We start from the raw sequence: 256,096 nt of genomic DNA, 5'->3' as shown, positions 1-256,096 counted from the left end.
TTGACTTAATTCTAGTTAATAATTAAAACATACATAAGTGAAGATAATCTAAGAATATTTAGGAATATCTTCTTGGAAAGTTCCTCCCTTTATTGATATACTTCCAGAATAGGATAGGTCCTCTAACATGAGGAAATATAAATAAATAAAAACAAAATAGTGTGCAAATAAGCAAATTAAAATAAATAGAAGAGGCTAATGAAAAACTGTGGATAAGTGGGGAGACAGAAAATGGAAAGTTAGAGGAACATTGAATTATTCCATTTTATATATATATATATATATATATATATATATATATATATATATATATATATATATATATATATATATATATATATATGTTTTTAGGCCACACCTGGTGATGCTCAAGGATTACTCCTGGCTATGTGCTCAGAAATGGTCCCTGGCTTAGGGGACCATATGGGACACTGGGGGATTGAACCACTGTCCATCCTAAGTAGGTGCACATAAGGCAAATGCCCTACTGCCTGTGCCACCACTCCATTATATTTTTAAATCACAAGGTCTCATGTTCATTGATGGAAAAAAAATCAATCTTTGAGAAGTAAAAAAAATTTAGAATTATCAGTAGTTTCACTATCTTGGAAAAAAAACAAGCCTAGTAAACTCTTCATATGAATGATATGAACTGGCTTAAATTCTGATACTGTAAATCTGCTATAGAAGAAAAATCTATAAATTTAAATGAAAAATACTAGTTAATGGTGGCTCACTCCATTTATCTTCAATTTTAAGTCACAAAGCCCCACTGGCTACATGTGGCATTGTGACATAGAATGAGTTAGTTTTGTATCTTTATTACAAGAGGTAGTTGAATATGGAAGAGGAAAAACATTTTCTAAGGCATTAAGAAAGTACAGATTTTTAAGCATAACCATAAGCACATGTAAGATTCACATTAAAAAGCCTGAGGGAATGTTCCTGCTGATAGTTTTGGTTTCCGTTTCCTTTTTTGTGACTCATCCTGAATATTGGAATTGTTTTATAGTAATTTCACAATTATTTTCTCTGGAGAGATTATAACAAGTTGTACATTAGGAATTTAAGATGTTCTCATATGTATGCAGTTATACAGTAATGTTCATTATAACATTATTTATACAAAATGGAGAGAAATACAACTTTTATATAGTTAAATATATGCAATTAAAAAGAAACATTCATCTGCGCTGATAAAGTTTAAAAACAAAAACAAACAGAAAATGACTGTAATTAAGATAGGGATGAGGAAAATGTACTTTTTAAGAGACTATTGTTTTTTTCTAAATCGTTTTTTATTTTTGGGTTTTGGGTTCCAACTGTGGTGCTCAGGGGACTACAAATAGTTCTTTAAGGGGATGGAAAGGATAGGAAATCATCCTTCATGGCCATGTTCTGGGAATCATGAAGTCTAGAGATTTAACTGGGATTTCTAGAATGCAAAGCATTTTCTTGAGCCCATTAAGGTATTTCTTGGAGCCTGCTAAACTTTTAAAGAACTGTATGTCTGCATCACTTTTCAAACTATAAAAGGTTATTAAGTGATCAATATGGCTGTAGTTCAAATTCAAAAGCAAAGCTCAGAAAATAGCTTTTGAAGGAATGAGAGCTTCACATTTCCTGATTTTGTTTTGGAACTAGTTATGCTGTCTTAGGTAAGACAGGCACATTTTTCTCCCTCCTGCTCTTACCAATCTACAGTTCAATCCTTTCTTTCATCTCACTAATGTCTCATTTTATATCTGTATTTATATATATATGTATGTATGTATACATATGTATATATTGATCACACAGATTAAGTGAACAGAATGTAGATTGTCTCCTAGTTGCAACAATTGTCACCTATATTGTAAGAGTGTTGCTATGAAGCATTTGTAAATGTATATTTATATTTAGGGCTATAATATAAATTTTGTGTTCATGGGAAAAATTAAGGAAACACTGATGAGATAGATTTTTATATTTGTAATTAAAAACATTTTTAAACATGTTTAGTTAATATGAATATTGGCACTCAATGAGGTAGATTCTTGAGTTACAAATTATAATTCTCTAAGTACTTCAGGATCATTCTGTAAAATGATAATGAAATATTATTCACTGAGATAGCAATGGCAAGAACAAGTCCAAACTAATTCTATTAATACATTAAGGGGCAAGAGCTACAGCACAGTGGGTAAGGTCTTGCTTGTCTTGCATGTGCTTAACTCAGGCCCAATCTTCAGGAGTCCCTCAGACTGGAGTCACTTCTATGTACAGAAACAAAAATAGGTCCTGGGGCATAGCCAGTATACTTCCCCCTAAAAGTATGAAGGTTAAATCCAAATGGATGAAAGACCTTGATATCAGACCCGAAACCATAAGATATATAGAACACGTAGGTAAAACACTCCAGGACATTGAGACTAAAGGCATCTTCTAAGAGGAAACTACACTCTCCAAGCAAGTGAAAGCAGAGATTAACAGATGGGAATATATTAAACTGAGAAGCTTCTGCACCTCAAAAGAAATACAGGATACAAGATACAAGATACAGGATACAAGAGCCCCCCACTGAGTGGGAGAAACTATTCACCCAATACCCATCAGATAAGGGGCTAATCTCCAAAATATACAAGGCATTGACAGAAATTTACAAGAAAAAAAACATCTAATCCCATCAAAAAATGGGGAGAAGAAATGGACAGACACTTTGACAAAGAAGAAATACAAATAGCCAAAAGACACATGAAAAAATGCTCCACATCACTAATTATCAGGGAGATGCAAATCAAAACAACTATGAGGTACCACCTCACACCCCAGAGATTGGCACACATCACAAAGAATGAGAAAAAGCAGTGTTGGTGGGGATGTGGAGAGAAAGGAACTCTTATCCACTGCTGGTGGGAATGCCGTCTAGTTCAACCTTTATGGAAAGCGATATGGAGATTCCTCCAAAAACTGGAAATCGAGCTCCCATACGATCCAGCTATACCACTCCTAGGAATATACCCTAGGAACACAAAAATACAATACAAAAATCCCTTCCTTGCACCTATATTCATTGCAGCACTATTTACCATAGCAAGACTCTGGAAACAGCCAAGATGCCCTTCAACAGACGAATGGCTAAAGAAACTGTGGTACATATACACAATGGAATATTATGCAGCTGTCAAGAGAGATGAAGTCATGAAATTTTCCTATACATGGATGTACATGGAATCTATTATGCTGAGTGAAATAAGTCAGAGAGAGAGAAAGATGCAGAATGGTCTCACTCATCTATGGGTTTTAAGAAAAATGAAAGACATTCTTGCAATAATAACTTTCAGACACAAAAGAGAAAAGAGCTGGAAGTTACAGCTCACCTCAGGAAGCTCACCACAAACAGGGATGAGTTTAGTTAGAGAAATAACTACATTTTGAACTGTCCTAATAATGAGAATGTACGAGGGAAATAGAAAGCCTGTCTAGAGCACAGGCAGGGGTTGGGTGGGGAGGAGGGAGATTTGGGACATTGGTGATGGGAATGTTGCACTGGTGATGGGTGGTGTTCTTTACATGACTGAAACCCAAACACAATCATGTATGTAATAAATTTGTTTAAATAAAAAAATTAAAAAATAATCTAGATGTGTTGGGTATTTTTTTTTTTTTTTGGTTTGTTTTTGGGTCAAACCGGCGGCACTCAGGGGATACTCAAGGCTTTGCACTAAGAAATTGCTCCCGGCAGGCTCGGGGACCATATGGGATGCTAGGAATTGAACCATTGTCTGTCCTATGTTTGCTGCGTGCAAGGCAAATGCCTTGCCACTGTGCTATCACTCTGGCCCCATATCTAGATGTTTCTTTAAAAATTTCTTATCTTATTTTTTCTGGGTCACCTAACTGTACTCAGGGCTCATATCTGGCTCTGAACTCAGGGATCATTCTGAGCTAGGGGCACCATGTGGGGTAACAGGGATCAAACCCAGGTCAGCAGAGTCCAAGGTAAGTATCTACCTGCTGTTCTATTGTTCTGGCTCCAAAACAGTTTTAAAAACAGATTACCATTGAGGTATTCGTTCATCAAAATATTTTCAACCTACTTATAATCATTAAGGTAGTCTCAGGACTCTCTCTTACAAACAAAAGGTAACCGGGGGAAAGGAGGTAGAGTATATGATGTCACTGTGCCTCTCAGCTTCATCATGTGTTTAATATTAATAAATAAGCCAAAAATTTCAATTGACAATATGTTCCCTTTGGTAGAAAAAATTAAATACAAAATAATTAGACACGTTTCACCAATCACTGTTCTGTAAAAATGACTGAAGTAAAAAAAAAACTTTTTCTGGTTTTTGGGTCATACCCAGTGGTGTTCAGGGGTTACTCCTGGCTCTGCACTCAGAAATCACTCCTGGCAGGCTCAGGGGACCATATGGGATGCCTGGAATAAGCCCAGGTCTGTCTGGGGTGAGCTGCGTGCAAGGTAAAATGCCTTACTGCTGAACTATGGCTACAGCCCCAGAAGCGAAAATATTTAAAGGTTTTGGAGTAGACATGAAAATTATAAACTAAGACACACGTGAATATAATTTTTAGTCAGTTAAAGGCAAATACTTAACTGAACCCAATTTGAAGATACAATGTAGTTTTATTCACCCTAATATTCATGCCACTTAACATATTAGTTCTTGACTAGGACATCGAATCCTTTATCTTCACATAGATACTTTATATATAACTAACACTTGATTCCACAATCTGTTCTCAAACTTTCTTACTCCTAATTTCTGCAAAAGACCAACTTCTTTGGTTAGGAACCTAAGAGTGATTCTTGAGATTCTTTTCTTTATTTGATTTTCTCATAGCAACTTCTCAGCATGTCCCCTACTTCCAAAGCATATCGTCAGGAGGAATGGGATATAAGTACAACACCTGTCTTATATGTGTGAGACCTTGTGTTGATTTTCCTGGCACCACTGAGGAATGGTTCCCTGAATACAACTGGAATGAACCCTAGTCGGGACCAGACCCTGAGTACCTTCTATGACATATACAGTATAAGCCAAAAACCAAACTCAAAAGACACGTTGTTGGGGGACTGGAGCAATAGCACAGTAGTAGGGCGTTTGCTTTTCATGTGGCTGACCTAGGACGGAGATGAGATCTCGGTGTCCCATATGGTCCCCCAGCCAGGATCGATTTCTGAGAACATAGCCAGGAGTAACCCCTGAATGTCACCGAGAGTGGCCCTAAAAGAAAAACAAAACAAAAAAATACCACTTTCTTTATTTAACCACATGTTGATAAACTATTCATAAAAGCACATTACTATACAATTACCTCAATGGCTTGGAAAGGGAAAAATTAATTGAAAAGCAATTTTATAAAAAATAACTCCTTAACTTTTTAATAGAGCCTATTTCTATCATCTACTATTTTTTTGTTTTGGGGTCACACCCAGCAGCGCTCAGGGGTTACTACTGGCTCTACGCTCAGAAATCGATCCTGGCAGGCTCGTGGGGACTATCTGGGATGTCCTGGGATTTGAATCACTGTCCTTCTGCACACAAGGCAAATGCCCTGCCTCCATGCTATCTCTCTGGCCCCCATCTACTATTTTCTATTTCTTATCATATCCCTTGTATCAGCCTTCCTTAATGTGAAATTAGGAAGCAATAGTAAGATTGCAAGAGCATATAAAATTCCAAGAAAGCATAGGGTGTAATAATTTTCACTATTCAAGTATGACTACAAAGAAAAAACAGATGGTTCTTTCATAAGATCATGATCAAACTGGTGGGGTAAACTGAAAATAGCTCAGCAATAAATACAATGGAAAAAAATCCTTAGACATATCAAGTTCATCTAATTTTGTATTACTTTTTATGTTTTGTTTTAAAATTCTAGAATATTTCTTTTAAATTTCTGGGAGAAAAATTTTCAAAGCCTAGAGAGTCTATAAGCTTTACTACATAAAAGCAAAATCTCTGCATTGCAAAAAAATACTCCAAACAAATAAGAGTTAAATTCTTTAGTGAAGGAAAAATATTAGTCCTATATTGATTATTGTTAAGAGTAGAGTTGGGTACTCTGGGAATTCATTAGATTGCTCCTATTACTCTGAAATATTTTACCATTTTTGTTATTTTATAGAAATCAAAAATAGGGTAAAACCCTGAAATTGTGACAGTATTTACCTTGATGAGTCCTTATTCTGCATGACAGATGTGAATATATATTCAATTTAATGCAATATGACTGCTAATGTATTCATGATTCTTTTTTTTTTGTTTGTTTTGTTTTTGGGCCACACCCGACGGTGCTCAGGGGTTACTCCTGGCTTTCTGCTCAGAAATAGTCCCTGGCAGGCAGGGGGGACCATATGGGACACGGGAATTCAAACCAACCACCTTAGGTCCTGGATGGGCTGCTTGCAAGGCAAACGCTGCTGTGCTATCTCTCCGGGCCCGTATGCATGATTCTTATAATTTGGTGTGATATAAGAATACTTACATGAATAAGCAAAGTCAGAAACATAACATGTAACTTACTAGTAACTTCAATTTAGTTTAGTAAAAGACCACTGGCTTGAAAAAAGAAACTTAAACTGTTGTGGTCCTAGCTGTATGGTTTGTGAAGATCTTAAGGTATCTTAAAGTAGAAAATAGATGGATTACAACAAGGTGCTACTAATAGTCCTTGGATCTCATCATCAATTTTGGTACCTTTGGTATTTGAATTAAAAAGTCCTTCTATAACAAATATTACTGCATGACAAAAATAACATGAATTTTTCGTTTAAAAAAAGGTTTCCGAATCCACCTGGATAAAACAAAAACAAATCCTTTGATGTAACCATATGGTGCTCATAAATCAATTTATGCTCCTAAAACTTCCTTAAAGGCTAATAAGCTTTTATTGGTTAATTATAAAACTGAATGAGGTGAGAAAAACACAGAACCTTGCTAATTCTACTAATGGATCAAATCCAAAGAACATGAAAAGAAGCTGATGGTTCAATTTATGCAAAAGTACACCTTTTATAAAGCCAAGTTTCCATTTTTTCCCCCAGCTTGGAGCAAAATATTAAAGAATTTCCTTAACAATAAAGTGAGAAAAACCTTTAAATTTACTATTTTGATTTAGAACAGACTTTTCACATAAAGATTGGTAAAATCTATAGTTCATTCCAGTATGGAATTGTACAAGATTTAGCACAGTTTTTACTAATTAATGCTGTTTACTACTTCTTCAGCTTTATTTTCATATGAATTTAGTTTTGACTCTGAAGCATAACCCAGACTAAACTTATGTGCCTAAGATGAATTTAGCTTTGACTCTGAAGCTCAATTTACATGACTAATACTTACTGAATGTCCACTATGTACTGGGTATTCTTTTAGATACTGAAGATACAAGATTTGCACTTAAAGACCTTAGAATGATCAGAATAAAGATAAGGGAATCAGCAATGCGACAAGTACAGGTACATCTGAATCAGCAATGCGACAAGTACAGGTATATCATTAAGGCACTGAGCAAGGAGAATTTGGAACAAAAGGGGTGCATGACCTAATCTTGGGCATCACGGTTGATTTAGCAAAGCAAGTGATCTAAGTAAAAACCTCCTAAGGGGGATTCCCATCATTTATTTTGAAAGATCAGGGAGGCCAGATGTTATGTTTGAGTCTATTTCTAGGATGTCATGAAGTCATATGTCTCACTGTGCTGTACCCAAGACCCCAATAAGAAAAACATAAGTGTGGAAATAGAATTAATTAGTTAGAATTTAATTTTTAATTAAAATTTAATTAGAGTTAAACAAAGTTTAAAGTCCATTTTGAACTAAAATTGACTTGGACATAAGGCATATCATTACTGAAAAGCCTGGAGATCTGACATCAATTTGTGAGGGGGTGGGGGTGGCAAGTTGGCAAAGGTGGCAAATGTCATTTTCTCATGTTTGGAATCTAGAAAGTGGGTTCCTTGGCTAGAGAAGCACCATGAGGTGAAGTTGTGCATAGACAGAAGAGGGGGTGACAGTCCAGTCGGGACGCCCCAAGAGAGAGATCCAAATTCAGACAAGAAACAACTGGCTTAATTCCAGTATTATTTGGGGGTGCGGGATACCCAACAAACCTGGTGGTATCAGCATAGGGCTTACTATTGGCTTTCCACCAAGAGAATCACTCACACCAGGCGGGATCTTGGGGTGGGGTGGGTGTCGAACCCGGGTCAATTTTCTGCCAAGTCAGCTGTATTAGTTATTTCTCCAGTTCTGAACAGGTCCAGGATTTTTTTGGAGAAGGGCTGTGTGAGGTAAAAACAAACCAACAAACGAAAAAAAAAAAAATAAAGTCAACCTCAATGCCCTGTAGCTGGTCAGCAGAAGCCTCAGTGAAAGGACATAGCAGGGGCCAATAACTGGACTTACCTCAGTCTGGGCAGGCGCCCCTCAATCAGTCAGTCATTTATTTACCTCAGTGGCCTGTGGTACAATACGATGAGGCATCTCAAATCTGTCGGTTTTCTTTTACTTATTTTTTATTTTTAAATATTAAATTTGAGGCTCCTTTTTCCAAACACCCCAGTGACACTCTCCAAGTCCAAGTAGAAAAGTTCCCGGAAGAAGTTCCAATTTGGCGCCATCGCCTTAGCCCCGCCCCTTCCAGGAAGTGCCCGGCTCCGAGCGAGCGGCGCGCTTTCTCGCGTTCGTCTCGCTCTCCCTTAACCTCGGCATCCACGCATGCGCGAGAATGGCTTTCTCGCTTCGTTCTTTTCCCTCGGCTTTCCAGGGGAGGCAAACCAAACCATCCGGGAACTTTTTTCTTTCCTCGCTCCACCGGCGGGAACCGCTCTCCGAGTTTCCCCTCCCTCGCTTTCCCCGCCCTCCTTAGAGCCTTAGAGTCACTTCCGGCTTTCCCCCCTCGGCGCGCGCAACTCGGGAAAGCGCGGAAAAAAAAAAAAAAAAAAAAAGGCCGGAGCGCGCATGCGCGGGCTCCGTCCCGGTGGGCGGGGCGCAGGCGCGGAGCGGAGGGCGCTGAGGCTAAACGAGGCGAGGCGGGCGGTGGGCGCCAGTGGCGGCGGCGTTCACCTCCTCGTCCTGCTGCTGCGGTCCGCGCGTGGCCCACGAACGGCGGGCCAGTCGGGGCCGAGACGTCCCCCCGACAGCCCCGAGGTGGCCGGAGCGCTGTGCACCACCGGTTCCCCGAGGGGGACTCGGACTAGGGGGAGGTAGGTTTTGGGGGTGCGTGCGTGCGTCTGGTTTCTCGCCTTCGCCGCACCCCGATTCCGCCCCGTCGCCGGCGCTGAAGCCCTCGGAGCTGCGGCTGCCCCGGGGCCACCTGACGGCGAAGCAGCCTCCGCCGCGGGAAAGTCGTCCGTCGCTCGCCGCTGGGCCGGAGGCTCCGTCCCCGTCTTCCCGCCCGCCCGCGGCCGGTCGTGGTTGCCTCTGGCGCCTTGCACATCTGGGGCGCCCCGCCGCCCCGAAGCAAGGGAGCTGGGTGGGTGGCACGACTCTCGGGGGGGGCGAAGGAAGGAGGGACGGAGCAGGTGAGGAGGTCTAGAAGGTTTCCAAGTCTTCCTTTTTTGCAATTGGGGGGCGCCCCTGAAGATGCCACCCCGAGCTTGCAGCCTCCTAGGAGCCTCCTCTTGCAGCCTCCTAGGAGCCACCTCTTGCATCCATGCAGTTGAGATTTTTCAAACCGACAGGCTATTTTTTTTAAAAAAAATTAAGATCTTTATGACTTATTGATTTATTTACTTATTTGGGTTTTTTTGGGTCCCACCCGGCAGCGCTCAGGGATTACTCCTGGCCCCACTCTCAGAAATCGCCCCCCCCCCCCCCGGCTGGCACTGGGGATCAGATGGGTTGCAGGGATTCCAACCACAGTCCTTCTGCATGGAAGGCGAGAGCTTGACCTCCATGCTTTCTTTCCCCGAGGCCCCTAATCTCTTTATTTAAAAACACCTTGATGGCAGATAAGATCTTAGTTGGGTGTAGGTCGTGGAAGGAACACTCTTCACCTGTGCAACATTCCCATCACCAATGTCCTGAATATCTCTCTCTCTCTCTCTCTCTCTCTCTCTCTCTCTCTCTCTCTCTCTCTCTCTCTCTCTCTCTCTCCCTCCCTCTCCCCCCTCCCTCCCTCCCCCCCTCTCCCCCTCTCCCCCTCTTCCCCTCTTCTGCTCTCCCTCTTTCCCCCTCTCCAAATCCAGGCTGGGTTTCTGCTTCCCTCATTCATGCACGTTAGGAGAGTTGTCAATGTTCTTCCTCTACCTTGCACTCATTACTCTTCTGGGCTGAGCTTCATGCAGACAGGCTCAGACTAGAGGATTAATAAATATGAATGCCTGTAGGTAGAATTTGTTGTTGAACCCCCTCCCATCCCCAAGGACGTTGCAAAGTTGGCTCTGGAATATCTTGCAACATTAATTATAGCCTGAGGCGTAATTAACATTAATTCATTAACATTTACCTTAGGTTAGAGGTTTTCTTAGGGTACAACCCTCTTCACTTTTTTTTTGGACGCTCAGGGGTTACTCCTGGCTATGCACTCAGAAATCGCTCCTGGCTTGTGGGGGGACCCTACAGGACTCTGGGGGATGAACCCAGGTTTGTCCTAGGCTAGCTAGCGTCGACAAGGACCACTCCGGTCCGGCCCCATCCAGTTTCTTTTTTTTTTTTTTTTTAACCCGTGGGAAAGAGCTGGAAATGAATTTCTAGTGGAAATTGTAGAGCAATAGGTTCTAGGGTGAAGAAATGGATGCAAGGTTGCTTGGGACTGCAAACATGTTCTGGGGTATCCCTAGGATAGAGGTTCCATGCTTGACCACCCCCCTCCCCAGGCACAAGTGATGCGAGCTCTTATTGCCCTCCTGTACATTTTGTGAGATGAACAGCCCAGTGTTTGTTTCTTTAGAAAAAAAAGTGATTAGGGAAATATGTAATTAAGGAAAAAAATAGCAACTTGGTACAAATTCCCTGATTTTAGTCTTTTTAAGATATGCTGGTGCAGGGCTGGGGCAAATTCCTCAAAAGAATGCTTGTCTGACAGGTGGGCGGTCCTGGGATTGATCCTACTCTGAGAGAGGAAAAAGTGTTTGTGAGCTGGGAAGCATATTAGAAATTGGACTTGGATTACCTTTACTATGCGTGCAACAGACAGTCATTATTCCAATAAGAGTGAACGTGCTGATTACAATTTGCTTCCCCATGCGTGTGGTTGGGAGTACTACAAAGTTTGAAGGTCACACGAATTTTGCTTGAAGCATGTTTTCATGTTAGAAGGCATGTGATCTTGCTCTAGTTCCTGTATTGGTATAGTACCCTTGCACTTTCAGTTCTTGGAGCAGATGATGTAATTCTGCAGTAACTTGTCTGCAAGAACTAAAAGGTCTGGGTCCTTAATACAGTTTGAAGTTGAAAAAAAAAAAATCACAAGCTAGAAAAAAGAAAGTTCTTAGTACCTAAAAGAGGGGAATATGGGGAAGGAGTCATCGGGAATGCTTTTTTTTTTTTTAAACCTTTAGTTTAAATCATTTTGTTCGTCTTACAAAAAAGTAAAATTGGGATATTAAACTTAGAGAGAAAACTGGTTTTCTTGCCAGAGATGTGTTATATTTTAACTGAGTGCCTAGATGATAACAGACTTTTTTTTTTTTTTTTTAAATAAACTCTGTCAAACTCTTGGTTATTCGCTATTCGACCTGCTATGGAAATGAACAGTTCAGGAGTTAATAAATAATTCAAAATTTTGCGGTCATAGTATGCATTCATTCCTTTAGATACGAATGTTAAAGTTTTGTACATACATACAGAAGTTGAGATGAAGCAAGAGACTTAAATACTCCCCTTAACATTTCTAGCTTCATGTTCTAATCTGTCTCTAACTGGAAATAAACACATTGTTTAACCTCCCTTGCTCTGTCTCTCCTGGCATTTAGCATTAAGTGTGAAGATTGTTATTGAACATTTTAGCAGGTTTTAACTTTTACAGTTAAATTTTTTAAAGCAGGTCCAACAATTTTAATTGGCTTGCCTTTTAATCTTAGAGGAGCTCCTCGAAATAGAATCCTTTTGTGTTGTTTTATATATTAATGAAGGATAGACAAGAAGTTGAACAGATACCCGAATAGCTGATTTCATTGCTGTTGTACAGTTAAACTACTAAGTAAACCTAGTTTATGCTTGGAGGAACCTGCAAGTTAAAAGTGATTTGACTTTGGGGATTTTTTTTTTGTACGAGGTTTCAATAAAGGAAATAAATATTTTAAAGTCTACCACAGGGCAAGTATTTAACAAATATTACTTCTACTCACCCATCTGAAGTGAGTTAACTAGTATAACTGTTGACATTTCTTGGTTTCAGCTCATATCTTTATTCCTTTTATTTAGTCTCTCCTCATTCTTTACACTTTTATTTATTTATTTTTTGCCCCTGTGCTTACTCCCTTTCATCTGTTGAGGCCACAAGGATTTCTTTTTTCTTACCCCTCCCCCCAACACAGGGATTTCTTAAAACAAATCATAGTGTTCTAATGTTATTATCTGAAGTGCAGGGCTTTTGCAGGTCCAGACTTGCTTGATATATATTTTTTTGCCACTTGTTAGTATTATGTATTACCTGTTGATAATTATTACCTGGATAGCACAATTTTTCATATACATACATATATATGTGTATATATGTATATATATATATATGTATATATATGAGAGACCAGGAGTGGGGGGGGTGGGTGAGAGGATAGCCCTGAAATAGAAAGCAAAACCTGTACTCCACCTAGGAACCAGCTCTTCCACTCCTGTTATCTCAGTTGTTTTTTTTATTGTTTGTTTGTTTTGTTTTGTTTTGTTTTGGAGGTGTTCAGGGATTACTCCTTGCTCTGCATTCAGAAATCGTGCCTGGTAGGCCTGGGGGACAATATAAGATGCTGAGGACAAACCCGGGTTGATAGAGTGCAAGACAAACATCCTACCTGCTGTGATAAATCATTCTAGTCCCCTGAGATATCTCAGTTCTTATTATTTGTTCTCACTTTTGTTAGGCGTACATTAGTGAGAAGTATGTGTTCTTCCATGCACAGAATAATTTTTAAATTTAGGTATTTTATTATTTTAAAATGGATTTGATTGTGTCTAAAATTTTCTGTGCACTAGAGGGGATAGTTGACTGACTCTCAAGCTCCTCCAGTGGCAGTTTTTGGCCAAAACAGGCGGATTTTTCAGTGCCCAAGATGTGATGCTGTTTGGACCTGTGGTGCTGAAGATAGTTCTGGGACCTTGTGGTGATGGGAATTGAGCTCTTATTTCCTAACTGCTGTATATCTCTTAATTCCTTGACATATATTTTAAATTTGATCATCTATAATCTGCATATTTGTTTGTCTGCTTGCTTAGAGTTTGCTTTTATTTGGAGGCGGTGGTTTACACCAGAGCAGTGCTCAGGGCTTCTTGCTCTGTTGGTCAGGGATTAATAATATTCTGGTGGTACACGTTTATGTGATGCTAGGGATCATCCATATTGTCTCTTCAGCCCTGTTCACTTTGCTTCTCATGAGAGAATAATGATGGGCTTTTTAACTGACTTTTATTTTTTACTTAAATAAAGATGTATACAAAACTCTAAAGAGCTTTAAGCGTATAATGAAGATATCAGAAGAACTATTTTCCTTTTTGTATGTATCCCAGAAGATTTATAAGAATTGAGAAGATTGAGAAATGTAGATTTCTAAGAGCAGTTCTTCTAAACATTTAGATTTTTTGTTTTAGGTTTCTTAACAGCTATTTTTGCTTGTATCTAACTCTTAGGATGGTCATAGGTATTTTAAAATTTATTATCATTATATTGCAAAGTGATTACAACTGTACAAGGTCTACAGACTCCTTCAGCATCTATTAAAGGCAAGTTACCATGGCAACCAAACAGCAAACTGCAAATCCTAGGTCAAGCCCAGCAAATAAAAATGGTCTTTGTCATGTTCTGAAGTACAAAATCTCAATCATTGTAAAAAGCTTATCACATTTACCCTTGTGCATCTTCCAACAATTTACTACCGTCGTTTAATGGTGAAATACATACTAAAATTAGCTGGTGTTTGTGTCTGCTAAGTGCAAAAATCATGTATGGAGTATTAATAAAAGTAGTTCTTATATTCTCAGGGAGTATTTATGTTGGAAACAACAGAAATTCATGCTTTCTCTTTTCCCTGTTATAATAGATACATTTTTGCTCAGTAATTGAGATGGGCAAGAAGAAGGAACTAAGTAGTTGCTGGGGAAATAATGGCTCAGTGATATTCCAAGGAATTTGAGCAGAAAGCTGCAATTAATGCATATTGACCTTGGTATTAAAGCATTTGAGTAATATGTTTAATTTTCAGCTATTGTTTTTCATAATAGTCAGATGATGAGCTTTATTTGTAAAAAATATTGAATGTTACGCAGTTGTAGCTAATGATAATGTTGCCTAAAGCATTTGTCCTAATGCATGTAAGTGTCCTTAGGATAAATGATAGTGTATCTTTTAATTGTATTTGATTTATCTTGATGATTTTTGTTTTGTTTTGGAGTCACACTTGTGCTCAGGGGCAAAACTCCCTGCAGGGTGCTCTGGGTTCATTCCTGACAGTGCTCAGGAAACCAAGAAATACTGTAGATAGAACTTGCCTGCAAAGTCTGTGTTCCAGGCTCAAACTATCTCCCTGGCTGCAGTATGGTAAACACTCAAATATGAGCAACTTTTTCTGAGTAGTATCTTGGCACTTTTGGGGAGGTAGTGGTGGTGCTGTGCTGGTGCTGGGCTTTGTATGCAGTGCAAGGACTTGATTGTTGATCTAAGTTCTAAATCTGCCTTATTGTTTTTTTTTAGAGGAGGATCCCTGTCCCCTTTGATTAGCCTTGTAGAGCTTGATCTTGGACACAGTCTTACCATATCTTGGACTTTTCTGTTTACAATGGCTACAGCTTCAGTTTTCTAACTTTGAGAGTTCTTTTCTTTGCTGTGCTGCTGGATCGGTAATATTTTCAGCTCCCCAACTTGATCTGTAGCAGCACCTCAGTCTGCAGACCAGTCCCCTGTATGACCCCTGTAATGTAAAAAAGAAACCTCATCTGATTGCATCCAGGAGGTGGGAGTAAATAACACCTACCTTATTACCATCTGATAGGGCCTAATGTCGAGCCTCCTTAAGAGATCTCTTGATGCCTGTCTTGGCTTCTTACCTAGCCTACTTGCTCCTCTCTGAGTGTTAATTTGCCTCCTTATATATTCCTACTGGGGTTGAAATCCAGGCTGTGAGAGTAGAGCAAGGTGATATGGTGCCAGAGGTATTTTCAGTGGTGATTGGGCAGAGTAGAATGCTTATTTATTGTCTGAACAATTTTGTATTGTTAGGCTGACCTTTTTTTTGGTACTTTGCCTGGAGATGAGGAGTACCCATGTGGGTTACTCACAGAACTGAGGTTTAAATTTAGGATTTTATACATGCAGGGCTTGGGCTTTATCACTTGAGACACATCCCAGTCCCCACCTCCCCCACGTTTTCTTTTTCTCACACCTGTTGGTGTTTCCCCAGTTGTTGGCCTTTCTATATAATTATGGCAAAGCAAAAATTCTGGGATTTCAGGATTGTGTTTTCTGGATTTTGGAGTCCCTGGCTAGTCTGGTATTTTTTCCCTCTTTCTGTGCTTTATTTATATGTTAGTCTTTCATATGCTTGTCTTATATATAATTTCCCAAGTTTTTAGCTTTATTTAGCAGAGGGAATAGGAAAATCTATTTCTTTCATCTACAAAATAGCATTCTCTATTGTATTTTTAATTTATGCTATGCAAGAAAGAATTGAATACCAAATTCTAGCACCATTATAAATTTTTCATAATTAGTTGTGTTGATATATATAAATAAAAAAGATTCCCCCTTAAAAGAAACTTTATTTGATAAAAAGCAAAGTACTACATTTATGTGAAGGATGTTATGGCTACAGATAGAATTTTACAAAAAGTAATCTTTATAGTGGGTCTTTAGATTTTCAGTTTTTAGGAAAGGAAACGTAAGAGACCGATTCAGGATAGAGTGGATTTATAAAAGCTAGTAAATAGGGGCCAGAGAGATAGCATGGAGGTAGGGCATTTGCCTTGCATGCAGAAGGATGGTGGTTTGAATCCCAGCATCCCATGTGGTCCCCCTGAGCCTGCCAGGAGCAATTTCTGAGCATAGAGCCAGGAGTAATCCCTGAGCGCTACTGGGTGTGACCTCCCCCCCCCAAAAAAAGCTAGTAACATAGAAAAAAATAAGTTATATTAAAACAGTCCCTAAGAATAGAATCATTCTAATAGCATTCGTTTTAGTTCTTTGTCACTTCTACAGAGCATTTATATATTCTGCTGGGAAAAGAATGAGAGACTTCTCAGTTCATTTAATGAAGTATATACATCGCCATAATAATGAAATAATTGATTCTAAGAACTTTTAGTTCTTATTTTCATGTTTGTAAAAAATAAGTTACTAGATTGTGCCTGTGCAGACCCACTGGGCCACCAAGAGTCTATTTCTACTTGTTCATCTAGTACCTTCAGAGACCAAGAATGTTTATTCTCCATTTGATGACCATGACCTGGAGGAACAGATTAGGCTGATGAACCAGGAGCTTTATTTCTGCTTATATAGCAACAAAAGAGGGAGGGATTGGGATATTTGAAGAGTCACAGGACATAGCCTGGGTGGCAGATGAGGCACTGAGGAGAATTTCTGCAGGAACTGTGGAGTTTAGGAGTGCCCTAGAGCAACACAGTGTTGATAGGTTTTATCTCCTTTTACTGGAGCTTTCTGTGAGGGAGAAGAGACAGTCCCAGGGTCAAGCCCAGTTAGGAATCATGGGGGATATCACCTCTCTGTGTCCTGTCCATTCCCAACTCTGGTCAGATAGTTCGGGAACAGCAACAGCTTTACAACAGTAGATTAAAACTAAAGTGGTAGGAACCTAGTGTGTGTGTGTGTGTGTGTGTGTGTGTGTGTGTGTGTGAAATAGAAAGGTTTATAGCAGTGGTCCTCAAACATTTTTAAACAGGGGCCCAGTTCACTGTCCCTCAGACAAAAACTATGAACAAATTCCTATGCACACTGCATATCTTATTTTGAAGTGAAGAAACAAAGTGGGAACAAATACAGTATGTGGTCTGCAGACCATAGTTTGAGGACCACTGGTTTATAGGAATGTAGAGGGGGAAGAAGGAAAGGAAGGAAACTCCCCCAGCTGGGGAGGAAGTAATTTAGGGCTAAGTTATTTAACCCTACATGTATTTAAAGAGAAAAGTGAAAACAACTAGAATAATCTCAGCATTTGGTTTCAGTAGCAGATATCAGTTTCATTTTTAATAGGTTTAGAATATAACGTAATTGAAAAAATCAATTTTCTAGGCAGAAATTTTATAGGATCTCTAAAAAGTAGACTTTCAGTGTTCTACTTTCATTAGGGAAGGGTTCAGGAAAACAGCTGGTGTTAGAGAACTCACGAAAGTAGATCCCTTTGAGGAAATAAATATAACATGAAACATTTCATCTGGTTTTCTATTGCCTTATAAGTAGTAAAATTGGAAGGTGATTCCGGAATAATTTCACAAGCCATTATGCATTCTTTATTAATCTTGATAACTAGAAACCATTATTTTTACAGGGAAAAGTTTTAACTTTTTGTGAGTTTAGGAGTCAGCATATTTAGATAAGATCATATGCATAAAGCCTGGATCATGAATAACTAAAGTAAAACCAACTAAGTAGCATATACAAATCTTTTAAAGACATGCATTACATACCTTTATAATGTTATAAATATATATGTAACATATGTTCTCTAGATCAGCTTTTGCCACTGAGTCTCATTGAGCCAAATGAATTGGCAGTTAAGTGTTCCTTTCTGAAACCTTAGAGAATTTATTTTCTTGCCTTTCGTTCCCTCTGTGGTACCAACCTTCTTTGACTGATGGCCTGCTTCTCTTCATACAAATATTTTTTACTTTCCACAGAGACATTTATTAAAGTAAATGAATGAACATAGTACTGACAGCTTAAACTTTAGTGATTTATTTTAAGTTTATTCTGTTTGGAACAATCAAATTGTATGCTCTACTTGCTTTTCATTCAGACCTGATGGCCAAAAGAAAGGAAGAAAATGTTTTGCCTCCTGAAAATGCTAAAAGACCAAGACTAGAAGAGTTGGAAGATTTTGATAGAGATGGTGACGAGGATGAATGTACAGTGTCTTTTACTAATGGGACTTCTACCTTGGTAAGTGCAAAACAGTATATAAAATTTTATGGTTCTTGATTGGCAAGTTTTTCATATTTTCTTTATAGGTCATATTCTTGACAAAGTGAAGGCAATAGAATTTGTTAACTATGTAGATAAATTAAACTAATTTTGAAATTAGTAGCTACATTAGTAGAGGAAAAATAGAAATTCTTGTGAAAAATTCTAAAATCTACAAACCTTTAATAAGGCAATGAAGGAAAAAGGAAGGTACAAATTAATGATACCAGTAACGGAACAGGGGCCATCTCCACATATCTTGCCAACAGCAAATGGCTAATAAGATTTATTAGTAGTAGTAATAATAATACAGTTGACTATACATGTATAAAGTGGCATAGTTGAATAGACCAACTGCTATAAAAGCGAAACTACTATAATGTCACCCAATGTGGAATATATTATTTGAATCACTTTGCAACTAGTAAAGAAATTCATCATTTAAAAACTCCTAAAAAAATTCGGGGCACACTGATAGGGTGAACAGGGTTCCATCCTTGGCATGCTATATGGTTTCCACATGGCTGCCAGGAATCATACCTGAGTGTAGAGCCAAGAATAACTCCTTAGTGCCACTGGTTATAGCACACCTCCACTTCCAAAAATAAAGAAAATTCAGGCCCAATTGATTTGACTGGGAACTGGTACTGGTGCTTAAGGAATTAGTATGAATTTTCTTTTAGTCTTCCAGAATACAGAAGAGAAAGGAATGCTTTCCCATTCAATAGCTCCCCCAAAGGGGGAGGTGCTATAGCAATAGTCTACTGGATAGAGTGCTTGCCTTGCATGCAGCAGACGCAGTTTCCATCCCTGACTTTCTTTATGGTTCCTTGGGCCCTGCTAGGAGTCATCTCTGAGTGTTGAGCTAGGAATAAGCCCCACATTGCCCCAAACAAAAAATATATAATGAGCAAATACATCTTTTGAATATAGATACAGAAACACCAGTATAATACTAGCAGATATAATTTAGCAATATATAAAGGAAAAGTAGGAATAGATGGGAAATTCAGCACACTATAAGGATCATTAACAAAAAATCCACAGCTACTATACTGATGAAAAACTGAATATATTTTATCAATTCGGAATAGGCAATGTTGCCTACTGCTTTAATTATTTTTATATATGGTACTGAAAGATCTAGCCAGTATATAAAGCAAGAAGAGGAAAGTAAAAGCATACAGATTGGAAAGGAAAGATACAATTGTTCTTATTTGCATAATGCTTAATTATCTACCTAGAATATATCCAGGGTTAGAAATTGGCTTGTTTTGCCTCCCAAAAAACACTGTCCCCCTAATTTTTTTCTTAATGTTAGGGAACTAGAGATAGTACAGTGGGTAAAAACTGGAAGAATTGGCATAGGGAATGATAAACCTAATGCAGTTTTTATGAAAATACCAGTAAGGTTTGTTAGTAGCTATGAACAAATTTATTCTCAAGTATGTATGATAAAGAAACTAGACTATCTAAAACTTGTTAAAAATTAAGTGAAGAGGGCCCAGAGTGGTGGCACAGCGGTAGGGTGTTTGCCTTGCATGCCACTGACCTAGGATGGACCGAGGTCCTATCCCCTGGTGTCCCAAATGCTACCTCAAGCTAGGAGTGATTTATGAGCGCATAGCCAGGAGTGACCCCTGAGTATCACTGGGTGTGGCCCAAAAACCAAAAAAAGAAAATAAAAATATAATAGTAATCAAGATCATGTGGTATTAATAATACGAGAATGCAGTTCAGTGGAAGAGAAGTAGTGTTTTTACATTAATGATGCTGCAGCATCATTAGACTGGCAAATTCAAACTATCAATTAAAAATCAAGACAGTTAAGAATGTACATAAGTCATAAAGAAACATTTTGCAGAAGAGAAGGATATGCAGATGGCAAATAAGCCCATGATCTTCAGTTATCAAGGAATGAAAATTAAAATCATAATGAGAATATTATAATTCCATCTGAATGACTGAAAAAAGTGATAACACCAAGTGCTGGCAAGTTTTGGGGGAAGCTAGCATATATACAATGCTGGTAGGAATGTAAATGATATAACAATTCTGGGAAAAACAACAAGCATTCTATTCTAATGCCCAACATCTCTTCCAGAGAAGTGAAAATTAATTTTTATACATGCACAATGTAAATGTGTTTATAGTAACAATTTTTAAAAAATAATTTTGGGGGGTGTCACACCCAGCAGCGCTGAGGGGTTACTCATGGCTCTACGCTTAGAAATAACCCCTGGCAGGCTTGGGGGGACCATATGCGATGCCGGGATTCGAACCCTGTTTGGCTTAGGTCTGCTTCGTGCAAGGCAAAACCCTACTGCTGAATAGCAACACTTTTTGTGATTAGTGTCAAAGTAGAAATAAGCCAGATGTTTTTCAACTTTCCTGTTGGATATACTATTACAGTAATGAGAATGATAAATATAGGTAACAGTATATTCATGAGAATGATTGAATATACTGTGTTATAGCTATACTATGAAATACTTATTAGCAATAAGAAGCAGTGAGTACTGATTAAGACAGTACTGATAATAGACAATTATGCAGGGCAAAAAACAAGCCAATCTCTAAACGTTAACTTTTGTGTGATTCCATTTATGTAATTTTGAAATGGCTACTACACAATTGTAGAGCAGTTTAGGGGGCCAGACATTAAGGAATGAGTAGATTGGGTGGGATTTAGATATGGCTCTCTTAAAGGGCCAGCATGAGCACTTCCTTGTTCAGTTGGAACCATTATGAGCTTTATCATTGTCCAAGTCCTGATTGTGAATCTTCATTATTCAGGATATTATCATTGACAGAAGCTGGGCCAAAGATTCACAGGACAACTGTATCAGTAGCTAGGAATTTTGTTGTTGTTGTTGTTGTTTTTAGGCCACACCTGGCAGCACTCAGGGGTTATACCTGGCTCAGCAGTCAGGTCAGAAATCACTCCTGGTAGTCTTGGGGAACCATATGGGTTGTGGGGGACACCTAAACCAGGTCCTTAGAGGTCCGCCATGTGCATGGCAAATGCTCTGCTGCTGGACTATAGCTTTGGCTAAATTTGATCAAAATGTCAAAAGATGTCTTCTTTGATTTCCAGTATTTTACTTACACTAGAATAGAAGGATAGTTTTGTTTTTTCAGTACAATTTCTGTTTAGGAGAAGAGAATCAGAGTTTTAAAGAAATTAAGAACAAAACCTGGAGGGAACCCTGGTGCTGCTTTAGCAAATAAAGTGCATGCATGCTCCTGGACCAGAGTCCCACCTTGTCTGGAGCATCCCCAGATGTGTCTCTCTTCAATCTTCCTCTGCACCAGGACCTTGCTGATGTCTCAGGTCCTAGCACTGAATCCTTGGTTGTTGGAAATGCCATGCTGGGGGCACCCTGTGGGTGGCTTCAAAACAACAAAATGAAAGGAACATCTTAATATATTTTTTTTCCTTGGTCCATTTATTTGTATACTGTAAGTACAAAATGTTAGTATGTAACTACTGTGTACCAAAATCTTGATTTTTTTTTTCTAGTTTAACCTTGACATGTTTACAATGCAGAATTATTTGTATATTGTACAGATATAGAAACTTTGTACATAACCAAGACAAGTTGTAAGTTAAATCCAGAAATTCAGGGGCAGAGAGATAGCTTGGAGATAGGTCATTTGCCTTGCATGCAGAAGGATGGTGGTTCGAATTCCGGCATCCCATATGGTCCCCTGAGCTTGCCAGGAGCAATTTCTGAGCATAAAGTCAGGAGTAACCCCTGAGCGCTGCTGGGTGTGACCCAAAAACCAAAAGAAAAAAAAATCCAGAAATTCAAAGAAAAAGCAATCATATTGTGGTTGTTACTGTTGTTTTGGGCCATACCCGACAGTGGTGAGGGGATCACTCCTGGCTGGCTCAAGGGACCTAAGAGGCACCAAGATCGAATGATGGTGGCAAGCACCCTACCAGCTATATAATTGTTCCTGCCCCTGGAGAGCAGTCTTTTTGTTTTGTTTGGTTTTTGGGTCACACTGGCAGTGCTCAGGGGTTTCTCCTGGCTCTATTTCTCAGAAATCCCTCCTGGCAGGCTTGGGGGACCTTATGGGATGCTGGAATTCAAACCACCATCCTTCTCCATGAAAGGCAAACACCCTACCTCCGTGCTATCTCTCCGGCCCCCTAGAGAGCAATCTTAACTTTTAAGAATGTGTACTTTGTTTATAATGAATTTATGTTCAAAGCTAGATAATCACCTTTCACTACATAAGTTTGCAATTTCATGGGAAGTTTTGCTATGCCTTTGGTTTTCAGTCAGAGAATTTTCTCCTTTGGGACAATTAACTATGACTAGGTATATTTTTGATGTCATATCGAGGGTCTGGGTCAGTTAAGTAGGAATTCTAGCAATGATTAGGTAGAGGGGAACAGTGTTGCTTACCATCCGCATCCCACAATGAATATTATAAAATCTACCCTTTCCTGCTCAACATAAAATGATTTTACTCAGGAGCTAGAGCAATAATACAATGAGAAATGTCCTTACCTAGTGCGCGTGCGCGCACACACACACACACACACACACACACACACTCTACAATGGAAAGTGTCCTTGCCTTGCACATACACACACACACAAAACTAACCCGAGTTCAATCCCTAGAGTCCTTGCCTTGTGCATGCACACACACACACACACACACACACACACACACACACACACACACACACACACACACACACACACACACACACCTTACCCGAGTTCAATCCCCAGTGCCCAAGTATCACCAAGTATCAGTAATCTCTACATTTAGAAGCTATGTGATACTTACTTGATTTGCATTCTCTAAAATTTGTATCTCACCACCTATTTGGTTGTTATCAAAATGACAAGAACAGTAAATATTGATGAGGATGTAGATAAAAAGAATTTTCCATTCCTTGTTAGTAAGAATATATAATTAGAGTCATTAAGGAAAGCAGTATGAAGGTGATTTTTTCAATAAATAATAAAAATTCCATGGCTTATTCAACTTCTGAGTGTTTACCTTAAGAATAATTTAATATTGCAAACCAAAGGTGCATGCTTCTTCCCTAAATACATTGCAACATTATTATAATAGCTAAGATATGGAAACAAGTAAGTACCCAATGATGAAAGAATGGGTAAAGAACACAGTAGAATTCTAGTCAGCTGAAAAAAGTGAAGTGTTGGTTCTGGGGGTGGTGTACATTGTCTTTGCCCAGCTTCAAAGTGTCAGTTTAGTCTCTGTTGCCACTACAACTCTGTGAACACAACCTGTTAATGTTGTGTACCACCAGTGACTCACATTTGAATGTGGTTTTCATTAGCACAAATTGCAGTACTGACGCTAGCATCTTACAGAAGTGCAGTTTTGCAAGTGCCAGAGTTCTCACATCATCACTACAAGAAAACAGAGGAGTGTTGCCATTTGCAAAAGAAGAGGGGTGAATGTACAGGAACATTGTGCTAAGTGAAATAAGTTAGATAGAAAAGGCTAATACTGTTGTTTTCACTGATAATATAGAATATAAAGAAAGCAAGAGATCAAAAGAACAGAAAAATTTAGAGGAAAACGTATTGGAGGATACCAGAAGCAAAATGGGAATAGGGGTAGAAACTAAGGGCATACATGAATTAGATCAAAGAAATTAAGTCTATAGTGGTGGATAGAGGGTAGACTTCTGGTGATGATGTAGAATTAGCAGTCAGAAGTATGGTGCTGAACACTGCAAACTTAAATGACATAAACCTCACCGAAATTTTCAAGAATAATTTATTAGATTTTTTTTGAAGATCTAAAAGGAGTAGGAACTCTAATCTTCCTGGTTGATTAAAGTTAATACTATTCATTTTTTTAACTTTTTATTACTGATCTTACAGCCATCCAAGTTGGATGAATAAAATAACTTAGTGAATCAGACAGACATTTTCTTTCTTTCCTTTCTTAAATAGACTGCAGCCGAGGTTGGAATAATTGAGAGTATTCAGTTAAAAAACTTCATGTGCCATTCGATGCTTGGACCCTTTAAATTTGGTTCAAATGTCAACTTCGTTGTTGGAAATAATGGAAGTAAGTATTTGTTGTTGTTTTTATTTGTTTATGTTTTGGGGGCATACCCTGTGACATTCAGGTTACTTCCATCTATGTGCTCAGAAATGGCTCCTGGCTTGGGAGGCCATATGGGATGCCATGGGGAATCAAACCATGGTCTGTCCTAGGTCAGCCTTACCACTTGTGCCACCGCTCCAGCCCCTCGAAGTATTTTTAACTACATTGAACAGTGAGCACTGTACTTTGGGATTAGACGGCTTTAACCTTGTCTTGTTTTGTTTTTGTTTTTGGGTCCCACCCAGCAGAGCTCAGGGGTTACTCCTGGCTCTACATTCAGAAATCGCTTCTGGCAGGCTTGGGGGACCATATGGGATGCTGGGATTTGAACCATTGTCCTGGGTTGGCTGTGTGTAAGGCAAATGCCCTACCACTGTGCTATCACTCTGACCCCTAGATAGTTTTAACATTTTGAATTGACTGTACAATTTTAGTTTTACATGTGTAACATGGTTATAAATAATTTGCTGCCAATCTGTACCTTTTAAAAAATGAGTTAGCTCTAGGTTAATAATGATAAAACACTTACTGCTTATTCATTTGAATTTGTTTACCTTGGAATTCTTACTGTATAAAAAGTGGGGAGCTATTAATACTGCACTTGAAGCCACCCTATGTCCCAGTTTTATCCCCCTATTAAACATTATAATGGATTATTCATAAAGTGCCACAGGCATGCAGATATAAAAGAAACTAATTTTCATTGTTGTGGTCATTGAAAAGCTTCAAGGAAAGGTGGAGGTATTTGTATTGGGATTTAAATGAAATTTTAGGGTTTTTAGTTCTCCCTGGGAAAGAAGCAGCTGAAATGTTCCAGGCAAAGATTTTTCTTTTTGTGGTGGCACACCCAGCGGCACTAGGGTTACTCCTCATTCTGCCTCAGAAATCACTTCTAGCTGGCTTGGGCTGGAGTCATGTGGGCTGCCAGGGATTGAACCCAGGTAGGCAGCATGAAAGGCAAATGTCCCACCTGCTCTGCTATAGCTTTGCCTTCCCCCCTCCCCCAGGCAAAGATTTCTGATCTTCAGTGGTTTGGAGTGGTGAAGAGCATATGAATACTGGTGAACAAATCTTATAGGACTTTTCTTATGTGGTACATAGAAGGGGCAGAAGCTAGCAGAGGAGATTCTTGTAGTGGTAGTATTGTTGAAGATTCTGAGAAACATTTGTATGTTTTTGAGACTGGAAAGATGGCTCCATGGGCTCAGATTATATGCTTCTGTCTTAGATTTGCTCCTTGTGCCATGGTCCCCAAAGCACTGAGTTAGGAGTATCCCTCAAATATTTTCCCCTCAGAAAGACAGTAATTAAGTGATTGGGGTTTTTAATACAGAAGTCTGTGAGGAACTAGCTAAAATTTTTCCTTTGGGGGAGAGGGAGGCACCATGGTGGAGATTCAGGAAAAAGATAAATAGGTACCTGAAACATGGATTTAATCCAAGTACCATATTAGCAAACAAGACTGATCATAGAAATCCCTACTCCAGAGTGAGTGACTAAGTGAGTGAGTGAAGTAAAAGCAAATTTTATTCAAAGGCACTGAGAAAGCAGGAGAGGATAAGAAAAGGAAAGAGTATGGCCAGAGAGACAGCACAGCCAGGGTTAGGGTGTTTGCCTGGCATGCTTCTGACTTGGGGCTGACCCAAGTTTGATTCCAGGCATCCCATATGGTCCCCTAAGCTTGCCTGGAATGATTTCTGAGTGCAAAGCAAGGAGTAACTGAGGGCCACTGGGTGAGGCCAAAAAAAGGGGGGGGTGCTGGGGAGTAGATTTAATGCCTTCCAAAGGTGGAGAGAGCCTGGTACACACCTAACATGAAAGTAGGAAAAAAAAATTTGTATGTAAAAAAAAAAAAAAAGAAAGAAAGAAAGTAGGGAAGTCCACATCTCTGGAGGGGAAATGTAGGCAGCATGTTCATGGGCCCAAGGAACATGTGCCTGTCTCCTTTGTTCCAGGTTAATTTATATAAGATTCCTCCAAATCTGTCCAACCTGGAGCTTCCTACCCAGGCAGAGTCCTGTTGGGGTTGCCTTTGGGAAGAGTTGGGATCTATTGATTTTTGATGTTCTTTCCTGACTTAACTACTATAGCTTCTTTTATCAGACCAATATCCACTGTGTTTTGGTAGCCTCAGGGTTAGGGATCAGAGTAACTTCCTCAAGTTTTATCTCTTTGTTTTATTGTATCCGAAGAACTCATTGCCTCAGGGTAGGAGGACTTCCCTATCTACCAGCTTGCTTCTTTCCCTGCCTAGAGATTTTACCACCTTAAAATCTTTTAAGGGGAAAATGGGTCAGGGTCAGTCTTCTGGAACTTTCTATAGCTGACAAAAGAACTGAAGACCCTGCCTGCAGAAGTGGTGAAATCTCCTACCTTAATTTTATTGAGGCCCAGGCAATGTTTAATTGGGTTTCAAAGTTCTCCATCTGAAAACAGAGAACGTGATAAAAGGAGGGGTAAAATTGAAGTTTGCTATTTAAAAAAACATACTGGGGGGAGTGGGCGGAGCAATAGCACAGCAGTAGGGCATTTGCCTTGCATGCTGCTGACCCAGGACAGATCTAGGTTCGATCTCCAGTGTCCCATATGGTCCCCCAAGCCAGAAGTGATTTCTGAGTGCATAGTCAGGTGTAACCCCCTTAGTGTCCCCAGGTATGGCCCCAAAATCAAAAAACAAAAACACAACTCTGGGGCCAGAGTAATACTACAGTGGGTAGGGTACTTGCCCTTTGTGCAGACAATCTGGGTTCGATCCCAATGTCCCTTACAATCCCTAAAGCACCCCATGAGTAATTCTGTGTGCAGAGCCAGGACTCACCCCTGAGCATCATCACCTAGTATGGCATATATAAACAAAAAATCCCTACTTTGGGAAAAGGGATGCCATGATCAAGATTTTGTGAACAAATGGGTCACATTGTTTATTGGAAGGAGGTGGCAAAGACATAAGAATTACAAAGACCAGGTTGTAGCCTTCAGGATAGGCCAGCCAGGCTCTCGGTGCCCACAGCTTGACCTAGGTTTCAGTGACAGAGCAGAAGCTTGACAAGGCTCAGTTGAAGAAACTTGCTTGTCTGATTCTTTCAGCTGGTGACAAACCTAGGAAATTAAATTAGAATTTTGTGACTTACAGTAGAGTTTAGTTGTAATTCAGGAGCCAGGAATAGATAAAAAAGTTAATGCAGTGAATTTGGTGAAAAAAGTGGCAAGTTAGAATAGGGACTACAAAAGCATTTCAGGGCCAGAGGGATAATAACGAGGCAGGGTGTTTGTCTTGCATACATACTCAAGTTTGGGCCTTGAACTTGCCAGAGTAGTCAGGAGTAAACCCTGGGCACCATGGTGTGACCTTTAAAAAAAAATAAAGAAGGAAGGAAAAAAGTGAAAAAAGGAAAGCATTTTCACTAGCAATGGTTATTTTTTTAACTTAGGGTTTTTAGTAGAAAATGGGCTGAGTTGACTTAATTGTTGTTCATGGAGTCAGAAAATGATTGCATTTTCTGGGTAATTGTTAAGGATTTTGGAATTTTAGTTTGATATTTTATGTCTTTTCTTATAATATTTTTTTTTGTCTTTGGGTCAAACCTGGCAGTGCTTGGAGCCTACTCCTGGCTCTACGCTCAGAAATCACCCCCAGCAGGCTAGGGGGACCATATGGGATGCTGGGATTCGAACCACCGACCTTCTGCATGCAGGTCAAATGCCTTACCTCCACGCTATCTCTTCGGCCCCTTCTCTGATAATTTTTAAAGCAAGTGTTTCCTGTTCAACACAACTTAAATTTTGTGGTTCTAGGGTTTGAACTTAGAACTTTACATTTGCAAGAAAAATGCTCCACTGTTAAGCCACATTCCATCTCAGAAAGATAGAAAGTATGGGGGCCGGGTAGGTGGCGCTGGAGGTAAGGTGTCTGCCTTGCAAGCGCTAGCCAAGGAAGGACCTCGGTTCGATCCCCCGGCGTCCCATATGGTCCCCCCAAGCCAGGGGCGATTTCTGAGCACATAGCCAGGAGTAACCCCTGAGCGTCAAACGGGTGTGGCCCAAAAACAAAAAAAAAAAAAAAAAAAAAAAAAAAAAAATAGAAAGTATGAAATAATTAAAAATAGAAACATTTATTAAAATTATACATAAACCATTTACATAAATGATTTTGATCATTAATTATGGAGCTGACTGTAGCCAGACAAGTATAGCTCCCAGGAAACAAGGTTTATGAATTTATTTAGAAAAGTTTTTTTCTTTATAAAATATGAATTGTTACGTGGGGTGCACATTAAATAAAGCAGATGAATGGGGAAGTAGAACCAATAGCAATTTCCAGGGCTTTTTTCTGGTTCTGTGCTTAGAGATTACTGTTGGCTTTGCTTGGAGACTGTATGTGTTGCTGGAGATCAAACTTCCTTGGTCTTCTGCAAGGCAAGTACCTTAAATGTTGTACTATCATCTCCTTTTGCTAGACACTAGTATTTCTGTCTGGGGAGCTTATGTTAAGAGTTGTTCGAAATTGGGGCCAGAGTAATAGCACAGCGCAGGGCATTTGCCTTGAACACAGCTGACCTGGGATGAACCCTGGTTTGATTCTGGCTTCCCATGTGGTCCTCCAAGCCTTCCTGGAGTGATTTCTGAATGCAGAGCCAGGAGTAACCCCTTAGCACTGCTGGGAAGCCCCCTATCCCAAAAGAGAGTTTTTCAAAATAGTTTTTGCTGGAATTTTGGGAGAAAGTACATTGCAAATAAATTAGAATGCAATAAAGGTTTCATGGGTTAATACTGTGTCTAAAGAAAAGAGAGAGACTGACAGACTTACGGGAGAGGGTAGGGTGCATGGTTGGAGGGAAACTGGGAACCTTGGTGGTGGGAAATGGGCACTAAGTGCACTGGTGAAGGGCTTTGTACATTTATGATAAAAACTCAATCATGAACAGTTTTGTAACTATCTCACAGTGATTCAATCAAAGAATTTATTTTAAAAATTTAAAGAAAAAAAATACTGGAACACTGGTTTCTAGCCCAAGATGAGGTGGGAGGGAATATTGATGGTTTAAGGATCGTAGACCTTGGAAGATAAACTTGTTCAATTGGCTGATGAGCTGAGTATTACAATGAAAGTTTTATATTAGGTTATCAATGTTTTTTTTTCCCTTTTCTTTAGTTATTAGCAAAATTTAGATTTCTGGGTATTTTATTTTGGGGCCACACACATTGGTGCTCAGTTGTTACTTCTGGCTCTGCAGTTCGAAATTACTTCTGGCAGTCTCGGGACCATATGGAATTCTGGGGATCAAAGCCGAGTTGGCTATGTGCAAGGCAAATATCCTACCTACTGTGCTATCTCATAGGCCCCCAAATTTTGATTTCTGAAGCTATTGTTACTGTTATTTCAATAGCAACAGCTAAGTATTTTATGCCAAAATATGCAACTTTGGGGGGGCACACCCAGTGACGCTCACCTTATTCTTTTCCCTTTAAATTTTCCATCCCCAACCAACTCTGGCCTGTGGGTCAGTTTTCCCATTTGTTGCCTTTTGCCCTTTTTTACTTATTTGCTAGACATCATTCAGTATCTGTCCCTCTCTTCTTGACTGACTTCACTAGGCACAATAGCCACAATATCTAGTTTCATCCATGTTGCAGCATATTGTAGGTTTTTGTTCTTGGGTTGAGCTGCATAATACTTAACCATGGTTCTTTGATTCATTCATCCACAGTTGGTTATTTGGTTTGCTTTTGTATCTTGACTATTGTACTGTGTTACTATGAACACAGATGTGCATATATCTTTTTTAATTAAGTTTTTGTTTGGGGCATAGATACCAAAGAAGTATTGCTGGGTCATAATAGGAGTTCTATTCTTATTTTCTTGGACAGATCTTCATATTACTTTCCATAGAAGCAGAACTACATTTCCACCAACAGAAGATTTCTCATCACAGACCTGTTATCACGGCTGTTTCTAGACATTTTTGACATGTGTTATTCTTGCTGAGAATGTGATAGGATGTTATTTCAGCATTTTGATTTGCATTTTCCTAACCATGAGCTCTTTTCATATACCTATTGGCACCTATATGTCTTTTTTGGGGACAGTATCTGCTCATCTATTTTTGAATAGGACTGTTGGAGTTTTGTTAATTTTTGGTGATTGCTGTATAGATACAACCTTTTTTCTAACTTTGTTGCTTTAATACACAAACTATAATTGAATTAGAGCACTATTCCAGAATTAGACTAATTTTCATTTTCTTTTAGAAATCTTCCATTTAGTTGTATGAGTCAACTTTTCCTTTCTTTTCTAGTGCATGTAATTTCTTCAATAACTATTTTTTTAGGTGGGAAGAGTGCAGTTCTCACAGCTCTCATAGTTGGACTTGGTGGAAAAGCAGTTGCCACAAATAGAGGATCTTCTTTAAAAGGTTTTGTAAAAGATGGACAGAAGTAAGTATTTACTTTTTTTTTGTTTTTCAATGAGAAACAGGCACTTTAAAGTTTCAATTTATATAGATTAGAACAGTGTTTTTCAACCATTTTGTGCAAAGGCACACTTTTTTCATGAAAATAAATCATGAGGCACACCACCATTAGAAAATGTTAAAAAAAATTTAACTCTCTGCCTATATTGATTATATATAAAGTAATTCTCTTGAATAGGAATCAGGCACAAAGAAATTATTTTATGGGGCCGGAGAGATAGCATGGAGGTAAGGCGTTTGCCTTTCATGCAGGAGGTCATGGGTTCGAATCCCGATGCCCCATATGGTCCCCCCCGTGCCTGCCAGAAGCAATTTCTGAGCCTGGAGCCAGGAATAACCCCTGAGCACTGCCGGGTGTAACCCAAAAACCACAAAAAAAAAAAAAAAAAAGAAATTATTTTATAATTAAGTATTTTATAATTGTTCATATTTCTGTTTACTTACTCAGTGCATAACCTGACCCTGTTTGGCTGAACACAGAGCTGATATTCTGGCAGGAATCAAAGAAAGACACACATGTAGCTCTTCATCAACAGCGCTCAATCTCTCTCTGTCTTTAGTTTTTATAATCCATAACATGCACTTTGGCTTACAAATAGACCAATTATGCCGAAGCCCCATGTTACAGATGAAATTGGAATTTTTCCCCATAGCACACCAGACAATATCTCAAAGCATACTAGTGTGCCACAGCAGAGTGGTTGAAAAACGCTGGATTAAAGGTTCCCAAATTTAAACTTGGCCAACTACGCCCCCTTCAGGACAAATGTACTCAGAGCCTTTTGAAAAAAATGTGCCTTTTTGTTACAAAATGTAAATGCCCTCAATAGCACCAAGGTTATTTCAGTGTCCCCAGGTGAGTAATAACTCACATTTTGGTAAGGACAGTTAGTCCTTATAGAAAAGGAATTGACTTCCCAGGACAGGAACAACTGTATCTTGTCTTTAATTCTGTGCGCTTGCCCTGTTGCTTGCTGTTCTCTCCAGACTAAGAGCTGGTGTAGGTACTATGATGGGCCTGTCCAAAATTTTCTACCTTCAGTTCTTTAAGAATTCCAAAGAAAGTTCTTTCTGATTTCAGACCCTTGCTAGATATGGATTTCTAGTTCTTCTGTTTTGAGGCTCATAATCACAAGTCTGTGATCCATCTTGACCTCTTTTAAGTGTTCATGGAACCACCCTCTTTGTGGACTTTGTGTTTATATTTCTGTTCTTAAAGTGTTACAGCTTGCTGTCATATAGCACTAGGTTAGCTACTGAGTTTGCATCATCACACTCAAGGCCTTTTCTTAAGAACTCGTCTTTTTCGGCTGGTCTTATTTTTAAACTGCTGTCCCAGATAACTCTGAAGGGATCCTTGTTCTCTGTGAGGCTACTTTCTCTGCATAAGATATCTCTTATCTGATATGCCCATTGCCCAAAACTTCTGGAACATTGATAATTAATAGCGATATTTTATTTTCCACATGAAATAGATTTCCTTCTTTATTTAGGGTTATAGTTGATTTGACTTTGCCCGACTATGGAAAATATCAAAAGGAGACATGATATAGTCTTGTAGAAATCTGTGTATTTCTCAGATACTGAAGAATCTTAATTTTTAGACAGGGTTCCAAAAGAACACAGGGACAAAAAATGCACAGAAAATCATTTCCCATGTTGTGGCCTTGGAAAAGAACTATTTTTAGCAGTTCTCCATATTTTCTGTCTCTACTTATTTTTGGGTCCTCGCTCAGCAAGATTTCTCTCTTCCTCAGTCCCCAAGCAAAATGATTTAAGTTAAAAATTTGTCAATACTTTAGGATATCTCTATTCTGTTTTAGCTTTTTTGTAATCAATACATTTCTTCTTTGTCTGAATAATGTCCTGGTCTACTCAGCCTCAAATACATTGATCATCCAAATAGAAACTTTAGAATTTTTTTTTCATCTAGCATTAAATAATTAAGTTTCAATTACATTTACCCCTGTCTTTTGGGATATACCTAAGCCGAAGCAGAAACTTCCTTCTGAAACTTGTCTGTGGAATATATTTTTTAAAAAGAGAGAAAAAAGTAACTTACACCAACTTAAGGACATAGTGTTTGAGCCATATGCAGTAGTATTCACAGCTTTCTTCTAGCACTGTGCTTAATCACTTGTGGTGATACTTTGTACTTAGAGAACCAGATGTGATTTTGGGAATTGAACCTCAGTCTACTGTTTGCCAAGCAAGCACCCCTGCTTCTGTACTATCTATCCAGACCCTGAACTTGGTCAGTTTAAATAGGAGTTTCTTGGAAGCTTCTCATTTTGAAATGAATTTAGATCTCAGAAATGTTGTAAGGATAGTACAGTTTCCGTTTTCCTTAATGTTGTCATTTAAAAAAATACCTGTTGATTTACCAACACCATTTAACAATAGTATATTATTAACTGAACTTTTGACCGCTTTTTGCATTTATGCAGTTTTTAATTTAAAATTTTAAAGAAAGGCTTTTTTCCAAGTCTGTGATCTCTGTTGAACACATATGTCTCCCTCTCATTTGCTTATCTACTCTGGAGAACACCATGTTTTCTTTTAAACATGGATCTTTCTCTCCCCTTTTGTTTCTATCTTTCAATAAATGAAAAACTTGAAGGACAGATTGGTGTGATTTGGGGTCTAATTTCTGTATTAGCTTATCCCTGACAGGGTTGTTTAATTTTCTCTGCTATGAGGAATAACGAACAGCTGAACACACAGATCAGTGTATTTATTATATGCAATACCCCCAAAGGCCCCTCCCAGCCACCTTTTCCAGAAATGCTCAGTTTTGTGAACAAATTATTACAATTACTTTTTATGCCATACCTGGTGTTACTTGGAGTTACTCCTGGTTTTGCACAGGAATCGCTCCTAGTGGTGCTCAGGGTACCATATTGGATGCTGTGGATTGAACCCTGGTTGCCTACATGCAAAGCAAACTTCTTAATCTGCTGTACTATCGCTCCAGCCACTACACTAATTCTTAGTTCATCATTTTTATAAGCCTGCTAGGCCTACAGTTTGAATGATACTTTGTTACATAATTTAGACAATAATGTACTATTGACTGTACAGTGCTTCTAAGAAATGCATAATTTTCGGGCTGGAGAGATAGCATGGAGGTAGGTCATTTGCCTTGCATGCAGAAGGATGGTGGTTCGAATCTCGGCATCCCATATGGTCCCCCGAGCCTGCCAGGAGCGATTTCTGAGAGTAGAACTAGGAGTAACCCCTGAGCTTTGCCGGGAGTGACCCAAAAACCAAAAAAAGAAAATGTATAATTTATTCACATGATTTGATATAACTAAAACCTAAAATTCTATGCATAGATGCTGTTAATCAATTAGAATGTTCCTCTTATTCTCAACTTTATTTTTTGTTTGTTGTGATTATCGTTAACATTATTCTCTAGTAGCCTGTCAGCCATCAACTACTTGTATAAGCTAATTTTCAAGTGAATTAACCAGATTACTTGGGTGATGTAAGATAGTAACCTAATATTGTACTAACACTGTCCCTTCACGTGACCTAACTGAATTTTCCCGCTCTAGCTCAGCAGATATCTCGATCACATTAAGAAACAGGGGAGATGATGCTTATAAAGCAAACGTGTATGGGGACTCGATAATTGTACAGCAGCACATCACCATGGATGGCAGCCGGTCTTACAAACTGAAAAGTGGAACAGGTTGTTATGATTCTCTTTTCATTTTCATCTCAAGCATTAGCAAATATCCAATTAAGGAAAGTTAAAGCTTTCGATTGTGCTGGTATTGAAGACAATTCTTTCGAATTGCGTACAGGTGTACACACGTTATATATGTTCAAATATTTCATGTTGTTTTGCCACAGAACATTTTCCTGCAAAGTCATGATCATCAGCAATAGAGTTCCTTTGAAATAGGCCATTCATTTTTCACTTATCCCCTGAGATGGTTATCAAAAGGTTTAAAAAGGTATCTAAGAAGAGATGGTGGGTGTTAAGAGTTACTCCTTTAAAAAAAAATACAACCTAATGGTGAAGATGATTCAATTTTGTTTACAGTGGTTACATATTAAATAAAAAAGTGCATATATATTTGAACCAAAAAAAAAAGAAAGTTACTCCTGTCAGGGGCTTAAGGGAACATATTGGGTGACAGGAATTGAATCTGGGACAACTTCCTGCAAGGAAAGCAGTTCTCCATTGTAGTATCTCTCCAATCCAAGAACATGATGTTTTTATGCCATACCTAATTGATTTATTTTTTTACTGTGGTCCTAAGACAATCTGATCATTTTTTGTGTTTCTTATAACTAGGCACTGTGGTTTCTACTAGGAAAGAAGAGCTGATTGCAATTCTGGATCATTTTAACATACAGGTAATTGCTAAGCTTGCAGTTCAAATTACTGATTACTTACGTGATAATTTGCGGTGTAGAAAAAACTAAAATGACCAGGAGTAACTTGACCACAGGATTCTAAGATATGTATATCTATGATTAGTGAAGTTCCTTAAAATGTATTATTTTCAGAAAAATTTCTAGTACATTATTTAACACCTTTAATTTGATAGAGCTGTCAAGACAATCTAGTCTATACTTTTTTTTCATTTATTTTACTGCATTAGACGAGATGAGGACAGATTTTTTACTTTATGCCCAGCTGTGCTCAGGGAATACTCCTGATGGAACTCAGGACCATGTGGATGTCAGGGACTGATCCCAATCTAATACATACAAGACAGACTCCCTACTTGTAATATCTCTCCAGCCTCACACTTTTTTTTTTCTTTTCTCTTTTTCCTCTTTTTTTTTTTTTTTCCGGTTTTTGGGCCACACCCAGCGGCACTTGGGTTACTCCTGGCACTGCGCTAAGAAATCACTCTTGGCAGGCACAGGGAACCATATGAGATGCCAGGAACCGAACCTAGGTTCATTCTGGGTTGGCCTTGGCAAGGCAAATGCCCTGCCACTGTGCTATTGCTCCAACCTCCAGCCTTACAGTTTAATTTTTTTTATTAAACTTTTTTATTTTTAATTATGAGAACAAAGATGCAAAGAAAGAGGACAAGATAAAGTTACAGAGGAAGGAAATCACCCATAAACAAAATTCTCAGAAGTCCCCTTGCTGATATCTTAACTTTGAACTTTCATCCAAAGAACTTTAAGAAAAATAAAACAGGACCCATGTACAATTACTTTGTGCCTCAAGTCCCCCAGATTGTAATACATAATATTTCAAGCAATCTAAAGCCATAAAACTTATGGAACTCCTTAAACATTGAAGGCATAGTATTTGTTTACATTTCCATGCATATGAATATTAGTTTAAGTTAACCTCAAAAGTGGGTTTTTCTTTTTTAAGTATAAGAGTCAAAGGAGCACAGTAAAAACGGTGTTAGAGTGGCAATAATTGTTGCATAGGCCCACCAAAATATGGGGGACATGGAAAGGAAAAGTCTTGGCCTAAATACAAGGAGAAACTACCCCTGAAGTTTCCTGGCATAAGACCAGCTCTAGGCTGCAGGCAAACTAGTTTTGCCCAATCCAAGTCATTGTCTGTAGTGCCAACACACTTTTATTTTTCACACAGTCTCTGTTGTTGGTATCATGTTTCTGTATTAAAGATCCTGGAATCTGCATATCCTACATTGAAGTCAGGATGTGGAGCATCCTCTAGTTTCACCTCCCAATTAAAGGACAATGCAGAAAGCCCTGTCAAGTACGCAGGTCGTTGATGTTCTTGTCTTCTCAGTGTTAAGGGAAGTCTCTTTTGAATAGATAGATGTCAAAACAGCAGTAGGGTCTTCCCTGGTAGAGGATTGCTTCCAGGTGTTGTTATAAAAAACCTTGGATGTTTCGTAGATAGCTTCCCTGGTTCAGGGGTGAATGGAGAATGCCCATTCTTCTGAGGCCTGTGCCAGGTCATTATGTCAATGTTCAGGGTGTAAGGTCCCATTGCACTACAAGATTTGTGTGTTCCAATCTCTATTAGATAACTTATTTGTGTGTATAGTATTTTCCCATTTTAATGTGCCTATGCAAACAAGGAACAATGCCACATGGCATTATAGGCCCATCTGGGGGCTGCAAGAACAAGTCCAAAACTCCCCATGACATGGTTAAACATAAGCATTAAACTGAGGGATTCTTTCACCGAACATTTATTGAACAGCTCACAGAGAGAAGAAAAGATAAAATGTGGGGAAAACCTTCACTGTATAAGAGAATATTTAGTAAGAGTTAGCTGTCAAAGAAAATAGATATAAAATATTCAAAGCCATACGTGTCCATTTTATGTCTTTTGAAATAGTTGGGGGTTGTTAAATCCAGTGCAACACGTTGGTGTGTGATTAGGACTGTGCAGTACTGAAGTTAAAAAGGGTAAATGGGGGGTATTGATGATTGGGGGTGATAGAGTTAAAAAGTGAAAATGAGCTTTACAGGGCTGTGTGAAAGAGCAGAATACCAGATGGACATTCTACATACACAAAACATAACTTAATGATAGGATATATTATTAATATATCGCCCCCGCGTGGTTTTGAACATGTAGACTGGTAAGAAATTGCCAGAGACTGCCTTAGTAAAAATGAACAGCTCTCAGCACCCCCAAATTTGGACCCACCAACATTGGATTCGGTAGAGAACCGGAAGCCAGGATCTACCTGCCCTCCTCCCTGTGTCCTCCCCTCCCCATTGGGGGAGGCAGGGAAAACTTGGTATCCCCTCCAGGAGGGACCACCCGACACCCACCTTTTCTGGCCGCCTGGCTCGGTCCCAGGAAAGGCCTGTAGGCCGGGGGCAGGAGAGGGGATGACTGGGGGCCTACCAAGGCTCCCAGCATGCCCAAGCCAGGGAGAAAGCCAGGGACTCCCCAGACCCCATGCCGGCTAGAGCTAGCCTCCAGATCAAGAAAGGATTCGGTAGAGAGACCACAGTTTTATTTTTTTTTTTTTTTTTTTTTTTATTATTTTTTTTTTTTTTTTTTTGGTTTTTGGGCCACACCCGGCGGTGCTCAGGGGTTACTCCTGGCTGTCTGCTCAGAAATATAGCTCCTGGCAGGCGCGGAGGACCATATGGGACACCGGGATTCGAACCAACCACCTTTGGTCCTAGATCAGCTGCTTGCAAGGCAAATGCCGCTGTGCTATCTCTCCGGGCCCCACAGTTTTATTTTTAAGGTTGTTTTTAAACTTTGATATACTAACAAAATCAGTATTTTACATATGGAAAAGTGAAGGTATTTGGTACTATATATTCTATAATTTATTTCCTAAAATGATTACTAAAATAAAAAAGATTGATCTAGAATCTTTTGAAACAAGAAAATTTTTGAGCTTTACTTGAACTTAGCTATATTGTTGTTTAACTGGACGTTATATTAACTAAAGGTTTATTTCAAACAATGGACTATTTATAACTGACTCAACCTCAGAAGAAATGAGAGGTATATATTTCCATTTGTTTTCTAATGGCTTCATTTAGAAATTACAATAAGTGGGAATTATAAAGAACAGAGGGGAAGGGCCGGAGAGATAGCACAGGGGTAGGGCATTTGCCTTGCATGTGGCCTACCTGGGAAGGACCTAGTTTGATTCCAGGCGCCCATATGGTCTCCCAGCCTGCCAGGGTCAATTTCTGAGTGCAGAGCTAGGAGTAACCCCTGAGCGCTGCTGGGTGTGGCCCAACAACCCATCAATCTATCAGTTTTTTTTAAAGAATAGAGGGGGACAATAATTCTTACCATAATTCTGAAGGGAAATAATTCACTGATCTTATATTAAATTTGCCCAAAGCTACTAGGAAATCAGAGTTAGCTAGATAGAGCTGAAGTCAGCTGACTTGCAGTGCTATCTGTAACATAAAAATGATACTTTAGGGGCCGGGCGGTGGCGCTGGAGGTAAGGTGCCTGCGCTAGCCTAGGACGGACCACGGTTCGATCCCCCGGCGTCCCATATGGTCCCCCAAGAAGCCAGGAGCAACTTCTGAGCGCATAGCCAGGAGTAACCCCTGAGCATCACAGGGTGTGGCCCAAAAAACCAAAAAAAAAAAAAATGATACTTTAGGGCTAGAGCAATTGTATTATGGGTAGGCATTTGCCTTAACATCTTTCCATACCCAGCATCATATATGGTACCTTGAGCCCTCCTAGGAGTGATATCTGACACTGGAGTAAGCCCTTAGCACTGCCTAGTATGTCCCCAAACTAAAGGAGGTTTTAAAAAAAACAACTACCAATAGAATTGATGTTGCCAATGACGGAAAGTGGGATTGCATGTTGGTGCCATGAGAAAGGACCTCAGGAAAGGATTGGACGATGTTGGCACTTTGGTGATTTGAGTGGTATGTGAACATTGCAGACCTAAATTGTTAATACTATCATTAAGTCATGTCGTGAATAAATATCATTAAATATGAATACCTCTTTTTAGAGGTAGTTATGCACCCACATGTAATTTTGACTATAACATTTTAATAATAGAAAATTTGTAAAATAAATTTCTAAAATTTTAACCCTTTTTCTTAATATTTTCTCAATGCTCTAACTTTTGGCTTAATCATAGTTTTATTGTCGTCATAAGACAATTGGTAATTATATTTTTAGTCCGGTTATCTTTGAACATCAAAAGGTTAATATATAATCTTTTTGGTTTGTTCCAGGTGGATAATCCAGTTTCTGTTTTAACACAAGAGATGAGCAAACAGTTCTTGCAGTCTAAAAATGAGGGTGACAAATACAAAGTAAATATCAGTTTACCCAAACAATTCTTTATGGGCTTTAAATATTACTCTTGTTCACATTAATGATTATGTTAAAGCCAGCATTTTAAGTTATATTGAAATATGGAAGTAACATACTTTTCATGGTAAATTCTTTTATATATTTAGCTTTTATTTCTGAGACATTGAATTATTTTTTTTTAAAATTAATCTTTGAAGAAATAAATGCTAGTACGTACACAATAAATTTTAGAATTTATTTAACAATTTAAAAATATTAACAAAATAAGAGATTAGTAAAACATACTTGTCTTTGAATGCTTTGATATTTTTCTGTTCTAAAACATTAATATATGCTAAGATCAAGATCAAGAACATTTCTATTCTTTTATCTAAGGAGTGGAGTGGTCAGTAAACACAGTGTATCATCACCCGGAAGGTGTTTTCTTTCATTGAGTCTTCAGTATCTAAATATGATATTCCAAATTAAGTAAATTTGAGAGGGAATGTTATACTTGTTCTTTAATGCTTATATGTGTTTTATGCATATGCTCTTAGTGTCCTATTATGTAATCAGTATTATTATATATTACAATTGGTTTATAAACTTTTGGAGACCAGTTGTGTTTTTTTATAATTATCTTGGTTTGAAATTTTCTCACTGAGTTTTTCTTGTTGATACAGTTCTTCATGAAAGCAACCCAACTTGAACAGATGAAGGAAGACTATTCATACATTATGGAAACAAAAGAAAGAACAAAGGAGCAGATAAATCAAGGAGAAGAGGTTTGTGAATAATTACTCTTGTGTTTTGGAGGATATTTAAATTCTTAGAGTACTCAAAAAAATTGGTATTGTAAAATTACATAGCTAAATATATATAGCTATACCAAATAGTCAAAATATTTTTATTAAACATCACATTTTCTTTTCTTTTTCCTTTCTTTTTGTTTTTGGGCCATACCTTGCAGCGCTCAGGCGTTATAAGTTCGACACAAAGAGCCAAAATTTTAAACTGAGAGTCAGAGAGCCACACCATGCAGTGACCTGCCAAAACAGACAAACACTCACACAAAAGCAAATAATTTTAACAATAATATGTTAAACACATATTCCATTTTGCCGTTTTGAGTGAGGGTAAAAATCCTGTTCACCACCCTTGCCATATAGGATGCAGGGGTTTGAATTTGGGTTGGCTACATACAAGGCAAATGCCCTACCTGCTGTGCTATTATTTCAGCCCCTAACCATGGCATTTTCTGACAAAAATTTTAAAATAGGTGTTCATGTATTGTCTTTAAACAATATATATTTTGTCCAATGTGTTTTCAATGTTATTAAATAAATTTTTCTTTCCTTTCGTAAGCGACTTATTGAACTCAAGCGCCAGTGTTTGGAGAAAGAAGAACGATTTCAGAGTATTGCTGGCCTCAGTACAATGAAGACTAACTTAGAATACCTAAAACATGAAATGGCTTGGGCAGTGGTAATTTTCACTCCATTATTTACATATATATCATAGGCAGTACTCATTCATGTAGTCCTGTACATGATTTTCTGTATCATTTCTTAGGTCAATGAAATTGAAAAACAATTGAATGCTATCAGAGATAATATAAAAATTGGGGAAGAGCGTGCTGCTCGGCTTGAGAGGAAAATGGAAGATCAGCAGGTACTAAGGTTTTTCTGTAAAGACAGATATATTAATAGGCTTTATAATATAAGATACTAATATTTAGGTATGACTTAAAATAGGAACACGCTCAATCTGTCTATTTTTTGTTGTGTTTCTCAAGTTAGACCCACCTCAACTTCTAATCAAGAACATTTTGGGGATAATTTCTTTAATTAAGTACCATGGTTACAGAAATGTTTGTTTGGGTTTCAGTCTTAGAATGTGCACCTCTTCAGCAGTGCAACTTTCCAGTCACCAATGTTCTCCACTTCCGTCCTACTCCCTGCCCCCTACTTGTCTCTGGGACAGGCATTTTGCTTCTCTCTCTCTCCATCTCTCTCTTCTCTTTCTGGCACTGTGATTTGTACTATTATTAATGAAGGATTGCCATACATATCCCTTTAACCCCTTTCAGTACTTAGTTCTTGTCCAGTGTAATCAGTTCCAAGCATCATTGTTATGGTAGATCCTTCTCTACTCTAAATGCACTCACCTCTTTTTCTGGCAAACTTTGTATCATGGACTGGTCCTCCTGAATCTCATCTCTATTGTCTCTGGATATTGTTACCATACTGTCTTTTATTTTTCTTATATCCCACAGATGAGTGAGATAATTTGTCTCTCCCTCTTCGTCTGACTCATTTCACTCATCATAATGATCTCCATGTCTGTTTATTTATAAGCACATTTTATGACTTCATTTTTTGTAACAACTATATAGTATTCTATTGTGTAGATTTGACACAGTTTCTTTACCCATCCTTCTATTTTGGACACCTAGGTCATTTCCAGATTGTGGCTCTTGTAGATAATACTGAGATGAATTGTAGGAGTGCAGAGGGCATTGTTGTATTGTGTATTTGTGTTCTTAGGGTATATCCCTAGGAGGAGGAGTATTGCTGTATCGTTTGGAAGTTCAATTTTATTTATTTTTGGTATAGGGCTATAGCTGTGCCCACAGCTTATTCCATATTCCAGGTCTTGCTGAGGGGATCAAAACCTTAGAAAGCAAGCATCTTTCCCTCTGTATTCTCTCAAGCTTATGTGACAGGCTATTTTTATATTAACCAGTGGACTATGTTTGCATATGATCAGCTCCTGTCAGGTTTGGAAATATAGAACTTGTTCACACATATGTTGAGAACTGCTTCCCAGTGCATAGGCTCTTTACCATTATAGGACCTCCATATTTATTTGCTGTGCTTGATTTACTACTGTCTCATTCTGCATTGGAGTTTCTGGCTCTACAAACTCCTGAAAGTACAGTTAGTATATAAGAATATAATCTATTCGGCCTTTCCTTTTCTTGTTTTCTTCCAAGATAAGCAGATGGATTTTTTTTTTTCTTGTTAGAAGGTCATACTAATCTATCAAAGGTATGTGTGTATATTTTTTAAAATGTGATAAAGACGGTACATTCAGGGTCAGGAAGATGATGTCAGGAATCCCACTCCTGTTTAGTTCCTGTACCATGTGATCCTCCGACAGTTCCCCGTCACTCTCCAACACCCAAGCCCTGGTAAGCGAGTTCCAGCATCATTAGGTATAGCTCCAAAACAAAGCAAAAACAGTAATAAAATACTTTTACTTTGGCCTTGGTTTCTTAATTCCTCTTCAGACAGAATTTATTAGTTTTATTGAGACAACTGTGAATTACAAGTCTTTTACAGTTGTGTTTAAGGTGACAGTGAATTAGGGCCATTCCCACCACCAGTGTTGACCTCCCTCCACCATAGTTCCCAGCACGGCTTCCATACCTCCACCCATAGCCCCCTGAACTGCTCCCTTTTGTATATAGCTTATTGTAGTTTGAATCTCTTGATTCTGTTGTTGTTGTTGTTGACCTTGGTTTGGGTATTTATGTTTGACCATTTTTTATTTCCACTCAATGCTCCTGAGCCCACTTGGCCTCTGGGTCTCATCTACATTTTTTTTTTTTTCTCAGTTTGTAGGAAGACAGAAATATCAGGCAAAACAAGATGATTCATGGTCTGTGGTTCTATTAAAAAAAATAGTAGTCAGGAGCCCCTGAGACAGAATTTGGAAGTTCATCCCATTCACTTTTGCCTCATTCAAATTGTCTCAAGACAGTATTCTGAAAATTGTACCAGATTTCTCTTTTTTTTTTTGGGGGGGGGGGGTTTGAGTCAGACCTAGAAGCTCTCAAAGGTTACTCCTGGCTCTATGCTCAGAAATCACTCCTGGCAGGCTCGGGGCACCATATGGGATGCCAGGATTCAAACCACAGTCCTTCTGCATGCAAGGCAAACACCTTACCTCCATGATATCTCTCCGGCTCCTCAGTCTTGTTTTTTTGTATTTTTCAGTTGGGTTAAAGATCCAACAATTTACAATATTTGATCCATTAGAGTATTTGGACATTTTACATATTAGGTGGTATATTTCTGAGATGTATGGGCTGCTTTTTATTTGTCTTCAGTTTTAAACTGAAAAATATGACTTAAAGTTCAGTTTGTAGAACAGCTAAATTCAATTTTTATGAAAAACATGTAGATTACAATATTGATGCTTTAATATCACTGTTAGTATTACCAATGAAAACATTATTTATTCCCACTTCTTTGGTACTCTTTTATGTACTCTAACCTAGTCTATTTCTCCTGTTCATGTTTTCATCCTGAGCCCTTGATTCAAGTACCTCGTCATATTTTTACCAATATTTTTGAAATATTTTTGATTTTACATGTCTTAACGAGTTGTAACAGTTTATATAATCAATCAAACCTGAAGCATATTGTATCAGACTGAAGAAAAGTGTGAGTCCTCAATATAAGTAGTTTCATATTAAATCTAACCTATTATTACCGTCAGTGTCACATTTTGGTTCCTAATTATATTTGCTTCACAATAGTATATATTTTTACTTTATTCAGAATAATTCAGAACATCAGATTTGGTCATGTCTTTTCTCTGTTGAAGACTAAGTTGTCAGGAATTCAAGACCATTATGTCTTGCTTGCCATTCTGTTCCAAATTTAAGCGTTAATTGTGTTTATCTCCTTTAATTGTTGGTTCATTATAGTTGTTGCTTTAACTTTGTGTCCCTAGAAGATATTTGTTGTTATTGTCAGTTTGGAGGCCATACCATGCTGTACTCAGGACTTAATGCTGAATTTAAACTCAAGAATTAATCCAGTTGGGTTCTGGGAACCACATGGGATGCCAAGAATTGAACTCAGGTTGACCACATGAAAGACAAATGCCCTACCTTTTATACAATCACTTCAGCCCAATAGTATATTTCTTGGATGGTTAAATGTTTAAATTACATTTTAGTAGTTTATATAGTTTTGTCCACCTTAAGAATTTTTATTAATGTTTACTTGGGGAATGTGTCAAGTATTTACAATTATTTTTTCCTATTCATGAAAGAAAACAACACTTGCCAACAACACATTATTTTCTTAAAGGTCAGACTTAACGATGCAGAAAGAAATTACAAGGATATTCAAGATAAATTGGAAAAAATTAGTGAAGAGACACATGCAAGAGCACCAGAATGTATGGCACTGAAAACAGATTTAATTGCTAAGAAAAGGACCTTTAATGAAGCTGAGGTAAATAGTTTTCCAATTTGGGATATTAAAAGTGACCAGTCAGGTATTAATACTGTGCTTTATTAATTTTGTGTTTGGCCTCCCAAGAGACACTTTATGTGACATAAGGGACACAAGGACCTGGAGACAATCAATGGTAGTTCAATGTTGACATTGATTGGGTTGGGTGAGGATCATTGATGCTACTTGGACCTTGTCCTGAAAGGGCCACCAGAGTCCCCTCAGTAGTGACTGGGGCTTAATGCTCTCTGGAATTGAACCTGAGTAGAACATGTTTTCCCTAACCCTATGTACTTGTATTTAAAAGTAGAGGTTTTGGGGCCGGAGAGATAGCATGGCGGTAAGGTGTTTGCCTTGCATGCAGAAAGACGGTGGTTTGAATCCCAGCATCCCATATGGTCCCCCGAGCCTGCCAGGAGCGACCCAAAAATCCCCCCACCCAAAAAAGTAGAGGTTTTTTTAAGTAATTAAGAATCAGTATTATTAGGGCCAGAGCTATAGCGCAGCAGCAGTAGGGCGTTTGCCTGGCACGCAGTCGACCCAGGACAGACCTGGTTCGATCCCCGGTGTCCCATATGGTCCCCCAAGCCAGGAGCGATTTCTTTTTCTTTTTTCTTTTTCTTTTTTTTTTTTATTTGGCTGAAGTTCATTACACAATTATTTTACGGTACATAGTGACAATGACTGAAGGGCATTCCTACCACCAATGTTGTCCTCTCTCCACTCCTGTTCCCAGCATGTCTCTCACATCTCCCTCCTATACCCCCCAGAATCCTAGTGCAATTGGTCTCCACCTTACAGCTTGTTATAGGTTGGGTATCTATTCTGTTTGGTGTTCCAGTCTGGTCATTTTTTATTTACACTACATGTTCATATGACTGGTCATGGTATCATTCTTTCCTCCCTCAATTTATGAGGCTGAATGATTCAAGTTATGCTATTCTGTTGGAGATAAAAAGGTTAAGAAAAAGAGAAGAAAAAATTTGTTATCAACTACTAAAAAAGAAAAAATCACCGAATAATATCTACAAAATTGAAAAAGAAAGTAAAAAGTGGGAGAAAAAAGAAAAGGAAAATAATATCAAAAAACAAACAAAAAAATAAAACAAAACTAAACCAGAAAAAGTGCTGCAGTGGCAGGGTTTGGTTTTACCCCACCTTTTTTTTTTTTTTTTTGTATAGGCACAGTAAGTATTGGGGAAGGAAGGAAATTCCTGTGGCCTAAAAGATTCAGGGTTTCTCCACTCCTGAAGCATATTGTCATGGGAACAACCACTGGCTCCATACCTTCTCATTGCCATATCCCAGTTTTTTTTTTTGTTTGTTTATTTGTTTGTTTGTTTTTGTGGTGCCAGGAACCTTTTCTCTCGGTTGTGGATAAGAAAATAAGGCCACTGTAGCAAGCAATCTTGGTATTTGCGCAGGTCCTAGGACAAGGCCTAGGATAGAGTCTTTTTAAGGTTCTATCTAGAGGTACTGTTCCACCATTGTTGGTGTGTTCAGTTTTCTGTATCATGTGTTTCATGTTTTTGCTCGTTCCCTAAGCCGAAGTCTAGGAAATTATGGTTCCAAAGGTTCTGCTCGGTCTCTGTTGTCAGAAATGGGCCTCTGTACTAAGAAATCTTGATTTTTTTTTTTTTAAGAGCCTAGGGTAGGGTTTTCCTTAAAGGTCTCAAGGTACGTTCTGGCCAGTCATGGTTGTCAAAGTCAGTTTTCTGTAGTTAGCGTTATTTTTCAAAGTTCAAAGGACAATACATCTTCTGGTTTCCACTTAGTGGTAGGTGATGTGATAGTACCTCCTGGTCTTGGATCAAGTTGTCATTTCCTCGCTGTCCTGGTTGTCATATTAACACTGACACAAGTATATCTCCCAACGGAGCTTAGTTCTTGGTGTTGTTGCAGGGGGTTGTTTCAGTTCTGCGTCTGGAATCTGGGATTTGAGAATGAACTAACACTGTCCAATCTCCTGGAGACTGGCTTGTATCCACATGACATATGTCCAGGATGGGAGGCACCCTGTGTAAAAAGTGTGAATTCTTATCCTTAGAAGATAAGATCTTGTGTCTGAGTCCATAATTTCCCCTTATTTACTGTGTCTATACAAAAACGTATGGTGTTCTTGTGTATTGCTGGTGCTATTCTCGGTAAGGATGACAGGCTACACACACAGTATCTGTGGTGTGGTCTGAGCTTTTATCCCAGGCAAGACGTTTGCTTGGTTATTGTGCCAAGCAGCACCAAAACTGGTGAGGATAGAGAAAATATGTATATATAAAAATTAGAATATATAGATAAAATTGAGATATAGAAAAAAGGAAATTGAGAAAAAAAGGTATTTTAAAAAAGAAAGTGATGGGGGAGGCTATCTGTATGTTTAGGTATACATATCTTAAGATACATTGTTATAAAGGTATTAAGCTTACTTAGGCAATATAGACCTCCCAATTAGGTCTTCTGAGATATTCTTGTGGGGAGTGAAAGCTAAGGTACTTTTTTGTATCACAGACATTGGTCTAGAGTTTAAGATATGATTTGCGGCATTTCAGAGTCCTGCAGTGTCCTTGAGCTGGGGGTTTTGCTGCAGCTGAATCCGGTATCATGCAACCATCCATGATTTGATGGGGGGGTGAAAGGGGTCACAAGCTTGAGTCAGGAGGCTTATTGGTTGTGGTTTCTTGCTGAGAGACAAGATGAGGGATCGAGAGGGTGTCTTTCATTGAGGAGCTGGATAGTGGTCTGTTGGGAAGGAGGTCGGTCTTGGTGCCTAAGGAGTTAAAAACTGAAGGTAAAGAGGGTTTAATAAGGGGGAGATAACAAATCCGGGTTGGGATATGGGGGAGTAGAAAGGTCTCTGGATGTGGAAAGGCAATATAGAAGAGGGGCTATTATACATTGTATAGATGAAATGTGGGGGTTTTTTTGTTTTGTTTTGTTTTGTTTTGGTTTTGGTTTTTGGGCCACACCCATTTGACGCTCAGGGGTTACTCCTGGCTATGCGCTCTGAAATCGCCCCTGGCTTGGGGGGACCACATGGGACACGGGGGGGGGGGAGGAGGGGGATCGAATCCGTCCTATGCTAGCACTTGCAAGGGAGACGCCCTACCTCTAGCGCCACCTTCCAGGCCCCGGATGAAATGTTTAAGGATAAGGCTCGGCAGTCAGAGGACAACTGTATAGAAAGTAACATTCACTTAGACACTGACTTCAAAGATCTATTTGAGTGCTATCTTCCATATATAGGATATTCCATTTCCTTTCCTATAAATAGTCAAGAATTAGAATATTTTTGGACAATGTTAAAAAGGGTATATGTCGCTTTTGAAAATAAAAAAAAAAACACCTGCAGAGGGTCTGCTATGGTTGAGATAAATCTGCTTTGGCTACCTGTCCTGGCATGTGGGGTCTCCAAGCCCAGCTCTTGCCTCTGCAGCTTGTGAATGAATGGATAGGGGAGGAGTTTTCCTCCACCCCATCCCATCCCCCAAGGCCCAGGTTACCAGATCTGGCCATGAAGACCATTCTGGCTTGGGGGAATAACCAGGAGCGATTTCTAAGTGCATAGCTAGGAGTAAGCCCTGAGCGTCATCAGGTGTAGCCCAAAAACCAAAAAATAAAGCCAAACAAAAAAAAGAATCTATATTACTTTATGAATTTAAATAATCTTTGTTTCATATGGGCATTTATGTACTTTATTTTAAAAGTCTATTTCTGCATGTATTCAGGCTCTTAATTTAAAGATATGGTAACAGTGAATTCCAGTGAGATCTTTTTTTTTTTCATTTTGGTAAATTATATTTAATCTTTTGTTAGGTTATATATAACCGTTCCTTAAATGAGTATAGAGCTTTAAAGAAAGATGATGAACAGCTTTGCAGAAGAATTGAAGAGCTTAAAAAAAGGTAAGTCACTTTATATTTTGAACTAATCTACGTGAAATAAAAGGATATATTTTCACTATGGTAATTTATAGGGTTTTTTTGTTTAAAATATTGGGAATTTTTATGACTTTTTTATTTTGTTATTTTCTATTAGTACTGATCAGTCTTTGGAACCTGAGCGATTGGAAAGACAAAAAAAAATATCATGGTTAAAAGAGAAGGTAAAGGGTTTACAGGATCAAGAAATTTCTGTCAATCAAGATATCGAACAATTTCAGCAAGCCATAGAAAAGGACAAAGAAGAGCATACTAGAATTAAGTAAGGTTCATTGTTTTAGAATTCTTCTCAAGTTACTTAAAAAATTAGTTTGTTCTGGGGCCGGAGAGATAGCATGAAGGTAAGGCGTTTGCCTTTCATGCAGAAGGTCATCGGTTCGAATCCCGGCGTCCCATATGGTCCCCTGTGCTTGCCAGGAGCAATTTCTGAGCATGGAGCCAGGAATAACCCCTGAGCACTGCCGGGTGAGACCCAAAAACCAAAAAAAAAACAAAACAAAAAAAAATTAGTTGTTCTTTATATGTAGAGAGAAAACATTTTCCTTCCTAAGTTGTATTTTAAAATTACTTTTCTAAGAGCACTTTAGAATTCGGCAATTTTGGAGTTTGCTGGCTTTCATCATTGTTGATTTTTTTTCTTTAAAAAATTGCTAGGTATTGATTACTTGTGATTATTGTTTTTCATCAATGTAAGTTATAATCAGCTTTAAAAATAAATCTTCTAGTTCCCAGTGTAGCTGATTTCACCCATTAGTGTGCATGTGTTACAGGAAAGGATAAATAAATTTCTGTATAACTTACATGTATCTGTTGTTTTCCCACTTAAATTTCTTAGGAGAGAAGAATCAGATGTAAAGCATATACTGAACTATAATCAGAGGCAACTGAAGGAACTGAAAGATAGTAAAACTGATAGACTGAAAAGATTTGGACCTCATGTTCCAGCTCTTCTTGCTGCAATAGATGATGCCTTCAAACATGGACAGTTTGCCTATAAACCTATAGGCCCTCTAGGTATTTGTCATCATAATACCTAAATATAATAACATTAGAAATAGTTTCTCATTTTTGGCAAGGAGTCTACTGAAAATAGTTTTTAATTTCTTAAGAAAGAATACTGAGTACTGGTGCCAGAGCAGTGGCACAAGTGGTTAAGCGTCTGCCTTGCCCACGCTAGCTTAGGACAAACTGGTTTGATTCCCTGGCGTCCCATATGGTCTCCCAAGCCAGGAGCAATTTCATTTTTGGGAGGTTCACACCCGGCAGCGCTCAGGGGATATTCCCGGCTCTACACTCAGAAATCAGGAGCGATTTCTGAGCGCATAGCCAGGAGTAACCCCAGAGCGTCACTGGATGTGGCCCAAAAATGAAAAGAAAAAAAGAAAAAGAAATACAGGGTACTATATTGACTTTTTATTGTGCATTTTAAGAAAATGTACTGTGTAGCTTTACTTCGTATATTTAAAATAAATAGCCAAAAGGTAAATAGAATTGGGAAGAAGAATTTTAATCGAGTTGAAATGTGTAGTTTTTAATTTATTTTGTATCCCAAATAAACAAGTAATGGTAAATTTAATTAATCTAATGCAAACGATTTGTTATATCACACTAATTTGAGTGTTAGTGGTTAGTAGTAGTAAAATCCAGCACTTGAAGTATTGTCGAAAGAAAGCTCATCACCTGATGTTCTATAGTCCTTTTAGGGGAGGAGAGTAGCATTCCTTTTTGTTTTGTTTTGTTTTGTTTTTTAAGAGGGCCAGCCCTGAGCACTATTTTTTTTATTTTAGAGGGCCAACCCAGCATCCTCAGGGCTTTCTCCTTAACTTTGTACTCAAGAATCATTCATGGTGGTGTGTGAGGAACCTTATAGGGTGCTGGGATTTGGACCTCAGGACTGCAAGGCAAGTACTGCCTTAGTTCTTAGCTCTCTGGTCCCACTGTATTAAATATTATATATCTTTTTTAAAAATATATAACTGTCTAGTATCCATTTTAATGAACAAGGAATATTTATACCTCTAAATCTAAATTCCTAAAATTAGTAACTTACAAAAATAATTAAAAATTGACTTGATTTTTTTTTTCCAGAGTACCAAGGGTATAGAATGTATATTGGAAAAAAACTGCTGAAGAGATTAGTTTCTTCTTTTTCAGTAGTATTTGATGGAATTTCTTCCTATTCAGCAGATTCATGGGGATTTCCTAAGAAGCAGTTAAAATAATAGAAGTATTACTTTTTTTTTGCTGCTTCCTATTAAAATATAAGATCTTTTATGAAAAAATAGTCATTTTATGAATAACCACAGTCCTTTATGAATTCTTTTTCAAAGTTACATTGATATTTCATTTAAATGTTACATTGGTATTACATTGGTATTTCAGAATAAGAACTTAAGTTTTATGATTTTTATTTTCAGGAGCTTGCATTCATCTTCGGGATCCTGAGCTGGCTTTGGCTATTGAATCTTGTTTGAAAGGACTTTTGCAAGCCTATTGGTGTCATAATCATGCTGATGAAAGGGTACTTCAAGCATTGATGAAAAAGTTTTATTCACCAGGAACCTCAAGGCCACAGATAATTGTTTCTGAATTTCGGAAAGAGATGTATGACGTACGACACAGGTAAGGATGCAGTAACTAAATTCATGGTATGTCAAGTCAAAGACTGAAGACAGTTTGGGGCTTGAGAGAATATACAGCAGGTAGGACTTTTGCATTGCATGTGACAGAATGTCCCTTATGGTCCCTCAACATAGCTCTTGAGTACTACCAGGTGTGACCACAAAACAAAATAATAACTAGATTTATCGCATGCTCAAGTCAAACCACTTTTGAGCTGAAGGGATTGTATAGCAAATAGGAATTTGCCTTGCATAGGGCCAACTCATGTTCCTCCTTGATACTCCATATGGTTGGTTCCCTGAGCCCCACCAGGAGTCATCTTTGAGCACAGAGCCTGAGTTTAAACTCAGCATTGCCAGATATGGCCCAAAAGCCAAAAGAAAAACTAAACCAATTTTGTTAGCCATATCTATATTTCTGACTTGTAAAAGGCTTTTTTAACTTCTTTCTTTCATTTCAGTGTAGACACTGGGAATACATAGCTCAATTTGAAATGATGCTTTCTTTAAAGTCTTGAAAAGGAGACCTTTTGTACAGGGAAACAGATGTTTACCTCAAAACATCTCCCAAAGGAGATTTTGGGAAGAATATAATTTCTTTTTCACAGGAAATTTTTTTCTAATGCTTTTCTGAAATGCAAACTTCCTTGCCCAATTCACAAGACTATTTTTTAAATTATTTTAACTCTTTCTTAAGCTCTAAGACTTTGCTATTCTATTACCTTGTCTGTTCTTTAAAATTCAGAGATAGCACAGTGGTAGAGCATTTGCCTTGCAAGCAGCCAACCCAGGACCAAAGTTGGTTTGAATCTGACATCCCACATGGTCCCCATGCTTGCCAGGAGCGATTTCTGAGCACAGAGCCAGGAGTAACACCTCAGTGCCACCGGTGTGGCCCAAAAAAACAAAACCAAAAACAAAAAACAAAAAAAAAAAAACCCTAGATCCCTGATGTGCCTCTCTACTTTAAAAACAAACGAACAGACTGTACATTAATTCCTTGACCCATATATGTGGCGCCTATAAGATTATATTCTCCAGTTACCTTTTCGTTCCCAAATCCATTGCACAAATGTAGATGTCTGTCAGTGCTTTCTTTTCTTGGGGGAGAGAGATTTGACCCACACCCAGAATCACTCAGGGCTCAATCCTGGCTCAATGTTTAGGTGTCATTTTTGGCAAAACTTGAGAGACCATATATACTGCTGGAGACTTAACTATGATCAACCATGTGTAGAAAAAGCTTCATAACCTACCTCTTTGCTCCCTGATACTTTGGGGGAGGGGAGCTGATCCACTCAGGTCCCATTTCTGGTTTTACACTCAGGTCACTCTTGGCAGTGCTCAGGGAACCTATATGGAATGCTGGAGATAAAACCCTGGTTGGCTGTATGCAAGGCAAACGCCCTGCCTGCTGTGATATCGCTCCGGCCTTTATTCCCTAATATTCTTCTTAAGCATTAGATACTAATGCCTAAATAGATCTATCTTCATCCCTGCTCTTTATTTTGGTGCTCTCTAACTCTGTGATTGATCAATTTTCACTTTTCATTTTACATATTTTTGATATTGAAAACATCCAATTTTCAAGATTATAGTTTGACGCTTTTCCTATGTTTTGCTTTAGAAATAACATTTTATTCAGTTTATAATTTTTAAAATCAAATTACTGTGACTTATAGTTATAAATGTTTCAGGCAGACAGTGTTACAACACCAATCCCTTCACCAGTATTCGCCTCTATCCACCAATGTCTCCAGTTTTTTTTCTTCTTTATAATTTTACTTGAATTCTTTCATAGGTTTATTATTCCATTGCTCTGTTTTATAAAGAAAAATAGAATTATGTTCTGATTTATCTCTTTCTCTTATTCCTTAACATGCTAGAGTCGAACTTGAGTAATGTCACCACATTGTCAAGGCATTAGTGAGTTTTGCTTTACTTGATTCTGTCGTCAGTTCTTAATTGAGAAATTGACAAAACTCCCCCCAGCTTTTACTCTTGATCGTTTGATTGTTCTGAAATAGTAGCTGATGTAATTCATGTAGTATTAATATTCATAATAAACCTTGAACAGTTCCTATTGCTTAGTATTGCATTAATGTTTGCTTAGGAAGAAACTTCTTCCTGGGCCAGAGGGTTTATACAGCAGGTAAGACATTTTGCATATGGCTAAGCCAAGTTCTCTGGTGTCATCTATGTCCCAATCCCTGCCAAGACTGATCCTGGAGTCCAGAACTACTCTAATCACCACCAGTGTGACCCAAAAAATACAAAAAGAAATAAAAGAAAAATTTAATAAAAATATGTCTTCAGATCTGTATTTGAAGTTTGACAATTACTTTTTTCTCTTTCAGAGCTGCTTATCATCCAGATTTTCCAACAGTTCTCACAGCTTTAGACATAAATAATGCAGTTGTTGCCAACAGCCTCATTGACATGAGAGGCATAGAAACAGTGCTGCTAATCAAAGTAAGACCAGATGCTTGCTAATGATGCTTGAATTTTTAAAAACTGAAAGATACATAAGTTCTTCTCCATTTATATCATAGAAAGTTTTATGTGTTTCTCCTTTGTGCTTGCTACCTCATAGGAAGATTTATAGAGTAGCAGTGTTTTCTGCTCCAAAGGACCCTTAACTTTCAGTTATTCTTTGCAGAACAGTTTCACTAATGTATATCATTATTTTGGTGCATAAAGGCATAGCGCCTTTTGTTTTCTTGATTTGCTTAAATCCAGGCTTTCCCTGCATACTTCAGTGAACCAGTCTTTTATGAGAATTGACTACTGATTTTTATCTTTTCTATGGTTCACAAAAGCCTAAGATTTGTATGAACTAGTCTAAAGTAAATGCTTTTATGTTAAAAAAAAAGAATATTTTTAAATTTTAATTAAAAATGTTATTATCGGGTGCTCATAAAGCGTTGCTTACTGTATCTTAAAATCTTAATGTTCATTTTTAAATCTTGAATTTTTGAAACTAGCTTAAAATCTTTTCATTCAAGTGTTTAAATGAAAATAAATTTGAGACATTCATGTAGTAGAAAGCCCTAGTTTTGGCCTCAACACCACATTGCCAATCCCTGGTATTAGAGCAATCCCCATAGGTAACAGTAACTAATAGTAACATAGTACTTTATATTCAATAATGGTAGGTGATATTCTGAAATTGTTACTTTAAAAAATGCTTTACCACAACTTTAAAAACGTATTTTCCCCTCTTATTCTTGTAGAGTAATTCTGTAGCTCGTGCAGTAATGCAGTCCCAAAGGCCACCCAGAAATTGTAGAGAAGCTTTTACTGCTGATGGTGATCAGGTGTTTACAGGACGTTATTACTCATCTGAAAACACAAGACCCAAATTACTAAGCAGAGATGTAGAATCTGAAATAAGGTAGGCAGTATAGCTTTATCATTTATTCCACTTTCCACAGTTCCTTTTTTGTTATTCTGCTCGTAGTTACTTTGTGAAGAATTAGTATGAGTGGTTGGCCCAGAAGATGGCTCAGTGGACTAAACCGTTTACCCAGAAAGCAAAAAAGCAAAAGTTCAAGCTCTGATGCTGCCTCATACACTGAAGCAGCTATCAAACCCACACAAGTTTTTTTTTTTAATTGATGCTAATAAATATCTCTTTTGATAATCTCTAGCTAGTAGTATTTGGTCTCTGCGAGAAAATTTAACACATTTTATTGCAACAAATGTTGGGCTGATTTTCTCTTTTGTCACTCTGGTCCAACTAGTAAATTTCTGGGAATGCAAGGTCATTTTAACTTTTCCCAGAACTCATTTTCATGGTACTATGGCCAAAAAGGACATTTTTCTACTATTAAGTTTTGATTTCTTTCCTAATTTTTTTTTCTTCGCTAGATTCCTTCATGTCTTAACTCTGTGTATCTTTTCTTATCACTGTACACAAAAACTTTCACACAGAAATCATAAATATTTATTAGTGAAATAAGTACAACTTTTCCCTTATTGAAGTATTTTTTTAAATCACTATTTTTATATTTTCTTATTGCTGACATGGGAATTCTAGTTTACTCATTTTGCAAGCACACTGTTAGGAGCTTTTAGTTTTCTTTTTGATAAATATTAAGATGTATATTTAAAACATTTTATTTTCTCTAACAAGCGACCTGGAGAATGAAATTGAAAATAAGAAGGCTCAGATATTAAATCTTCAACAACATTTGTCTGCCTTAGAAAAGGATATTAAACGTAATGAAGACATTGTTAAAAGGTGCCAACTACATTATAAAGAATTAAAGGTAAAAAACTAATTATACGCATTTTGTTTTTCTAAACCTATCACTTCAGCATTACAGCAGTATAGCCTTATGGCTCTTGGTCTTGCACATGGCTGACCTGGGAAGATCTCCAGCGCCACAAACAATCCCCTCAAATCTACAAGGAGTGGTAAATTCTGAGCACAGCTGGGTATGACCCTGACCGGAAAAAAAGTTACTTTAAGATCCTACTGTTCATTTAATTAGATGTGTAATTCTGAGGGTTTTTTTTTTAATCTTGAGATTTTAGTTGTTTGAGGGTTATCAATATTTACATTATTAAAAATTAAAACAATTTTTAAATAGTAAGCATTTGCTAGCTTAAGTAGCTTTTTATGAAAATAACTGTCTTTCCCCAAAATAAAAATATTTAGAAAGATAGTTGACATGTTTTTCTATGTTTCTACTACTATAAAATTTAACTCTTAACTATATAAGCTTCTGCAGTTTAATAATCTTTTATATGCTCTTGAGAAATCAATATTAAATATTCAGTTACAAAATCGTTTTGACCTTACAGAGTCCCAGGGACATCCAAGGGTTGTCCTATCATTTTTTTAATATGGAAATGGATAACTAATAAGGTCACATCTAATAAATTTTATACAGAACTTCTTTGGTTCATTCAGTGCTGACATGTCTCATTCTATGGACTTTTTTATTGCAAAGCAGAATTTTGTGATTTAATTACTTTGTGGATTATATAATTCCTTTTAAGGTTTTAAATTTTTTTGTTTGTTTTTTTTGGGGGGGGTGGGGCACACCCCTTTGATGCTCAGGGATTACTCCTGGCTATATCGTCCCTGGCTTTGGGTGACCATATGGGACTGAGGGGGATCAAACCATGGTCCATCCTAGGCTAGAGCTTGCAAGGCAGACACGCCTTACCTCTAGCGCCAGCTCTTCGGCCCCTAAGGTTTTAATTTTTATAATTATTTGAGGAGGACTATTAAGACCAACGGGCCAAGACTTGATACTTGGCCTAATTGTAGGCTGCTGTTCAGCACTGGGTTCTGGTGCAGTATTTATTCTCTCCAACTCTTTGAGCTACATTCCCAGTCCATTATTATTTTTTAATTTTTTTAATTAACTGATTTACAAAATTATTGATAGTTGATTTTTTTTTTTTTTTTGATTTTTGGGTCACACCCAGCAGCGCTCAGGGGTCACTCCTGGCTCTATGCTCAGAAATCGCTCCTGGTAGGCTTAGGGGACCATATGGGATGCTGGGATTTGAACCACTGACCTTCTGCATGCAAGGCAAACGCCTTACCTCCGTGCTGTCTCTCCAGCCCCAGATAGTTGATATTTTTAAATGTCACTAAAATCTTAAATACTCTTCTTTCAGATGAAAATAAGAAAAGGTATTTCTGAAATTCGGGAACTTGAAAATATAGAAGAACACCAATCTGTGGATATTGCAACATTGGTAAGATTTCCTCTTTCTTTTTAAATTTAAATGAAATCCTGAAAGACTATAGTAAGGTCAATAGAATCATAGTACCAGCATTTTTTTTTTTTTTAGTTTTTCAATTGAACTAACTTGCTTTTTATAATTGCTACCTTCATGTACAATGAAAATAGAAACTACATGGTTTAGGGCTTTAAGCTCCTTATGCTATTTTGTATAAATTGTGTGTATAATAATTGATTTAGTTTCTATTATATCAAATAAAATCATCAATACTTGTATGTTTCTAAGTTGTGGCATTTCAAACCCATAATAATATTACTTGGAATTAATATCAATATTAATGGATGTCTTTTTTTGTATTAATGGCTATCTTTTAGTCAATAGTGTCTATTTGATCTGCATTGTTTTGTTTTCCAAGTAAATTTATCACATATTTTGTTGCTTTTAAGTGTTGACATTCTACCAAATGCCATATTAAATGCTGAGTTAGAACTAACAAAGTAGATAAAATATCTACATTTTCTGGTTTTATTCTAATAAGATTTTCTTTTCATCATTAGTAATTTTTTTTTCCTACTTAGAGTACTTCTGGTTAGTTTTTTAATGTACAGTGAATTTCTTAAAGATATAAATTATTTTATTTACTTAACATCTGACACATTTTTAGAACAAAACAACCTTTGGGGTTGGAGGCAGGGCTTGAGTTACTCTTGGCAGTTTTAGCCAACTCTGTGCTTAGGAGTAATGCCTTAGAGTACTTGAATTACTGTGGATAGTTCAGGGGACTCTAAAGCAATCAGCTGCCTACAGGGCAAGTATCTTACTCTCTTTTTTTATCTCTTTGTTCCTTAAAAGTAAAACAATGAAAGAAAACTTAAGTAGGAGGACACAGTAGGTTGGCCTCCTGCTTTGCACATGACCAACATGAATTCTGGCCCATGTGCTCTATATAGGCCCACCTGCCCCCAGACCTGACTGGAGTGACCACCTGAGGGCAAAAGTAGGAATAAGCCCTAAACACCACCAGGTGAGGCCCCCAAATGAGACTATATTATAGGCTAGAACCTCCAAGTGTTAGAATCCTTGTTGTGCATACAGGACCCCTGCTTTTGACCCCAGCTTCACATGGTACCCAGAGAATAACCCCTCTACTGCCGTATGAGTTACCTAAAGAAAGGAAAGTAGCTAGAATAAAAGTAAATTATTTTTATAATGATTTTTAAATACAGTGTATTTAACTTGCATCCTAAAGGTCACTGCTTCTTTTTAGATCCTAATTTACCATTTAGGGCATAGAAATATTGTATTTTTTTTATATTTATCTTTGCTCTGATTGGCTGATAGTGTATAATTTCTCTCAGAAATGTCTCAGAATTGTTTGTGCTGTTTTTTTATTTGATGCCATATTTTAATTAACCTGTATATTTTCTAAATGTTACCAGGAAGATGAAGCTCAAGAAAACAAAGCCAAGATGAAAATGGTTGAAAATAATATGGAACAACAAAAGGAAAATATGGAATATCTTAAAGGTGTGAAAATAGAAGCAGAAAACAAGTATGATGCGATTAAGCAGAAAATTAATCAATTATCAGAGCAAGCAGATCCTCTTAAGGTATGTCATCATTAAACATGAATTTAAGATATCATTATTAAACTTGAATTTTATGTCTTAGTTTATATCCAGAGTATTCATAGGTAAATTTCCCTAAACAAGTTGATAGTTAAGTATAAATGTAAAATGGGCTATATAAATGAGATTTACCTTTGAAAGTTTAGAATTCCATACTTCTGCTCTTGTCTTCAGAAGAAAACATTGACGAATTTCTCTTCCCAAAAGATTACAGTCGTCCTTTTTTTTTTTTCTTTCTTTTTCTGTTTAAACCCAGAGTTAGGAGTATTTAACCTTGCCCTATTGCTTCTATTTTTATCTCCCTGTTGTCCCAACATTACTTAAGTAACACAAGGATTTGTTGACAATAAAACTGAGTTAATAAAATCCAGGTAAGAAAGTTCTAGCCAGTCCTATTATTTTAGTCAGCATTCACTTTTTTCTTAGCACAAGCTCTTAAAATCAAATTTTGGAAATTAAAATCATTCAACTTCAGTTAAGTGTCTAATGTAACTTTTCCATGTTGTTTAACAATTTTCCGTTATTGGTAGCTTTTTATTATTTGTATGAGTATCCCAAGTCTCAGAATTTCAAATTTTATTGAGAATACATTATAAGGAATTGTATTTTTTATATTGTTCAGGGATTATTCCATTTTCACTCCTGGTGATGATCAGGAGACCATATGGGATGCTGGGTATTAATTCTTGATTAGCCATGTGTAAGGGCCACTGTGTTATTTCTCTGGCCTCCGACAATATGTTTTAAGAGTAGTGATATAGCTTAAATATAGCACCCCTCTTGCGGAAGGGGAGAGAGAGGGTTTTCTTTTTTATAGGAAAATTTGCCCCCATTTGAATAAAAGTTTAGATTAAAATAATTTGCATAATGTTGTTTTTAACCAATTGCTTTAATTTTAAATTATGTTGTTTTCTATTATGTCATTTGGAAGAGTATTAAAGAAAGCTAGAGAGTTACATAGGAAATTCCCAGAAAATGGTGGAGATACTCTCATTGGTACTAGAAAGCCTTGTGCTGGCCTTGAGCCAGCCTGCAAAGCATGTGCTCTTTGATTTTAAGTCATCTCCAAGACCCTAGAAACAAATTGTCTTTGGTTCTGTTGGATTTCTCCTATTTGGGTGAGATTTTTGTCTGCAGTAATTACCCAAGGTTGTTTTAAATATTTTTCTGTATAGATTTACCTTGGACATCTAGGCTGGCACTTGGTAATTATCAAATCATTAAATCATGTTCCTCAGGGACCACCAGGAGCAATTGCTAAGTAGCTCTGAGCTCCTACACATGTGGCCCAAAGGCAAACAAAATTTAAATATTAAGTTGAGGAAGGGAAAAGTATTCAAGATGATAGTATAGTGAGTGAGAGGTACAAAAGACAATAGCTACTAGAGGAAATAAACATTGTAAATGCAGAGCTCTGGGTAAAAAGAAGTCAGACACTGGAGAGAGAAATCTAGGTATAAAGCACTTTTCATGCAGCTGAACCAGGATTGATCCCTAAAAGCAGAGCCAGAAATAAACCCTGAGCACTGCTGGGAGTGACCATAACAGCAACAGCAACAACAAAAATCTCATGTAAGAGAACAGTGTGATAGTCAAAATGGTGGCATTTCTTAAAACATAGCAAAAGATTAGCACCTAAATTTTGTATCCCCGATTTTAAATTTAAATCAGGAAATGATGAAGAGTGCCTTGTGTTCTGTTCTTTTAGGGATCTCTAGGCTAAAGCAACTCCTGGAATTGGGAGTCCATAAATAAGTTCGAGAACAGAAAATATGGGCAGAAGGCAATAAGAATTCTTGATCCTAGCTCTTTGCCTTGGCTGCAAATAACTGAAAGCTAGGAGGTGAGTCCTTCAGTGAACCTGCATGCAAATGGCCAGTAGTAGCCAAAGGTTTTTTGTCTTCACAATGTCAGATCATGCTAGCCATCAATCTTTCACTGGACCAAGGTGATTTGGCTGACAGAACGGTTCCTGACAACTACTGTCATGACTAGTAGCAGCTTCTAAATATAATTTGTTTGCTATTAGGACTTTGTTCATATTCATGCATTTTTGTCCAATTCAAACTTTTGCTTTAGTTGCCAATTTAGTTTGTTGGACAAAGAGTATGACCACCATTATGCCTGCAGCGATGGTCGTCATAGGTTTGGTGGGAGGCAGAACTTTCTATGATTTTGGAATCATAGAAAGGCAGTTTGATTGAATAAGTGTGACAATGCCTTTGAAAATTCCAAGAGCTAATTTGTTACTGCTTCTTAGAAAATCTCATAAAGTAGGTTTGTTTCAGACTTAAGCCAATAATACAGATGGGGCAGTTATCAAATACTGCTTAGTCCTGAAGGTGCTTATTTAAGTATCTTTAGAGTAAAAAATTTTAATGATTGTCTCTTTTCTAGCTTTTCAATCTAATGCTTTGGGGGATTCGAGCTACACCTAGGGACACTGGGGAACTGTGCAGTACTTAGTATCTAGCATGTCAGCATATCCTCCCACTGCGGGCCTTTCCCTAGATCCATCAGTCTATTTTTAAGCTCTACCTTCTTTTATTGTTTTGTTTTCTGTTTGGTTTTGGTTTTGGGTCACACTTGGTGACGCTCAGGGGTTACTCCTGGCTATGTGCTCAGAAATTGCTCCTGGCTTGGGAGACCATATGGGACTCTGGGGGATCGAATTTCGGTTTGTCCTAGGCTAGCACCGGTAAGGCAGATGCCTTGTGTCACTGTTCCGGCCCCATAAGCTCTACCTTCTTAAAGCTTATCAAGTTCAAATTATCAATAAAATTAAATGAAATATTTTCTTTATTCCCTTTAGTTTTATATTTGATAATATCCAGGTCATAATTTATGAAATAAATAATGGCAAATCCAATCACCATGAAAAATGTAGAAGAGTCTTTCTTCTTAGAGTTGGAGGAAATATTAGCCTGCACAAATATGTTACTTTTGGCTCCATAGAGCTAAATTAGTTCTTGGTTTACTTGGGGAGATAGTGTTTGGTTTTTATTACAGAAAGCCTGCAGTGCTCAGTAGTACTCCTGGCTCTGCCCTAGGAGTCATTCCTGGCAGTACTTGGGGACCTTATAGGATGTTGAGGATTGAACCCAGGGTTGGCCACAGACGAGGAAAATGCCCTACCTGCTGTGCTACTGCTCCAGCTTTTTTAATTTGTTCTTTATGTCAGATGATTGGAGTGGTGGGAGAGACAGAACTATGCAGTTAGAGATGAGAATTATAGGGACTGGTAGCACAGTGGGTAGTGCATTTGCCTTGCACACATCAACCCAGGTTTGATCCTCAGCATCCCACACATGAGACCATGTGACCAAGTCAGCCAGTAGTAATTTCTGAGGGCAGAGCCAGGAGTAACCCCTGAGTATTGTCAAATATAGCTTACAACCCCCAAACTCCACCCCAAAAAAAGAAATGTGAATATATTCTTCTTGATGAAAAGTATTTTTCAGGCTGTTTTTATTTATATCATTTCTTTCCCACATACTTGCTCTTGTCTCCTAACCATCAATCTGCTTTTTATTAATATAGTATAGTTGGAATTTCTTTCTTTCTGTTTTTTTTTTTTTTTTTGGTCTTTGGTTTTTGGGCCACACTTGGTGACGCTCAGGGGCTACTCCTGGCTACGCGCTCAGAAATCGCTCCTTGCTTGGGGGACCAATTGGGACTCCAGGTCAGCCATGTGCAAGGCAAACACCCTACTGTATTGCCACTGTCCCAACCCCTGGAATTTTTTTTTTTTTTTTTGGTTTTTGATTTTTGGGTCACACCTGGCAGAGCTCAAGGGATACTCCTGGCTCAGAAATCGCTCCTGGCAGGCTTGGGGACCATATGGGATGCCGGGATTCGAACCACTGTCCTGCATATAAGGCAAATGCTCTACCTCTGTGCTATCTCTTTGGCCCCTGGAATTTCTACATATAATATATGTGGCATGGCAAAGAAAGGATACATAGATTATAAATGAAGAAATTAACTATTGCATATGACACAACTAGTCTAAAATCAGAATCTGCATGAAAATTCAAACTAATAAATGAGTTCAAACTAGAAAAATGAACAGTGCAATTGCAGTGCCACTCTATTGCCCCCCGCAAAGAAATATTACTGTTCAAATTTATCAGCATATCAGCACTGCTTACATTTTGTGAATATAGATTTGCCTGCACTAAATTTTTCATATGAGAATCCCATGGGAGTGTGTTTTTTCTTTTTTTTTTTTTTTTTTTTTTTTGGTTTTTGGGGTCACACCCGGCGGTGCTCAGGGGTTACTCCTGGCTGTCTGCTCAGAAATAGCTCCTGGCAGGCACGGGGGACCATATGGGACAACGGGATTCGAACCAACCACCTTTGGTCCTGGATCGGCTGCTTGCAAGGCAAACCGCTGTGCTATCTCTCCGGGCCCGTGTTTTTTCTTTTAATGTTTTCAAGGTTCCCCTTGAATCTAGCTGTTGAGTTCTTCGTTCCATGCAGTGCCTCATTATTTGTCATAGTTTTATTTAGCTGTTCATCGGTTGATGCTGCTATGAGTTTGGGTGTAGAGCTATGTTTTTATTACTCGGACGGATAGATACTTAGGAGTGGAATTCCTGGGTGGTTCAAGCTGTTTTGAAGAACTTTTTCACAGTGACTGTTCCATTTTGCCTTCTGTTTACACTGTGTCCTAAGATTTTTTTACATCTTTGCTAATACTTGTTACTATGAGCCTTTCACTGTCTTGCGACTGTCAAATTGCTTTGCAGTTTTCGTATGTCGACTACGGGTGAGCAGATTTATGTTCTGATGGTCATTTATATATCTTCTTTGAGGAACTGTCTATTCAGATTTAACTCTTTTGTCAGTTGTGTTATATGTTTTAGTTTTTACATTTCAAGAGAGCTCTTTATGAGTTGTGGACAAATCTTTGACTTATTGATCAAGTATTGAATACTAAAGATTTAAAAAATTGTTTTTTATTATTGTTATTTTTTTGATGCTGTTGTATAACAACAGGTATGAAACAATGACTTGGTGTAGAATAAAAATAAAGTGAGGGACAAGTGCTGGATGACCATTTTATTAAACTTCTTTTTTAGTGTGTGTGTGTGTGTGTGTGTGTGTGGTTTTGGGGTCTCACCCAGCAGTGTTCCGGGGAAACTCCTGGCTCCATGCTCAGAAATTGCTCCTGGCAGGCATGTGGGATCATATGGGAAGCCGAATTTGAACTGATGACCTTCTGCATGAAAGGCAAACGCCTTACCTCCATGCTATCTCTCTGGCCCCATACTTTTAGTATTTAGAAATGATACTGGTTTTTATATTGACTATCCAGTGAATGATCTTTTTAAATTTAACTCATTTAAATTTTTTTCCTTTGCAATTTCTTAATGCAACCATAATTTTAATTGAATTAGATTGGACTATGGATATAATATTGAAGCAATGAGACAAAACATTCTTATTTGAATTTGATTTGGAAGGAAAGCTTTCCCTGACTGGAGAGATCTTCAAAGGCCCTAGGGCTTGCTTTGCATATGGGGCAGTCCCTTGATTCCTTTCTTTTATCCACTGGGAAGTTGGGATTTGAAATAATGGTTACCTGTTCTTTGTTCTTAATTTTCTTTTTGGGGGTGAAGAGGGGATTAACCAAGTAATGCTTAGCGTTATGGGTTTCTTTGTCTTGTAAAGTCTTTTCTAATATTTTAGCTAGAACCTTTTTTTTTTAATATAGTTGCTATATATTACAAGTGCTACCTCACTGTAGTGTATCACTTCATTTCATAAAGGAGAAAATCTTTATGTTTTATGCTCAAAATTGAGAGACTAACCCTCCAGGAATGTTGAACTAAAATAGTGTTAAATTCTTTCTCTACTCTATTCAAAAACCAGTTTTCCTCAGTCAGGTGACTTAAATATCCCACACTTGCATTGTGGCAAATCTTTACACATTAGCATGGATTCCAAGGAAAGTACTTCTTTTAAAAAACAACATTAAGAATGCCATCGTATTTGGAGATTTTTGTATAAGAATTTGAATAGAAGAATGCGATTTACTAGTTTGGGAACCCCTTATTTCTAAATTTTGATTGTGAAATCTTATACTCACACTTCACTTTTCAAGTAGAATAATCCTTTCTGCCTTGGTAAATTTCATTGAATGGATTTTCTACCTCTTCTAGTAAATTTTTCTTTATAGATTACTTTGACTTTGTTTAAACAGGATGAATTAAATCTTGCTGACTCAGAACTGGATAACCAGAAGCGAGGGAAACGGCATTATGAAGAAAAACAAAAGGAACACTTGGAAACTTTGAATAAAAAGAAACGAGAACTGGATGTGAAAGAAAAAGAGCTAGAGGTTATCTACAATCTTTCCTTTTAATGTTTTAGTTACTAAGCTAATCATGATTATTACAAACTTAACCATGATTATTAAAGTATGTTTCTTTTCTTTTTCTTAAGTAAGTTTTCTTAATGTCATGTTTCCAAACATAGACAGCTTGTAATGAATATGCTATGTATGGAGCAACAGCTGTTTCGATGAATCAACAGAGCCAGAGGCGCTGGGAGGGACAAGTGGGTAGCAGTTTCTAGTTAGAAAGACACTCCTTCCTCTTGAGTAGTTTGGGTGAATACTGGGCTGGAATTCAGCTGCTACCTACTACACAACCTTTTTGACAGCTGTTCAGCAACAGCTCTGTTCTCAGAGCCAGATAAGTTGAAGATAACCCTTCACTAGTAGATATATGTATCCCAACCTTTTTCATAGATCTTAGGTAGATAGTTTAATCTCTATAGTCCAATATTTTATTTAAGACTTAAGGCATGAAAAATATAAGTATTACTCACATGCCTTGGTGGTGGTGTTTTTTTTTAAGACATCTAAGAATTTTAATGATTAACGTCCCATTACTGAGCCTAATAGAAAGTCTCATTTTTTTATTGAATTTTTATTGTGGCCAAAGTGAATTACAAATCTTTCAAAGTAATATTTAAGGTACATACTGACAATGAATGAGGGGCTTTTTAATGGTTTTTTTGTTGTTGTTGTTATTTTGGGGCTTTTATTTGTTTTTGGTTTTGGTTTTTGGGCCACACCCAGTGACGCTCAGGGGTTTCTTCTAATGAGCTCCAATGAGCTCAGAAATCGCCTCTGGCATGGAGGACCATATGGGACTCCGGGGGATCAAACTGCTGTCTGTCCTCAGCGAGCACATGCAATGCAAACACCTTACTGCTTGCACCATTGCGCTGGCCCCTTACAGTTCTTTTTTAACAGAAAAGTTTTTATCTTCAGTTAAGTTACCAATTTAGCTAAATTAGAATGAAAAGAAACCTTAAATCGGGGCTGGAGAGATAGCATGGAGGTAAGGCGTTTGCCTTTCATGCAGGAGGTCATCGGTTTGAATCGCAGCGTCCCATATGGTCCCCCGTGCCTGCCAGGAGCAATTTCTGAGCCTGGAGCCAGGAATAACCCCTGAGCACTGCCGGGTGTGACCCAAAAACCACAAAAAAAAAAAAAGAAACCTTAAATCAATTAAAATGCTATTTACAAATGATCTGCGAAGTTTTATTATTTCAAATTAAAAATCAGCTTCCTACTAGAACATGAATTTATGAATAATCAGTTATAAATTTAAGAATATTAAAAAAGGGATGAGGCAGGACTCAGCAAAGTGCCCTGGCTTTGGGGACCATATGGGACGCCAGGGATTGAAAGGAGGTCTGTCCTGGGTCAGCTGCATGCAAGGGAAACTCCCTACCGCTGTGCTATTACTCTGGCCCCCTTTTTAAATGTTTTACAGATGAGGTGTCTTGAATCTGTTCTCTATATTATTTGATATTCAGGCTTCATAAAATACAAAGTTAATTCTGATCTTGGCACCCCGAATGTCATTTTTATTTGTCAGTGTAAACTTAATTATTGTGAAGTTTGGAGACCTTTCAGATTAATAAAGGTGTATGTCATAAGACAGTTTTCTTGAAGATTTATGACTTAAACTAGTTCTCCATATAAAACTCATAATACAGAAATTGTATTATGATCAATGTAATTGAACTGTGATTTAGCATAATTTCATAACCCTTGCATACATTGACACAGTACTATGAGGACAGTTCTGTCCAAGAATGATTTTAAATCTATGAAATATTGGTTACCTTAGGAGAAAATGTCACAAGCAAGACAAATCTGCCCAGAGCGAATAGAAGTGAAAAAATCTGCATCAATGCTAGACAAAGAAATTAATAGATTAAGACAAAAGATACAGGCCGAACATGCTAGTCATGGAGATAGAGAAGAAATAATGAGGTAAGTTGTTGATAACTCTGGTATGTTATAGCCATGATAAAAAATGGATATCTATATACATCTTGAGCTTGGATGACATTGCTCTAACTTCCATGTGTGTGCAGCATACTCAGGTTTCACACATGCAGTGCAAGTTCCTTGCCTTTAAGCAAATCCCGAACCTATTAAATAATTCACTTTTCTTCTGAGTTCTTATGAAATAATTATGAACTGATATTTTAACTCAATTGCCTTTAAGATTCAGGCAAACTAATCCGAACATAATACTCAGCTTTATCAAAGAAGTGCCAATTAAAGCAATTGGGTAATTTTAAAATATATACATCAAGATGAATAAGACTTAATATCAATGAGATTTTATTGGAATGCATATTTTTGTACTACTAATAAAAAGTTGGTATATTGGGCCAGAGATAGAACAGAGGGTGGTAGAGCATTTGCCTTGCACACAGCCAATCTGGGTTTGATCCTTAGCATCCCATATAGCCCCAAGCCTACCTGTAGTAATTTTTGAGGGCAGAACCAGGAGTATCCCCTCAGTGTCACCAAGTCTGTCCCAAAAATCAAACCAAAATAAAGAGTACAGAAGTTCTGAAGCTGGAGTACTTTGACTCTCCTAAATGCTACTGTTACTTTGGCAGATTTTCTTTCCCACCTTTGTCTCACCTGTAAAGTACGTAAGGTATAGCTTATGCTTAAAGTTATAGTTAATGGACCCTTAACGTTTGAAGTTCTCTCAGACACTCAGTTTGACCTTAATTAAAATTTCCTTTTAGAACAACAATAAAATGCTTAAATGAAAATTTTAATTACAAGTTTTACTTAAAATATATTTCATATTAAATACCCATCAAAGGATAAAATTGTCTGAGTTACTGTATGGTCTAGCTGAGGAAAATTTTTAGTACAAAATTCATTGAGGTCATCCGTAGTATGGACAGAGTATAGAATATATAGTACCTTAGATGCTCAGATTGCCATTGTATGATATTATTATTCTTAAAATCTTTGGTGTTGTCAGAAACATTAAATTCTCAAGTTCAGCTAAATACTTTAGTTATAATTCAAAATTAGAAAAGCACATTGTGAAAATTAGAGCATTCCTAACAGCATCGAGAAATATGTAATATACAACTATAGAGGGGCCGGGCCGTGGCGCTAGAGGTAAGGTGCCTGCCTTGCCTGCGCTAGCCTTGGACGGACCGTGGTTCAATCCCCTGGCATCTCATATGGTCCCCCAAGCCAGGAGCAACTTCTGAGCGTATAGCCAGGAGTAACCCCTGAGCGTTACCGAGTGTGGCCCAAAAACCAAAATAAAAGAAATATACAACTATAGAATGAGGTTTAAATCACAGTAGTAAATTACAACCATTACTGCGAATATTCTCGCTGTTCTGATTTTGCCATAATCAGGGCAGGCTAACTGTTCGCTATATTAAGACCATGTATGTGTCCCCAGGCCTAGTCCTTTACCCACCTAAGTCTGGTCTTAGTAATGCTGGTGATAAATAGTCTGGAAGCCCCGAATATGAGTTTCTAGTTCAACTCTTCTAGAATAGAAGAGCTATTGGGCGACTGGTGGGGAGGGAATCATTGCTAATTTGAGTTTATCAGTTGCCAATAAATGTAAAATTGCAAAAAAAAAAATTACAACCATTACTTTATGAAAAGATTTGCATATTAAGAGATTAGAGATACATGATCTCAATTCTACTTTCAAAATCATAGGAAAACAATGCAGAGAAACAAAATAGTAAGAAACTTTAGATAACACCACATGTTTTTAAAATGCATTATACAAAATACTCAATGTTTATTTTTTCCTATTCGACATCATCTCCAGCACTTTTGAAATGTATAAAAGAATTCTTCCATTTTTCTCTCAGTTCTCTTTTACTTTTTTTTTGGGGGGGGTTGGGTTTTTGGGCAACATCTGGTAGTGCTCAGGAGTTACTCCTGCTCCACACTCAGAAAATGCCCAGGGGCGTGCTGGGAGCCTTGGTAGGTCCCCTCTCCTGCCCCCCTCCCCCGTCCTCCAGGCCTTCCCTGGGACAGAGCCCAGGCCAGAAAAGGTGGGTGTCAGGTGGTCCCTCCTGGAGGGGATCCCAGGCTTTCCCCGCCCTCCCCCCAGTGAAGAGGGAGGGGAGGGCACAGGGAGGAGGGCGGGTAGATCCTGGCTTCCTGTTCTCTAACGAATCCTTTCTTGATCTGGAGGCTAGCTCTAGCGGGCATGGGGTCTGGGGAGACCCCAATGTCGAAGGCTTTCTCCCTAGCTTGGGCTTGCTGGGAGACTTGGTAGGCCCCCAGCCGTCCCCTCTCCTGCTCCTCGGCCTCCAGGCCTTCCCTGGGACCCAGCCCAGACAGCCAGAAATGGTGGGTCCAAATTTGGGGGTGCTGAAAGCTGCTCATTTTTACTAAGGCAGTCTCTGGCAATTTCTTACCAGTCTACATGTTCAAAACCGCGCAGGGGCGATAGCACAGTATATATTAATAATATATTCTATTCTTTTTTTTTTTTTTTTTTTTTTTTTTTTTTTTTTTTTTTTTTTTTTGGTTTTTGGGTCTCACCCGGCAGTGCTCAGGGGTTACTCCTGGCTCCAGGCTCAGAAGTCGCTCCTGGCAAGCATGGGGGACCATATGGGACGCCGGGATTCGAACCGATGACCTTCTGCATGAGAGGCAAACGCCTTACCTCCATGCTATCTCTCCGGCCCCAATATATTCTATTCTTAAGTTATGTTTTGTGTATGCAGAATGTCCACCTGGTATTCTGCTCTTTTGTACACCCCTGTAAAGCTCATTTTCACTTTTTAACTCTATCACCCCCAATCATCAGTACCCCCCGTTTACCCTTTTTAACTTCAGTACTGCACAGTCCTAATCACACACCAACGTGTTGCACTGGATTTAACAACACCCAACTATTTTAAAAGACACAAAATGGACACGTATGGCTTTGAATATTTTATATCTATTTTCTTTGACAGCTAACTCTTACTAAATATTCTCTTATACAGTGAAGGTTTTCCCCACTTTTTATCTTTTCTTCTCTCTATGAGCTGTTCAATAAGAACTATTCGATGAAAGAGTCCCTCAGTTTAATGCTTATGTTTAACCATGTCATGGGAGTTTTGGACTTGTTCTTGCAGGCCCCATATGGGCCTATAATGCCATGTGGCATTGTTCCTTGTTTGCATAGGCACATTAAAATGAGAAAATACTATGCACACAAAAAAGTTCTTATCTAATAGAGATTGGAACACACAAATCTTGTAGTGCAATGGGACCTTACACCCTGAACATTGACATAATGACCTGGCACAGGCCTCAGAAGAATGGGCATTCTCCATTCACCCCTGAACCAGGAAAGCTATCTACGAAACATCCAAGGCTTTTTATAACAACACCTGGAAGCAATCCTCTACCAGGGAAGACCCTACCTCTGCTCTGATATCTATCTACTCAAAAGAGACTTCCCTTAACACTGAGAAGACTTAAGAACATCAACTACCTGCGTACTAGACAGGGCTTTCTGCATTGCCCTTTAATTGGGAGGTGAAACTAGAGGATGCTCCACATCCTGACTTCAATGTAAGATATGCAGATTCCAGGATCTTTAATACAGAAACATGATACCAACAACAGAGACTGTGTGAAAAATAAAAGTGTGCTGGCACTACAGACAATGATTTGGATTGGGCAAACTAGTTTGCCTGGAGCCTGGAGTTGGTCTTATGCCAGGAAACTTCAGGGTAGGGTCTCCTTGTATTTAGGCCAAGACTTTTCCTTTCCATCTCCCCCATATTTTGGTGGACCTATGCAACAATTATTGCCACTCTAACACCGTTTTTACTGTGCTCCTTTGACTCTTATCCTTAAAAAGAAAAACCCACTTTTGAGGTTAACTTAAACTAATATGCATGTGCATAGAAATGTAAACAAATACTATGTCTTCAATATTTAAGGAGTTACATAAGTTTTATGGCTTTAGATTGCTTGATGTGCTGCTAAGAAATATTATGTATTACAATCTGGGGACTTGAGGGACAAAGTAATTGAACATGGGTTCTGTTATATTTTTCTTAATGTTCTTTGGCTGAAAGCTCAAAGTTAAGATATCAGCAAGGGGACTTCTGAGAATTCTGTTTATGGGTGATTGTCCTTCCACATAACTTTACCTTGTCCTCTTTCTTTGCATCTTTGTTCTCAAAATTAAAAATAAAAAAATTAAAAAAAAAAAAAAAGAAAGAAAAAGAAAATGCCCAGGGGACCATATGGGACTCAGGGAATTGAACCCAGGTTCATCGTGGGTCAACTGCATGCAAGGCAAATGCCCTACCTCTCTGCTATCTCTCCAGCTCTTGTTTTACTTTTAGTTTTAAGCCTAGCTTTGAACCCAGAATTCATGCAGGGCACTTTGCTGAGTCCTGACCCCAGCCCTTTTTTGATAGTCTTAAATTAAAAACTGATTATTCATAAATCCATGTTCTAGTAGGAAGCTGGTTTTTAATTTAAAATAATAAAAATTCATAGATCATTTGTAAATAGCATTTTAATTATGATTTAAGGTTTTTTTAAATTATAATTAGCTAAATTGGTAACTTAACTGAAGACAAAAACTTTGCTGTTTTAAAGAACTCTAAGAGGGCCAGAGTGGTAGGGTGTCTGCCTTGCACATGCTAGCCTAGGACGGACAGTGGTTTGATCCCCAGTGTACCATATGGTCCTCCAAGCCAAGGGCGATTTCTGAGCGCATAGCCAGGAGTAATCCCTGAGCATCACCAGGTGTGGTCTAAAATCAAAAAAAAAAAAAAAAAAAAGAACTGTAAGGGCTGGAGATACTATAGTGGATAGGGAATTAGCATTTCATGCTGTCGACCCAATGCACTTGCATTGCATATAGTTCCCAAAGCACAGTCAAGAATGACTTCTGAGTTACCTGAGTATTCAGAGCCAGGAGTAACCCAAGGGCATTGCCAGGTGTGGGTCTTCCACCCAAAATCTTAACTATAACTTCCTGTTTTGCTAATCACAAATATTTAATTTGTAACCTATTGTAATATTTTAGTAGTTTTAAAAATAAAGGAGCAGTTCAATTTGAAATATGATTCAGATTTTAATCTTGCATTTTTTCTGTCTGGGCCGAATAATGTTTTGAATAGAGAAATTGCCTGGTTTTAAATGACATAAATGTATGATTTAAATACCAAAAATATACCATTTGAGACTAAGTCATGTGTTATATGATCCTGTTTATTTCCATGCTTTAGCATATTTTCTGGAAACAAGAATATCCTCTTATGTTAGACATAAGACAACTCTAAAATACAGAAAGGTTAACAATATGGCTCAATTCCAGCAGTGTTAGTTCTGAATATTTCTCCTGCAATAAAGGATTCAGTTAGGCATTTGCTCGCCATGTTACTTTACAAAATACCCTGTTTTGGGTTTATCAGATTATTCCTCATAACTGGTTATGCTACATTATTGGCCAAGATATTCCATAAATGAAGATGTGACCTCTTGGTCTGTCACATTTAAACCAACATGATATTTCTCTGGCCTTACTGATGATAATTTTGATTACCCATAGCAGGTGTTACTTGGTTTCTATACTATGTTCACTGTGGCTTGCTTGGCATAGCATGCCATCATTTTGGGGGAAGACTCTGTGACCAAGTCAGTACTCAGCTTTTGATCATAATTTTAGTTCTAGAGTTACCATCTGCTGAAGGTTATTTGCTTTTGGGGAGAGACACATCCAGTGGTCTTAGGAGTTACTTCTGACTCTCCACTTAGGAATTACTTCTTGTGGGGCTTGGGGGTATGGGGTGCTGAGAGAAAACCAGGGTTGGCTTCATAGAACGCAAGCGCCTTACTAGCAGGTGCTGTTTTTCTGACTCTTCACTTACTTTGATGCCTAAAATGTGATGCTTGTTTTGATGGTCAAATCCCAGCTGGCCAGAAGGGAGCCTCTTCAAGCCTGTTACTATGTACTTTTAACATACTTGCTTTACCATTTGTATATAATGATTCCACTATTTTTTTTTCAGGCACAGCATCAAGGTATTTCAAACCGATCCTTTGTCTTTCTTGACCCAGTCTTAGGTCAAAGAGTTCCTTTCATTGGGGAACTGATAGTTAAGAAATGTCACTTCAGAAAAAAAATGAAATTAAACAAATGAATCATCCAAGTAGTAATCAGTAAACATGCATTGTGCCAAACCAGAAAGAACATTTGCAAACCAGGAAAACTTCAACCAAAACCAGTCCTGTGTCTAAGGAACAGAGTTGAGATTCATTGTTGTCAAGCAGCTTATGTGGGAGAGAATTTTTCACAATGACTTGGTTTTTCACAGTGATTGATAGTAATAAGATTTTTTTTTTTTTTTTTTTTTTTGGTTTTTGGGCCACACCCTGTGATGCTCAGGGGCTACTCCTGGCTATGCGCTCAGAAGTTGCTCCTGGCTTCTTGGGGGACCATATGGGAGCCGGGGGATCGAACCGCGTTCCGTCCTAGGCTAGCGCAGGCAAGGCAGGCACCTTACCTCCAGCGCCACCGCCCGGCCCCAAGATTTTCTTAAATACAGAGAATTGTTCAATGGTTAACCTCAGGTTAACCTTGAAAAGCAGTTTAATTTTGCTTGTGATTTATTTCTAGAGGCTAAAGCAAGAAATGACCCAGGTCCAGTCTGCCTTGCAAAAATAACCTGTTTCTAAACTTTGTATAAACTTAATTGATTTTGTTTTCAGAGAATTTTCAAGATGAAAGTGTCTTTGCTTTTGATTTTAATGAAACCAGGGAGCTCATAGTTGACTAATATGGCATTTCATGTAGTTTCTTTCTGTAAATACAGCTGATAACTTGAGTTCATATTGATAGTTTCATTTCCAAGTATAGTCCAATCTGTTTCTCTTTACCTTACTTTCCATTTTTCTTTCTTTCCATTTTTCTTTCTTTCTCTGCAGTAGGAACCCTGGCTCTCAGCAACATTAACGTTTGTTCAGTCCCACAACACACATTTTCAGACTTGTTGCACTCATACTGCTACCAAAAAAAAACCAAATTTCTACTGAAAACATTCAAGAGGTGCTTGCAATTATTTTTCCTAGTATGTAGTAAATTTACTGTGTTCTAAAATTGTGTAGCTCTTTTTCCTCTCTTACTATGGAAATTAATACCTTGAAATACAGATGTCTTCATTATTTGTTTGCATATAATTTTAAATTTCTCCCATCCTTCTTGATTTTATTTCATTTTATAGGGAATTTCTAAAATATAGTTCCTAAACACAGAGTTATATATTCAAAGATTATCTCGGAGATATACCCTGTCAATTATCCATCCATGTTAGTCCCTCTACCCATTCTTTTTGCTTGTTACTCTTTGGTGAGTGATGTTTTTGTTTTTGTTTTTTTTTATCTCCAAAGCAAGCAGGTCCATATGTGTTTCACTTCCCCCTTAATTCCTCAGTTGAAACCACCCCCTATGTCATTTGCAGTCTTCCCATTCTTTGTACTTCATGGTGCTCTTTTGTGTGTGTAATTAATCACTACACTGCAATTTTCTTTTTTTTTTTTTTGGTTTTTGGTTTTTGGGCCACACCCGGCAATGCTCAGGGGTTACTCCTGGCTAACTGCTCAGAAATAGCTCCTGGCAGGCACGGGGGACCATATGGGACACTGGGATTCGAACCAACCACCTTAGGTCCTGGGTCGGCTGCTTGTAAGGCAAACGCCACTGTGCTATCTCTCCAGCCCCTGCAGTTTTCTTAATTGTTCTGCTTAACGTTTATGTTATTTCCGGTTTGCAGTTAGGTAAGATGTTGCTCTGTGTACTCTAAGCATATCTGTTTTCATATTGTTGGATGTTTCTCTGTATCACTACAAAAAATTTCTAAAAATATTAAGTTCAATAGATTAAAGCATGATGGGCAATGATTTTATTGCATATTGCTAAATTACCCTTTATAGGGTTTCCCCCTATTTTTCCTAAATGAAAATGCCATTTTTTGTGTTTTCACCAACCTTGGGTTTCTGGGTTTTGGATTCTTGTTTTGTTTTCATCGGAACATACCTAGTGGTGCACAGGGCTCAGACGCCACTCTTGGCAGAGTCCATAGGGCCTGTGGAACAGGTATCAAAAACAGGTCAGCCATGTGAATGGCTTACTTGCTATGTTATTTCTCTTGAGATTATATGTTAAAAGCAAGTTATTCTATTATTTTGGTTATAGGGCATTTGAATTTTTGCTTTTTTGTTGTGTTGTTTTGTTTTGGGGCCACACCCTTTGACGCTCAGGGATTACTCCTGGCCATGTGCTCAGAAATCGCTCTTGGCTTGGGGGGACCATATGGGACACTGGGGGGGTCGAACTGCAGTTCATCCTAGGCTAGTACTTGCAAGGCAGATGCCTTACCACTAGCACCACCACTCCGGCCCAATTTTTTGCTTTTTTTTTTTTAAATTACTCTTTCATATGATCTTTTTTTGGTGGAAGGGGGGTGGTCACACCTGGTGACACTCAGGGATTACTCCTGGCTGTGCATTCAGAAATTACCCCTGGCTCAGAGGACCATATGGGATGGCAGGAATGGAACCCAGGTCCTCCTAGGTCTGCTGTGTGCAAGGCAAATACCCTACCACTGTGCTCTCACTCTGGCCCCATATGTTCATTTTTTAATGTAGATACATTGGTTTCTGTTACTAAGGGAAGTATTTTTAGTATTTTCCACTTACTTTTAGAATGCATATAGTACTGAGTTTTCTAAGATATGTATGTCACCACCTCTGGGTTCCACTTACAGTATTTTTCTTCACCTTTTCTCAATCTTACTTTGTTTCTGCCCTAAATATAATAGTTGTTCCAAGATAGGGCCTTCTGCTACTCTAGACTCTTCTCATCACTCCCTAGTCTCCCCATTAAAATACACGAATATTTTACTTTTTCTTTTGTTTCTTTAAATGACATTTATTTACATAATATTTTGTTTATATATTAGGCAGTATCAAGAAGCAAAAGAAACCTATCTTGACTTGGATAATAAAGTGAAGACTTTAAGGAGGTTTATTAAATTGCTAGAAGAAATAATGACCCACAGATACAAGACTTATCAGCAGTTTAGAAGGTACGTACATTAAAAATTATTGCCAGAGGCCAGAACGGTGGCACAGGTTGTAAGGAGTCTGCCTTGCAGGCACTAGCCTAGGATGGACCACAGTTTGATTCCCCAGCGTCCGATATGGTCCTCCAAGCCAAGAGTGATTTCTGAGCATGTAGCCAGGAGTAACCCCTGACCCTCTCTGCTGTGGTCGAAAAACAAAAACAAACAAATAAACAAAAACTTGCCAGACATGGTTTTAGCTCTTCTTTGTATCATGTTATCACTTACAAATAACTAAGTCAACCACATGATATACTTAGATAAGAGATTGTTTGCTCTGTTGACCAGTCCTTAAGAATACATAATTGAAAAAGAATTTGGGATATAAAGTGTCTTTATACTCAACTTATCCAGCATTTCCATTCTATAAGTTCTTTGAACGGGGTTCCATTGGCTCTGAAAATAACCTAAGTCTCTCCAGAATCAGACCGGATCTGTTGACCAAGATCTTGGTTGATTTACTGTGATCTCCTAGAATGATAGAGCTCCAGTGATAAAGCATCTATTTTTGTTACTCCTGTATTTCCTCTTATTTCACATATTGCAGTAAGCAGAAAATTGATACAGGTATTGATTGAATGTAGATGTCAATATAGCAGAAATACACTATTGTATTGACTTCCGACTAAATGCCCAAGTAAAAGAACATAAATACCAATAAACCCCTTGTGTTTTAACTTAACTTCTTTTTTCCCTCTATACTACACCCTTAATAATATACTTTTTACTTTCTTTAAATTCCAAAGTCTATGATCTTAAGACTAGAAAATTTAACTGAGTCTATATGTTTATACGGAGCAATTCAGAAAAGGCCATAAAGAGAAACTGACTAAACATGCTTGATCAAATTTAATAACTGAACTATAGGTTAAATTTTAAAATGTGTGTTTAGTTTTACAGACATATCATTAGAATCCAAATAGACTTGTCTGTATCCTTTTGAGACTCTTAAAAGTTCTGTTAAACAGGATTCAGCAGCCTGGTTGATATTTGTTTCCTAGCTGTGAAACAGTGCTCTTCAGAGTAATTCACTCATACCCTGTGAGTTATACAAGATTTCTACAATTAGACCACTTGAATCAGGAGCTGTTTTTGGTTCTGGGTAATCTTCAGTTAAAGTATTTCACAGGCCTATTCTGATGGGTAGAAGACTTATCTTGACAGAGTGTGTCCATTTGTAGATTCTCTGCACTTCTTGGTACTGTGCTTCCATACCTAGTACTCTGCTATGGGAGCCAGAGTCCCGACACCCACTTCTAGCCCTGTCTCAAACAGGGTGAGCTTTTAGATCCAGTTGCAGTTTTACTCCCCTGGACTCTTTCTCTGACTACACATTTGGGACAACCATAGCACTCAATTTGACTCCCAACTTTGAAAAATGGTTTTTGATTGGCACTGCCTTCACTGTCTGATGTCCAAAGTCTGAAAAGTCTTGTTTCAGGTACTTGTTCACATATAGTTTGAGACAAGAACAAATCCAATGCCTTTTGCTACATGTTTCCCAAAAGCTGTAGTTGTTTTTATATCATTATACAGGAAATTGTTTTTGATTTTGGGCCACACCGGTGGTACTCAGGGGTTACTCCTGGCTATCTGCTCAGAAATAGCTCCTGGCAGGCACGGGGGACCATATGGGATGCCGGGATTCGAACCAACCACCTTAGGTCCTGGATCGGCTGCTTGCAAGGCAAACACTGCTGTGCTATCTCTCCGGCCCCAAGGAAATTGTTAAAGTGTTTTCTGTAATGTAAGGTTTTAAATTTTGCTATCTTGATACAGCTCTTCACTAATATATTTGATAGGATTTACCCAATTTTAAAAAGAGGTAAATTTTGTTTTCTTTTTCACACTGGAGATATGTAGAGACATGTAATCTTATGACAAGCAGTCTGTTTTAGACTTCTCATAAATGAAAGAAATTAAAGGAAAACACATATTACTATTGAAAGAAAACGTAATTCAGCAAAAGAAAACAGACTGCCAGTATTATGTAGCCTAGAGATTTAATGCAGATTAGAAAGTGAATTAGGAAAGGAAAAGTGAAACAAGTCATCTCTGAAAAGATGTATGTTAGACTCAACAGAAGCAAAGAGCATGTAGCTGGCTCAGTTATCCAGTCTTATTTCCTACACACTATTCTCCAGCAAAAGGAATTAATGTACATTGAAGAAATGACTGATTCCAGAGAACTCTGGAAACTGCAGGTGAGCTTCTTGCTGTGCCATAAGAGAAGAAAGTACTGTAAAGCAGTGATAGAACACAGAGGAGACAGCGTACTGGAGCTCTAATGGCAAAAGGTTAAGGAATTTTAAGTAAGGATAAAATTTCTTGGTAACCCAAATAATAAAATGAAAAGCCATGACTATTCTAGATTAATGAAGGATGAAAAGTAAGTTGGTAATTGAAAAAAGAAAGGTTGTCTTTAATAAATAATTCTATCTGTTACAGAGAAAGAACAGAATAGTCTGCACTGTATTGTGGTAGAGTTGAGAAAGCATTATAGGTACAAGTGATTAAGTAACATACTAATTGACTTCACTCTTTTTGCTGTTTTAAGTTGAAGGGAGACTAGCAAGTGAATAGACTACTCATTATCTTGACACATCTCTCAAGTACAAGATTTAATTTCTTTTGTATTAGGATGATTCCTTACATATTTTATCAAATAATATATTCTTAGGGACTGGCTATAATATAATGGAACATTTTATTGTGAGGTTATCTTCATTTCAAAGATGTTTAAAGTGTAACAAATGCAAGACAAAATGTGAAATTAAAAGATGGGCAAAAATCATATAAAATGGGGACAGGGATGGGACCATACAGTGGGATAAGGCACTTTCCTCGTGTATCATCAGCTCTGGTTTTACATAGTACCTCTAGGAGTGATTTCCTGAGCACAGACCTTAGAATAAGAACTAAGGAAAGCCAAGTGCCCTTCCCCCCTACCCCTCATAAACCAACAACAAAAGAATTATCTAAAATTGTATCTAATAAATGGCAATCAATGTTAACCTACTTGCCTGGTTTATATACTGCTTTTAAGACTGCTGAGAGAGAGAGAGAGAGAGAGAGAGAGAGAGAGAGAGAGAGAGAGAGAGAGAGTGTGTGTGTGTGTATGAGTATGTGTGTGTCTATGTATTCTACATAGACAAATTCTGAGTCTGTATTCTTCTAATGTGCTTTTTTTTCCCCTTAGGTGTTTAACTTTACGATGCAAATTGTACTTTGACAACTTATTGTCTCAACGGGCCTATTGTGGGAAAATGAATTTTGACCATAAAAATGAAACACTTACTATATCAGTAAGTATCATTTTGCTTGTTGATCATTAAAAGAATCAGCAACTTTTTTCTTTCGATAATATAGTAATAATTTTGTTTGGAAAACAAAATAACATTTTTATTTTATAGGTATTATGCCAAGATTATATGAGAAAAGACATTGTGGAAAGTATAGCCTGATTTCACTGTAGGAAATCAAGACAAGATTTCTCAATAAATGGTTCCACCCTTGGGGCTGGAGTGATAGTGCAATGGTACGGTGTTTGCCTTGCGCTATACTGACCCAGGACGGACCTCTGTTTGATCCCTAGCATCTTATCTGGTCTCCCAAGCCAGGAGCGATTTCTGAGTGCATAGCCAGGAGTAACCCCTGAGCGTCACCAGGTGTGGCCCAAGAGCAATAAAAAACCCGTTGCATCCCATGTAATTGCTTTGTATTTCTGAAGGTGTCTTAAATACAGTCCTTTTAGATAAGCAAAGTCACCACATTGAACTTTTGAGTCCTTCATAGTCAAATGCATTTAAAGAAAAAGGTGGAATAAATTACATCAAAAACCATGTGAAGGTGGGCTGGAGAGAGAAACTATCAGTGGACTGCAATGCATGCTTTGGATAAAGGAGGCCAGGTTTGATCACTGTTACCTCATAGTCTCTAGAGTACAGAATTGGGAGCACTACTCGTGTAACCCGAAAGTTGTGTGTGGTCAAGGCCAGGGAGTTAGTTCAAAGAGTTCAAAGGCCTACATGGCATTCAGAGACCCTGACTTTGCTCTCTGGTACCTTGTAGCCACATAAGCACCAAGAATAATACTGCAGATCCCTGAGCACTTGGGCAAACTCCCTTTCCCCCAATATATTTTGGTGGGGGCACTTTAGCAATACACAAGGCTTAGTTCTGGCCCTGCACTCAGGGTAGGCTCACAGGTGAGGTATATAGTATATGGGGTGCCAGGGGTCAAACGTGATCATCTAAGGGTCAGCATGTGCAGAGTAAGTCCCTACTATAGCTCCATGCCCCCCCATTTATAATTAAAAAAAATAGTGTTCTAAAACACTACGAGCAACTTGATTGTGTTGAAAAGTTTTGAAATAAGCACTTTTGTTTTTGTTTTTTTTGTTTTGTTTTGAGACCACACCCTGTAATGCTCAGAGTTTTTTTTTTGTTGTTGTTTTTTTGTTTTTTTGTTTTGTTTTTGGGTCACACCCGGCGGTGCTCAGGGGTTACTCCTGGCTGTCTGCTCAGAAATAGCTCCTGGCAGGCACGGGGGACTATATGGGACACCGGGATTCGAACCAACCACCTTTGGTCCTGGATAGGCTGTTTGCAAGGCAAACACCGCTGTGCTATCTCTCCGGGCCCCAGAGTTTTACTCCTGGCTCTGTGCTCAGAAATCCTGGCTTGGGGGACCATACGGGACGCCCAGGGATGGAACCGTGGTCTGTCCTAGGTCAGCCGCTTGCAAGGCAAATGCCCTACTGCTGTGCAACTGCTTTGGCCCCAGAAATAAGCACTTTTTTCCCTGAATTTCCATACATTTTATTCTTCTGTTTTATTGCTTAAAAGAATGAATAATTTACAGTAACAAAAATTTGATATCTACTTTATTTTGTTTGGGGGCCATACCTGGTGATGCTCAGGGGTTGTTACTCCTGGCTATGTGCTCAGAAATGACTCTGGGCTCGGGGGACCATATGGGTCACCAGGGATCGAACCAGGTCCGTCTTGGATCTACTGTGTGCAAGGCAAATGCCTTTCTGCTGCACTATCTCACCGACCCTAGAAACAAAGAATTGATAGATATCTACATTTTTAAAGAATAATAATAAAACATAAACTTTCTCAAAGGACTTAAATAAAAACTGCATACATTAAATGTGTCCAGATGACAGAGATACATGAGAAAATTTTCAGACATCTGTCATCAGAGAAGTACAAATTTATACCATAGTAGGTTACTATCTCACTGCTATCAGTGCAACTAAAATGAATAAGACTGATAATGTGCCGACGTAAGAACTCAAACAGCTTGTGGGAGTATAATTTAGTAGAATGAATTTGGAAGCCTGACTGGCAATGTATATTAAAAGTTCTTCTTTTCTTAAAAATGTCTCTCAAACTGGTAAAATTTATCTCTGGTGATGCAAATCAGAATACTTGTTATCTTTTGGGATTGCTAGTGATCATTGGCAGAGAACACAGAGATAAATTAGAGACAGGGATTTTCTGTGGCTTGATCTGAATAATGTTTGGCCATTGATTGCCAGTGGTGATCATGATGATTATGAAGGTGGTAGTGATAATGCTGGTGGTGGTGATGTATGTGTAACAATTATTTGAGTTAAATATCTTAGCTTTGTGCTTTTAACTGCATATAAATTCTACTCTACTAAGCACTTAAAAACAAAAATAAAGTATTGGGAGTGATTGGCAATTACTTCCAGAACTAATTATAGAGAGAAAAATTTAATGAAATTTTCTAACACTATTTCTGTTACTCAAAATATTATTGCTTCAAAAATCTTTAAATGTTTCAAGTGGGAGGTGCATGGGGAGGAGGGCAGGCTGACATCTGGCTTCCGGTTTCCTCCTTGATTCTGGAGACCAGCTCTTGCCAGGTATAGGGTTTTTCTCCCCTGGACTTCAGGCCTTCCCTGGGTGCTGGGCTAGGTGGTCTCTATAGGGGTCAACAGGCTTTCCCCCTACCTCTCCCTACACTAATGGGAATGCGCTCTGGGAGGAGGGTGGGCCGTTCTAGCACTGGTTTATGTTGGGACAGTCACTGGAAATTTTTCTCCTTGTTTTCATATTGATAGTATTGTATGCATATATTTTATATATCCATAATATCCATCTTGTATTGTGACCTTGATACTGCCCTACAAAGCTCATTTCTAATATTTTACTGCCTCAGTCCCAACCCTTACTTCCCCACATCTTCCCATGTAGGTGCAGCTAATGACATGAAACTCACCACACATAGAGTGATAAGTGCAGTTAGAGAAATAACTACACTGAAAACTATCATAACAATGTGAATGAATGAGGGAAAAAGAAAGCCTGTCTCGAGTACAGGTGTGGGTGGGGTGGGGAGTAGGTAGATCTGGGAAATTGGTGGTGGGAATCCTGCACTGGTGAAGAGGGGTGTTTTTTACATGACTGTAATCATACAACTACAATTATATTTGTAATCATGGTGTTTAAATAAAGATAATTAAAAAAAAAGTTTCAGTATTCCTAGGGGCCGAAGCAATAGCACAGCGGTAGGGCATTTGCCTTGCATAGGGCTGACCTGGGACAGGCCTAAAGTTTGATCCCCAGAATCCCATATGATCCCCAGAGCCTGCCAGGAGCAATTTCTGAACAACTACCCCTTGCGCTACCAAGTGTGGCACCAAAACAAACAAACAAACAAAAACAAAGTTTTAGTATCCCTTTATTTTTTTGTTGATTTAAAGGCGGGGGGGGGCGGTCACACCATGTGGCACTTGGGTTACTTTTGGCTCTGAGATCAGAAGTTGCTCCTGGCAGGCTCCGTGGACCATATGGGTTGCCAGGATTGAAACCGGGGTCTGTCCTGTGTTGGCTGCGTGCAAGGCAAACACCTTACTTACCACTGTGCTATAGCTCTGGCCCTAGTTTTAGTAATTATTTATTCCTGATAAGGTTGGTAATAGGCTATGGTAAAATTTTCATCTCTGGAATGTATTTAGGACTTCATAAGATTGATAAATTTAGGTAGCCAAAAATTTCTGTCCTATTAAATGTTCTTTAGTAGGGAGTTTTTTATTTGGATTTTGACTGCTTAAGTTAATGTTGCTTTTTAACTTGGATTCTCATAAGGGATTCAAATTATAGATGTTAAATATAGAATTTCAAACTAACATAAATTTTGTATGCCTCTTAGAAGAGGTAAAGAAGGAATGTTCCCTTGAGTGAAAAATATTTTTTAATTATTACATTGGAAAAAATGTGAAATTGTGTATCTGCTAAGTGATAAAACTTAATATATTTAGCTGTTTAGATCTGGGCTAGCTAGAGAACTTATACACAGTGGGTATGGCACTTGCCTTACACCTGCTGACCTTGGTTCATTCCCCAACAACCATAACATCCCCTGAACTCCACCAGAGTAATTTCTGAGAAGACAACCAGAAGTAATCTCTGAGCATCTCTGAGTATGGACAAATTAAAAACAAAAAGAACTGCTTAGTTCTCTGGTTTTCTGTCCTTGTATGCATATGTATCTCAAATTCTGTCACATAAAATAAAATTTAATATTAATTCTGTACTGTCATCTCAGGAAATTGTATGGCGTAGTTTATGGTTTTAGTTGCTTTTTGAATAAAAATGAATTTGCTAGTTAGTAAAGATAAAAGTTTACAAAGATATTTTATAAATTTTAATTGATCACTGCTGGTTATTCAGTGAGTACTCTAATCTGGTTCTGTTCTTACGGCATTCAATAATTACTTTTAAAGTTCTTTAACCACTAGATGTCATTGTAATTCAAGTTAAAAAGAAAAAGATCATCTTGGTTCTTATAAGTATAAAACAAAGATAACAGTCCTACTCTTATGTTAGCATCCAAGATAATAAAATACATAGGGATAAATTTGACCGTGGAGGTAAAAGTAAAAATACCTGTATACTGGAAAAAATACGATTTATAGAAGATACAAGTAAATTATAAAATATTTGGTGTTTATAGATAAGAAAATGGAGTTGTCCAAAAGTTAATGCTTTTATAGATTCAGTGCAATCTCTATTTAATCTGTTGTTGACAGAACTAGAAAATAGGGATTGGAGAGGAAGTACCACAGGCAAGACACTTGCCTTACATGTGTCCACTGTGGGCTCAACTGGACACCTTATGTTCTTCCAACTCGTGTCAGTAGTGAGCCCTGAGCACCACACTATGGCTCCCAAACCAAACCCAATTAAAAGGACATAAAAAATAGTTCTAAATTTTGCGTGAAACATTCAAAGATGCCAATTAGATAAAGTACTCTTGAGAACAAAGTTAGGGTTATCCACTTCCTGGTTTCAAACTTTTTAAAATTATATTTTCACAGTATACTGGACTGATGAAAAATTTTTTTTGATTTGTTTTAAACCCAGACGTTAACTCATGCATATTTGTTTAGCTAATAATACATTATAGAAAAAGGTGATGTGCTCAGTGTATGGTGCAGGGAAAACTGAATGTCCACATGCAAAAGAATGAAACTGGTTCCCTGTCTAACATCCTTAACTAAGAGCAACAAAAATAATTGAAAATTTAACTAGAAGACTTCAACATGCACGGTGGTGTGTGTTAATTTTCTCTCAGTACATCACAGGGTGGAATGTGGTCCTTTCAGGAAGATCATTTTGATCGTTACTATTTACCTGCCTTTGGCACTCTTAATGGTTTGCTGCTGTTTCTTTTACATTGTACTTACATAACATAGTAACAATGCTATTGTGGTTTAAGTTATTCCCCCTTCCCTATACCAAAGTACCCAATACCCTTCATCTTAACCCTTTCATCACTCTAATCTGCCTCTTCCTCTTCTTACTCTGCCCCATTGCTTGGTAAACTTAAGTTCTTACAGTCAGTGACATGAATTTGTTGATGTTCCCGTGTGTTGTTTCTCTATTATATCTCATCTGGTATATCTTTTCTTTCTGACTTATTTCACTTGATGCACTTCAGTTCCATTCAAGTTACAATAAACTACAAGATTTCATTTTTTTTCTCTTATGCTATAATATAAACTATATTATATATAAAAATATATAAAACAGTATGTTGTTTCTTACATTTTATTGTGTATGTTTACATCAGAACTTCTTTATCCATTTATCTGTCTTTGGACTTTTGGGTTATTTTATATCTTGAAGGCCTTGGTTATTGTATATAGGACTGTAGTAGGCATAGATATACAAGCATTTTTATTACTTATGCCTTTGGCATTTTGGGATGTCTAGTGTAGCTCCATTGAGAAAATTTGAATTTCAGATTGATTCCCTTTCAGTGGAACAAAACTTATAATTAAATTGCTTAATAATTTGACTGAAAAGTTTTTTTTTGATGGGGTGGGGCATACCAGATATTGCCCACCGGTATTGTATGCTTTGAACACAGGAATCAGAGTTTTGGGGACCATCTGGGGTGCTAGAGATTGAGCCCAGGTTGGCTACATGCAAGGAAAATTGCACTTCTGCTCCAGTTTTATTGGAAATATTTTAAAGGGTATAGATATCATTCTTTAACAGTCAAGGACTTTATTTTCTCATATTATGTAATATATAAACATCTATTTTAGGGGCCAGAGAGATAGCACAGCGGTAGGGCGTTTGCCTTGCAAGTGGTCAACCTAGGACCAATGGTGGTTCAAATCCTGGCATCCCATATGGTGTCCTGTGCCTGCCAGGAGCAACCCCTGAGCGCTGTCGGGTGTGGCCCAAAAACCAAATAAATATCTATTTTATACTAACCAAAATTTTTTTTCTCTCTTTTTTTGTTAACTCACTTAAGGTTCAGCCTGGCGAGGGAAATAGAGCTGCCTTCAATGACATGCGAGCCTTATCTGGAGGTGAACGTTCTTTTTCCACAGTTTGCTTCATTCTTTCCCTGTGGTCCATTGCTGAATCTCCTTTCAGATGCCTGGATGAATTTGATGTTTACATGGTAATCAATTTTAAAATTCTCCAATCTCTTTGTTGTTGAAAGTATGTATTTTCAAAGGAAACAATTCTTTTCCCTTTTTTCCCTCTTTTAATGGTGCTGGATATCAAACCTAAGTCACACATACAAGGGAAATATTCTGCAACTGAGCTCCATCCCTGATCTGTCCTACATTTCAAAATTAATGTGAAACAACAAGGTCCTGAATTTAGTGTGTTTTAGACATATAAGTCTTCACAAATTATCTAGCAAAATTTCTTCTTCCTAAATTTAAGGTGATCTGGATTGTACTATGTAACTTCAGCAAAACTTCTTTATTATAAATTAGAAAGAACTTTTATATGGCTTTGATTGAACCAGAGAGAGCTATAGAGCACTTGCTTTGCATGTGTAAGACTCCTATTTTGATCCCTGACACAACAAATCTTTTTTTTTTTTTTTTTTTTGGTTTTTGGGCCACACCCAGTAACGCTCAGGGGTTACTCCTGGCTATGTGCTCAGAAGTTGCTCCTGGCTTGGGGGACCATATGGGACACCGGGGGATCGAACCGCGGTCCATCCAAGGTTAGCGCAGGCAAGGCAGGCACCTTACCTTTAGCGCCACCGCCTGGCCCCCGACACAACAAATCTTTAATCTTTAATTGTTGATATTAGGGGCCAGAGCAATAACACAGACTTAGGGCATTTGCCTTGCATGCAGCTGCCCAGGATGGACCTTGGTTCGAACCCGACATCCTATATAGTCCCCAAACCAGGAGCAATTTCTGAGCATGTAGCCAGGAGTAACCCCTGAGCATTACCTGTGTGGTCCAAAAGGCAAAAAAAGAAAAAAAGATTAATGCTGAAATTAATGATACTGAAATGAAACAAAATACAAATGATAAGTGAAACCAGGAGCTGAATTTTTGAAAGATGAAATAAGACTGATAATCCCTTTTGTAGACTCATGTTATTTAAAAAAAGAGAGAGAAACCAAGTCAGTTAAGAAATGAAAGGGGAGAAATTACACAGATGCTTAAGAAATACAATAAGAAATGATCGAGAACAATTTTATGCCATGAAGCTGAGTAACCTTGAAGAAAGCAGTGGATTTTCAAGAGTCATATGACAACCTGTGTTTAATCAGAAGGAAATAAAAAGTCTGAATAGAACAATCACAAGGAAGAAAATTGAAATGATTAAAATTCTTCTGAAGGGGGCCAGAGAGATAGCATGGTGGTAAGGCGTTTGCCTTGCATGCAGAAGCACAGTGGTTCTGATCCCGGCATCCCATCTGGTCCCCCAAGCCTGCCAGAAGCAATTTCTGAGGGTAGAGCTAGGAGTAACCCAAAAAACCCAGGTTCAGACACGATCACTACTGAGTGATCCTGTTCCACCAAACCTTCAAAGAAGATTTATTCCCTATTGTATGTACGATGGGAAATGTGAGTGGAAATACTCTTCAAAAGTATCTTGGATATAGCAATCTTTCCTAATTGCTTATATGAAACAGGCATTACCATAATTCCAATTATTTAAAAAGTATTCTAGATTGCTATCCTTATGAATATCAATATAACAATCCTCAACAGAATCATAAAAAAAAAAACAATTTCAACAGTAAGTTAAAAGATATATATTGTCTTCAAACGGTATTCATTGTAAGGATGCAAGGATGGTTTAGTATGTTGAAATCATGCAACATAATATGTCACAGGATAGATAAAAATTAGAGGATCATTTCAGCTTATACAGAGAAAGCTTTTGACAAGATTCAGCATGAAGTCATGATACAATAAGACAAATACCAGATAATCTCACTCAGTGGTATATAGAGAAATGAGAATAGATAATATTCTATGATGACAGACCTCAGCCTTTGGTTAGAGAACTGAGATTACCAAGAGTACGTGACTGAGCAAAGGGAAGGCGAGGAAAAGTAGGTATTCCTGCGAAATCCCAGATCTTCATTTTTTAAAACTCTCAATCTAGCAAGTTAACTTTTTTATATGTCTCATTGAGGTCCTTGCTTATTTTACTGTTTATTTTCCTAGGTAGCATTTCCTACCCAACTACTCCAGAGTTCCCCAAACTACTAACTGCATTTTGATATCAGGAGATCTCACTATCTGGTCCTGACACTTCCGTTGCTTTCTTGTTCAAAAGATGATGCCCCACAGCTACCCATTTGGCATCACTTCTTTTTTTTTTTTTTTTTTTTTTTTTTTGGTTTTTGGGCCACACCCGGCGGTGCTCAGGGATTACTCCTGGCTGTCTGCTCAGAAATACTCCTGGCAGGCACGGGGGACCATATGGGACACCGGGATTCGAACCAACCACCTTTGGTCCTGGATCAGCTGCTTGCAAGGCAAACACCGCTGTGCTATCTCTCCAGGCCCTGGCATCACTTTTTTAACTAACAGTCCTCTATCTTTCTACAGCCATTGTTCTCTGCTGTAATCTGCTTGCTGCCACATATGGTTTCAAGGAACTCTTAAAAAATTCTGTCTCTGGGGCTGGAGCACAGTTGACTTGCATACTACTGACCCAGGTTCTATCCTTGGCATCCCATGTGGTCCTCCACGCTTGCCAGGAGGAATTCCCGAGTGCAGAGCCAGAAGTAACCCTTGAGCACTGCTGGGTATTGGCAAGGAAAAAAAAAACAAAAACAAAAACAACAGAACAACAGAACAAACAAAACAAAACAGAAACAACAAAACAACAGAACTTTGAGGAGTTCTCAAGGATGGAAAAGGGGGACATTTTTTCGTCTTTTAACTCAGAAAATATTGGCACATAGTTCAGTTGACTTAATGTCAGGTTTTTTTGTTTTTTTTTTTTTTTTTTTTTTTTTTTTTTTTTTTTGGGCCACACCCAGTAACGCTCAGGGGTTACTCCTGGTTATGTGCTCAGAAGTTGCTCCTGGCTTGGGGGACCATATGGGACACCGGGGGATCGAACCGCGGTCCGTCCAAGGTTAGCGCAGGCAAGGCAGGCACCTTACCTTTAGCGCCACCGCCCGGCCCCTTAATGTCAGTTTTTTCCCCCCAAGCATTTCTTTTCTATGTACCCAATTATCTTATTTAAAAAAAAAAAAACTCATCTAGGGAGCCAAAGCAATAGGACATTTGCTTTGTATGCAGCCAACCCAGGTTCAATTGCCAGTATCCCATATAGTCCCTTGAGCCTGCCAGGAGTAATTTCTGAGCACAGAGCCAGGAGTAACTCCTGAATGCTGCTGGGTGTGTCTCAAAATCCACTACCCAAAATATAAAAATTAGGGAGCTAAATAGATAGCAAGGAGGTGGGGCATTTGCCTTGTGTGCAGAAGGATAGTGTTTTGAATCCTGGCATCCAATATGGTCCCCTGAGCCTGCTGGGGGCGATTTCTGAGCGTAGAGCCAGGAGTAACCCCTGAGTGCTGCTGGGTGTGACCCAAAAAACAACAAAAGAAAAATTAAAAAATAAAAATAAAAACTCGGGCCTGGAGAGATAGCACAGTGGCATTTGCCTTGCAAGCAGCCGATCCAGCACCTAAGGTGGTTGGTTCGAATCCCGGTGTCCCATATGGTCCTCCGTGCCTGCCAGGAGCTGTTTCTGAGCAGACAGCCAGGAGTAACTCCTGAGCACCGCCGGGTGTGGCCCAAAAACCAAAAAAATAAAAAATAAAAACTCAATCTTGAATTTTTTGTTTGTTTGGGGACCACGTCTAGAAGTGCTCAATGGTTATTTCTGGCTCTGCTCTCAGAAATCACTCCTGGTGGCTTGGGGGACCATATGGGATGTCAGGAATCAAACCTGGGTCCATCCCTGGTTGGTTGCATGCAAGGCAAACACCCTGCAGCTATTATTGCTCTGGCACTCAATCTAGAATTTTTACATTGATCAAATATTAAAAGATTTTAGAGCATTTTAATTGTTGAAAGAAAATTTGAGAGATTTAGTAAGTTTTAGTCACTTTTGATATTCTTAATGACTGTCTTGTACAAATTAAATATTTTATATTTGTTTTGAAAATTTGGATTACTGCTAAGAATGTTTTGAGTGGCTTATACATGTTCATTCTTGACTGTCTAAAATCACCTAGAAAATATGTGTGTTTAAATTACTTTAATAGTTTTCTGTTTTGTCTCTTATTTTTTATAACTTGCTTGGCACCACAGTCAGGTGATGTAATATCCCAAAGGTTTGTGTGAACTAATAGAATGCTGTTTTTAGAAGACCATGTATAAATCGACAAAATAGTAGTCTATGTCTCTGCCTTTGTCCTTTAGGACATGGTTAACCGAAGAATTGCAATGGACATGATACTCAAGATGGCCGATTCCCAGCGTTTCAGGCAGTTCATCTTGCTTACCCCTCAAAGCATGAGGTAACCTTTGAGAATTCTTCTGTGAACATACATCCATATATATATATATATATATATATATATATATACATATATATAAGACAAAAAAACTCTTTATATATATGCCTTATCAATTAAGTTACAAATTAATAAGATTAATAACCAAAAATTTAACCTCTATATTGCTTAGGGAAATTTTCATTTTGTCTTTAATGTATTTAAATTTTGTGTATGTCACTCTTCCTTCCATAATAGAACCAGTTGATTTGAACATAATTACTGACTTGTTGCTTGCTGGTTCTGTTTAGATTCCTTTTCTGTTATCATGCCTAACTAAAAAGCAATTCTAGAAAATTTGTTTTGACCAAAAAAATTGTTCTTGGTATTTTTTGGCCTAATCTCTTAATGACATACAAGTACAACTTCTTATAAATGAAAAATTCTACTCAATATTTACTGAGTAAGGTGTCAGTATTGTGTTATGAAGAGTTCATATTCTGTGTTTGATGGTCACTTGATATATAGGGATTTAAATTTGTAATTAGAAATATTTGACTCTGGACCAGCGAGATAGCACAGGGGAAGGGAGTTTGCTTTGCATGCACTCATTGCAGGACAGATGGGGGTTCGAATCCCAGCATCCCATATGGTCCCCATGTCTGCCAAGAGCGATTTCTGAGCACAGAGCCAGGAGTAACCCCTGAACGCCGCAAGGTGTGACTCAAAAGTCAAAAAAAAGAAAAAAGAAAATTTTGACTGATTTATTCTTGGCCCTATAAGAATAAGAGTTACAATTAATATGTGAATGTTTTTTTTCCTCTGACTGAAATTTTATGACACAGCAGATTAATGTCTTTCAGTAGCAAATAATTTTTCAAATTATGTTTCTTTTAGAACTCCATATACAAGGTATACCTTTTATTAACAGATGGTAGCCTAATTTATGTTTCATTAGAGAATATTAGAATGTTTTTCAGTGTGATATGGAAATTTGACTTTTATTTTTCTAGCTCACTTCCCTCAAGCAAACTAATTAGAATACTTCGAATGTCTGATCCTGAAAGAGGACAAACGACATTGCCCTTCCGACCTGTGACTCAAGAGGAGGAAAATGACCGAAGTTGATTTGTAACTTCATATGGCATGTCGTAATGTTGAAAGATTTGTAAAGGGAAAATCAATTTTGGACTATTGGATGAAATAAAATGTTACTGAAGATATTCATAAGTAAAAGAAAATCCTTTATATATCTTGCCCAATAAAATATGTAAATACGCCTAGGAAGCAAACAATAACCAGCATTTTAAATTTACTATTTTCTTTACCTTGAGAAAATCAACTTTCGTGGGTCGGTTTCAAATCTTGTTTTTGTTTTGTTAGCCATCTACTTTTATAGATTCTTTTTACAAAAGTGAAAATTTGTACATATGTACATGTACATACCTGTTTAGTGGCATTAATTTCTATAGTGTTTTGTAAGAAAATAAAAGTTTGAGCACCAGATCATATTTAGTTTTCCTTTCCAGAATCACATCCTCACTGCAGAAGGAAGAATACACAGGCTTTCTGTTATTTATTGCGAGGGTACCTACCTGAAGAGTAAAGGACTTTGGACAGATTCCTGCTGCACAGGTTGCTTTTAATCCCAAGTATACAACCTAGCTTTGAAGTATACTTTTAATTACTGTGTTTTGTCCCATTTAAGATGTTGTCTGTTACCCCACTTCTGTGGGGGCACTAAGCACTGCCAACCTCTAACCCAATGCCTTTGCTCAGTCTTTTAACTGTCACCCACTCAACTGTGTCTAAACTGTATCAGATCTAGATGAGGACACACTTTTTGCATGCTGACCAGTAGTGACTTGCTTAGTTGCAACCCTTTCTTTCTGGTTGATGTCCTGGACCTCTCAGGTTCTGGGTCTGTTAAGACTGTGCACAGGCCTGAGGGATTTGTAGTCCAGAAAAATGAGTTGGGAGAACTGGAAGTGGAGTTTGGAGCCTCCTGGAACAGGAAAGTAGGAGCCAAATACCAAGCTGTTGATTGTGAGCTGACATCAGGGATAAAACGAAACCTGGTCTTAAAAATACAAAAAAGTGTCTAAGGACGGTGAAGTGTGGTCTATTGAGGAAAAGAAATTGATGAAATTTTAAAAAGCACCAGTAGGATTCCTGCTAGTATTTTCTGATATAAATTATTTTTAAAAAATAAAATACATTGCTATCTAACCAAAAGCATTCTTTCTATTGCTAGCAATAAGTATTTGTTAAATTCCAAAGGCAGTATTTTAAAGGGGGGAAAACAGTATTTTCAAAGTTCAGTGACATTTTCTTAGTTACTGTGAAATACTGCATTTACTTTTTGGTAGGCAAAGAGTCTAATTTAGTCTTTTAAGTTCCGAACATCTGACACGAGAAGTTCAAATACTTGTCCTTTTCTAAGAATTTACAGAAAGATACATGTTGAATGTCTTAAACAGCCCCCATAACTATCCAGAGTCTGGGTTTTTTTAAGTTGCATTTATAACATTTGTATCAAAACTATTTTAACATTCATGTGCTTTTTCAAGTTAAGAAATGAAGTAAAATATATCAAATGCATATACTTGTATCAGCTTAATAACTTTGTGTCTACATTTTTGTGATAATTTTTTAATGCTGTGGTTCTTAACATAGAATGGGAAAAATATTTCTCGTGAAGAACAATTCCTAAGAAAAAAATATTCCTCAATAAACATCTGTTGATTCAAACATTATAACTTTGGCCTCACAAAGTTTTGATTTCAGTAATCATAAAGTGAATATGCTCATTTAATGCGCTAATTATTAGGATTTAATTTTATAAAATACGTGTCACTTCTTGTAAGACTTTATATGAATGACGATCATGCTTTTGTGAGTGGAGAACGTGATGCAGTTGACTGCATGGAGCCTCTTCATGAATGATGACTTACACACACTTCAACTGTTAATGGCTTCTGGCATGCTAAAATTCAGTATATCCAGGCACTACAAATGAAGAATTGTCCGAGCTGAGCTGTGCACAAATACCACAGAAAAAAGTGTGACCCCAGGAGAGCATGCAGACAGTATATGAATTAAGAGCCAAGCTTATGAGATGCCAAATCCTCATAACTGCAACAAAAGGAAGGAAAATAAATTTAAATATTAAAGATTTGAGGAGGACTTGGATAACACCCAATGATGCTGATGCTCAGGGGTTACTCCTGGCTCTTAACTCAAGAATTTCTCCAAGCAATGCTCAGGAGAAGATGATGCAGGGGATCAAGCCCTGGTTGGCTTCATGTAATGCAAACACCCTACCCATTAGACTATTAATCTAGCCCTAAATTAAAGATTCTTTTTTCACTAAACAACCTTCATTACTATAGAGCTCTTGGAACCAAAGGTGCATACCATGTCTTTTTGGCTTCTAACACAGCAGCGCTCGAGCTTGTCTTTCCCACCCATTTTCCCTCCCTGCCTTTCTTTCTCCCTCACTTTCTTCTTTCCTCCATTTCTCCCACCCTCCTCCCTCTCTTCCTTTCACTCTCCATTCTTTTTCTTTTTTTTCTCTTTCTCTTCCTTGTTCCCTTCTACCTTTTTTCCTTCTTTGCTCCTTCCCTACCTTTCTCCCTCACTTCCTACCTTCCCTGCCATTCTACCTCCCTCCCTTCTTCCTTCCTTCCTTTCTCCCTTCCTGTCCTTTCTATCTTCCTTCCTTCCTATTACTAACCTATAGATCACCTGCTACCTATCAATCATTTACCTACCTACCTACAGACCACCTAACTACCTATAAAATACCAATCACCTACCTACCTAAGTACCTACCTACTTACTACCTCAATCTTTCTCATAGGTATAGTAGGCTCTCACCTATAACTACAGTAGGCTAACTTATCAGGGTATAGTAGGCTACCAATAGATGTGTGTGAGTACAAGCCCTCCCTCCCTGTCCCAACAGTAAGTGTTCTTTATAATAGTTTAGTGAGAAAAACATCTGGAGGTGAAAGACCTACAGTGAAGGGGTTAAGGATGAGCTTCCTGTACTTGATTTGGGGAAAAAGAAAGACATGGACTGATTCTGTTCAGGAAAAGACATGCTTTCTCTCTGGGGACTCTGCTCTCCGCCACGTTGGGCTTTGGCGTTCCAAATCCCCAAGGTGGGGAGAGAGAGCATGGCGGCTAGAGATCAGCTCTTATGCCTCTCCAGCCATGTACACACAAGCGCAGTCTCAGTCCCTTAGTGCTGTCATCATCCCACTGACATGGGGGCGGGTTCAGGGCTGGTACAAGGTTCTGGATTTCTCACTGGCCAGTGAGGTAGGAGACATTGAGCTCCGCCCACAGCTCACACATCAATTACCTTGTTTCTTCTGTGGAAAAGTTGTTGTGGAGGACCCTGATGGATATCAACTGATCGGAAAAGATGGATCCCCAACCACCTTTGAGTAGCTCCTTGAAGAGAAGCTGCAAATGCAACTGGCTAAAGCCAAAAAAAAAAAAAAAGAAAAGAAAGTGCTGGGGATGTCTGGACAAGCCTAAGGTGCTATCATGGCCCCATAGGTTTAGTGTGTATGGCTAGTGCCCCCAGATTAAACTTGGCGCCTTATGGCTCCTGCCCGAGTCTTCCACCTGTCCTTCCCCAACTGCTTCCAACTGCCTCTGCCCTCACCTGCTATTCCCTGGTAAACTCGGATGGTGACCTCAAGGATCCCCTCTACTCGACCCATACCTTTTCCCCTCCCCTAACCCAGACCTCCAAATGGGCTCAGGCCTCCAACACCCTGGGTCATTTTCTGAAGGTCTCCTTCATGAACCCAGACAAGGAGGGAACAGGACTGTCTCCCTACTAGAGTCTGTCTCTGGACCAATTTCCCAAGTCAACAAGGTCCTGGAGTTTCAGCTTTTCTTTTTCTCATGTGTTACCATGTCCAATTGGGATGCTAGGGAACCTGGCTACCTTACCTGTTGCTAAGGCCCATCTCTGGACTTTATTGTGCCCAAAATATTACCACCTCACAGCATAGCAATCTTATTTGGTGACCACACCGAATTGTGCTCAGAAATCTCACAAGGTTAGACTTTTGGACACTATGTTCTGCACAGGATTTGAAGCAGGTCCTTGCAACCTCCCTAACACTATCACACCCTCCACTGGAGAAAAATTTAGTTGAGTTTATTCCTGTCTTTTTTACTCTTGAGGAATGTGGGCATTTTTACTCAATTTCTGGCCCTTACATTCTCCTTCCACCATATCAGTTAGGCTTTCTGGAGTGAATTTAACTGATACCCTGAAGTGAACTTCAGAGGAGGTCCTTCCTTCTAAACATGACCCCCCAAAAACAAGTATTGTGAGTGCCACAGTACTCACAATATATATTGACCCAAAAGAATATTGGGCTCTTGAGACATTCCGATTTTCTGGCTTCTCCTGAGAGAAAGCATCTGATACCAACAAAACTAGCAGATGAGATTTAGTGGCTTGACTTGCTCCCTGCTTAGTTCAGATTCTGTAGGTAAGATGGAGGCCAGCTGTGAAAATGATTCTAACCAAGATGTAAGCAACAAGTTGCCCCTTCCCCACCCTATCTTCAAGGACTCACATTCTACTACATATACCATGGGTTTGTGCCAGAACTTGGAATTAAAAATAGAAAGTTAAGTTGCATAAATGCCTTACAGACCCCATGCAAGTTTGAGCCCAATTTAGTGGATAAACATTGGGGATTCTATGCCCTATCATGTCAGTGTCCTCTTCTAGGTACAGTTAGAAAAGAACTTTGTCCTTAGGGTGTCAAAAAGAAAACGAGAAATATACTACCTTGCTTTTCTACAGCTGATAAAGTATGAGAGCACGATTGCATCCCTGCCAAGAGGCTCAGAAAGGACAGCAGAGGTAGTGGCCAGGACACCCCTGCTGTCCAAGACTGCCAGAAGTCCAAGGGAGTCAGTCCTTCCCAGTTTGGCTTTCCAGGAAGAAGGGAGGGAATGCACCGGTCAGCATCACTGGTTCCGCACATGCCAGTATTCTGCTCAGTCTGAGATGGGGAAAAGTGCCTCGGTGTATTTCTTCTTTCTGGGGTGAATTTGGCCTTTGACACTGTTAGAACCAGGTGGATTGCAGCGGTCTATGGCCACCTGTTTGGTGGGCCACCTTGAGAAACCAGTTTGTATCTATTCTCTCATCTGTCATGTGCCATGTCTGCTGTCCTCTCTCCTTCCCAGCATCCAAATACAGACTCTTCTCTGCAATCACCCTCGGGCTTTCATCTCTCCTCACCTTCCTTTTACAAACCTGCTTCTATGTAGGGTGTGTTGTACAGATGTTGACCACACACACCCTTTTCAGCTACCCTGCATCTAAATTATAGATGGTAGCAAGTTCTTTCTGATCTATTTCAGATTTCAAATCTATTGTAAGCAACAAGGGGAGGCAGAGGGATAATTACTTCTATATACTATTAGCCCTGATTACTCAAAGTTCATTAATAAATTGAAGTTAACCAACCTACATTTTAGCAACCTTTGAATCTCACAAGATGATCTAGCTTATCAGATTCTGTTTTTATTTTATTTTATGCTGCATGACTGAAGTTATCTGATGCTATATTTTTGGCCACATGTAACATCATTCCATGACTCATTTTTTAATGTATTTGTAATAGATAATAATAAAATATTCTCAACAGTACTGCCATTTTAAAGAGAACTCTGTGAGAGTTCAAGACACATCAAGACCTGCATGTTAGTGGACAGTGTTAAAGCATGAAGCACTTGAGCTTTAGACAGGTAAAAAGTTATTGATATTTTAGGGGTGTATCTCAATGATAGTTATTGTTGGTAAAGAGTGATATATAACTGTTTTGTAAATATGATTAATCAATTTTATTGGCTTTTTTGGGCCACACCAGCAGCACTCAGGGGTTCCTTCTGGCTCTGCTCTCAGAAGTGACTTCTGACTTGGGGGCCTTCATGGTATGCCATGGATCAAACTCGGATCTGTCCAGAGTCAGCTGCATGCAATGCAAACGCACTACCACTGTGCTACCACTCAGGCCCCATACTTTGATATTTTAGAATTTGTAAAGATAGACATGTGCTAGAAAGATAGCTCAAAAAATGACGGAAGCCGTGCTTTGTATTTGAGCCCCAAATTGAATCTCTTGCTCAGTGGCCATTCAAGCACTGTTTTTTGAGGCCCCAGAAATAGGGTTCATTCCACTACTGGCATTATTAGTTCAGAATAACTTTATTAAATGATGCCCACATGGGAAGTACAAGTATTATGGCACTCATTTTGCATGTCTATAAATCCTGTTTAATACCCCACACCTCATTTTGCCAGAGCACTACCATGAGTATTCTCCCAAGAAAGATGTTGGAAGCAGCTCCCATCTCCCACCTCTATGGCCCAACGAAATTGCAAATATTTGAATAAGGATTTTACCAAACAAGATAAATAAATGGTCATTACATGAAAAACAAACCCTTAATGTTGTATAATTATGAAATATAAAGTTCTAGTGTTGGGGTGAGGCCTTTCTCATCAGGGCATGGTACCTGTAGCCCCTTTGGCAGGTGGGTCTGAAGGTACAGGATAATGGCATAAAAATACTCACAATCAGTCAGAGTTCCATAGGAATCAACACAGTTTCAGGTCCATTCCCACATGGCTTCTATGCTAAGCTTTTCATGCAGCCTCTTTCAGCTGCCCTCCATGCATCCTTTCTACCTCTGCTTCTCTCTTCTTCCTCCCCACAGCCACCCCTATTCTTCAAGATACCCCTGCCCATCCGAGGTGTGAGTAAATCTGATCATTCTGGTGGGATAAACAGGAAGTTGGGGGAGGGGATACCCACAGTTAACATTTTTAAAATAACAAATGTAGTGAGTTTCAGTAAGGCAAAAAATTAATATGGCTATTGAAACTGATAGCTACACTATAAAAATTCAGGGATTGCCCTTTAAAATAGTTTACAGATTTTTACTCCTTCTATCCTTTAGTGCTGCTTTCCTTTGCATGTTTTGTAATGACTGAGCTACTTACTTACATATGAAACCAAAGTTTCTGTGTAAGAAGTCCATTAATTGGAACTCGAATTGATTTTTGTGAGGGTTTTAGTGTTTTTATTTTTGGTTTGGGAGTCATACCCAGCACTCTTCATGAGGTTACTCCTAACTCTTTTCAAGAACTACTCCTGGATGTCTCAGGGAACCATATGGGATCCCAGGGATCAAACACAGGCAAGTTCCCCCTATCCACTGTATCTCTGGCCCATAGACAAGAATTGAATCTGAACCAAGTGACCCTGAGTTTTGGATTGTTTTCCATAATGTAAATTGTAAAAATTACTTTTTCCTGAGCCTACTTTATGATTAGGTTTATGACTTGTTTATTTATCTTGGAAAGTCTATACTTGGAGCAACTCATTTTCAAGAGAATTAATTTGAAATTATGAAACTTAGTTACCGGAATTTTGTGGCTTGAACAAATAGATTTTCTCCCTGAACTTGAGGATATATCAAAGCATTGTTTGGAATAGGTTTTATACTAGTAAATAATAATGTGGATATAAATGAGTTGTATCTTTGAGTCAAGTGGAATTTGCTTAATTATACAAAATATTAATACCTAGCCTATGAAATTTTTGCATTAGCACTTGATAGAATTCTAGAAAAATATCTAGATACTCTAGATACTCTGAGTAGGTGATGCCCATTAATCAGCAAGCTTAGAGGCTTCTGCTGGGCCTAAAGAGGTAATTCAAAAGATTTGGCTCATACTGTGCATGCAGAAGGTCCACTTGATTCATGGTATCTCATGGTCCCCTGAGCACCATCAGGTATAGCCAAAAAGAAGTGACTCTTACCTAATTTTTCTCCAAAGATTAATTCACTCAAAAATGATGTTTTTGCCATGCGCTATTTTCAGTACTGGAAATACTAACTACTGAATCAAATCTCCCTCACAGAGCTAAAGTCTGGTTAAAGAGACAATGCCATGTATGATTTTAAGTCATAATAATTGAGAATGGAAGGAAATTGTATTTTGGATGAAATGTTAAAGGAAGGCCTTCAAAAGGCTGTATTTAAGTTGGATTCTGACCAGTGAAAGAGTGGAGCAATAGTCTCCACTTACCATGACCTTCATGTTCAAGAACTTTAAGGCCAGTATTGTAAGAGCTGAATTAGCAAAGTGAGTGCATGGGGGTTAGTTAGTGGAAGATAAAGAAATTTCCTTATATCCCAAGTAGATTCTTCAGACCTGATGTGGTACAGAGGTTCAAAGATTGTTGATGTGTTAATAGATTCAGGAAGAGCAGAGAAAGCAAGCAATTTGGAGGCCTTGCTATGATCAAGCTAAGAGGACATTGGATTTCATTGAAGTGTTAGAGATGTTCCAATTTGAAATCTAACTGTAGTGGAACTTGCTGATCACTGAGTGTGAAAGAGGAATCAGAGATAATGGGGTCAAGCAAGGCCTGGAAATCAGACAAGTGATGGTACCATTCATATTAGAAAATAGGCTAACCGGGAGAGCGGTGAGAAGACCTTATTTGACATTGACTTTTGTTGGGTAACTTTACCTTGGTAAGTATAAGGATTAGGAGAATAGCAGTGTAAGAATCAGGAGGTAATTTTTGCTGGTGAATGCTGAGAAAACCTCAAATTTCATGTCTACTTGCTGGCAAGAAAAGACCTAGAGGAACTAATTTAGAAAATCTAGTTGACTTCTGTTTCTCACTGTATCCCCACATATCATTTGTCATAAGATTTTCTTAAAGATACTGGAGTAAGCCTGTTTTACTTCTTGACAAGATTTCTACCTATATAGAGGAAATAAGTCTCTGATCTCTTCCTCCCACTGAACTCCCACCTGCTGCACACAAGCCCAGTCTTCCCCACTGCTGGGAATCAGACCCAGGCTTGTTATGTATCACAGAGCTACAACTCTAACTCACACTCTGGCGTTTTTTAGAAAGTAGATTGTTATTTATCAAAGGTAATTCTAAAAGAAAACACCAGAGGCTGGAATGGTATCATGCTAGTACCTAGCATGCAGTCAAGCTAGGACAGAACCGGGTTCAATCCCCGGCATCCCATATGGTCTCTGGAGCCAGGAGCATTTCTGAGCACAGAGCTAGGAGTGCACAGAGTTTTTGGGTGTGGCCCAAAAACAGAAAACAAAAGAAAGAAAAAGAAAACACCAGAGAATGAAGCCTGAAATCAACTGATTCCTTTAAAAGCTTTAGTGTTGGACCAGAGAGGGTAAGGAGATAAGGCTCTTAGTCTTTGCATGAGACTGACCCCAATTTAAATCCTTGGCACCACTTTTTCTTTCCCCCACTCAATTCCAGGGAGAACATTATTTCTCTATGAAAAAAATGTAAAGTGGAGAGAGGCTGAGCCTGGCCAGTATTGGCAGGAGACACAGTTTCGGCTATTCATCCTTGGTCCCTCAGTGGTCCTGACTGGCTCTAGGGACCTGCCAGGGATGGGATGGTGGAGCAGAGTCTTTTTTTTTTGGGGGGGGGGGGATGGGTCAGACCTGGCAGAGCTCAGGGGTTACTCTTTTTATTTTTTTTATTTTAATTTTTTTTAATTATGAGAACAAAGATGCAAAGAAAGAGGACAAGGTAAAGTTACAATGGAAGGACAATCATCCATAACATAATTCTCAGAAGAAGTTCCCTTGCTGATATCTTAACTTTGAACTTTCAGCCAAAGAACATTAAGATAAATAAAACATAATCCATGTACAATTACTTTGTCCCTCAAGTCCCCAGATCGTAACACATTATAATATTTCTTAACAGCACACAAGGCAATCTAAAGCCATAAAACTTATGTAACTCCTTAAACATTAAAGGCATAGTATTTTTTACATTTCCATGTACATACATATTAGCTTAAGTTAACCTCAAACTTTAAGTGTTTTTCAGGGGTTACTCTTGACTCTATGCTCAGAAATCGCTCCTGGCAGGTTCGGTGGACTATATGGGATGCCGGGATTCGAACAACCGACCTTCTGCATGCAAGGCAAATGTCTTACCTCCATGCTATCTCTCTGGCGCCGGTGGAGCCAAGTCTAGAACAGAAGTTTCAAACTGGCATGTCCAGAAACATTGAGAGGCCTAAATACTGACATACCAGGCACTGGCTGCAGGCCCTGTAGGACAAGTTAGGTTTAGTCACTGGTTTGATCTGTCCAGGTCTCTGTAAGGGCGAAGGATTCTGAGCACAGGGATGGATAAAAAGGCAGGATTTCAGGACACCCAGGCTCTCACTGGACTGGAGTTTTGGCAATTTGGCCTTCCCTAAGTTCCAGGAGAAGCAGACCCTGTTCTGAGGTTAGTAGCTAATAGGGAAGACATGCTTGTTCAGACAGGGCAAGTGGTGGCCAGGCCTTGAGTGTTCTATGTGAAGGCACCATGATTCCAGCATTCACTGACAGTGATGATAGTTCCTAGGAGTACAGAGGAGAACCTCACCTGCTCCTGCAGACCACTGCCACCCTCAGGGTGCAAGGAGCTCAGCAGAAAAGGTAGGACCTCAGGTGGACTGGGCCTTTGAAGGGCGTGGAAGTGCAGGGGTTATTCTTGGCTTGAACTCTGGAATTACTCCTGGTAGCTGCGGGGGATCAAATTCCAATTGGCTACATGCAAGTCAAACACTCTACCCAATGTACAGAACATTGCTCTGGCTGCTCCAATACCCTTCTTCCTATGGACATATTTATATCTTACCTTCAGTAAGTAGAACATCGTAGACATGTCCATCTGCCAAAGCTAAGTTAGGAAAGAATCAAGAGAAAGCTTTTCCTTGATCTCTGGAATACACAGGCTGAACTTCTGTGTTCCATGGTGATGGAACCTTCGACTTCTTTCCACATAGTTAGGGAGCCTCAAGTGTGTGTGGGAAGCCAGGCTGAGAACCCCTTTGACTATAGTAAGGAAAGATACCCAGCCCTCAGCAGCTCAGTTGTCATAAAATTACTCTGCTTCAGTACCCAAGTGACAACTGCCTGAGTTTCCAAATTCCCAGCCCACAACAACTAGGGCATTACAGATAGAGAACTGTCATATTCATTACAGATTTTGGTATCTGTAAATAAAATTGCAAAATAAAAATAAAGCATGTAGGCCTTATTCAAATAATCTTCATTAATTCAAACAAACTTCAGGAAAATACAGAAATGTGTAGGGCCACAAGATTGCTAATGGTGAGACCTAAAAGATAGGAAGTGCAGTAGGAGGCAGGAGACCAGAAAACACTTGTTAAATGTAGTGGTGGAAGTTAGTCTCAGTGATATCATAGAAACATAGAAAAATAATAATATTAATGATCTCACCAAAGAGGAAGAATATGAAAGAAAGAATATAAAATAAACTACTGGCTTCTTGCCACCTCTGACAAAATGTGAGAGGAGAAAGGTAAAATAAAAATATAAGCAATTTTAGAAAAAGTAGCCAAGACTGCAAAAAATCAAATCTCAAGGCTGGAGAGAGATAATACTTGAGTACATGTTTTGCATGTAGGAGGCTTACATTTGATGTCCAGCACCACATGATCCTTTGAGCACTCCCAGGAGTAACTTGACATTCAGCCAGTATTCCCAGAGCACCCCCAGTTGTGGCCTAAACCCTTCTCAACAACAGGACAGGACTATTAATCCCTTTGTGGTTCTCAGATAATCTAAGACAGTGCTTTCAGACACTATTCTACAACCTATGGTCTTCTTTTTATAAGGGCACATTATTATTTATTTTTGTTTTGGTTTTTCGGCCACACCCAATGATGCTCAGGGGTTACTCCTAGCTATGTGCTCAGAAATTGCTTCTGGTTTGAGGGACCATATGGGACGCTGGGGGATCGAACCTCAATTCGTCCTAGGTCAGTCACATGCAAGGCAAACACCCTACCACTGTACCACTGCTCTGGCTCCATGGGCACATCTTTCAAGTCTTCTCCATTAAACAATAGGACTGCTAAGAATATAATGGATATACAATAGATCCCTTTCAATAGAGTAGATTTTATATATTAATAGAGATGAAACCTACATACCTGCTTTAAAAAATTACAGAACACTTTGTTTTAAACTTTCATGGATAGGCAATGGGCAAATTAAACACAAGTACACATTTTTGTGGAGAAAATGGTTGACTTCAAGGTTGAAGACAAGTCCAAGGCAGAGCCAAGAGTCAAGGAGAATAAGTCCAGTGGGTTCTTCTATTTACTGAGTTTAGGAATGTACCCGGCTAGATTTCAAGATTGCTGTGGATGAACCAGCCTTCTGTTTATCTTGTATTTAGGCTTGAATCCAATTGTCACTCTACTTTGATCAGTTCCCTTCCCACCTTTGTCTGTTCCATAAGTGGGGAGAGGCAAAAAATTATCACCTCGACTTTCAGTCTTTTGAATAAAAAAATAAAAGGTAGTGGTACTCAATATACTAGACATGATGAACCACATCTGAAAAGCTTTATTTTATTTGATTATTTTGGTTTTTGGGTTATACCCGGCAGTGCTCAGGGGTTATCCCTGGATCTACGCTCAGAAATCTCTCCTGGCAGGCTCGGGGGACCATATGGGATGCTGGGATTTGAACCACAGTCCTTCTGCATGCAAGGCAAACACCCTCTCTCCATGCTGTCTCTCTGGCTCCATCTGAAAAGCTTTTAGATTAGACATTTTCAAACTTATTTCTAAAACTTACTTCCTTTTTTAGAAACAAAACAAAACAGTGTACTTCTCATCCTAATAAATGTACCTACTTTAAGAGAACATACAGCATCTCCCATGTGTACCTGAGGTTACTACTGCCTTTCCTAACCCCCATGATTCCCTCCCCCAGGTACAATGTGTGTATCCTGGGTACACTTGGGAAAACAGTGCTTTCCACAGTGAACTCAATCATAACCCTCCAGATAGGAGAGTTCTGTGGTTTCTTTGGAATGGAATGAACACATTTGACAATTAAAAGAAGTCTAGCTATAGAGTAAACAGTAGAATATGTGTTTCCAAAGACACTTCCATGTCAGTAGGTTTTTGAGAACCTTGCCACACTCTATCATAGCATAGAATATAGATTCCCTTCTTGAATGTAGATGGATTTGTGATTTTCTTTCAGCTAATAGAATTGTTGTGGCATTTCAAGTCTTTGGAGACTAGGTAAGAAAAGATGAAGCTTCTTCTAGGAGTCTTTGTGCTGAATGAAGCCCTTTGCCACCCAGTGAGTTCAGTGATAGTTTGAGGCCGTGAACCTGAGGAAACACAAATAAGGCCATGCAAGTACACTAGGTGCCCAATTGCTCCAAATCCTGTTTTGTTGAATGATTAACCATCATTAACCAGACTATTATGGTGAATCCTTCTCATTCAGGACCCCCCCCCCCGACCCATAGAAACCATGAGAAATAATCAAATTTTAGGCATAAGTTGTATGAGCAATACTAATTAGACCATTCCCATAATATCATCCCTAGAAATTCTAATGTAACTTTTTATTTTATAGGACTCTGATATTTTTCATAATTTTTATATATTTGATATGTAAATTTCCACAGACTATATTGAACTATACAACAGATCTTATTTTCTCTTGTTCCTCCATTCAACATTTGAAAATATGCCCATTTTGCTATGTGGACATCAGGCTGGTAAGTATAGTAGTATGTCCTCGGATGCATCCACACATTTTCCATAGTTGTTTGTCTAGTATTGAGTCATTTGTTTGCCTGCCTCTAATTCCCAAAGCACTGCAGATTTGTCATGGCTACTTCAAGGTGTGTCCTCTTATGACCTTTTGAGGGCTTCTTGACAATATATATACTACAAAAGGATGAGAAGAGGGCTGGATCAAAGGAATTGTGTGTGTTTGTTTTAACCAGATTCTCATGGGCACTTCATCAAAACCACCACACCACACCCAGCTATGCTACCCCAGTGAAGTTAAAACAAGAAAGTAATAGGATTTTATTATCTTGTCCAGATTCTCTATTTTATCTCTAAAATGAAACCGTGATTATATTTGAAAGGCTTGTTTTTTGGCAGTGCTCCAAATACTCACCATGTGACTCGCTTCCTTTTTCACTAGATCTTCAAATATCACCTAATCTCTCCCAGCACAAATATCCACTACTATATTACATCACTTTTCATCCCATTTAACTTTTCTTTGTTCTTCAAAGTTCTTAGAGTTTGTGTCTGGTTTTGTTTTGTGGGTCTCCTTGGTCCCCACAGGAAGCCTTGGGTCCAGAATAGATGACCAATGAAGATCTACTGTAAGAACATTCAGCCCAATGCCTGACTTAATTGTGCCATTCTGGCTCCTCACGAGTCTCTTACCCATATCTTAGTGGGGAGAGGTAATCAGAAGAGTAAAAATTGCCTCCACTTTGGACTCACCAATCACAGAGGTTAAAGATATCAGCACCTGAACTTGGGACTGTTCTCCCTGGAACAGAAATTTGGTTCTATCCATATTTCAGGTACCACTGGGTACTTGAGTGTTTGTATTGAGGGTCGCTTGCTCTGTTTGAATGAAAAAATTGAATCACTAGGTTCTGCTCTCTAGTCTCAGGTAATGTTCCTAAGACGGAGAAAGAGTATTTAGAGGGGGAAAAAAAGTGCTTAAATGAACACTATAGAATCACACTGTTTTGTTTTGGTTTTTGTTTTTTGGGTCACACCTGGCAGCGCTCAGTGGTTACTCCTGGTCTGCGCTCAGAAATTGCCCCTGGCAGACTCAGGGGACCATATGGAATGCTGGGATTCGAACCACCATCCTTCTGCACGCAAGGCAAACACCTTACCTCCATGCTATCTCTCTGGCCCCAGCATCACACTGTTTTGATACCATAACTAGTAGCTATATAAGGAAAATCAAGCTTAAATGAAATGAAAACATATAGTTCCTTAGTTACATTAATATACTCTCATTAAGCTCAATAGCCACATGGAGCTAGTCAGTGTACAGTTTAGTGGTCATCGAAAGTTCTATAGGTCAGCACTAGACAACTCAACCTTTCCTTCTGTCAATAAAATTGACCTTCTGCCAGTGAAATTTTCTGCTTTGCACTCTTGATGTAATCTTTTCTGCCTTCTTCCCTCATGATCAAAAAGGTCAAGGTTTTGTTCCATTATTAAAAATATCAACTGCTATACTTTTGATTTAGAAAGCTGTCAGTTCTCTTTCCTGCTGGTTTCTTTTGGAGGGCCCATCTCAGTCAACTGAATATATCTTCCACCTTCCTGTGTAGACCATAAGGCGTTTCTAACATCACAGTGACACCAGAGCAAATCTATTGTCATAAAATGAGCATTAGTTGAGAATAAACAAGTTTTATATTTTATTTCAATTTAACATGCCATATGAAGAGTTGGAATGTTATCCCCCCCTTTATTGTCAGTAATCCTTTGCATTCCAAAATTGTGAGTTTAAGGGTAGATTTTCTACACTATTACTAGCTGACCCTTGTTGAATAAGAACATCTATTTTAAATTTAAAATTATATATAAAATAACAGTTGAGGAAAAATCAAATGTTATAAATTTATTTGGGATATCTCTTGCCACCTCTTTAGAAACCTTTGAAAAATTCAAGCAGAAATTAATATACTTCCATCATATTTTTCACTTTTCAATAAATAATATCTTTGTGTATATGCATATATAGATAGATATACTTAATTTATGAATCATTTAGCAGGGTTTTAAGATTTATGCTGAATTAATTCCAACACAGCTCTTTCCAGATTGGTAGGATGCAAATGAGGTAAGAATTAAGGCAAACCTAAAAGGCATGCAAATGTAGTACATTTCTATTCACTGGTAATACAAGCTCTTGGGTGTGGACTGCACAGAGAAGTCAGGAGCACCTCTGAGCTTCTGTCCAGTACTATTTTACAGGAGAATGGTGACACAGCTTATAATTAAGTTACATTACTGTGAGCAGATCTCAGTGCTTCTAACATGTAATTAAGGAGACAGGAGCATTAGCAAAACATGAACAAGAAATCATGTAACTCTTTGCAGCACATTTCTGCCAAGGCTTTGGAGAAGGGTTTTTTTTTTTTTATGAAATGATATTACACATATCACATTGTGGCAGGTTGTTTGTTTGTTTTATAATAGATATGCTTTTAAAATTCATTAGCAAATGACATTCTCATGCACACAAGTGTTTCAAACACAAGAAGCAAGTCCAAGGTAGTCCAAGCAATATTTATATGTGTGTGTGTGTGTGTGTGTGTGTGTGTGTGTGTGTGTGTGTGTGTGTGTGTGTGTGTAGCTGCAGACTGAATGGAACATAGAGACTTCTGTGCAGTCCATAGTGTTGACCTCAGCTCATTTCTGAATGTCGCACTGCAGAAGTAATACGATAGAAGGGTCACTCTTCGCAGCTTCTTTGAATTCATCCAGTGTAATTTGGTCATCTTTGTTCTTATCCATCTTGCTGAAAATCTTGTCTACTCGCTGCTCGGGTGTGAGACCATCCTCATTCATCTTCATCATGATCACAGTGCCCACCATTTTGTAGATAGCCTTGGAAAAACAAGAAGCAGATCATACAGTTCTCCTCTGATATGATAAATAATTTAAATTTATTTAAAGGACTCCTTCAATGGTTTTAAATATGTATGATTTTCATGACTAATTGGATACAGAAACCTTGGGAATGACTCTCAGGTTTCTGGTTGGAGGTGGTGGGTAAAATGAGCTGTGGCCCCACGCCCCAGTCTAACCAGGTAACTTGATCTTACTTGCAAGACCCTGCCCATTCCTGGGAGGAGGCTTGGAAAGATTAGATAAGGCTTTGACCAGAGAGGATTAAGGTCTTTTTGGGTTTTTTTTTTTGGCTTTTTGGTCTTTGGACAGGATGGAGAGGAATGGGCATTTACCTGGATGGAGAGCTATGGCTGAAGGAGAAGCAAGAATGCAGGGCTGAATGCGTAAATGGTTAGCTGCCACATCTGTTGGCTAGGGCTGAATAAAGATGTTATCTCTCATGAAGCCTGCCTGTGAGTGAGTTCAATACCCATCGCTTTCCTGGACCCAGACCCACCCGTTAATGGGGGATGGAGCCACGTGGCCAGGGCCTAAGAACAAAGGCCTCTATCCTCCATCCAAGGCCATCCTAAGGGCTGTTTTGCTACAATGAGCAAGTGGTGATATTAAAAATAATGGACATTGGGCCAGAGAGATAGCATGGAGGTAGAGCGCTTGCCTTGTATGCAGAAGGATGGCAGTTTGAATCCTGGCATACCACATGGTTCCCTGAGCCTGCCAGGAGCGATTTCTGAGCATAAATCCAGGAATAACCCCTGAGCACTGCTGGGTGTGACCCCCCCTCTAAAAAAAGAACAATGGACAATGGAGCTGGAGTGGTAGCACAGCGGTAGGGCGTTTGCCTTGCAAGCGGCTGACCTGGGACAGACCCAGGTTTGATCCCTGGCATCCTATATGGTCCCCTGAACCTGCCAGGAGCAGTTTCTGAGTGCAAAGCTAGGAGTAATCCCTGAGTGTTGCCTGATATGACCCAAAAAACTAAAAAAAAAAAAAAAAAGATGGACAAGGGGCCTGAGTGATAGCACAGCAGCGAGGTGTTTGCCTTGCAGGTGGCAGACCCTGGACTAACCCAGGTCCGATCCCTGGCACCCCATATGGTCTTCTGAGCCTGCCAAGAGTGATTTCTGAAAGCAGATCTAGGAGTAATCCCTGAGTGCCACCGGGTGTGGCCCAAAACCCAAAAAATTAATAGTAATAATGATAATGATAATAATAATAATAATAATTAATAAAAGAAGAAGAAAAAAATGGACAAATTCAGGAAGGAAAATGATGAGTTCAGTTGTAAACCTCTGACGTTTGAAATGCATAGAACCATCAGCAAGAACTAGTTCTCGAGATTTAAGAGAAGATGAAATGTAGTCTCAGATGAGAGGAGCTTACAATATGCTAAGATAATCAAGCAAAGTGTCCCATAAAAATCCTGCCCCCAGGGACCAGTGAGGTGGCGCTAGAGGTAAGGTGTCTGCCTTGCAAGCGCTAGCCAAGGAAGGACCTCGATTCAATCCCTCCCCCCCCTCATTCCATATGGTCCTCCCAAGCCAGGGGCAATTTCTGAGAGCTTAGCCAGGAGTAACCCCTGAGCATCAAACGCTGTGGTTCGAAAACAAACAAACAAACAAAAATTATGCCCCCAAAGAAGTGAGTTTAAAGAATACGGTGTGAAGTTTGGACTCTATTTTAAGTTAAGGAATGGAAGAGGAAATTAAAATAAAACAGTTTAATAAACTGTAAATAAATGATTCTTAACTAGAGAAATTCCTCTGTAGTTAAAACTTCCTTTCTTAGAAAAGTGTCCTCAAAAATAAAAGCCCATTTATACAACAGCTTGCAGGAAGACATTCATAGAAACATGATAATAACAGACCCAAAGGGGCAGCAATACAAGGGCAAGGCAGCTAGTTAACAGGTTCAGTCTGACACATCTCTGCAACGTAATACTATTTTAGCAAAAACATAAAATGAAATTCTGATATATACAATATAAATAAATCTCGCCACCCTCAAAGAAGCCAGGCACAGAGAGATTAGAGTATATAACATTATTCCAGTTTTACAAAATTTCATAGAAAGAAAGAAAAATCTGTTTCAGGTTTCAGTCAAAAGGGGGGAATGAGCAAGTGAGCATAAGAAATCTCATGGGGAGCAGAATATAGTCTACAATTGGATGGTGATCAAAGTTACAAACTGGTAAATTTACTAAAACTATTGAATTGTACAGTTGAAGTGAGTGAATTTGTAGCTTATAAACTGTGACTCAAGTTAAAAAGATTGCTAATGAAAGAAGAGTAAGAGAAATAATACAGGAGTTAAATTCCTTGTGTGCACTAGACCTCCTTTCAATCTTTTAATCCCCACATCACATAATGGGATCCCAAAATTACCAGGAGTAACCCCTGGACACAGAGCCAGAAGTAGCCCCTGAGTAGGGCAGATATGGCCCAATCATCATTCCCACTTCAAAAAAAAAATGCTGAGTGAAAGAAAGTGAATCACTAATAAGTGCTTCAACTACCACATTAAAATGTCTATTAGGTTAAGCTATTCTTTGCTTACTTTTTAAAATAGACTGTGGGTTTTGTTTTCGTTTTTATTTATTTTGGTTTACTAAGCAGCACTCAGAAAAGCTCAGAGGCCTCTCCTGGAAATACGATTTTACAGAAGCAGTAGATTCAATGTGAAGCTTGAAGAATTAGGCTTGTTTAGGTCCCATGGTACTGGGGATTACCTAGGCCACCACATACAAGGCACGTGCATTAACCCTTATGCTCTCTTCATCAGAATTTGTGTTGTTTTTTGATGAAGACAAAAACAAAACCACACAAACATTTGAATTTAAGAAAAGCAGATTATGTAATTTCATTTGGTAGAGTGGGGCCTATGTTAGTATTGTGAGTAGAGTAGGAGAAGAAAACAGAGATTGCATCATGTCTACCATTTAAAAATAAAGCAAATGGGTCACTGACAGGTTGTCACTCTCATTCCTCATTCTTTGAAGGTGAAAGTTAAAGGGCGTAAGTGAGACAATGCATGGATGGTAGCCAGCGAGACAAAAGTCCCACTAAATAAAATCAAGGAAATAAAAAATGTGACATACAGGAAATCTGCCCTGGATTTCATCTAACAACCCTGAGCATGACAAAGTCTCATTACCTACATTCAGGACATGACCCTGAAGCTTGGACTATGATTCTCACAAGAAAACTATGTTCCAGGCACAGACTTCCCTGAAAATAAGACCCAAAGTAAATGTGAACATGTCTCCTCATAAAGCTAAGATCCCTGTAGGTACCAGTGCTTTTCAAAATACCAATGGCTGTATCCAAATGTCCAGCATCAGACATTTTGGAATAAAATATGCTCTGGCTTGTGCTTTCCTAGGAAGCAATAACTAGAGCTCATTTTATTTATTTATTTATTTATTTATTTATTTATTTATTTATTTATTTATTTATTTATTTATTTTGGTGTTTGGGCCACACCCAGCAGTGCTCAGGGGTTACTCCTGGATGTCTGCTCAGAAATAGCTCCTGGCAGGCACGGGGGACCATATGGGACATCGGGATTTGAACCAACCACCTTAGGTCCTGGATCGGCTGCTTGCAAGGAAAACACCGCTGTGCTATCTCTCCGAGCCCTAGAGCTCTTTTATTGTCTGGTTCATTTAGAACTTAAGGACTCATAGGGAATGACTCTAAAACTGTGTGTGTGTGTGTGTGTGTGTGTGTGTGTGTGACAGAGAGAGAGAGAGAGAGAGAGAGAGAGAGAGACAGAGAGACAGAGAGAGAGAGAGAGAGAGAGAGAGAGAGAGAGAGAGAGAGAGAGAGAGAGAGAGAGAGAGAGAGACCTTACAAGATGTTACCACCTAGAAAAAGACTATAAGTTCCCAGATTCTAGAAGGAGTTTGCAGAATTATGGGACTCAGGGAGTCAGGAAGACTTCTTGAATGATGCAAGATCACCTTGACCTTTAGATTAAGAGGATTTGCTGAACATATTTCTAGGACAGATTCTGCAGGTGAAGGAGAAGAATGAACTAAGGTGGTCAATTGTGGGGGTGCCAAGATGAGGACTCAGAATGAGGTGAAAGGTAGGTTAGTTGGACTGTCAGAGGTCAGAATATGCCTGGCCTAGATGCGGGGGAACTTTTAAATACCACTTTGTCACCAAATGTACAGGAAGCCACCGAAACACAGGTATGCTATCATGGCTGTATCACTCTGAGAAGGTTAGTATGTGGGTCTGAAAAGGAGGCCCAGCACAGCGAGACCTGGGGGGGGGGGGGCAGGGAAACAGAGAAGGATACAGGAGAAAAGAGCCAGAAGCTAGTGAAGAGACTAATGATAGACACAAGGAATCTACCAAGAAGGGCCACTAGGGGAATGTGTCCTGGGGTAGGGAAAGAAGCTGAGAGCTGAGGTGGATGTTTCTGAGAGATTGTAAAGACAAATGAAAGCAGAGCCTCATGAAAAAATTGCCATGTACTGAGCATATAGAACATGAGACCCTTGATGTGTTCCACTGATGTCTGTCTCATGTGACCATCACTCCTCACAGACATAGGAGAAGTTTAATTTCTCCTAGTTTAGCATGAAGGTGCAGAGGCTTTTTTTTTGCAGGGCTAAGTCAAAATCCTTAGGACTTTCCCCAAATCCCTACAGTGCAGTCAGTTCTCCAGTTTAAAGGGAGGAGAAAGGTCAGTACCAAAGGTCAAGAAGAGACTTAAGATGCCTGAAGAAAGCTTGTCTTGGAGGATAGTTAGGCAAGAGAAGCAGTCAGAGATAACACAAATGTGGTGGTGGCATCTGAGGATTTGGCCCCTTGGTTTTTGGATACTATTTCTTTCCCTCCTCCCTATGTGCAATGCCTCAAACCTCATACTGGTGGTTGCTGGGGCCTCACCCCTGCCTGAGAGAGAAACATTGGACTGTAGAAGGTGGGACCTTTTTTCTCCGCAAGAGTCAAGTAGAGGTGCATATACACTAAAATTGGCAAAAGCCAAATCTCTTCATGTGCTAAAGTAAGGCCTTTGCAACTATTCTGGGTGGTATATGGGGAGGTCTCTTCTCACAGGGCTCAAAGCGGTGCTATTTGGGGATGTAAGACAGTGACAGACAGAGCCATCTTGATGTGAAGTTTAACTGCCTTAGAGAGGGGCTGGGCACTATTTCTAAAAAGAGCTAGAAGGGGGCTCTAGGTGGTCTGGGAACTGAAGTGTAAGCACAGAAGTGAGGGAGGCTGGGGAAGGACACTTGTGTGGGGGGATGGGAAGTAAAGGCTCTGAAGCAGGGTCCAAGGCTCCAGCAATCTCAGAGGCTTTGTTTATGGAGCCAGGTGTGCAGAAAGAGCACTGAAGGACAGACAAGGTAGATTGTGGGAGTGCTGGGACACTGGCCAGGTCAGTGTGTGCTGAATGATGGGTACTGGAAGAACCAGCCTCAGGGTGTACTCTACTTCCTCAACTATCTCTCCAAGTCTCTGTAGATTTTTGTTTCAGAAGTTGTGATAGCTCCTTTGTGACCAGTTCAAATGCCCAGAGGCTGCCACTGATCCTTGGCACTACAGTTAGATCAACAACATTCTCAACCCTGTGCTGAAGGAAATATGGGACCAAGAATTCAAGTCTGGGCATGTGACTAGAAGGGGTCCTGAAAGAAGTCTCTGAACCTAAGGATTTTTTTTCCTAGGGGTCCAGTGATAACATTCCCCAGATGCTCAGCATCTGAATTCTGATCACAAACCACACTCCAGAGCACAGCTATGCCCCCAAAGTGGGGTAATCCACCTTCACCCCAAAGCATCTCTCTGCTCTCACCTCAATGATCTCCAGCATCTCCACTCGGGTGATCTTGCCATCACCATCCAGGTCATACATGTTGAAGGCCCAGTTGAGCTTCTGCTCAAAGCTGCCCCTGGAGGTGATGGACAGGGCACAGATGAACTCTCGGAAATCAATGGTGCCATCCCCATTCTTGTCAAAGGTCCGGAAGGCATGCTGGGCAAACTTGGAGGCATCCCCATATGGGAAGAACTGCAAAGCAGAGCACACAAGGTGACGTGTGGAGAGGGATAAGGAGCTGCAGCCAAGGTCTGAGTCAGTACATAACAATTTAAATCTAGAAATCCTTGGGAGAAAAATAGAATCAATGGTAAATTTCACACAAGTTATATGTGCCTCACAGAGGGTCTGTTTGCCAACCTTTTCCAGTAGCACTTTTACTTCTAAAGAACTGAGCGGATGCCCAAAATCCCTCCAGGAGCTGAAGGGATGTTTCCATTCCCAAATACATCCTACATCCTTTAAATTGACCTTTGTTAAGTTTGGATCATTCCACTTGTGTTGTGTTGTTACAAACATTATGAATTAACTTTGTCCCTGCATGGAAGCGGGCTTTCATGGTGGGTGGGAAATTGGCAACACTGATGAAAGGCAGACCATACTGCTGGTGGTACTGATATTTGAGCAGTTAATACCTGAGACTGTATTATAAACAACTTGATAAAACATGATTTTATAATAAAAATTAGAAAAAAATTTAGTTTTTTTATTATTTATATTTGATGCATTTCATTTCAACTTTGGTATAATGATTGATGTGTGAAGTAAATTTTTTTTTTTTTGTGGTTTTTGGGTCACACCCAGCAGTGCTCAGGGGTTACTTCTGGCTCCATGTTCAGAAATTGCTCCTGGCAGGCACGGGGGACCATATGGGACGCCGGGATTCGAACCGATGACCTTCTGCATGAAAGGCAAACGCCTTACCTCCATGCTATCTCTCCGGCCCGTGAAGTAAATTTTGAAGTAAGTGATACATCTTTTGACATCCAAAGAACTTGAAAGTTGAACAATTATGAGTATAACATTAAGCAGAATACATATATTTAACTGTGCATGAATCTTTTACTCGAATATTTAGCATTGATGCTTTTATAAACAAATATCAGACTATATGACTTACTAACAACAGAAATTTCTTATCACTATTTTGGAATCTGAAACCCAAGAGCAGAGTACCAGTATAGTTGATTCTGTTTAAGATTCTATTCTGTTTTGCTTTGTTTTGGACATATTCGGGAATTCTCAGGCTCTGCTTTCAGAAATGACTCCTGCAGGAACTCAGGGGGGCATATAGAATTCTGGGGACCAAACCTGTGTAAGGTAAATGTCCTACCCATAGTACTATCAATCCAGCCACTAAGATACTATTCTGAGTTGTATTATTCTATTTTCATGTTTAGTCTTCACATGCTGTAAGGGGTGAGAAAACAGTAGGGTCTCCTACGAAAGGTTACCCAGAGTATTCAGAAGTGTTCTGCCTTTATCACCTAAACACCCTTCAAAGGTCTTACCTCCTAATGGCTCACATAACACTTATTTGGCATAGATTGATTTTTAATTTTAATTTTTTTTTGTCTTGGAGACCATTCTCAGTTGTGTGTAGGGTTATGTTAAGAAATCATTTTGCTGGGGCTTAGAGGACCAGCTATGGTGTTGGGGATTGAACCCAGATTATATACATGCAAAGCAAATACCCTTCCTGCTGTACTGTCACTCTTGGGTATAGATTTATAAATTTATATTTGAAGTCACAAACATCTAGTCCCTAGCAACTTGTTTAAAACTAGACAAATTTAACTATGAAAATTTGACTAAATGCATGATAACCTGATATAGCTTATCTTCAATAAGTTGCAAATTTCTTTTTATTCTTATATGTTTGTGCATTTACTTACTCAACTTTTCTTTATCATTTAGTTTATGGTCATACTTGGTAGTACTCATGGCTTATTTTTGGCTCTAAACTCAGGGATTATTCCTAGTGGGCTCAGGGAAACATATGAGGTACCAAGGATCTTGTGTAGCTCTCCTCAGTAGGGCATTCAAATCTTTTCTACCTACTGCTCTGTTGGAGCTCAGTCTTGGCTCCTTGACAGAAACTAGGACTGGCAGGTAATTTGCAGAGCCTGTGGCCAGTTTGTAGGCCAGAAACAAGGCTCCTGAGAAAGAGAATCTTGCAAAGGAAAAGCACAGGAGTGAAGAAAACACCAAGCTTGGAAGGCCTCCAAGTTTTGCTGTGCAAGAGCACAGACCTGAGAAAGAGAGGAGAAAGCAGTCCTCCTACATTTTCTTTTCACTTTTTTTGGGGGGGCCACACCAGTTTGATGCTCAGGGGGTACTCCTGGCTAAGCGCACAGAAATTGCCCCTGGCTTGTGGGGACCATATGGGACGCTGGGGATCGAGCCACGGTCCTTCCTTGGCTAGCGCTTGCAAGACAGACACCTTACCTCTAAGGCCACCTCACTGGCTCTGCCTCCTACATTTTCTATAGTGGGTCTCTCATCAGGTCTTCCCAGAAGGCCCCAAGAACCTATGTGTGGGAGTGCAACTGACTTTCTGTCTCTTAACCAGCAGAAGGTCACATCTTTTCTAGAGAATTCCCTAGACCTAGATTAGCACACAAATCTTTCACTCCCTGGGGATGCTTAGAAATGAAGCTACCATTTGTATCAGTCACCAGGCCTTGGGAGTACTACTGTGGTTGTGCAACTATATTCTCTTCCTGAGCTGAAAGAGACTTTGCTGCCCTCCCTCACTACCTCACCACCTTTTCAGTAGTAACCAATACATGGGAGTATGGTAGGGTGACTTGCAAGCTGGTCAAGGGACAGTACCCCAGGCCCACATGACATTGTTGAGGGGATGCTCAGGATGTTTCTTCATTTCCTCTCTCCGTGATCTTCCTCCAGGAAAACTTAGTGGACCCAAGACCTCTTGTTTTACCTCCATGCCACCTCTCCTGCCGACTTTCTCCTCTGGTTCAGCCCCACTTCTCTCATCTGCCTCCTCCACAGCACCCCACCTCCTCTGTTTGGGTCTTCCATCTGCTAAATTTCTTCTGCTTTCATGGCCTCCAGCATCCATGTGTGGAGTCATAGTAGTCTTCCTCCCATATAGCTCAGATGTGTGCCTTCTTTCAAGAAAAGCTTAGTGGAATCAAATCTAACCCTTTTCCCTAGCCATCTCTGAGCTTCCATATTGGCTCAATATAAGCCTCAAATAGTGTGTCCTACCTTGGGTTTACCCATCCAGAATCCCCTGAACTGCCCAAAATGAATCCTCAACTTTTACCTGGCAGCCGGTAGCCCATGGTTGTTCCAATCTGTATTCCTCAATTTTCTAACTTTGTACCCTGTTAGGGGACACCACACATATCCCTTTCTTTCTTATTCCTTAGCTCTATCATTTCTACTTCATCTTATCTTGACCAATTAAGAAAAAAACCCACCTTGGTCTCAAGGACTTGGGACCAGTCACTTGATCCCAGTGAGTGACTGCAGTGATTTAAAACAGCTGCTTCTCAAGCCTCTAGTCATGAGTTCAAATCCCTGATGCCCAACTTGTGCAGATCCTGGGATCCAGCTTTGCTGCTTTAACCTGGTATCTCTGCTGCCTGTAATCTCTGATGTAATGTACAGCTTAGCAGAAAAGGGCACCACAGCTGGAAAGAAGTAAGCACCATGGGCAGGAAATGCAACTTCTGGTGAGCATACAACTACTCCCAGTGAACACCACAGTTTAAGGATAGTAAACTTGGTGAGCACCACCACTGATTGTGCAAGACTTGTATATCAGTGTTTGAGCCTGGGAAAGCACTACAGCTGAAAATGTGCTTCATCTCCATCCACACATTGCAACCCTGGTCAACAAGAACAACCCTGTATGAATAACAATAACCATTCCAAGGGAAGGAGGAGGGCAGAGGGAACTGAAAAAGGGAGGAAAAAAATGGGGCTGGTGCAATGGTACCACAAGTAGGAAGCTTCCCTACCCACCTGACCCACCCGAGTTTGGTTCCTGGCATCACCACCCCAAAACAAAAGAGAAAGAGAAAATAAAATTTATACAGTCTTCCCAACCAGAAAAACAAGATTCACATTTTCATTATGTTCAACATAAAGAAGCCTTTGAGCTTCACCTCCATGAACCCTCATAGCAGATGACTCCTGTTTCTTCCTCCACCCCCACCTTTGAGGCTCATTCCCTTCTAGCTAATTATTTGCCGTAGGATGAGCAACTTCTATTTCTTTTTCGTCTGTTTGTTTTGCTTTTGCCCCACTCAGCAGTCTTCAGGGGTTACTTCTGGCAGGCTCAAGGGACCATAAGGGATGCCTGGAATCGAACCCTGGTTGGCTGAGTGCAAGGCAAATGCTCTACCTGCATTCTAGAGTTTAGACTCAACTTCTATTTCTGTCTTTGATCATTCTGACCTGTGATTCTGGAGAAACATTAAGGTCTCTTCTCCCTGCACCCGAGTTCTCAGTTTACAGGGCCCACACAGGGAAACCCCAGCTTTCCCGGCAAGCAGGGTCTCCGGGTGGCACCAATCTTTGTATGAGTCACACTGTCAGTGTCACCTCATGTTAATTAACCACAGTCACATGTCTGAGAGGGAAGAGAGGGGTTTCACTACAATGGAAATTAGAAATATTAAAATATGACTCATTAGAATATGATCGATCTCCTTTTGCCAGCACTTGCTAACCTGATTTATTGCCTTTTTTACCCCCCACCAAGAAGCTAATAATGGAGGCCAGAAGATAGAACAGTAATTAGGGCTCATGCCTGGCATATGCATCATTTCCAGCACCACATGGTGCCCTGAGAAGTGCTGTTTACAAACCTGGAGGCTCCTGAGCACAGTTGGGTATGGCCTTGGAGAACCCCAGGACTGATTCATTTATTTTTTGGTTATACCTGGCTGTACACAGGGCTTACTCCTGAATTTGCTCTCAGAGATCACTCCTGGTAGGCTGGGGGACCAAAAGGGGTGCTGGGGATCTAACCCAGACTGGTAGTATGCAACACAAGTGCCCTATCTGCTGTATTATTGCTCCAACCCAGAACCCTGCTATCTTAGAGGTGACCTCCTGAGAATGGTTTGAGAGGCTCCTAGGTAGAAAATAAAGCTGATGACCAACTGAGGAAATTGGTTGACAAGGCTATCCTGAGCAGTGTTTGGATGCTTGGTCTTTGGTTTGGTGCTGCTGATGCTACCAGGGATGCAGAGGGTCAATAGACAGAGCATGGACCTCACACTGATGCTGCAGCCCTTTGAGCTACAGCTCTGTCCAACATAGGGGACATTTCCCTTTATTGGGGTCACTGCATGTTGCTTGGGTCCACACCTGACAGTGCACAGGGCTTAGTCTTGGCTCTGTGCTCAGGAATCACTCCTGGTATGGTTCGAGGGATCAGATGCTGTGCTGGAATTCAAATCAGAAATTCAAATCCACCTTTCCCCCCTATTCTATCTCCACAATCTTTATAAAAGGCATTTTAAGATTCAACCTTTGTCCTTCTCCTCTGTGCTGTGTGAATTCCATGAGGGCAGGCACTCTAAGTACTTCGGCTGATTTCTCCTGCCTAATGTCTCTTGGTTATATGTTCGATACTTAGAACATGAATAAATGAGGAAAGGATTTTCTTCTCTTTAGACTTTCTAAATAGCTGTGTAGTTGCCACTGACTTACCCTTCTAGATACTGAAGACAATCCCCGGCCCTGTTTTTTTTTCCTTTGTTGTTGTTGGTTTCCCCCCACCTCCCTTTTTTAAAGTTGGCTTGGTAACAAAGGAGCCAATTTTTTAGGACAGAGGTTTAGCACCATCTGCCATTGATATTTATTTTGGGGATTATTTATTTAATATCTATTATTGTACTGTAAATTCCCAGAGTGCAAAGCCTATTTGCTCCCCAGTGTATTCACAAAAGGGCAGATTTTGCAGATGGTTGGTGCTAAAAAGGATTTTGTCGAGTGATCCAGTGAAGGCGCTTCTGCAGTGCCAACTGATCAGAGGCTGCTGGTCTTGCAGTCACCAAGGGCTGAACATGTGTTAATCAGGGAAGTTCTGCCTAGGAGAAATTCTAGTGATGATGAAAATAGAATGTAACCTACATGGTCCAAAATTATACTCATGACCCTGTGCTAGGTGCTGGGAATAAAACAAAACAAATAAAGGTTCAGAATACAAACCTAAAGACCCAACCCAAAGTCAACTACAATAGAATCAAAAGACCCAAACTACAACAAGCTATATACAAAAGGGACCTGTTACACTAGCAGTCCAGGGGGCTAGAGGTGTATGGGAGGCATTCTGGGAACTCTGGCGAAGGGAAGTAAACACTGGTGGTGAGACTGGCCTTATTTCACTATCACTGTGTACCTAAAACACAACTGTGAAAGACTTGTAATTCACAATGATCTCAATAAAAATTAAAAAAATAAAGTATCCGAATATTGAGGATCCCTTGAGGGGCCGTTTTGTATAATCTTCAAAAATGTTCCCAGGACAGACTATTTGGATGTTATTTAACTTCAACCTTAACTTAGATAACTACATGTGGTTAGTGGCTTCTGAATTGCTTAGTGTGAGCTCTTGCAAGGATAAGCTTCATTAACTTCACAATATTCCTGTGACACACGATTCTCCTTAGTTCCATTTCATGGACAAGAAAAGGTCCATGAGCTTTTAAGTTAATTTTCTTCCCGCCATGTTTATCTGAGTCTTCTGCAGCTGGACACTAAGGAGCAGGGGGAATATTTACTTTCTGAGAATAAGAATTTACACAACAGAGAGCAAGGAAGTTAGGGAAGGAAAGGGATTTTTATTGTTGTTTCCACCTTGACTGATAAACCTTCAATCAGAAAGACTGTCGCACCACTCTGTAGTGAGGTCAGTTATAATATTTTCTGTTGGTGCAATTCCTCCTTACAATAAGTGCTGCTCTTAGAAACTATTGGAGACAAAAGAAATTAGCTTGAAAGGTCAAGCCAGGCATGTACCCAAGGCTCCTGGCCGGCGGTAGCAGCTGGCTGTAGAGGCAAAATACGAATGCCAATCTGCTCAATAATTCCAGCTACTTCTTACTGTTTCTCTTAATAGAATATTAGTCGAGGAAATAAACCTAAATAGCCGTTTGAAGCAACGAGCTCATTTATTGCATTATGTAATTCTTAGCTGCCAAGTTCTCAGTATGGCTATTTATCGCCACCTTCTGGCAAAATGTATGTACTTCATGGAAATGCTGGAAAGGTCTTTGAAGGGACTGAGGAATGTTTCCACCCCACTTGAGATGAGGACACAGACACACACAGACACACACACACACACTACATTTGTGGTGCTGACTTTTTGTGGTGCTCTTTGCCTGTGGACATCACGGGGTATTGAATTTGTAGCCTCTTTCTTTATCAGTTACTGAACCATTAGTTACTGAGGGAATTTTTTGGTATTTTTCTGAAGGGCTTTTGGGCCACACATGGTGGCTCTCAGGGGTTACTCCTGGCTCTGCACTCAGAAATCATTCCTGGCAGCCTTAGGGGACCAAATGGGATACCAGGGATTGAACTCGGGTTGGACGCATGCAAAGCAAATGCCCTACCTGCTATGCTATTGCTCTGATCCACCAAAGTGAATTTTTATAACACATTCATTCCTCAATTTAACATTAAATGAGCACTTACTAATTTAAAATCTCTTTCTTAGGTGCCCTGAATGAGGCATAAGAAATGCAGAGCATGTAAGGAAAAGTGAGGCAAATAAATATTCAATAATCATATAAACAAGCATAAAATGCCATGTGACACATAGATAGAGCTTGGTACAAGAAACGAAGATAATGTTGGTCTGAAATAAGGAAAATGAGTGTTCAGTTCCCTCTCCTGCAGGGGAAGGCTGCAGGCAATTCATTCTGCTCTGCAGTTTAGCCATAGCTTCTGGCAGAAACACGCCATGATTACACAAACCTAGCTTTTGATTGTAGCCACATGCCTGCCCTGAACCAACTAGCTGAAGAAACTAGAAAGGTTTGAGGTCTTTGTCTTTCCCCAGGCCCACTGCAGATGTAGACATACCTCTCTGTAGAGAGTGATCAACTATTTTTCTCTCAAAGAAGTGAATATATCCCAGATTTCTTGCTTCCCATCATTAACCTCTGCACCCAGGCCCCATCCAGGACAACAGAGAATGCCTGGGGGCTGCATTAGAAAAAGACCCTCAAATACTTGGCTTTCACTCCAGTGCAATCTTTCTTCTGGCCTTTGCACTAACATCTGCCTCATTCTTTTGGAAACTGTTTTCAGTTTGGAGAAATCTTTTATTTTTTTTTTTTTTGGTTTTTGGGTCACACCCAACAGGTCTCAGGGGTTACTCCTGACTTTATGCTCAGAAATCGCTTCTGGCAGGCTTGGGGGACCATATGGGATGCTGGGATTTGAACCGCCGTTTTTTGCATGCAAGGCAAACGCCTTACCTCCATGCTACCTCTCCAGCCCCAGTTTCGAGAAATCTTGCCTGATTCCTCCCCTCTCCTTTTCCCACTCACTCCAGTATCTCTCCATCTCACAATCACAGGTAACTGCCTCAATTTACTGCAGGCTGCAGGTAAGCTGAACCCCATCAGACACAAGTATGTGTGCCTCTGAGGTTCTGCTGCTATCCTGTACCAAAAGGGACTGGTAGACTGGCTGAAAGAAAGAGGATTTCTCTCCAGTGCTGTCCAAGGCCCAGTTCCTGGGTGAGGCTGGACAGCTCCACAACTCAGAATAGATTCTTCCCATTCATCAGCCAGAAATAGAGCTCAGGATGGGATCAGAGATCAGAAGAGTGTTCTGGGGCAGCCTAGCGCCCCCCCCCCCCCCCACGCCAACCACTCACTCCCATGGGTCATGGCAGAATCCCTTTAGACATATCCTCCTGCTGGTCTGTTTTCGTTTTACAGCATCAGCTTAAAGTATTTGACTTATGAGTCTCCACCCAGACTATCTTTGATCCCCCCAGAGCCTGGAGGGATTGGCCAGCTCCTGAGATGGCCTTGTGGAGCCTTGTGGAGGGCTGTGCTGGGTCATATGGGTCATACCTAGCAGCGCTCACGGGTTACTCCTGGCTGTATGCTCAGAAATCGCTCCTGGCAGGCTTGGAGGACCATATGGAATGCCAGGATTCAAACCTCTGTCCTTCTGTATGCAAGACAAACGCCCTACCTCCATGTTATCTCTCCAGCCCTCCACTAGGCTCTCATGCAGTCCTCACTGTCTGCTGTTGTCTTGGTCTCATGCATGCTGAGGGGGTGCAGTGCCTGCAGACATTAGCAGCTATAATCCAGCTCCCTCACCTGGAGGCTCTATCTGGGGTCCAGAAAGATCTGCACTCCTATCTGCTGCTTCTTCCCTTCTGCTCTGCACTATGGTCCTGGGGTTCCTGTATTATTTCATCGTCTTCAGCACAGACCATAGGGGAGCAGGGTATCTGGAGGGACCAAAGGGCAAACACTCTACACCTCACAAAGCTCCTTCGTAGGCAGAAAGAAGGATCTGACAATATTTCTGAGACCCAGAAAGATCTGTGCTTAGGACAGGTAGATGGGGTCCCCAATTCTGTAGCTGAGGTACTAAGGTTGGAGGAAGAAGATGAAGTGGTCAGACCTAAGCTTGGGGAGCTTGTTAGCCTTCTAGGACCTTGGTTGTGGCCAGATGTTGTACTGACACTTCACTGCAAGGATGCATCATCACTGAGAGTCAGAAGGTCCTGCCTAGCATCAATGAAAGGCAGAGGTGGGTATGGACTTGGCCTAGTCTCACTTTATACCATTGGCTAAGTTTATTCATTTGCTGATAAATGAGCCTTTGTTTTCTCCTCCACAATATGGGCCAGTAATAATGACTACTGACTATAGATTATTGTAAACTTGACTTGAGGTATCTGGGTATGGAGAGGTCTCCTTTTCTTTCCTTTCTCCTCTCAAGGCTGTCATGACTTGTCTCATATCCTACTGCTTACAAATGGCACCTGGATAAGCAGAAGGTTGGGGTGGGATATCAGGGCACAAGTCTTGGGCCTATGGCGAAGGTGATTCTCAGGAGGGTAAACTGGGTATTTGGTTTTGGCTTCAGGTTCTTTATGCCCATAATAAAATAAGACCTTATTTTCTGAGCTCACTAATGTTTCTGTACTTTTTCTGATCCCTAATGTCTCCCCATTTCTGCCTCATGGCCTCTACTATCCCTGCCCCTTCTCCACAGAAAACTGTCCAAACTGGTGTGCTTATGCCCAATGAAGAGAATCTGGTTGGTTTTAGAAGTAGAATAAGCTCCAGGCCTCAAAGTCTTTCTGGTCTGGGTCTTGCCTCCAAGACGAATTCCAGACCCCCTACAGTCCCCCAAACTTCTTTCACCATTTGGAACCCTTGATGTAGCTCAGGATGTACTTGGGGTTTTGTGTCTCACACTCCACCAGGCCTCATCTTGTCTTGCTGCTTCTTTTGCCCAGACTCTTTCATATTCCAGTTAGCTGTTGTATAGTTTTTAGTTTCTCAGAAAATCCTCTTGGGAGCATTGGCCCAAAGAACCCCCTACTGCTATATATAGATTCCACAGAGTTCCTACTATATAATGTTGATATTTATGAACTATATATGGGATTGTTTGCTTAATTGCTTTTTCATCCTCAGTAAATGTAAGCTACATGAAGACAGGAAGTGATGTGGTGGTTTTTGCCCATTATTATAATCCCTGGTACCTGGTAAGGGGCCACACATATAAAAGTGATTCATAGGTATCTATTAAACGAATAGGTGATACTGCATACCGGCTTCTTTTTCAATCCCAAGGAAGAAATTTATCCACCCAATGACCACTAAAAAAAGACTGAAACAGGTGCTAAATATTGTTTAGAACCATCTCCACAAAAGAAGACTCATATTTTGGTCTTCACATGCTTCATCCTCATTACATTAGTTGGTGATTCAGAAAGGGATGAATCACATCAAGAGAGGTACAGGCACTGGATCACAAGGATGGGAAGAGGGAAGAGACATTTCCCTTTAATTAGAATTGGTGAGTCCCCAAACTGTTTCTTGCCCAAGTGTTCATTCAACAGATCCTTGCAAAAGCCTGGTGGGTGCCAGGCTCTGTGCTGTGCTCTGTGTGGGCGAGAGGGAGGGCGAAGTGAGGCAACAGAGAGACAGTGTGCAATAGAACACCTGCCCTCCAGCAGACCAACACAGCAATACAAAGTCTGATCTCCAGGAGGAGACTGCAGTGTATGTGCTTATCTAATCTGGGGAGGGGGCTACCCAGCTTTTAGGTCACTTCCCTGGGTTATGCCTTACTGCTCTGGATGGTAGTGCCCATTTTCCCTAGTCATGGTTCCAATGGATTCCAGCTTTTAACACAGCTATCACATGCTCAAGATTCTTGTATAGCTACATCGTGTGTGTGTGTGTGTGTGTGTGGTGTGTATGTGTGTGTATAGGAGTTTGGGCTATATCCTGCCATACTCTGCACTCAGGAATTACTTTTGGTTGGCTCTGGGTAGCTGGAGATTGAACCTGGGTTGGGTGCATGCAAGACAAATACCCTATCCATCATACATCATACATCTCTTTGGCCCCAAATTACACCTTTCTTGAAAAAAAAAAACAACAAAAAACTAGTCCTGAACTAAACTTCTAACAAAGGAATGTTTGCCTCTTGGATCAGGGGAAGTAATTTTTGTTATGGCCCAAATACCTCTGTTTGTATATTTATTAACTCCAGTGGAACTGCCCCCACAGTGTAATTTCATTTCATTTCATTTTTTTTTAAACCACACCCCCAAGGAGCTCAGGATGTTACTCCTGAGGGTGGTTCCTGATTGTGCTGGGAAGTTATGAGGTTTATAGTGCTGGAAATTAAATCTCAGTCTTCTACATGAAAAACATGATTTCCAGTTCTTTGAGTCATTCCTATGGCCCAGTCACATATTTTCTTATCATCAATAAGAAAGTGAGAAAAATTCAGATTCTTCCCTAATCTAATCTTTTCTATGATCTTACCACAAAAAAAGCCAGACACACCTCTACTCTAAAGGAAACGGAATGCTTTTCTATTTATTGTAACCTCACTGCATTTATTTTAGGCTATGGTATACCATAGGTGCTTATCAGTAGGCAGAGTAGATGAAAAATTTACTGTTGAAGAAAAACTACTGGCCTGTGTGTCCGTGTGTTCACGTGTGACTAAAATGAGAACATTTGCCTCTTATGGTCCCCACTTTCCTGACAGTTCAAGGGGAGAAATCAAATAAGCTTCAGTTTTCATTTTAGCTATATGTGTTATTATCTTTTCTGATTTTGGAAGTAAAATATCAAAAATAGAGGAAGAGGTAAATGACTAACATGGCAAATGATAGTACTTGGATGAGTTTCAATGTGTAATCATTAGTCAAAGCACCTACTGATCTTATGTGTTGGTATCTCCTAACTATCGTCTCTAACTTTAAGGAATTACTAGATTTATATTTCTGTATTGCCATATTGTTTTTTTTTTATCTCTATCATAGTCCGATCTCTAGATCATATCTTTCTCTCTCTTTTTTTTTTTTTGGTCTTGTTTTCTTTTTGGCTATACCTGGCATTATTCAGAGTTTGCTCATGTCTCTGTGCTCAGGGATAACTCTCGGTGATGCTCAGAGAACAAAATGGGGTGTCAGGGATCAAACTTGGATTGACTGGCAAGGTAAACACACCCAAGTACTTTATCTTCATAGCAAATCTTTCTCTCTATACATATATCTATTTTCTGTCTCTATGTCAGTTACCTCTTTCTCTAACTTAATTGATGCATTACAGATCATGACGGTTATATAACGGCTACTTTCAGATTTAAAAATCAAATAAATTCTATCTACATTTTAACACTTGATTCACTATACAAATTGCATCAATGACATATTGATTTTGGGCAAGGGATCTTTCAAGCACCCCATTGCTGACTAACTAATCAATCTTGATCACATAGCAAAAGAGAAAACACAGGTTTAAAGTGCATGTGGCCACCCCAATTTGACTCCTTACAACACTCAGACCCACAAGCACTACATAAAGCATCCCTGAAGGACTCTTAGCATTGCTAGATATAGATCTGGAGATCCACAGAGGCCCCTGAGTACCATCAGGGTGATGAGGGCAATCCCTGGCATCAAAGGCCTAAGCAACATTACACTAAAACACCTGTCTCATTGGCCAAGAACCTTGCAAATGAATTCACTGTTAGCATTGCTAGTGATAATAGTAAATTAACATTCAAGACAGGTGGACAACAATAGTAAATAACAGGAAGGGAAGCAACAATAGTAAATTACATTCTAAAAATTGTCATGACTTTCCATGTCAAGTCAACCTACTGGGGCCAGAGCAATAGTACAGTAGGTAGGGCATTTGTCTTGGACTTGAATCACTGAGGATTTATATTGCTGCACCATCTATGGTCCCTTGGGCACCACTGAGAGTGATCCTAAGCACAGAGCAAGGAGCAAACATGAGCACACTAAATACATATTAGAATAATACCATAATAGTAAATAAATGGTTAATAAAATTAACCTACTAAATGAGAAAGAGCATGCTTTTTAAAATCAATTTATAACAGTTCTCAGTCTTAAAACTAGGTAAGGGTATGGAGATATTTGAATATTGTAGCAGGGACTTTTGCTATGAGACGCTTCACCTCATGCTCTTCTTGTCTATAACTGAAGTGGGTAGAACAAGGGTTTGAATTTGATTTGGAAACAGGTTACTTATTCACTGTTATCATCTGCCATCATCTAGAAGAAAGTACTCTCTTCAAGATCAATTATTATTCCCCCTCACATCCCAACTTATTGTACTGCTTCCTGGTGACAATGATGAGAATTGCCTATTGTCCTTCAACAAGCACCTATTAGAATGCCAGAGGCACCATGCCTGGAAGTCTGAAAAGAGCTTGCCAAGCAGAGCAACATAGATGATGAAAGCAATGAGCTTGAACTAGAGAAGTTTGAGGTGCAGACATCAGAGTTATTAGAAGAAAATGAGCCTAATGGGAGAGATAATCCAGGGGTCAAGTCATGCACTTTGCATGTAGTTGACCCTGGTTTGATTCTCTGCACATGGCCCTGAGAACACCTCTGGGACTTATCTCCAAGTACAGAACTGGGAACATCATTAAATATGTTCTAGCTACCGCCTGTCCCCCACCCCACCTCTGGTTCATTTCTATTTAGATTCATCTCCTTTGGAAAATGGAGCTCTATATTCTGGAGGGAAAGTCTCTTCCTACCAACTAAATCCCACACTCAATTTTATTACTATTCATTGTCCATTCTGAAGATTTCTTTTAAAGGAGTTTATGAAGATTAAAAATAAATCTCTCAGGCCCAGAGAGATAGCACAGCGGTGTTTGCCTTGCAAGCAGCTGATCCAGAACCTAAGGTGGTTGGTTTGAATCCCGGTGTCCCATATGGTCCCCCGTGCCTGCCAGGAGCTATTTCTGAGCAGACAGCCAGGAGTAACCCCTGAGCACCGCCAGGTGTGGCCCAAAAACCAAAAAAAAAAAAAAATCTTTCTTTCTTTCTCATTGCTTTTTTTTTCTGAAAGGGGGGTGTCACATATGCCTCATTGCAGTGCTTCCACACTTGACTGTCGGCTCACTCACACTTGACTATGGTGTTTACACATGGTTATGATGCTAACTTGGTTGGTAGGACCCTCATACTTGGTTGTGATTCTGGGCATCTCAACCAGTAGAGCTACTCAGAGGATTGTTCTTGTGGCTCACTGGTCTCACATTTGTAAGTCAGGTAAGTGCACCATGGCTGAGTTGTCCCAGGCTCAATTTACCCTATCACATATTTGTAACTTCTGTCCCAATGATTCCAGTCTCATTTAGTCCCATGACTGCTCCCGGAGGTTGAGGAAAAGTATATTGTAGACTAAGAGGCAAAGGAAATTTTCCTGCACAGAGTACACAAGTACCATGATGCATGATGGGACATGAGCTCCAGAGCCAATTGGCTCCAAGGATGAATATCAGCTTTGTTTTACTAGATATGGAACCTTAGGCGAAGAGTGTTGAATCTTTTTCAGATCCTCGTTTATTCCAATACAAAGAAAGGGGCAAGGAGGAGTAGGCTGCTGAGATGGACACTTAAGAGTCTATGGGGCCGGGAAGGTGGCGCTGGAGGTAAGGTGTCTGCCTTGCAAGCGCTAGCGTAGGACGGACCGCGGTTCGATCCCCGGCGTCCCATATGGTTCCCCCAAGCCAGGGGCGATTTCTGAGCGCATAGCCAGGAGTAACCCCTGAGCGTCACAGGGTGTGGCCCAAAAACCAAAAAAAAAAGAGTCTATACAGACAACACTGAAATGGCCTCAGGATACATAGGCACTGGTCCTTAACCTGGAGAGGCACTAGGAGTGAAACCTGTGGTCCTCCTTTGGGTGGGCCTGATAAAAGTGCTACATGGGTGGAGAGGATGTGACAATTATTTCTGGCTTGCAAAATCCTTGGAAAGTGTAAAATATTGTACTTTCATTATTTTTATTTTGTATTTCAGCAAGGTTATCTTTTTTTGTTTTTTGTTTGTTTTTGGGTCACACCCGGCAGCACTCAGGGGCTACTCCTGGCTCTACACTCAGAAATCACCCCCAGCAGGCTCGGGGGACCATATGGGATGCCGGGATTCGAAGCACTGTCCTTTTGCATGCAAGGCAAATGCTTTAACACTCTACTGTGCTATCTCTCTGGTCCCAAGCGAGGTTATTTTCATAATCATCGTGAAATAAAATATCATAATCATCGTGAAATAAAAGTTATGGAACACTAATTATACGTTATTTTCTTTCATTTCAATGTGGAAAATGTTAAAGAATGATCTGTTTATTATCCCTGCTGTGTGCAGTCACATGTGGAGATATAGATTGGGTGCTGAGGGATGCTAAGAAGAGAAGTGTAAGTCATGGTCCAGGGTCTCAGTTGAGTCAGGTATGCAGGATCGGGTACTCTGAGTTAATAATCAAAGGGCACAGTCAAGGAAGGGCACAGCCAGCCAAAGATGGTGGTGAGGACCCTCACTGAGGATAGGTAGGATCCTACTGGGCCTACCCATGTCATTCTGTAATCACCTTTAAGATCATATAAAATTTAGGCCAAGTCCAAAATCATCTGTTGGAGATGAGGGACTTTGCCCCTAATTGGAAGAGGAGAAGATCAGGTAGTGGCAATGGCATCTTCCAGCAATGCTCAGCTCTCTCTAGTCAGCTCTTGCTGCACAGCAGAGGCCTGATTCCAGGACAGCCCTGTTGGTCCCATTTACAGTTTAGGATCTTCTGGGACAGGGCAAGGTTTTATGTAAGAAGGACCAAGATATGTTCCAAGAGTTGGAACTCAGGATCACAAAGAAAAAGAACACAAAAGAGTAGCCAAGTTGGCATGGAACACCCCCTCATCATTTCTCTGTTCTCTCTCCTCTCTCTTTTTCTGAGATGTTGGGCATTGAATACAAGGCCTCACAGATGCAAGGCAAGCACCTTACCACTGAGATACATCTTGGGGTCTATCTTTAATTCTTGTTTGTCTGTTTGTTTTTTTCCATACCTGGTGATGGTCAGGAGTTGCTCCTGGCTCTGCACTCAAGAATAACTACTGATGGTGCTCAGGGGAACATATGGGATGCTTGTGATCTAGCCTGAGTTGGTTGCATGCAAAAGTTAACACCCTACCTGATTTACAATTGCTCGGGTTTATCATCAATTATTATTCCCTTGGAAAAGATTGCCCAGAATCTCCTTGAAAATTCAGAGTGAGCCCACCACTTGGTTCTGGGGAGGAGCCCTCCTCTACTGCTCTTTGCTCTTCATCTCAGATTGTCCTTTTCCCTGGCTATCCCCCCACCATCTCATCCTCTGTGTCTATTCTTGAAGGGCCAGTTGTGATATTAGACCTAAGGGCTAACTAAGCCAATAGCACCCCACCTGGAATTCTCCCACCTGATGGAGGACAAAGAGCAGGTGATACAGTTTGGAGGACAACTCAGACTTTCCCGACTGGGTGTGGAGGCGCCCTTCTTTATTTATTCATTTATGCATGTAGTTATTTATTTAGATTTTTGGGGCCACAGTTATCTGTGTTCAAGGTTTACTCCTGTGCTCAGGTAACACTCGTAGAGTTGTTGGGGTGTGGGGTGCAGTGCCAGAATCTGCACCCGAGGATCTGCAGTGCCAGGATCCAAAATAGGCCAAGCAAATGCTTTACAAGGCCCCGGTACCATCTCTCAGGCCTCCACCTGACTATTTAATCCTGTCCTCAGCGCATGGTGCTGAGGACCTTAAGCAGAGAAAGGTCAGAGTCCAAGTTTCTATTCTGCTTTTCATTGACTCTCTGACGCCAGGAGAGGGACTTAGCAATCAGGATGTGTTTGCTCTTGTGTCCAATGAGGGATTGTTGGTCCAGGAGACCTGGGGGTTTTATAAATAACTATGTTTTTAAGTCTACAGTTGTCAACATTTTACTGAACACAAGAGTGAGCACGATTTAATTAAGCTTTTATAGTATTTACCAGGTGCAGTTTCAACACACTGCCAATATTTTACCATGTAATGCTCTCCAACTCTCCAACGAGGGAACCTCTCCCCATCACACAGGTGAGTAAATAAAGGCACCCAATATTGGATTCTCCTTTTTTTGGGGGGGGGGGCATACCCAGTGATGCTCAGGAGTTACTTCTGGTTATGTGCTCAGAAATTGCTCCTGGCTTGGGGGACCACATGGGATGCCAGGGGATCGAGCCACGGTCTGTCCTAGGTCAGCTGTGTGCAAAGCAAACCCCTACAGCTGCACCACTGCTCTGGCCCCTGTACTCTTCTTTTTATGTACATCTATGTATCTGATGGCAGAATTTGAGCTCACTTGGCTCCAAAGATTATATTTATAGCCACAAAACTACACATTTCCAATGGAAAATACACAGGAACACAGACATCACTGCTGGTAGCTTTCAGAACACATTAACAGTAGATCATCTGTGTCCATTCTACACAGAGGCAACAAGAGACAGAGCAAATGTGGTCTGTTCTACCAAAGTGTCCAATGAGTCCATGATTCATATTGGTGCATGGGGCTGGAGTGATAGCACAGTGATAGGTCATCCTGCGGCCAACCCAGAATTGACTGGAGTTCGGTCCCCAGCATCCCATATGGGGAAACTGCTAGACATGGTTTCTGAGAGCAGAGCCAGGAGTAACCCCTGAGCTCCACTGGGTGTGGCCCAAAATTAAAATAAAGATTATTGGTGCAGGCTCTGGACCACACACAACCAGTGGGCTGACATCTACTTCTGCTCTCAGGACTCTACCAAAGTTTCTTTCTATGCTGAGGGTCTCGGCTCTGTAGTGCATACGTATGCCAGTGTCCTCTTTGACTAGTGTGAACCAGAACTCAGCATTGGGTAAACAGTTCTCCTGGAGTTCCAGGGACAATGAATATTCTCCTGGAAGGAGGTTTGGGAAAAGGCAGTGTGTCCTGTTGCTCCAAAAGTTCTTTGTGCTTTATGAGCAGCTGACTTGAGGGCTGTACTTGGAGAAGTTAGAAGGGAGAAGTACAGATTGGGTATCTGAAGAGGGAAGTTCAGGAAGAAGGAGGAAGATTAAAGGTGGCCTGCTGGAAGAAGTGGGAGCCCAGAGGGTCCCGAAGCAGCAAGAGGAGGGCAAGAAAGTGAAAAAGAGGGCCAGAGTGATGACGCAGCAGTAGGGTGTTTGCCTTGCACGTGGCTGACTCAGGACAACTGTGGTTCCATCCCTAGCGCCCCATATGGTCCCCTAAGCCAGGAGCGATTTCTGAGCACAGAGCCAGAGTAACCCCTTAGCATCACTGAATGTGGCCCAAAAAATCCAAAAATAAAAAGGAAGGTACAAGAAAATTTGAGGGACACAGGAGGTAACCTATGGGAGGGGTTGGGGGACATGCCCTTGGCTGCCTGTGTTAACCCTGCTAGAGAGGGGCCTAGCTGAGGCTGAGGAGACTCACAGGTTTCAGCCGCTGAGCCTCCTCTGCAACCTGTTTCTGCTTCAGGGGAAGTGCCTCTGGCATTTCTTTGCCTTAAGAGGCTCCAGGGGTCCCTTCCTCTGGCTTATGAATAAAGAAGCCACTTTCTCTCCCCTGGAGAGTCCTGAGGCCTTCCCCTGCAAGGGACCAAGGTGCAGGGTTCCTCAGAATTGCTTCTCTTCTTCAGGTCTCAGTTTCCCCTGAAGTCAGGGGCATGAACTAAACAGCTTATGGGTTTTCCTTCCAGATCTGACTTTTGACAGATGCTTTAGACTAGAGTTATTTCCGAGTACAAATCCTGAAAATATTGCAGACGGGAACCCTGTGCATCACCAAATGTTATTGGTGATTCTCCAAGAGCCAGGTTTTGTATGTCAGAGGGCCAGAGTTGGATTCCCGGCTCTGTGTAGCTCTCTGAACACTTCTGAAAGAAACCCCCATGGCCTGGGTTCAGTTCCTGATTGTGCATAGTTTACTTAACATTTCTGAGGATCCAGAGAGATAGCACAGCAGTAAGGCGTTTGTCTTGCAAGCAGCCGACCCAAGACCAACAGTGATTCGAATCTAGGCATCCCATATGATCCCCCGTGTCTGCCAGGAGCAATTTCTGAGCACAGAGTCAAGAGTAAACCCTTGAGTGCTGCCGGGTGTGACCCAAAAACCAAAAAACAAACAAACAAAAACAATAAAACATTTCTTTTATTTTTATATTAAAATTTTTTTTCCTGAGACAAACTTCCAAATACAAAGCCTGCTCCTGAGCATGCCAGGTGTAAGTCCAGAGAAAAATCAAACATACAAACTAACAAAATACACTGACAAAGGAGCTTTATATATACCCTATGAATTTGGATTTCAGGAATATGTTAAAACATAGCATAAAAGGGCCTGGGAGTCAGGACATTGTGTGTTCACGGGGAGGGGGGACCACCTTAGAAGAGGCCAAGTGGTCTTAAGCAAAGCACTTTGTGTCTGAGTCTCCTTTCCCTTGTAGTGGAAGTGGAGGCCAAACCCATGGGGAGTTAATGTAACTGCCTATAACATGTGTCAGGCCCAGCCCCAGGTATGTAGAAGAAACAGAACCAGGTAACTGCCAACAATCCTCCCACTGCCATCACCACTTGTGCCATCTTCCCACATAAGGAGAAACTGCATGTCAGAGAAATGGCTCCACACTGACCCAATCCGCTGGGCGTTCTTGCTGGTTTCCACTTGTTATGGAGGTCGTGCCAGGGTTTCTTAGCTGAGGGACAGGGAGGGAATGTAATTGTCTCAGGCCACACAGGCCATGGCAGAGCTGAGAGGTGAATGGAAGAAACAGGCCTGCAGAGCCCTGAGACTGAGTGCTTTCTCCTCAGCTCTCTGGTGGACACAAGATACCTCCAAGAGGACATCTTCGACTAACAGTACCAAAGGCAAGAACCACAGAACAGGCAGCCATAGCGATGACCTGCCTCTGATCCTGCCAAGGCAAATCCCTTCAGCAGATATTTGGGAAATTTTACATTCTGCCTGCCACCTGTTAGCAGCTTCCCCGCCGCCCACGGCTTTCTGTCACGACTCTAATTTTTGGAGCATTATTCTCCATAGGCCTGGGAGACTCCTGGCATGGCACCAGAGCCTTGCTAGTCTGGTCCCTGGAGTGTCTTCCTGGTGGCAGTGCACCTCTGCCCTTGAGCTCAGTCCCGCCTGTGGACCCTTCTCCTCCCCAGGGCACTGAATTCCCTCCTCTGCCCGACAGCTTGTTGCTAAGCAGCTGGTGCTCCCGGAGATGTGTGGAAGGAAACCCTCATGGTGACAAAAACAAACGCCTATGAGCCCAGGGCCGCACGAGTGTGTGAGAGTGTGCGTGTGCAAGTGAGCTGCCGCCCACTCAGCCCAGCTGCCAGCCAGCACTGGCTTGGGGGCAGAACCAGGCGAGATGGCACCACCCTACTGCAGGATCCCAGGCTTATGTGGGAGCAGCAGCACAGTACAGAGGGGTGACACGCAGCAGCCAAGTGACTTGTAGCAGGGTGGGTCCACTTTCCCTTCTTCTTTGGCAGTGAGGCACCCAGGCAAAGAGAAATAAATGAACAAAACACCTGACTTCTCTGCCAGCACCGAGCTCTGAGCCTTATTTAGGCTGGCAGGTAATGGTTGTTTGGTAAATCTAGGTGAAGTGGGCAAGAAAGGCTAGAGACTGGAATCACAGTTTTTTGTTTTTCAATTTTTGGTGGTGCTCCTGGCTTTGCACTCAGTAATCACTCTTGGCTATGCTCAGGAAACAATATGGGATGCCAGAGATTGAACCTGGGTCAGCCGCATGCAAAGCAAGCATCTTAAATTCCGGGCCTGCCTTGCATTCATTTTTAACTATGTGCCTAGTAGGGGGTCTTGCCCTACTTGGGTAATATCACATATTGTTGTTTGATTTGTTGTGTCTTCTCTGGAGAGTATGTTGAAGTAATCCCTCACTATAAAGGCTGGAGAGGGAAGGATGGTTCTTTCTCTAGCCAATTTGCTGAATACAACTAGCATTTATTTTTGTTATGGTTCCTTCCATAATGAGGAGGTTCGCTGCAAAATGAAATGCCCCTCTTTATAAGTAGTAGCAATTTCTAGATTGCAATAGCAGGATGCTAAGTTAAGTGCAGGGGCCTTTGAAATTTTAACAGTATTATCAGGGCACAAAGCTCTGAGAATATTTCAGACATGTGCACACAGATACACACAGCTCCAAGAAGTCACCCCCAGTCTGGCTTCTACTTGCTATGCAGCATATGCAGAAGTAGCACTTGCACTTCTGTACTAAAACCCTTGCAGGCCTGCTCCAGCATAAGCTCCCAAAGCCCGAGGTTTAAAGCTGCCCTGCTTAGCCTGGCCACACAGGTCTTTCTTGTAAATCTCTCCAGCTTCGTTTTCCAATCCTTCCTTGGAGTATTTTACACCTTGACTGAGCCCCTGGAAACCCTTCCGAAGTGCCCTTTCATGCTTTGCTCATACTTTTCTCACTAAGGAATTGCCTTTCTCCTCTTTACTACTTTCCAGTTCCATTTGGTCTTTTTAATAAACCTCAAGGATCACTGTCTTCCCACACTGCTTTTGCCTTTGAACCTAGAGTATGCACTTTCCTGAATCATCAAAAATTTATCTGAGAGGGGATAGGGCCCAGCTTGCAGAGATCTCTTTAGGACATTTAGTTTCTCCTCATTGTAATAATTTGTTTATTCTCTTGCCCCCTAATGCTGCCATGGCAAGGATCTATGTGCCTGCTTTTTCATTTCTTGATTTGGGAGAGAGCCTTGGCTCAGTGGTACCTGACATGTGTGGGAACTAGTTTTTGATTTTTTGCATTACATGCTGACAGGTGTTACTAAATATAAAAAAATTAAACCAAACCAAACAATTCTAGACTAACTTGGCTCTGTCAGAGACACTTCTTTCCTTACTCAAACATGATATTAGCCAAGAGATGTATTTCATATGCCCATTTCCTCATTTCTTTCATAATTTTTTCTTTAAAGAATGGTATGCTTAATGCATAAGGAATTATGATGGAATGTGGTCAGTCACATCTGTACCAATAAAACTGATTTTTTTTGAATTTTTAAAATTTTTTTTAATTTTTATTTAACAAAACTCATGGTATATTTCTAACTTATGAAGGGAAAACACATCCATACATAAAAAATTTAAAATAGCATGTAAGCAACCCCAACATACCATATAATTATAAGTTATTATTATTATTAAATTATTATTTATTTGAAATCCTCATTTATCCATTCAACAAGTATTTATTGAACATGGACTACCTGTCAATCATTTGGAGATTCAATACAGATATATATCTACAAAAATTCTTGCCTTGTTCTAATTATTGCTGTCATATATGCATATCTATTTCTGGGCTCACATTAACATGTATGCATATAAGTGTGTATATTTGCAACTTGTTGCTGGAGACTTTGATGAGATGTCATGAAAGTTTTCTCTGGTCTTTGGCTTTAAATGTCAGACTTTGATCTTTGTTTCTGAGTCACACCTGGCTTTTGCTCAGGTATGCTTTTAATGCTCACAACCCATTGGGCTCTCTTTGACTCATTGTGATACTTTTTATAGCTAAAAGGTTTCAGAAAGGTTTCATTGACCATATCTTTCACTTGGGGGTGTAATTTAGATTATACCTGGCATTTATTAGGGCTTACTCCTGGCTCTCTTCTCAGAGATTACCTCTAGTGGAACCTAGGGGACTATCTGGAGGTCCCCAGGGGTTAAGTCTGGGTTGACTCTATAAAAGCCAAGTGCTCTACCCACTGTGCTATCTCTCCAATCCTCCAGCCCACTTCTTGACTCTCAGGCAATTGTGGAAAACTTCACTATCATAAATGACTGAGTAGCATTTTTTTTATTTAGATTCACAAATGTGATAAAATAAGTTTCTGTGTAAGAGTCCAGAGGTTTTAATTCTTGATACATATTGCTTAAGGACACTCCATTTGTTCATCAGCAGTGTTTGCCACCTGGCTATCAGTGAGCCTCCCAATCTCTTCCTCTAAGAGAAGAAAAAGGATTTCTCATTATTTAGACAACCACTTTTATGTCTCTCTAATTTCTATCGAGGTTGAATAACTTTTTGTATTTCCTTTGGGAAACTCAAAAGAAAGCTTTATTATAATTAGCTTTTCTTTATCTAGAACTTTAATTTTTTTAATGTTTGATTGAGAAGTCCATTGGTATTAATGTAACTATAGTCTAGTTTGGGTATCAGATTTTGAAAGTCCTTCCCAAACAGAAATTCAAAATATTCCTCTAGGGGCCAGGGCAACAGTATAGCAAATAGGTCATTTACCTTGCAGGCGATCAACCCAGGCAAAATTCTTGGCATCCCATATGGTTCCCCTATCCTGCTAGGATTGATTTTTGAGTGCAGAGCCAGGAATAATGCTTGATCTCTGCCAGGTGTGTCCCCCAAACAAAAACAAACTGAAAAAAATACCCCAAATATTCATCTATAATTTTCTAATAATTATCTCTAATTTACTGCTGAATACTTATTTATTTGATGACTATAATAGTGAGACAATTATTACATGATTTAATTAACTCTTCCCTGATGCCACATTTACACTGTATGCTGGGTCTGTTCTTAAGCTTGCTTTTCATAGTCTCTGTTAGTCTATTATTTTTTTTTTCTTTTTTCTTTTCTCTCTTGTTTTCTTCTAGTCTATTATTCTTTTAAAATCATTTGTGTCAGAGTCACCACTACCTTGCAATTTATTTTCCTATGTGGTAAACATCTCCTCGACTTTACTTTGTAAGGTTATTGTAGAAAATATATTTTTCCAAGGGGAACTTCAAGTAATGAGGTCAAGTCGCCAAACAACCAAACAAAGCAATACCTGATATGCTTTTGAGATTGTTTTTGAACTGTTCTGCTCATTTGGCACAAGCTAACATCACAGCATACCGAGTTTTCCTATCCAAGAACAAGGATGGCCATTCATTTAAGGAGAGCTGGCACCTAGGCAGTGATGATGCAGGCTTCTAGCCAAGAATAAGGGACATCCATTTGCTTATTTATGTCTGTCCAACTGATGAGATGTCACCTGGAAGTCCATGAGCTAGAAGCTTTGGAGTGGAGGCACTGATCTCTCTGAATCATCCTCATTTCTGAGCCTGGGTTGGAATTTGTAGTGGAATTTTTTTTCCTTCATGGCAATCTACTGTTAGGTAAGTGAAGTCTACATGGGGATTGAAGAAATCCTACCTCAGAAAAGGAGAAATGTTCAGACTAGAACTCCCTGAGGTGATCTAGAGAAAGACCCTGTGAGTTCCAACAATTATCCTGAGCTTTGGATGACCTCCCCAAGACATGTTCTGGGTTTGGAGCTTCAGATGCTGCCAAGTCTTTGAGTAAGCATTGTAAGGGACTTAATAACAGCCTGAAAAAAACCAGTGTGTGTGTGAGGGGTGGGGAAAATTGGTAGGTGGAGATTGAAGTGAGGAAGCAATCTGGGAGCCCACAGGCTAGGTGTCTGGGAGAGGGCCAGGTGGGGCAGGAGATGGGTTGGCTCTTTAAAGCTTGTTCTGGCTCTGAGCCCAGAATTGAAGGCAGACATTTGTCTTTGTTCTGTACAGAAGGCCAGGAATTCTGAGGTGCAGACAAGAAAGAACCCAGGCTCAGAGCAGGTGAGGCAGGGGTGAGAATAGGGATAGCCAATGGGAAATGCTGTGCTGTTCAGACTAGATCCACATAGGCAGCTGAGCCAGGTTCTTGAGAAATGCTAGCTGAGGAGCACTCCGCAGAAGGTGCGGTTCTCTGTTCTGGCCAAAGTCTAGACTGTCAGAAAAGCTCTGTTTAAAAAACATCTGAAAACTGTACAATATCTTTCCGAGATGCATCTCAGCCTTCAAAACACCTGGCACAATTTTCTTTTAGAGAGCCTGCTGCAGTCTTGGTGGACCTTGATCTTGGTACCTCTTTTACTTTTCATTTATTTATTTTTGTTTATTTATTTATTTATTTTGGACGGCTATACCTGGTGATGCTCAGGGGTTACTCCTGGCTATGCCCTCAGAAATTGCTCCTGGCTTAGGGGACCATATAGGATGCCAGGAATAGAACTGAGTTCCATCCTGTGATCAGCCGCATGCAAGGCAAATGCCCTGCTGCTGTGCTGTCCTTCTGGCCCAGTCTTGGTCCCTCTTGATCAACTGAGAGTTTGAATGCATTTCCATTGTAATAATCTATATCGACCAAGGGGCCTCCTTTCCAGAGAAGGAACATTAAAAATTGTGCATGGGACCTAGGGAGATATCTTAGGGATTAAAGTTAACCTGTTTTGCAAGTCAGAGATCATGATGAACTTGATTCCTGTGCTACCCATATACACCAAATACACACCAAATATACCTTAATTCTGCTATTTGGCACTTCCCACGTGGATAGTAACAAGTGTGTGAGCAACACCACTGAGTGTGACCCTGCAAACCAAATGAGCTCAAACATCACGACTAAAATATGTAGCTCTTAGAGGATGGCTAACCAGGAATTAAACCTAGACAGAATCCAGAAACAAATCTAGGAGATTGGTGGTATTATGTGCAGAAATTATTTCCTTCCTTCCTTCCTTCCTTCCTTCCTTCCTTCCTTCCTTCCTTCCTTCCTTCCTTCCTTCCTTCCTTCCTTCCTTCCTTCCTTCCTTCCCTCCTTCCTTCCCTCCCTCCCTTCCTCCCTCCTTCCTTCTTTCCTTCCTTCTTTCCTTCCCTCCTTCCCTCCCTCCTTCCTTCCTTCCTTCCTTCCCTCCTTCTTTCCTTCCCTCCTTCCTTCCTTCCTTCCTTCCTTCCTTCCTTCCTTCCTTCCTTCCTTCCTTCCTTCCTTCCTTCCTCCTTCCTTCCTCCTTCCTTCCTCCTTCCTTCCTTCCTTCCTTCCTTCCTTCCTCCCTTCCTTCCCTCCTTCCTCCTTCCTCCCTTTCTCCCTTCCTCCTTCCTCCCTTTCTCCCTTCCTCCTTCCTTCCCTCCTTCCTTCCTTCCTTCCTTCCTTCCTTCCTTCCTTCCTTCCTTCCTTCCTTCTTCCTTCCTTCTTCCTTCCTTCTTTCCCTCCTTCCTTCCTTCCTTCCTTCCACCATTCCTTCCCTCCTTCCTTCCTCCCTTCCTCCTTCCTTCCTTCCTTCCTTCCTTCCTTCCTCCCTCCTTCCTTCTTCCCTTCCCTCCTTTCTTCCTTCCCTCCTTCCTTCTTCCCTTCCTTCTATCCTTCCTACCTTCCTTCCATGCCAGCCTTCCTTCCATCCTTCCTTTTATGCCTTCCTTCCTCCCTTCCTTCTTTCTTCCCTCCCTCCCTCCCTCCCTCCCTCCCTCCCTCCCTCCCTCCCTCCCTTCCTTCCTTCCTTCCTCCCTCCCTTCCTTCCTTCCTTCCTTCCTTCCTCCTTCCTTCCTTCCTTCCTTCCTTCCATCCTTCCTTTTATGCCTTCCTTTCTTCCTTCCCTCCTTCCTTTCGTCCTCCCTCCCTCCCTCCCTCCCTCCCTCCTTCCTTCCCTGCCTCCTTTCTTTCTTCCTTAATATGTTTATTATAGGGTTAACATTTATAGTTTTGAGGAACACAGTTACAGCACCTTACCATCACCAAAGTACATGAGATGCTCTATTATTATTTTATGCTACTTCCATTAGTTTACTCCCCTCCCGTTTTCCCTCAAATATGTTTTTCCCCATTTAATTTTAATATATTAATTTAAAATTAATTTTAATTTATTTGTAAGAATATTGATTCTTGGGCCAAAGCGAGGTGTAAAGATAGGGCTTTTGCCTTACACGTGACTGACCCAGGACAGACCACGATTCGAACCCTTATGGTTCCCCAAGCCAGGAGCGATTTCTGAGTGCGTAGCCAGGAGTAATCAAAACCAGAAACAACAACAACAACAACAACAACAAAAGAATATTGATTCTTGGGACTGTACCAATAGCACAGCAGGTAGGTAGGGCACTTGCTTTGCATGTGGGAGACCCGGGTTCTATCCCTAGCATTCCAGATGGTCTCCCAACCCCACTAGAAGTGATTTTTAAGCTCAGAGCCAAGAGTAACTGCTGAGTACTGTTGGGTGTGGCCCAAATAGCAAAAGTAGAATACTGATTCTTATTTATGTTTAAGATAGCAAATATCCCTCAAACTAAAGAAGCTATCTGGATCTTGAGTTTTTTCTCTTTTAGATGATGCTATCATTTAGAAGTTTACCTATTTAAATGACTAATATATTTAATATATTGATATAATTAAATTACGAAGTATTTATGCCTCTTAAATGATAACTATGCCTAAATTCCTGGTGGGGAAAAACTTAGTTGACTGTGGTGAATAATTGCTTTAATATGCATTATATATGGATGGTTAAAATTCACTGAAGATTTTTCAATATAGAATATGAGATTGGTGGGGCTTGATTAAGGAAGATGATAGTAAATTGCTTTTACCTCAGGATGTAAACTCTATAACTGTAAAACTAGACATGATAGTTGAAGAGGGGGATTTGGAATAATTGAAGAGGATGAATGAGAATATGATTCAAACTTCTTTCCACTGTCATTTCTCCACATTTGTTTTGATAAACAAAAAGAGTAGCTTCCTAAGCATTGACTGATTTTTATATGGTTGTATATTAAGTGAGGTATCCTATTAAGTGAAATATTCAATGACATTCTGAGAGATATATCTTTTGGGGGACAGGGGCCACCTTTGGTAGTGTTCAAGACTTAATCCTGGCTCTTTGCTCAGAGATCACACTGCTAACTTTCATGTCATTCAATTTTTAGAAGACATTTCCATTAAACTTTCTAATATGTTCCTTTACAAAAGTGAAACACACAAATCTAATATCCATTGACAGACAAATTAATAAAGCAATGAATGGGTTGTATAGATACAGTGCAATTTTATTCAACTCTTTTAAAATAGAAGGACATTCTACTATTGACAACAGCATAGATGGCCCTGGAAAAACATTATGCTAATAAAATACATTAGTCAAGAAGGGCATATACTAAATGGTTACACTAACATGATGTAGCTAAAATAGTTAAATTGAAAGAAGCAGAAAATAGAGTGGTGGTTGCTAGGGAACAGGGGAAGGGGAATTAGGGAATTTTTGTTCAGTGTCATAAAGTTAGTCATACATGATATCTGATTTTCTTTTTTTTTTTTTTTTTTTTTTGTGGTTTTTGGGTCACACCCGGCAGTGCTCAGGGGTTATTTCTGGCTCCAGGCTCAGAAATTGCTCCTGGCAGGCACAGGGGACCATATGGGGCGCCGGGATTTGAACTGATGACCTCCTGCATGAAAGGCAAACGCCTTACCTCCATGCTATCTCTCCGGCCCCCGATATCTGATTTTCTTACAATATAATGCCTAGAATTAACAAATTGGTATCTTTTTTCTTTTTGGTTTTTGGGCCACACCCATTTGATGCTCAGGGGTTACTCCTGGCTATGCGCTCAGAAATCGCCCCTGGCTTGGGGGGACCATATGGGACTCCGGGGGATGGAACAGTGGTCCGTCCTATGCTAGCGCTTGCAAAGCAGACACTTTACCTCTAGCGCCACCTTCCCGGCCCAAATTGGTATCTTAAATATTTGGTAAGTTTAACAGGACTTATGCTAAGTTCTCTTACTACAGACACATGAAAATAGAAAGAGAAACAAGGAAACTTTTCTATGTAATAGACATTATTAATTTTCTTATTTGTGGAGATGCTATCATAGGGGTAATGCACTTGTTTAAATGAACCAACTTGTGTACATTATGTACATTCGAGATACTTAGTTTGCCAAAACCACATAACTTGAACTATCTAGTCCCACCTCCCAACTAGAGCGGAAAATAAAGGAGGTACCAAGACCAAACAGGTGTAGGACCACTAAGTAGTTAGCTAGGCACAGAGAGGACCACTTATTCTGGCAGCCCCGGGGGTGAGGGGAGAGGATATGGGAGGTAGACAGGAACAGAGGTGGAGGGAGGACAATTCATGATGGGAATTCCCCTGATTTTATGTTAATATGTACCTAAAATATTATTGTCAATGATATGTAGGCCAGTATGATTAAAATAAAAATTATATTAAAAAACATGTAGTTTGCTACAGGTCAACTGTACCCCAATGCAACTGTAAAGATTTTGAATCATGTTAACACTGTATTTATTTAAAATTGCAAAAGGATTTTGAAGGAGGTTTTCAATACTCATGATTGCTCACTTTCTATCTTCAAGTTCAATTAGCCTGTGGAAAGGTAGATCATGTTCCTGACTATGCTGGGATTTTTCTCCTTAGCTTAGACTCTTTGGGATAATTCACTGAGCTTCCATGTTCAATTTCCTGATGTACAAATTAGGGTAATTATGCAACTGTTGTAAAGAATTAATGAGGATTAAATGAGCTAATATGTGTAAAAGTTTAGCAGAGTATTTGTCACATTAGGTACTCAATATGTGACAAAGAGTTCCTCTTACAATAAGCGCTTATACAAAACCCACTTGCACAGAATTAGCTTGTAGTAAGCAGAATAATGCTCCTCCCAAAATATCTATACTCTAATTTCTGAAATCTTTAAGTAAGCGGCTTTACTTGGGAAAAAAAACTGTACAAGCAATTAAGTTGCAGACCTTGATATGAAGAAATTATTCCTAGATTATCAAATGGGCCCAATCTAATGATCAGAATTTGTAAGAATCAGAGAAAGAGATGTGGCAACAAAAGCAAAAGTATAGTTTGAACATGTTATATCACTAGATTTGAAGACAAAGAAGTCACTAGCCAAGGAGAGCAGACACTCCCCCAGCAGGTGGAAAAAGCAACAGAAAAAAATTAGAGCCCTTAGAAGGAACAGAACACTGCTGATACCATGATACTAGCCTGTGAGATCCATGCCAGATATGACTCTAGTTCTGTATATTTAAGCCATTGAATAATCACTTATTATATTCCCAGGAAGAAACTGATATGACAGGTGAATAAACTCTTGTTTATAATCACAACCAACTAACATTTCCTACCACCACTAAGTATGATTACTCTTGCTGACTCCCTCCCCAGTTCTTTCATGCCTTTCTGCCTTTTCATTTCTCATGAATGATATTGGTGACTGGGATAAAGTCATCATACCTGGATTGTACATGGACAAACACTCCTATTTTTTTAATTCCAATTTGAATTTAATAATAAATTAATTCTAAGCCATCACACAGCAATGGATGTCATTATTTCTGAAACACTCCTCTTTACAGGGATGTTCCCTTCCGTGTGTGTGTGTGTGTGTGTGTGTGTGTGTGTGTGTGTGTGTGTGTGTGTGAATCTTAAAAGTAAAATGATACCACATTATGGAGGCAATTGCTTAGTAGGACTTAACTCTAGAAACCTGGAAACTCGTAAACCTGGAGAGATAAGGATGAATACCAGTTGCCATGGAAACAGCATCCTTTGGCTTTTGCTCACTGCCTCTTTAGCACAGCTCGACCGTAGTGTGACCACCATCACTGGGCCCTAGGCAGCTCTGTGCCATCACTTGGTGTGACTAGAAGAAGGCTGGAGCATTTCTTTTTCTTTTTGTCTCTGAATTAGCTGCATAGATTCTAGAGGCTTATTCTCAGCTTCAGGGAAACTGAGAACAGTAATGTGAGGCTACAAGTACAGTAGACAGTACACTGGTTTCTGGATCTCCTTGTAAAATTCCTTGCTGTCCCCTAAGCCTCAGTTGCTAAAAACTGCAAGTTAACTAAGTTATTTATAATTAATTAAAATTACAATAATTTTAATTAATTATTAGGGCATATAAAAATAGAGAAAAAGTAGACGAAATTACACTTGGCACTTTCAAAAGAATGTAGAATCTAGAATCCAAGGAATTCTCATTTAATATCAGAACTTATTCCAATCGTACTACACTTATCAATATGTTTTAAATATAAAGTAGAGCATAAATCTTTAGGGCAAATGGCAAATATTAATGAAATGTCCTCAAATCAATCAATTTAACCTAATAGAAACCAGTATTAATTTCCTAGGGTATATTTCTCATCAAAATTGTCACCAAAATTTTATTTATTTTAATAATATCTTTGTTTAAGCACCATGATTACAAACATGTAGCTCTCAACACTTCTAATATTAAACAATGATCCATGTTCATTCATTCCTTTACTTTTTTGAGGGGGAGGGTCACACACGGCAGCGCTCAGGGGTTACTCCTGACTATAGCTCAGAAATCGCCCCTGGCAGGCTCCGGGGACTATATGGATGCCGGAACTCGAACCACAGACCTTCTGCATGCAAGGCAAATGCCTTCCCTCCATGCTATCTCTCCGGCTCCTCCTTTACTTATTTTCTAACCAGATTTTTCCAGTTCAGGTCATGAGTGGCTAGAGTGTCTCCCAGTAACTCAGGGTTCAAGGTAGGACCCAACCTTGCACAGGAAACCCACCCATTGCAGAATCATACACACTTATTCCAACTAGAACAGAGAAACACACCAATGAATGGCACATGCACATCTCTAGGTTGGTAGAAGAATCCAGATTTCCTGGAAAACAAACCAAAATAAACCATGCAGAAGTGAGAATATGCAAACTCTGCATAGACGACATTCCTGGCCAAAACCGATTCTTTTTCATCAACATTATAATAAATCATCTTTATTTGAGGACCTTCTGTAGTTGCCATGCAGGGTCTATATTATGTTGACCTTGTCAAGTTTCCTTGCTTAAAGAGTAAATTTATTTTCCATTAGGTCATACCACCTACTGCTGCACCATAGTCAATTATTGGGTGTTTGGAGAAGTTCACTCTGCCCTTCCTCATCTTTGTGAGATCGCTGCAGAGAAGTTCAAAGATCTAGCAGCGCTGAGGGGGTGAGTCACACTAAGCCATCTCATAATACTTTATGATAAATAAATCGAAGCTTATCAATTAAATATGAGAGCCCTACAGGAGTCATCAAGAGGGCTGTGGTGCCCCTGGAGTTGTGAAGCAGTGTGTGGCTTGCTCTGAAATGATGTTCGCAGTAGGCGAATGCCTTGTTCCTTTCACCAGGACCTCCCAACTAGCATGTTATTGTCCCAGAGAATAGCTTGAGCACAAGGCAAGAGGTGAAATGTTGAACAAAGTCTTGGGGGAATATAAGCTGCCTATGTAAGTGAGTCATGAACTTGAACAGTGAGAAAGGGAAGTTCTCAGGCTCTTAGTAGCTAGTCTAACCCACCTTGCTATTTCTTTTCTTTTTTTTTTTTATTTGTTTTTCTTTGCTTTGAGGCCTCACCCACCAATGCTAGGGGTTACTCCTGGCTTTGAACTCAAGAATCACTTTTGGAGGGGCTCAGGGAAACATATCAGATACGTACTGAGGATTGATTCGACGTTTGCCTCATACAAAACAAGAACCTAACCCACTGTATCATCTCTCTGCCCCCCCCCCCGGCTTATTTTTTAAATTAAATTAAGAAAAAAAATTATTGAATCTCCATGAATTACAAGGTTACAAAGCTATTTAGGATTTAGTTGTAGGTATATCATGTTTCAACACCAATCCCTTCACCAGTGTCTACTTCCTTCCAGCAATGTGCCCAGTTTTCTTCTGGCCCCCAGTTGGAATTTATAGCTGTTTTTTTTTTTTTTTAATCTGAGGAACCCAGTCTCCTCCAGATTATCCACTCTCCACCACCATTTAGTACTTCCTTTCCCTGGCCTATCTCTACAACCTCCAACCCCAGGGAAGACCAATTCTCATAACCTTATTTCTTTTGCCTTTGGGCATTTCTATTTATTACTTTTTTACTGAAACAAGTTGACTTTTAGATCAGACATTAATGTTCTTAGCCCCAGACAATAGATAACTGAACTATAATTCATCTTGACAATCTTATTTCTTTATTTTTCATTTCTTTATGGGGGGAAATGGGTGGTATGACATAGTTTGGGCCCAAAAGAAATATAGCTGCTAAAGTAGTGTGGATCAGAGGCCCTTCTTAGGCATCTTTTGATTCCTTGAGCAAAAGGCACTGATGCAGTTACACCCTTTCCTTCTCTCTGACAGATTTGAATGGTGATGTGATGCTTGGAACTATAATATTAATCGCATAAGTATCTCAGAAGTCATGCTCTAACATTAAATAATTACCCATTTCCACACTTCTTTTTGTATGAGAAAAAGTGCTGTGTGTTTAAGATCCCATTGTTTGTTTGAATTTTTGGTTACTTGTAGTCAAATACCTGAGAGGTCTGATGCAAGGCAATATGATTGGTACTTTGTCTAGTTGGTAAAGGGGATATAAGAAAAGCTTTTGCTTCAAGAAGCTTAAAGTGAACACATATATATATATTTATATTTATATATATTTATATATATTTGGTTTTAGGGCTACACCCAGTGATACTCAGGAGTTACTCCTGGCTATGCACTCAGAAATTGCTTCCAGTTTGGGAGACCATAAGGGATGCTGGGGGGATTGAACTGCAGTCCATCCTAGGTCAGCCAAGTGCAAGGCAAAAGCCCTACTGCTGTGCCACGGCTCCAGTCCCATAAGACATATATTTTATGGAAATTTCTAAGCCACAAAGAAGTGGATAAAGTAAGAAGTGAAGTTGCAGCCTCTCACCAACACGACTTTATAAAGGTAAATACTATGAAGCAGAGGACTGTGGAGGAGAGAGATGGGTACAGGCCTTGTATGAAGAGGATTTGCACTATGGAACCCTAGAGTGAACTTGACTCTTTTCATAGAAACAAGAGGATTTCCCTCCTTTCTCCTTCCTTTTATTGCTGCCACTGTTACTCTCACTAGAGATAGTACACAATTGGTTGTGGTGTTTACCAAGTTGGTTTAGTGCTCCTCAAGTGCTTGCTGGGCCTTGTGCTCCCTAGCTCTGGTGCTTATATATCTTTAGTTGTAGTGCTCCTTGGAAATCACAGACTTCCCTTGCAGTGCTCACTCACACTTGATTATGCACCAGAGATCAAACACATGACTCTGGGGATGCCAGACAACAGAGCTGCTAGATTTTACTCAGTACACTGGGGACAGAACTCAGGCTTTTTTGCTTCCAGGCAGGCACTTTCAGTCACTGAACAATCCTCTGAGCCTCTCCAGGAAGTTTTATCAAGAGATGGAAGATAATGGGAACCACACTTAGGAAAGACAAAACTGACATGTATTCAGTCATCTAGAAATAGGGTATAAATAAAAGTTAGACAAAACCTACCTGAAAGGAAAATATAGAAGTTGAGACATTTTAGAAAGCTCTTGAATGTAAGGCACAATAATATTTTATTTAATTAAAACTCACTTTTTAAAATGCGAGATTATTCATGTTTTAAAAGGGAAGCAAGATAGTATTATTGAATGAAATTTATAGAAAATTATGAGGGGAAAGAAAGAGGAAGTGTCTGTTTAAGAGAGAACATAGATTTCTGCAGGGTGGAAAAGACAAGCTTTATAGACAAGCAAGTGAGATATAAAGGGAGAAGACAAATTAGGGAGGGCAAGTTGAGCTAATTTACATTTTAAGAATAAGGAAACAAAACCTCATTCAGAATTGGAATTTTATTCTAGCTAAATCCAAACCCTTTGGATCCTATTTCACCAATAAAGCTGGTTTGCACTTTTCAATGGATTGACCAATTATAGCTATCCCTTCTATTCAGGGTTAAAAAAAAAAAGAATTCTATAGACAGAAGGAAAAATGCAGCAAGTGTTCAGAAAGCTTCTTCCTGGTGGGGCCTATAGAGAAAACAAAGTTCTTTTGACCCACTCATGAGGTTTCAGTGCTCCCTTTTCTGCACTGCCTGAAGCTGAGAAGGAGAACAAAAGGACAAGGGTTTGGACTAAAAGGGGGCTGGAAAGGGAAAGCCAAAGGAAGTATATGCCCTATGGAGCCCTTCAAGCTGGCTTCCTACAGACTGCTATGCAAAACTCTTGGGAAAATGACAACTGGCAAAATTCACAGAAAGGGATAATTATGCTGTCAGAGCACTCTCTGGGCTGGGAAGATTTGCCAACAGGACTCATTGTGAATATGCAATTTACTGAACATTTTTAAGCTGATGTTTCCCCCAACTAGGACATCTGACAACAGGAAGCCTAATTTCTATGCCCTCTCTTTTGCTTTCACATAAGCAGAAATGAAGTGAAAGGCCCATATGACCTCACGTCCTCAGCTCTATCCAAAAAATATTTGCCCAGATTGATGCTGTGCTCTAATGCCTTCTCATCACAGTTTGGGGTGGGAGTTATTTCATTTCAGAAACCCAACTTTGGAACTATCTCTTCCAAGAATCCCTTTTTGGAAAACCTCCCCTCCACTATGTTCGCCCCACTTCTCTAAACTTTTGTGGGATCTCTTTGGAAAAGAGTTAATTATACTTATGTTTCTGTGGAATGAATGGATGATTAACTGATGGTGAAGAGTGACATCTTTTGCTTCTGAGCAACAGGATGTGTAAAGAGAGAAGGTAAACATTCAACTCCTGGACTAGCATCTTTTTTTAAATTTTATTGATTGATTTATTGGGTTTTGGGCCACACCTAGTGGTGCTCAGGGGTTACTTCTGGCTCTGCACTCAGATATAGCCCTTAGCAGGCTAGGTAACCATATGAGATGCCGGGAATCAAACCAGGTCCTCCCAGCTCGGCCACGTGCTTCTGCTGTATTATCTCTCTGGCTCTGGACTAGCATCTTACCTTTTCTTTCTTGTGGGGAAAAGATCCAAGTATTACAAGAAAGAGTCTAAGAGTATGATAACTACCAGTGCTGAAAGTAACCTCTGAGCACCACTGTATGTGGTCCAAAGTAAAAAAGTAGTATGCAATATCAACAGTGGGGTTCATCTTTCCTTAGAGTTAGTTGTCTGTTCTAAGGAGAAGAATCCTTTGTGGTAATTTAGTCATGATATAAAAATAAGTCCTGAGAAATGTTGAGTTTGAGGTCTCACGGAGTGTTAGTTAACAGAATGAACCTAGAACTCTTTTTGTTTGTTTGTTTTGTTGGGGGGACACACAAGGTAGCTATCAGGGATTATACTAGGCTCTGTGCTCAAAAATTCCTTCTGTCAAGCTTGGAGGAATCCTCTGGGATGCTGGGAATGGAATTTTGGTAGGCTGCGTGCAAGGCAAATGCCCTATACACTATGCTATCTGGTTGGGCCCAAGAATTAGAACTATTGTTTGCAAATATATAACTCAGAATACACTTGATATCTGGGATGCTTTTTTTTTAATATTATCCTGGGACATTACCAAAATTTGGCTACAAGGATTTCAGGGACAGAAACACATATGTAATTCCCGAATACATCCCAAAAGTTTCCTGTAGTATCCAATGTCTCTGTTTTCTATAAATCTTATTTTCTACCTCAGTTATTTTTTCTTTTTCTGTGCACTCACTAAGTAACTCTTACCAAGCTTGTACAAGTACAAGCTTGTACTTTCACAAAGCCATTTTTTCTTGTTTCTGTAAATAGGTTTTCCACAAACTTGGTACCTCAACATAAAAACTAAAGCAGAGTTGTTAGACACTGCTATTTCCACTGTTCTTTTTTAATTGAGGAAGCATTGGTTTACATGACTCAAACATCTGTGATCATGACACACCCGCCAAAGTCCATTGAACCTCTCTCCACTATTTTCTCACACTCTTCCCCTTTTGTAACTTCAGTTCTTTGGCCAGAATCCATGTATTTGCTTGGGTTATGCTTTATCTGCTACCTGCTGTGTTTCTTTATAAACTACCATATAAAGTAAAAGAAATGAAATCATCAGATCTTTCTCCTGACTTATTTCTTTTAGCATAATCCCTTCTAATTCTATCCATGTTGTCACAAAGGCAAGAATTCATCTTTCCTTAGAGTTGCCTGTCATTTATTATTATTACTATTATTATTAATATTGTATTAGTATCATTATAGTTGTTTGTCATTTAAACAAAATAACCAAAGCTCAGAAACTTCATATCATTTGTCTAAGGTTGCATAGTCAAAACTGGGAGATCCAAAGTTAATCCCTACCTCCATTCATTAGTTGTGTAACCTTAGGAACATTACTTTTTTCTTCTTATCAGTTGTTTCTTCCTTAAAATAATGTTCCTAGTCCCTAACACAGAAGTTGTATAACTTAAACAAATAGAAACACACAGCACTATATAAAAGATATCTAGCACATGTAATTGCTGTGTTTATGATGTTGTTATTAATGATGTTGACAATGATTCAATAATATGGCCTCTAGAGGAAATGTTTCTCTCATAGCATTTACTTGATACACGGTGGCAATTCCCCACCTTTTCCTTCTTCTTTGTCTTTCTGAAAGCAACCATCAAGAACAGAAGAAAAATGTTATAACTGCTTAGGTTTTGGAACAAGAAATATTTTCATGTTCTCCAGGAAAAAGGAGCCAAAACTGGCACTACTAGATCAAAGAAAACAGAGTTCAGGGTCTTGAGTTATGTCCTTTGCCTGGCCAGAGTTCAGAGGAAGGTTTCTTAGAAACACAGAGTAGAAATGAAGACCCAAGGCCTTGTCACCCGGATGCTTTCAGCCCCATATCACTGACACGCTGCACTCCAACGCCATGTTCCTGATCTGTAGCTGAGCTGTTGTGATAAAGGACTGACTAATGGGCAGCAAAGGGAACATCTTGCCAACGTGCTTGTTTCCATTAGATTATGGAAGTATTTTTAGTATAGCTGAGAAATATCTAGGATCTTTTTCTACATTAGGATTGTGTGGACTAAGACTAGAAAGAAATCAATCTTAGCAAAAAAAAAAATATTTTCACAAAGGCTTCCTGTTGCCAGGATCTTTCTTTTCATTGTTATCTGACTCACTATTATTGAGACGTGGTTCAACAGTTATTTCTTTCATCAAGTCTCCTAGAACTTCTTCCCAGAACTAACTACTTTCTGTGGCATCTTGTACATTGTTTATCCCATTTTATCATCACAGATTTACTTGATTGCTTTCTTCATTGATATGGTTCCTTGAGTACAGGGATATGGTCATTGGTTCATTTCAGGATATTCCCACCTAGGACTTTTGAGTAGAATGCTGTTAATAAGGGGAGGGATGGATGCATGAAATACAAAGAACAAGCCATCATTCAGTGTGGTTTAGTACGTGGTGTGAAAGCAGTTTCTATTTCTCAGGATCTTTCACCACTTGTTAGGTGTATCCTCTTCAAGTAATGTTACATTTACCTCATGCCACTTAAGTGCTGCTTCTCTTTTGTTGTGAGCAAATCAATCCATCTTCTGCCAAAGTCATGCCAGGAGAGAACAAAAACACTCATTGTGGACCCTCAATTCAGCAGTACATGCCCACAGAGATGTTCCTTGGGAGGGAAGTTTTGGAGAACAAGCCGAGAAAGAAAATAGTGATAAGAAATCTTATACTAATGCTAGACAAGTTTCTTGGGCTTATAAAAGAAACCCTACTGCCTGAAGTTCATGAGGGGATCAATTTGTGGGACGGTGGACCTTTCAGGACTCAATACATAAGACAGAGTGAAGTTCTGAGGAGGGTCAGGTAACCCAGCACCAAGCACTATTGATAAAGCAGATAACATGCAAAGAGATGTTCATTCTGTGGGCTAGAAACTCAAGTATAAACAGCCGCCAATTTTTCCTACCTAAAGAAAGGTAAATGAGAGGATGGCAGAAAAGAGTCTTTTTGGAAACCATTCACTACATCCTATCTAGTCTTCTCTTCTACAAAATCAATTTTTAGTGGGGTAGCTGGCCATCCACAATGAAGACTACAAGACTTGTAAAATTAAGTTCTGGATAGGAACTGAGGTGATGTCTGTGACTGCTGGGACTTGTTCTTAAAAAGGCGGGCCTATTCTTCTCCAAATGTTTTCTACCTACGGACTGTAATGCAACACTGCCATGAACCACTGGAGGTCATGTGAATCAGAGTAGTGCCCTGGGAAGGAGTCCAGACAGAAAGGGGACCAAGTCTCTAAGGCCTGTCACAGAGATCTCCAAGCCAATTTTAACTGTCTCTGGGAGAAAAATTAGCTTTGGTTAGGTGGATTTACTATGATGCTCTTAAATTAAGTGGTGATTTTATCCTAAATAAGGTGTCAGCATAAATGTGCATATGTGTGTGTGTGTGTGTGTGTTAGATATTATGCATACTCAGCAGAATCTTCACACATAGCAGTTATACATTCAATGGGATTTTGGTCCTTCAAGAAAGCATTGATTATTGACTATTTGAAATATATATGTATATATAATATATAATCTTCCTAGCAGCAAAACAACAGGAAAATGTTATTATCTTTAAAATCTTAAAAGGAGGAGATGGAGTGATAGTACAATAGGTAGGGTGTTTGCTTTCTATGTGGCTAACCCACAATTAATTCTCAGTACCCCATAAAGTTCCCCCAAGACTATAAGTAGTAATACCTGAATACAGAATCAGGAGTAAGCCCTGAGTACCACTGGGTGTGACCTTAAAACCAAAAGTAAGTAAATAATTAAAAAATAATAAAATATTAAAAGGAAATGATAGGACAGATGTTCTGGGATATGATCATTCTTGCCTGGTAAATATTGTACATATTATAATAATTCTCTGTTGGTAGACTCCTGTTACCTATTTTTCTTTTCCTTTCTTCCTTCCTTCCTTCCTTCCTTCCTTCCTTCCTTCCTTCCTTCCTTCCTTTCTTCCTTTCTTCCTTCCTTCCTTCCTTCCTTCCTTCCTTCCTTCCTTCCTTCCTTCCTTCCTTCCTTCCTTCCTTCCTTCCTTCCTTCCTTCCTTCCTTCCTTCCTTCCTTTCTTTCTTTCTTCCTTTCCTTCCTTCCTTCCTTCCTTCCTTCCTTCCTTCCTTCCTTCCTTCCTTCCTTCCTTCCTTCCTTCCTTCCTTCCTTCCTTCCTTCCTTCCTTCCTTCCTTCCTTCCTTCCTTCCTTCTTTCTTCTTCTTTCTTTCTTTCTTTCTTTCTTTCTTTCTTTCTTTCTTTCTTTCTTTCTTTCTTTCTTTCTTTCTTTCTTTCTTTCTTTCTTTCTTTCTTTCTTTCTTTCTTTCTTTCTTTCTTTCTTTCTTTCTTTCTTTCTTTCTTTCTTTCTTTCTTTCTTTCTTTTCTTTCTTTCTTTCTTCCTTTCTTTTCCTTCCTTCCTTCCTTCTGTCCCTCCCTCCCTCTCTTCCTTCCTTCCTTCCTTCCCTCCCTCCCTGCCCTCCCTCACTCACTCTCTCCTTCCCTCCCTCCCTCCCTCCCTTCCTTCCTCCCTCCTTCCCTCCTTCCCTCCTTCCCTTCCTTCCTTCCTTCCTTCCTTCCTTCCTTCCTTCCTTCCTTCCTTCCTTCCTTCCTTCCTTCCTTCCTTCCTTCCTTCCTTCCTTCCTTCCTTCCTTCCTTCCTTCCTTCCTTCCTTCCTTCCTTCCTTCCTTCCTTCCTTCCTTCCTTTCTTTCTTTCTTGTTTTTGGGCCACACCCGGTGACGCTCAGGGGTTACTCCTGGCTATGCGCTCAGAAGTCGCTCCTGGCTTGGGGGACCATATGGGACGCCGGGGGATCGAACCGCGGTCCGTCTCCTAGGCTAGCGCAGGTAAGGCAGGCACCTTACCTCGAGCGCCACCGCCCGGCCCTCTTTCTTTCTTTCTTCTTTCTTTCTTTCTTTCTTTCTTTCTTTCTTTCTTTCTTTCTTTCTTTCTTTCTTTCTTTCTTTCTTTCTTTCTTTCTTTCTTTCTTTCTTTCTTTCTTTCTTTCTTTCTTTCTTTCTTTCTTTCTTTCTTTCTTTCTTCCTTCCTTCCTTCCTTCCTTCCTTCCTTCCTTCCTTCCTTCCTTCCTTCCTTCCTTCCTTCCTTCCTTCCTTCCTTCCTTCCTTCCTTCCTTCCTTCCTTCCTTCCTTCCTTCCTTCTTCTTTCTTTCTTTCTTTCTTTCTTTCTTTCTTTCTTCCTTTCCTTCCTTCCTTCCTTCCTTCCTCCCTCCTTCCCTCCTTCCTTCCTTCCTTCCTTCCTTCCTTCCTTCCTTCCTTCCTTCCTTCCTTCCTTCCTTCCTTCCTTCCTTCCTTCCTTCCTTCCTTCCTTCCTTCTCTTACTTTTTCTCTTTCTCTCTCCCTCTCTCCTTTCTTTTCTTCCTTCTTTCTTTCTTTTTGAACCATACAGGGTACTGAAGATTGAACCCACGTAAACTGTGTTCAAGGGAACCACCCTACCCACTAGTTTTTTTTTTTTTTTTAACCAATCAGGACACTGTGAATTATTTCTAAAGGAGCCTGATCTAGGTGTCTAATACTGCACACTTTCCAATGCTCTCATTAGGTTCTTATATCGAAGGCTGGACTGACAAGGGGCCCAACTCCTTTCATCCTGAGCCTTGGGACCGCCTTGACTCTTCCGAGTTGGTCTTGTGTTATGTAATATCTCCCAAAGCCCGCTGGAGTCTCCTCTAGTGAGTTACCCTGGCAACCCAGCTGTGTCATCTTAAAAGATGTATTCAGGCACCAGCTTCTGAGTCTGGAAGAGATTTGACTGGGGCCGAACCTTGAAGCCACAACATGTTAGCTCGAACACGATGTCATCATTTATCATTCTACTGGTAGACATGCCACCTTTTTTTTTTTACAAGAACACAGATAAAAATAAGTCCTACCTTGAGATTTACTTAGAAAGCACACACTGCTCTCTATTTTCAGAGATCATCTATGTCTTTCATAGTCTGCCTTTATTTCTTCTGAAAGAATATCCTTTCAGTGATCATAGTTTCTTTTCTTGACTGTCTCATTACAAACTCAAATACAAGCAATCTAATTTTCAAATCAACAAATAGTTTTTTTCCATATTCAACATCTCAAGTTTTACATTTTAGCCTCTCATTTCCTCTTTGGGAAAATAGTATTTAAGGAACTTCATTGACTACTCTCTTTTGTTGGAAATAGTCTTACATATTCATAAGAAAATTAGCTAGCCACTTGACTCTGGGGAGGATGTTATGTTAGTCTGCTCCATTGCATTTTGTTTATTTAAATATCCCATATTTTTTTTAGAAAACAATCTCTTCATTTTGCATCTCTGTGATACACTTTTATTCTGGACAACAAACCCAAACTGTTTTGTTTTTCTTTACTTTTCACCCTGAACTTAAATAGTGCTTCAAGTCAGAGTCTTTTCTTTATTTTTTTGAGTTTGTTCTATCAATCAACTAAAGTATGCTATTGGGTATTGGGTTTACAAAAATTAGTGAGGTTCAGTCCTTGTCCTTATGGATAGCTGGACAGAAATGTCTAGCAGAGATATAATGATAGCTCCACTTGTATCCTAGAATCTTGGCATTGGTAGAAAGCTTCAGACATCATATTGTACTTTCATCTTACAGAGAAAGACACTTAGGCCATTTCTTCATCTCCTACCTCTTACTTTCTATCACTCACCCCCCCCCATTTCTTTTGCTAGGCTAAACTAAACTTTTTCATATCTATGCAAAAAGGACTTCACTCCCTTCTTTGTTTTTGTACCATATTTCATGTATTTTCATATCTCCAGAACAAAGTAGGAGGTTGAACTTAAAAAAAATTGTTTCATATGGTCTCACATATGTTGTGGGAAGGAGGTATGGCAGAAATTATTGACCCCTTCAGAAACTTGAGTCCTTATGACTCAGAGGTTTTAACCTGGCCAGCTTGTTAGCAGCAGGTCCTGAGCCTCAGTCACATTCTTCTTTCATTAATTAGGTTGCTTTTTTTGGAAAGGAAGAAAGGACCAACCAACTGTGATTGAAACCACTAAAGCTAATTTATCCCACACAACTCATGTCCAGATACTGTTTCACATGTTAAATTATATAGCTTAGGTATATCACCAAGGTCTAGGGTTCTTTCTATCTTTCCACTCTGTCATGTTAACTTGGAATTACTACTACCATTCATCACTGAAATTTAGCTCAGGTGTCACTTCCAGTTACCACAAAGACCAGCATGCTTGTCTTTTTATGAACACAGCAAAACTTATTCAGAGCTAGTGCCAGTTGCCCAACAAGACTTTTCTCAGATGCCTTTTGCCCAGAATTGAGTTGGATGGCCATGCCCACTCCCAATGTAGACTAGGAAAACATGCACCTAACTTATTAACCTTTACAGTGGAAGGCAGAGGATAGAAAAAAAGGACTGAAGAGAGATGAATGGCAATTATACCTGACATTGCATTTAGTCAAATCACCTACAGGAAGAGAAGTCTAGCTCAGCTTCCAACCCACCACCAGGAGGATTCACTGCACTATAATTGGCACAGAGTCCTTCTTCCCTGCCCTTTCCATACAGGAACAGTGGTTTGGTTCACTCCTCTCCTGGACTGTCCATGGCGTGGTTGCTAGGAAAGGTTAGACACAATCAAAGGCCATGCTTGCCCACCTACCAAGGGAGGTACAGTCCCTGGAACAGCTGCTAGCTCAAGGTTAATGTTCCTGGTGATTCCAGGGACAGTTCCCTGGAACAGATGGTAACACAAGTCCAGAAGGAACTTGTGGCACTGGGAGGCCAGCTTTTTCGCCCCAATGCTCTTGTCACTAGTTTCCTGGTCCCCATAATAAAGACAGTGACCTTGAGCATTAATTGAGCACCTTTATCTTCTAACACATGTAAAGTCACTATGTAGAATTATTTAACAGCTGAGCAGCTAGAGATATGGGAGGTGGCAGGCCCTGCCCAGGAATTCACAGCTTTAAAGGTGCAGTCTGGATTCCAAGCAGAGTGTCTGGCTCCAGGAATGCTCTTTCCACAAAAGCAACTGCCTTTTTGGTGAGTCCTTAACACACAGTCAAAGTCACTGTCTGCATCTCCGACATAAGGATCCAAATTACTTTACCACACCTCTGCGTGCCTTTCCTTATAAAACATATGCACAAAACATAGGGCAACATCCAGCCTCCATGTTCCCCCTGAAAACATTGTCAACTCCACTCTACAACAGCCCATTTCTGTTTCACTTGGAAACCCCTCCCCTCAATGGAGTTTGGTTCTTTAATTCAGGGAGTTTGGTTCTTTTTTTTTTTTTTTTTTTTTTTTTTTTATCAAAAAAGTGATATGAGGAGTTGGTGAAATAGCTCAATCGGGATATCATTAGTCTGAAGATCTAAAGATCCCTGGTTCTATCCCAGGTTTCAGCAGTTTTGATTATGCAGCAATTGATCCAGTACAAAAAGTGTTCACAAAAAAGTGATATGGGGTTTAATTTCTATAGTAGCCAGGCCAGACTGGTGTTTATATTCAGTGTCTTTATCCTGAGAAACCTTATGCATCCCCCTCATTCGTTTTTTGATCATTTGTTTATTTGTTTATGGGTCACACCCGGTGGTGCTCAGGGGTTACTCCTGGCTCTGTGCTCAGAAATCGCTCCTGGCAAGCTCGAGGGACCACATGGAATGCCAGGAATCAAACCAGGGCCATCCTGTGTTGGCTGAGTGCAAGTCAAATGCCTTACTGCTGTGCTATTGCTCCAGCCCCCACCTTATTCTTGATCAGTTAAATCACCGGCTTCCCTCTGCAGAGCATTTGAAAGGCCTGAGCAATGCCTGTTCCCTGAGCAAGTATGGGACTCATATCATGCAGGTTCCAGTTGGAAGCTGGATCAGGATAGCAGATTTGGACTAGCTTTGGGATCTTGTGCTGGTTATCACCAAGGCAGGGAAAAGATGGAGACAGGTTGCCTGGGCAGAAGGAAAATTCCAAAATGCTTCTCAGCAGAGTCCCAACATTTCCAAAGCCGAGCCTTACTTGGTTCCTGCATGCTACCTTTTCTGTAGAAGAAAGGTTTTCATATTTCTTAAAAAAAAAATTAAAGGTGTAACAGTCCCCAAATGAAGTCATTTATGCAAAGCCCCATGCAGAATTAAAATTAAAACCTAATTGCAATTTTGACTTCTCCTTATTCATTGTTTAATTTATTCTGACAACTTTAATTATTAACATTTTGTTTATTTGGGGTGGGGCACACCTGGCAACACTTAGGGCTTGCTCTGGCTTTGTGCACAGGCATCACTCCTGGCAGGGATTGAGGGACCATATGTGGTACCAAGGATAAGACCCAAATCAAGTGTGTACAAGGCAAATGCCCTACCTTCTGTATTATTGTTTGGCACCTAAAGTGAAATTTTATCCAATCAATCTTGGTTAGCTCTGCTGAGGTTAGACTCTTCAAGCCTTCCCCAAAGGCATAATGACTTCAATTAAAATAATCTTTGTTAATTATCACATTCTACTCTTTTTTGGATTATAAAAAAATTGCCAATACAATTTCTCTCAGTGTCTTTCTACTTAATATAAGGAGAACTATCTAATTCAAAGATTCAGTAATTACGGGTGCCAAATTAGATCACATTTTAACATCCTTTTGTGTAAGTCCTACCTGGAACATCAGCCCCTAGCTTGGCAGGCCCTCACACTTGGCTCATTTTTTTCCCCTTTACTGAGCTTTCATAGCTCTCCAGACCCTTAGTTATAGAATTGTCTCTGCTCATGGCTGCACAGAAGGCCTATCTTTTCCAGAAAACATTGCACCTTCATGGGTGTCCTAACTGTCAATCATCCAGTGCCTAATTAAAGTACATATAAGGTACAGACAATCACAAAGGAGGTGAATAACTCGGTCAACTTTGACTCAAAGTCAGTCACTTGAGGGCACTCTGTGAACTCCTGTAGCTTCACTCATTGACTTCTGAGAACATTTACAAGGGAGTGAAAAAAATTCTCTTAGTTCTAGGGAGAATGAGATAGCATAGTGGGTAAGGCACTTACACTGCATGCAGCTAATTCAGTTCCCTATATAGAATCTGCACCCCATATAGTCCCCTGAACCTGCTCACCAAGTGAACCCTGAGTACAGAGCCAGAAGTACCCCTGAATACAAACAAATGTGGTCCCCAAACTTAGATGAATAAAAATTTTAAAATATCTCTTATTTTTGACACTGTCAGTTCTGTCAGTATAAGATGAACTCTAAACCAGCCACCAGAATTTCTTTGTTTATATAAAGCATCCTGACAGGAATTAATCTGTTTGCCTTGTCCACAAGTCTTAGCACTTCTCACCTTTTCTAACATCCAGTACCTGCCCTGATCCATGTCTCCAACCTCACTTGAGCTCTAAATATTTCTTTGTTCATCTGATGTTGACTGCTCTTTTCCACACCATGTCCCAGTATCCCTGCCCATGGGTTGTTTCTTGAGTTGATTTTCCTCTTAAGAATAATCTTTGAAGCTGTTAATACTCCCTAATACATTTCAAGGTATCTCAAAATTTTTGGTGAGAATATTTCAACAGAAAAACTTCATTAATCTAGAATATATGCAAAGTATCAAGGCAAATATCATGCTTGAAATTACATTTAAGATATCTATTAAGAAATATTCTATGAGGCTAGAAGCCCTTGACAGGAATGAAGAGTATGATCCAAACTCTGCATCCTCCATAGCTCTTGGCTATAGACCTTTAGAGATGTCACTTGGTAATGCTTGTTGAAGGTAGATAGTTGATGATGGTTATCTCTAGATTCATGAAAACATAGCTAAAGGGACCTTAGAGTTTTGTTTTCATTAGAAGTTGAGCTTATTTTGTAGACCTGATCTATGGCTACTTTCCCCTGGCTGCAAGGACTGCATTTCATCTGTAAGAGCTTAACATGTGATGCATTTCACATCACTCAAGACACAAGGTGACATCTCATTTTCTATCCCCCCCCCTTTTTTTTTTGGATTTTTTGGGCCACACCCTGCTGCACTCAGGGTTTACTCCTGGCTCTGCACTCAGAAATTGCTCCTGGCAGGCTCGAGGGACCATATGGAATGCCTGGATTTGAACCTCTGTTGGTCCTGGATCCGCCGCTTGCAAGGCAAACAACGCCCTACTGCTGTGCTATCTCTCCAGCCTTCATTTTATATAACTATCCAAAAGCAAGCAATGGCACAAAAAAAATTATTCAAGTGGAAACACATATTATCAGGAGAACAGTGAACGTTCTTTTGTCAATCAATGGCCCATAGGGTGAGTAGAAAACTCTTCCCTAAGTGGGTCAATGGTATCATATTCAAGTCCATGCCACTCTGTCAAAGGATCAGAAAGGTTCAATGATGTAATCAGTTTTACTCTTAACAAGCTGGTTATGATTTTGCATTTTCTTTTTTATTTTTTTGGTTTTGGGACACACCCATTTGACGCTCAGGGGTTACTCCTGGCTATGTGCTCAGAAATCGCTCCTAGCTTGGGGGACCATATGGGACGCCGGGAGATCGAACCGCGGTTCTTCCTACGCTAGCGCTTGCAAGGCACACACCTTACCTCTAGCGCCACCTTCCGGGCCCCGATTTTGCATTTTCATGCCATATCCTATAATATAGATGAACTATTTCTTCCTTCTTGGCTCTATTTCCAATCAGAAAATAGATTTTTTTGTTAACAATTAGCTGCAGAGAATAGCTAACAGGAGAGGAGATCTTTTAGACTTAGAACTTTATAATCAGGCTAGAGCTGAGGTAGATCCTCTTGAATGTTAATTAAAAAATTAAAAAGTAGCTCTGTTGGGGCCAGAGTGATAGCACAGCATTAGGGAATTCGCCTTGCATGTGACTGACCTGGGACCCACCCTAGCTCTTTGAGCTTGCCGGAAGTGATTTCTGAGAGCAGAGCCAGGAGTAACTCCCCAAGCGCCACTAGGTGTGGTTCCAAAGCAAACAAACAAACAAACAAACAAAAACAACAAAAGCAGCTCTGTTTTCTTTAGACTCCCTTTTTCCAGAGACTTTCAGCTAACTCCACTATAAATGCATATGAGCAGGTGAGTGGACTAAAAGTTTTCTCTTTGCCAACCTTATTCTGAGGTCAGGATGGTGTGGTATCATCTAAGAGCATTCCTGAGGATATCTAGGCTCCAATGAGCATTGATATCTTTCTGGCTGACATGTGGCCTATCAGAGGAAAGCAAATCCCAAAGTGTGGAATACATCCAAATTAATTTCACACCTTTTGTGACAGAAGAAGGTCATCACTTCCACCTCTCTGGAATAAATGGTCTTCTCTCTAATGGATAGCTCTTCTCTCAGATAATCTCATCCTAATGAAATGCTCAGGAGCTTCACATAAAACCTTGCATTCTCAGTGTCATAATTCTGTCATCTCTTCCTCAAGATTTCAGGCTACAGATCTTGTTTTCCACATTAATTCAAGTTGGAGTGCAGCTTCGATCATGTTGGCAAACATTCCAAATGGAAATGAATTCCCAGGTTCTCACTAAAAATTGCAACATCCTCACCAGCCCAATCTGGATGACATTTTGGATCTTATGTAATGTCTGGTTTCCTAAGGAATTAAAAGGTTTCTTTATATAGCTCTGCCCAACAAATTTTTAATAAGGCCTATTTCTAATTAGCTCTTATGAACAAGCCAAATCTGATTCCTGATTACTGATCATCCCCAAATTTTTCTTGAAGCCAAAAATTTTATTTTCAAAATTGATTTAAAACACAGGTTCAGAAGCTATCTTTCACTTTTATTTTGATAAAATATCTGATGGGGGAGCCTGTCCCTAAAGACATAGCCCAAGAGTGGGCAGTTAGACTTTTGGATGCACTTTCACTCCTATTTCCATGCTTAGTAACAAGACACTGCTCAGCCTTACCCAAGCAAGATGATTTGTTGTTTGTAAGCACTTTGGTGTTCTTTACCATTACATCTCTACAACTGACTATGACTTAAGTTGAGCCAGATATTGTTTTCATGTGACAGATGAGGAAACAGAGCCAAAGTGGTTCTGTGATTTATTTAACAAACCATCAAGCATAAGGTGAGCCTAAGCTGACATGGCTAATATATAGTAGATCCAGGTCTATACACAACCTTTTGATGAAACCATACATTATGATATTTAAATATTTATGGGTATTCAGACACAATATCTACAAGTATAAGTTCGAGAGAGTACAAAATATCTCTATTTAGAAGTTAAGAAAAGCTTGCAAAACTGTGTTGAAAACTAGTGTCCTCATTTTAATGAGGGGCAAAATGGTAAGATCAGAGAGATAGAAGGTGTGCTTCTGACTTTGAGAATCAAAGATAAAAAGGAAATTTATCCCAACGAGAGCTTTGAGTTGGCCCTGAAAAAATAACTGGGAGTGAAGCAATAAGAGAGCATCTCATGAATTCTCACTTGACAATGCAAGAAACTCCAAGAAGCTTATTCCTGAATATGATTCAAAGCATAGAGTAAGCACAGAATGGTAGAGAAATGCTGCTAGTAAGGTTGTCTAGATATGGTTTTCTGCTTGGTTTCCCACAGTCTCAGCTGTTTTCATGTCTTCTATTCCTGGTTGCTATGGCTTGAAGTGAGAGAAATGTTACCTTCAAAGTCTGGTTCCTAATACATAGTGAGAATGAAGTGTATTTGTGGACAGACTGTGACAGTTTAGAATGATAAAGGAAGATGAAAGACAAGGGATAGGCAAGATGGTATCATGGAAGGAAGCTTATGTAGGAGGCCTGGTAAGTACCAACTTTTATCTATACAGGATGTTTTCTAGATTCTCTCTAATAGGGTTTGATTTATTTTGCTTCAGTTATCATTAATTTCCTTTGTGTGTGTGTGTGTGTGTGTGTGTGTGTGTGTGTGTGTGTGTGTGTGTGTAGTTTTTGGGCCACACCCAGTGAATCTCAGGGGTTACTCCTGGCTAAACAGAAATTGCCCTGGCTTGGGGGGGGCATATGGGATGCTGGGGGATGAAACATTGGTCCATCCTAAACTAGAATGTGCAAGGCAAACACCTTACGCCCTGCACCACCACTCTGGCCCCATTCATTTCAATTTGTTTCAACTTAATATCACTCTGGTAGGCTTCCTTCCATCACTACACAGAAGGGTTTTCAGATACAAGAGTCATTTTTTAAATTCATGTTTAGGATTCTAGTTAGTGAAATTTTTGAGTTTCCAAACAAAACTCATTCCTCATATTCAAAACATCCTTCTTTTGAGAATCAGTTTCAATAATAATTTTATACCAGACTCATTCGGCCAATAGGTCCTTCTTTGTTTTTCATGATTTTAATCACAATTGTCCTTATATTAGTTGTAAATATCCATCCATCTATCCATCCATCCATCCATCCATTCATCCATCATCCATCTACCCTACCCTTAAAATACTTTCTTAATGGCACCACAGCATAACAATCTATGTAGAGGCCTATGATACTTTTTTCTGAAGTGCCAATCAGAATCACCATCACATCTGGAACATAGAATAGTTGGAAAAACAAATGGAAAGCAGTATTGCATCTTAATCCACTGGCTCATTCCCATCATTTTTAAAGGGTTCTAGACAAAATACTATTGAATTAACAAGCTCTGAGTGAATTAAAGAAATATTTCAGACAAACTAAAGACAAATTCAACAATGTAGAAGTTAGAAATTATTCTTATTTTGTGATTTCACTTTGTACTAGTAGAATCTACATGAAAGTTTGATACTTTGGAGGGCAATTTTCCTACATTATTCTTAGTGTCAGTGACAATCCAATAGTGTCTGCTGTCATAGTTATTTGAAGTATTGTTAATTAATCATATTTATTTAATTAAATATCACTATAAACTTAAAATATTCTATTCTATTATAATATCTATTTTTGCTTGTTTTGGGGCCAACCCTGCAGTGCTCAGGGCTTATTCCTGGCTCTGCACTCAGGGATCACTAATGATAGGACTCAGGGGACGAATGGTGTTGGGTATTGAATCTGGTATGACTATGTGCAAGTCAGCTCCCTATATGTTGCATTTTCTCTTCAGCTCCAAAATAATCTGATGGTGACCCAGATGGGACTTGAACCACAATTCCCAGCTTTGAATTCTGATGCCTTACCCATATGTTCACTAGAATATCTTTTTGTTGCTGTTGTTGTTTTGGGCCACACTAGGTGACACTCAGCGTTTATTCCTGACTATGCGCTCAGAAATCGCTTCTGGCTTGGGGGACCATATGAGATGCTGGGGGTTTGAACCGCAGCCCATCCTAGGCTAGCGTGTGCAAGGCAGATGCCTTACTGCTTTGGCCCTAGAATATCTTTATCATAATATTTTAGGTGCCCTGATTCTATGATATAGCTCATTTATTTTTAATACACATTTTTATAACTGTATCGAGAGAATTTTTATGTGTAGACTTGTGTTTCTAGTGCTCGAGAGCTATGAAATTTTTTATTGAATATGGCCCATCAGTCCGTTTTGTTATAAAATAAACATGGGTTGTGATGTGAAAAGTTTGTACAAAATTGATGTTGTTCCAACTCCTGCAAGATCTGAACTTACTAAGGTCAATAAGCTAGCCAGTCTCTGTCTCACGGAAACTTCAAAGGAAATGTGTACTAAATGAATGAGAGAAGACATAAACAAACTTACTTTCTGAAAAATACATAAGCAAGATATGCATTTTCTAATAATATAAACATTCTTCTACATTCTACCAATTGAAAGAACATTGTCTGACTTGATTGTTATATTTTTGTTATAAGAAAATAAGGCTAGCTATAAAATAAAGAAAATAAGGCTTACTAAAATTTAAAGTGGTAAATCAGAGAGAACCTAATGGAACTCTAGGAACCTTCTACATGTCTTAGGTGTACCTCCTTATGGTATAACTGAGATTTACCTCATATGAGAAGAAAATTTGGTGCAATGTCTTTTACTTGGAGGAGTAATCAAGGATCAAGAGAATGGTGTTATACTCCAACAGAGAACTCTAAGAACTTATATTTTTTTAATTAGAAAAATGAAAAGTAGTGGGGACTGAGTCCCTGGAGATGTGAAGAACAAACATTGGGATTGAACAAAAAAGGGCTTGAAGGCCACATTTCTTTGGTTATGACAGCAGGAAACCAGGATAGTCACAGAACTTATGTTTAAGAACTTATGTTGAGGGGCCGGAGCAGTGGCACAAGTGGTAAGGCATCTACCTTGCCTGTGCTAGCCTAGGACGAACGGCAGTTCTATTCCCCTGGCGTCCCATATGGTCCCCCAAGCCAGGAGTGATTTCTGAGCAAATAGCCAGAGTAACCCTTGAGCATCACCAGTGTGGCCCAAAACAAACAAACAACAAACAAACAAAAGAACTTATGATGAGAATATGAGAATGAGGACAAGTATAACTTTGTGATGGGTCCAGCTATGATTACTGCTCCTCTATGTACAGATAACACTCCTTATATAGGACACATCTTGCTGTTGAATCTCAATGAGCCTCTTCTCTCTTCTGTAGGTCATTCTAGGTTGCCATTGGCTTTGTATTAGAATCTATTTTCCACTTTGATTCTCTGGGAACAAATAGGGAGATCATCTACAAGTCACAATGACAAAAACAACTTGCTAGCCATTGAAATCATTTTTATTTTCCATCATTCCTTTGAGACTCTACCATTGAGCTGGCAGGAAGGGTTTAGTATTTCCATCTTCTAGGGTTTGAAATCAAGATTCAGAGAGAAATAGGTTTAGAAAATGTAATACAGCTAGAATTGAATCTCAAGGTCTGCCCATCTCCAGATCATATGGTATTTTAAAACTAATCCTTTAACTGTCTTTTCACCTCAACCTGAACTTATCCCAATGGTCCTTATAGAAACAATCCTGAAAGTCAAACTCCATTACTTCAAATAACCAAATCTATTTAAGGTTTCTCAAGACAGGTACATTAGCTTGGTTTCTTTGGTTCTGATGTCATAGCAAGGAAAAGAAATTGGAATGGAGTCAGCTTTCTGATGAAGAGGAGTGGGAAAGGGAAATGTCTTTCTTTATGCTGTGACTTCCAGGGGGTTAGTTTTCTTTTAAAATGGTGGGTGCTTTTCAGAAAATAGAGTTAAAATCACAAACTCACAATCTTTATTTGTGATCTCGACAATCACTCTGATTATTGGAACCAGAAAATTCTCCTGGGGAAAAATCAGGGACTAGGCTGTTGGGTTCCCAAATGTAAAAGCTCCCTTCCCATCGTCTCAGCAGAGAGCCCTGGTGAGCATGATGAAACCTTGGTCACATATTCTTCTCTTCGCCATGGCCACCCTTGTGTGTGGGAGTGCCTAAGTGAAAGCCTCTTAAGATTACAGAGTGATCTGATTTTGCCCTGATACATTTGTGCAGGAGAAATTGTTTACTTAGGCTCCTCGACAAAGCCCCACAGATGGGGTGGCTTAAACAATAAAAGTGGATTTCCTCACAGCTCTGAAGGGTGAACATTTAAGATCAAGGTATTGACAGATCTGGCTGCTTCTGAGGTCTTTCTCTTTTCTTTATAACTCATCACCTCCCTGAATCCTGTGTGGGTCTTTCCTCTGTGCATACCTGTGTCCTAAATTCTAAATTCTCTCCAGTAAGACCATAGAAAGAAGGCTACAGGCCTTCTCTCACTTTAACTTAACCATTTCTTCAAATGCCCTATTTCCAGACACACACTCTTATTCTGAGGGCCTGGAGATAGAGAGCTACAAGGTACAAAGTTGGGTATAGGGGTTCTTGAGGGACAGGGACACAATGAAGTCTATTACAGCATGAAGAAACTAAAACGACTACTTGGAGAAATTCGTTTTCTGAGAAGTTAAGAAAAAATGAGAAAGAAAGAGTAGCTTAAAAGACTAGAACATATGCCTGACATTCACATAGCCCTGGATTTGATTCCCAGCATCACATGGCATTTGAGTAAAAATAAATGTAGTTCTAGTGACCCCTGAGCACTGCTAGGGAGTCTCCAAAACAAAAACAAAAATCAAAAGCAAAGAGAAAAGTTCATCTTTTCATCACTGCATTAATTGTGGTATTTTAATATCTCACTTAGAAATGAAATGCTTTTATTTTCTCTCTTGCCTCTGCTAAGTCTTTATGTCATTCTGCCTTCTACTACTATTAGCTGTATCTCCTAATTCGCCCTGAGATATCAGGAGGCAGTAGGATTATCTTTCAGCCATTGCTACAGGCCTACACGACAGGGCTTCCTCTAAAAGATATACAGCCAGCGAAGAATATAATTCACTTAACAGACATTTCCTGGTGTTAGTCCAGGGCAGGGTCTGGGCTAGCCTTCAGCTCTTGCAATGATAAAAGGGAGGGGAGTGTGATTTCAAGGACTAAGGACTGAAACCTGGATCACACAAAGCTGGAGTACATTCAGATATGCCTTCAGCAGCTGTGTGGTAGAGAAGAGTCCCAGGATCCCTCTGAGAGGCAGGGCTGCAGGCAGCAGAATGAATTCAGGCATGTTCCTGCCTCAATTCTTTTGGGGGGATGCTGGGAAAAATCTCCTTTTGTGGCAGCTCAGAACGAAACATTACTCAACATAGACTTGATGAAGGAAATATTTCATGTTTGGACACAATGGCTTCTAAAGTCAGGGCTCTGTGGCTTGGCCTGGCAAGACCTTTGTCTTTCTTTTAGCTTCTCCCCACTTCCATCAGAATTGGGTCTGGAGCAGCCAGATGATTCTCCTGGAACCCAAAATGGGTCAGGCTGACAAGAGCCTGTGAGGGTGACCAGACAGACAGGGTGACAAAGGGCACAGGGCACCAGAGGGCTTTACTAACTCAGCAAGAATCTGGGCTGTCTCTGCATCCACATGGGCACAGGAATGGCTAGAAAAGTCCTTTTACTTTGGCTCAATATTCACACTTTTCAACAACATGAAAAGATGATTTTTCTTGTCAGTCCCTCTCCTGGGCCTTATTACATAAACCACATCTCTCACAGTTCTTCTCAATTCTAGCCCATCATAAATGTCCTTTTATTCCCCCTGGCTGAGTCCTTTTATCCTTCCTCTACCCCCTTATTCTGTCCTTAGATAATTCTGGAAGAAGTAATTGTGTGGGGTTTTGGACTATTCGATGCAAGAGCATAAGGTGACTTAACTATGATTGTCTAGAGACCACCAAGAATCCAAGCCCAATCCTAAGAGACATGCTTTTTATTTTCTGGAACAAACAGATCCCCTCTAGGGTCTAGAGGAGATACAAATATTACTGAGATGTGTTTCATGTTTATATGATTCTTGTCACCCTCCTCTTATTCAGGGCTGAATACTTCCAGTAGATAAATAAAAGATTGCATATTTTGCTATTTCTTCAAAGGTAAAATCCTTCACATTTTGAGAAAATAGTGTGGAAAATGGTACGTAGATCTGTCTTAAACACAGAATGACAGCTCTCGTACCCTTTGGTGATAGAAAAGTGGCTTTGTCAAATCTCATTTGTCTATACTCTCCTTGGGGTTCAATGTGAGGACACTTTTGAGGGTAGCTTCTGGGAATAGAAGGAGACTAAAAGATGTGGCTTTGTAAACAATGAAGAATGATCTAATGAACCCAGAAAATGTGTCCCATCACACTTCTCTGCAAGCACAATTTATGTAGATTGAATAATAAATACATTTCTCAGGAGTTTTCAATAAAAGATCTGTCTCTTTCTCTACATGCTAGTACCTTTATACCCAGATATTCTTAGGAATATCATCTTCATTTCATTGCATGACTATATGCTTTTTTTAAGAATTGTATGTGTGGTATCTTTCTACACAACTTTAAGGGGATTGTTTTGTCTCTATCAATGGGTCCCTCTGTGCTCAGCCTTGGCTTAATCATAAGTATAGGTCACTCATCAGTGACAATGTAGAGTTAGTGGACTTTAATAATACATTTAACATCTGAAAACTCATCATCAACTGACAATCTCTCTCTAGCTAGGCACTCGTTTTCCCACCCAAATCTTTGCCACTGGATATAATCCTCAGTGTGTATGGCTGCCTTCCTTTCCTTTATATAAGATTTTATCACCTGGGTGTGTAGTCCTAGAAAACATTTATTTGCATTTAATTCAGGATATTTTGAGATTCACTTTTTGCACTTAAAGTTGTAATGTTGTAGCAGTTCAATTGTTTAAATTCCTGTGTGAATATCCCACAGTTATTTTCCATTCTCCTTTGCATGAGCATTTGGGTTGTTTCCCAGCTTTGCTATTCGTGAGCTGCCTGGCTCTGGGCACTCTGATGCATGTTGCTTCTTGTAGAGGTGTAAAGATGGAATTGTAGGAGCCAGCCTGCATGAAATAGTCAACTTTAGCAGATAATGATAATGCATAATATTTTATGGAAGCATTACCCACATACATAAATGCATGTGGATGGTTCCTGTTGTCAGTCTGAGCTTTGTGACATATGCTACACTCAAATGATGAAACAATTTTTTCTTTTTGTTGCTTCAGTCAGAAACATTGAAAGACAACTAATGTTTTTCTTCTGGTAACCTAAAATTATACAAGGATATGCAAAATGGAGAGTTTTAGGTCATCCAAATTTAGCAGCAATATTGCTGATAGAGTAAGACAAACTGAACAATCAATACACCAGAGTAGAAACTTTACCATGAATGGAATAGTTTTATCTAATGTTCAGGGAATAATTAGTTTCTCAACAGTACCTGTGCTGAATTAAGGGTCCATGTTATAAATTTCAGACCTGATGTAGACCAGATCATCCTACCTTCTATATGTGCTGCTGTGGAAATCTGAGTTTTCTCTTCATCTGCAAATAAGTGACTTCTTCGAGTGAAAAAGACCTTCCATATATTTTTTAATTAAATTTGTAGAAGTGCAGATACAGTCCTAACAATGGTATCATAAGCAGCCTGTCAGTAATCATTAGCAAACACTGTTAATCTTACTGCTTCTTAAACTATAGTCAATGTTTGCCTTGGACATTATTATTTTTGCTCAGAAAGTTTCTATTTATCTGTATAACAAAATATACCCACAGTGATAACATAGTCAGTAGGGTTTTTGCTTTGCATGTAGCTGACTTCACTTTGATCCCTGGCGTCCCATACCGTTCCCTGAGCGCCATTAGGAGTAATTCCTGAATGCAGAGACAGGAGTAACCCCTAAGCATTGCCCAGTAGGACCACAAAACAAAAGAAATATAGCCTCTTATGTTATAATTCTATGTGAATGTACATTTGCAAAAGACAATGTATTCTGGTTTGAAGAAAAAGGAAAATGAAAGGCAATTTACCTTCACATAGAGTTGCTGAAATTCTTCTAGATTCAGTCTCCCGCTTGGACAGTCCTTGAGAAAACCTTTGTACCACTGTTTGAGCTCATGCTCATTGAATTCTGTGCTCTTTACAAGGTCCTCCATCACTTCCGGGGCCAGTTTGCTATTTTGTTTCCCCATTCTGTCTAAAGAAAAACAAAATCATGGCAATTAGTGTCTGAACTATGATCATTTCAAACTTGATTAGCAGTCAAACTTGTGTTCTAAGCAGTCCCTTGGTGGGAGGGAAAAACCCCTCAATTCCTGATCAAAGCCTATGCAAGAGGTTTCCTTCTAAAAAGAAGTGGAGCAGAAAGACCCCTGACAGTTCAAAACGCTGTGAAGCTTGTACTTCTACATTCTGTGTCATCTTTCACCTGACATCAACTCCCAAATGGAAAGACAACTGTCCATGTTTTTGTGCTCTTCATATTAAATATGTTGAAAGCTATTTATTTTGTCCTTATATCAATTACAATTTTCCTTCCATTGGTTACAATTCCTTAGTATTTGCTTCTTGAGTGCCTGAGTCAAATAATTGTTTGCATGATTAGTTTTGTTTGGAGACCATACCTAGCTGTCTTAGGGCTTATACCTTGTTCTGTACCCAGAGCACTTCTGGTGGTGCCTAGATCCTCTGTGTGCAAGGAAAGAAAGCAGCACCTTACCAGCTGTACTATCTCTTCAGCCCAATTTACAGAGCAATCGACAAAAGAAATATATAATCAAATGATTATAAAGTGACTTGAAAATTCGATGAACAATGATAAGAAGCATCAGTTGGTCTAGTTCTACAAATTCCAAGTAAAAATGACTAATTTTTAGTCACTTTTCAGAGACATTCTACAGAGTTATTTGCGTCAGAGCCAGAATATTCTTGATAGATTTTTTGAGATAACAGTTGAAGAATTTGTTATAACTCAAGTTGTTATTATTGTTATGATCAAGTAAAATAATAGAGTGAAAAATAATGTTCCCTGTATCATATCAATTGCGAGGTACCCCTCTCCCAACTTCTTGTTTATCCCATCTGGATGGTCAGATCCATTCACACCTGGGAGGGGTCTGTGGTTTGGAATAAGAAATAAAAAACGTGTGGCGTGGGGGGAGGAAGGAGGCAGCAAGGAAGATGAAGAGAAGCTGAAAGGGAGACAGAAAGCTCCTGAGAGAAAGAGGCAGATAGCCAAAGGAGAAGCAGAGAAGAGGGAGAGGCTGCTTGAAAAGTTTAGCACTCGAAAAGTGAAGAAATGCACATGGCGGATAACCTCGTGAAATAAAGCTGGCTAACTCCTATGAAACTTAAACTGACTGCCTGTGAAATTATTTCGCTGCTACTATTCTTTTCCAGACCTGCGGGCAGAAGGGATAAAGGCGCCGTGCAGAGAAAGGCCTCATCCCAACACTAGGCATTAGACATTACATTTTATATTAAAACAACAATCAATTATGTGCTAGACCATGTGGTTAACATCACATTAGATCATAGGTAGACTAATCAAAAGTTTGGAGTTATCTTGATTTTTTTATTTGCTCGTTTTAGGGCTATACTTGGTGATTGGGCTATACTATACTCGGGCAACTCCAGACTCCATTCATGAATTACTCTTGACAGTGCTTAGGGGACCATGTAGGATGCCAGCAATTGAAGCCTTAATTCAAGGCAAACACCCTACCCACTGTACTATCACCCCAGCCCCCTCATCTTGATTTTTATTCCTGATTTAGATATTTTTTAATTTAATCATGTATCCTGTCTTACATTGGACAAAATTAATTTCTTTGTCTTTGATTTCTTCCTTAGTAAAGTGTACATTAATAACATTTTCAGATTAAATGTGATGACTAAAAAAACATAGGTAAAATATACTCTAAAATTCAACTGGAGAATTAGGCATTAACCTTTTAAAAATGCTTTAATGTTGTTGTTTTATACTAAAGAAAGAGAACTGAAGCCAATTTTAAAAGTCAAATTAGACTGGAAAATCTGAGGGATCATCAGTGTCACAAGATGTTTAAAATCCTGTTAAAAGAAGCTGAAGCTGAATTCGATTTGGAAGACTTTGTACTTGAGACACATTTTCTCTTTGGCAGGTCGACACTTGCAGTAGCCTTGAGGGATAATTTCATCTCATAACTTATAACTTATTTTTCTTTTAACCTTCCTTTAAAAAAATTCCACACCCGCTGTCAGTATCGCGCCCTAACATTGAACAAGATTTTTTTTTATTGTAATAAAACTAACCCCCTCTTGCTAATTCCAGACTACATTTCCCCTTTGGAACAATTTCAACAACACACAACATAGACAGATAATAACATATGCATAGTCTTTGTTGTCTAAGCTCTTCTGTTTGTGACAAGAACTAGAGAATCAGAAACTATGTCCTTTAATGATAGAGATTTTCCACTCACTTTTGTTTTAAATTTTGTTTCTAAGACTCTTATGGTTCTGAGTTCTTAATATTAACTTTCTGTGGGATTCCACAGCTGGATATAAAAATCAAGTGGGTTCTCAGGTGTCAGATTTAATTAATCTGGGTAAAGAAAACTGCAATTCATGGTTATCCTGATAATCAAATGTTGTATTAACCAAACCTTTTAGTACTTCACTTTTTTTTTTTAGTAGAGAATGACAAAATTTCACTATTGAATTAGACTCTCACCTATCAGTAACAGCTACCAAGTACTCAGTGTTAGCTAAGTACTTGAAAAACTTGATCCCTAGCCCTGGGATAAATTAGCAATAAAGATTAGAGATGTTGGGGCCAGTGAGGTGGCGCTAGAGGTAAGGTGTCTGCCTTGCAAGTGCTAGCCAAGGAAGGACCAAGGTTTGATCTCCCAGTGTCCCATATGGTCCACCAAGCCAGGGGCAATTTCTGAGCGCTTGGCCAGGAGTAACCCCAGTGCATCAAATGGGTGTGGCCTGAAAAACCAAAAAAAAAAAAAAGATTAAAGATGTTCTCTTTCTTTTTGACCTTCTCTCTCACTCACTCTCTTTCACACAGTGTTGAAGTTTATCTGGCTTTGTGTGGACATGATGGTTTAGTTGATCAGGCTTGAAAGTACTAGGAATGTCCTGTGCTCCACACCCTGTGCTCAGGAGATCAAATTCAGGTCCTTGCACACGCAAAACATTTGCTTTACCACTTAAATTATCTCTTGGTCATAGGGCATTTCTCTGGTTCAAGATGATAATGTATGGCAGAGATAGAATATGAACATGGTTCTCTAAGAAACTAGTGGATACTCATGGGCAGTTCAATGAAAGACATTACTGGAGCAAGAACAGAAGTAAAGGCAAGAAGGTTTAGAGGCTGAACCAATATTTCTAAGTACTAAAAGAAGGTGTAAGAGGGGCCCTTGTTTGGAAAAGACTGTTAAAGTTACCCAAACAACAGGTTCAAAAATGAGTTGATATTAAGAATGGGAGAATTAGAGCAAGAGTTACTTAACACCCCACAGCTCAAAAATGAGGCCTTGGGGGAAGGTGCTTGGTGGGAAGTCCAAGAGGCAGATTCCTTTTCCTCTCTCCCCCAGGCTGAGCAGCACCCCTCTTCTCACAACCCCCCTGCAGGTGACCTGGGGCACTGTGTGCAAATTCTTGTAAGTGCCCCAAATTCATCTGCAGAGATCTCTGGGGAAACTGTTACCTCCTGTTTTTAAGTTATTATCTCCTTACCACAATCTATTACCTAATAAATTTAGAAGTCTACCCTATTCAAAAAAAAGCCCCCACAAAAAAACAAAACAAAACAAAAAAACACACGTGCTTTAAGAAAGTCAGTTTAGAAAGTTAGTGTCAGTTTCTCTTTTAAGAAAGGAAGATTGGGTTTTCCATGGGTCACCTAAGAGGTTTTACATTGTTTCAGCTTCCTGGGATAGGATGTCCCTTAGACATACTGGGAATGTTATCAGGACCAGGAATCAAAATTTCACAGACTCAAATGCTTGACTTCATGCTTTATGGTTATAGTTCATGTCAGTATCACAAGTCAGGTATGCCTGGCAATGGGTGAATCATGTAGAAAACCAAGTCCTGACGTGACATGACTCAGAGTGACTTTGCCACTGCCCTCATAGGTCTTTCCTGGATTAATGATTAGTCTCCTCTTTGGACTTTTGGCTCTAATCTATGCTTGCCAGGTTGCTTGAATGAATTTTGTGCGGTTTTTTTTATAGAGGGTTTTGGGCCATTTTTGGTGGTGTTCATGGGATTCCCCTGGCTCTGAGCTCAGAAATTAGTCCTGGCAGAATTTGGGGTTATCTGTATGATCCCTGAGATCGAAACCTACTCCACCATGGAGGCAAATGTCCTACCCCTGGCCCTTGAATGAATTTATGAAATAAAAATTTACCCAAAAAAACTCCGCCTTCAAAATTTACTGATCTTTTTCTCCCTTAAATCCTCAAAAGTTCTTTGCTGACTCCACAGGACACACCCCATTTCCCTAGCATGACACAGGTTCTTTCTGTTCTTATCCTCAATTTATGCCAACCTGTCTTTTTAACTTATCTGTCAGAAATAGTCAACCTTTTCAGGTTCCAGGACTTGCATCCATCCATCCACATATGCTTTGTGCTTACTGTTTTCTTTTCCAAGAATGACATCTCCTTTGCTCAGCAGACTTATCATAAGTGGCCTTAATCACATATTATCTACCCTATGAAATGTTCACAAACTTTCCAAAACCCTTCAGGCATCCTTTCAATTATACACCTCCCTTTTCTTAGAAAAACGTTAAGGGTTGAAGATGGGCCAGGAATATTAGTAGTAGAATCTCTGTCTTACAGGTCTGAGGCAAAGAGACCCACCCAGGTTTAGCAACTCAAATGTAAGAACACCAAAGAACACCTCAAGTCTCATTACAAAGAATGCGACCTTTGGACATTGCAATAATCACAACAGAGAAGTGCAAGGGAAGAAAACTTTTCATGATTGTGATTGTTTCCTGGATTGTTAGTTTCTGAAGTGATAAAATAACTATTTTTTTGGTACTCACATAGTGAGTGAAATATTTTTGGTGGGGAAAATGAATGAGTGGACTGAGCTTATGTAGGTTAGATGAATACTCACTTTTGGATTGACACTGTTTATCATGACAATTGACATGTCCCTCCCTAAGGAAAAAAAAGCCTCATAGTGATCTACTTATGAAGATCAAATGCAATTGTAAACATAATGGCAGGCAGCAAATGGAAAAAGGTTGATTTAACTGCTTGGAAGGAAAATAGTTTTTCCTGATCCCTTTCTCCTTGTCTATCTTTGTACCTAAAATCTGAACACCTTAAAGGTGGGACCCATGATTTTAGTCTCAGTTTTTCCTGTTCTTGACATCCATGTGCTGTTTAGATCTGATAAATGAAAGTATGAATGGGCGGAAAATCTCCATCTCTGCACCTTTGTTCTGGAGCTTCAATGATAAAGATTATTCAGTATCTTTTATTATGGGTTTAGTATAAAAGAACAGGTAAAAAACAAGACAATAAAATATCTAAATTTTCTATAAAAAGAGCTCATGACATAATGAGAGAGAAGTTTGTTCGAGTGCTGTTTGCTTCTAAAAACCTGGGTAAAGTTCCTTCCTTCTGTCACTCAGTCTCCCATTTGAAAGCTAAATAAGTTAAACTAGATGGTTTTTAAGAACTTTCCCAAGCTACTATTCACTGACTTGCAACACAGGTTTTGATAATATAAAAACATGAGTCATAGAGTTCCAATGGACTTGTCTTGAAAAAGCCAACACATGTAGAATCTGTGGATTCTTTACTTGAGAACCTGTCAGTACTTGAGGACTTTCTGCCTAACAGAGGGGTTAGACACTGAAGAGCATTATTTACTTTTCTTTCCTTTTACTTTGTATATTAAGCACCATGATTTATGGATACTTGTATAGTTTTAAGGATATAATTTTCCAATCCACACCCTCCACCAGAGTGCCTACTTCCTTTCTCTCTTATGACTGCAGTTCCCTCCCTCATTCTACACCCACACATCCAGAGGTTTCCAGTCCAGGCCCAAACCAAATAATTTTCATTGCTTATGTCATAGAGAGAAACAGTGCTTGGCATAAAATGGGCCTGATGGGAGTTCAAAGGGACACTTCCAGAAAAGAGCCAATGGAGGAAGAAAGCCTAGCCCCAATTAGGAAATTATATTTAGAAAAGAACACCTTTTGCAAAAGGTTTTTTGAGGGGGTAGCATTTTTTTTAAGCCATGCCTGGCAATGCTTAGGGGTTACTCCTGGCTCTGAGCTAAGAAATTACTTCTGGCAGGCTCAGGGGACCATACGTGATGTCGAGGATCAAACCCAGGTCGTTGGCCCTTGCAAAAAGTTTTTGGTGAAACCAACATTTACTTTTGAAATGCTATTGTAATAAAGAGGCAATTAGTATCATCTGATTAATTATGAGGAGTTTGACATGAAAAATAATTGTTGCCCTAGCTAAACCAGTGAGTGAAAAACTAATACAGAAATAATAAATATGATTTACTCTAGTTTATTTTTTTCTTAATACATGTCGCCTTCTCTTGCCTGGATTATGCAAACATTTCCTAACAGGTCTTCCTGTCTTGAATTTTTTCTTTCTCTTGTCTCTTTCCTATGATATCTTGATGGTATAGTTACAGAGAAGTGGCAGAGCATAGAAGAGATCTCTAAGGACAGAGCTCTGAGACTTCCTGGGGGAGAGAAAAGACCCAACAATGGGAGTTGAGAAGCATCCAGGAACATTTTGACTCCATAAAGTCTGATCTTGAAAAGAACTAAAGTAGGTGTGTGTGTGTGTGTGTGTGTGTGTGTGTGTGTGTGTGTGTGCGCTCACAAGTGCATGTGTGTATGAGAGTGAGAGTATTTTGCTGAGCTCCTTCATGCTACTCTCTTTGTGATTCCTCTTTTTTCTTGCATTTTCTTTGTCTTTCTTTCTTTCTTTCTTTCTTTCTTTCTTTCTTTCTTTCTTTCTTTCTTTCTTTCTTTCTTTCTTTCTTTCTTTCTTTCTTTCTTTCTTTCTTTCTTTCTTTCTTTCTTTCTTTCTTTCTTTCTTTCTCTTTTCTTTCTTTCTTTCTTTCTTTTCTTTCTTTCTTTCTTTCTTTCTTTCTTTCTTTCTTTCTTTCTTTCTTTCTTTCTTTCTTTCTTTCTTTCTTTCTTTCTTTCTCTCTTTCTCTCTTTCTCTCTTCTCTTTCTCTCTTTCTCTTTCTTTCTTTCTTTCTTCTTTCTTTCTTTCTTTCTTTCTTTCTTTCTTTCTTTCTTTCTTTCTTTCTTTCTTTCTTTCTTTCTTTCTTTCTTTCTTTCTTTCTTTCTTTCTTTCTTTCTTTCTTTCTTTCTTTCTTTCTTTCTTTCTTTCTTTCTTTCTTTCTTTCTTTCTTTCTTTCTCTCTTTCTCTCTTTCTCTCTCTCTTTCTCTCTTTCTCTTTCTTTCTTTCTTTCTTTCTTTCTTTCTTTCTTTCTTTCTTTCTTTCTTTCTTTCTTTCTTTCTTTCTTTCTTTCTTTCTTTCTTTCTTTCTTTCTTTCTTTCTTTCTTTCTTTCTTTCTTTTTTTCTTTCTTTCTCCTCTTTCTCCTCTCTCTCTCTCCCTTTCTCCTTCTCTCCTTTCACCTAGGCTTGCTAGGTGAAGCGTGCACCACGGCATGGCTGAGTTTTGATTTATTAAAGACTAGGGAACTGAGATGTACCAACCCAGTGAACAGGCTGACTTCCCAAGAATAATCACATTCATGAGAAGGCACCCCTGGAAATGGGGCCCAGAGAAGAGAAAAGAAGGGTTTTATTAGATGCCTAGGTTGAAGGCCTATGAAATGCACTCAAGGTAGATGTGAAGGATTCCTGACTAGGAAATCAGCCAACCTTGCAAACATCAAATTTTCCTTCTGGTTTCTGGGATCCTCACATGTTTGCAGTGAATAGGAAAGGATCAGCCTTGTGCATACTTAAATTTCCTGCCTGGATTCCTTCTTTTCTTTAACATCTGTCCAGATCTTACTCTTTTTTTGTAAGTTCAATTAAATATTGCTTTATTTTCATAACACTTGCTCAATAAGTATCGTTACTCTTCACTGTGTCTTTTCTAGTACAATTTTGAGTTAATTATGGTCTGTGACCTGATCACAGAAATAGAGACAAGCAAAAAACCTTCAGTCGGACATTTCTAATATCTTTGAGTACAATAGTGCCATGCTAGGTACTAGATTTAAAGAAAAAACAGGTTTACAGTCCCAAAGGGACTTTCTGCAGAATGCAGAAAGCAGTCATAAGTTTTGGAATTGGAAGGCTGGTTCCTTAAATAGTCAAGGAAGAGAGAACAGAGGATAGAAAAAAATCTCCCAAAGATCAAGTACTTGGCCTGGTACTGGTCACAATTTAAAATTCTTAGTAGTGTTTAGCAAACTCCCTGATGGCAACCGTCACCTTAGATTTTTCTCTTAACTTTATATAAGACTGTCCCTTAAAGAGAAGCATTGGATAGGATCATCAGTCAATTTGGAAAACACTTATTACAAAGCAAAAGTAAGGAGTTTAAGGAAAGAATACCAAAGTAAACACACACCCCAAGTTCTAATTTTTCACTTTCTTCATTTAAGATTTAATATTTAAGATCCCTGTATTGAGTATGTAGAATAAGAATTCAAAGTGTTGACACACATGCCTTACAGGTGCAAGGCTCTGAGTTAGATGCATTGTAATATATGGCCCTTCAAGCACCACTGGTGTATTTCTAGTGACTCCAAAACACTCTTGGGAGTGACCCTGACAATCTCCAGCAATCCTTGTCCTGAGAAGCTTCATATTGCCAAACACCAAGTCTTCATAACCATGCCAAATATCAAGGTCTCTCTGAGTCCTGCTGGGAAGTCCCTTTGCTCAAATAAAGAATTTGAAATTAAGCAAGTAAAAAGGCCAAAACTTGAAAAGATTGGCTTGGGGTCTTTCCTGCCCTTTGCTTTTAGGATGGAGAGGCTGTAGCTCTATAAAATGACAAGGTTGACTGTTGGCAGAGAAAGCCCTGATGAGATGTTGGGTGTTCCCACACTCCCCTCCACTCCTCAACCCCCAGCACTCTGTCCTTTTGCCAAACACAGCCTATAAACTAGGAGGCATGTTTATCTCTATGCCAGGATGTTGAAACAATCTCCTTCCCTGCCCCTCTTGGATCCATAAACAATAACATGAAGTTGTGGATTCCAGGGACTATTAACCCAAGCCTGAAAATCTGCCTTAAAGTGGCATCACACTTTATGGTGTGGTATGTGGATTTCTTTACTAATGCAAGCAAATGTCTGACACTCTGACTCTTTTGCACATTTTTCTTCATTGTCTTCCCAACTACTCACAATCCTCCATCCCCAAGCTTTCCACAATAGGACAGGGAGACCAGGCTGGCCTTTCACATTCTTTCTAGCATCCTGAGCATTTTCAGAAAGAAGGCATCCTTTCTCCTAGCACCTTCTCATGCCATTACCTTACATCCTGAACCTCATGAGATTCTCCAATCATGGCACAAGCCAAGACTATATCCTTGGAGACTCGATATCAGATAAGTGTAATTATTATATCATTAATAAATGAAGAATATTTTGAAAACTGTAACAATGACCCTTAAGCAAGTGACATGAGTTCCATTATAACATGTTGAAGAAAGGACATGAAAGTAGAAGCCAAAGTGGAGCCAATGTATATAGCATCTGTTCTAAGCCCTGGTTTGCTAGGAAAGTCTCAGGAGGGTTAGCAGGTATATAGCAATGAACCCAGCCAACAAGTAACAGTCTTAGAATTCTCTGGCCTCTGATCTTGGCAGTAATGGGGGATTACTGCTGTCTCATCCAACACTGTGAAACTCTGCACACAGAGAAATAAAGGGGATGTGACCCTCCAGAATTGGAAAGGCCCAGACTCTGACCAAGGTACAAAGCATGACCTCCTCTAAACTTGTCAGATGCCACTAACCCTGGCGCATCTCTTCTTCAGCAAAGAAAGAAATACTGAAATCTTGTGACAGGCCAGCTCTAGGTCATCTAAATGCTGCAAAGTGGGCCCCTTTGATCTGATTAGATCTAAACTAAAATCTACCTGATCACAAGCAGCCAGATGCTCAGAGTCTCTGATCTGCAAGGAATTGAGTAGTCAGATCCTCAGCTACCATCTTCCTTCTTTCTAAGGCACCAGGAAAATTTCCCAAACACTTAAGAAAAATGACTCAGACCACAGCTAGGTGCTGGATTATGATTTAGGAAAATTTCTGCTTAGACTCTATTTTATTTTTTACTTATCTGTGTGGGTTCCTTTCTTTTCCTATCAGGACATATGCTTATTTTTTTTTTTTTTGTACTTGGGTGGTTATTCCAACATTTAGAAGGAAAAAAGAAAAGTACTTTTATCCCAACCATGATGTCCCTGCTATGTAAGAGATGTGTGCTTTTGATAAATTACTTAGCTCAGTGGAGCCTCATTTTCCTTCTTTGTCATTAAAAATGGTGGCACTTGCTCACAGGGTCATTAAGAGAATCAGGAAGATAACACATTAAATTCCTTGTCAGTGCCTTGCATGTGGAAGGTTTTCAGAACTGGACTTAGCAAACTGGTTTGCTCAAGAAGAGGATTCAGACCTAGATTTACATCCAGGGCTTTTCATTCTTCTTGCTCCTGCAGGCAGGCAGTTATAAACCACTGCAGGCAGCTATAAACCACTGTGATACCTTGCCCTCAGATCTGGTGCATGCCAACAAAAGGACACAGATTATGAAAGAAAGGGAGAAGTTTCTGTAGCTCCATTTGTTCTCCTTCCTTTAAATCCGGCGCTTCATAGCCCACCCAACAGAGCAAAGTCATCTGAGGATCCTGCATCCCTGACTAAGCATCAACTGTTGACTGAAGTTGCCATCCAAAACTTCACTCAGAACAGAAGTGTGAGCTGATTAATAGCTGCTAACCCTTCATCTGGGAGCATTTTGAGCAGCCGCCCACTTTACTGTATCTTATTTTTATTTCCTTGTGCGTCTGGTCTCCAATCATCCTGTGTGTTTCTGAGAATTGATTTCTATGAAAGGAAACGGGCTGTCTCCGGCTGTATCAGAACCTCACTTAGTTCTATGAGGTATTGGGAAAATGCTTTCGTTAATAACCACAGCTTTCTGCCCAACAGATTGTGTTCCAGGTTGTGCTGCCAAGTCCCAGTGGGGAAGGACCATGGCCCTTATCTCAGAGCAGTAAGGAGTTACAGAAAGAATCACAGGCCAGTGTACTTTTGTCACCTGCACCTCCACATGGAGAGCTAGGGTATCTCAGCATTGAGGGGTGAGTCCTCTGTTTTTGGTGATAACTGGGATTTTTTTGTTTGCTTGTTTGTTTTTGGGCCACACCCTGTGATGCTCAGAGGTTACTCCTGGCTATACGTTCAGAAATTGCTTCTGGCTTGGGGGACTATATGGGATGCCAGGGGATCAACCGCAGTCCATTTTAGGTCAGCTGCAAGCCGCCCTACCTCTGTGCCACCACTCTGGCCCCATACTGGAAGATTTCTGAGGGGTTATTGTCATCACTAGTCAGCAAATGGCTGACTTGCTCTGACCTCAGTGCTCTTTGTATTTTCCATGTTTCTAAACTGTTATCTTTATAGGAATTCTTAGGAGTATTTTTACTACTGTGGGGAGGAGTGAAATAGAGAGAACTTAGAAATTCTTATGTAAGGATGATTTTTTTAAGAAGTAACATTGTTTATTTAAAGAACGCATGATACAAAACCTTCATTTATTCATTCACTTATCCAACAAACTTGTACTCAATATTATTGGATACATGAGGATAAATATTGTTCCTAAATCTATCTCAAAGGCAAATCTTTCTATCTCTGTGCTAGGCATTTTCTCTGTATCTTGAATCATGCCCAACTCAACAAATCTTTGAGTAAAATTTTGCTCCTTGCTAGGTAAAAGACCCCACTTTTTGCCCAGGAGTCTAATTAGAACAAAGAGCTAACTTGGATTCCTCCCTGTTCTTCACCTTAATGATCTAATCATCAAGATGAGTAGTAAGTTCTACTTTCCATCCCTTTCTCAAATCCATTTTCTTCTCCCTATTGTCACTATCTTAGTTTAGACCATTATCATCTTTTGCATTGATTATTACAAAAAGGTCCCAACTTGCTTCTCTATTTTAAAATCATGAAATACGTCTTCCATATTCTAACCAAATGATCCTTCTAAAACACTAAATCCAATCCCATCACTGCTCTATTTCTTTCCTTTGACAAAGAGGCCTTCCTTTGTCCTCACTCTGAGACCTGTGTTCCTCATGGCTTTCAAGATGAGCTCACTAAGGCTGATCCTGCCTCCCACCTCAGCCTACTTTGTCTCACTTTCCCAAGATCCTAACCCAAGCTTCAATTTGTTATGTCTTCTCAAAACTCTCTGGGACCTTGGCTATCTTCTTTGTATTTAGGGCCATTCCCAGTAACTCTCATTTATTTCTTTAAGGCAATTCCAACCCATATTTGATAATGTAGATAAGGTTTCTCAGATTGGGTGACTTGATTGTCTGACTTCCCTACCAACCAGGTTTTTGTGTGTGTACTGTTGTCTGAAACAAACTGCTGTCATCAAACTCTCTGCCGTGTTTGTTACCACATCTCATATGGTGAGACACCTGTCAACTCACCAGAACTGAGCAACTGAGCTTCCCTCAGTGCCTACTGATGGTCTATTGATTCACCTCAGCACCTGGTGAGCTTACCACTGAATATGTGCCCAGAAAGTGCTGTCAAATAAATTAATTTCCATGAGATTCCTGTAGTCAAGGAACTAGATTTTATCAGCTGATGATAAAGTGAGAACTTATGAAACAGATCAAAGATTAAGGTCGTGCCAGGAGTTATCAGGAAGAGATTGTTAAAGGTAAGGGAGTGAGGGAGGGACAGAAAATATATTTATAAAAAAGAATGAAAAATGCAGGGAGAGAGTCAGTGAATTAGCAATAAAACTTTTGGAGCTAAGAGAGTTGGTGAAAAACTGGTTACAAAGAAAGTAACACTTCAAATTTATCTCAGGGAATAATCAAGTAATACCTGTCTTCAGCATTTTTTATTGTTGTTAATTTTGGGGTCACTCTCAGCAGTACTCAGAAATTACTCTGGGTAAGGTCAGGGGACTATCTGGGGTACTAGGGGTGCTGGGGATAAAATCTGGGTCAGCCACATGCAAGGCAAATGCCCTACCCTCTGTGCTATAACCCTGGCCCTAAAAACAAGATTTAAATCATCTTTTAAAAATAACCTAAACTTGTCCATCATAGGGAACTAGTTAAATAGCTCCTGTAGAAGTACTCAATAAAAATGATAAAGTATAGGACCCGAGAGATAGCATGGAGGTAAGGCGTTTGCCTTGTGTGCAGAAGGACGGTGGTTCAAATCTCAGCATCCCTTATGGTCCCCGAGCCTGTCAGGAGCGATTTCTGAGCGTAGAGCCAGGAGTAACCCCTGAACGCTGCTGGTTGTGAACCAAAAACCAAAAAAAAAAAAAAAAAAAAAAAAGATAAAGTATTACATGGGGGAATGTAGATCTACAATGACTAACATAAATTGGTATTAATTTGGTTATTTGTTTGAATTAGCACATAGAGCTCTACAAAGCAATAAAATATTAAAATTATCTTTTAAGGATAGACATGAGAAGACATGTTAAATAACAGTAATACAGCTGAAGAAATTGTGAAGAGGGAAAAACTTGCTTTTTTTGTACAATTGACCTTGGCTTATTGTCTTCCACTACATATTTATTGTCCATCTCGTACAGTGATCTCTGAGCACAGAGCCAGTGGTAAGCCCTGGCTTACTATGTAGGGTGTGGCTTAAAGCCCCTTTCCCTCTCCACCAAATAAACACAATTAACGAGGAGAAGGGATACAAGTCCAATGATTAAAAATGTATAATAAAACAAAAAACTTTACAAGATAATTATATGTGAACTGAACATGATTCATGAAAGTGAATCTTGAGTCTGTAGAAATAAAAAAAAGAGACAAGATATTGCAACAAACCATTAGGTGAAAAAACATAAAACTCCCAAACAGAATGTATATTGTCACATTGTTTTTCACATACACATTTGTATGTGAAAGCCTTGCAGTATGGGACTTATGTGAAAATATTAACAAGGCTTAGCTGCTGATGATATAATAGTGTTATTTTACTCTCAATCTCTCTTCAACTTTATAATTATTAACTATATTATATTATTTATAATCAGAAAAATATTCATGAATAAATTATAACAAATAAATAAAATATCTTGTTAACAAAGCAGTTAGGAATCCTGGAAAGAAAACCCTTAGTACCTGCAATTAAAACTTATCCCTTTCTACAAAAACACAATACAAAAATGCCATTCACAGTCTTGTGTTCAGTGCAGCACTATTTATAATAGCCAGAATCTGGAAACAGCTCAAGAGCCAAGAACAGAAGAGTGACTAAAGAAACTGAGGCACCAGGCCTCAGAAGAATGGGCATTTTCTATTCATCTCTGAACCAGGGAAGCTAATTACAAAACATCCAAGGTCATTTATAACATCATCTGGAAGCAATCCTCTACCAGGGAAGACCCTACCACTGCTCTGACATTGACCTGCTCAAAAGAGACTTCCTTCAACACTAAGAAGACTTGACAACAACGACCTGCTTACAGGACAGAGCTCTCTGCATTGCCCTTTTATTGTGAAGTGAAACTAGAGAACGCTCTACACTATCCTGCCTTCAATTTAGGATATGCAGATTCCAGGAGCTTTAATACAGAAAATTGATACCAACAACAGAGACTGTGAAAAACAAAAGTGTATTGGCACTACAGACAATGACTTGGATTGGACAAACTAGTCTGCCTGGAGCCTAGAGTTGGTCTTATGCCAGGAAACTGCAGGGGTAGGGTCTCCTTGTATTTAGGCCAAGGCTTTTCCTTTCCATGTCCCTCATATTTTGGTGGGCCTATGCAAACAAAAACTGCAACTCTAACACTGTTTTTACGGTGCTCCTTTGACTCTAATCTTTAAAAAAAGCCCACTTAAACTTTTGAGGTTAACTTAAACTAATATGCATGTGCAAGGAAATGTAAGAAAATACTATGCCTTCAAAGTTTAAGGAGTTACATAAGTTTTATGGCCTTAGATTGCTTTGTGTACTGCTAAGAAATGTTATAATGTACTACAATCTGGGACTTGAGGGACAAAGTAATTGTACATGGGTTCTATTTTAGTTTTCTTAATGTTCTTTGGCTGGAAGCTCAAAATTAAGGTATCAGCAAGGGGTTTTCTTCTAAGAATTCTATTTATGGGTGACTGTCCTTCCACTGTAACTTTACCTGTCCTCTTTCTTTGCATCTTTGTTCTCATAATAAAAAATAAATGTATTAAAAACTGTGGCTCATTTACACAATGAAATAGTATGCAGTATGTTAGGAAAAATAAATTCAAGTAATTTGCTTATATAGAGATGAATATGAAGAGTATTATGCTGAATTAAGTGAACCAGAGGAAGGGATAGACATAGAATAGTTTCTTTCACTCATTTATGTGATCTGAGAAACATAAAGATGGAAATGCTAATAATATCCAGAGATAATAGAGAGGAAGGCCAGGAGGATTAGTACATGGTAGAAAACTTGCCACAGAAAGTAGAGCAGTGCAGTTAGTGTAGAGAAGGGACCACTGTGACAATGACAGTTGGAACTGACCACTCGGGACAAAAACTGAATGTTGGTTGGAGATAAAGTGATATGCACAGTATTCCTTCATTAATAATAGTGTAAATCACAGTGTCTAAAAAGAAAGAAATGGAAGAGAAAGTGAGTGAGAGTGGGGGTGGGTGGGAGGGAAATTAAGGACACTGATGGTGGGAAATGTTCATGGTGAAGGGTATTGTACATTGTAAGACTGAAGCTCAGTTGAACAACTTTGTAATCACAGTGCTGAATTTAAAAAAATTAGATAATTTTATAGAGATGTAAAAAAACCAAACTTCTTCCATTCAAAAAATAAAACTTTTGTCTTTCAAGGGCCAAAGAGATAGTGCAGTGGGTGGGGCTCTTGACTTGCATGCAGTCAATTCTGGTACAATTCCTAGTACTCCACATTGTCCCCAATGTCCTGCCAGAAGTGATCCTTGAGCAAACTTAGGAATAAGCCTTGAATACAGTCAGATGTGGCCCCCAAACCAAAAACAACTAAATAAATTAAAAAAAAAACAGAAATTCTCCACTTATAGTTTATTTACAGCATTGGTTCAGGGTTCATTGTAGGCAAACACTAGAAAGTCATTCCATTAACTTTGGGAGGAGTGATGAATAATAGAACAGGAACTGCAAATAACCCCAAATCTGTATTTTTCTCACCCATTTAAAGGGGATAGTTTTGAATTTCTCTGAAGGAAGAATCTCTGAGTTCCAGCCCCTGTGGAGATTCTCTTTGAGGTTCAGTTTTACCTTCTATAAGACCAGTACTAGCAATGCTAACCTTGGTGAAATACCACTAGGTTTCAATAAAATGTAAGTTAATAATTTGGGGGGGGGGAGAGATAGTACAGTGTTAGGACATTTGCCTTGCACACAGCCAACCCAGGACCGACCTGGATTTGAATCCTGGCATCCCATTTGGTCCCCTAAGCTAGGAGCGATTTCTGACTGCAGAGCCAGGAGTAATAACTGAGCACCGCTGAATGTGATCCAAAAACCAAAACCCAAAGACCAAAAAAAAAAAAAAAGAAAGAAAGAAAGAAAGAAGAAAGAGAGAGAAAGAAAAGAAAGAAACAAAGAAAGGAAGAAAGAATAAAAAGAAAGAAGAAAGAAAGAAAGAAAGAAAGAAAGAAAGAAAGGAAGGAAGGAAGAAAGAAGAAAAAGAAAGAAAGAAAGAAATGAAGGAAGGAAGAAAGAAAGAAAGAAAGAAAGGAAAGAAAGAAACAAAGAAAGAGAGAGAAAGAGAGAGAGAAAGAAAGAAAGAAAGAAAGAAAGAAAGAAAGAAAGAAAGAAAGAAAGAAAGAAAGAAAGAAAGAAAGAAAGAAAGAAAGAAAGAAAGAAAGAAAGAAAGAAAGAAAGAAAGAAAGAAAGAAAGATCCCTCTGGGGGCCAGAGGGATAAAATAGTGGTAGGCCATTGCCTTGCACTCAGCTGACTCTAGGCAACCTGGCTTTGATCCTTGGCATCCCCTATAGTCCCTGATCCTGCCAGGAATAATTTATGAGTGCAAATCCAGGAATAATCCCTGACCACCTACTGATGTGGTCCAACTGATGGTCTAACCCTGTCCCCCCAAAAAAACAGAAAAGAATATATTTTGGTAAATGCTAAGATTATAACTAAAATTAAAATTCAACAGTACATAAAAGTGATTCTACTGATTTCTCTAATACTTAAGGCCAGATGTAGAATTTTCCAACGAAATCTGTAGGAAAGGAAAATTGAAAGTCAAAGGAAAATTCCAAGAAAGCATTGGCAACAGCAGCATCTTTCTGAATGTACCTGTGGATCAACTATTCTCCTTTTCTGCTCTTTCTCCAGAAAATAAGAAAATAATTATTTACCAGAAGATTTAGTACACTATTCTGCAACATGGCACCACACAATGAATTGCTATTCTCTAGAGAAATAGCCAGTGCACTCCCAAATCCATGCAATTGGTTGCCTGCACTTTAATAGGTCCATATTAACATCTTTTCCTAAAGCATCACACACAGCTGGGTTTCCATCCTAGCACTGCCAGTTTTTCCCTGTGAGCTTAACCAAAGTCAGTTATTTCCAAGTTTCAGTTTTCTCCTTCCTAAAAGTTCTGTGAAAATGTTTGTGGCACTCAACTCACTGGATCACAGTATGGAAGAGGTCAGGGAAACAGATGACTAATTTTTTTTTTTTACTTTTTTAAATATAAATCTTTATTTAAGGACCATGATTACAAGCATGTTTGTAGTTGGGTTTCAGTTATAAACAGAATCCCCCCCTTCACCAGTGCAACATTCCCATCACCAATGAAACCCCACTTCCCCTACCCCTGCCTGTATTTGTGACAGGCATTCTACTTCTCTTATTCTTTAACATTATTATTCTAGTTGTTAGTGTAGTTATTTCCCTAACATGATTTGTGGTGGGCTTCAAATTGTGTGAGCTTGTCCTTCCAGCTCTTCCAGCCCTTTACTCTATCATCTCTGGGCCTTATTACAGTAATGTCTTTAATTTTTCTTTTTTCTTTTTTTTTTTTTAAATATTTTTTATTTAAACACCTTGGTTACAAACATGATTGTGGTTGGGTTTCAGTCATATAAGATGACACCCCCCCCCCATCACCAGTGCAACATTCCCACCACCAATGTCCCAAATATCCCTCCTTCCCTCCCTGCCCCCACCTGTACTCTAGACAGGCTTTCTATTTCCTTCATATATTCTCATTGTTAGGATAGTTCGCAATGTGGTTATTTCTCTAACTAAACTCATCACTTTTTGTGGTGAGGTTCATGAGGTGGGCTGTAATGTCCAGCCCTCCTGTCTTTAGTCTCTGAAAATTGTTGAGAAATGTCTTTCATTTTTCTTAAAACCCATAGATGAGTGAGACTATTCTGCGTCTTTCTCTCTCCCTCTGACTTATTTCACTCAGCATAATAGATTCCATGTACATCCATGTATAGGAAAATTTCATGACTTCATCTCTCCTGATGGCTGCATAATATTCCATTGTATATATGTACCACAGTTTCTTTAGCCATTCGTCTGTTGAAGGGTATCTTGGTTGTTTCCAGAGTTTTGCTATGGTAAATAGTGCTGCAATAAATATAGGGTTAAGGAAAGGATTTTTGTATTGTATTTTTGTGTTCCTAGGGTATATTTCTAGGAGTAGTATAGCTGGATCGTATGGGAGCTCAATTTCCAGTTTTTGGAGGAACAGATGACCAATTTTAAAATATTTCTAGTGTTTAATCTAGGGCCATTTACAGAACATCATTGTGAAGAAATCATGAGCCCTGGAGATAAACAGGTTGGTGGCAGTAGTTCAGGATGAAGAGTGGGGATAATTTACTGGCCCTGGGGATGGTGGAGCCAAGAATTCTTTGATGAGTAACCAACAGAAAGTTCACAAAGAAATTGGAGGAAAAGGAGTCAACTCAGTGCCATGTCTTCTATTAGGACCTCAGGAGGGGCATGGAAAGGGCATATTTACCAAAAGTTTCCAGAATAGTGCTGACCTCTCATGTGAGGTTCCTGTCTTTGATGTGCTTCCAGATCTAACTTGTGCTCATCTCGTCCTTGCTGGCTTTTAGGAAGTACCCAGCAAGGTTGGAACAAAGCACTTTATTGTGGCGCATTAAAAATGCCTTGGCTTAAAGGGACAATGCCAAGGCTGGGAGGACTAAAATTAGACCTTCCATTTCTGTTTTGACTTGGGCAATTACGTGCACAGGCTGCTCGTGTGGCATCCTCCAGCCCCCTCCCTCCAGCTCGTGGGCCTTCTGAGAGCAGGTAACATGTGCTAAAGGAGAGGAAGTGACATTTCCTTTGGTACCCTGAGGGGATGACACATGCTTCTGGGCCTATGTCACTAACTCTTGGAGCAATACGTTGAGTAATACTTAGATGCAATATATTTCCATATTAACTCATTTGCAGATTAAAATAAAACCATATCTTATCTTCCCATGAATCTAATGATACAATTTTCCATATTATAATCAAAAGAATATCTCAAGGCAAATTATATATGCTTTGCCTTTACCTATGAATTTATTGTTTTTTTGTTTCTATTTTATTGAAAACATGTGATCTACATAGTCCTTCATAGTTGAATTTTAGGGCCATTCCTACCACTAGTGTCAACCTCCTTCCACCAATGGATCCAGAATGCATCCTATATCAGCACCCTTTGCCCCTTTCCTGCCAGTATAGCAGGCCCATTTATGTTTATATTTACCTTTGAATTTAGTTTTACTTCTATGACTATTGCAGTAATCAAAGAGCAAGTTCAAAGAACTTTCCATCACACCGTGTGGCAGAATCCTTTTAGGAAAGAACACTTGTCTCTTAGTTTCACTAATGAGGTGAGCTCCCTCAACCAAGCACTTCCTTTAACTGTTTTTTTTTTTTTTTTTTGAAAATGAAGATTTCTTACTTTGTTCATTCACCTTTTTATTTTTTACCTTTTATAGTTTTGGATCCACATGGCCACATTCAGGACTTACCCTAGTTCTATGCTAAGTGATCGCTCCTGGCAGTGCTTGGGGGACCATAAGTAGTGTTAGGGATAAAACCAGGATCAGCCATATACAAGGAAAGTTCCTTAACCCATGTATTATCTCTTTGGCTCACATCTTTAAATAGAGTAGTATCTGAACTAACATTTATGTGAAATGAAATAATGGACAAATCTGACCAATATTTTGTATATTGGTATGAGTTATAGCTCATCAAGTGCTTAAGGTCTAGTTCATAGATCATGTACTTAGTCTTCACAAATGTATGAAGTTCATCCTACAGACTTTGTGAGTTTAAGACACCTACTCAAAATAATACAATTGGAACACTCTGATAAGATATTTTGATGTATTAAAGGAAATGAGAAAGAAGAAAGTACTTTCTAGGAGAAAAACATTATTTCAGTAGAAGAGCTCATCACTCTCATTCCACGATGGGAGCTGCTTCAGGCTCTTACCTAAACCTCACATGGTGAGACTACTAAAGGGAACTCTGAAGCTATTCACTTATCCTACAGCTGCCTGCTCTGACATCCAGGGGCTTAGGGGGGTAGGGACATTAAACACAGGAGCAGCTATTGAAGGAAACTGGGAATGTTTAGCCTGGAGAAGCAAAGACGCACTCCAGAGAGGAAATGTGAGCTGTCTTCAAATAAGTGAAGGATTTACTGGCACAAAAATAGACTTATAGATCAACATACCAGAATGGAGAATCTAGAAATAGATCTGGCTATACATAATTACTTAATACACAAACATGGAAGCTTTTCAGAACAAGGAGATAAGGAAGTATACTTTTCTAAGTGCCATCATAAACTCTTGATATCAGTTTGCTGCAAAAACAAAACACAGGACCACAAAATCTGCAATCTTTTAAAGAAATATTAGCATTTGGAATAAATAACAACATAAAAGGTGTCAAAGAAAATCTCCAAACAAAAACTCTGTTTACATAGTAATACTGTGTGTGTGTGTGTGTGTGTGTGTGTGTGTGTGTGTGTGTGTTTGGTTTCTTTGGGCCACACCCGTTGATGCTCAGGGGGCTACTCCTGGCTATGCACCAAAAATTGGTCCTGGCTCCGGTGGACCATATGAGATGCCTGGGGAATCAAACCGTGGTCTGTCCTAGGCTAGAGCTTGCAAGACAGACACTTTACCTCTAGCACCACTGCTCAGGCCTCCATAGTAATATTATTTTTAATAAATCCATTAGAGTGAAAAGAGACAAGTAACAAGTATGATTAGATAATTCACACCAGAATAAACACAAATAAATTCAGAGAAAACTGTCTAGCCTATTTATTAAGGTTAAAATAGAAAATCGAAAGATCAAAACAAATGTAGACATTGTAAAGAACAAGATTGATAGTTAAAACTCATACAAATCCAAAGTTTAGGGACTATAAATAAAAACATAAAAAAGATAAATATAAAAAAGGGGAAATGTACAATATAAATAACTTATCTGTTAAAGGTGCTTAAAACAAATGGGAAAATGTCAGACAATGGGCATGAATAGGATATTAATAAAATCTAAAAAAATGACAAATTTAATCCTATAAAATTAAATATAGTAAAATTGTATCTTAGTTCAAACTAAAAATCAAAAAACATTAAATAGCAACACTTGACTCCAAGAAAAGCTATCGGAAAGGAAATAATGTAATATAGGAAATATTATTACAGCAATACATAATGATGGTAAAAATTCAAGAATACAACCATTCTCATTAGAGAAATAGATAATAAATAATGACATACAACTCAATAAAATATAAAATTGTAAATAAAATCTTGAATCATGGAAAATAACTAAGGTAAAAAAACAATATACAATATTGAATAGACTGTGTAACTAAACTTACTGCAGAAAACAAGTCAACTATTTAATACTTTTCCTCTTTACAAGTCAGAAATAAAGAGAATAAATGCAGAATATGTCATGTGTCTAATAGCTGCTTATTTCCTTAAGAAACCCACGATCTGAGACGGAGCGATAGCACAGCGAGTAGACTGTTTATTTGCCTTTCACTCAACCAACCCGGGGCTCACAATTCCATCTCATATGGTCCCCTGAGCTTGCTAGCAGCAATTTCTGTGCAGATCTAGGAGTAAGCCCAGAGCTCCACTAGGTGAAAAAAAAAATCTATGATCCAAAGGAAGGGATAATGTATAAAAACTATCATTAAATTAAACTATCATTTACAATATGAACTGGTACGCACATTCCTATAACATGCAGAATTCTATCATAAGACAGGGAAGAACAAGAATCAAGTTTCCACACACATAGTTAAATATTTTGTTCAGTTTTTCCTAGAGTGGCTTCAAAGATTTGAACTTTAAATTACCCAGAGCTAAGTATTAAGGTCTGAACTTTTCCTTAAACACTACAAGTAGGTAATAATAATTGGTACATCTTCTTTGGAAAACAATTTAGTAATATTTAACATAGCAGAAATACTTATGGTCATGATCAATAATTCTATTCCAACACATATATTCTAGAAAAATCTAACACAAATATATATGTAGAATTCTGGAAACTCTATACACTGAAAATTTGTAGCAGCAGATTTAAAAAAGTGACAGCAGCTTATATGTTCATTACAGAGGAAATGAGTAATCAATTGGAGGCAGTCATATGATGAAATAGAAAAAGGATGATATTAAATATATAAAATGGGAATTTAAAAATATTTTGAAAGAGTTGAAAAATATACATACAGTTTAATGTCACTACCTAAATATAAAGAGCAAAAATGATATCATAGAGTTATATGTGTTTAGCAAAGAAAATGTATATCAAATTCCAGAATAATTCTTGAGGAAGAAAATGAGTATGAGATTGGAAAGAGCAGTGAAAGTTGAAGAATATTTATGAGTTCTAGGAAGTCAATAGATATTATTCTCTAAAATTTTCTGCATATTTTAAATATGTATAATAAAAAGTAATTGCTTATGAAATATTTCATAATTCAGACTTATCTTTAACCCCAATTGGATATTTTTTCTTGGTGCTTTGCATTATTATAGATTATAGAATTAAATGGATTGGGTACCATATATAATTTTAGATTATGATTTTCCTTCCAGCTCTTATTGTATCAAGAAATCATGTTCATTTCAGAGGAAATGTGGAAAAATACTGAGTAAATAGAAGTGCCATAAATTAAAAGTTGAGCAACTAGATTATATCTATTTTAAATTGAAAAAAATTATTTGACCATATTTGGACAATTCTCAAACTATTTCATTATGTGATAAACAAATTTGGCAACTATTAAGTTCAACTTCATAATAATTTTCAAAGTGATTTATTTATTTTTATTTTGGGGGCTACAAACTGTAGTGTTCAGACTCTGCTCAGGGATCACTCCTGGTAGCGTTCAAGGATTGTATGAAGTGCTAATGATAGCACGGTGATCATCTACGTACAAGGTAAGAACCTTACCTGCTGTACTATGTCTCTGCCTCAAATTTCAGTCTTCTGAATGACTTCTTGATGCACAATTGCATCTGAAATTAATATTTCACAAGGCAGTTTTCTGCATGGCTATTGCTTCTTTACTTATTGATTCCACCGGATACTAGGACACTTTGCAGATGGGACCCTATCTTGTTTGTCAATGCTTATATCATGTGGGTAGTCAGTCTTTTTAAAGATAGTACAGGAGGCAATGTGTGAATCCTGTTAGATTCCTGACATTCCATATGGTCCCAGCACAAAGCTAGAGATAGCCCCTCAACACTGAGAGTGGCCCAAGGCTATCTATTCCCCCAAATGATTTAATAAAATTTCATTTTTTTCACAAAAATGAGGACCTATGACACAGTATTTTAACAAATCACATGCAAGGCATATTGAAAAAAATCTGTTCTTTTGAGTTTCTGAGATAACTAATAAAGTTGGAAAGAGAGTAATTTTGAATCATCTGCTTTCTTGTCATTATCTTAAACCCATCATATAAGTTGCACTCATTTGAAGCTTTTATTAATGTTTTTCAAAAATCCTATACAGAAATAGTGGAATAACCTTTTTTTTTTGGTTTTGGGTTATACCCAGCAGCGCTTAAGGGTTACTCCTGGCTCTGTGCTTAGAATGCCCTCCTGTCAGGCACGGGGGACCATGTGGGATGCCAGGACTCAAACTACCATCCATCCTGGATCAGCTGCATGCAAGGCAAACATCTATTGCTGTGCCATCTCTTCGCCCCCTGGAATAACTTTTTTGAATAACTCTCTATCTATCTATCTATCTATCTATCTATCTATCTATCTATCTATCTATCTATCTATCTATCTATCTATCTATCTATCTATCATCTCCACCCTCTCTACCTACCTACCTACCTACCTACCTATCCATCCATCTATCTATCTATCTATCTATCTATCTATCTATCTATCTATCTATCTATCTATCTATCTATCTATCTATCTATCTATCATCTATCTATCATCTATCTATCTATCTACCTACCTATCTATCTCCACCCTCTCTTTACCTAGTTGTCTCCCACCCCTACTTAGAAAGAATTCTCAGGGCCAGATAGTATGACTGTATGCTGTTTGCCTTGCATGTAGCTAACCTGAGTTTGTAATAAAGTTCAATCAATGATAAAAATATATTTCATTGTTAAAACGGAACACAATCTTTAGTAAACTATCAAGGCAGTTCCTTTTTCCTGTGTCAAGGTTCTGAAAACATATTTGAGTCAAAAAGTCTCAAGAAAGGTTCAAAGACAGTTACCGGACCTCACAGGAAGGTTTTTTATTTTTTTATTTTTATTTTTATTTTGGGGCCACACCCAGTGACACTCAGGAATTACTCCTGGCTAGGTGCTCAGAAATTGCTCCTGGTTTGGGAGACCTTATGGGATGCTAGGGGATGGAACTTCGGTCTGTCCTAGGCCAGCTGTGTGCAAGGCTAATGCCCTAATGCTGAGTCACCGCTCCAACCAACCCCTGAAGTTTATTTATTTTTCTTTTTTTTCCCCACCTGCCCACTCTATTTATTTATTTTAACTACTAGAAGTATGTGGCAGAACAAATCAGAATCTAGTCAATGTTTTCTTTTTAAAATTAAAAAAAATTTTTTTGGTCAACCCAGTGGCACTCAGGGATTACTCCTGGCTCTTCACTCAGAAATTACTTTTGGCAGACTGGAGGGACCATATGAGATTCTGGAGATAGAACCTAAGTCAGCTGTGAGCAAGGTAAATTCCCTACTCGCTCTGGCCCCCTAGTCATTTAAAAAAAAACTTTCCTTTTTAATTTTTTGAATTTCTCTGTTTTTTGGTGAATTTGCTAAACCTAACTGAACTTATTTCTGAAGTAAGGAGAAAGACTAGACAAAAAAGGGGGATGGCAGTGAAATAGTACAATAGATAGGGCACTTGTTTAGTCCCTAAACCTTACTGACTGTGGCCCAAAGTAAACAAAACAAAACAAAATAAATGAAAGCAATCTTGGATGGTGGAGATAGTTCAGAGACTGACCGTATACCTAAAATGCAAGAGTTCACGTGTTTTATGCCATTCATGGTATGCTCCACTACCACATATGACCCTAGTACTTCTCTGAGCACTGCTTAGTCTTAAGCCTTATTAAGAGTAACCCAGGTTCCCCATGATATCTTGACTAATCTAAACCTAACCAAGTTGAGTGATTAACCAGTATTCCCTATACTTAATATTATTTAATACTAGTTGCCATTCTGACTGATGTCAGATCCAGCTAATTTCTTTGGCTGGAATAAACTTACAGATACTTCAAGATCTGAAGTCAAGCAGACATGTATCTGCTCGATGACCAAGAACATTGCTTGTCTCCTCAAACCCCCAGTGTCCTGTCCTGCTAAATAGAGATATGAGCATAAACTGTCTGTCTACCTTTGCTCTGAGGCTAATGTGTCTTGTAATTAAAATCATGTGAGATGCATGTATTATTTCTGGCAGAAAATAATTGGCTTCTTTCCTGATTATGATTCCTTACTTGATTTGCTAGAAATATTAATATGTGCAATATCTTGTTCTAGCTAAAAATGACCTTGCTCAAAAAAATGACCTTGCTCATAACTTCATATTGTGGGCATCATCAAGCTGCTCCCCCCCCCTTTTATCCAGAGGCGATTTAGAATTCTCCTCTATGTTGGTTCACTGGCCCAGGTTTGGTAAAACATAGGAGAGTAGATGAGACTGTAAGGAGAGAAAAGCTCGGTAAGCAGAGATAAAATATCAGACTAGATCCTTTGGGGGCTGGAATGGGAGGCAGATGGCATTGGATTCTTCATCAATAGCAAATGCAAAGCTAAATTCAAGAGAGAGAAACCAAGTGTCTGTATGCTATGTATAGATAAAGGAACATCTTGGATCCCACAAGACCACGGAAAGGAGGTAGCAGCAAATCCCCAGAGTTCTGCTGTTTCCGGATGACTCTGTAGGCCTAGTTCTGATATTTATACTTAAAATAAGTCATCTTCGTACAACAATGCTCAGAGGCAGATAAAACTTTAACACAATGTTTGACTGCATTCGTTATAGAGAGGTTCTAATTCTAAACTTAGGGCCCAACTGATATATAAAAAAAGCCCTAATTATATAGCCCTATTGCCCTGTCTAGATGCCAACAGTAAGGAACATTAACCCATTCTTTGTCTTTTAAAGAATGAGCAATTCTTTTTTTTTTTGTAGCTTTTGGGTCACACCCGGCAGTGCTCAGGGGTTATTCCTGGCTCCAGGCTCAGAAATTGCTCCTGGCAGGCATGGGGGGACCATATGGGACTCCGGGATTTGAACTGATGACCTTCTGCATGAAAGGCAAATGCCTTACCTCCATGCTATCTCTCTGGCCCCAGAATGAGCAATTCTTGATGATATTCTATCAATAGCTTTGTTCAACAGTTTAAACAAAAAAAAAAAAACTGTCTGAAAGATAAAAATCTGTCTTGTGGAATGTTAGATTGAAGTCTGGAGGTGGACAAAAAAATTACTATTGTGCAAAGTCTGTGAATAAGTATGAATATTAAAAGTTAGAATAGTGTATCTTTTACAAATCATGACATTATTTTTTAAATATGTATCCATGTTAATACAATTAGTAGAATATACATTTTTAATATTGCTGAATTGATACAGACTACTTTCTCTATTTGTGCTTCCAGTTACCTAAAAATTAATTATAGCCATTTTGATTGGAGCTTACAAAAGTTATATGCATTATATAGAATTCCTAGATGTATAAAATAATGCTGGAAAAGATACACTGTGAATATCTGCTAGAAAATGTTGACCTGAGGAAGTGTTAATAGGTCTGAATTGGATACCAATAAAATCAGAGCAATCTGTTGGTTATAAATATTAACCTGCTGTCTGTGTGAGAACTTTCAGTGTGAGTCACAGTTTTTTTATTTTGAAGAATATGTTTATTTTGAATGTGGAAAAGGGAGTGTCATTTTCTCTGCTAATTTCTGGGTTGTATTGTTGAGAGTCACACACATACACACACAAGAATATGTAACTTGGCCTATGTTCTCTTTTAACATTGAAGAATTGTTCAGTCATTAAATCAGTCATCCACGAATACAATGTCTCCCCATCTCCTCATGGATATAGTAGTGTTCTTATATGAGCTGCCTCTGAAGTAACTCTCAAATCTGTGTACGTCTCTGTATCTGTGCTTTGCCACTTCAACTTCTCGTTTTGACAACCATGGAGGCTTCCAGAAGATTTGTTTCTATCTAGCTCCTCCCTGTTGCAGTTGCTGAAAGAATCTGTCTTAAATGCAGTTATAATCAAGTCATTTCCCCTTTTGAAACACTAATATTTTGTTAGTACTCTTGGGAAGCAGCATAAACTCCTTATACTCCTTATAAGATTCATTACAATGTGGAGCCTAGCTTCTTGCTAAAACTCTTCAGCCTCTGTAGTATCACTCCTTCATATACCTTTTAAAATTCCAGTTTCAAATTAGTTTCACTATCAAATCCAGCTCTTATCTCATGCCATTTCCTCTTTGGATGTTCTCTCTCTCTCTCTCTCTCTCTCTCTCTCTCTCTCTCTCTCTCTCTCTCTCTCTCTCTCTCTCTCTCTCTCTCTCTCTCTCTCTCTCTCTCTCTCTCTCTCTCTCGCTAACTCAACCCTCTCTCTTTACCTAATTGTCTCCCACCCCTACTTAGAAAGAATTCTCAGGGCCAGATAGTATGATGGTATGGTGTTTGCCTTGCATGTAGCTAACCTGAGTTTGATCCCTGGCACCCCATAAGGTTCCCTGAGCGTTTCCAGGAGTAATCCCTGAACACAGCCAGGTTTGGTTTGGAGACTCAAATACAAGCAAAAATAAAAACACCACCCACAATCTAAAAGAAGAATTTAAGTCTCACTTTTTATCTGGTTTGCTTTCAATAAATTCTTTATCATATGAGCCTACAAGAGCATAACCTTCTTTTCTTTTGCAGGCTTAGTAATTTTTAATCATGTTTGTTGTGCCTTCCTAAACATAAGCTGCATGAGAAGAGTCTTTCTTATTTTTCATTCTAATTTTTTTCCAGTACTGGGCTTGGCATATAATAAGCAGGCAATTAAAGTCTTTTAAGTTGGATTAATCAATTATGTCTTTTGTGTTAGATTAACCATGGCATTCTCATGGAGGAAAATTTTGAAGTCTAAATAGGCATCTTTAGAAATTGATTGAGGAGATAGTATTATGTATGGGTAGGGATCTTACCTTGCATGCTGCTGACAGGGCTTGTGCCTTAAGGTATCTTGTTCCCTGAGCACTGTCAGGACTATTCTTGAGTATTATTGGGTGTGACTCCCAAACAAAGCAATACAAACCATATTTTCTCTTTTACAAACAAAAATTTTTAAGTATGTTGTCTATCCTCGTAGTGATTCTTTTCCAATTAGAATTTGCTTGTTACATTATGAATCTCAAGTATGAAGCATGGTCTGAATGATATTGAAATTTGTTTTCTAAAATTTCTGGAAAGGAGCTGCAACTTCTTTTTTTAGGGTTTATTGCCTTTGTTTGTTTGTTTGTTTGTTTATTTAGAGCCACATCCAATGGTATTCAGAACTTATTCCTGGTTCTGCACTCGGGATCAATCATTCCTTGAAATTTTCAAGGGACCATTTGAGGTGCTAGGGAATAAATCTGGGTAAATGGTGTGCAGGTGCCCTACTAACCTAGCTCTCAATTCCTAAAAGTTTTAATGCTAATAATATACTAAAATAATAGGTGTTTACTATATAATAAAGCATGCCAGTTCTTTCTATTTCTCATCACACCTAGATTGTAAATATAATGCATAGATTTTCTTCTAAGCTTAAAAAACTTTGAAAAATAAAACTGATTATATTGGGGCCTGAGTGGTGGCGCAAGCAGTAAGGTGTCTGCCTTGCCCATGGTAGCCTAGAATAGACCGCGGTTCCATTCCCGGGCATCCTATGGTCCCCCAATCCAAGAGCGATTTCTGAGCACATAGACAAGAGTAACCCCTGAGTGTCACTGGATGTGGCCCAAAACCCAGAAAAAAATGGATTATAAAGTTAGTATGTTCTATATCTGGTAAGGCAAGATGTTGTTTTTAATACTTTTATTTGCTATTCAATCTTTAGAATGCAGTCTTCCAGATAGAATTTGCAATGAGATTTAACAACTTAACTAGTACCTACAATAAAAACAAATTCTGTGCATTGTAATTGTTATCTAGCTACAGATACATAACATTGCCTTTCATTTTCTTTTTTTGGGAGGGTGTGTTGTTATTAAATAAGATTGTATAGTTATCATCCACTAAAGCATCTTTCTTTCTTTCTTTCTTTCTTTCTTTCTTTCTTTCTTTCTTTCTTTCTTTCTTTCTTTCTTTCTTTCTTTCTTTCTTTCTTTCTTTCTTTCTTTCTTTCTTTCTTTCTTTCTTTCTTTCTTTCTTTCTTTCTTTCTTTCTTCTTTCTTTCTTTCTCTCTCTCTCTCTCTTTCTTTCTTTCTTTCCTTTCTTCTTTCTCTCTTCTTTCTTTCTTTCTTTTTTCTTTCTCTTTCTTCTTTCTCTCTTCTTTCTCTCTTCTTCTTTCTTTCTTTCTTTCTTTCTTTCTTTCTTTCTTTCTTTCTTTCTCTTTCTTCTTTCTCTCTTCTTTCTTCTTTCTTTCTCTCTTCTTTCTTTCTCTTTCTTTCTTTCTTTCTTTCTTTCTTTCTCTTTCTTCTTTCTCTCTTCTTTCTTTCTTTCTTTCTTTCTTTCTTTCTTTCTTTCTTTCTTTCTTTCTTTCTTTCTTTCTTTCTTTCTTTCTTTCTTTCTTTCTTTCTTTCTTTCTTTCTTTCTTTCTTTCTTTCTTCTTTCTTTCTTTTCTTTTCTTTCTTTTCTTTCTTTCTTTGGCTTTTGGGTCACACTGACAGCTCTCAGGTGTTACTCCTGGCTCTACTCTCAGAAATCGCTCCTGGCAGGCTTGGGGGACCATATGGGATGCCAGGATTTGAACCACTGTCCTTCTGCATGCTAGGCAAATGCCTTACATCCATGCTATCACTCCAGCCTCTAAGGCATTTTTCTTTTTTAAAAATGTTCACTTTAGGGCCGGAGAGAGAGCATGGAGGTAAGGCGTTTGCCTTTCATGGAGAAGGTCATTAGTTTGAATCCTGGCGTCCCATATGGTCTCCCGTGCTTGCCAGGAGCAATTTCTGAGCATGGAGCCAGAAATAACCCCTGAGCACTGCCAGGTGTGACCCCAAAAAAACCAAAACCAAAAAAAAAATAAAAATGTTCACTTTGGGGACCAATGTGATAGTATAGGAGGTAAAGTGCTTCACTTGCAAATAGCTAACTAGGGTTGATTCCTCTGGTTCTCTAAGCTTCTCCCAGAGTGATCCCTAAGCAAAGAGCCAGAAATAAGCCCTGAACATGGCTGTGTGTGGCCAAAACAAACAATTTTAATTTTTAAAAAATACTAATCTTATCTTTTTATAGAGGTCCATTGTCAGAGGGTTTTTTGTATTTATATCAGCTTATTTTTAAAAATATTTTTACTTAAGCACCTTGATTATAAACATAATTGTAATTTGCTATCAGTTATATAAAAACACCCTCTTCACCAGTGCAACATTCCCATGACCAATTTCCCCATTTTCCATCCCCCTCTGTCTGTATTTGAGCAGGCCTTGCATGTCTCTCACTCACTTACATTGTTATGGTAGTTGTCAGTGTAGTTATTTCTTTAACTGCACTCATCACTCTTTTTGGTGAGCTTCAGACTGTGAGCAGTCCTTCTGGCCCTCATCTCTATTTTTTCTGGGCATTATTACAATAACGGCTTTTAATTTTTCTTAAAATCCATAGATGAGTGAGACTATTCTGTGTCTATCTCTCACCCTCTGACTTATTTCACTCAGCATGATAAATTCCATGTACATCCATGTATAGGAAAATTTCATGACTTGTTACAATATTCAGCAAGAAGACCAATTTCTAAGCACAGAGCAAGGAGTGACCCCTGAGCGCTGGCAGGTGTAACCCCTAAACCAAAGCCAATCAAACAAAAACCCATTTTATAATATATCTTGTATTCATTCATCTTTCAAGTATTTTCTATACATAGCAACAAGAGTTAACTTATTTTACAATGATCTTTCTGTTTATTTCATCTTCTTAAATTGAATTTGTAGACATATAAAACAATAAATGTTTCTCAGTTTTCTGAGGCAAAACCAGATAAAAAGAGACAAATCCATATCTCTTCATGAGAAAACTGATTCATTGTTGAGTTTATTTTTGTTTATTTATATTTGTTATCTTTGTTCATTACTTTAAAATCCTGATAAATAGGTGAGACTTATGGTTTTCAATAATATTCATCTTATCACCAAAACCATCATTTTAGCAACTCAAAAGTTTATACCAAGTAACATCCATGTGAAAAATTAATTAATTACCATAATATTGTCACATAAATTCCTAAAGTTCTGTTACATAATTATGTCACACAATGCTTTCAGACAGGTACTAAAATTTACAAATAAAATGATTTCTATCACCAGAATATTTTTTAAGAGAAACTGATTACAAAACTTCTTTCTTTTCTTTTTCTCCCTTGCCTTCTCTGTGCCCTTGCTATTTCTGAGGTAAATAACAGTAGCATACATTAGTTGTGTTCATGCAAATTCTGAATATTCATGATCCTATGTTCATTTCATTTGACCAATATAATATACTCCTTTTTAAATATTTCAAACACTAGCATTTGATAGGTTTGGGGCAGTATTTTATACTTTGGCTCCCTCTCCCTCTGTCTCCTCTTTTGCCTATTATCTAATCCCTAGTATTGGCATTACAGTTATTATCCTACTTCCAAATCTCACCACAGGTTATTTCTATGTGCCAAAGAAATGCCCCCCATAGAATTTTATTCTTATTAATGAATGCTCTTATCAGGCTATCAATTAGTCATCTGTATCTACCAGTGAAATATAATATATGAAAGCAACCAGGGGGTTGGGATCAGAACCTACCTAACACACAGATTCTTTCAGATTTGTTATCAGGATAATGTGCTGGGAACTAGGCATCAGAGTGTGGTTCTTTTGGAAATGTGCTGAGAGCAAAAGTTTTGTTGTTATCCTCGGGAATAATGTAAATGATGGATAAAGAGAGAGAGAGGCTGGAAGCAAATCTCACTCTCCACTTCTCAAGTGAAATGTGGCAACCATCTCCTTCTCAGGACTCAGAGACAGTAAACAGTCTTAGTAAAAAATCCCAGGGGGCTGAATTGGAAATCTAGACCTCAGTGGATTTCTTTGGAATCTATTACTTCAAACAACTCAAAATAGATTTCACTATTACAGTTTCTTCCATGGAACTTAATCTTATTTACAATTGTATGCTATTTTGCCACTACTTGTTTAGTATCTATTTATCTAATTAGACTCTGACCTCTATGAAAACCAGGATTGTAGCTGTTTTATTCACCTGCACACTCAGAGTACTAGAAAAATAATAGATGCTCAAATTGAAATAATAAATGAATTAATGAAATAGGGTGATTATACCACATATAGAAGCTATATAATAGGGCCTAGGAGATGACTCAGTGGGCTGAGCACATGATTTCCATGCAAGAGGCCCTGATCTGAGTTCCCCATGCACTAAAAGCAGTGACTCCTAAACATAAAGCCAGGAGTAGTTCCTAAGCTCCAACTGGTGTGGCCCCTTCAAAACAGTAGAGTAGCAAATATATATAAAAAAAAAACAGGTGAAATAAATAGGGCACAGAACTATTTGGAATCCTAGAACAACCACTTACAAATCCATGACTCAGGTAAATTACTTGATCTCTATTAACATTAAAATTTTTATCTGAAATAGAAGTAATCTCTCATACATTGACCTTTTGTGAAAATAAGAGATAAAAATGTGAGAAATAATACATATGTAAAGCAAAGCACCTTATAGACTCCTTTGCATAGAGACACTGTATAAGTCATGCATGACTATTTACAACTATTGCCGACTTCACAAAGCATCTCTCCCTTTTTCATAGAATTTGCTAGTCTCCTTTATAGAATTTGCCTTAAGGAGAATGGAAACATATAAACATCTTAGTGTACAAAATTTTTGAATAGTGGAAAGAACTCATATGCGTGAATCCATGTACATGTAAGGTCCTTTTACTTCTGAAATACCTTCCTTATGTGGCTAAAAATTTCCATCTTTCCATTCCACCTTTATACAAAAATTTGGAAGCATTGAATATCTTTTGATTCATTCAATACACTTATCTATTGAACATCAATGCTATATTATGCACTGGACTTGGCTATGAATTAGACAGTCTGGGAGCTTTGCTTATAAGTAAACACATTCTGGCAGGATTAACTGTCTTAGTCATTCATGTATCAAGGTAAACAATAATGATAACTACCTGGTATTGAATATTAGCTGGTCCCAGATTAGTCTGAGATGTCTTCTGCAGAATTTTTGTTTAGTCTTTATATAGACAATGTAAGATCAATTTAATTTTCATTTTTTTAGGCAAGGAAATAGAAGCCAAACGACTTGTGAATATAATGTTGATATCTGAATTCTAGTCTCTGAGACTTCTCTTTTCTTCTATTGCAATGTCTGTCAATTACTTTTAATGGTTATATTGGCTTGAGACATGATGACTTGTTCTTATTTTATTAGACCCATAATTAACATGGCTCTTATAATAACTAATGTAAACTAATATAAAAGGCATGAGTTATAAGTGCTGACACATAAAGACTACCTACATTTGGTGCAGAAATTTAGATTGATGGAGTGGATTGTAGAACAGAAGTAGAACAGGTCCCTTGAAATTATGAGACCCTGGACTCAACCCTCAATACCTGAACAAACAAACGAATAAATAAACAAATAAAAATTAGCACTATTTTGGAAGCAAAAATCAAGATCCAGGAGTTTTTCTGTTTTACCAAGAGAGCCAAATCCGTAAGTCATAGGCCACTTAAGTTCATGGATTTGTTTATACTGGTCATTCCACTTGATGCTACATTTAAAAAAGCAAAAATTCTAGGCATTCTGCTTCATGAAAAAGCCATCACTTTTATATTCATTCGTCACCTGACCCCCTTTATTTAGCTTATGCATTATATCATGGCATTTGGAATGTAGAATTTTGTCTTAAGGATTTTTGGTCCTTGACCTCAAACTCAATTCCAGGCATGCAGTAGAAACACATGAGACATTGCTTTAAGGCAGTGGTGGGCAACCTTTTCTTTTCAACTGAGCCAAATCTCGCCAAAACCATGATTGAAATTTATTTTGAGAGCCACACAGGGCGAGCACTGACAGAGGCTAGGAGCAGAGTCCTGACTCCTGGAGCGGCCACCCGGCACACAGAGGAGCCACATTAAAAGTGTAAAGAGCCGCCTGTGGCTCGGGAGCCGCCGCTTGCCGACCACTGCTTTAAGGTTAAAGAAAATTCTCTTAAGAGCCTCCCTAGGATATTAGAATGGGCTCAGGGCTCACATAGGACAGAACAAATTTTGGATGTATGAAATTTGTAAATTTTACTAAATCCAGGATACTCAACAGACTTTCATTTAGTTTCTTCTAATAAAACTAACTTTCTTTATTTTTTTGTTTTTGTTTTTATTTGCTTGTTTTTGTTTTGGGGCCACATTCAGCAGTGTTCAGTGGTTTCTCCTGACTCTACGCTCAGAAATCTCTCCTGACAGGCTCAAGGAACCATATGGGATGCCAGGATTCGAACCACCGGCCTTCTGCATTTGAGGCAAATGCGCTATCTCCATGCAGTCTCTCTGGCGCCAAAAGTAGCTTTCAAGACAAACAAAACCTAGAAAGTTCTGTTAAAGTATTTAACAAAAACATAACAATAAACACTGAAACATAGCACTTTCTTGGGTTGGGAAAATAGTACAGTGGTGGTAAGGCACTTGCATTGAACTTAGTTTATCTCATTTGAAAACTGGCACTGCATAGTAGTTGAGCATTGGTTGGAGGAAAAATCCTGGACCCAAGAGCTAAATCAAAAGGTTGAGTAAATGTTTTGCATATAGGAAGCCTGGGTTCAATCTTCAGCACCACATATGGTAGGCCCAAGTACAATCCTAATACCAAATAAAGTTCCCATGCTCCAGTTGAGAGTAGTTCCTAAATACTGCTAGCTGTGGCTAACCATCCTTGCTACCTCCCCTCTTCCCATCCCAATCCCATTGCTGGGGTCAGGGAAATAGTATAAGTATAAGGTTTAGGGCATGTGTGTTGCTTGCATGTACTGATCCTGGTTTGGTACCAGCCACACAAGGATCCTGAACATCAGATATCATAGAGCGAAGCTTTGAAAGCCCTCAAATACCCCCTGCTGTGAGCCCAGTTTTCTCTAATGAGTTTGGATGGCCTGATGATTCATGCCCTGCAGGGCCCCAAACAGTATTGCAACCAAGAACTATAGAATTGAACCATGAATTGGTTGAATAGATTGGCTCACTATTATCAGGAGAGGACTTAGGCATGCTAAGCATGGAGTCCCCATCCCAGCCGTAGTACGTACCACATTCCCTGAGGTTGGAAATATGCCTCAGTGGTAAAGCATATGTTTTCCATACGTAAAGTCTTGGATTGTATACTTTACACCATAAAAAATAAACAGAAATAGCTCTTATTCAGGGAAGCTAGTTGAAGTGCTGTTATAAAGTAGGAACTTGGAAGCAATGTTATTTCTCTTGTTTGTTTTATTTTGTTTGTTTGTTTTTTGATTTAGGGTCACACTCGGCAGGGCTCAGGGCTGATTCAAGATTCTGAGATAAAGAATCACTCCTAAATGGGTTCAGGGGACCATATGGTGATGTTGGTATTGAACATAGGCTCAACAAGTGCAAGATAAGTGCCTTGCCTGCTGTGCTCTCTCTCTCTCCAGCCTCCAAGAACTCTTCTTTTTTCAAATGCTGATTATTAATAGCAAGCTTTAGTTCTAACTCTTAGAGTTTTGTGAAATGAATTTATAGAACTAGAAAATTTTTACAAAAGAAAAAGTCATCTGTCTCCTTTGCTTAATTAAAAATAAGAAAAATTCTGCACCTAGATCTATTCCTAGATAGTCACAAAGCTGAAATATCCTCACTGTTAAAATGAAGCAATCTTGCACAGGAGTATCTAAGATAGTTCCAAATTCAAAGAACTGATTCAATTCTTGATCATTTGTCACAAAAAGAGCAAATCTAATTAGGGAAAGCTAGCTGGAGCACTAGATAGATTTTGGGCCCATGACAAGATTCTGAGTACTTCTTTCTGGCACCTCTGGTTTATATTTTCAAGAAGTGGTTCACACATAACACAGAAGAGATTGCTCAGTTTTGTATCCTCAATACTTTGGTTGATTGGTGGTTCCAGGGATCAAAACCAGGTCTCACGAATATACAAGATCACTGATCTCTGTCCCTTGCCTAAATATTCCATTTCCTAAAAAAAAAAAAAAAAAAAAAAAGCAGGCATGGGAATATACTGGAATGTGATGCTATCATCACTGACCTATGATCTCCTACAAATACAGTGTTATGAATGAAAACATACAGGTACTAGCTAAGTGTTTCTCAATGTGGACAACAGAAACAGTCCCCAACCCTTGACTTCACCAGAATCCTGGACTGCTGGAACCATTCAGGCAGAATATATGAGTCTGAGGTGTAACTGAGGGTGGCACTTCTGTTTATTCTGTTTATTCACTTAAAGAAAGTTGATTTCCAGGGAGTGTGACATGCTTTTTGAAAAGTGAATCTTAGGCCAAGTATAGCTGGAAACTGCTCTAAAGTGCTCATTGACTCCACAAATAGTTTCAAATAAATCCAATGTAGTCAATGGTCTAGTAGTTATATTTTAGTCTATATTTCTTAATTATTATTTTATTTCATTTCTTCACTTAAATGAAAAACTGAAGTCAGCAACTGTTAGTTCACTATTAGAAATAGTTCACTATTAGAAGTCAAGTAAGTTAAGGACTCTGCTTAGATTTATGTTACCTAGTTTTCATAAATTTTTGTCATTTCACTTAAATGAGAAGAATGGCTTACATGAAATTATTTGCTTAAAATTGTCACTAAGTGGAGTCAGAATTCAATTCTGATTTAAAGTCCACTTTTCTTTTCATCCTGCCATGCTAATGCCATGATAGCTAATATTTATTTAGATATCTTTATTTAGGACTTCTACAAATGTATACTCAAATCTGATCAGATTTATTAGGTGTTTGGGTCACATCTTGCTGTGTTTAGGACTTATTCCTGGATCTGAGCATAAGGATCACTTCAGGCAATGCTCAGGGAACCACATGGGGTGGCAGGGATCAAACCCAGGTCTGCTGTGTATATCACAAGTTGTTTACCACCACCCCCCATTTCTTAAAATTAAATGACCTATATAACACTGTGAACATAATGTCATATTAATTTTTTAAATTTTAAATTGCTGTAAAATTAACAATATTTTGTCATCTTGCCATTTTTTTTCTGAATTTGAGATTATTTTTATGTCCAACTCTTCCTTTTCACATGAGCAACAAAGCAGGCTTGAGCACAGTTCCTGAAGAGACCTCAGAAGCATTACTTATTAGTAATTTTGGCACAATTGTGACCAAATTTTTATCCAGGAACAAAAATGGGAGTATTCTCTAGGGAGCAATGGTCAAAGCACTCCAAGAAATTTCTTCCAGACTTTTGGCATATTATTTCATTTTTCCCCTTAAAATCCTTTTTAGAAATGAAAACTCACTAAAGACCTTATATATGCCAGTGAGACTCTTCAAATCATTTTGTAGATATTATACTATTAATTTTTGCAATTTCTCTCAGGAGCACTATTCTCATTTTCTAAGAATTTGCTAACTTGACAGAAATGACAAAAAACATCTTTGCAGTCATAGTTCTTTTATGCATACCATATTCTCTCTAGGAATAAATAGTCATTTAAAAATCTAAAATAATTGGAATGTGTAGTGCTTATTCAGGTTCCAACTTAAATGAGCTACAATGTTACTTATAAATTTTACATGTTAAATAATTTTTGATGTGTCATAATATTATAGACATGTTTTAAAGAGCTTTTACAAATATATTTAAATATAGAGGAAATGATCTAATCTCTTGGTTTCCTCAAATAACCCATTAATAGTATGCCAGCTGGGGCTATTAAGGAAGCAAATAACTTGGAGTGGTTAAAAGTGGATGAAGGGTACTTGGTACTCAACAAGAGTACATTTATTATTTACTCTATATGTTTTTCAGAATAAAAAGCAATTTTAAAAGCCTGTATAGATTGATAGAGAGAATCATGAGGTTAAATTGTACTTTTCTCACTCAGTAAACATTGAGCAAATAATTTTCCAAGACAGTTTGTTAATCAGAAAACAAAGCTTACCTTGCATATACTTACCTTGCAGAGATGCAAGGTAGAGCCAATGAAGTAATAAATATAAAATATGCAACACAGGGGCCGGTGAGGTGGCGCTAGAGGTAAGGTGTCTGCCTTGCAAGCGCTAGCCAAGGAAGGATCGCTGTTCGATCTCCCGGCATCCCATATGGTCCCCCCAAGCCAGGGGCAATTTCTGAGCGCTTAGCCAGAAGTAACCTCTGAGCATCAAACGGGTGTGGCCCGAAAAACCAAAAAAGAATAAATGCAACACAGTATCCTGTACACATTTCACAGCATTACTAATTAATATAATTACAAGGTATAAATGACCTCTGTATTTATTGCCTCATTCTTATAACTTAGCCTAGAGAGAACTATCCAATATTTGGATGAATCCAATTTTGGCAATGAGTCAAGGATGAATGGTCTAAATTCTCTATGTACAGGGACTCTATCAGACATCTCTTAGGAAGAATGTTACTATTTCCAGCCTCTCCCTGTGCTATTGATGAGCTGAATGCAGATCACTTTCTTCTGTCTTTCCATTTTATATTTTGTATTATACAGTAATTCTGGCTTAGACCACTTACCTGAGAAGTGAATCATAATCCTTTTTGTATTGTTCCCTTTAAAACATACACCAGTTTGTGGGCACATGTGCTGCCTGGGTTCAAGGAACCAGATCACATATTATCCACATCTCTCCTCCTGAGATGTGACTTTCCTGCTTTCATGCTGGGTTGTATATCAGGGCTCTCTTTGCCTTTGGGTAAACCCTCCAGCCCACTCTCTCTTGAGCTTGTTACTCATTTTTCTCTCTCCTTCATATCTACTCCCTTCCCTTCCTCAGTACCTTCAAATAAAAATATTTTTACTTCAATAAAATAAAACAAAACCAGTTTATGTAATGGCTTAGCAATGCAGTTTATTCTCTTTCACTGCTTCATCTATGTTTGACTATGGTTTTCCATTCTGTCCTGGGATGATTTACTGGGTTAAAATGACCCTCTTTACTTGCCACAAAGAGTGGTGAGTGCAGTTAGAGAAGTAACTACACTAGTAACTATCATGACAATGATAGTGAGTGAGAGAAATAGAATGCCTATCTAGAATACAGGCAGGGGTAAAGGAGGGGCAGGAAAGGGAAGGCATTGGTGGTAGGGAGGTTGCAATGGTGAAGGGGAGGGTGCTCTTTTTTTATGAATGAAATTCAACTACAAACATGTTTGTAACCTTAGTGCTTAAATAAAGATATTATTATTATTATTATTATTATTATTAATAACAACAACAAAATAAAAGTCTATCTTCAGGCCACTTTTTCAGATCTCAGAAAATAGGTTATATCTGGTCCAATTTAAATTTAAATTTTCAAAATATATCCATCAGTTGCTCCTTTCTCTGCTCAGTTTTGAACAGGAATTCCACAGCAGGAGAGAAAACTGGTCTGTTTTTTCTTCATGCTGTCTTCTCACTTGCAATATTTTCTCTGCTGCTTTTTGTGAAGAAATCTACAAAAGGAGTTTCTATAGGAAATGGGCAAAGAATTTTTTTTACTAGATCTGTTTTAATGTGACTGTCAACACTTTTATGATCAGATGCATAATTGGTTTCTTCTCTTGGGATGTTTGAAAACCATTTTATAACTTTAGATTGGAGATTTCTGAACTTCACATTTTTTAATGAGGTGAGGTAGTTTGTTTACTTCTATTAATATTTTTCTACTTTCTAATGATAATAATATCTTTTTCAAGAGAAATTCAAAATTTTTCAAGTCTGGCAAGTGCTTTCAAGGAACTTACAGATTTATAAGAGAGTAGTGAGACAGGCAGAGAGTTCAAAGGGCTGGAGTGCAATCTCTGCATGGGCCATTCCTCTATTCAATCACATATGCAACATGGCGCCTGAGCCTTGCTAGGTATACCCTTGAGACCCTCAAGGTTAACCAGGCTAGTCCTTAAGGCTCAGCATGATCTGAGAATTACTGCATTAATGGTTTGAACATTGACCTTTTCAGCCTGGTTGGCAGAGTATCTCTGGGTCCATTCTTAGAACAGTGCTTTGCAGGTAAATCCATCCAAAAAATAAAATAAAAGTAATGTTGTAAATTAAGACACACTGCTCTGAGTTCAGGAATTTTCCTGAGGTACCTCATGAGATACTGGAGTTTGAAGCGAGGTCATCCTCATGCAAGGAAGTGCCTTACATGCTATACTATCTCTTCACTCTTGTTTTAGCCAATAGAATCTCAATATACTAATTTGCACAAGATTAGTGCTTTGATTCTAAAATAATTACTTTTTTAGGGGCCAGAGCAGTGGCGCAGCGGTAAGGCATTTGCCTTGCACAAGGCTGACCTAGGACGGACTGGGGTTCCATCCCTCCGCGTCCTATATAGTCCCCCAAGCCAGGAGCACACAGCTAGGAGTAACCCCTGAGCATCACAGGGTGTGACCCCAAAACAAAAATAAAACAAAAATAAATAAAATAATTATGTTTTTAAATCAAAGAAATGCTGGGTCTGGAGCTATAGTAACAGTGCTAGCTGTGCTTGCCTTGCTTGCAGCTAACCAAGTAACCTGATCCCTAGTAACCTATATGATCCCCCAAGCCCTGAATAAGCCATGAATCCTGCCAGATTTGTGGACCCCTACACAAGAAACAAATAAGCAAAAATAGCTAAAATTCTCAAGTTAAATGATGATAAATTTCTCTGTATGTGTCTAGTTTTGAGGTTACATCCAGTGTTGCTCAGGGTTCACTTCCTGATGAAGCTCAGGAGATCCTATGTAGTGCTAGGATGGTTTCCCAATTGGTCACATGCAAGAAAAATCCTTTACCCTCTGTTTTATCTCTCCAGGACCTGATGATAATAAATTTATTACCATCACATAGCATGCTTTGCACATTCCACAGAGAATATTAGGTTCAAAGTCATCTCGATCTCATAATAATGCCTGTCTAGAGAGGGAAGAAATACCTTAGTTATATTCACATTAGGAAACTAACGCTAAGAAAAGTTATATAACTTATTCCAGGCCTTTACACTAAGCATGACTTCAGCATAACTGTGATGCCTATAACATATCTAAGTACTTGGTCTTATTTATTTTCTATTGTGATGTTTATTAAGCTTTTGTGATAAAAGAGCTTCTCTAATGTATTGCTTCAGAGCTACTTTGAGATGTTAATAAGTATATATATATATATATATATATATATATATATATATATATATATATATATATATATATATATATATATATATATTGGTTTTTGGGTCACTCCTGGGCACTCAGGGGTTACTCCTGGTTCTGTGCTTAGAAATCGCTCCTGGCAGGCTTGGGGGACCATATGGGATTCGAACCACCATCCATCCTTGATTGGTTGCTTGCAAGGCAAAAGCCCTACCGCTGTGCTCTTCTCTGGCCCTGAGATATTAATCAGTATATTTAAGCTAAGTTCTCAGAATTAACAGGTTTGGAAACCTTAGATTGAACAAAGCTAAGGTAGGGACTATACAACAGGACCATAATATGAAAGAGAGGTAAATATGTATTTTAAAAAAGGAAATAAAGTGATATATATGATACCCCTTCAGTTACAATACTGCAAACCTGTGTCTAAAAGGAGAAACAGGAGAGAGTAAAAAAGGGGAGGAGGAAGGAGGGAGGGAGGAAAACTGTCTGCCACAGAGGGAAAAGGGCAGAAGGGAAACTGGGCACCCTGATGTCAGGAAATGAGCATTTGCTGAAGGGCTGACTGAGTGTTGGACATCATATGATTGAAACTATCAGGAACAACTTTGTAACTGTGCATCTCAATGAAAAAATTTATTAAAAATTTTAAAAGAAAGATTCCAATAAAACTGTGTGAAGGGAAATACTGTTTTAGATTTCTTTAGAGCAACAAAATCTAAAGAGATCTTACCTCCAAATTTAAACAACTCTCTGTGTTAATTCTGCCACTCCATCTAGAACAGTAGTTCCCAAATGTATCCATTAGCATTTCAGAAGAGAAAAAAAAAATCACTTCATGATTCCCGCCCCCCCCCAAATCTTTCAGAAATTAAGAAGGCAATCCCAACTGTACTTGGAGACTATCTACCCCCAATTCAAACCCCCCCCCATAATTTTTTTCTATCAACTACTTTGAGAAACACTGATCTAGATAAGAAAACTTCCAGTAAACCTTCCTTTTAATATTTTTTTTATTTGGGTCTAGAGCAATAGTAAGAGAAAAGCATTAGCTTTGGGACCCTACAAAGCCCAGAGTCTCCCAGGAGCGATCCTTGCACACAGTCAATAGTAAGTCCTGAATACCACAGAGTATAGCCAAAAATCAAAACAAAATTCAATTAGTCACAATGATTCACAAAGTTTTCTACAAAATTATATCAGAAATACAATATTCCCACCACCTTTTAAAATTATCTCATCCCACTGATTTGCAAGCTGTTCTTATTTCCTTTAAACATGTTTAAACATGGTCAAGCATGGAACCTCTTGTATGTATGTTTACCTTGTTTATATGTTTATGTGGAAGCCTCTCTCCTGCTCTAAGTCTTTCTCTGTTCTTAAGTCTTGTGTATTGACATGCATTTCTATACACAACAAATGAAACTTCTAACCAACTAAATTGGACAGAGTTTGTGACATTCTGAACACCATCAGGGCTTCCATTTCTGCCTTTTATTTGGTGTCAGATGATAGACATTTATTTGACAGACAAAATAAATGTAAAGGTTATAGGTTAGACCTAACACAAAAGAGTGTCATAAAGTGTCACTGTTTTCCATCTCACAATGTGTCTACAAAAACTCAAGATGAATGAAGGGCAAAGGTGAAGAACAGTGAGGATAAAGATGGAAAGATCATTGAAGGTTTACAGATGAATTGTGACATCATTTAGGAAGAGAACCATAAATGTAAATGATTGGACTGGGGAATGATTACATGTATTTCTATCCTCAAAGATAAATAGTTCATTCATACTTTATGTGAAAAAATAAGATTAAAATTAAACAGAAGCAAAAAAAAAATTCCATCTAAATTTGTAAATCATCCAAGATTCCTAGTTCGTAACAGTCTTTGATCTAGATTGTAGCTTCAATAGATTTCAAAGAAAAAAAAGAAATTCTTTCTTAATCAAAGATTAACATGGAAAAAGCTAAATATGGGAAGGCCATTTTGGGGCATATGTGTGTGTAGGTGTTGTAGGACAGTTAATCAGGAAAAGGGGGTGGTAGTAATATTTTCCTTATCATAAAAGTCCTGGGAGGAAAGAATGAAAAAATCAATCATATGAAAGTCCTCCCACATATATGCATTGAGACTTTAAACATGAAATGACTTGCAATAATGTAAGCAAAGAGAGGCTATAAAAGTGAACCCCCACTTTTGGAAGATATTAAAGGAATGAGTATCAATATAATACTTAAGCCAAAAGGTAGGGTTATTAAACTGTGTCTATTGTTTTAATTTCACAAGCACTGTGTATAATGTGAAAACAGCATTAAAAAAGATAGAGAAATGTTTGGAGAAATGTATGCCTAGTGAGGGATATGGAAGTAAATAAGTTGTATAGATTGTTGCAGAAGAAAAAGCATTTCTAGAAGTAGTGTTTATTTTGACACTTCAAAGTTTCAATTTCTCTCATTCTTTCTATGAGCATTCTGTCTCTATTACATCTATTCTTTACATTTCTGTATTGATTTAATGGATAATTGCATTAGAAGGTAGGGTCAGCTCTGTTGAATCTTCACTGTTCTTCAACAACTAGATTCCTTATTCCGATGTTCTTTTATAAATGGGGTTATTGCAACTCACAGGCAAAATGTCATATTGGTTATTGAAGACAAGAACAATGGTTTTTAGGGCTTAGCAGTACATCACATGTCTTGCATGTTAGAGGTCTTGGTATCCCTCCCCCCACATGGTAATTCTACTAAAAACTAACAACGATCATTTCATGCACACTTTCATTTTTTTCAGAGAGAGAAGGAGCTCCCAAATAGTATTTAGGGAACCTGGAAGCCAATGGTTTGGCTGTGCCAAAATGGTTGCCAATAGTTCAGTGTTAGGACCTAAAACTGTGCCAATGGTTCAGTGCTAGGACCTAAGAATGCTCTAGTTCTGGCATCGCCAGGGTCAACTTGGCAGTGTTTGGGAGTCCTCCAGGGCCACACCCACTATTGGAGATGGGGGGGGGGGGAGACAGCTGAATTTAGGATTATATCTGGAATGCACCTTAACCCCTGTACAATCATTTCAATCCTCATACATATTTGCAATAATGAGGCATTATATCATATCCTTTATATATAAAACCTTCAGTGTTCTATTTTTTTATTTTAGAATCATATGAATTACTATTGTGAATGGAAACTGAGACTATGATATTAAATACTGGGCATCTTGTCTAGTGTAAAATTCTTTTTTTTTTTTTTTTTTTTTTTTGGTTTTTGGGCCACACCCTGTGAGGCTCAGGGGTTACTCCTGGCTATGCACTCAGAAGTTGCTCCTGGCTTCTTGGGGGACCATATGGGATGCCGGGGGATCGAACCGTGGTCCGTCCTAGGCTAGCGCAGGCAAGGCAGGCACCTTACCTCCAGCGCCACCGCCCGGCCCCTGTGTAAAATTCTTTTTCACGTTTCCTCTCATAATTTCTTCTGAGCTAATTGAAACCTTGGTGAGGCCTAAGGAATGTTGCCCTTTATAAATTCTAAATGTGAACAAATTGAATTGCTGTTTTTTTTTTCTCATTGTACAAACATTTCAAAGGGAAGAATGTTACACATAAATTTTAAATTTATTTTAGAATTTTAAAAACCTTTTAAGAATAAAGTTTCTCTATAAGCAAAAACAAAACACTGAGCATTATGTATATTTTCAAAATATTTGAATTTTTGGAATAAACAAAATGAAGTCTTCAAACAGACAAAAGAATCCCAACAAACAAAAGTTGTCAATTCAAAGTCAGACTTCTTAATTATCTTATTAAGCACATTAAAATAAAATATTGCAGTAATTTTTGCACCAATTTATTGATAGTGTTTAATGAGTGTCTAATGAGATATTTCACTCACAATTTAAGACTGGGTTTCAATGAATCAGAAATAATCAAATAATCAGCAATCAAAACTCAATAGACAACGCAAAGACAAAATATCAGAGGGTCCTACAGAGTCCTAGTCTGCCATTTTAAGAGCTCTTCTATTGCAGTAGATATTCTAAAATGTGAAACAATAGAAATACTTAGGTCTAGTTGTTTGCATTAGAAAGAAATCCACCCAGACTCTAACACACATTTAGCATGTTAATGATTTGCAAAAATTTTATTTACATTATATTCCTTTGAAGTCCATAGTCTTTTAATCTAAGAGATTAATAAAATTCAAAATAGAAAAAAAGAACTTTAACTGACAGATTTCTGTTTTCAGAAGTCTATACAGTAGACTTTCAGTCCATAGATCTAAAATAACTGCTATGAACTTGTTAATGCTCTGCCTTTTTATATTTCATTTTTTCATAAAGTGAAATCCTTTTAAAAAGAAATTTTGTATGCTTTCTATAAAAAGCTCAGCAATTATTTTATGAGGTATGTTGAACTTGAAAAGTCACTTGGTGAATGAGAGTAATCCAGTTTTCACTTTGAATAAAAAGCAATAAACTTCATCTGAAAATATTTCAATGAATTTTTAGAAATGTACATGATATTTTTAAAAAAATAACCTGAATTGTAGCATAGATCTGTGTTAAAAGGTGTAGAGAGAGGACATAGTAAATACAAGAATTATGACATTATCTGACTTATATAACTTTATTTTTGTTTTATTTAAATAAACTGATTAGGGTATAGACCATCTCCTTAATGTAGCTACAGGCACCTTCTTAAAGCATCAAAACTCTTTGAAGATTCTTTAGTAATTTTGCTATTCTGTTCCAGTTTCCTTTCATTCATTAGTTTCCAAAGCACCTCCAAGGTCCTCATTTGTGAAGTTCTCAATGAATGAAGCTGAGAGCAACTCAAACTATTTTTGATTCACTTAAGAAAGCATAAGTTATCTTTAGAAACAAACTGTAAATGAGAAATGCAGTGTTGTAGTCACTTCAGTGTGAAGTTAAAATGTTTCTATATCTTGAGACCATCACTTAAATAAGTGGTACACATTCCTTCTTTTTTGGAGATTTTTTACTTAAGAAATAAAGAGAGGATACTGATATAAGGACTTAAACAAGATCTTAAAGGTATTCCCATAGTGTTTTTATGCATTTTCAAAAACTAAATGATAAAAGGTTTTGTCTAGGGCCAAGAGAGAGTACTGGACTGGCACGCAGCTGACACTTATTCAATCCTGGCATCATATATTGTCTGAGCATCACCAAAAATGACCCCTGGGTACTGAACTAAGAGTAAGTCTTGAGCTCTCCTACCCTCCCAACCATCTTCTTACAAATATTTAATCTAGCTTTTCCTGTTAGTAACAAATATATGGAAAGCAAGTTTAACTGTGCATACTCTTTAGTAGAAATGACTTAACTTCCTGATATAATTAACAAGGTGCATACAGCTGATTCTTATTAGAACAAATATTTAATTGGCAAATAAATGTGCTATAAAGAACATTGGGAAATATTAAAAAGATGATTAAAATTTCTGCACTTGTGAGCTATGATTTCATGGTTTTTTTTTTTTTTTTTTTTTTTTTTTTGTATCTTTAAGATGAAAACATTCTGGGCCAGAGAGATAGCATGGAGGTAAGGCATTTACCTTGTGTGCAGAAGGTCGGTGGTTCGAATCCCAGCGTCCCATACTGTCCCCCGAGCCTGCCAGGAGCTATTTCTGAGCATAGAGCCAAGAGTAACCCTTGAGCACTGCCGGGTGTGACCCAACAACAACAACAACAACAACAAATAATAATAATAATAATAATAATAATAATATGCATTAACTACGAGGACAGTAAAAATATCCACCATTTATGAGATTTATGAGTTCTACTCTGGTTGGGTTCCCTGATGTAATAGTTAGCACTCTGGACTCAATTTAATCTATGTACCATATGATATATGGGAAAATAAATCTACTTTTGTCTACCAAGTTGAAGTAAAACGGACATTGTCAAATTAAATTTTAGACTAAATAAGTGATTCCTTCTATAAGAACCTTTTTTTATGAATAATGACTAACTTTAGAAGCACAGTTATCAACACAAAACAAAACAAAAAGATCTTTACAACAACATTAAAAGGTATTACTGTTTTGAATGAGGAAACTATGCAACTGCTACTGATGTTATCCTGTCTCTCTATGAAAAGAACTCCCAAGGATCTCAGCAGTGTTTACAATTCATGCCAATATTTAACCTAAACAGAAAACCTATAGCAGTCCCAGGACAGCATTTCCAATGACTCAGTATCCTATTATGCAATGGGACTCATATTAGTGCCAATCAAAGCGGTGCAATTACAAATCTGTTTGTAGGGGCTCTCTGGGGGAGTTGAGCATAGCTGGCCAAGATTGTTTTCAGAATGAAATTTCAGGACTCATACAGATCTGACCCTGGAGCATTTGTTACGCATCCACTCCATCCAAGGCAGGGCTCATCCCAAATTAATAAAGGTTTACTATGAAGGAAGGGGTCCGATTCAATTACAAACCGGTTGGAAACTTACCACCTGGATTCCTTGGCTTGCTCAACAATAACCAGGGTTTTTTAGCTACTCTCTCAAAAAGAGAAAGGAACAGATTGTCTTCCTCAAGCTTACCCTCCCTAATGCTTCGGTTTTTCAGGTAAGAATTCCTGGCAATTCCTCAAAGGGGACATTTGTGGGGATTGTGGTTATCTTTTTGAGTGCCTGCAAGATTGCCTTTTCGGAGAAGGAACAGGAGGCTCCAATTCTTGCAAATGTCTAGGTCTGTACTGGATACGCGGTCAGGACAGTTTGGTCGAAGATGGAGAAAATGAGTTGAGAGATGAAGCAAGTTTGAGGAAAAGAGGAATAAAAAGGAAAGAGAAGACCAATTATGTGGGCCTTATTGCCTGCCTTTCAATCCCTGTCCAGCAAGATGGACTGTGCCAACCATTAAAAGCTCTAAACACTGAGATGGGTGGAGGGGGGTGGAGTTGGGGGAGGAAAGGATGGAGGAAATAAGATAAAGAAAAAAAATAAAACAAAACCCCGCATTATTCTCTATAGCGCCCTCTTCAGGTTCAACCAGGACACCTCCCTCCACTCTCACTCCTCCCCCTTTTTCTGCAGGTGGCTTCATCTGGAGAATTTCCATGAAGGCTGCAAACAGTGAGACATCTTGGATTTGGGTTCTGCCTTCTAGGAGCCAGAGGAGAGAGAAGAGCTGGCAGAGCCCACTGTGTGTTTACACTGCAGCTTTCTCACTCCACTAGGCCCCAAGCCGCAGCTGCTGCAGTTTGGGGAGGGGCAGAGGGGTTGAAGATCCAGGACTGCACTTCATCTGCAGTGCCTCCGAAGGTTGGATTCTCTGAAGGGAGGCAGTGGACTCTGGCCTGGGCAGAGTCCTCAACTAGGAGCTGAAGAATCCTACTCGCTTGCCATTTGTCTTAAAAGACTCCCAGGAAATGTACTGAAATGCAGAAGGCTAAGCTTTGTCTCTAGATGGGTTGCTTAGAGGTGAGGCACAATAAAAATTTTAAAAAAGCCATATAGACCTGACAAGGAAAGGAGAGGCAAAGGGGAGATTCCCTTTTGTCAGAAAGGGGAACGGTCCTCTGGAAAGCTTACCTAGAGTGCAGACATTGATTTATTTGAAGACTTCAGCAAAGTCACCAAGGATGCTAGATGTGCAGAGGGAAGGGCCATCTCCACTCATTACCTTTCAGTGTTCATGGCATAGGCTGGAAGTGAATCTCTTATTTCAGAGACAAAGTGAATTGTTCATTACATGGACGGAAAGCAAATTGACTTTTCTCTGGGTTAAGACGTGACTTTCCTCAATTGTTAAACATAGGGGCTTGAATAAGATGCCTTCTAAGCTCCCTACCCCAGATGAGTTTCGAAATTGTCAGCCTCCAAACCAGACTACCTGAGACCAGACATTTATGAGCTTTCGGATAACACATTCCCCTACCAGATTCCCCTTCTTCCTCCACCACCAATTCCTCCATGCAGGGTACTACCTGCACCATTCATGAAACTGATGCCAACTCTCAGAGGTTACAAGGGGGAATAAAGGTTCAGTTGTGACAAGTGTTTGGTCCTTCTGCCCTGGAGTAAAGAAGGCATAAGAAAATAAGAGAAGGAATTAAGAGATGCCCAATGTGTATTTAGTGTCTCTAAAAATAGACTATCTCAAGTTTAAAAAAATTAATATCCACTCTTTTAAATCAATTCTAAGTTCTTTTGAAGAGTTCTGGCAGTTGGATTGATTAAAGGGCCACAAAGCCCGCTGATAAGCTTCTTTGTTGGAGGGGAGTGGTGGAGGAGGATTGATTTCATCCCAGAAATTTGATCTAATCCAGCACACAAGAGCTATGCTTTCCTCTTTGCCTGCTTCATGTCATTCTCCTAACCTGCACCAGTGCAGCATTTTCTGGGGGTTATTAAATACTCAGGCTTAATGAGAATGCACTCCAGAGTGCTGTGTTCAACCAGGCAGCGCCTCCCCCCAACACACCCCCTCACACTCACAAACACAAGCAGTTTCAGTGGTAGTGGGATCAAGTGTGCGTTCAGGGAGTTTTTTTTTTCCCAGTGGAATCTCCACCCCAAATTCCTTAAACGTTTTCAAAATTAATACATAGAATTGTGACTCATTTGATTCTCGTTTTCAGGTGAGGCATATTTGAATCATAGGAATTTGTGTTTCTAAACGTACAAGCACTTCTATTTCATTTTGGTCTCCAAAATATGGACAGGAGGGCAACTCCAGAAAAATGGATTCCCATTCCCGCTTCTCCCAGGGCACTGATGCATGTTGTGTGGCATTGGCATAGAGTTACACCCACCCTCCACCCCCACTCCCTAAATTCACTAGAACCACTATTTTTTTTTTTTTTTGCTCCCACAGGGGTTTTGACCTTGCAAAGACCCTTCTTTTGCTTCTGGGCAAGGATCAATCCATTTAAACCCAAACCCACAAAACGACCTTTTCTCCTTTAAAGAAACGCTACCAAATGCTTGCAGCACATCTGGATTTAGATTCCTAAAGCCACGACGGGATGCAAAGACAGGGAACTAGTTTGGATCTGACAGTCCTCATTCTGAAACCTCAGACTCTTTCCCAAATAGACGGCTGACTGTGCTTTTTCACATCGTTCCTTTTCTGCCCATTCACCATTATGACGGAAAAAAAAAAAAGCCCAAAGCGAGTGATGCTACTGATTTCTCAACATCGAGAGAAAAAGGAGCTTGCTTTGCCCTTCGCTCCTGGTTACTGAATTCTAACATCCCATTTAGAAACATCAAATTTCATTTGATTTTTAGACCACCTCCTCCATTCAGTTCTACTAAGCAAACACCTTCGTGGCTCTTGCATGGTGAGAAAAAATGGTGCACTAACCCCCTACAGATAGATGACAGGTTGGTACTCGACTGCAACCGCTCAATAGTTTTATCAGCAACTGGCAAACTTCACAATAGGTCAATTAGTAACTTAAATCTCTGTGAGGAAACCCGCCTATTTATATATAGCAAACTAAAAAAGCACCTCGGATTCACTTATCTGCCAGCTAGCCCAAGACAATCCCCCCACCCCAAACTCGCCGCATATAAACACCCCTCACTTTTCCCATCCCCATTATTCAGAAAGGTCCCTCGGGGACTAACAGTACAATTTCAAAGACCAACAGAGACCAAAGCAATGATCACCATGCATTTTCAGGCATCTAGGCAAAGCAAAGTATGTGACAATAGCTGAAGCATCCTCAGATGCAGACAATTGGCTGCACTAGACATGCAGAAAGGCAATGAAGATTGTATGTATGTGGCACTTACAGTTGTAGCGCTGCGCACGGTCACACTTAACGAAGAGGATACAACTCAACAGTTCTTTTTCAATAGATATGTTCTGTGTTCGTTCGAATAAATGGTGAAGTCTTCTGATGTGTGATTCTCTCGCGCTCTTTAGATTATATTTTAATTTATTTTTTTTTTTTCTTTCCCCTCTGGAGCTCTAGGCTGCTTAAATCCCCCTTGGATCGCGCCTTGCCAACCCAGCGGCTGCCGCCAAACGCTCGGGTAAATCTCTGCTGCAGATTGGGAATCCCATAGAAAATCTAGGGTCCCTGGAGCTGGCTGCGCAGGCGCGGGAGTCGCCGCCTCTCCAGGCACCCCCTCTTCTTTCCCCTCCTCCTTGCTCGCTCTTCTAGCTCTGCAGCCCCAGCTTGGAGAGCTCGGAGTCGGTGACCAAAAGCCGCCCCATATAGGCGCATGCTCAGTTCTAGGGTTTTGGAGTTTTCCGCGAGTTGATTCCGTGTCTCCAGATTTTAGCAGAAACTCCCAGGGAAAGTAGCTAGAAGATGGGGAACCCGGCTGTCCTAGCCACTGGCGCCTGAACTGGGGCGAGAGGGTAAATGGAGCTCACCTGGCTAGTCCCACCAGTACCAGTCTGCTGGCTTAAGGCTGAGGACAGAAATGGTACCCGGGAAGCTGACTTTTCCCACGCATCTCATTTCTAGGGGGCGCCGGGCCCACTCTGTCTCAGATCCCAACAACTGGAGACTGGAGAAACTGCAGAAATCATTTTCTGGAAACTATTTCCAGACACTCAACATAAAGGGGCTCACATGGACACATTTGTAGGGTCTTAAATCAGCCTTTTTTTTTTTTCTCTCCCTAGGGGGCTTTAGTGGATTGGGAGAACAAGTGCCCCAGTATGGTCTTAGTCCAGGGGTGTGTGTTTCTCTTTGTGTATGGGGAAGGTAGATATGTGTTGAGATAGACTTTTTACCCTTTGTGACCTTGGATAAATCATGCTAACCCTCACTTATTAAAATTTTAATAAGTTCTTTCATTATGCAGCCAATACATGTATATTAGGATATACTTGGAGTCTGGGTGTAATTAGAAGGGGGGGGTGGAGAAATGGACCATCCTTGCAATCTTATGGTTGCAGGCTTGGCTGAAGCAATTTCTTAAATCCTTCCTTTTTGTCCTCAAGCGACTTAGAGATTTGCCAGCCCTCTATAACCCTTCCCCCTTCCCCTACTGGCTTGCCAAAGCCTAGAAGATTTGGCAAGTAGTGCCCAGAAAATATTGGGTCGCTTCTTTACTTTGAACTCAGAGGAGTTCCCCAACTCTTAACGCGCCCCTAACCCGATCAGTTTCTGCACTTGTGTTTGTACATTCATTCAACATTCACCTAGGGACTAGTAGACCCATTCTGTCTTTTGGGGTTATATGTAGTGGAAACCTTCCCTACCCCCAGGTTTAGGGATCCAGGTTTACATGCAGAGAAGAACTTTACTTTCAAGGGAAGGAAGTTGGGGGGGGGAGGGAAAGGTGGAAGTAGCTCAGTGCAGCTCCACATTCTTAATCAGAGAGCTTTATAATGTGCAACTCTCCTTCACACACCTCTCTGAAAGCAGCCATCTGTTCTGAGGACATCAAAAGCATTTCCTTTGGCAAAAGAGCTCTAGAGCGACACATCTCCGCTGCCAGGAGGAAGTTGGTCCAGGCTTCATATCAAGGGATTCCAACTCAGAAAAACTTCTGGCTACTTAAGACCAAAAAACTCCACCCGATGGATTTTTGGTATTAGCTGCTTCGTGCCAAGGACCCCTGAGGTTCCTTGTCTAAAGCCAAGCAGACGGATCCAAGACCCCAAGGAATGCACGTACTTTCAAGGAGCCAGAAGCCTGGAGAACTCGGTGCCTTAGAGCAGAACGCTCCCGGGACCCAGACTCCACGGTCAGACCGGGTCTCCTCCCAGCGGGGCTCCGGTTTGGGGTGCTGGTGACCGCGGAAACCCGGAGCGCGGAGCCGGAGGAGCAGGGCGCGCGGCCGTGCGCGCTGCGGCAGCCGAGCGCGTTCGGATTGTGGCGGGGTCAAGTCCCGAACGCTCGGGCCGCAGTGCGCACTGCGCTGCGGGGCTGGTCCCCCGAGTCTTTTTTTCCTCCAGGATGGGAAATTTTTGAGTCTGGCCTTAGAGACCAACTCCAAAGCCTTCCAAGTCATTTCCCGTCTTTTGTCGACTTTCCCTAGCTTGAAAGCATTTAAGGCTGGCGCCCTGCTCTCTCCCTTAGAACCCTTTGCGCACAGCAGCCTGCAACAGCCAAAGGAGTGGGGGCACAACCGATGTCATTTCGTAGCTTGGAAGAGATACACCTTTGCCTTGATCGCTGGAGATCTCTTGTGTGGCGATCTTCGCTTTAGATAACTTTAAAATGAGTTAACTTTCCGTTTGTGCTTAGGGAATAAAAGGTTTTTTTTTTTTTGGGGGGGGGGGTCACACCCAGCTGTGCTCAGGGCTTACTTCTGCATCTGAGCTCCAGGGTTGGTCCTAATAGTGCTCGTGGGATCATATAGGGGTTTGTGAATGGAATCCAGATGGGCCACATGCCAGGCAAAAGCCTTATCTGCTGTACTCTCTCAGGACCCAAACACTGATATTAAAAACCGTGTTGGCACGTCGACTAGATTTAAGTTAAGTGCGCTTTTGCAAAGCAGTTTGTCCTAATTGGACCGACAGATTTTTCCCCTCAAGTTCTATTTGCACGCAAAGGTTATTTAGCGTCCTCAATACAATCTAATGTTAATCTCTAGATTTTTTGCAGCTTTTTTTTTAAATTTATCTTTTTTAACCTTTAATATTATGTTGCTAACTTTCTATTTTTGAGATACTTTTCAGACAAGTTTTATCAGTAATATGAATGAAGTTAGAGTAGGGAGCCAAATCTAAGACCCCTAAAGGAACGCCATCATTTTCTGAGAGAGCTCTCTATTTTCTGCTTTGGGCATTTGTACTTGTCACAGAATAGTAGAGATGGGCTGCCTTGCATGTCTTTCTTTGCACTCTAGGGAAGTGGGACTAGACTACTGCACCATGCAGTGTGAAGAAAGCCGTCAGCCATAGCAGCTGCCTATTATTGAAAGTCTGTGCCCAATGCCTCAGGCCTGAGGTTTGTTTATTTTGTAGGGGTTACAGCAATTTCAGGGGGTTGGAGGAGAGCTGCAGGTGATGGTGGTTTTATTTATTTATTTTTTCTGGAATACTTGCTATAATCCGGGGTATAGAAATAACTGAATCATTTTTTCCACTCCATTGCAAATTCTATTATTTTCAAATTTATTCTTACATTCATTTAACTCCTCCCCAGGCTCAAACAAACAGCATTAAGAATTGTTTGGGACTAAGAACTGAACTTCAAAGATACAAAGCGTAAGATGTCTAAGCATGTGGTTCTGTGAGTGTATGGTAGTATTTACTACACAGGTTGTATGTCAAACCTCTATAGTACAAGAAAAACGGAACTTAAAACATGGAGGCATCAAGAATATTTGAAGAAATATTAAGTACTAGAAAATCAACATTATAAAATGGAAAAATAGGAGGGGCCGGGCGGTGGCGCTGGAGGTAAAGGTGCCTGCCTTACCTGCGCTAGCCTAGGAGACGGACCGCGGTTCGATCCCCCGGCGTCCCATATGGTCCCCCAAGCCAGGAGCGACTTCTGAGCGCATAGCCAGGAGTAACCCCTGAGCGTTACCGGGTGTGGCCCAAAAACAAAAAACAAAAAACAAAAAACAAAAAAAATAAAATAAAATGGAAAAATAGGAAAAGAAATTCATACTTATTTAAATTCACAGAGTCCTGGTAATGTTCTTGTATGTTATTCAAAAAAGTTAGGACTAATGCTAATTAAAGAAGAGATGTAGGGTATTTATATTTATCTTAATTTTTATGCGATTTAAAAAATAACTTGATAGACCAAGAAAACAAAATTGCTCGCTAAAACTAATAAGAAGTTTTTATCTAGTAAAACCATAAATTTAGTTTTACCCATACAGCGTTTCATAGAACATATTTTTATTTTTTCTACACAGTTTCTAGAATAGATCTAAAAATACAAGATTGTGGGACTGAAAAGATAATACAGCAGGTATTGGGCTTGATTTGATCATGGAACAGACCTGAGTTCAATTCCTAGCATTTCATATCATCTTCCTGTGTTGTCAATAGTGAGACCTGAGCACTCCTGAGTATGATTTAAAAAACACAAAACTGTGAAGCAATTTGTAGATTTCTATGAATCCAAATGAAAGATCCATGCCTTTCTATAAAAAAGAACTTTCTATAAAAGTTTTACTTTTGATGACCATGGTTGAATATTTTCCTAGTTGTCCATACTTTATCTCTGATCTAGATTTTTTAGATTAAAAAATTCTTTATCTGTCACTAATTTTCCTTATACTTCGAATAATTTATAGTAAAAGTTTCTTAAATCTCAGCTTATCAAATTAATTTCAAAATTTTTGAATTTTCTGGACATTTGTTTGTCTCATACATAACTGTAGAAATGCAACCTTATAAAGCATAAAGAATAAAAGCATAAAAGAATGCTTTATTGTATTTTGCTTTTTCATTTGACCTCAACCTATAGAATGGCACTTGTTGGACATTTTCACTACTGAGGTCAGTAAAAATGCAATGAAATAAATGATAGTGAAATACAATTGGTCTATATATGGTCATTATTTATTTTCTTCAAAGTCTTTTTAGGAAGTCTCATATGCTAGACAATGCATTTTTTTCAGTATGTGAATAGTCACCAAAAACATGATTATGAATTTGTATTCTGAAAGTTCTGTACTTCAGAGTTTAACTAATTCAGATATTAGAAAAGAACTCTTCTTGTCTAAAGTAGCAACTTGTTTCTCCCTTTAGTTTTTTTTTTAATCTGATTCCTTGCCCATTTTAATAAAACACTCAAACTTATGATAATATTGGCATAAAATTTAAAGGAAAAAAATAAATTTTAGAACCCTCCTGTGAGACAACCAATAAAAACAAAGCTTTCGTTCTTTGATAAAAGAATCTCACAGTTGGCTTTATATTTTCACCAACTGCCAATAGAGGACTTCCTCATTATTTTTAGTGTTCTTATCATAGTCTTTTAAAGTTCATCAGGCAATCTTGAGGGTGGAGCATTGAAAGAACGATCATTGATCTTTGATATTTTCTTTTACATTTCCACAGTATAGGGCAATTTTTAGAAGGGTAAATTATACTGATTTAAAAAGAGATTTAAAAAATCTGATGTAATCAGTGGCTGTATGTAGTAATGGGTATGGTTGAATTCTTTTTTTTTTATTTTAATCATCATTCATTTACCAAACATTCATTGAATACTTTGGGCCAGGAGGGTTTCTGAACCCTTACATATGTAATATTACATTTCACAGTAACATTATTATAACCTATGTGACAAGTATTTTATAGTCTTTTTGTGTTAGTCTGTTTTGGGGCCACTCTTAGCTGGGTTTAGGGATGACTTCTGCCTCTGTGCCAGGAATCTTTTCTGGCGGGGCTCAGGGAGTTATTTGAAATGTCAAATATCTACTTCCCCTGGTCAAATGCATGCAAGGCAAATACCCTACTTGTTTTATAACCATTTTATGGATGATCTGGAAACTGAAAACATATTTATAGTATTTCTTAGTAATTCATTCTTTAATAAAAACCTGTTTATTTTTTAAATTATGTTCTGTTTAATACTATGATTCTTATAAATTCCTACTTTCTTTGGCAACTAACATACCTATTTAAGGTAGTATTGTGAATATTGTGTTGTGACTGCTTTGATGTTTTCTTTTCCCTTTCCTTTTTTGGGGGTTGGTGGGGCGGTATGCTACCTCTGATCTGTGCACAAGGCTTTCTTCTGGCTCTGTGTTCATGGGTTATTTCTGGTATAGTTTGAAGGAGCCATATCCAGTGTGAGGAATTGAACTGGGGTCAGCTGCATGTAAGTCATGCAGGTTAGTTTCTCTACTATCTTTCTGGACCTGCAAATTTTTTATAAACTTAATTTTGTTGTTGAAGCACCATCCCCTCCCAAGAAAGCCCCTAATCCTAAATCTTGTGTTCAGAATAGCTTCTCACATATCATAGTCTATTACTCACTCATTGTTCTTTACTCACTGATCTTAAACATAGTGCCTAATTTTGAAGAGAAAAGGCTGGGAAATAATCCTAAATAAAAGTCTACATTTTTCAGTATTCTTACATATTTGTTTACTGTCTAAAAGAAAAATAAACAAAAGAAACCCTTTTGATTTTGCTGATATTAATATGGATCTCCTTTAAGTTCATTTGAACATCCTAAGAAGAGAGTATTCCCACAAAGGCCACTAGTGATCTTAAATTAAGTTATAGGTTCTGGAAATCCACTTCTAAATGTTTAAGATTTAAGATGTCATACTCTTTAGCTCCTTATTTACAGTTGTCATTGTCATGTGAATTTTCTACCATTACTTCAAATTCAACATCTACAAAATACTGTTCTCCTCTGCTCCTTCATCTTCACTCATATTCCTCTCCTATTTAGCACTTTGAACATATCCACAGCAACCTCAATACTCTAAATCACAATCATCCTGTCATCTTTAGCTACTCTGTCTTTCTCATTTGATGGGATCCAACTACCATTTAATCCAAAGTACTCCTTTTTTTTAAATGTCTGTCTTTCAAATCTATTCCTCACTGTCACTGTATTATATTGGTCTTTCATCATCCTGCTCCTGAGCTCATTCTTCTCATTCTAATAACAATCTCAACAACTCAGATAAAATTACATTTGCCCTTGAATACAGCCATTATGTGTTTTCACTTTAATAAAAAATTACATTATATAGCATGTAAAGTCTTTTTTTCTTAGGCTTTTCCATATTCCTGCAGCTCCACCATCTCCAACATTTTTTTGGTGCTTTATGTTCCACCAGACAGTCATTTATGGATATGTAATGATGTTCTAGTAATAATGGAAGTGTTTTACTTTTCCATACTTTAGCACAGTTCTCTTTTCTTCTTCTTGTGAAACTTCATTTTCATTACTTGCCTGGAAAAAATTATTACTTCTTCAAAATCAAATTAAATATTATCTCTTAGTAGAATTATCTTTGCCTTTCCAACATAGTACTTTATAGAATTTTTCTATATTAACTAGGATAGTATATACGGTAATACAAAGTATTTGAATGTGTGAGGAGAGGAAAGCATAGATTGGGCCATACGCCACAGTGCTCAGTGTTACACTTGGCTCTGTGCTAAAGAGTAACCCCCCCACCCCCGTGCTACTCGGGGACCATATGTATTGATAGTGATACAACTCAGGTTGGCAAGCTTCAAAGTAAGTACATTATTCCCTATATTATTTCTCTAACTCAGTCTATGAAATTCTATTTAAACTTAAATAATTTATAATGGAAATTTTTTCATTAATCATTAAAACTTTTATGGTATATAATTTTCATTTAAAAAGAAAAAAGGATACTTTTGTCCCTTGTCTGACAGACTTAACAAGAAAGAAATGTCTAACATCAAAAAATGGGAAGAAGAAATGAACAGACACTTCCTCAAAGAAGAGATACAAATGGCCAAAAGACACATAAAAAATGTTGGGGTCGGTTAGGTGGTGCAAGGGTTAAGACATCTGCCTTGTTCTGCTAGCCTAGGATGGACCATGGTTCAATCCCTTTGAGTCCCATATGGTCCCCCAAGCCAGGAGCACTTTATGAGCGAATAGCCAGGAGTAACCCCTGAGCGTCACCGGGTGTGCCCAAAAACAAAAACAAAAAACAAAAAACAAAAAAGAAGAAAAAAGCTCCACATCACTAATCATTAGGGAAATGCAAATCAAAAATCAAAACAATGATGAGGTACTATCCCACTCCACAGAGACTGGAATCCATCACAAAGAACAAGAACAGTCAGTGCTGGCAGGGATGTGAGGAGAAAGGAACTCTTATTCACTGCTGGTGGCAATGCCATCTAATTCAGCCCTTATGGAAAACAATATGGAGATTCCTCCAAAAACTGGAAATTGAGCTTCCATATGATTCAGCTATACTACTCCTAGGGATATACCATAGGAATACAAAAATATAATTCATAAATCCCTTCCTCACACCTATATTCACTGCAGCATTATTTACAGTAGCCAGAGTCTGGAAACAACCAAGATGCCCTTCAACAGATGAATGGCTAAAGAAACTGTGGTACATATACACAATGGAATATTATGCAGCCATCAGGAGAGATGAGATCATGAAATTTTTCTATACATAGATGTACATGGAATCTATTATGCTGAGTGAAATAAGTCAGAGGGAGAGAGATAGACATAGAGACAACAGAGATAGGTGCCTGAAGGATCAGCCCACAATATGAAGCTCACCAAAAAAGAGTGGTGAGTGCAGTTAGAGAAATAACTACACCAACAACTACCATAACAATGTCAATGAGTAAGAGAAATACCAGGTCTGTCTTGAATACAGGTGTGTGTGGGGGGATGGCAGATGGGGAGGCATTGGTGATGGGAATGTTGCACTGGTGAAGGGATGTTTTTTATATAACTGATACCCAATTACAATTATGTCTGTAATCATGGTGTTTAAAGATTTTATATATAAAAATAAAAATTTAAAATATTGGGTGGCTGCTTGCTTTGCATCAAGTGGACCTAGGCTTGATTTGCTTCCTAGCATCTAATATGGTTCCTCAAATAACTAATAGGAGTGATTCCTGAGTGCAGATCTGAAATTTCATTGCATTAGAAATACAGAACTGTTTATTATTCATGTGTAAGTATTGGCTGAACTCATGAGAATGTTAAGGCAGGAGTGGACTATTGTGTAAAATGGAAGAGTCACTCCTGTTTCCTTCAAACACTGAGTAAGTTTATTGAAAGGTGGAGAAAAAGATACTTTATAGAAAAAGATATGGGCAATTGTGGGCTTCAGAATGAATATGAAGGGTTAATTTTATTTTCTTTATTAAGTAAGGGACAAAATATTTTATTCAAAAGGTAGGTTTGAATACTTTCTGTGGAAATATCAATCCATTTACTTATAATGGTCAACTTTTGTCAACTGGAAACCATCACGGTAACCTTTAGAGTGGTACAAGTTAAGGCAGAATTCCTGGTCTGAAGCTAAAGGAATTGAGGCGGTTTCATTGTGGCTTATTAATTTCATGTGGTTATGAGAGTTAAGCCTCAGCTTTTTGAAGGATTGGGGAATTTGAGGTTCTTTAGCTAGCAGTCTCTGTAAATTGACATATTTTGCTGAAGATATAAGAAGTTGAGGCCCTTCCATGCCTAAAACTTACTGTCTTTTTAGCATGACAAATATACTCTCAGGGGTGGGTGTGACTATTTTTTGTTCCTGTGAAGAAGGAATATGACTGAGTCAAGGAAGTAGCTCAATGGACTGGAGCACACATGCTTTGCATGCAGAAGCTCCAAGTTCAGTCACCATAATTGCATGGTTCACTGAGCCGTGACCCTGAACATGGAGCTAGGAGTAGCCCCCAAACTGGTTTGGTGTGACCCAGAAACAAAAAAACAAAAAGAACAATGTAATTGACAAGAGAAATATTTAAAGAATGGGAGGGAGAATTAATTTTAGGTATTATTTAAGTTGGGGAAAGAAATGGGGAAGCATTTTTTGTATACTTTCTATTCTTACTTGTTTCCGAGTTTCTAGAAATAATTGTTTCACTGAGTATATTTTGTAGTAGCATCTAATCTTTATTTTATTTGGTGATACCAAGGATTAAATCTGGATCTCATGCATGTTTGCAGGATTAAAATAATGTTTTTGGACCAGAGAGGTAGTATAGGGTTCATGTTACTTCTTTTGCATGAGGTTGACTCTGTGTAAATCCCTGGTACTTTATATAGTCCCCTTTGCACCACTAGGAGCACAGAGCTTGGAAGAAGCCCTGTGTACTGCTAGTGTAGTTGTCAATAATCCAGCCCCAATGTAAAACTAAATAATCATTGGTAAAAGATGCATGTTTTTCTAGAGGCTGGAGAGATAGCACAGCGGGTATGGAGTTTGCCTTGCATGCAGCCAATTTAGGTTTGATCCCTGGCATCCCATGTGGTCCCTTGAGCCTGCCAGGAGTAATTTCCGAGCACGGAGCCAGGAGAAACCCCTGAGCGCAGCTGGCCCATAAACAATGAACAAACAAATCAAAGATGCACGTGTTTCTAATCATCTAAAAAAGGATGATCCTTAGCTAACAAAAATAGTTTGCTTCAAATAGATGTATATTGAATTTTTAGAAACTATTAATATTTAATCAAATTGATCATTATTAATTTATTCATATGCATATATAACTAGATGCATCTTCCTGTATATCCATCTGTAAAGAGACATTCTTTGGGTGTTGGGTTGAGGTGTGGTTATCCCAATACAATAGATATATTGTATATCTGGGGTATGTGGCTGACTCAAGTTTGATTCCCAGTTACACTCTCTTTCCCCCATGATCCCACAAAAATTCATGTCTACTAGAACCTCAGAAGGTGACTTTACTTAGAAACAGGTACTTTAAATGCTTATATGAGTTCATGCTAGAATATGATGAGCCTTAGGTTCAAAATAATTAGTGTTCTAAGAATAGGAAATTCAGAGGTAGACATATATTCATAGGAATTTATACCAGGTACTTATAGAGGCAGAATTGGAGTTATGTACAAGACAAAAAATGTCAGGGATCATTAGAAATTGGCAGATGCTTCAAGAGAAGAACAGAAAAAAATTCTCCCTTTTTTGTGAGAGAATATACTTTTGTTATCTTATGTCTTGACAGTGCTAAGGGACTATTCCTAGCTCTAATTTTATCTTCAGAGCACACAAAGTTTTCAGAAATGTTGACTGGCTAGATTTGATTGGATTCGGACTGTGCAGATTATAGTACATTATACATTCAAGCATATTGAACATGGATTAAATGCAATATAATATCAAATAAAATTATTTGATGGTATTTTGTTACAAAACCCTAGGAAATTTATAAAGTTCACATTTAAATACTGTTCACTTTCAGTTTACATAAAAGAATAGTTTGGTAGTGAAATATGCATTTTCTTTGATAAAAAAGACATTATCTGTGAAAACTATGGACATTGAGTTAGAAAACATGCAATGGTCTTGACAAAATCACTTAAGATGATTTTATAACTTGATACTCATACTTAAAAGCTGGAAAGATAAAAATCTTACCTAAGAGCAGAAGTTCAGAGTCCAAAAAGTTAAGAAATCGAGGAGCCAAAAAATTCCTGATAGTTAATAGTGCTAATTAGTATTTAAGATAATATTAAGTCAGTTTTTTCAATTGAAAACTAAATTAAATTCATGGTTTGGTTTTGAGCTCATTTAAAATAATTTCCTTAGAGGCCTTTCTTATTGTTGTTCATGAAAATCAGATTAGGTACATTGATCACAGCACCACTGTTGGAAGTAATACAAATTTTGTTTAAGATCTCTCAAGCTAGTTTATGGATCTTCTAATAAAAGTAAATATAATAACAGTGTAGTGTTAGGTGAATATTTCAAAATTAGTCATATAATATTTTACCAATATAATTTATAAATAAATTTTTTGTGGGGACATGTCAGGATTTTGCTCAGGGTTTTACCAGTGTAATTTATAAATAGACAAGGAGGGGTTGTTTGAAGCTATGCTTTGACAGTGCTCAGGGGCAATTCTTTTTTTTTTTTTTAATTTTTATTTCAATCATATTGGCTTATATCTTTCACAGTAGTATTTTAGGAACATATTAACATTGAATCGGGGAATACCCATCCCATAACCAAATTTGTCCTTCCCCATCCCCGTTCCCTTCCTGCAACTCATATCCCCCACCATAACCCCCCGGGCTGGTAGAGTAGGTGGTCTGCTCAGGGGCAATTCTTAGCCCAGAGGACTATTTAATTCCTGGAATCAAACCCAGGATTTTTGATGCAAAGCATGAGCCATTGAGCCATCTCTAAATTGACATTTGTAAAAAATATTTTATCTTTATAGCACACAATGTTTTCAGAAACGTTAACTGCTATAGATTTGATTTTGGCTGTGCAAATTATAGTACATTATACATTCAAGCATATTGATTATGTATTGAATGCAATATAAGACTTATATCATTAATTGCTATACTATTCTAGTATATATTAAACTCTTAATATTTATGAGGGTTATTTCTTTTTTTTTTTTTTTTTTTTTTTTTTTGTGGTTTTTGGGTCACACCCGGCAGTGCTCAGGTGTTATTCCTGGCTCCAGGCTCAGAAATTGCTCCTGGCAGTCACGGGGGACCATATGGGACGCCGGGATTCGAACTGATGACCTCCTGCATGAAAGGCAAACGCCTTGCCTCCATGCTATCTCTCCGGCCCGAGGGTTATTTCTTAAAAATTTCTTGCTTCTCAAGTATAGGAATGTCACTCCTCTATCAAATTTCTTTGTTGATAAAATGACCATAATATTGACTACTTACAAAATATCAAATGAGACAATAAATAGGACAACACAACCACACTGAACTGCAGGTGCTGAGTGATCATATATTTGAACTTAATAAATTTTTTTTGTTTTTTTGGGCCATACCCATTTGATGCTCAGGGGTTACTCCTGGCTGAGCGCTCAGAAATTGCCCCTGGTTTGAGGGGACCATGTGGGATGCTGGGGGATCAAACCGCAGTCCTTTCTTGGCTAGCGCTCTCAGGGCAGACACCTTACCTCTAGCACCACCTCACTGGCCCCTGAACTTAATAATTTAATAATTGCAAGAACCAGCTTCAGAGTTGTCTCTTAGCAATATTTGCATTTTTGCTTTAACAAAATGTCACATTGTTGTCATTTAACCTCCGTGTATGGAGCTCAAAGATTAAATCTATAAAAATTGATTAAAATTCTGCTACTTTGAAATTCTCCCCTTTTTTGTACATCTTTGAACCACTATAAAAATAAGTAGTGATTTAAACTTGAGGTAACTTTCAAAGTTCAGTATATAAGGTTTTTGGTAAAAACTAACCTACACGTTTAAAACGAATTCCACGTGCATTTAAAAATAAGATTTTCTAAATGCTTCTAAAGAAATTGAAGCTCTTTTATTTCTGAGTTAACCAATTTGTTGAACAAAGACAATTACTATCAATATTGTTCATGTATATACTCTTTTATCTAAGAGCTGTGTCAATAATTTGCCACTTTGGTCTAGAATAAAGAAAACTTGTTATTTTACCTATTTTATCTTCAGAAATTACCAGTGTTCATCTGAGAAGTCTATGTCTTTTGAGAAGCTACTAAAATAACTTGCAAGATTACTTTAAAAGTAATTAAGAGAGCATTACCCAGGAACATTAAAACAGTAAAGACTCAATATTTCTGAATCTTTCAGATAAGTGATTTTATATCTTTATTTTGAGTATTCTTTTGGTTTCCCACAGAAAGATCATGTGGAAGGAACATACTATTTTGGTGGGCAGCATTTTCTTAAATAGAAAAAAATAAATGAATGAAAAAATGCCAATTATCTCAAATCTTTTGTCTTCAAAGAGAGGAAAAGTGTATTTTCAGATTATAATGAGGCTTTTTTCCTTCATAACGTGAAGCCAGAGATAGTGTTAATGATAATGGTAGTGATTTCTGACCCATAGGCTAAATTTAGAGCAGTATAAAATTCTATAAGAAACTATGAGAATGGCAAGATTCTCTCAATAATTTCCAGATGCATTTAAGAAAAATCAGCAGATCAAAGTGATCTCCAATCACAAAACCATAGTATTTCTAGAGTCTCACATAAATTTGTATCTCCAAATGAGAAATTTTGCAAGGGATTAACAGTTTTGTACACAGAGAAATTATAATCTGTGGCTAAATTTGCTTTGCTTTTGTTGGGAGGAGGGTACATCTGATTGTGTGTGTGTGTGTGTGTGTGTGTGTGTGTGTGTGTGTGTGTGTGTGTGTGTGACTAATCCAAGTTCTACATTCAGGATAAACTCTAGTCAATTCTACGCAAGACAGGTACTTTAACCCCAGAAACTGTTTCCCTATTCTCTCTGTATTGCTGAATTTGGATAGTTTTAATATATCCTACTAAATTTTGATGATACTGTTCAAAAGAAATATTATGCTTTTCTAGTTAGCTCAGGATGACATTTCCTTCTTTTTAACTTCTGGTGGAATTAAAATAAATGTCCTGTCAAACAAGATGCACAATTTTTCTTTTAGATGCTTATATACAACTACATTACAAAGTTAGTGCAGAAATAGTCTTAGCCTTCTACCTTATCATTCAAAATGACAAGCACTTGTTTCAAAATAATTTTGGCAATTATTGGCTGATTAATTTCCTCTTTCTCTTGTGTTTATTCTCAGGGTAATATATTTCTATTCTTTGACTATCTTCAAGAACTCAATTTAACTCACAAAATTTCATATTGTACACTTTTGTCAATAATTTTGAGAAAAAAAGGTGGTAGCTATCACGTTTCCTATTTTAAACTATACTATCAAGCTCTAGTAGAAAAAAAACAGTGTTATAATGGGATATAGCATCTCAGATAAATAAAATTAAGATCTCAGATCTCTGAGAAAATTTCAGTTATATAGATAACTAGTCTATGAAAAAGGATATGAGTAGATTATAAAAAAGGTTCATAAAGGAGAACAAGGAATGATTCTTCAACAAGGAGTGTTAGGAAAATGTATGACTACATACAAATAAAAAAAGGAAAACTCGATCTACATATCACATTATACACAAAAGCATAGGCAGAGCTCTCCAGAATATAGACCTCAAAGGTGTCTATATTTTCATGATTGGGCCCCATTTGCAAAGGTAACAAAACAAATATAAGCAAATGAGATTACATTATATTTAAATTTCTACATGACAAAATAAATTCTTGCTAAAATATAAAGATATCTTATTGAAAAGAAGAATATATTTGCACACCACAATCTGATAAAGGACTAATATCCAAGGTACTTAAAGCACATACAAAACTCAAGAACAGAAAAAACATTCCCATCAGAAATGGCAATAGAAATTATCAAATATTTTGATGACTGGATTAGATGGAGAGCAGTTGGCATACAAAAAAGTGTTGCCATTTATTATTATCAGGGGAATAAAAATCAAAACAATAATGAGGTTCTATCTCAAACCAGAAAATGAGAGGTACTTAAAAATATTTGAAACAATCAGTGTTTGCAGGGATGTGGTGAAAAATAAACCTTTTTGAACTGTTGTTGGGAATGTTTTCTGGTTCAAACTCTATGAAAAGCAAAACAAAGACTTCTCAAAACAAGAGAAGAAATGAGGACCAGGAAATAGTAGAGTGGGTAAGGGACATGTCTAGCATGTTCCTGATCCTTGTCAATTCCCAGCACAACTGGTTTACAGAACATCTCAAGGTACAATAGCCTTCTCTCATGCTATGGGGACATAAATGAAAAAATGGCTACCATATAGAGAAAGTTTTACAGTAAACAATAGACCTGTAAGAATAACGTGAATTTTATCTCTTTCAAAAATCAGCTTTTGGACATTATTCCTAATTATCTTCCATAGTCTTTGAATTTATGTTTGACATAATCTTTTCTGGGTTATAGCAAAACCTGAATCTTCCTCTGCTATAACATCTATTCTATTCTATCATAAATACAATGTAGTATGTTTCTTTCTCCCATTATAAACCAAATTCCTTGAAAAAATTTAGAGAGACTCTAATACTAATAGGGTCTGTTACATAATAGTAAATTTCTAATCAATAAAATTACAATGAGAACACATCTATAGGAATAACAAGCATAATTTTATGTAAGAATAAGTGGATTAAGAGGTAGAGGACATGCCTTGCATATGAAGTGCTGTTTTTGAGTCCTAGTACTACATGGCTTCTGCACCATGCCACAAAAATTAAATATATGGATTTCTTAAGTAGGAAAATATGTTCTGTAATAAATTTGAAAAATAATGTTAGTAATTTCAAGAAAAAGAAAATGACTCAGGCAAGTAAAGTTTTATGACCTTGACTGTTTTATGTCCTTTAAAATAATCTGCTTTAATTAAAACATTGGGAACTGTTTACTTCCTTAAATAATGATAATAGATATCCTGAGTCTGACAGAGTATTGATAGTCCATACTTCCTTATACTAAGTTAATATTTTTTAGAAGAGGCCTTCACTAGTCATACTGTGAAAAGTCTATTTGCAATGTCGAGGAATCATTTTCCATACCAGCATAGTTCCTTGAATATAGTTGATGTTTGAAATATCACAGGAAAGTTAAATAAAACCATAAGATAACAGTATCTATTGAAGGTACTTTGAAAATTATGCTATTATTCAGTTGTCAATGATTATTCATAGCAAGCAATATTTACCTGCTGCCATAATAATGCAAGCAGTCTTTCCTCTTAAACTAAACCTATCCTCTTGCAGAATTATTTTTGAAAGATAACTTAAAAGTTTTGAAACAGGGCCCAGAGAGATAGCACAGCGGCATTTGCATTGTGAGCAGCCGATACAGAACCAAAGGTGGTTGGTTCGAATCCCGGTGTCCCATATGGTCCCCCGTGCCTGCCAGGAGCTATTTCTGAGCAGACAGCAAGGAGTGACCCCTGAGCATTGCCGGGTGTGGCCCAAAAACCAAAAAAAAAAAAAAAGTATTGAAACAGCTGTAGGTTTTTTTTTTATTATATGCCAATTAAAATTATTTTAGTTATACCATAATTTAAAATGTTACCAGTGTCATGGTTTTATGTTTACAACATCCAACACTCCCTCCTCACCACATACACACACCAAAATGCCTGTTTCTCCTCATGAAGTTATGTTAATCAGCTCACAGATTTTGTTGCCTTTGTTATTCCTTAACTGTACATCTTTATATCCCATAGTTTAAAGAGATCATTCTGTAGCTCTCTTTACCCTTCTGATTATTTTCACTCAGCACAATACCCTCCAGTTTTATCCATATAGTGGAAAATTACATGCCTCTGTGCATTTTTATAATACAAAGTTTGAGTTCTCCACTCAAAAGAAATATCAAATAAGATTTATAAAATTGACTTCTTAGTTATAATTGTTAATAAAAGATTTAAGACCAGCAAAATTGTGCTAGAGCAGGGTTCTCAAACTTTTTAAATAGGGGACTAGTTCACTGTCCCTCAGACCATTCATTGGAAGACTAGAGTATAGATTAAAAAAACTATGAACAAATTCCTATGCACACTGCACATATCTTATTTTCAAATAAATAAAAAACAAAACAGGAACAAACACAATATTTAAAATGAAGAGTAAGTCAAGTTAAATCAACAAACTTTCCAGTATTTCAATGGGACTATGGGCCTGCTTTTGGTGGGTGCATTTTGAGGACACCTTATGGAGATTGAGAGGAGGAAACTAGAGACAAAGAAAAGGAGGGGAGTTGAAGAGTGTGGCACACATCCCACACACGTTCACTGAAGACCCAGGATGAGTCAGTGCCTAAGCAGGAGACAATGGTGGCAAAAAACACCCGGAACAAGATAAATGTCCTTAGTGGGCTGCATGTAGCCTGCAACAGTAGTTTGGGGACTCCTGTGTTAGAACATATACTTTACATGTTTTTGACCTTGAATTTAATCCTTAGCACCATATGACCCACCACTCAGAACCACAGTGTGAGGAATGACCCTGGTGGTCCATGAGCACTGCATTGCTAGGCCTGACTTCATAATCAGATCTTTCATCAGAATTGAGACAAATTGCCTATCTTTGACTGAAACCAATGAAAAGACTGAAAAAACACCTAAGTAGTGAGAATGGATTTATATTAAAAATGCATTTGAAGCATTACAAGACCAGTTTTGACTGTAATTTTAACAACTGGTTTTCTAAAAAATAAAAAAGATGCAATGTTTACTGACTATTATTTAAGTGAAATGAGTGAAATGTATGTTTGGGAATAGATGATGAAAGTTAGCACTTATGAACCTATAGGAATTTGCCTGCCTAGAACATTATTAATTTTATGTTAGTAATAACTATTATAGTTGGGAATTAATGAATTACTTATTTTCACAATGCTTCTGCTAAATGCTTTATATGGTATATATCAGTTACTTCATACAGCAGCCTAATGTGGTAAATGCTACTTTATAATCCCAAATTACAAGTTACCTGTGTCTCAAAGAGGTTAAATAATTTATTTTTGTTAGGAAAAAATAGACCATATTTTGTTAGAAAGAAATAGAGCATAGATTCAATTATAACAATTTGATTCCAGAGTCTACTCAGCTTCTATTCTTTTAGGATAAAACAGTAAATTATGTTGAATTACTTTTCATATTAGATGTACTTTGTATTTATTATAAATGTTTAAAATTTCTTTAAAATGTTGATAGTAATATAAATTGTGAATTTCCACTCTATATATCTATTGTGCAACTAACCAAAGTAGCCAATATAACCAGATAGACTATACAAAAGGAGAATATAGTCAATTATAGCTTATATGAAAAATGTGATACTTTGTCATCTCAAAATCTTGAACATTCTTGTGAAAGCTTAACTGAAAAGAATTTAGATATATTTTTTCAAAGACCTATGTACAATTGCATGAATTTCAATATAATACAAATTCTTTTTTTCCTTTTTTTATTGTAAGAATTTATTCAAGAGGCAAAAGCTGGCTCCCTGTGTGTGACACCAGGCGGGGAAAATCCGCGAAAGTACACCGGCCCAGTGGGGCTCAGCTGTGAAAGACTGTGAGTGTGACCTGTCTATGTCTGTCTACTGTCCTCTTGCGTGAAACTCTTGCGAGTGGGGCAAAAAGAGGCTCAGAGGAGCACGGCCGCTCCGCTTCGCTACGCGGCCGTGCACTCTTTCTAAGGAAAGAACTCCATTGCAACAAGAAGGAAAAATCACACTAAGAACAGCGCTATATCACAGAAGCAAACATTTCTCTCTGGACTGTCTTCTCTGTTGCATGCTCGGGCCTAAGATTTGACCCAGTGTGAGGCTTCATCCACGGAGGACTCCCCTCCCATAGAGGCAAGTCAGCCCATCCAGAAAGGGAGGAGCCAGAGGAGTGTGCTGCCTACATCATATAGACAATGAATACCACTACAACACGTAGAAAAACCCACAATACAAGTGTGACAATGGGGAAACAACGCAGGCCAGCATCAGACATAGAGAATGAAGATGACAATTCTGAGGACCAGATAATGACTGAACAACTAATCAACCTCTCAGATAAGGACTTTAGAGTAGCAATATGGAAGGTGCTCAACAGACTCCAAGAAACCATGGATCGAGTTGAACAGAACACTAATAAGAACCAAGAAAATATGAAGGCAGAAATGACAAAACTCCAAACTGAAATAACATGTCAACTAACAGGACTGAAAAAGTCAGTAAACGAAGTGAATGACAAAATGGATAAGCTCTGGGACAGGGTATCAGAAGCTGAAAATAGACTTGGTGCTGTGGAAGATGAGATACATAACAATTCCATACAGCAGGAGAGATTGGACAAAAAACTTAAAGCAAATGAGCAGACAATGGAAAAATTAGTCAAAGAATGGGAACAGACGAAAATAGAAGTCTATGATAAGATCAACAGAAACAACTTAAGAATCATTGGAGTCCCAGAGACCCAGGAAGAAAATTTCCAGGAAGAATCAATGGTCAAGAACATCATTAAAGAGAAACTTCCAGAGCTAAAGAATATATGTGATCAAATCCTGCATGCCCGAAGAGTACCAACCGAAAGAGACCCCAGAAAAACCACCCCAAGACACATCCTAGTCACAATGACAAATCCCACAGATAGAGACAGAATTCTGAAAACAGCAAGATCAAAAGGGGAAATCATGTTCAAGCAAGCTTCCCTGAGATTTACAGCAGACCTGTCACCAGAAACGCTCAATGCCAGAAAGCAGTGGTGGGATATTGTGACAAGACTGAATGAAATGAATGCTTCACCCAGAATACTATACCCAGCAAAACTCACTTTGCGGTTTGATGGAAGAATACATGGTTTCACAGACAAAAAACAGCTCAGAAACTTCACAGACACAAAACCAGTCTTAAGAGAAAAACTGAAAGACCTAATCTAAGACAAGACTACCCAAAAGACACACCAAATTTTGAAATAAAGATGGCGTTAAATCCCAGGACAATTCTTTCTCTCAACGTCAATGGACTAAATGCACCAGTTAAGAGACACAGAGTGGCTAAATGGATCAAAAAACTCAATCCAACCTTCTGCTGCCTACAAGAAACGCACCTGAATAGTCAGAACAAACATAGACTCAAAATAAAAGGCTGGAGAAAAGTTATCCAAGCAAACAACACCCATAAAAAAGCTGGAGTGGCCATACTAATATCAGATAATGCAAACTTTATACTCAGGAAGGTTGTAAGGGACAAAGACGGACATTTTATATTAATCAAGGGGTACGTAGAGCAGGAAGAATTCACTCTCCTAAACATATATGCACCGAATGAGGGGCCAGCAAAATATTTAATACAACTGTTGACAAATCTGAAAAATAATATCAACAACAACACAATAATTGTGGGGGACCTTAACACGGCTTTGTCAACACTGGACAGGTCAACCAGACTGAAACCCAACAAGAATATACTAGACCTGAGGAGAGAAATGGAAGAAAGAGGCCTAGTGGATATATATAGGACACTCCATCCCCAGAAACCTGGATACACATTCTTCTCCAATGTACATGGGACATTCTCCAGGATAGACTACATGCTGGCACATAAAACATACCTCCATAAGATCAAGAGGATAGAAATTTTGCAGACTACCTTCGCTGACCACAAGGCTCTGAAATTATTTGTGAACTCCAAAGGGACTCAGAAGAAACACTTTAACACCTGGAAGTTAAACAGCCTCATGCTCAATAACCAGTGGGTCCGAGATGAAATCAAGGAGGAAATCAAAAGGTTCCTGGAAACAAATGACAATAAAGACACAAACTCTCAGAACTTATGGGACACAGCAAAAGCAGTACTGAGAGGAAAATTTATAGCTTTGCAAGCACACATCAGGAATGAAGAAGGAGCTTACCTGAGTAGCTTAATGACACAGCTAATAGAACTAGAAAATGCTCAACAAAAGGACCCAAGAATAGGAAGACAGAAGGAAATAACAAAGCTGAGAGCAGAAATCAACGAAGTGGAAACTCAAAAAACAATCCGAAAGATCAACGAAAGCAGAAGTTGGTTCTTTGAAAAAATAAACAAGATTGATAGACCACTGGCAAACCTAACAAAGAAAGAGAGAGAGAGAAACTTGATAACTCGTATCAGGAATGAAAAAGGAGAGATCACTACTGATATGACAGAGATTCAAAGGGTAATCAGAAACTACTTTGAAAAACTCTACGCCACTAAAAATGAGAACCTGGAAGAAATGGATAAATTCTTGGACTCTTATAATCTTCCACGGTTGAAGGAAGAGGATGTAGCATATCTAAACACCCCCATCACCAATGATGAAATTAAAACAGTAATCAAATGTCTGCCGAAAAACAAAAGCCCAGGTCCAGATGGATTCACTAATGAATTCTATCAAACTTTCCAAGAGGAACTACTGCCAATCTTGGCAAGACTCTTTCATGAAATTGAACAAACAGAAACACTTCCAAATAGCTTTTATGAAGCCAACATCACCTTGATACCTAAACCAGACAGAGACGCTACCAAAAAAGAAAATTACAGACCAATATCACTGATGAATGCAGATGCAAAGATCCTCAACAAAATCCTGGCAAATAGGATTCAATGCCTAGTTAAGAAGATCATCCACTACGATCAAGTAGGTTTCATCCCAGGAATGCAAGGCTGGTTTAACATCCATAAATCTATCAACATAATACACAACATCAATAACAAGAAAAATAAAAACCACATGATCATATCAATAGATGCAGAGAAAGCATTTGATAAGGTCCAACACCCATTCTTGATCAAAACTCTCAGCAAGATGGGAATGGAGGGAACCTTCCTCAATATAGTGAAGGCCATCTACCACAAGCCAGTGGCAAATATTATCCTCAATGGAGAAAAACTGAAAGCCTTTCCTCTAAATTCTGGCACAAGACAAGGCTGTCCTCTCTCACCACTCCTTTTCAACATAGCACTGGAAGTACTTGCTATAGCAATTAGGCAAGAAAAGGATATCAAGGGAATCCAGATAGGAAAGGAAGAAGTCAAACTCTCACTGTTTGCAGATGACATGATACTCTACTTAGAAAACCCTAAAGACTCTATCAAAAAGCTTCTAGAAACAATAGACTCATATAGCAAGGTGGCAGGCTACAAAATTAACACATAAAAATCAATGGCCTTTCTATATACCAATAGTAATAAGGATGAAATGGACATTAAGAAAACAACCCCATTCACAATAGTGCCACACAAACTCAAATATCTTGGAATCAACTTGACTAAATATGTGAAGGACCTATACAAAGAAAACTATAAAACTCTGCTCCAAGAAATAAGAGAGGACACACGGAAATGGAAACACATACCCTGCTCATGGATTGGCAGGATTAACATCATCAAAATGTCAATACTCCCCAAGGCATTATACAGATTTAATGCCATCCCTCTAAAGATACCCATGACATTCTTCAAAGAAGTGGATCAGACACTTTTGAAATTCATTTGGAACAATAAACACCCTCGAATAGCTAAAGCAATCATTGGGAAAAAGAATATGGGAGGAATTACTTTTCCCAACTTTAAACTGTACTACAAAGCAACAATTATCAAAACAGCATGGTATTGGAATAAGGACAGGTCCTCAGATCAGTGGAATAGGCTTGAATACTCAGAAAATGTTCCCCAGAGATACAACCATCTAATTTTTGATAAAGGAGCAGGAAATCCTAAATGGAGCAGGGAAAGCCTCTTCAACAAGTGGTGTTGGCACAATTGGATAGCCACTTGCAAAAAATTGAACTTAGACCCCCAGCTAACATCATGTACGAAGGTAAAATCCAAATGGATTAAAGACCTCGATATCAGCCCCAAAACCATAAGATATATAGAACAGCACATAGGCAAAACACTCCAGGACATTACAGGCATCTTCAAGGAGGAAACTGCACTCTCCAAGCAAGTGAAAGCAGAGATTAACAGATGGGAATATATTAAGCTGAGAAGCTTCTGCACCTCAAAGGAAATAGTGCCCAGGATACAAGAGCCACCCACTGAGTGGGAGAAACTATTCACCCAATACCCATCAGATAAGGGGCTAATCTCCAAAATATACAAGGCACTGACAGAACTTTACAAGAAAAAAACATCTAACCCCATCAAAAAATGGGGAGAAGAAATGAACAGACACTTTGACAAAGAAGAAATACGCATGGCCAAAAGACACATGAAAAAATGTTCCACATCACTAATCATCAGGGAGATGCAAATCAAAACAACGATGAGATACCACCTCACACCCCAGAGAATGGCACACATCACAAAGAATGAGAATAAACAGTGTTGGCGGGGATGTGGAGAGAAAGGAACTCTTATCCACTGCTGGTGGGAATGCTGTCTAGTTCAACCTTTATGGAAAGCGATATGGAGATTCCTCCAAAAACTGGAAATCGAGCTCCCATACGATCCAGCTATACCACTCCTAGGAATATACCCTAGGAACACAAAAATACAATACAAAAACCCCTTCCTTACACCTATATTCATTGCAGCTCTATTTACCATAGCAAGACTCTGGAAACAACCAAGATGCCCTTCAACAGACGAATGGCTAAAGAAACTGTGGTACATATACACAATGGAATATTATGCAGCTGTCAGGAGAGATGAAGTCATGAAATTTTCCTATACATGGATGTACATGGAATCTATTATGCTGAGTGAAATAAGTCAGAGAGAGAGAGAAAAACGCAGAATGGTCTCACTCATCTATGGGTTTTAAGAAAAATGAAAGACACCCTGGTAATAATAATTTTCAGACACAAAAGAGAAAAGAGCTGGAAGTTCCAGCTCACCTCAGGAAGCTCACCACAAAGAGTGATGAGTTTAGTTAGAGAAATAACTACATTTTGAACTGTCGTAATATTGGGAATGTATGAGGGAAATGTAGAGCCTGTTTAGGGTACAGGCGGGGGTTGGGGGGGAGGAGGGAGATTTGGGACTTGGGTGTTGGGAATGTTGCACTGGTGATGGGTGGTGTTCCTTTTATGACTGAAACCCAAACACAATCATGTATGTAATCAAGGTTTTTAAATAAAAAAAAATTAAAAAAAAAAGAATTTATTCAAGAGACAAAATTAATTAACATAATGAGGTAAACTAACATAACATATTATAGTAACATAACATAACATATAATATAATTGACATAATAATAATACATGTAAGTCAAAGAAAGTTTCTGATTAAAAACACAAATTTCTTTTCCATAATGGCTTACATATCTTTCACAGTAGTATTTTAGGTACATATTAACATTGAATCAGGGGAATACCCATCACCAAATATATCCTCCCCCCATTCCAGTTCTCTTTCTACAACCCATATACCCCACCATCACCCCCTGGGCTGCTAGTGTAGGTGGACCCCTCTTTGTCTGGCTTACTATTAGTGATCACATATCTGTTTGGTCCTGGAACCCTCCCTCGTTTCCCCCTCTATTTAAGAGGCAGAGCTAGATAAATCGAGGTATGTTTGAAGGAAAGAAAAGTAACAGATTGGGTACATAATAAGAGGAAAAAATATAAAAGAAGTCAAAAGTCAAATACGCTGAAAAGAGAGGATATGAAAAATGTAATTGAAACATCACATCAATACAGAAAGAAATATCGAATTAAATAACCAGTGCGCACTAAGCAATAAAGACAGGCACCACACAATAGTCTCGGTTCTGAAATCAAATCATGCTCAAGTGCAAAAAGAAAGAGAAAGACAAGACAAATAAAATAAAATAATATTGGAGGCATCAACCTTAATTTCCACACCAAAATAAAGACGTCAAAAAATTGGTCAATCAATAAATAAACATGTGGAAAAATGATTGTTTTGTGCTTTTTTTTTTCCTTTTCTTTTCCCCCCTGCATAGGCATAGTAACTATTGGGGATATTGTAGAGGGAATTCCCTTGACCTAGGAGATACAGGGTTTCTCCACCCCTGAAGTATACTGTCATGGGATTAACTCTAGACTCCTTGCATGATCATTTACTCTCCCCTTGTTGCTTTCGTGGTGTGTGGAAGACTTCTGCTTTGTCTTGGATGGTAAAATCAGACCTCTGTATCTAGAGATCTTGGTGGCTGTGCAGCTCAGGGAATGGAGCTTATGAAGTCTTTCTTTGTGGTTCTAGCAGTTAGCTTCTTCAATGTCGTTTTAATCCATCTTCTGTAGTTGGTCAAATTCTTTTTTTTTTAATACTTCACACTGCTTTCTTTGGATAGCATCTGCTCTCTCTCTTTCTCTCTCTCTCTATGGTTTTTGGATCACACCTGGCAGTGCTCAGGGGTTACTCCTGGTTCTATGCTCAGGAATCACTCCTGGCTGGCACTGGGGACCATATGGGATGCTGGGATTCGAACCACCATCCTTCTGCATGAAAGGCAAACGCCTTACCTCCATGCTATCTCTCCAGCCCCCATATAAATTCTTATTTTAGAGACAAACTATCTTCTAAATTTATGCCAAGATATAATACAATGATTACAACATCAAGTGGATGACGTGTGTAGTTGGACATTTCTACTTGGTTTTCTAAAACTAAGGATTCAGAAAATGGTTGATTTTTAAGGACTGAATCCCTGGCACTGAAAAAAATGGTTCTCTGAGCATGACAGGAGTGATACCTGATTACAGAGCCAAGAGCACCAGAGGGTATGGCCCCAAACATAAAATTAAAGCTATAAAGAACAATAATAAGATAACACAGGCAATAACAACAATCAATACTCTAAATGACAATTACAAATAAATTCTAAACAAATATTAACAAAATAAATACACTAAGCAAACAAAAATTAAAACATGTAGAAAAATATAATAGTAAGTTGAGTTATGGTTTGGAGGTGAAAAAAAGAATAGGTAGCATATAAAAAAATGGGCTTAGTTAAAGATGAGTTAGGTATATAACATAGAGATGATGGTCTTACAACCAAGACTGGTCTGCAAGTATCCTGGGACTAATAAAAAAGCCCTAGACTAGGCTTTCGTCTACAATCTGTACACAAACAAGATCTCTAATTCCAGAGGTCTGACTGAGACAATCACAACTGAATGGGTTACTAGAAACACAAAGAAAGACTCTATCCCAGGCTCCATCCTAGGATCAGCGCAATGACCAAGACCACCAATTACAGAAGATGGACTAAAACGACACTGAAGGAAAAGAACTTCTAGAACCACAAAGAAAGACTTCAGCATAAGCTCCATTCCTTGACCTGTGAGATACCAAGATCTCTAGATACAGAGGTCCGATTTTATCACTCATGAAGGAGCAGAAGTCTTCCATACACCACAAAAGCACCGAGGGGAGATTAAAGAAATATGCAAGAGTTCTATAGTTAATTCCATGAGAGTATACTTCAAGGGTGGAGAAACCCTGTATCTCTTAGGTCAAGGAAATTCCCTCTCCAATGTCCCCATTATTTACTGTGCCTATGCAGGACAAAAAAAAAGCACAAAATAATTTTTTTTATTAATTTATCTATTTATTTATTTACTTTTTTTTGACTTTGTTTTGATGTGGATATTGAAGTTGGTGTGTTGGTGTCTCCATTTTTTTCATTTTCCTTTTTGTGCTCTGTCATGTTTATATTTCAGGACTTTGGCTATTATGTGGCACTTGTCTTTTTTGCTGTAGGGGACCACTTACTCTAGCAGCCCAGGGTGTGAGGGTAGGGGATATGGGATGCAGGTTGGGAATGGAGGTGGAGGGAGGACAAAATTGGTGATGGGAATTCGCCTGATTCTATGTTAATATGTACCTAAAATATTACTGTGAAAGATATGTAAGCCAATATGGTCAAAATAAAAATTTATAATTAAAAAAATTAGGGATGAGTACTACAAAAGCCTTAAGTTAAAACTTGCTGCTACACTTTAGGCAAATGAAACAGTATATGTGCAAGACTGAGACTAGAAAAGGTCTTTTTACCCTTTTCTCCTAGCTTTGTATTCAGGAATCACTCATGTTGGTGGTTCAGAGGATTATATGGGTGTTGAGGATTGAATCTGGGCCCATTATGTGTAAGACAAGGGTCTGTCTTGCTCTCTAGACCAAGACCTCTATACTTTAAGGAATGGTGAGAAGTAGTACTACAGAAAAATTTATCCTGGAAATTACTCAGAAGTAGAAAATTGTTTAGAATATGAGGTACTTTCCCAAATTATTGTTATGCATTTTATATTAACACAAATATCAATTTATTACAATGTTTTCAGCAATGTGGGAAGGAGAGTTGTGGATGTTGCAAAGGAAGAAATGACATAGATACAATGCTAGAAAGTCTTTGCAGGTGGAGATGTTATTTTATACACCTAAAACATTAACAGTGTTGAAATTATGTAGCCTCAAATATAACTAAAAAAAATAAAAACCAAGGAACTCTAAAATGTGAAAACACTCTGGAAAAGAATAGAGAGTTGATTTAGAATTATATTTGATGTACAACCAATGAGATTTGGTTGTCTGTAAAAGAATTAGATGTTGAGAAATGAAGATAGTAAAAAAATGGAAGATTAAGAATTACATTAAAAGTTTCAAACTTATCGGTAGGAGTTTAGGTGCTGATGATGTTGCTGATAAAGATTGTGAAGAGATGTTCACTGAAGTATTTGCACCTGCATATCTCATTTAAGATTTTATTATTAATTACCATCCTGTTCTCTTGAAGGTAAATGCAAAGGTAGATGTACTAGCATCATAATTTCCTAAAGTATTTTCCTCACCTAATTTCTTTATTTACTTGATTAAAAATTGCTATTTGTGTTATTTATGGTCATACTTATTTTAAATAATTTTAGTTAGTGGTGATGTTTTTCTCTATTGCATTTGGTTTAAATATTTCTGTTACTGATTCTTACAACATTGAAACTATGTTTGGCTTTATTTCAGTCTGAAATAAACTTTTGACTTAGTATATTTATTTACCACTTGCTACCAGACGTAAAAAAAATTCTGTGTCTAGTATTTGTCCCTCACATAAAACTTCAATATTAAATATTTAAAATGACATTTATTTTTAATGGTATAGTATGAATAAAGTCTCCTTTTTTTTTTTTTTTTTTTTGGTTTTTGGGTTACATTGGAGATGCTAAGGGGTTACTCTTGGCTCTGCACTCAGAAATTGCTCCTGGTAGGCTCAGGGGACCATATGGGAAACCGGTAACAAAAAACCATTGGTCCAGGGTTGGTGTGTGCAAGGCAAAGGCCCTACCACTGTGCTATCTTTCTGGCCCCTGAAGTGTCCATTTTAAAAACCAAACCAAACCACTAAATCTATTTGAACTGTTAAAATTATAATTCAGTAGTATCATTTCATTTTTCCTCATTAATTTAAATACTTGGTATCAAGCACAGGATATTTAAAAATGTAAAAAATAAAACCCTTGCCCTGATTATTATGGGTTAATGGAAGATCTATATAGTAAATATTTTATTGACTCAGCATGAATTACAGTAATATATAAACATTATAAAATAATTGAAAATACAGTGCAATTGAAACACAGGGGGATACAAACAAATCTACCTGTGAATGGGAACAGAACAGGCAAGAAATAGAAAAGTTTAGATAATTAAAGTAACCTGGAGAGGATTCATTTTTTTTTTTTTTGAGAGGAGGTATTTTTAGGGGAATTGTTCCTAGCAGTTCTTGGATTACAGCCTGCGATGCTCAGGAGGTCACAAAGTGCCAGGGATCCTGAAGCATAAATTTATGTATTCAAACCCTTTGAGTTATCTGCCCCTGGGGAGGGATCTTTGAAGAGTTGCTTGCCTTGTTGGAGAAATAGAACATTGATTAAGTCAGAGGGGGAAAATCCCCAAATTTGTTTTTTTGGGTCTGGCAAGTCCAGATGACAGGCTTAATTTTACTGGGCAAGACCGTCACTGAGAAGTTCCTTTGAAGGAACTTTTAGAATTCAAAGAACAAAAAACCGGTATTGAATCATTTTGTTCTGCCTCATAAATTGAGGGGGAAATAATGGATGGTACCAAAAACAAACAGTCGTATGAACATTGAGTAGAAATAAAAAATATGATCAGACTTAAACACCAAATTCAAAGTCAACGACAACAGAATCAACATCCAATCTACAACAAGATAGACAGAGAGGGGACCACTTTTACTAGCAGCCCAAGGGGGCAAAGGAGGTGGGATATGGGATGCATGCTGGGAACAGGGGTGGAGGGAGGACAACATTGGTGGTGGGAATGCCCCTGATTCAATGCCACTGTGGACCTATGGACCTAAAATATTACTGTGAAAGATTCGAAATCCACTTTGGTCAAAATAAAAATTATTTTTTAAAGATTCAAAGAACAAAGCTTGTTTCTGAGAAATGGAAAATGTAAAAAGAATGTAATTCTGATTCTGGAGTTTGATGGGGGAGAAAGAAAAGATCAGCCACTACTCCGGAATGAAGCCATAGGCTTTTTTTTTTTAATTTATTAATTTTTTTTTTGTGGTCGAAGTGAATTACAATTCTTTCACAGTAATATTTGAGGCACATAGTGACAATGAGTGAGGAGCACTCCTACCACCAGTGTTGTCCTCCCTCCACCCTTGTTCCCAGCATGCACCCCACATCTCCCTCCTTTTCCCCCTTAATGCTAGTGCAACTGTTTCCCCTTGTACAGCTTGTTGTAGATTGGGTAACGATTCTATTGTCCTTGACGTTGGATTTGGTATTCATGTCTGATCAGTTTTTATTTCCACCAAATGAACATTCCACTGTCTGGCCTTGGTACCATCTGGGGGAAGAAGAAAAAAAAAGGCAAACAAAGAAAAGAGAAAAACTAGGAGGAGTCCGTCTAGTTGTTATAAATATCCATTTTAAAAGAAGGAAGGGAAATGAAGAAGAAAAAGGTAGTAAAACAAAACAAAGCAGAAACAAAAAAGACATAAGGGAGTATCAACAAAATTACAAAAAGAATAAACAAAGAATAAACCCAAAGCCAAAACCATCAGCTACAGAAAAAAAAAAAAAAGAAAATAACAACAACAACAACAAAACCCAAAAACCCAGACCAGCAACTTCTTAAAAAAAGGGTTGTGTTTCTTTTTTATTTTTTGTTTTTATTTATTTATTTATTTATTTATTTATTTATTTATTTATTTATTTATTTATTTATTTTGCATAGGCACGGTAAATATTGGGGAAATTATAGAGGGAATTCCCTTGGCCCAAGATATACAGGGCATAGGTCATTTTGAATAAGAGCGAACAGAAGGGCCTCAGGACCTCCCTCACATCACCTCAGGACGCTCTGAGGTAAAAGCCGAACGCCGTGGTGGGGGCGGGGCTTATATAGCCGCAAGCGAAGGGGGCGGAAGAAGTGTGGGTGGGCGTGGTCTTCGCCGTCCTTGTGATTGGTCAGTGGCGGTCTCAGGGCGTGGCGAGGGCGGGGTCATCTGCTGACGGGGCGGGGCTAAGTCCAGGCGCGCCCGCCTGTGGAACCTGAGGTGATTCGCGCGGGCGCTCTCTGTCAGGACCAGTCGCTCCGCAGCGATGTCGCTCTCGAACCCCAAGTCTTGGTTGGCGTGTCTCGGGGGGACTGCTTCTTCCCCTTTCTCACTCATGGAGGACCCCGAGACCCAACCACCGAGTCCTAAGCGGCTCCGTCTGGAAGAGCGGGGAGCAGTCCCCGAGGGGGCATGGCGGCTGCCTTTGGTACCCCGTTTGTCTGAGGTGGAAAAAGTCTGGGAATCGTCACCCCGTCGTCCCCTCAAGGAGCTTTTGCTTTCTGCCAACGTGCTTTTTGGTAGCGGGACAGAATTCAGTCAGGGGGTGTCAGTCAGTGGGGCGCCCTGGTGCGATGTGGGACGACGCCAGGAAAGCCGAGATCTGAAGAGGCGTCGAAGTTGGAGGTCTCTCCCCTCACAGAGCTTCCAGCCTCCTCCGAAAGCTTCCAGAAGGTTTTCTGAAGCAGAATTCAGCGACTCAGAGGTTTTGGGGGTACACAGCACTGATAGAATAGAAGCAGAAGCTGGCCAGCTTCAGCCTAACGCTCCCATGTGCAAAATGCAGGAGGCCCAAGACGCCAAACAATGTGCACCCCAAGATGGAGACAGTAGTCACAAGGTCACTCGTTCTCTGAAACGGACCCTGAGCCCACTTTTTGACATCACCTTTTATAAGAAAACTAAGCCAGGACCTAGAGACATTAAGAATAGAACTCTAGCCCACACCACCAGGGTTATGACATGCAAGAAGGAAAAGAACATTCCAGTCTTGACACCCCAAATATCAAAATCTCAAAACCTACTCAGCGCGAGAAGTGACGAACCCAGCTGTTTGAGAGATGGGACTCCACAACGGAGCCCCAATTTTCCAGCAGATTTCAATAGCAAGATGTCCTCTGTCTATTTAAAGGAAATTGCAAAGAAAAATGACACCAAGGAGGCATATGTTAGGGATGTCCCAAACGTTTATTGGCCCCAGAATAGACCTGATGTTAAGCAAAAGTTACAGGATGCTTACAAACGTGTGGCTATAGAAAATACTTTTCCTGAATATTATGAAAGTAACCCCTCGTCACTCAGCAACCAAAATACTTATGTGAGGAAAAATGAGTTGATTAGTGTAAATTATTACAACTCTAGTAGACTCAAGCCTGATATAAGATATTCTGGAAAGAAAGTTACTGTAATAGTAGAAAATGCAGATTGGGAAGATTTAACAATGGGTTTACTCCGTTACCTGTCTACCTTTAGTTTGGAAAAATCTCACACACTAGAAACTAGAAACTATAACTCTAGATATATTTTGACAAAACCCAGGGAAAATCGTATTCTGGATAATTATGGGACAAAATGTCAAACTATGAGAAAAACTGAAGAAAACGTTGGTTTATTGCAATTACTAGAAGTAGATTCTTTGGGTAAAGGAGAATATTATAGTGTAAAATCCATGAATACTTACGGAAAACAATCAAAGTCTCTCATGATAGGAATGCAGTGTAGTCAAAAAGCTTTAATAAATTATTTTTGGTTAAATGACAAAGAAGAAAATGATAGTATGCTACAGTTAAGATATGATGCTATACAAAAAGGTTTTCATTTAAGCAGCATTTTTGAAAGTTTTATTACAGAAATTTTTTGTTTCTATGAAAGTATTTCAGAAACTCAGAACAATGACATTTTAACCTGGTATGAAAATTTGACAAGGAAAAAGCACGTTGGTGGTCAAAATCTAGTAATGAGAAACATGAACATCAATAGGAAGCACAATATCTTAGGAATATATTTACAAACCAGTTTTTCAGAACCTCTAAAGATTAT

General features: G+C 38.8%; 3 protein-coding genes and 1 non-coding gene across 4 annotated transcripts in view; 3 read left to right on the top strand and 1 right to left on the bottom strand.

Annotated features, from left to right (window-relative positions):
* The first annotated feature begins 18,130 nt into the window (after positions 1-18,130).
* Positions 18,131-91,796, top strand: SMC6 (structural maintenance of chromosomes 6). The gene is made up of 26 exons (XM_049784859.1): positions 18,131-18,269; positions 24,248-24,365; positions 30,734-30,839; positions 34,432-34,568; positions 35,181-35,242; positions 39,528-39,608; positions 40,272-40,373; positions 40,954-41,073; positions 41,161-41,259; positions 44,694-44,840; positions 48,651-48,739; positions 48,873-49,037; positions 49,611-49,789; positions 51,193-51,397; positions 53,754-53,868; positions 54,630-54,790; positions 55,532-55,667; positions 57,034-57,114; positions 58,542-58,712; positions 64,939-65,076; positions 66,884-67,029; positions 76,032-76,157; positions 79,393-79,498; positions 85,999-86,151; positions 90,402-90,499; positions 91,489-91,796. The coding sequence occupies exons 1-26, from the start codon at positions 18,132-18,134 to the stop codon at positions 91,601-91,603; spliced, it is 3,294 nt and encodes a 1,097-aa protein (XP_049640816.1). The 5' UTR covers position 18,131; the 3' UTR covers positions 91,604-91,796.
* Positions 68,404-68,539, top strand: LOC126025363 (small nucleolar RNA SNORA72). Its single transcript, XR_007501373.1, has one exon. It is a non-coding gene; the product is annotated as a small nucleolar RNA SNORA72 (small nucleolar RNA).
* Positions 91,797-106,812: 15,016 nt separating the features above from the next.
* VSNL1 (visinin like 1) lies at positions 106,813-171,662 on the bottom strand. Its single transcript, XM_049784865.1, has 3 exons — positions 171,472-171,662; positions 113,870-114,085; positions 106,813-108,031 (listed from the first exon to the last, which is right to left on the bottom strand). The coding sequence occupies exons 1-3, from the start codon at positions 171,631-171,633 to the stop codon at positions 107,834-107,836; spliced, it is 576 nt and encodes a 191-aa protein (XP_049640822.1). The 5' UTR covers positions 171,634-171,662; the 3' UTR covers positions 106,813-107,833.
* An 82,731-nt stretch (positions 171,663-254,393) lies between these two features.
* The window catches only part of RAD51AP2 (RAD51 associated protein 2), an 11,780-nt gene continuing 10,077 nt past the window's right edge, over positions 254,394-256,096 (top strand). Inside the window, exon 1 of the mRNA XM_049784662.1 lies at positions 254,394-256,096. This exon is cut by the window's right edge and continues 1,490 nt beyond it. Within this exon, the coding sequence (XP_049640619.1) occupies positions 254,394-256,096 (1,703 nt within the window).

This window comes from Suncus etruscus, chromosome 12 (assembly GCF_024139225.1).
Source record: "Suncus etruscus isolate mSunEtr1 chromosome 12, mSunEtr1.pri.cur, whole genome shotgun sequence".
NCBI classification, from domain to species: Eukaryota; Metazoa; Chordata; class Mammalia; order Eulipotyphla; family Soricidae; genus Suncus; species Suncus etruscus.
The sequence above is the reverse complement of the archived record's forward strand: the minus strand, read 5'-3'. Positions and strand labels throughout refer to the sequence as shown.

What these genes read in the sequence shown, in the direction of transcription:
- SMC6 (XM_049784859.1), top strand. Translation starts at nt 18,132, where the DNA reads ATGGCCAAAAGAAAGGAAGAAAATGTTTTGCCTCCTGAAAATGCTAAA. An exon ending in TGAAAGAAAAAGAGCTAGAG is followed by an intron (nt 65,077 to 66,883) that starts GTTATCTACAAT and finishes TGGTTACCTTAG; the next exon opens with GAGAAAATGTCACAAGCAAG. An exon ending in CTTACCCCTCAAAGCATGAG is followed by an intron (nt 90,500 to 91,488) that starts GTAACCTTTGAG and finishes TTATTTTTCTAG; the next exon opens with CTCACTTCCCTCAAGCAAAC.
- VSNL1 (XM_049784865.1), bottom strand. Translation starts at nt 171,633, where the DNA reads ATGGGGAAACAAAATAGCAAACTGGCCCCGGAAGTGATGGAGGACCTT. An exon ending in TTCAGCAACTCTATGTGAAG is followed by an intron (nt 114,086 to 171,471) that starts GTAAATTGCCTT and finishes TCTGCTTTGCAG; the next exon opens with TTCTTCCCATATGGGGATGC. An exon ending in AGATGCTGGAGATCATTGAG is followed by an intron (nt 108,032 to 113,869) that starts GTGAGAGCAGAG and finishes TGTTTTTCCAAG; the next exon opens with GCTATCTACAAAATGGTGGG.